At 42.8% G+C, this 288358-nt stretch overlaps 6 protein-coding genes and 1 long non-coding RNA gene across 25 annotated transcripts in view; 4 read left to right on the plus strand and 3 right to left on the minus strand.

Annotated features, from left to right (window-relative positions):
• Positions 1 to 8503: 8503 nt before the first annotated feature.
• Positions 8504 to 153937, minus strand: ETV6 (ETS variant transcription factor 6). Of its 6 annotated transcripts, none has more exons than XM_083820783.1 (9): positions 153581 to 153936; positions 146601 to 146834; positions 106043 to 106169; positions 48286 to 48450; positions 44379 to 44513; positions 38978 to 39520; positions 15429 to 15571; positions 12606 to 12706; positions 8504 to 9200 (listed from the first exon to the last, which is right to left on the minus strand). In XM_083820783.1, exons 3-9 carry the CDS (start codon positions 106077 to 106079, stop codon positions 9095 to 9097), a joined length of 1230 nt encoding a protein of 409 aa, XP_083676909.1. In that variant the 5' UTR covers positions 106080 to 106169; positions 146601 to 146834; positions 153581 to 153936; the 3' UTR covers positions 8504 to 9094. The 6 variants fall into 6 exon arrangements, with proteins under 6 accessions (XP_083676909.1, XP_083676908.1, XP_083676907.1 ...); XM_083820782.1 differs by having other exon boundaries at positions 106043 to 106172; XM_083820781.1 differs by lacking the exon at positions 146601 to 146834.
• A 4069-nt stretch (positions 153938 to 158006) lies between these two features.
• Positions 158007 to 175516, plus strand: LOC310892565. Of its 2 annotated transcripts, none has more exons than XR_014578223.1 (3): positions 158007 to 158801; positions 164029 to 165500; positions 166178 to 175516. It is a non-coding gene; the product is annotated as an uncharacterized lncRNA (long non-coding RNA). The 2 variants fall into 2 exon arrangements; XR_014578224.1 differs by lacking the exon at positions 158007 to 158801 and adding an exon at positions 160539 to 160700.
• A 12375-nt stretch (positions 175517 to 187891) lies between these two features.
• Positions 187892 to 213811, plus strand: LOC310882167 (protein mono-ADP-ribosyltransferase PARP12-like). 3 transcript variants are annotated; one of them, XM_083800542.1, is made up of 15 exons: positions 188116 to 188520; positions 188930 to 189022; positions 190776 to 190908; positions 193489 to 193741; positions 193821 to 193964; positions 194307 to 194375; positions 194944 to 195045; positions 197320 to 197443; positions 198606 to 198775; positions 201348 to 201464; positions 201987 to 202083; positions 202496 to 202577; positions 206315 to 206445; positions 210939 to 211090; positions 211716 to 213811. In XM_083800542.1, the coding sequence occupies exons 1-15, from the start codon at positions 188231 to 188233 to the stop codon at positions 211997 to 211999; spliced, it is 2241 nt and encodes a 746-aa protein (XP_083656668.1). In that variant the 5' UTR covers positions 188116 to 188230; the 3' UTR covers positions 212000 to 213811. The 3 variants fall into 3 exon arrangements, with proteins under 3 accessions (XP_083656670.1, XP_083656668.1, XP_083656669.1); XM_083800544.1 differs by lacking the exon at positions 193821 to 193964 and having other exon boundaries at positions 187892 to 188520; XM_083800543.1 differs by lacking the exon at positions 188930 to 189022 and having other exon boundaries at positions 188136 to 188520.
• A 2243-nt stretch (positions 213812 to 216054) lies between these two features.
• On the minus strand, positions 216055 to 238448 carry TTC38 (tetratricopeptide repeat domain 38; the record flags this gene model as incomplete). The annotated part of the gene is made up of 14 exons (XM_083800572.1): positions 216055 to 218021; positions 218829 to 218902; positions 219197 to 219356; positions 222853 to 223018; positions 224558 to 224639; positions 225507 to 225545; positions 226673 to 226732; positions 229821 to 229940; positions 231062 to 231137; positions 233400 to 233573; positions 235544 to 235715; positions 236075 to 236156; positions 236772 to 236849; positions 238023 to 238448. The coding sequence occupies 14 exons, from the start codon at positions 238446 to 238448 to the stop codon at positions 217928 to 217930; spliced, it is 1803 nt and encodes a 600-aa protein (XP_083656698.1). The 3' UTR covers positions 216055 to 217927.
• PKDREJ (polycystin family receptor for egg jelly) lies at positions 238447 to 245377 on the plus strand (the record flags this gene model as incomplete). The annotated part of the gene is made up of 1 exon (XM_083800524.1): positions 238447 to 245377. The coding sequence occupies one exon, from the start codon at positions 238447 to 238449 to the stop codon at positions 245311 to 245313; it is 6867 nt and encodes a 2288-aa protein (XP_083656650.1). The 3' UTR covers positions 245314 to 245377.
• Positions 245378 to 259193: 13816 nt separating this feature from the next.
• CDPF1 (cysteine rich DPF motif domain containing 1) lies at positions 259194 to 287012 on the plus strand. 4 transcript variants are annotated; one of them, XM_083800695.1, is made up of 5 exons: positions 259651 to 260814; positions 264219 to 264316; positions 271122 to 271245; positions 273483 to 273594; positions 286970 to 287012. In XM_083800695.1, exons 2-5 carry the CDS (start codon positions 264253 to 264255, stop codon positions 286991 to 286993), a joined length of 324 nt encoding a protein of 107 aa, XP_083656821.1. In that variant the 5' UTR covers positions 259651 to 260814; positions 264219 to 264252; the 3' UTR covers positions 286994 to 287012. The 4 variants fall into 4 exon arrangements, with proteins under 4 accessions (XP_083656820.1, XP_083656821.1, XP_083656818.1 ...); XM_083800692.1 differs by lacking the exon at positions 286970 to 287012 and adding an exon at positions 279200 to 279989 and having other exon boundaries at positions 260316 to 260814; XM_083800694.1 differs by lacking the exons at positions 259651 to 260814; positions 264219 to 264316; positions 286970 to 287012 and adding exons at positions 259194 to 259302; positions 279200 to 279989.
• The window catches only part of PPARA (peroxisome proliferator activated receptor alpha), a 73464-nt gene continuing 67688 nt past the window's right edge, over positions 282583 to 288358 (minus strand). For all 8 annotated transcript variants that reach the window (XM_083800586.1, XM_083800585.1, XM_083800584.1 and 5 more), the window contains one exon: positions 282583 to 288358. This exon is cut by the window's right edge and continues 2061 nt beyond it. The gene's annotated coding sequence lies outside the window, so the exon portion shown is untranslated.

A 288358-nucleotide genomic window follows, 5' to 3' on the forward strand; every position in this document is an offset into this window, starting at 1 on the left:
AGGCCATATATTCTTATGTCTTGAGATGGACTTTGCTTAATTTTATGAAGCCTTACTCTTTTGCAGTCGAGACTTATCCTTTGGTGTGAAAACATTTCTAATGAAACTCTTCTGATTGGAAAACACATGACTTGATAGCCCTAGACGCATCGGTCCAAGATAATTGTGTTTGAATCTGATTTTATGTGTTCAGTTCATCTGTGCTGGGAGCTGATGGATGTCAGTACCGAATCCAGGTCTCTGCAAAGAACCATCAAAACAAAACAAAATTGTTTTTGACTCTGGGGTGGTAACTGGCTTGGTTGAGAAGGTGCTGTGGGGGTTAAGTTTTGTTTTTGTATCAAACCCTCTGGTTTTCCTGGGAAGTCTATTTTCTGTGGACAATGCTTGGGCCTCTGTATCACACAGATTTATACAGCCCTAATTTCCATTGGCTTTACCACAGCAAAGGTGTCGATTCATGCATGAAATTGTTAACACTGGAACAGAAGATCTAGCTATCCTGAGTTCTTCCTGTTCTGTATAATGTTGAGGAAATTTGAGGACTGAGTTATACTATTTCAATTGAATGTTGGGTGAAGTCCTGGCCATGTGAGGTTCAGTTGCCTGTTAATTATTCCTACTTGCTGATGCCACTAAATTTTTAGGAGCAAACTGGGATGTGAGACGGAGAGGAATATGAAGAGGAAAAAACCTTTGCCTGTGAGACAGCATGTTCCCAAGAGTATTCACAAACGCTAAGAACATTTTGAAAAGAAATAAGGAAACAGACAGCCTCTTCTGCTGATATATTTGCTACTCTATTTGCAGGCATTTGCCCAAGGGTTGTTTCCAGATCAGGGGAAAACCTCACACCTCATCTGGAGGTTTGGAACAAGCATGGTTTTGGGGTTACCTGTGCTCTCAGGGACCAAAATGGGACCTCAGTGTGGGCTTTCCTTTTGCCTTTCTGCTTCATGTCAGCCGGTTTCAAGGAGACTGCCTTTGCAGCCTTTCCTGCAGGAGCAGCCCAGCAGCACCCCAAGAATAAAGCATAGCTGCATCCTGCAGCTCACCACCTTGGAAGCAGCACCTCTGGGAGACTGATGTATAATGGAGTTTCAGTTCCTTCCTTGCATTTCAAGCATTTTTAGTTGGAATAGAAGAGCGTGAATTGCACTGATTGCAGTCGGTAAGGATCTTAGTGTATGGGTGGGAATACTGTGGTTTACAGGAAGCAAAAGAATAAGAAAGAATACAGGAAGAATAAGAAAAAAAAAAGCCTAATGATTGGAAGTGTGTTGAGATAGAGTTAAATCAAAAGGAAGTCAAAGATTTTAATGCTAGGGATGATTAACCTTAGATGCAAGTGGGGTGGAGTCCTCATTCTTCAGGTCTTTGAATGGAGAGTGGTTCATATCCTGCAAGCGTGCACTAGCCAAGCAAGTTACTGACCTTGGCCATGCCCTTGGGAGGGCAAGTCCAAAAAAAATGGTCTCTGGTGCATAGGACATGTGGTGACCACCACTCCCTGCTTTCAGCTTTGTGCTTTGTCCAGACTGTCTTTCATATTCCTTCCTTGCCTCAGCTTTCATCTGCCCCGTCTGCTTCTTTTCCTTGCTTTCATCTGAGGGGTCACACATTCATGTCTTTACGGAGCCCAGGGGAAACAATACCTGCTTTGTTCGAGCTGTCTTCACTCCAGTTCCTTCCCTTTACCTTGTCAAATACCAGGAAGGGCTCAGTTGAAAACTTTGTCCATTTAGCAGAGGTTGGCTTCACATCAACAGCCCCAGGCTAACAGCGTTTATCAGGTGGCACAAGATCAATTCTAATTCCTGAACAGTTATCACTCTTCCTGTTGCGGCTGTTCTCCAACACTTTGAGAAGCTGGGAAACTTTATGCACAGGTGTTTGCAGGAGGCAGAAAGATTGATGTGTCCCTGAAGGTTTTACAACTGATCGTATCAGTCATAACGACCTCTGTTGTCTTAGGCGAAGGCTCCGTGTTTTCTTTGTTCCCTAAATGTTGGTTGTAGTACCCGGGAGCCTGTTCAGTGCAGCCACAGATGCATGGTCTGCCTGGAGTCACATCGGTGTCCCAGCCTGGCTCCTGTGCTGGTACATCTCAGAGCTCTACCGAGGCTGGTGGAGCTACGCACACACTTCCACTGACAAATGGACAATGTTGAAGTAAACATGCATTGCCCCAGTTCTCTATAGCGGTTGCCAGATCTGTATTTTTATTATCATTTGTATGCTTAGCCTGTCTGACAGGAATCACAAGAAGGAATCCCATGTCCTGCACAGTGAACCATCATAGGCAGCCTAAGCCTTACCCTTCAGCAGGTCATCTAGCCAGATGCACGTGGAGGGTGAAGACCTGGTCAAGAAGCACACTGGTTGCCAGCTTATGGTGATCAATGGTGGAAAGCAGTCATTAAGCAACATTAATGATGTCCTTATGAGCAAATGAGGGCTGTTAAAGCAGGGATAGAAGATTATTGCCACAAGGGAGGAAGAAAAAAAGCCATTTCACTGATGAATCCAGCTCCAGCTGAGCAAGCTGGTGTGTGGCAGATGTCTATCTGTGTAGGGAGAGCTGGCTGCTGAGCACCCACATCTTCCCTCTCCTTTCCTTCAGGCAATGAGGTGAGGAAAGTGTGGACTGAAGAGAAGAAGGTGGAAAGACAGGCTCTTTCTCTTTTTCTGCTTTGGCTGCAAAGCAGCATAATTTCTGAGTAGTTTGGGAAAACAGGTAGGAATATCACGAACATCCATGCTGTTGCAGCGCTGCCCTGTGTGGCACAGAGGCTGTGCCAAGGGACTAGTGCAAAAATGTTGTGTAAGGACAATTTAGCAGCCTTCATGCAGTCCTGGGCTCTGCACAACTGAGAATGGACACTGAGGGGGGCTGGTAGGAAATCCTTCTTCCCTTGTTCCCCTCCATTTCCCCTCCAAGTGCTGATGAAGGTGATTCTTCCTCCAGTCCAGCTGAGGAGATGCTCAACCACATACACCTCTCAGAGCAGCACCAAGCAAGCACACCACATTACCGTTGATGGTGTCACTGAAGAGAGACTTATTGAAGTATTTGTCTATATTGGAAATATTCTTCTATCAGGTTGGTTTAATTTGGCACTGTTTCCGTCTCTGCTGTGCTTTGCATGGAGTGAGAAGGGATGCTGCTGTCTGAAGCAGACCTGGACAAAATGATGCCCAGGCTAAGTCCAGCACAGCAGGCACAGCCCAGGGTGAATGAGAGTCCAGCATGGAGCAGCACATCCCTGTGGCCCTTTCCAATTTTAATATTTACACTACCTTTCACAGGTAGCTTTTTCTGGATTGCTTGGAAGCAGTGTGGGTTTAAAACTGAGATCAGGATTGTCTGGATCACTTTTGGTCTTTGTGGGGGAAAACAAGTGTGCTTGCTCGCTTGCTTGCTGGTGCCTCACAGGTGGAGTCTCATCTGGGAGAAATGAAAAAGTTCCTGCCAAGTATTACTTTAAAATAGGTTTCTACATAATCAAAAAAATGCTGCAGTCAGTACCTCACTGGCAGCCTTGATAAGTCCTGGGTGCACATAGACAGCAACTGAGGTCCTCTGCCATCCTTGCAAAGTCTCTCCTGGTCAGCACTGGGAGGTGTTACGAAGGGACTTGGCACTGTGGAGCCAGCAGTAGCTGTGGTCTGCAAACGCATGCATCACCTGTGATCCCCTTGCTGGTATTGGCTTGGTAGCTTTCCTTTAGAGAGGAATCAGTGTTGAAAACGGAAGGCAAAAAATGTACTGAGCACATGCTGCTGGGCCTCTCCTGTGCTGCAGCCTCCAAAGGGTGTTCTCTAAGATCTCTGGCTTCAAGAGGCGGCATCAAGCCTATTGCTGAAGGGAGTGATAGCCAAAATCACCAAGAACTTCCATACGCCTTCAACCTGCAGTGTTTGCCATTGTTTAGAATGCACAGAAAGCTGAGATGATAGTGTGTAGGATACATTTATTTCCTCTTCCAAAATGAAGGGAAATGGCCTGAAGGGACAGAATTGCGGAACAACACACTGTTTCCTTCTCGCATGATGTCTTGGTTCAGAAGGATTTGTTTAGCACTTAGTCCTTTGCCTCATGGTTTAAAAACAACAATGAAAGGACAACAAGAAGAAATACTGAACAAGAAGCAGCTGGGTAGATAACCCACAGATCAGCCATATTATCATGGGTTCATCCCAAGCCATAGCTGGGATCTGAATGACTTCAACCCACCACAAATTGCTCCTACCACAAGGAGCACCAGATGGGGCCGATGTGCAGCAGCTGGGACTCACTGACCAGAGATACTTGTTGTGACACATGGTGGTTGTGACCACACTGCCGTAAGCACGAATAACCCCACTCAGCAGGGGAAAAGCAGTCCCGCAGGGAGTGATGGACAGCAGCAAGAAGGGCATGACGCATGACCTTGCTGTCCCCTCAGCATCCAGGACCTGGTGGCATCAAAGCTCCTGTGCCTCACCTGCTTAAGGGTGAAGACAGGATAATGAGGATGCCCTTTTTTGCAACAGCAGCACGTTAGGGGGTTTGTTTCTAGACTGGTTTGCTAAGATGAATACTGCAGAAACAATTATTTTTCTCAAATTCCTTGAGCTGGCCTATTTAGCAGGACACCAAAGCTGCAAGAGAGTCGGCACACTTTCTCATTATTTTCTATTTTTTGCTTCTGCATGGTCTCCAAGACAAGGGAGGAGAACCCCGTATCCCCATCTAGGTAATATTGGGGTGTTCTGCTGATCTGTAAGGGCAGGTGGCAAAGTAAATACTCCAAGGGACAGCATAAACTTTTCCAAAGTTTCCCAGGGAAGATCCAGGCTCTGCTTATACACGTTTGGGCATGGGAAGTCTGCAGGTTTCTCTTCCTGATTGAAAGCAGATGCTTTGTACTGCATATACTCAGGTACCATAGTTCTTAAAAAGAAAGGACCTTTTAGCAATGACTGCACCAACAAAATTTGGTATTCCCATTTTTATATTAAATCTTTTTTTATTGAGATGATGTAATTACAGGCATTTTAAAAATTATTTGCAACTCACTGGCCCTGAGAATAGGCTTTTTTGTTTTTGTTTTTGTTTTGTTACATTCGATTCAGTCCCTTAACCCCACACCTTAAAAAAACAAAAAGCCACCATCAATAAAAAGACTAGAATTTTATTAAAAAACAAACAAACAAAAAAAAAACTCAAACTGATGCATTCTGGATTTGCACAGGGTTGCAGTCTGACAAAGAGATCTGGAGAATGCATGCATGGATTGCATGCATGCACCTGGGGATGGCAGCAGCAGCGTAGTGTTCACAGGAAGGGCCTCAGTAGTGTTCTTGGGATGGAGAGGAGGTCTAAAGGTTTCCAATGTCAAGCCAGAAAACGTTTGTCGTGGAGCTGCAGCATGTCCTACCTGACTGCTTGTGCCTTGTTCAGCCTTGCAGCAAGCTGAAGGCAACAGAGGTCCCACCAAACTGTAAGGTGTGGAGATCCTTTGCTGGGCATTTCTTGGACTCTTTCTCCCTTTTCCCGCTTGTTTTGGTGGGAAGGGCAGAAAGTTTGGCTTCTGTGCTGCTGGCAAATTCTACACTGGGAAATCAGAAGCTGGGGAGAAGAGGCAGGTGTCAGGGCTGGTGGAAGGATGATGTTGCCTTTGCTAAGCCTACACGGGCAGCCAAGTGTTCCTGTAGCTCAGCATGGGAACACTCTGTTTGGGCTCCACGGATCTGCCACCAGGAAGTGAGGTAGAGGGGAATCTGCTTACTGCAGCTGCTGCAGCCTGTTTTTATTCTTAGTTATTTTTATTTTGTAGTCATAGCTGATAAACTTGCTGACAAGACCCCAAGGAGCAGTCCGCACCCTGCAGGTCCCTCACCACGTCCCGAGCCCCTGCAGCCTGTGCAGTTGCAGCAACACACATGCCTCTGGTGCCCGTGCTCCTCCCCACAGCACCAGGGGCAGGAGCTGCCAGGATGCGCCTCTGTGGGAACAGCCTGATCCAGACCTCCAGCGAAACCTACAGCTGCAGTGGAGAGTAAGTTGTCCTAAGATATCCTTTGTGTGTGAGCTGGAAGGTAGTTCCTGACAGTCAGCAAAAATAGTCTTTTTCCTTTGACTTAGATTCTGCGGGTGCAAATGACTGCATTTTTGGTAAAGGTGAATATTTCCTGCACCAAATTTCCCCTACAAATTTTACCTATGGGGCGACACGTGGAACTTCAGGATTCCTTGCTTTTTCTTGCCTTACACAGTGCTGAAGACAAACTTCTTACTAGCATACATGCTGAGCATATGGGCTTACACTGATGGATTGATTATCTCGAGTTCCCTATTTTTCCATTGTGCACCTTGACCATAACAAAATCATGGAGCTCAGAAAGCACTTTAAATAGAAGCTTCCTATTGTCTTTTTTTTCCCCAGCATCTCTTAGTAGCTGGAGCAGGAGAAAGAAAATAATGCAGTGCATGCATGCACCACAGCCCAAGCAGTAATGGACATGAATTGTTCAGTGCAAACTGTGCTTCTTTCTACTGCTGAACATCCTAAGAAACAGCAAGAGACTTTCTTTACATTGACAGTTCTGGTGTTCCCACTTCATCTATCATTCACGATCTCCTCTGAATTATTCTTTTGACCACCCCAGGAAAACACGTCCCAATTCCCTCCACGCTACACGTTAAGTAAGAGGACACACAGCACCCTCTTCACTCCAGCTACAGAGGCACAGCCTCAACTTGGGCGCCCTTGAGCAAGGTGACTGAGCAAGGTATCACCTTGGCCCCTTGGTTTCAAGGAACATTTGGTTTCAGGCCTGTGAGCATCGGGATCCCTGTCTCACACCTCATGAGCTCTAAGTACTTCAGAGTCATGGCAGTGACAGGTCATCTGCTCATCTTTTCCATGCACACTCCTGCGTCTTTTCTTTTGAGGCAGAGAATGTCTAGCACTTGGTGTGCTGGGACTTATAACATATTGACTATAATATAAAAAAATGTGGCTGGGAAAAGCTCAGGGAAAGATGTATGCTCCGTCATTCCTCATCAGATACTGGCTCTGAAAAATCTCTCCTCATTGTACGATGCCTATCTTTGCCCTTAACAAAGCCTTTCCTTCTAAAGTTGCAACTCAATAAAGTCTTTTGTGAGCTTGGACTATCTCTATTTAAACATACAGGCCACTATCCATTGCCAAGTACTATTTTTTTTTTCTTCTGGATAGATTAACCCTCTTGTTAAGTATAGGCTAAGATCAAAAGTCATGTTAGTAGAATAGCTGATAGAAGTGCTATCATGGAAATGTACCTCTTGTTTTTTCGGTAGGAATGGATTAGATTAACCCACTATTTTTTTTCCCCATTTCTAGTATTCATGTTCCCATAAAGAGGTTCTCTGTTTTTAATGAACTGGTGTGGACTTGATTTCTTCCAGACATCATGTGATTCCTGCAGTTTCTCTGCATATCTTCTCCCTTTGCAAGTATCATTTCTGCTGCTAGGTATTCTTCCCATTAAAAGACCCACTGCTGATGGATGGCTGGATACCTGGACACCACAGACTTCCCTGTCATGATGGCCCAAGCAATGTGAAATGAAAAAGGCCAGTAGTTTCTCTGGTATCGGACATTAAGGGCTGCTGAGCTTCTGGCAACCAAACTAGGAGTGGCTTTTTGCCTCATGCAAAGCACCCTCATGATGCAAACCAAATCAGAGGTGTAAAAAACAGGGTACCTTGCAAAGAACAAAAACAAAACCCAAGAAAGAAACATGTATCTAGGGTTTCTTTTTTCTGGTCTTTTAAATCATGTTAAAAACAGGCAAGCTGAGACAAGATTCCTGGATGGCAAAGCTGTGGGGTGGGGAAGAGTTGTGAGAGGCATAAACAAACAAAGCCAAAATCAATTCCAAGGTATCAGTACAGCTATTTGGTCTCTAGTTCTCTACCATCAGTTTTTAGATTGGTGAATCATCTACCTCTCCAGTGGCACAAAATGATCCTGGAGTAGTTTCTGAGTAGTACAAACCATATGATGGGTCCCTTTGCACTGTCCTTAAGATGTAAGGAACAGTCCTTCACCTTTCACCCCAAAATTGCTAGCAGGTAAAAGAAAAAAAAAATCCCTTTTGTAATTTCAGATGTTTCAGCCTTTGCTTTTTTATCAAAGGCTCTGATCTGAAATTCTGCTTTGTGCATATATTGTGGGGTTTACGTATAAACATATATATATATGAAATGTTTCTCTCTATATACATATATATTTATATTCATCCCTGCCCCTCTCCCCCCCACTCCATTCTATCACTTCTTTACTAGAGGGAGGGACAATGTCAACATCAGTCTATTGCAGAGGTTTGTCACATTTATTTTTCTCCTCCCTGGAGCACTTAGGTGATTGGTTTTGGTCCATATGCCCTCAGTAAATAGCCACTTGCAGGACTCATGAGCCCAAACTACGCTGGAATGCTATCCCAGCCAATACATGAAGGGTGACTCCTCTTCATTTGACAGACATGTGTGGTAAATTCTTTTGGTAGCTTCAACACATTTCCCAGTCGCAGCACATATACATTGATCCAAGCAAACTGGAACCCTTGAGCAAATCCCTCCTGTGTTGCTATTGTTTTACGCAGTGTTACATCATGAGACTTGCACAGAAAATAAGAGTGCTCTATTTCCATAGGAAAGCCTTCCCAAAAAAAAAAGCATAATCTGATGTCTTGTCCTATGTGAGATAAGGAAAATCAAACTGCATGTTTATTAGGGGGGAAAAAAAACAAATCCAACAAAAAAAAAAGAAAAACAACAAACAAAAAAATGAAACCAAAAAGAAAGAAAGAACTCAAGGGAGACTCTGCAGGAACAGTGAAGTAGTGCATAAGTCCAGGCTTTCTCCCCTTTACTTTTCTGCCAGCACCACTTCTGCCTGTTAGTTTGTTTTGTTAAGGTGCTTCAGGTCCTGCATGGTCTTCAAGCTAAGTGGAGACCGCAAGTACTGCTTCTGTGTTGTTGCTTCCCCTCCCAAACTGTGCCAGCCATCCAGGCAGATGTTTCTCCCGTGGACACACAGAGGCGGTGCACCAGTTCCCTTCAGCACTCATCTTCTTGGTATGTTTGTTCATCCAGTTCCTGGGACTCAAGGTGCTCGAGGCGGTCTGTTCTGCCACTCATAATCTCATCTGGGGTCTTCATGAACCTGCAAAACAGAGAAACAAGTTGATTTCCCAGCGGTCTCAGCCTTTCTCCTTATCAAGATGCTGAGTCCCCTGACCTCTACAGCTCCCCAGAATCATCTTTGCTGTATCCTCTGGTATGACTTGGTATTTCCCAGCTTTTCCCCAGCCTACTGGTATCTTTCCTCCCCATACATGGAAATGAAGTAAGAAAAATCACAAGCATTTTCTCCTGCTCCCTTTTTCTAAAGTCCAAATCAAAACCCACAGTCTTTTCCAAAGAATGATATTTACTTCTTTTTCTTCATATTGTTTGCTGTTGCCATATAAGATGACAGTATGCCACATGTCCACTCATTTACGGAGTCTGGTGACAGAAATGTAAGTGATCTTTATTGTAAGCATATTTCAAAGCAAATCACTTGCGAGGCAGAAGGCTACTCATTTCTGCCAGCTTGTGTGCAGGTGAGTGAAGATAAATATGAAACACCAAAATAGCAGGTCTGGAAAAAGCCAAGGACCAAGTCAGAACAAGCTCTGGGAAATGAAAAAAGCCCTGAGAGAAAAAGCTTTTGGACTAAGCTTTAACTGGGAAAAGGGAACTGTGCACAAAGACAATATCTTCCTGTGTGACTGTAGCCAAGTGTAATTGCAACGTAGCAGTGTCCTCTGTAAATAAATGCCACAGCTCCCAGCACTAATGTCTTGATGCAGTAAGTCTGCAGGGGGTTAGAAACAGAAACTGCCTCTGGGGAGGCATGGCAGCAGTAGGAAATGGGAAAGGACATCCACCAGCCTGCAGATCAGATTTGCAGTCTTGATCTTTGCCAGGGTGCTTTTGTGTACCTCTGCATACGGACAGCACAGAAGAGCTCTGCTTTTTCTTTCTGGATTTAATGGCGCAGGAAGAGAAAATGGCACAGGAAGGATGAAATCCTAGTTTAAACACAAACCACTTTCCTAACTTGTAAGTACTTCTGGAAAAATCAGAATAGGACATGTTTATGCTGGAAGTGTTACAAAATGTTGTATTTCTTCATTAATTATGTACTGGCTAACATTCAGCAGTACAAAATGTGTTAATCAGAGGAATTTTACTTAGGTTGACGATATGCTCAGTATCCTGGCCCCAGTGAAAACAAAACCAACTGACAGGAGCCTCATTACTATCAGTGACCCAGAAAAATCACTGCTGAAGCTAATGGGCAAGATTTGCCTCCTCTTCTGCCTCTGAGGTTATAAAGTTTAGGGCTTTCAGTCTGAAATATCCAGGGCCTCTCAGCAAATGCGTAGCACTGCCTGGAACTAACCTTTTGCCACCCCTTCTAATTTTGGAAATCATGTGCACATATGCATTTATGAAAAAGAGATCAGCTATGACTCACTTCTGTGTCACTCCTATTTGCATGCTGGAAGAACTCTGCTGATATAAATGGTGTTACGGTGCTCAAAAACTAGCATACAGAAGTGGTGAATCAGTCCCTAGTTATCCAGTGAAAACTCACCAAAGCCTACAGGCCAGACCATGCCCTGATTTAAACCCTGTGCTTGTCCTGTTGATCCTGAGTGAGGATGAAATCAAAATGGAACAATACCACTGTCCCCCTACCTTCTGTCTGTTCTGCTTCCTAAATCACATGGAAGATAGGCTGATAAGAACTGTACAATATTACTTCGGGAATTCTTTCTGGTCTGTGTTTTAAGTCACGTCATGGAACTCAAAGTATTTGCAATAGCATTTGAATAAATTGAAAAGAAAAACCAACCAACCAAAAACAACAACAAAACCGAAACAAAACAAAAACCCTAACAAACAAACAAACCAAAACCAAAAATCAACCAGACCAGAACTACCTGCCAACAAAGAAACAGTATCTATGACCTCTTTTGTTGCAGAAGGCATTCTGCCCATTTATTAGAAGACCTTCTCTGACTCTATTAAACTTAAAGCTCTGTACAGATATCTGCAGATGACAACTGCCTGCATGTTGCTTATAAAGTCACATTTCCTATTTTTTTCTGCGATTGCGAGAAATGGCCAAGAAAGGCACATTAATGGCTTGATTTTCTGCAGCTGTTCTTCTTTTTCTCTTCAGATATAAATAGGTCTAAGAAAACAACATCAATAAGTTCTTATTGGGAATTGTGCAAGAAATGCTTTGTTCCCTCCCCCCCAGTTTCCAAAGGAAATGAGGTTTGTACACTCATGTTTTTTGCTGCCTGGTGACCTTTGGATCTGTTGGTCAATTCTGGGCAAATCTGACTGAGGAACTGAGGTCTCCAAGGGTATTAAGTTTCTACAGTTCTGAGAAAATAGGCAGCCTGGTTGAGGAGAGATGGACTCCTGTTTTGTTTGTGCTCCCACCAAAGGAAAAGCTCAAAGATAAGCACAGGCATTATTCAGCATCACAGAATTCCCCTGGGAAGTGCAATCTTCACACAAGGCTACAAAAACCCAGGCTCCTTTTGCACTGTTGCTTATGGATCAGCTTTAACTTTCTGCCAAAAAAAATTAAAATAACACAGTTGATTTTGCCTGTGATTCCTTTTTCCCTTCATTATCTTTTCTCTGTCTTAAGTCTCTTTCTAAAATGGTATCAACAAGACATTCCACAGAAACCTCTTCAGCTGTAGGTAGTCTGAGTGCTAATGCAGTTCTGTTAGACATTTAAGAAAACAAACTCCAAGACTGCCTTCCTATTGATATCATTTCCAAGAACATTACTGGATCAAGACCAGTAATCCAGACCAGATCCAAAGCAGCCTTTGGCCTAAGTTCAGCACTCTGTGGGTCAGACTTATACACTAGGATTCCCTGATCCTGCCTGCAGAGAACTGGAGTGCTCACACTCAGTGGTTCTGCCAGTTGCACTCAAGTTCATTCATTAACCCTCTTCTTTACACTGTTCAGGGTCCTATTTCCTAAATTCTCGGTTGTATCATCCTATCTGATGTTTTATGATCAGCTCTTGCAGGTCCCTCTCTTCCTTGAAGGCACTGCTGCCAAAGACAAGTTCATCAGCACTTCTCTTCTGCGATGTTGATGCTCTCGAGGAAATGCCAGATTCCTGCTTAGCATTCACCAGCAGCTGTGTCTGTAAGAGTTGAACATGGACTGGATTTTCCAGGAGTTTGGCTGAGATCACAAATCATTTAGCTAAGGTCTTAAAAAATGGCACAGCCTGCTTGAAGTGAGTGAAAAGATTACTACTGACTCCACTGATCACTGAAGCAGGCTTGTATTTTTCTAAATTAGTGCAGTTGTCTTGAAAGCTGGGAAGCACTGGTCTAGACAGCTTTTACAAATGCGTGCCCATTGTCAATGATGTTAGAGCCGTGGCAATGAAGTATCACACACAGAATTCCGTCTTCCATCTTCAAAAACTAATTGTCTGTAGAAAGGAATGGCAAAGAAAAGAAAAAATTACCTGAACAAAAGCCTTTGTCCTGGCTCCTTCCGGATAATATTTAGTTTGTAGTAGTGGCGTAGGGCTCTGGACATTTTCTCATAAGTCATATTTGTTCTGTTCTGTATTTTTCAAAAGAAAAGGGAAAAAAATGTGTTAAGATGATTCATGAAAACCTTCCTAAGCCCCCAAAGGAATTACAGAGCTATCACAGGTAGCTAAAATATCCAAGCCAGTACAAGAAATTACACGTTCCATTATTCTGCTGTTTGCAGGTCCATCCTGCCCCTCCAGCCCTCATCAGGAAACTTTTACGGGTCTCTTTTCATACAGTGCAATTTAAGCTAGAATGTCTACCAAAAATTCCAACTGAGGTTTTTCTATAGTTTCTTGGATCACACATAACAAAAGGCTTCAGCAACCACAAGAGGAGATATTAGATGGAGATGCTCATGCCACATGAGATGTGACAGGTCTGTTCTTAATGAAACCACCTTTTGTAAAAGCATAAGAACAGTGGCTAATAGACTGCATTCGTCAGCAATCCCTGCTAAGAGCGCTGTTCCTCTGGGAATCCCCTCCATTAACTAGTTGATGCTTACTGAGCACTGTGGAGATTGAGAGCCTGTTTCTCCTCTCATTATAGGGGTGTAAATCAAATGGTCCATTAAGTTGTATATGTGCCTCTGTGACAGAGCCTCCCCTTCATTTTGGGAACTGCTGACCCCACAGCCAGAGCACTGCAGAGTGACTGAGGCACGACGCCGCTTCAGCTGAGTGTCACAAGGCAACAGTGATGGGCATAGGCAGAGCTGCATGGGGCCAGCCATCACAGTACTTGCCTGGGTTGGGATAACAGGATCAGTCCCTCAGGCTACGTCTGCATGAAGACCATTTTTCTGGTACAAGAATCACTGTTTACCATGCAGGCAAAGAAACTCCAGCAGAGAGGGAACGACACTGGCACTGGCAAAACCATGTTTGCATGAGTATTAAGAAGCTGCCTTGCCATAGGCAAAACAAGCCAAACTAGAAGAAGCATGTTTTTGCTCTGTGAGCCTTCATGTTAAGAGTTTGGCTTGGCACAGCTCTGTCAATCCGAGATCAGGCAGAAGTCTATAGCGCTGACCTGCCTTTATTAAATGAGACTGATCTGCCTGTCCAAAATGGCCCCTAGTAACAGACCTCCATTGCTTGCCCTGACTTTGAAAAATCTAGACCCTGCTCAATGGGAAGCCCCCTGAAATAGTTTTTGTGTTTTTTTCCATTTCTTATATGCTAAAAGGCCACTACTGTGTCTCCCACGTGACTAATGGTTTGAAGTAGCTTCAGTTTCAGACAGCCAACATGAGAAACACAAGGCCTAATTATCAGCATGTAGGTGAGGCAAGGGCAGTATTACTCCTCATTCACAGAACTCTTCATCCCATTCCCAGTGCTGCAGCCCAAACCCTCTAGGAGAGATTTAAGTCATGTCACACAAGAAAATCTTGACCGTATCAAGATGTATGCTCATACACAGAATAACAGTATGGTTAAGGTTGGAAGGCACCTCTGGAGATCATCTAGTCCAATCTCTCTACTCAAAGCAGGGACAACTAGAATGGGTTGCTCAGGTCTGTGTTCAGTCCAGCTTTGAACATCTCCAAGAATCTCCAAGAATGGAGACTCCTGTCTCTCTCTGGGCAACCCATTCCAGTGTCTGATCACCTTCCTAGTAAAAATGTTCCACACCTAGGGTCATTCCTCCCCAGGTGTGGAACTCTGCATTTCCCCTTGTTAGGTTTTATGAGATTCCCATTAACACATTTCTGCACAATGTCCAGGTCTCTCTGCAAGGCAGCACAACCCTGTGGTGTATCAACCACTCCTTCCAGTTTTGTATCATCTGAAAACTTGCTGAGGGTGTCCCATCATCCATGTCATTAATGAACATGTTAAATAGTAATGGCCCCAGAATCAATCCCTGGGATAATACCACTAGTGAATGGACTTTGTGCTGTTGATCACAAGCCTTTCAGCCTAGCAGTTCAGACAGTTTTCAGTCTATTTCACTGTATTCTTGTCTTGTCCATATTTCATTAATTTGTCTGACATTACAGGAGAGACAGTCTCAAAAGCCTTTCTTAAGTCAAGATACCCAATATCTACTGTTCTCCCTGCATCCACCAAGCTAGTCATTTTGTTGTACAGGTTGGTCAGGTAAATCTATGTAAATCTATGTTGACTACTCATACACTCAATATGTCTATACTTGTATATATATACACATATAGATATGAGTATGTATCTGTACTCATATAGATATATGTGTACATACTCAGCCCCATACTGCAAATATCAGTAACTGCTTTCCAGTGAACAAGAAGAGCAACATCTTACACGGAAATACATAATCCTACAGCATTTGATGTCTGTCACAGGGCAACAGTCTCTCCTTTTGTGAAATCTGAACAGAAAGGAAGCTTCTGCTGAGGTGTAGTACACAACTCTTTGTAGACCACATCTTACCAGAACATCCTTAGCATCAGGTTTCAGGAATAAATGATTTCCCTTGAGAGAGAAGGACCGTTAATTCTTATGTTCCTTGTAATTTTATAATTAAAAGTGTTTATAACTAAATGCCTTTAAACCAAACCAACAGGTTCTTCATGTGAAGAGTAAGTTTTAGTGCTTGAGGCCGGATGCTTTATATTTCCAATATACGTACAATGAAAGATTACGACCTTCCAGGAGTAGTTTATATGCACATGCTTCCCTTCCTTTCTCCCCTGTTTATAAGTAAATCTTGTGATGTTACAAAAGGTGATGTGCTGTAGGAGGAAAAATGCATTGCTCCCTTACCTTGTGGTTTCCCCACAGCCGGGCCAGCCCGTTGGGATCCACTATCCGAAATATTTTGGATTCCTTATCTTCCCATCGGATGAAATTTTCGTACCGGCTGTCAGAAAGCAGCTGATAAACATAATCCCAAAGCAACCTACAGTCTGTGAAGAGAGAAGAAAGAAAGTATTAATGATTTTCTTTGGAATTAATTCTGGGAACTTCAGGGTGGATTTATAGTGAAAGCACAGTGGGGAACATGGCTGAAACTGCTACTGCAATCTGAAATGCAAATGACCTGGTTGGTATTGACTAATAATTGCAAAATGTACTGGAATATACATAGTCTCTTCTGATGTGTCCTGGTCCTCCTGACACTGACTGAGCATCTTTATCAAATTACAAGCTGTGTGAAATGACCAACTGATCTTTGTTGTGTTTACTCTTGTACTGACACGCATAAAACCATCACAGTTAGCCCTGATAATGTTGCAGGCTGTTTCAGGGTGGAAATCAAGAATCCTGCATCCTGCTCTCCCTACGTGAGGTTGCCCCATTCTGTGCCAGCTCAAGGGGTCTGAGGCATGGACAATGCTACATCTTTCCTTTGTAACAGAGGATTTCATTGTTAGAAATCACATAAAACAGACACCTTCTGCCATTTTTGAATTTGCTTTTTATTTTTTTGAGGTTCCTGGAAAACAAACAAACAAACAAACAAAAAAACCCCACAAGTATTATAATTACTTGAGTGCTACTGAGAGGTTAAATACTTTCTATTTGGATAATTGAATTCAAATTTCCTCTTGGCAAACACTCCTTAGGTCGCTAATTAAAGGTCTAACAGATACTTAGGTTTTAGTTTAGTGTTTTTCAGTTTCATGGCAGTCTCTTGAGATGGCGGAAGCCAAGAGCTGAGCTGCTCCTACTTCCTGCTTGCAATGTGTGTTGTGAGAAACACTCTGTAGCCAATAACATAGGCTCAGGAGAGGATCTCACTGAAGTAGCATTTTTATTCGCGATTGCAGCGGCAGGCATCCCGCAAGCAGAAGTGCACCTACTAGTTCCATAACACAGTTTATATACTTTTTTTTTTTTTTTTTTCCCCGAGGACCGGAACCCTCCCCTTTTTCCCCATGACTGGGTTATCCAGGTTCACAATCCATCCAGTGCTTCACAGACAATACATGGCTTTCAGTTGCTGGCCTGTTATAAGTCAAATTTCTTTTGACTTTTATACTCTTTGAGGTGGTAATGTTTCTTACACAGTGATTTCCGCCTAATTGCTCTAAGGATTCTGGTTGTCTGCATTTTACAAGGTTGTCTGTTAAGCTTTCTTATCACTGCAAGCATATCTCAATACCACATTCCTTTCCTCTAAACAATGTAACTCTGTGCAAAAACAACATTTTTTTTCCCACAATTCCCCCCTTTTCTTCTTTATAAATTGTTGGTTTTTGCAAAACTTTTCTCTAAGGTGTAATTTGGTAGGTATCTTCCTCTTCTTCACTTTCTTTGCTTTCCATCTCCTCGATATCATCATCTTATCTGAGTAAGGTGGTGGATCCATGGTCATTTGTTTCAATAGTGCAGTTTCAATTAACCACTGGATTAGTCCTCCTACGCAGGGGATAATGCAACAGCCGATGGCTGTCAAAACTCCTGCTACTGCGATCAAGGATGTAACTATGGACATTACCATCCTTTTCCATTTACCAAACCAAGATTCCAACCATCCTCTGATGGAAGTGTCTGTTCCCAAGTTTTCTGCCAATTCATTGGCAAGGGTGGTAAGCCCTTGCAATGCTCTAGTTACTATGCCATCCAGGACAGTATTGTTGGGGATAAAAGTGCAACAACGGTTGCCCAGCATCACGCACACACCTCCTTTCTCTGCGAGCATCATATCTAACGCTATTCTGTTTTCCCAAGCTATCTTGCTGGTGGCATCTAGTTGTTCAGCGATTCCTCTTATCGCATCCCTTGTATGACTTATGAATCTCTTCTGATTATAATAAATATAATTAATCCAATCCTCATTCTTATTGATTGTTAGCCACCAGAACAGTGACTCAAACCCTGCAGCGATTTGATTCCTGGCTTTATGTTCATTGGGAACTCCTCTAGGCACCCCAATAGAATCTACGTATACTCCATCATCGAATGATACTCCTAAGCTTCTTTTACTTCTTCTGGGTATTTGTGATGTTTCTCTTTCAAATGCCAGGGTGAAGGGTATAGCTAATTGAACAAGTGCACAAGTGCCTCCCCAGTTAGATGGTAGGGTGGACCGTTATATCTTCCCTCCACAGTACCACCAGAGATCTGCCCGGGGGATCTCAAGTCTTGAGCAGTTCCCCATCAAGTCCTTGGTAGCATTCAAGGTCCTCGTGCACAAGGCAAATTCTCCCAGATGCTGGGTAGCACTCACACCCTGCCGTGAGAGGCAAGCTGTATGGTTACCTATAGCTGTGGAGAATACACGGGGAATCCTGATATTGCTATCACAAAAGGAAGGGAATAGCAAAGAGAGAAACTTACAGGCCTCATTTCCCCAGGCAGTCTTTTCTTGGTACAATGCAATCATACATCACATCCCCTGGGAGTGCTTGGTCCACCCCAATGGGAAGGGCACACTATCTGGGCAATTGGTTGTCCCAAGGCACAAGCATAGCAATTGCTATGGTTGAGACTCTGGACAGTATATTTGACCCATTCTATCCAGGCATTCACATCCCCATACCTTGTTTCAATCTCAAATGTTTGCCTAAGATCTTTTATTTCTTTAACTGTGACAACTGCTGCATTTCAAAGAGGGCCTCCTGTTTTCTCCTTGAGTTTCTCTCTATCTTTGGTGGCAATAGAGGATCGTTTCCATTTAGCTATTTTCAACCTGGCTATTGGGTCTCTCCCAGTTACATCTGCTTCGAGACCATAAGTATGGTTAGTAATGAAATCAGTCTGACTAATCGTTATAGTTATTGGATTACATTGTAGATGCTGACAATTGGGCTGAACGGTTCCTTTAAATATGTTCTTTTTTTTAATTATTTTATTTTTATTTTTCTAACCTCATGAAGTCAACAGCTGACATGGGTGTATGCGACCACCCTTTATGAATGGTTGTCCACCATCCATTAGTCCATCTTGGGCAAGGGGGTCCTTCAAACATCCCTCTTGTCTTAGGTTCAGGACAGAGATATTTGTTCTCTCTGCTCAATTGTTGTTGGGCATTTAAATCTCCACAAGCTAATACCTCACAAGCATCAAACGTGACGGATTGTGGTACATAACCCTCTGTCACATTCACCCATATTTTGACGGGGTATCCCGTCTTTGCTATTATCTGGTCATGCCTTTCCAAGTTGCCAATTAACCAAGGCCTTCTCTGAGGCCTACAATCACTAGAAACAAAATTAATAGTTGATTTTTCCCTGTCATTATTTTTAAACCTTAGGTTTCCAAATAATTATCAATACAAAGAATAAGATGTACACTACTACTAGAACAAAAACCCCTTGGTTCCCACTTTGATTCCCTATAGGCCAGTCCTTTCTCTCAATCACAAGTCACACTCATTAGTTACCTGTGAAAATAAAAGGTTAGTTTACAATTGTAAGCTTTTATCTTGCTCAGAGTCTATTATGAGATTTTTCTTTTTGATTTTAACTTTCAACAAGTCTTCTGTAGAAACATCTTCCCTGGTACTAGGGTCGATGGATGCTTTCACTCGAGTATAGTGAGTCCAACCTTTTTCTGCAGTTCTTACGCCTGTTTCAGTGGTTAGTAGTACTTGAAATGGTCCTTCCCATTCAGGCCAGAGTTTTGATTCTTTCCAGGTCCAAATCAGGACCCAGTTTCCTGGCTGATGGGGGGTGGGGGTGGGGGGGGTGAGCCAACAACCCATGGGTCCTGAGAGATGACAAAGAAGAGGACAACCCCAGAATACAGTTCTTAAGAAAACTCTCATTTCGTACTGTGGTATCTCATCCCTTCTGCCCAGATAGGGTAATCTGAACAGCATCCCATATGGTGAAATTCCTATATCCTTTCTTGGTGCTGTTTGAACCTGGAGGAGTGCTAAAGGTAAGCATTTTACCCGAAGAAGTTGGGTTTCTAACACTAATTTAGTTAATTGCTTCTTTAATGTCTGGTTCATTCGCTTTACCTTCCCAGAAGAGGAGGGGTGCCAGGGGGTGTAAAAATCCCACTCAATCTCTAAGGCCTGCATTAACCCTTGCAGTATGTGTGAAGTGAAATGACTTCCTTGATCTGAATCAATGTTTTCAGCTATCCCATATCTAGGGACTATTTGCTCCGGTGATACCTTAGCCACAGTGTTCGCAGTGGCAGATACCAAGGGGAAAGCTTACACCCATCCAGTCACGTTGTCAATTAGGACAAACAAGTACTTAAGTCTCCCTACTTTAACTCAGTACAGTCTACCTGTAGACTTTGGAAAGGTCGAATCCCTGGTTCCCATCCATCTCTAGGTATGTTACAGATGACCTTTTTATTTACCTTTTGACATATGGTACATCCTCTGCATATTTGCTTCACTAAAGTGTATATTCCTACACAGCCATACTTTCTTAGCACAACACCACATGTTGCTTGCACCTCCCAATGACTCTCTTGATGTAAAATGATTAATATTTGCCTCATTAGTGCTTTATTCAGCATTTCTCTCCCACCAGGGAGTATCCATTTTCATTCAGACTTTGTGGCTCCTGATTCCTTAAAAAAATCTTTCTCTTAAAACTTTTTAGTTCTTTCTTAGGTTTCAGCAATTCCCTGAATCCTCTCTGGATTCATTCTCCGTTTTCCCTCAGACATTAGATGCCTTAAATACCTGACTTCTCTTTCTACATATTGTAATTTATTTTTCAATACTCCCAAGCCCTGCTTTCCCAGAAAGTTGAATAGCTTGTTAGTAGTTTCCTTCACAACTGTTTTCTCCTGTCCTGACAATAAAAGATCATCTGCATATTGTAACAGTAACACCTCTCCGTGAGGTTAGAAATGCTCCAAAATCTGTTCTAGAACTTGCCCAAATAAATCGGTGGCTCTGTAAACCCCTGAGGTGAAACTGTCCATCTGTATTGTTGCCGTCCCCATTTCAGGGTCTTTCCAGTCAGAGGTGAAAATACCTTTGCTCTCAGGGCCTGAGAGCACTCCATTAATAGCACTGTTATTCCAGTCTAACAATTTACTATTTGAATGCCCAATTTCATCATCAAATGCCTTCCCAACAAGTTAGTCCCAGCCTTGGTATCCCCTATTCTCCCACGTGCCTGGTGACAGGACGAGGGGGAATGGGCTAAAGTTACGCCAGGGGAGGTTTAGGTTGGATATTAGGAAGAACTTTACTGAAAGGGTTGTTAGGCATTGGAATAGGCTGCCCAGGGAAGTGGTTGAGTCACCATCCCTGGAGGTCTTTAAAAGATGTTTAGGTGTAGAGCTTAGTGATATGGTTTAGTGGAGGACTTGTTAGCGTTAAGTCAGAGGTTGGACTAATGATATTGGAGGTCTCTTCCAACATAGATGATTCTGTAAGTCTGTGATGATTCTGTGAAAAGTGGCACTGTTATCCCAGCCCCTTCTACCCCCATCACTTTTTAGGGTTTCATTAGTTAACTTAATCCCTGATACTTTGCAGGCCAGTAATGACCTAGCTGCCCCAGTGTATTGGGTTCAATGGCAAGGTTCTGGGGGGCTGCAGTGGCAGCCCCTGTGAGAAGAATCCAGAAGCTGCCCCGTGGCAGATAAGGGACAATTTCATCTGGCCCCAAAGGGGCCCACCGCTGCCCAGAGCCAAGCCATGAGCAACACAGTCCGTGCCTCTGTGAGAGCACATCCAAGAAAATGAAAACAAACAAACAAACAAACAAACAAAAACCTGCTGCTGATGGGGTCCTCAATTAAAGGCTTCATCTCCTTCTTAAAACTCCTAACCTCTCTGCTGGTATGGGGGGGGGGGGGGGGGGGGGGGGAGTTCACCTAAGAGGATACACAGTTAGTGTTAGTGCTGTTAGTAACAGGGAAGGCAAAATTCTCAGTATCTCTTATACCTTGTTCTAATTCTTGCCAGAGCCTAGAGTGCGCTCCTTCTCTAGGGACAGCGTTAATTGCAGTCCCTGTCTCCCTTCCTGGAGTGACTGCTGCTGCCACCGGTGCAATATTAGGATTATAGGGAGCATAACTTGGCTCCTTCTCCGAAAAAGGAATCAATCTTATTGCTTACATATAAATTTAAAGCCTGAATTTTCATCAGACCTGTATTTTGGCCAAAATACTGATGTTTCCTTAATTGGTTCTTTTGTTCAGACTGATACACAATATTTAACCATTTTCTTCTTTTATCATTTCCTCTAATTTTGGGATTCTTTTTCCAATTTCTTATCATTCTTCCAGAAGGACTGTCGGTAGGCACTCCCCCAGGGATATCTCCCTGTCCCGTGGAACCCCTATTTTCCCATTTTTCCCAGCGCTTGTCAGGGTGCTGCTACAGAAACTTACCTCCTGCAGGGTACCACACACTAACATTCCAATTCTGGAAAATGGGGGTGTACTGCCAAGCACTTTCCCATGCAAGGGGTACCGTACACCTATGAGTTTACCAGATTCGCTGGTGTACTGCCAAGCACTTCACCATGCGAGGGGTACCGTACACCAAATTTCCCGAGACTCTTCCTTTTTCTCTCTTATCTCACACTTGACTCGCGTCTGTCTCCGGCCGTGCCCTTCGTGGTGCTACAGAACCACGGATCAGGACTCCACACTTGCTTCGTACAAAAGTACGTCTCAATCACACGTCACACAGAGTCTCATCCGACCCCCCAAGGCAATACTTAATATTTCTTACCTTGGTCTGTGCACAGAGTTACCGGATCAATTCTCGAACCCGGAGTGCCTACCTTCTTCCCTTCCCCAGTACTTCATGGATCCTGCCTCTTTAATCGGTCTCGGGCCCTCTGTCAGCTCTCCACAGAACCGCCACCATTGATGCACAGGACCGCTGAAATCAGCAGGGCATGCCTTCCTGCTGCTGCTGCAGTGGGGCTCCCCGGTAGGTGACTGGATCCCGGACGAGCCCCCAAATTGTGAGAAACACTCCGTAGCCAATAACTTAGGCTCAGGAGAGGATCTCACTGAAGTAGCATTTTTATTCGCGATTGCAACGGCAGGCATCCCGCAAGCAGTGCACCTACTAGTTCCATAACACAGTTTATATACTTTTTTTTTTTCTCAACGACCGGGACCGTCCCGTGTTTTCCCATTGACTGGGTAGTCCAGGTTCACAATCCATCCAGTGCTTCACAGACAATACATGGCTTTCAGTTGCTGGCCTGTTATAAGTCAAATTTCTTTTGACTTTTATACTCTTTGAGGTGGTAATGTTTCTTACACAGTGATTTCTGCCTAATTGCTCTAAGGATTCTGGTTGTCTGCATTTTACAAGGTTGTCTGTTAAGCTTTCTTATCACTGCAAGCATATCTCAATACCACATTCCTTCCCTCTAAACAACGTAACTCTGTGCAAAAACAACATTTTTATTCCCACGGTGTGTACGGAATAACTGGCACCTATGAAATATGGAAAATGAGTTGCATAGAGCTAGGTAGGTGTTCTGCTGCTGTCAAAAACAACACATTTTTTTACAGTGCAATGGCCAGATCCTCAGATGGACATGTAGTTGCATTTTACTTTGAAAGCAAAACCAGTCTCTGAGACACGGCTTGTTGCAGTGGTCAAAGGATAGGTAACCAAAGGCATCTAGCTTCTAGGTGCTAAAATGAATTTTTGCCACCCTGTCTTTCTTTTCCTTTCTGTCTCAGTTTGATATGTGTTACAACAGGGATGATGATATGTTCATCAGTATGAGAATATGAAATGCTTTTTGAAAAGGGATATGAATAATACATTCAGTGAGTGCACCTGAAATGGTTAGGGATATTAACATTATTGATGGTATTTCCCACTTTCAAACTCTAAGAGTTATCTCTGAAATGTGTACTGACTCTAAACCCAGAGCTTAGTTTGCTGCTGCCCTTACTATAGACTTCTCCTACAGAGAACAAAGCAGTGTATTTTGAAGAGATGATGTCTGGCAAAAAATGCAGACTTCTGTCCTAGCTAAAACCTACTGCAGTGGTAACCTCATCCACAGCCTCTACGAGAGGAAGCATGTAAAAGAAAGGAGGCACTCAGATTTTTTGGTTGGAAAAAACTACCGGCAGCTAGGACCAGAACAGGGCCCGAGAAATAATTTTCTCTTCTGCATTCCCTAATGACTAGCCTAGACTGGCCCCTTCTCTGTGCAGGGATGAAGAGAAACCTTCCTCTCATCCCAAGTTGCATATGTATCCCAGACACCTACCCAAGGCTGCAGATACAAAGCTGGTAGCTGGCTAAAATTAAATGCCAAACACAGCCGCTTCTAACCCCTTGTGCAGTGCTGGGCACAAGTGGCTTCAATCAACTTTCCACCAGTAATTTTTCCCATACATGCACTTAATCTCTCTGACATGCATGCATTAGAATAAATAAATATATATATATATTTTCTAGATTCATTTGTAAAGAGCAAGGGAAGGGAGATTATATGGCTTTACTGGTCTGCACCTTTTAATGACATGGGATGTGCTCAAGTAATATAGTAATAAGTGCCTTCATAAGTGGTTTCTTGACACACATGCAATTCATTCCTGAGCTCTTTCACTGAAAGGATGTACAGAAAACATTTTTTAGTGCAGAAATCTTTTAAAAAAATCTTTAAGCATCATTTTTTCTTTTCCTTCTCCTTCATTTCCACTGGTTCTGACTCCCCCAAGGCATATTTTGCCAAATGATCACAGTTGGTAATACTGTTGCATTCCAAAAACTACCAGATTTTATTTTTCCTCCTGTGTAATCTTTGTTAACTTTAACAGTAAAACCTGAAAAGTCACAGTCAATGGTTTGTGTTGAATTCACCATTTTAGATTAGTTTTTCCCACAGATCCTCATGCTTTCTTTCTGTCAGGTTCTTCATTAAAATACCGTAAAGGTGATGCGATTCTCTAGGCCAGCAGTGAATCATTCACCAAGGCCACACAAACCATCAGCGGGCAATATGCTGCCACGTGCAAAGCTTATCTGCCAACTGGTCTCCATACAGATGTGCCCAAAAGGTACCTTCCACCTCTGCAGGTAGCTAACAGGTTGCTCCGCAGGTTACTGCAGTTGGATTAAGGATCGAGGGTGGCAGGAATGGTGATTTAGCCAGGAGCTGTGTCTTGAACAGTGGGGGCTGAATTAGGTCAGAGCAGTGCACTCCATGTGGATCCCAAATACTCCAGCAGCTATGAAGGCTGTCCACATAGCCATGCTCCAGGGTTTATTTCAGTATAGGAGTAACTCTGGCTTCTGCTGAGGCCTACAGGTTCCACACAGGGCTGTGTTGGGCTTGATCCGGCCCCACTAAGAGGTCTGTCTTGCTGGAAGCTGTTTCAAATTGCAAAACATTCACTTAGCTGGTATTAAGGAAAAAAGACACTTTTCGGTCAACGTGTGAATTTATTAGAAATCTGAGGGGAATGGAAAGATGCATGGGTCTGTGGCTGAACCAGTGCTTTCAGGACTGTGCTAGGAGGTTGCTGAGGTTGTTGACGGGCATATGGTCCCAGCATGAGAGTGCTGTATGGAGTCGGTGTCCCAAAGTCAGTCATTTGGGTTTCAGTGTGCCACCACTGCTAGTCCTAGAAGTAGTAGCCTTCCTTGGCATCAGAGGGAGGGGTGGCACTTCCACAGAAACATGTGAATGTCAGACTGTCATATTCCTGAATACGCAACCCATGGCAGATGTTCTCTGATTACAGTAACTTACAGCTAATATTTACATTTCTGCAGATATATCATTTGCCCAAAACTTTACTTTCATCTCATTATTTGCAATGTGCAATGTTATTTATAATCAATAGCGTATTGCTGTAACTATGCTTCAGAAAATTTCCAAGTGTACAAACACAACTTTTACTGAAGGAAATGGCTGACTCTTCATGTCTTCTGTACAGAGGCCCCTGGAAGAGTTTAAAGAACCTGATGTATCCTTAAAAATTGACTGGAACTGTACACACTATGAGCATTGCCAAGACTGTACATTCACCTGTGTGTGACTAGCAAGTAAATTCTAGTCTAACATAATGGTTTTGGTTATTTTTCATTGGCTGTTATTACTTCCCACACACACAGCTTCTGCCCTCCCTTCACAAAACCGAGAAAGTACAAAAAAAATCAACCTGAGATGTCTGGGTGGCAAATTATTGGACTAACAACAGAGCTTCAGACTCTGAGAAGAGGTCATATTCAAGTGCAGATTTGTTTTTTGTTGTTCATTTAATTTTTAGAATAGATTCAGGCTAAGCTTGAATATAAATATTCCTCAAATGAGAACTCAGATCTGCATCTTGAGATCTTCATAAGAAAGTCCCAAGTGATCAAGGGCCTCACCCCATATTCTAAACTGACTGAGCTGCTCAGACTTGCAGAGGTATTTAGTAGGCTGGTAGAATTGCAAAAACAAGAAAACAAAACAAAACAAACAAACAAACAAAAAGCAACAACCACCCAAGTATCTTAGGCCTCTAAATCTCTGTTTGCTTCAACAAGAAACCTGAAAATTCTTGAAAATTCTGCTTGGCTCCTACAAAGAATTTTAATCTAGTCTTCAAAAGCTACACTTGTCAATCAGCAAATTTAGATATATGTCTAAGTTGCAATAATTTAATGAGCTGGCATGCATCAATTCAACAATGGAAATTGTGTCTCCAGCTACTGCAAACAGGAAATAAAAAGGATTAAACAGCAGAAGCACTTTGCAGAGTACCTGCATCAGTGCCTTAATTCAAGTTTCAAATGGTAGACCTTTAGGAATGTGAACATTGGCACTCTTTTTTTCTTTTTGGAAGTGGGTATCTTTCTCTGTGATTTGCAGGGTTTAAAAAAAAAAAAAAAGAGGTCAAAGACTACTTGATGATTCTTTGCCAGTGTAATGAATTTAGAGTATACTAGAGCCCATGTAGAGTAGACTGCAGCCTATGAAATTCAAGAAAACCTAAGAAAAGGCAGTGCTAGCAAATGCTATAAAGGAGCTTCTCCACTGGGATAGGGACACCTCCACAGAAGGCTGGTAAGAACAATACAGAAGTTGTGTTCTCCAGGAAGGTCAAAACTGTTAAATGTTTTTTCAGGATGGATGGAGAAACTGAGAAAGGGACTTGTTTGCAGATGGTTGCTTTGAAAGTTTAAGTCATTTATTTGAAGAAACTCTGGATGCTGTGAATGTCTCCAGGAAGCCAAAGCAGTTCCTTGTATGTCAGAAGGCCTCCAAAGGAGCAGTTTTATGGTAGGACTCTCCACAGGGTATGTATTGGCTAGCGAGCTATGGCAAGAAAGCACAAGGATGTTGCTGAAGCCTGGCAAGTTTACACATGTGGGAGATTCAGTCAGGGAGTTGAGTCAGGGCTGGTACCTAAATTGTTTGGGCATGCTGCAATTTCCTGTCTTTTGGCTTATTTTAGCTTTCTTAGAAAGTAGCTATGTCTCTGTAGCACAAGGACACAACATTTCCCCCCTAACACACACATACTTTTTGTTTAAGTGAACTCAGATTGTTGAAATGTGTACAATCTGAAGCTAAAGGGATTTATCTGAGGAGTGAGCTGGGACTGAGAGGCTTTAAGGTGATGCAGTATCAATTACTGACTGTTAAACCCCTTTGACAGCAGCAAGCTTGCCTCCTCGCACTAGTTTTAAGCCCCCCTTTCACGTGGCAGAAGCACACAAGCCTCAGCCACTCCTCCTTGGCATGATCAAACTCAAGTTTCTCTTTTACAGTTTCTCAGTTTTTCTGTCTGAAAAGCTGTTTACTGCCCATGTTTACAGCACTCCTTCAGCAATGTTACAGAAAAGGGGTGACTGTATTATTGTTGTTAAGAATCCCTTGTGACAGTCAAATACATGCTGTGTGAGTGAAGGCATGTATTATAAAATCTTCATTCAAAATATCCTTTAAGTGTAGGGGCAGAGTCTTCTGAATATACACCTAAAGGAACACTGACATATATATGCTTCCTAACGGCTGTATGATGGTAATACATATATCCCTTAGACTTGAAATACCATCTCATAATGATCTATAAATTCAACATTATGTGTTTTAGGTTTCAAATATTTTGATCATTGTCCTGTCATTAGGAAATGACTTCTCTGGTATCAATTTGCCAAGGTAGACACACATGATGTTACAGTGGTCAGATAACTCTTAAATACGTGCTCTCTTAGACTCAATAATGCTGCTAACAGTATAGGCATATATATGCAAAGACCTCTTTTGTTCAGAATATAACATTCTTCTGCAATGCAATATTCTCTAAAACATACACTGCATCTGAGACCCCTGTTGTCTAAGTGAGGCCGATGGCACTGAAGTAGAGCTAACTCTCTTCATGTATCAGCTACCAAAATCATCTCTTAACCACAGAAATGTTCTAAGTTCCACCCACATCTTGCCCCGAAGATCATTATATAGAATGCATTTAATCTAGCAGATGACTGACTTGGAAGCGAGTATGGCTTCACAAAGAGACTATGCCAAAGTAACTTTGTCATACTCCCCTCTAACATCAGCTGATGACTTACCCCTTGCTGAGTAGGTTAGCCTAAAATTTCTCCAGCATGATATCATTTGACTTGAATGGTTCTGTGATTTCTACCAGCTGAAAAGTTTCCCCAAACTCAAGCCTCTTTTTTTTTTTTACAAGGCAGTATGTGCTTCAACTGCATTTGCTCACAGCAAAGCAAACATCATGCAAACAGCTGTTCACAACTGATGCTAATGGACAGAACTTATCGAGAACTACTTATGGTACTCTAGTTTCTGTAAGCACACCTGAAGTGTGGCTAAGATAGTTAACATGGTGATGATCACAGTATCACAGTTATGAAGTGGTAAATTTCAGCTGACCATAGCTGCTGCGAGGATAAGGTCCCAATATCCCTTCTATTTTATCCTTCCTCCTGCTGCTTACCTTGTGCTGGCTCCAATTTTGTTAATTTCTCTGTAAGCTGACTTAATTCACTTAAACAGAAGAAAACCAACCCTGCAAAAAAAAATGGCCTGCTTTCTGCCATTTGAGAGCTGTATCTGCTTTTAGGAAAATCTGGTGAATGCTACAGCCAGCACAAAGAAGGTGGCAAGACTACACTGGCAGAGCGGGCAAGGATAGGGAGGAAAGAGGGAGAGGCACAGAAGGTGCCTGAGGACTTTCAGCCTACAATCTATGATCATTCCCCTTGTTCAAGGAGGTCAGAAAGTCTCTGAAAAGAGGACACTACTTTGGGGCATCTGGATTTGTTTAAACTGCAGCCAGAACCAAAAAATCATGAAGTTGTTAATGGCTGTTCACTTGTATGGAAACAACAACAACAACAACAAAAAAAAGACTGGGAAAGAACTCCTGTGTCCTGACTTGTTTTAGGCTTGCCATGGAGATGAGTTCCAATTGCATTTTAACCATATCCTAAACTGTGCATCAGGCAGAGCTTTCTGGACATGCCAAAAGGACCTTCAGGCTATCAAGCTGGTACCTCATGCTCACCAGGCTGGCTGATACTGTAAGTCATTTCATGAGTATGGTGAGAACTAGTTTATTAGCTTTCTTTAATCACACAAATGGAGAGGAAGGAAAAATAAAGCTGGTGAGGAGAAGGAAGACATATGGCTGGACCATATCAGATCTTCTTTATATTTGCTGAAAGCCTTTTCTGTGGCTAAAGACAGCAAAGACAGAGAGAAAGAAAGAAAGAAGTGCTACAGCAGGATTACTGCTGTGCTGAGACAGTTCTGAACAATCCATCCTCAATATCTATTTAATTACATGTATTTTAGAAGACAAAACTACAAAAAAAATTAGTAAATGAATCTCATGACTAAAGGGTTAAATGGCTCTAAGCACTGGGATAGGATAAGTATTGATATTGAGATGAAGCTGTCCTGCTCATCACTATCTGGTAATCTGTGTCCAGGTTACCGAGGGAAAAGGGTTTTCTTTCTATGAACAGTGTCTGCTGTTAGAAGCAGAATGGTAAGCTAGTATAGTAAAGCCAATGTTTCTATGTGAAGAAACCTTCTGACAGACAACTGTTTGTTCAGCTCTGTAAATTCAAGCTGGGGCTGGAGAAAGAGGTTGCCAGATCACACAATAAAACAGTTGTATGTTGCTTCTGTCTTGTACCCAAATGCTGAGTGGGAGACCAGGCAGAAGGAGAACAGGAACCTGAGATTGTCATGCTGTGAACAGTTGTCGAAATAACACAGAAAGATGAGGCCAAGCTCTGTCTTTGGCAGTAAGAATGTGTGAGGGGTAGGAGGCTCCAAAAGGTTCATATCCCTCATGTGACTGTGGAAAAGAGCACTCGAATCACAAAGAATATGTAATGGATGGGCCAGAGACTAGGAAGGGACAGTTTGACAGATAAAGATCTTGGAAGCTAAAGGCTACTGTAGTAAGAAATGTGATCCCTGTCCTATTCTCCTGCTCCATCCCTCTATACCCAACAAACAGACAAGTATTTCCAGTATTAAGTTTCAAATGTTGTTCTTTACCTGCTCCACCCCAATGATAAGGGAGCATTCTTCCATTTATCTTGCTAAAGGAGTCTGCCTCTGATCCTCCTATGGCTTTTCCTCACTTTTATTGCTCATGAAGGGCAATGACAAGTAACAGGGAGAGAAATTCAACCTCTGCCTGTTTCCATGCACTTTAATATCCTCCTACAAACACCTCATATCTTGTTTGACATCAGAAAAGTGACCAAATGCTTTATGAGGATTAAAGATGAACCTTCATCTTCTGAATTCTACTTTATGGAGGCAGATAAAAGTAGGAGTGACTTTACTACAGTAAAGTACCCAACAGGGGTAGTGATTTGTGACCTCACAATGTGAAACGCTCCACCGTCTTCTGTTACAAGCTCAGTTGACCCTTGACTTGTGAGGTATTTGAGCTGTTGTTTTGTTTTTTCAAAAACAGAATATCATTATTTACTGGAGACCACTGTCCAAGGACCTCACTTCTATGCTCCGTCAGAAAGCCAGTGCATGGCTGGAGGATGTGGCTCCTGGTATGTTCCCAGGAATTCCTTCCTGAACGGACTTCTTCATAAGCTGTAAACTTGTCAGTTCTGATGGGCCCCTCGCAGAAAACTGGAATGTGACCTCCCTGTCTGGGGGTTAAACCTCCTCATTTAGACATAGCCAAACCCTTCACTAAACTGAGATGGAAAACAGTATGTTACAGGGACCTCATCTATATTTGGAGTCCTATCAGATTAAAGGTGTGCATTTGAATTAACATAAAATGGCATAAACTTCTGTATGCCACTTGTAACAGATCAATATTAAAACCAGTCTTAAATAAGCCTATCTCTGAAGAGAGTAAAGTGTAGTGTCAACATTAAGGTGTATTTTCCTGGTTTAACTAAGAGGGTTCAAAGTGATGCAAGTATGCTTTATAGAAGAGAATCTGAATTACTGACATGACTCCAGCCTGAAGAAAGTGTGAAATATCAGGGAAAATAAAGGTAATGTTTTCATTAAAAAGCTATGTACTTCAAGTGTTTAACATCCTGCTGAACTCAATGAAAGCTGAGGGTAGTCTGAACCCACTTACCACATCTGTCTAGCCATGACACGTAGATACTACAGTACAGTAATGAGAAGGATGAAGACTAAATTAAATGGTTGAGCATTCCTATAGCTTGGTCAATCCTAGCTTCTGAGTAGACCAGAACAAGCCCCGGCTGCAATTTCTGCTCCTGCAACTGTGCAGCACGGAGGCAGCTGTAAAGCAAGACACCTCACAGAAAATCTGAAACTGTCTATCCAAGTTATTGCCATTCAGCTATTGCTTGAGTGTCATTAGTTAAACCGGCAGGGAAGGCACACTTTCATGCTGAAATTAATTGTTAATGCCATGTTAAGATGACTCTCAAGGTTATAATGAAAACTTATCCTATGAAAATGAACTCTATGAACTTAATTGTCATCCATACTTCAGTCTCTTTATAGTAGTCTGGATTTCCACTAAGGGCTTAAAATGGATGTGGCATATACTGCAAATCTAACTCTGTACATGACTGCAAGGGCAGGTGATTTAACGAGGCCAGAAACATTATCATTGTCAATCCAAATGGGAGTGACAGGACATGCCTACATCAAGAATCCCAGGTTCTTTCAAGGCTCTGATCTGTTGCCCTAATACAAAGGAGGTCAGCTACTTGGAAAGCAAGCACTGAATCCCCAACCCTTACAGCTTAGCATGCTAAAGTGAACCAGTATTTTGGCTTTCTGTAGTTTGCCAGGCTGTAACTTCTACCTGTTCAGCTGCTAAGACTGGAGGTGGGTCTTGTCACAGCTGCTCCCAAGTAAAGGCCATGCTTCACAAAAGCTCACCAGTCAGTATTATGTTGTCAGCCCTGGCTGGGATCATGTCTCATGGGGGGTGAAGATAGTCTTGGAGTGCGTAAGTAGTCTCCTATACAGCACTAGCAATGATATGTGCTTTCTTAAAGAAAACAGCATACCTCTAGGGAGGCACACAACAAAAGCTAAGCCTCTGCAGCTTGGCTTGTCAGTCCTCATCCTCTGCAAAGGAGGAGAGAGCTATCATTTTCAGTTCAGATATGAATTCAGCACAGTGAAACTCATGAGGCAGCTCTGGAAGGGGGACAGTAACAAATCAAACAGTGATGCACATCCCTGTCTACATAGTAAGCTTGAGGGCTGGTGCACACAGGGAACCTGACTTTCTTTCCAATATCAAGTGCTACAGTAGGTCTCTGTGGATATGTCTGTCCACAGCAAGTGACTGTCTTCTACTAGTTTTCTACTTACAAAGCAATATTGTCATTCTGGAATAAAGTCATTTACCAACCACCGGATGACTGTAAGAAGGAATTAGGTTCAAACCTTTACTACTAATACCTGTTGTGCTCACTGACTTACACCTGTAGGCAATCCATAGTGCAAAAAAAAAGACCAGAAAGGCCGAATTAGGTTCTAGAACCCAAATTACTGTCCTAGTAGTAGATGGGCACACTTTTGGGCAGGTTCTGCTTTTACATAGAAGATACAACTGCAACACTGATGTGCAAGTGCCTATTATCACATAGATAATAGGCAATAGACAAAAGCAGGAGCAGATAGCTCAGTAAGGCATGTACCTGGCGTCTTGAGTTTATGGCTAGCTCAGGTTGCTCTTATGATGAGAGGTGTAGCAAAGAGTAAAAGCAGGACTATCACACTGCAGGGTCTTATTTGTTTCAGTTTTTAAGTTGGGTAATATTTTTTTTAAATAAACTGGAACCTCCAAATGTGAGGCACTGTAGCATAACAAAAGGTGTTACTAGTTATTAGAATCTGGAAGTAAATTTAACCTACAATTCTGAGTGTGGGACTGGTCAGACGGTGTCTACTGATACATATTTTCTGCTATACTGTATAGTTCTCTCTTCCCTACTGTTTCTGATCAGTGCTGGAACTCTTGAAAACACCTTTCACCTTTCTGTGCCCTTCCTTTCTTCATATTTACCTTCTCTGTTTGGACAGTAAACTCTTTGGGGCAGGGACATCAGCACAATAGAGCCCATAGATACTACTGTACTGCAAAGGGAACAGGAAGCTGCATCCCTTATGTGAGGGCTAATAGTATCAGCTGCTGCAAAACTTTTAATTCTTACTTTGTGCTTAGTTTTTGTTTCTTACCACCCTTACTGTACAGGCATAACTGCTCTTTGTCTCCTTTCCCACCCTCCTTCCCTACTACCCAACATAAGCCATTGTATAGCAACCATGCTTCTATAGCTGTTTTGTACAGTAAGGAAAATAAATTGATGTGGTGTAACTGCATTTGTACAAAGGATTTTGCTGAAATATCGGTTAAAAAAAAGATCATCCTACAACTTGACGTGGTTGTAAATCTCACAATGACAAATCTGGAGTAAATGCAGATGCTGGGACTCCAATTCTAGTGGGTAAATTGAGGAGGAATCACCAAGTTGAAGTATTTTGAAGTGCAGTGACTTAGAACGTAGAAGTTCTAAATGTTTAGTGTTATGAATCTAGTAGCTCAATCAGCTGAATTTGTTTTTCTTATCGTTCTTCAAAAGAAGCTTTCCAGCTCAACTCCAAAGTAAAAAAATAAGTACCAGTTGATTCACAGCTTTTTTAAGCACTATGTTTGTAAAAATTCACTCAGTTAACTCCTCTTGTCTTTTCCCCTCCTATACAAGTTTTTAAGAAGTGATTAAGTTTTTCAGACAAAGGTAGAGGAGAATCCTTGATCCTGTTCCTCCTCCAACCTCTCTCCACATGCAGCTCTGCAAAACTACTGTCTTTACAGAGGTTTGGGGTGAAAGACGTCCCCATGCTCAGAGCCAGCACATAGCCTACGCCTATTATAAGCACTGTTTTGTAGATTTCAGTAGAACGTGAGTCATTCGTGGCTGATGTGCTCTCAACAGGCAGGGGACTGCATTTTCAGTTTTGGCAATCAGATTATTTGTATTGAGGGATCGCTTATACAAACCTGTGGGTTTCATGCTATGTCCCTGTACTCTCTGGGCTTGTGGCACACCGAGGGACTGAGATGGACAGCAAGTCAGAAGCAGAGCTGGAGGGAGATCTCTTTCATAATTTTGACAGGGTAAGAATCTTGCCTATCTTCATTCCGACAGCAGTCAATAGTTTTACGGGCCAAACCAACACAGGAGTAGGCAATGTGCCTCCGTACACTTTAAGCATTACCTGGCTTTTCCTCACACTGCTAATGGGGAAGAAACAAATCTGGCAGCTCATAAAGCTAAATACAGCCTAGTTGCTAAGGTAACCCAGCTGATAAGAACTGCATACTAATAGACAACAGCAGGCACAAGAGACTCACGTGCCTTTGGATTTTTTTTCCCTCCTGAGAGCGGAGCAGAATCAAAAGTAATATGCAGGGTGGGGCTCTATAGCTATGCTCATCCTTCCAAGCCGCTTGTACAAATTGGATAGGTCTGCCTTAGGCGTGCACAGGGAGAACCCAGAGTTTCAAGGGTTTCATCGGGTTCCAACTCCAACAGGACATGGAGCCCCTGGGAGGAATCCAGCCACACCTACCATTGCTCTCTGGCACCTCGCCTTTCCTACCTGCACAGTCATTCGGTTATTACCTGTACTGGATGAATGGCAATGTCAGAGCAAAGGGGTAGCACAATGTCTGTTCCCAAAGTTCCACTGCCAGTGGTTGCCTGGATTCATGAACAAGCTGTTCAGTCCCAGAGAGCTGGTACAGAAACACACTGGAAGCTGGAAATCTCAGAAACCCACTTGGCAATGTATTTCCCCTCACAAAAAAAAAAATAAATTTAGAATTGTATTAGTGAGTTTTAAGTGACTGAATCAAAAGTGAGGTAATTTGAAACATATCATTAAATTCTCACGTTCCTAAGCCAACCTCTATGTAATAAAAGTTTGGATGAAACCAACCCTATTGTAGCTGCCTTTAACTGCCTCTTGCAGGGACTCCTATGTCTTCCTTTAGGTAACTGACAGGTTTCTGGTTAGATCAAGTATGCCAACCACCCATTTTCCTTCGTGCTAGTAAGCTAAAGTGGACCTTGCTACTGGAAAATGGACATTTTTGACACCTACACATAGTTTTGTGGTTAAAATCAGCCCTAGTTGGAGTCAACAACAGCGCTTCCAAGAAAAGCAATGGGTGCAGAACTTCAGCATGGCTGCAAGGACAGTTTCTGGTGGCTATGGCTCTACCACGGGTGCTGTGCATGCCTCAGTCACGCTGCGCTCAGGAAGCCTGCCAACGCAACAACCCTTGCCTATCCTTGTACCTTGGGGAAGTACCTTTTATGAGATATCAAAGTCCTAAAATGTTTGACAGCAAAACCCTCCCAGTTAGAGGTGTATGGGGAGTGGAATTTCCATTCTGCAGAAAAGCTAATTTCAAGCACCAATCTTGATCAAAACTGCAACTGAGCTTAAAAAAAAAAAAAAAGAGAGAGAGAGAGAGAGAGAGAGAGAGAGGGAGGTGTTTTTCCATGGGGTAGAATTCTTTGAGATGATTTTGGGGGAACCAAGATATACTGTTTTTTTTTAGTCAGCCAGACAGAGAGCCTGCTTGCTAGAGTTCAAGTTAGGGGCTGTCTACCAACACTGTTGTTGCTTTCAATTAGAAGTTCCAGTGGGAAAATTGTCTGTTACACAGTTTTGCTAAACTCCCTTTCTTAGGTACTTTTAGTATTTTTAAATGATGTCATAACTAGATGACTATTGATGCCTGAGTGAGTTAGCTTAAATCTTGGCTAGTGTTATTTAAAGGGTATACAAGTCTGCCTTTGGATTATCCCAATCCAATGTCCTCTAGTTCTGACAAAGTTACAGAAAGGACTTGTGCATATTGTGTTGATAAGATAGCTAAACATGTTTTTTAAAATCAACTCTAGCCACAAATGAATAATAAATGGAACCTTAATGAGTAACATAAAGATACTCTATATCTCTTACTTGCTAGAAAAGTGTAAAATGGCCATAGAGCAAAAGAAAATAAGGTCTTCAATTTTAAATTCTTTGCTGTAAAAGAGAAAGTACTTTACTGGTAAAATTAGTATTTTGAGAAATGATATTACATAAAAAGGTAGGAAAGATTAACCAACCTGTTGTAGAGGTCATTATTTTGTCTGACAGGAAGTCTGGAGCTTTATTGATTGACTTTCTCAAAACATAGTATTCATAGATAGCACCAAGCAAAAACATTGTTTTCTTCCTCAGCACCAAATAATTGCATACTGCATTTAAAAACAGTCTCTATCTACAAGTAAACAGGTTTATGAGGCTGTGAGGTATCTTAAGTCCAGGGAGAATTCCTTCTACGTTTTAACATATTTGATCTTGGAATAGAACACGTTTTGGAGCTCAGCTCAATGTTTTAGTCAGCAGCCCCTGGGGCTTCCCTGGTAGCTGCTTCTCATCACTGTCTCCCATGGCAATCACCTGCATGCAAATGGTTAAGCCAATAGAAAGTCCAGGCTCCCTTCTCACCAGTGTAAGTAAATAAGTACTTAGCTCTGCAACTGGACTATTGGTAAGTGTTTCCATTACCCTACCCATCAGTCTTTCTCATGCATAACATGGAAATAATGCCAGTGATTTTTAAAAAGCTTTTTTCATCAATACATCTATATTGACGTATCTTCACAATGTAAGAGCCCAGTGCTGAAATTCTCATGGTCTCTCTTAAATCAAAGTGGCAAGTCATGGTTCGTCAAAAGCCTCCATGTTATCTATAGCAGTGTCAGTAAAGATAAAGACACTTGAAAAAAGATTTATGTTGACATACAAAAGAAATGTTCATACAATGAAATCATTTAATGTCAAGACCTCTAAATTGAAGGCTATGAGATGGCGGGAAGCAGGTAGAAAGGTGTGTGCTTTCTTTCCAGGGGACCTAAGTATGCTGCCATTGAATTCAACGGCACAGATAAAGTTGACTTCAGGTATGAAAAATGGGCTGTTTACATTTTTGGTAGTAATTCAGGTTTGGCCGGCTTTAAATAGGCTGTGAGCCTTTTATAGAATCCAGCTACACTTCAGAATCCAAGAGAAGCCAACCAGAATAGCACTAGCTTGTGCCTTCACAGCAACTGAGGCTTGTTGGTGTTTACAATTTAATTGGGCATGGAGTAGCGATGGAAGAACACAGATTTATCAGTAGAAATCTAAGGTGTTAGCAGCTGCCAGATAAGTAACCCCTCTACCTTTGGCCATAAAGTACTGTTCTCATCGGAAATGAACGCTCAAGTAGGCCTCAGGTCTTTTGGTATGAAATACTTCACCAGTTATTTAAGACATGCTACTGGTTGGTCTAAGCAAAGCCACTAAACTGCAAGTGGAAGCAGCTCAGGCTGTGTGTAACACTTTAAACTACTACACATATTTGCTAAGCAACCGTGTTAGGCCCAAATATCCATGGCATAAGGCACTGCTGCCCTGCAAGCAACACAGGGTTGGAGTGGATGCGAGAGTACTAGTTACAGGGCTGGTGACATTGTACCCAGCACACAATGTACACCGAAACCAAAGATTCCTAATTATGTAAGAAAACTCCAGGGTTTAAATTTGAAAATAAAAAACAACAATAAAACAAACAAACATTTTTTCTTATATTCTTTCTAGTCTAGGCTTCATTGTTAGAGAATGTTTCCTTCTAAAAAAAAAAGAAACCAAACAAATAATCCACCTGATTTTCCAGTATTATTTCAAGGAAAGGAAATTTTCAGTAATGAAACCTGTAGGGTATCTTCTCTGCCATAACATCAAGTATATTTCTTAACTTGCTGAGATTAGTATGGGTGATAAAAATCAAAAGGAGAGACACAAATGTCAGTCAAGCAAGAATGCCAAAAGATTAATTTCCATAACTTATCTCTCTCTTAGGTGAAAGGATCATGATCCTTTTTGTGCTTGTTGTGTGACTAGCTGGTGAGATACGTACCTTTTGATATAATGTGATAAGTCTTTAAAAAATAGAAAATCTACCTCATTGAAACTTAGGCAGCATTGCATCTGGAACAATTTTAAGGCATGTAAGTACAGAAATGAACACGGTATTTTGACATATACCTCTGTGGACACACGTAATACCCCACAGGAACTGGGTATCACTTTAGCTTGCTGCTGACATAAATTCGTGGAACATTTTTGGGTGTGGTATGTATTTACATCTCTCAAAAGAAACTAGTTATTGGGGCATTCAGCATATTTCTGAAGTGGTTGGATTCCCCTTCCCTCTCTCCCTATCTATTTACAGTTCCCTTTCAAGTACGAAAAAAAAAATCTGTAACCTCAGCTTCCTGATTCAGCTGCTGTGATGTCAGTTATTTACGATAACAAAAGTGAGACAATGACTGTGGTTTGCGTGGGACAAAGGCAACCTTGTTTCTGTAAAAAGGGACAATCCTAGTGTAAGAAGCACAGGAAAGCCTACAAAGTAGGACTCTGAGATGTGCTTTCATTAGTCCCACCATCTCTATCATAGCAGGCTTGACACTTTATTGTCTCAAAGGTAACCGACAGAAGGTGTTTGCCTTTCCATTGGGCTCGACGCTAGTGTGAATGCAACTCTTGGAAAATTACCCTGGTAGGACAGGCCTTTGGAGATAGGTATCTTGGGAAATAAATGGATTGCTAGTGGGTAAAGAGGCATTAAGCATCAGGACACAAGTGTTTCACTGTTACTAATTATGCATTCCATGGTCACAAGAATGTCACTGCATCTTTGCTTACCTGCCATGAAACTGGTTTAATCATACTTAACTGCCTAAACCACAGATGTGGTGAAACTTGCAGAATGCCAGTAATTTCTGAGGGAGGTCGCAGAGTGGCAAAAGGAAACGAGAAGCTATTAACACAGTATGTTAAGTTATGAATGAAGAGTGTCAGCTTTGGTGTAGCCTAGAGAATGTCACTTACCCGCTATTCTTCCTATTGGCATTGCATGGTCCTCAGGAGGGGATACAGACACCATGATGTGGTTCATGTAAGCTAACTCTTCTCGGTGGGACAAGTTGATTGGCTTTACCTCCCTGTGCAGCCCATCCTCAGACAACCTTGGAGGTTTGAAATCGGAGTGCCTGGGGTTCAGTATCAAAGGATGCATGATAGGGCTGGGCATCAGCTGGATGACCCTGGTGTTCTCCTGGCGAGGGCTCGAGGGCTTCTGGAGCACCTCAGGAGGAGGCGGGCAGTGGTTGTTCTCTACTGGGGACACTGAGAGAGGATAGGACTCCTGGTGGTTGTTCTCTTGCTGATGCCTTGACCCTGGCACCCTGTCAGCTGGGGAGAGGCGACGGATAGTGTTGTCCATAGGGGACTTCAGTGGCCACTGATCGGGGTCTGGTGATGGACGGTGGTTGTTGGTGATGGGTGATCTAGAACGATGCAACAGTTCAATGGTTGGGGTATTGTGGTGGACTGTTTCTGTGGATGGTCTTGAAGGTCTCTGGACAAAGCTATCTGTGGAGACAAACAAAAAAAACCCAAAAAATACAGAGAGTCTATATTGTGATCTAGCTGTAGGATCTAACTGTTAAACTGCTAGCTGGGTTTACTGGGTACTGCTGTTAGCTGGAAAATGTTTTTGTTTGTGTGACTTACAGATCCCCTGAAAAATACCACATAAATGTAGATAGTTGTTACTATACTGAACAAAATCAGTACCATGAAAACAATCTCCCTCCACCACCACATACGAGTGGCTCCTGGGGAAATGTGTTAAGAGAAATCCCATTTTGAGTAGCTGACTCGAACACTTGTGAAGAAAGTAAGATCTGATCTAGCTATACTAACTGTATTTCTGTGCAACTGCTTTGAAACTTTTATCCTGTCATTCACATCTCTATGTGTGGTTCCTGTTACTGTACAATGAGCACTGCAAGGTAGAGGACGGAGATAAAAAGGAAAAATGTCTCCTGGAAAATACTGAGTGATACGTTTGGGATGCTAGAGACTTGGGTCAAGGCACAGAATCTTAGTTTGAAATATGGACTGGGTTATCCAAGAAAATTCACTGGTAGGCAGCTCTTCATGAAACACTAGCTAAATTTTATCCCTGCCTTGATTTTAAAACAGTGTTAACAGCTTCATATGGATATTTTCAACTTCCTGTAGTTAGCTTGTGCTGCCTTGTCCCACATAAGCTCTTGTATTTCTTCAGCAGGAGGACTTCCAGTGTCACTTTTGCATGGGCATACTTCCTTGGCTGTGATTCCTAACAGTTAGGGGGGCATAAATCATGTCTCTGGATCACTGTCTTTAGATACTAATAATCCCCTCACAAAATGAAATGCTTGGCATAAACAGTGCACACTTTCACCTTAGCTAAGGCCATCAATTTTGACTGGGGAAATTACTGACAGAGAGGAAAATACCACCAGGGAGCACTGACTAACAGGTTTTTATCTGAAAAACAAAGATCAAATTTCAATGCTGTTTGTTGAAAGCCTTGGATGGTAACAGAAGGAAACTGCTGGGTACATGTCAACAATTGAAACAAGTATCTGCCTATTTGTGGCTGCCTGTTTGTTCACTCCATTTGCTCTGATCCTCTGTAAAAGAACGATTCTCTTGCTTTCTTGCCAAGGCAGTGATACACGTTGAAGACCCTGTAGAGGTGCACAGAAAATCCAGGGGCTTCTGCCATCCTGGAACCCAGGCAGGCAGCAGGAGCAGGATGAACATGTACCTAGAGAAAGGTATGAACAGGAAAAGCTCTAGTCCTGAGAAAATGCAGTGCCAGGCATTGACACAGCACCAGCCTTCATATCAACTTTTTTCCCCTACTCAACAGACTGCTCATCTAAACAAGGACACTGAAGGCTCCAGGAAAACCTAAAATTTCAGGTGGATACTACATGGCTTCCAAATACTTATTTCACATGCTTGAGGTCCCAGACAAGAAAAATACATTTGTAGAGCTATTTAAGGTACTCACAATGAAATACCTGGAGGAAAAGAAACTCCAGAGCCATGTATTGTTCTTGACTAAACACAAACAGCTTTAAATACAATGTGGCAAGCTAGTATGTTATAACCAAAATGATGTGAAGATCAAAGAAAAGGAATTAATCTACGACTGCACCTACCTTTTGACAGTCATTTCTTAAAGTCTCATTTCTTTGCCACAACTGAAAGAAAGCAGTAACTATTCATACCCTTCCCCCCAGGTTGTACTCAGTGTCTTATATTCTGCAGACTATCCGCTCCTGTCACTGTACTTTTAAATACACGGTGCTTGTTCCTGGCCTGTAAGTGTATACTAGAATACTGTACTGTTTGTCCTACTTATTTGAAGTGACGTGTCTGTGGGGAGCAGCTATCCTGAAAGCAGAAAGTATTGTCTTGCTGTGCTTTCCACTGAGCTCTTTGCAAACATTAGTTGGCTCTGACAAACTCCAGACAGAAGCAGACCTCTCTGTCTGATTCCAAACCATGGTGATCCTGAGCCAGGATAGGGCAAGAGGAAGAACCAGAAAAGGATTCACACCAGCATTCCCTTCCCTCCACGATCTTCACTTTGAAATATTTAACTAAAGAATCCCCTCATGGCTGAAGTTGCTGTTTGCCACAAAACAACCCAAACTCAAACTCAGCTCCAAGCAGTTCCATTGCCACAAATGGCCCTGAACAGAATAAAATCCTCATCACATTCATTCCTTCACACATCTGATGACTGTGAGTTGAGCACATATGGTATATCATTTCCTGCAGGAATAGATTCATTCCTCAGTCTGGCTCTTCATTCTGAGCAACCAACAGTCTTTTCTTGAAGGGAAATCTGTGAAAGGGAAATCGTCGCTCAGGAAAATTGCTAACCTATCTAATCCATACAGGGACGGGTGAGGCTGCACGCACTGTGGATGTGAGCAGTCACTGCAGTGGCAGTCCCAAAGACTGGCACTCTGTGCTTACCCATAAAAGAAGTGCAGGGAATGACAGTGTAAGCTTCCTGTATGGCAACCTTTCAAATGACTCAGTGCTGCATTAGAAAGACCACTGGAGATGCAGATAATTCACTCTCCATTGCTCATCCCTGTATAGGGCCAGAGACTGATGCCTGGAAGGCAGATTCCAAGCCAATGCCAATGCACCTTGGAGATATCCTCAAAGGTCAACTGGTTTCAGTCAAGCTCACTTTGCTTAAGTTAGTAAAAAGCCATTAGATGTAAATGTTGATCCAGACTCAGATGATTCTGGATTAATGAACTTAAAACATTTAGAAGCAGAATCATAAATGTATTGTATAATCTATCAAGAAAGCCAGAAGAGGAAAATGAAAAAGGTCACTGAAATAAGGACAGACTCTAAAAAATCATCTGTGAAATTTAGCCAAATTTAGCCAATTGTGCCAAACAAACACCTGACCCCCCTGCTCAGTTTGTAAATTAGGCGGGGTTAAGCTCTGCTTCTCACATTTATTCTTTTTTTGTTTAAAAAAACTAAGTTGCATTCCCTTGAGGGAAAATGGTAAACTTAATTGTGCTAGTTTCTCCCAAGTGACTTTGTGGAACAGGAAGAAAGAGGAATGTCAAAGTACATAAATAAATTCACCTGCCTATACATTTTTGGCATAAAGATTTTCTGGTTGGTCAGAGGATGTGGCAGGCAAGCTGTAGTCTTTTTTGTTTGTTTTGAAGTTCCTCTTGTACCAAAACAAAAACTATTTTTTGTTATTGTACGAAAAGTTTTAAGTAACAGCACATATCTCTCAAAAAATACAGTGGTACTATTAGCAGTCACAAAGGAGAATATCGTGAAGGAGAAATGAGAATGGTTTCTTAAGCATCCTGTACTCTGTCAGAAGTTGGACTAGAATTCAAAGGGCTTATGTTTTCAGTGACATGTGAAAGACCAACTCAACATCCCAGAAATCCTCTGGGTTTTCTAGTTTGAAACTCAACACTTTTGTTCAGCTGCTCTGTATCTTTAATGCATGGGTGTCTGAGAGGGCAGCCTGTATTTCTGTTTGAAATTTAAAAAGGGAAAACTATGGGTGAATGTCAAGCTTCAGGAAAAAAATAGAGGTTTTTATAATGGCTGCTGCAAAATGCCTATCTTGAAACATTAGGCAACTTTCTCCTGCGCAGCTTTGCCAATTCAATCTCATCCTAACCTGCAGCACCCTCTTCTAATCTGAAATATTTACACAGCTTTGTGGAAATGCTTTGGAGTATCCTGATCCCACCTGCTGCTTTCCTGCTCTTGGCTTAGTCTCAAAGTTTTGCTGGTGCCCTTTGATTCTGGCTTAATTAGGCTGGCTACAGGCTCCTTGTACAGTGCCCCTGAATCTTGTTTTGCAATCCCATGTTGAATTCTGAGACAATTTGTTTATCTTTTCTCCAGTGAGCAGAGACTAGGGAGATACCCTAGCCCAATTCTGTTTTTTCATCCTCCTTATTTAAAAAAAGGAAAAACACTTATTTTTCCTATTTTTTTTCTAATTAAAAAAAGAAATCTATTTGGTGTTTTCATTGAAAGGACCTCTTGAAAAGCTCAGGCTTTATATTTTTCGAGGTTTGGAGATAACCAGGAAGTTCTTTAGTATGTTTACTTCCAGAAAATAAAAACTAAAATTTCCATTAAAGGAAACACGCTTATATTTTGATCTCTGCTGATACTGAATAATGGAAGCCCAAATCTGCAATGCCACAAACACATATCTATTCTTTCTTCACCACCTGTATGTGTGGTGTGTTCACCACCACGGTATGTGTGGACACTACTAGAAGGCTAACTAATAAACTAAGCAAATACTTCCGATGGTAAAAATGAGAGAAAACCTGCAGAAAAAAAAAAAACAAACAAAAAAAACCTTTTCTCAAAATGAATTGTTCAACCATTTCAAAAGCTGAGCAACAAGATGAGCTCAGTGCCAGGAATAATGCGCTGACAGATTGTCATCTGAAGTAAACTTTGAGTTAGACGTTCCTCTCTGAGTTTGCCTTTTCTCCTACTCTGCAAACAATTGCATCTAGTTGCATCTACAGGATACTAAAAGTCCATGATGCACCTTTTCTACCCAACTGAGAATGAGGAGAAATGAATCAACGGGGTCAATAAAACTTTCTGGCATGTTTTTTTAAACTACATTTGGCATAGTTTTTAAGCAGGCTTTGGAAGCAGGACCGAATAATAGAAAATAAATGGAGAATAGATAGTTGACTCCCTAGACCAGGTGACTGTTAACAGCTATCAAGACAAAGGGAGGAGAGTAACTTTATTTAAGTAACTTTGGAGCAAGAAAATGACGTCATTCCTCACAGCCTTACTCAAGTGGCCTCCATAATAATAGCTCCCATAAGAATGAGACAGTTACCTTCATCATGGTTCTGGTGTAATAGGACCTCTGGCTGAGCATGGATTGAGTTCCCAGGGTGGAAAAAAGGTGGGAACAGCATACGAGCTTTCCTTTGCTTCAGGATATTCTGAAGGAGTTCATACAGAACATCGCCTGAAAGACAAACAGCAGGAAAAAGGAAATGAACACCTACATACTGCTGAGAAGACTCATTTAGCCATCTGATGTATGAATTCATGGCTCCTGGGTGCTATTTTCAGATGCAAACATGCCTGAAGTAAAATCCTGCAGTTGGCTGTTTTGCAACATTCTTCCCTGAAAGGAAAAAAAGAAAAAGAAAAGCCACGTGTCACACCTCTGCGTATGACTGTGGAAGAATGGGAGAATGAGAAGTGTCTCTTATAATCCCAATACAGGGCCTTTTCAGGCTACATAATTGCCTGTCTGGGATTTCAAAACCTTTACAAGCAGCAGTCAATTCAGTGTCCCACCTTCTCTCATCACAGCCTCAGTTTTTTAGCTAAGACACCTCAGGACACATAATTCTTAAATACAGAACCCATGACTATGCAGTGAGTTGCTGGGAGCAAATGCAGTGTTTTTCCCTAATTACTGACCGATTTAGGCTTCATGAGGCAAGGAGGAAGAAGATTTTGTAAAGCCTCTCCACGCAACACTGTTGCCTCAAGTGCTGAGGCAGTGCACTACTGGCTACTCCAATCTAGGAGATAAGTTACTTTGGGGTGAACTCAGAGACTTGAAGAGATTTAACTATCCTGAACTCCCTTGCTGTGGTGACAACTTCTGCAGATACTTGACTGCTACAGCTGCCTTAGGAACTTCTGTACATCATTCTTGGTGTCCCAGGATGGACTTCTCGAAAGCCCAAATGGGGTCCCAAAACTATTTATTTCTTGATACTAGACTCTGTATAGGGCTCACTGCAACAGGCAATATTAGAAGAGGGATATGATGCATACTAAGGAGCTTAATGCAGAGGACTTGGTGCTCTGGATGGACAAATACAGTCTGCTAGTTGCTATTGTATCACTCTTCCACAAAAGTGTCTGCAGTAAATTCTACTACACTAAGCTGACATGACTTAATCCAAATGCTTGTTTCTTTTAGGGGTGCAAGCAGACTGTTCGTTGCTTCTTCCCCCCATTCCGTCACCAGAATTGTTATATCCTTCCTCAGAGGAACACTTCGCTGTAGTTATCTAGGAGACCAATGTGTTAACTGCTTCCTTTGTGTCTTCTTAAGTATTACATCTCATACTGCTGCCCTCCCTTCAGCAACATCTATATGATATACCTAGGTACTTACATGTTTTGTGTAATGTAACTGATTGCACATTTCAAAGTAAAAAGGTACACAGGGTAGGAAGTCTCCCAGCTTTTAATTCTGCCTCCTCTCCTCTGTTTTTCATACCTCATACTATAGAGGACTAGGTTACAGCAGAAGCATATTATCTGAAAAGGAACTCTGTGAAGTTTCAACTAGGAAACCTTGGATTTTCTAGGAAAGTTTTCTCAAGTGTGTGTGGGGTTAGTAATTGTTCCTATGAGACTGTAAGCTGTGTGCCATTCAGTTGTTTTCTCTACAAACTGCCAATGTTCTACTTGTGGAGAAGTTTGGTGTCTTAGCATGAAATAGTTAAAGCTATCCTGCTTTCCACAGTTCAGCTTCCTCTATTTTTAGCACCTTGGCTGCTTTTACTGTCTCAGCAGTGACTTTAGGGCATTTTAAAGAGGTGATAGTAATACCTGAATATCTAATTAAAAACAAAGCCTCAAGAATCCAGTTACCATTTCCATGTTTAGTACATAAAAGTCTAAAAAGTGATTTTATCACATAATTTGCATCTTTGAATGCAATAGTGGCAGAATCGTAACTAGTGCTGTAACACTCCAAGCAATAAGGTAGCAAATTTGTACCTCTTTCAATTTGGCCCGACAGATCAGTGAAAATGTTCACAAAACTGGCAGTCTTTTTCTACCTAATAAAACAGTTATATTTATGCACCACAAAGATGCAATTGTACTAGCTACAAAAGTGAGAAGTCTCTTCCCACTCTCTCCCTCCTCTGCTCTCTCCCTTTCCCTCGCCAGCACTAAACAGGAGAACAGCTGTGGGGCTGTGAGCCCACTTTATTGCTAGGACCACTGGGGGGAGTGGATGCTGTTCTACTGGTTTAACCATGAGTGGAATGGATACAGCTTTTATGTACCTACACTCCTGAAAAACTTAAAGCTCTATGGCAAGCATTATTTCATAGTTTTTCTTCGACTTCATAAGTAACGTGTAGTTTGTTTCTGGGAAATGTTTAGGTAACCTCCCTTTACCTATAGTCACTCACATTTTTAGGGACTTACTGAGATACCCTCTAAAATGCTTATTATCAGTAGGGAATATCTGGAGAAAAAGAGCAGAGAAAAGGAGAGGGTGGAGGCCATTTAAACCCGAATTTAGGTAAACAAGAGTTTAACCTTCTGCACTGAGTGTATTTAAAAGCCAGAGGCTCTTTTCTTGGAATGCTCTATCTCTAGCCTACAAACATTTTAATCCTACTCATTTCAAGAGCCATCACAGCACATAAAGGGAAGAGTAGAGGCATAACTTGTAGGCAGCAAGGCACTGGGATGATAAGAGGAGTAGCAAACAAGATACACACAAAGCTGTCCTCTACCGTCCTTACTCACTTTCAATACTCCTTTTGTCTTAAGGCTGGGTTATTTTATAATGAAATGATTCAAAATGGTGTACCAATATTAAACAGAGAATGTTTCCAGGCATCAGTTTTCACTAATGTATTATAGTGGTGATAGACATGTATGTTTGGCATCTCCTTCCATATAAATTTAGTCCTCATTTAAAGCACATGCCTTGAAAACTTTGTACAGAATCAATGTAAGCTATAGTTTGGGAGGCAGATTCTGCAGAAGGATAGTTGCAGTGGTGCGTTTGAGGGAGTCACTAAGCAGCTTGACGCAGAATTAGTGCCACTGCTTGTTTATCAGCGAGAGCCAAGCAGCGCCAGCTGTACTTCTGTGCGGAGTGAGCCTTGTGCTGGAAGCCTCATAACAGCAGTTCTGCAACCATTTGGTCCAAATTCTTCAATAACCTACAGTGACTGAATTACAAACCTTTTTATTTAACAGGAGTACCTTGTATGGTCATAAGAAAAGCTCACAACTCTTTTTCAGTTAAACATCCCTGACAAAGGAGGGTGGAGGCTTACTCTGACTGTAAAGCTGGAGCAGACAGACCACAGGGGATATAAATACAGGCAGTCCACATAACACATTTCTAAATCTTCTTTGTGAATAAATGAAGACATAATTTGAGCAATAAGCTGATTGATTCACACACCTGTCTGTGTTCTGCCTTGGGCCAGACTCCAGCACGTGAGAGAATATGGCGAAGTAAAGTAAAGCCCACAGGGGCTGTAAAATAGAGGAAAGGTCCCCCAGGGATAAGTTTTGCAGTCACTTTTAGCAGCACATCAGCCAAGCCAACTGTGAGGCAGAATGCTAATACCAGCTTCTTAAGAGGCTGGAGCACTTGATTAACTTACTGCTGTAGTTGGGTCTGTGAAAAGATAACCCTTTATGGGGAAGTCATGAAGTGCTGCCAGAGAAGCTTGCTTTCTGTGGAGTTCTGCAGGGAGTTTTAATGAGAAACAGGTTGCATTGTTTTGTTTTAGAGTTGCATTCAAAATTGCCTACAACTCAGGTGTATCTGGATTTCTCTCCCACATTGTTCTTTTTGTCCTTGCCTCATTCAAGCAAGCAGCTCTGTCCCTTCTCTCCTCCCTGGCCCAGTCCACCCTAACAAATATGACTGTATCCTCCTCTGTCCCTCTCCAGATTCTGTTCCAGCTTCTTCTTTCTTTTCAGTCATTGCTTCAGTAAGAAATCCTCACCTGAATGAGGAGACCTGTATCGAAAGTCCTCTTTGGTCAGGAGCAGCAGAGCCTTGCCATTCATCTCAAAAGTGTTGCTCTCAATCGGCCTCAAGGAAAACTCCTTCTCTGCCCATCTGAGCCACTGTGCCACATCATCCCTGCTCCAGTAAACGGGCTGCAAACCTGTGGCAGGAAGAGACCGTGATTGTGTTACAAAATTGAGACAACGCATGGGAATATAGGCAAATACCAGTGAAACCCCATTTCTCCCCACACCCTAACATGCAAAGTCTCTGAGCAAGGTGTGGGAGAGGGATGCCATGGTAATGTAGGATTACACTAAGCACCGGACTGTGCAACACTTCATTAGCTTAGGCATCGTGGTTTATTTTAGACATTCAGAAAAACAAGAACTGCCTCAGCATCCCCCAAAGCTTATAGGATATTACTTAATTCCAAGTGCCCATTGTGAGATGGAATTGTCCCCCACCTGCTCCTTCTAAGGTGCAGAGCAGGCAGGAGACTAAGCTGTTGGCTCCATCCATCCTTTGTGTGTGTCCTCTCCTAGAAGAGAGGAGTGTCCTCTCTTCACGCCCCTCATAAAGCAACAGATCAAGCATAACAAAGAGCAGTCAGATGCAAGAGACCTCTGTACTTCCCTGTAGGTGGGTGTGGACTGTAAAGAATGGCTGCTGCACATAGCCTCTCTAACAGTGTACGTGTAAGTGGGTATTGTTTAGAGAGGTGCCTTCAGACCGGCACACCCCTCCTGCAGATGCAGTTAGGCTAGTAACTCCTATTCCCATACTGGAGAGGAAAGTAAGTGCTGAGGCTCTGGCACCTTTAGTACTGCTTCATACTGTGTCTCCTGTACAGCAGTAAGGTACCACCAGTGCAGCTCTGACCATATGAAGGCGGTACGGCGCATTATTGTAAAGTAGCAGGTGTGTTGCATTGGGTATAGATTTTCCAGGCCTCCAAGGAGAGTCCAGCACTCCATTTCCCCCAAACAGCCCATGCAGCACATACAGCCTGGAGTTTAGCCACAGGGGCCCAACCAAGTTACCATGAAAGTCAAAGATCTCTTGCCAGCCACATTGATTGGGCCCAGGCAGAGAGATATGGGAGGTGTGACAATTCAAGATCTGTTTTACAGTCAGAATAAAACCAGCTTCCTTCTCCTGGAGAGAAGACATCACAGTGAAGAGCTGTTTATACCTAGGTAGACAGATTATCTCCAATCCACTGGGAGATAAAAGCTTTCTTTCCTTTTCCCCTCGTGAGATGACTCATTGTTTAACTTGTTACAATGTGTTGCATAGAAATGAAAGCTTCACACTGTGCATAGGAACATAAAATTTGCCATATCTGATCAGATCTCTGGTACACAGCCTCTGGCAGGGGCTAATACCTTATGCTTCAGAGGAAGATGAACCTCCCTTCCTCATATTGCACCTGGCTGATTGTATGCTGCACATGGGAAGAAATTTCCTTCCTGGCACACCACTCTATGAAATCTGATTACCCTCATCTTACTGAGTCCTAAAAGAAATCTGGGAGATTTGTACTGTTTTACTGTTTTGTTTTGCCTTTTTTTTTTTTAACTGTTTTAACAGATAGGCAACCCTGTTTTCTGTTTTAGCAAGAGTGAATTGCATTCTGCTGCTATGCCAGATTCCCAGACAGAGGCTTTGGAAAGTCCCAGCACCACAGCTGCACAAAGAACTGAATCTGAGCTGAAGCAGGCATGGAGATTGAGCCTGAAAAAGGGTCAAGGCCGACCTGAGGAAGGGATGTCTTCATTGCAGCTGCAAGAGTTTCCATCAGCTTCCAACTACCCCTGTAGCACAGTGCCACACAGACATAAGAAGTAGCATTTACTTATTTATGAAGGACTTAAATTCTCTCCCCTCATATTGAATTGGGATCTGATTGCTGAGGTCAGAGTTTTCTGTAGGTCCTTTCTTTTCGAAGGGAGTGCAGTCAGGTGTAGGTCTGCTCAGAGACATACAAACTGTCATCTAAAATGCCAAACTTATACCTGCAGAAAACACACTGCAGATCCCAGTCTACTGCTGGGTAGGATGCACATTGACTGCAGCTAGGTAAAGCAGAAAGAAGTTAAATGCAATGCAGCCAGAGCACAACTTGTGAAAGGTATAAAAAACATCTGGGAAGAGCGTGAAATGCTCGTGCATGGCTTCTGCCTCTATCTTCCCCCTTTGCCATGCCATGCAAGCAGTAAGTTGCCTAAAGGAATGCTGTAATGTGGAAATCTAGCTGGAGTTTTGATGCGCTCTTCACAAGATGAGGCAAGAAACAAAACATTGCTGGGAAAATCAGGCTGCAATGAGCAGAGCTGTACGATAACTTCACATGATCTGCATGTTCCCTTACTGATAACAACGTAATAAATAAATCACTCCCTGTACAAACATTAATCCTGACTTCCTATGTGCTGGTTGACAGTGTACTTTTGCATTCGTTCAATTAATTTAAAAGTACCATGTCTAACAGAGCTTCGACTGATCAGCGCTAGACACCAAACAGCCTACAGAGGCTAGTCCGAGCCAGGTGTGCTGTGCTGGCAACTCCGAAAGAAGACACAACACTTCACAGTGCCCATCAGGTCTCTGCTGGGTTTCAGCAGCATCTCTGTAGTTTGTGAGAAAGGGAGACAGAGTCTTCATGGGGAAAAAAAAAAAAAAAAAAAAAAAAGAAGCCAAAAAGCATTATGTCCTAGGACCACCTGGCTTCTGGTTACCAAAAATGAGCATGCAGCCTTTCTAATTCAGTTTGGCTAGCACTAAAGTGAGGGGGTGGAGGAGCTATATCTCTCCACCCATGGGGTGATACCATAATTCAATGCTTGCATTGTGTTTTGAAGATATGAAGTACTATAAAATATGTTATCTGCTTTTCCCTGGATGGATTGCCACTTCTCTCATTTCCTTCTCTCCCTGCCATGTCACCTTCCTGGCAAGTTGGTTTCTCCACAAAGCCCTCTGTAGTTGCCTGTCCCCACCGCATGCCCATTTGCTTTGTGAGGCTGAATCAGTTCAGTCACAGGAGGCTTTCCTCAGGGTGCACACCAGCGCTGCTGAAAGTGCTTCAGAAACTGCCGTTCGTAAATTCTTTCATGTGCAGTACTGCATTTGCTAAACTTGCATACCACCTTCTTTGCCCTTTCTTAAAAAGAAGCTGTTGGTATTGTGAAAACAAGGGCATGAGAGGGTTGGCTTTGCAGCTGAACAGATTTTACAGCACAGCATAAATGGCTATCAGTAGGTCCTGAAAATGCTTTTCTATACTCTCCATGAAAGAAAACTAATCCTGCTTATACAATTTTTTCTTTTTTGGATGCTGTTTTTTATTTTTCCCTCTCCATCTTCTCTTTTATTGTCATACCCACGGTGGAGGAAAATGGGCTCTTTTATCTCTCCAGTTTTCTCCTCTGTGAAAGCTAACAGCATTGTCTTGAACTAACAAAGATATTTACCAAGCAGAATAAAGTGAGCAAAGAGAGTGCTCTGCTACAAAATGAGGACGGGGTTTTGCCTGCTGGACTGACTGTTGAAATCAGCGGGAAGGCTTTGCTGCTTTCAGTAGGTGCTGATCAGGCACAGCGGACTCTGCCTCTCTGCCAGCCTGCCCCCTCGGTAGCCAGCGTGGCCATGGACTGCAGAGGGTGAATTTTGCCTTGGGAGTCAACCTGGCACTGCTCCCATCTCTGCCACTGCTCTACTAGTTCAAATCTGGCAAGCGTTCCCAACCTCAGTCTCCCTCTTTGTGTAAAAATAAACACTAACGAAAAGTTCTTGAACTCACCAACTGAAAGCAGATTAAAAAGAGCCACGTAAACTGTCAAAATCTGTCTCTGAGAGATCCCAGAATAGTTTCTTGTTTGTCTTCCATCAGCTTCCAAGCACTATCACCAGTATAGTAAACTACAGTAATTTACAGATGTGCTTATGATTTGATAGCTTCATATGCATTAAACAGGGAGCTAAATTCCTGGTCCCCTTTCTAATGCTGCAGGCTGGAGCACTTAGTAGTCTACTGGTGTCTTAGTAGATGATCTACTTCTGTTGCTTGTTCCTCACCTGAAGTCCTGCTTCTAACACCTGTTATATCAGCCAGCTTAAAAATGCTAAGAGTGATCAATTCTCACACTCCAGGGGCACAGGCTGATAACCATCTGGACTGCAGAAGAAATCTCTGTTCCTTTACATTCTTGGAGAGCAAAAACAAGTACAAAGAAGAGAGGCTAATTTACACCTTCTTCTTCGAGTAGGCAGTAAAATTGTTTACATATGTTCAAGCATTTATGCATGCACGCACACACACACAGCACTTCACATGCACACACACACACCAGAATGTACTGGTGTGTTGAAGAGGAGTTTAAGTTGATGGTCTCTAAAGGCTTCACTCCTGTTTTACAGTGAGCCCCTCAGGAAACTTAAGCATGGTCAGGCTTTGAGGCTGGAACGCAGTGCTCTGACCACCTGGACCAGCCTTTGGCACACAAAACTGCAGTGTCAGCCAGCAATATTTGCAACAGGCCATAGACTCCTGGTGGGGTTACAACTTTGTTTTTTAAAAAGATGTGGCTGACCTTGAACCTTGCGATGCACTCATGTTTAGCAACTCCTTTCCTTTGGAAAAGAAGGTATGTATTTTATGGTATGAGTTGCTATGTACAACACACGTAGCAGATACGTCTGAAACGTGAAGTGCAACGTACTGTAGGCTGTTTTCACCTTGACTCATTTGGAACAATCTGAAGACGCAAATCCAGTGCAAGATGTCATGTACAGTGTAACTGAGAGCTGCTGTTACGTTTTAGTTTCAATATGAGGACACGGCCACAGTAGAGCCTGCATGATGGAAACAGCACTTGCAGTGAGTTTCGTTTATCTTCTTGTTCCACTTCAGCCCTCCATCCTCTACGCCTGGCTGCCTGGCAGGCAGAATGAGGAGGCAAGAAGGGGGTAAAGACAGACCTCTCCTTTATCCCTGCTTTCTGGAGGGCAGATAGAATTGTTCTCACTCCCACGCCCAAAGCTACTTAGCACAGTTGGGCAAACAGCAAAGCGGCCAGCGCATGCAAATCTGCAGCTCATCTCTGAACACCCAGGGACAGATGCACCCTCATGCTGGCAGCATCAGGCAGCCTGGCTCCAACTATAGGACAATGCTTGAGCCTTTACTGGGAAAACAACTCTGGAAAAGCTCAGAAGACTCGAATGTCTGCTACCAACTAGCTCTTTTGGAACTGAAGCTCTCTTTTTTGTTATTAATTAAATAAATTCTTCCATGATACCCATAAAGCATAACATGTTGTTCTGCATACACTGGTGCATGTGAAACAAGACAGAGGCATGAGCATGTGTTTCTCTCTTCATTTCTGTGCAAAGGCAACACAGTCTGGAAGAAAGGCGTATGATTAGATTCAGATCCTTCTCCCAGGCTATGTGAATGAGACTTTTTAAAGGTCCTCTCCTTCTGTCTTATTTCTTTGTTTGGAAAGCTACAGTACCAAAAAGCACAGAGGTGTCATGCCAGTTAACGTGTGAAGTGCACTGAAAGTGCAAAGTGCTGCACAGCAGCTTTGAGTGAGTCCTGCTCGATATTCCTGCAGTGCTGTCCTTGCTGCTGCCTGGTTCCCCTATTGCTCAGAGGCACTGATGCTTGATGTAAGCCAGGAGCCCTGCTCTGAACCTCGCAGCACAAACTGTGAGATACTGCTCCCTGAGATGGGCTGCAGCAGTGAGTTCAACAGCTGAGAGCTGATTACGCTGGAGGAAGTTTCAAGTTAGATCACGAGCTGGGCGCTCAGGTCCTCCTGAGAGTGCAATTTTATGCTGTATTTTTTGATCTTCTATTGCAAGTGCCTTCCCTTTGCTACCAGTGCTGCCAGGCTCCCACCCAGAAGGTGCTCAGCAGCCCTTTAGGCCTACCTGGACTATGGATGGTAAAGGCAGGAAGATGAAGGACTCTGCTTCCCGGGGAATTCTTTCTAATTCCTCAGAGCTGGGGAGCAGGTGACAGACATCTGGGGCATGCTTAGCCATTCCCATGCAGGTGGGAGCCTAAATAAGTCTCCTTGAGCTGGCTCACATGTGGATGATGCAGCGGAGAGGCAGTAGCCAGTTGCTGCTGCTGGCCCACGGAGATTGCTTCATCCTACAGTAAAAGGCTGGCTCTGTAGTTTGGAGGCCCAGAGATAAGCAAAGATATAAAAACAGGGAAAGGTTAATTCTGGCTAATCCTCAGGGAGAATTATTTGGGAGGCGAGTACAAACTAGTACAAGGGAGATGGATGGCAGCAGAAGAAAATGTGCCTTTACAGACCTTGTTCAGGAAAAAAGTGATTGGATAGGGAACAGAGAACTTGTGTGATGGGCAGAAACAGAGACCCTGGTGGGTCTTGCGTGTCCTTTAAAAAGGTATAAAACTGCCTGTAATCAGAATGACAAGGCTTAGGGAAGCTTCCCACACTGCTGGGAACAGAGGGTGAAACAGCTTTTTTCAATAGTAATCTGAAATAAAAGGAATAGGCTCATGTCTCCTGCTGTCCTGTTGAACAGGGTGTTGGAGATGGAGCACAAGTAGACGCAATGCTTTGTGCTGAGTGCCTGCTTTGGGGCCCCCGTGTATGCAGACATGCTACAGAAACAAGCCTTGTGAAGCACTGGGACAGATTCCTTCCATGCTGATTTTGCTAGCATTGTGCCCCGTGACCCAGCCTTTCTTTTCCCACTGTCTGTACAGAGACTTGCAAAGTTGACACACCCTAATCCCTTAGGGCTCCAGGGTCATAAAATAAATAAAATTGCTTTTCTAATGCAGCCTTTGGAAAGCCTGTAAGAAACATATTGATTGGAAAATGCTTGATTAGAATGATCAAGCGCCGAGCTCTCATACAGGGAAATAAATCTTTTCAATTCCCCACACCCAGTGCCAAGCTCAGCTTCCTGGAAGCAACTATGGCCCTTTCTGGAACTGAAGTGAAAATCCCATGTTCCATCACCTCTCTGACCTGCTGACATTACACACAGTTTGCATTTGCTGATCAAATGCACAAGCAGGACTCTAAATTAGCTTGCTGGGTTGAGATAGCTTGCTGATTAATGACGGCAGATGAAGTCACCGGTACAAAAACCCCACAAAGTCTGAAGTCAGTTTAAGTGCAAAACGAGAGACGAAAGGCCACACTCTGCAGAATATAACACGAAGAACATATTCTCACTCTATAGCCAAACCTTTTCTTCACAGATACAGGTTAGTAAAGTAAGTAACTCTCCTATGCAAAATTACTCAGCTATGTTTAAGACCCTCTGCCCCAACAACAGCCAGAAAAGTCCCTGAACAATGCAGACCAATTCCTGAAGTCCTTACAGTTGTAACTGATGTCAGAATAAAGCTTCAAGTGCAGCCACAGTCATTTAACGTGGCCAGTTGTGCTGCACTTCTTGTAACTGAAATCAGTATTTGAGCCACAGTGGCCGCCCCACTCCTTTCTGTTTCCACCTGCATCATCTGGAGTTTGCTTGCAGAAAAAGCAGACCTTAGGATTTAGTGCTCTTTCCTCTGTGAGCTGCCCCTATATGGGATCAGCCACGGAAAATGTTATGATGCAGGAGCAGCCTACCTGCTGTGGACAGGCAGTTTGCAGCCTGGATGGAGAATTCATGCAGGATGCCCTCCTCTTTCCTGGGGCAGATCAGTCTAGATAAATGGTGCTGATATGCATGCTGAAGAGGCCAGTGTTCTAAGTTCTGGAAGGAAAAAGCTACCAGCCAAAGAAGCAAGCATCCAAAGGGGTGATGAAAAGACCAGCCTGTTTTCTAGGCACTCGTTCCATGAGCCATGTCCAAGAGTTTTCAAGAACTGTGCAGAACAGCTCCAGCTTCCTTTCATGCTGTTTGCAAAAACCTTCTTAGAAGCCCAGCAAGAGTGCTCCTTCCAGGGGAGGATGAAGGCTGGCTTTTTGCATCTGGGCACCACATTCAGGGAAGGCCAGAGCGTGACAGTGAGTCAGTGAGCTGCTGACAGCACAACGCTGTTCGGCTGACTGCACCCGCTACCGCAGTTACCACACACAGCAAAGAACTTGCCTGGGTCCAAGATGACCCCTCTCTTTGCTCTTCTCATGACCACAGCTGGAGAGGGCAGGTGACCATGGGATTCCTACCAGAGCAGCTCGTGCAACAGAAACAGCTGGCAGGGAGATGGGGAATGGGGAAATGTTGGCTTGGATCTGATCCCAGTCATAGTCCTAATCCACTCCTGACTCCTTCTCAACCAATTCTTGGCTGTTTTCCACAAAGCAGACATTGCTTTCCTACTGCTCCCTTCCAAAAGGAGCTGAAAGAAATGTCTTCTGTTGCTTTTTTTCCTTGTATGTGCAAAAACTATATCCTAAACAAAACTAGCTGAGCCCTGACACTGACATGGGTTAGTTAGCTCAAAAGACTACACTGCAAGAAGTGGTTTTGCAAGCAAAAATCAAGGAGATTATAAAAAAAATCATTTACTTCTCAGAAAACCTTTACTGTTTCAAAACAATTCATCGTAATCTAGGTCAAAATTCAGACCTAAACACTCTTCACAGTTTTCCTATACTGAATGACAGTCACTGCTGCATCCGTGAATTACTACTATTAGTAATACTTGCACATTTACACTACACAGTGCCTTACAACTGCAGACAGATTAGATTGTTATAGCTTTTATAGATGGGAGGTACAAAATCACTGGACACCTGCCCATACACCAAATCTATTATAGTAGGAATTGAATCTAGGAACTATATTTTGCTCCTTTTTACAACTGGACAACTACAGAGCATCTTTACACCCTTAGTTAACACCCACATTTCCTTCCTATTTCTTGTGGAGCTTACTCAGGGTGTCCTGGCAACAGTAATTTTAACTTCAAATAAGCCCCCCCCCCCCCCCCCCCCCCAAAAAAAAATATTTATAATGGATTGTTAATGTTTTTGGTCTTTTTTTAACACAATATAGCCTTGATCCCTGGCTGGGGTGTTGAAAATTTGTAAGCAATTAGAAATAAATAGATCTTGCTAGTCTTGACCTACATATGGTTTTACTTAAGTCTTTTGCCTGCTGCCTGCTGCACAGTGGAGAGGGGTGCTAAAGCTATGACCATGCTTAGTAGTATTACTGGTGATGGAACTGAAAGCCCTGATTTTGGGTATCCCATCAGCGCTCCACAAAGATATGAAAAACTGGTGAAATAGTTGCTAGTTACCATCAATGCAGCTGCTAAAATTAAGGTGGTTCTTTCAGCAATTTATCAGTTTAACCTAATATCAGCTAAACCACCTTGATCTTCCAAATGGCTGCAAACTTATAGGTGATTCTACCATTTCAGAAGAGAGGTCAGAAGTCCTTTTTGCACAGCTGAATCAAGTGGAAAGTTTTGAAATCTCAGTTTCACATGCCAGCAAAACACCACCACCAACACAGCAAGACACTGTAATCCTCCTGTATTAAGAAGCTGCTTTCTTCTCACAAGGAGATTTTGTTCTCAGAGGCTCACATCCTGATGAATCTGGGTCCCTTTCCCTTGAGGAATTTTGGCTGGGACTTTGTTTCCTAACTCAGCCGTGATTGTGAGAGCTGGGGAGGGGGGAGTGTATACACAAAGAGTATTTTTTCCAGGCTGTTTCCAGGGAACGTGAGGCCAGCTCCGCTACAGAACAGTCTATGCTGTGACAGCAAGATGTCACACGTTGGCTTCCTCAGCACTGGGGCTCCAAGCCTTGTGAGGTGCAGCTGCGTTCGTGCTGCTACTGGGAAAGCAGAGTTTGGCAGTGCAGCCAGATCCATGGCTTGCTTTGCCTGTAACCATTGAGCAAACCAGTGTAAAGGAAATTTTACCACCAGCATGTGGTCAGAGTATGTCATACATTTGCTTCAAACGATTTCACTTTTGGTCCTCTGTCTCTGTCCATACAGGCATTCTCCTTCAGACTCCTAATCCAGGAGGGCTATAAAAGCCTGCTTTGATCCACCAGTGTATTAGTTCTTCTGTGCTTTATGGAAAGACCTGCCTTCAGGTGGCATTAAATATTAAAGAACTGGGGGAAATGGTTAAAATTACAGCTCTAGAGACTGCACGCTATATGTACTCAGTTTTGAACCATATCTTGGGGGTTGCAGGTAAAAGCCTGCTCTTAGTGTGCTGCAGACATTTTCTGCTCCCAAGATGCTGCAAACCAGAGCTCTGACATGGTTAAAAACATTCAGATTTAGCTTCACTTCTTGATGGTTCCTTAATGAACCAAATCCATGCAGCTCTTGCAAACTGTCAGTCATTTCTCTAAGACGACATTGCTGTCCTAGAGGAAGGTCAGGTACTTAAAACAACAACTGTAGATGCTGGGAGTCCTCTTCCACGCCCAGGGGGATGCGAAGGCCACCGAGATGGACTCCAAACTGCACTACAACACATTTCCCATACAGAAGAAGTAACTGCATTGCATTTGCATGGGGCCCTTTATCTCTACCCTTCCAGTATAACCTGTGCACAGAAAGGCTTCTTGCACTAAGGTACTTGTGCTTGAAATACATTGATAATGAGAACAAATTAAGTGTGTGCTCTTTGATTATCAGATGATAAATTATCATGATTATCTTTGCTGCAGCTTGAGAATTGCTTCCTCTTCAGGGTTTAACTCCTGCTTGCTCTGAAGTTAGCACACTCACTAACTTCTCATATTAGGACCCAAAAAAACCTGGCTCGCTCCCTGTTATTTCTGTGGAAGTCTAATGAAGTTCAGACAGCTCTTCTATTTGGGGCCACTTGGAACACACTCTCCAAGCAATCAGAAATCAACAAACTTTATTAATTGGGATGGAAGGCAAGATCCCAATTCATCAGCTTATCAGATTAGAAGCAAGCTGCTGTGCTGTCTGTCTGGAAGACGTGCATGCTGCAGCCAGAGGCATGTCATGCCTGGGACACCCTCTGAACTAGCTCCCCAGGGTCCCAATCACAACAAGGGCTTGAGCATCCACTACATGTTCAGCACACTCTCCCTGACACCATGGTAGCTAGTTCACACTGAGGTCTGTGGTACTATGGCTTTGGCAAGTTCTTGGACACATCTAGGCATGAAAGACTCACCCTGACTGCAGCTATGTTTACCTCTCGGTGACAGCTGAAGATGTCAGAAATATGTGCTTCGTTTTCATCCCTCCAGCTTCAAAGGTGTCTTGTTTGAGTCCTGTGCTTGAGGGAAATATACTCCTGAACTGGAGATATCAGTCCCCCTTTCTGTTATTCTGTCTGGCATGAAGGAGGCATAAGGAAGATGATGATTTCCATCCTGACGCTGGCACGTCAGCACTCACTACACCACCCTTCAAACAAGCTACTTTCAGGCCACCACTCAGAACTCAGTAGCAGCGCTGACTTAGTATTGTTCTTTGGCTCCTTCCTCTGATATGCCAGTGAAATTGGCAGGGGGCTTAGGCTGTGGACTTGATGAGAGAGATAAGCCGTATTTAAGTATATACATACACTGGATTCTGCTGGATCAGCTTTCTGGACTGATTAAGAGCACAATTGCACTAACAGTCAAGACTGCAGTAACAGGTCAACACAACAGGTGAGGGGTTGACAAACTACAGAAAGAATAATAGCTGGATGTGGTGACTGAGAAGGGAAAAAATGCTTCAACTACTATTGCTAAAGAACACATCATGTCACTGAAAAATGCATGGGATCACTGTATTATTTGAGTTTAATCTTGATGATGTCATTGAGAAAGGCTTGCTTCCAGGACTGGAAAAATTACTGCAATGTCAATAGAGGCAAATAATTTACCTATGCACTTCCAGTAGAGGATCAAGCTTTGAATGAAAACAAATAGATGAGATAATTCACAAGGAGGCTCTGTCTCATCCTGCTTTTTGTGTTTCTTGCAAAGGTAAAGGTGTTGTGAGAGAGACCACATACCTAATAATACTGGGTAACTGATACCACCACCAGTTCACTATTCCTAATACTCTGTAAACCCATTGTGCTAGTATAGACACCTGACTTCAAGATCAGTGAAGCTATCTTGTGCTGTCCCTCTTTCAACACTTCCATTCCCACATGGAATGGCCATCCCTGTGCTTGCTATCTCCATCAACCTACTGCAGATGTGCTGTGGGAAAGGGGACCTCTGTCTCTTGAGAGGGGTGTTATATGCAGCTGGGCATCCCAGGGCCTCCACCATGGGGGCAAATGTCCCTGGGCACAAATCAGGGATCCAACTGAGGTCAGATCGACTGGTGACAGAAGAGAGGGGTGAGAAAGTTACCCCTGTCAGTCCCACTAACAGTGACCCCTCTTTTGAAAAGGTGGGGGATAGCATGATTATCTTTCTTCGTTTAAGTATTGTGAAAAAATCAAGTGATATCACCTGTCGCAAATATTTAGCAACCCCTGATAGCTACTTTACATTGCTTACAGTTGTGCCTACTAGTATAAAACATTAAAAAAAGGAGGAATCCCTGCCTGGAGGACGTAACAATATAAACAGACAGGATAGGAAAGGGATCGAATGTACAAGCAAAGCGAACAATATGATGGTGTGCAGACAATGCTGGTCCCCCTGGGAACCAACTGAAACTACTGCCCTCTTTGCTAAGTGGATATTCTGAAAATGTAGTTGAAATACTCTTTCATCAACTTGTCTAATTAAAATTTTCATAGTAGCTCTTCCCCTTACTTTGGCAAATTTCAACCAGCTCTATGACAGACACTTGTCAAATTACATCTCTTATCTGATGCAGAAATCCAGATTTGTATATATATCTGTTCACACAATTTCTATTCACAAAAACTGAGACATTCACAATCACATTGGAGTCAGGAATGCAACAGAGGTGTCTCACTATAAGGTAGCAATTTCTCTTCTGTTCTTCCAATCCTTCACGACTTGCTTAGTTTACAAAGTCCAAACCAGTTTAGCTTCATTCTTCAGTATCATAACTTCCAAATCTTCTCAAGTTTCTGCTCTCCTGGGAAGACTGATTCACAACCACCTTGCACAAGAGAGAACATCTTTTAAAAAATCCACTGTTTGGACCTACTGATCATGTGTCTGGACTTGTTTGAACTTGGCCATCCTTGATGCACTATCTTCTGTCCCACTAAGAAACGCTTGCTTGCATCACCTCTCTCTGCTTTAGCAGACTGTGTCACAAGTTAAGCACCCATGAAAGCTGCTTTTGCCAACCATACTAGCAAGAGCAATTTTTTGGAAATGCTCTTCAGTATTAGAACAAAGGAAGGAAAGTTTCTTGATAACCAGAGCACAGATTTCAACTGCTTATAAGCTGCTCAGGCTGTGGATTAAAGTGTGCATTTGTATGAGAGGAAGATGGCAGGGAGTGGAAGGAGTAGAAAGAAAGACTTGAGAAGTAAGAGGGTAGGAAGTGAACAAGCACATTAGGGAAGGATAGTGAACCATGTTTTGAAGAAAGGATACCTTTTAACCTATAAGGTTGCCTTAAGTCTTCATGGCTGTTTCTACAATTTCTACAAGCTAATACATACACGTTATCAGTGCAAAGCAAGTTGATATTCTAGGTCTTTTCCTCCTACTTAACAACCTAGAAGTGAAAAAATACTTCTGTGAAATGCTTTGCTTATTAATGTGATTTTTATTTTTTTCATGTGACTGGGGTCAACTGGCTTAGCACTGACAGCATGGTACAGAAATGCAGACATGGGCACAGTATCAGTTGGGGAGAGGGCCAGGGGGGTTAGCTTAAGTCTCCTTCAGCAATTTCACACAAAATGACATTAGGAAATGCAACGTGCCAAAAATTTTCCCGTGAAGCACTGAAAAGATCTGCAGACTCTACATGTCTCACACACTCTGGCAGATAATAAACAGAGAGCATATGGACTCAAATACTGTATGTTCATGAAAACACAGTACCCCGTGTTTGACACCATGTTGAGTTTCTGAGAACGTGAATGCAATTTCTAAAAAGATTTACGCCCTTGTTATTCAGGTGTTTGGACGACTAAACAATGGAAATTCAGAAAAAGATTTATTTGTGGGCTGGTTTATTCCATAGCAAATCATAGCATTTTTTTCTTATACCTTCCTCTGAAGCAGCTGGAATGGGCAACACTTAGGCTGGTCCTGTCCAATCCAGTCTCTTCCCTAGTCTGACCAATTTTTTTAATTTCTAGGTCCTGAAACACAACTTGACTTTAAGATTAATTCTCAAATGAAAGTATGATTTTTTTTAAACTTCTGGATTACTTTTTTTGTTGATGCCTCATTTTAAACTTTTTCTAGATTTCCTCTTCCCCTCATTACCTCTGAGGTGTGTACACTGTGTGAAGAGGAGCTTTCTTTTGTCAGCCCAACCTCACCCTTATTCATTTAGTGCTGTCACAGTCATGCTTTCACAACTGCTGACGGAATCAGGTAGGAGGAAGGAGGAGGAGGCTGATTCGGCAAGAGGAGTCTTTTGTTTGCACGTAAATAGCTCGGTGTTATCAGAAAGAAAACAAGGAGTGAGCAGCCTGTGTTGAACAACAGCAAAAAAATCACAGCACTATTATTCTGTTTTCCCGTTCTCTTCCAGAAATATAAGTGAGCTTCTGTGTATAAGAGAAGGGCTGGTGTAGATAACAAGAGTCGCTTCACTGCCTCCCCTCTGTTACTAAAAGGCATCCTTGTAGCAATTACAACAATTGCTAACATAGAGAAACCATACTGGGAAACAGGTTGTTCTCAGTAAGGGGTATTAAAAACTCCACATAGAAACTAGCTTTGAGGAAAAAAATTATTTAGAAAACTTACTAATGAAGAAGGAACCTAGAGGAATGGGTTTGGACATTTGGCCAATAATAAGGCCAAAGAGTCCCAGACAGTATACGAGCTTATTCCACTCAGCTCAATGTTAAATCAGTGACCAGTTAATACCTGTTCAAGGTTTTAAAAACATTGGCCTTCAGTCCTGAAAAGCACGTCTGCATCTCCTGTGGAAATCAGTGGCAATTTCGACTATTTAGCTGCAGTGTTGGGCAGCTAAGACACTGGGTTGCTAGTGTCAGGCACTAGAAGGGACAAAAAAGCTTCCCAGAACATCAGAAGGTCACGTTCCTGATTTTGAACGTAATGTCTTTCTTTTGTGTTAATTACCAAAACACTTCATAGATCTTGACACACGCTGCTACTTGGAAAACGCTGCATAAGATTAGCCGGTGCTTTCCTTTGCTTCCGTTCAGCTTGCCCAACTGTGAGAGTGGATTTAATCATAAACGATAAGACAAAAGGAGAGCAGCACACCTGGATCAGGCATGCTGAGTAGGGCTGCACAACAGGAATTGTTTCCTCCCTCCTGTCTTCAGAGTGAGAGTCTGAACGGAGGGACATTAGCACAGAAATTTCTGTGAGGCCTTCAAAGAAATCCAGTACTATTTCTGTACCCTCGTCAAAGCCTAGTGGTTCCTTTTGCTCCTTTGGGATGCTAGAATCCATATGAAATTGAAAAAATGTAAGAGGGATACCATCAGGGTGCTTGCCCTGTCCAGGATTCATTTAGCATCTCTGCCAACCTCTTAAAAAGGCATAAAAGAGGAGACAATTTTTAATCTCTTTTCACAGTGTGGTTGCCAACATTGCAGGCTAAAGCTGCATCTCCTCAGGAAGAGGGAGCTGAGTTTGTCCGTAGCTGCTATTTCCTAATTGGCAGGCACAATGGAGAAGCCTTTTGGTTACCCTGATAAGGTCATTTGCATAACTCTACCCAAGTGGCTTTGCATATATTTTTTTCTCTTATTTTTCCTTCTCTCCCCACTTCATCAGTTCTCAGACACTTCTCCCTGTGTCAGAGAACTCTAGGAAGAGCTTGTATGTCGTTAATCCCTATATTCATTCAGTTATACATTTTAGATTTATTTTTTATTTCTTGGAAATAGCCAGTCCATTTAGGTAACTCTATTCTTACTTGCACAATGTTACAAAAGAAAACTACAGTGTTAGTGCAAAAAGAATTCTGCTTTCTCCACATAGGTTTCTTTCGAATTCAGCTAAAATAGCTGTGAGTTATCTTTCTACTTTTAAATGAAAGCCTCCTGATTGCAATTGTTTAAATGAAATAATTGAAAAAGCTTGTGAGCTTTTCCTTACACAAACACTTAAAGTGATTTTAGCAAGATGCCTCACTTGGTAACTGCCTTCCAGGGAAAGAAATGCCTGAAAAATGTGTCTTACTCTTGGTTAATTTTTTTCAGAAATGCATATTTTTAACCTAGAATGGTATCTTTAATTCCAGATTCTTCTGGAAAGGATTATGATGAAATTTTGACACATTCCAAAGTTCTCACTAACTATACAAGCTCTTGCTTTGTGTTTTTTCACAGCAGCTAACAAATATCCAGTAGCTGTAAATCAGTGGGACCGATGCCCTATTTGTACAAAAGGACAGAACAGTTATTTTACCAACTACAGCAGCTCGTACAATGAGGCCCTGGTCCATGTGAAGGGCCAGAAGGCACTGCCCTAATAGAAATCAAATGATCCTCATCATCTAATTTAATACTCCTGCATTACTATTCTGCTTAATTGTAGTCTCTCAGTTGCAGTCACAGACCAGGACCCCAGTGTGCTTGGTAAAGCACACAAACAGGAGAGAAATTATAGAGAGTTTCCCTAGATTGTAATCTCTACATAGAGCTATGAAGAGGATGTAGTTTATTGGTATTTTACCCAAATCTCCATCTCATGAAAGCTAAACAAAACAGAACGATGGAGTAACACTGTAGAGTGTGCTACAGGAAGCAGCACCTTTGTCTCCACAGATGGTAAGTGAGGGAAAATGGGAGAAAAAAATAAGAATAAAAAAGAGTTCATGGCACTCAGGAGACTGGTAAGCCTCTAACAATGTTTGTTTGAATATACAAAATCAGATCCACTGAAAAAATAAAAAGGCAAAAATGCATTATTTCATGGCTGGTATTAATCTGTTGCATTTGAAACAGAAATACTTTTCAGTGCTTTCATTTCACAACGTTTACTGTAGTATCTATTTTGAGTTTTGGGGCAAGCAAAATTTTCCATAACTGTTATGAGAATCTTTTTGATAACCACTGCTAAAATCTCTTTTTATCCAACTTAGAATATTTTGGAATAAAAGTAAAAGTTTTTATAGTACTGACCTCTTCTAAGAAGAATTTTGTTTCAAAAACTGCTGATTGTATACTATTAAAAATTAATGCCAAGAAAGTTTACTGACAGATAAGCTCTACTAATGACTTCACTTCTGAACCTCATTATTTGTATTTACAAATTAACGGTGTGAATTCTCAGTTTACTAATCTGCCAGTTGGATCATTTTTTGCAGCCTTGAGCTGTTTCACTTTACTTCACTGAAAATATTTAATAGCCAAGCTGTATTAAACTCTCATTTCCCCATGACTTTATTATGTTTACACAATATATTACAGAACATTTCCTAGTGTATTATTAAGCATTATGAATTATTAAAACCAAATTACATTTTTTGAATGAACGATATGGTGCTTTATCCTGGACTTTCTATAGCACACTTACTCAGTTTGTAAAACCCCATAGCAAGGTATATGTATTACTGCTACAGCATGAGAAACACACTTTAAAACACACACCCTAATATACAGATCTCCCAGTCACACACCTTATGACCTAAAGGAGTTAGGAAATGGAAAGCCTTCCTCTTGTGATTTGAGTGGACTCAGGTCTCCTGATGAGTGAATTTCCAGCTTGATAGCACATGTATATGTTCAGCAACCTTCGCACTGTCTCAGTTTAGCTTACCAATTCTCCATCTCCAGCCTGCAAAACACATACTGGTGATCTGCAGACAGCTGGCTCTACTCCTTTTTTTCTCCATCGCTAAATTACATTACGGATTACTAAAAATATAATGAATACTTTCCTACTATTACTTTCCCACATAAACAGCTGAGTTATTTGCCACAGGGATACTGAATATGAATGGAAGGGAAGGTAGGTCTGCACAATGCTTCAAAAGGAAGATGCTTCTCTCAAGGAGGACACTGGTCAAGGGACCAGAAAAACCTGAGTTAGGCCACAGGCCTCCTATGTGATTTGGCACAATCCACATCTGACCTAACAAACCCGCAGGTACTAAATACAGCTAGGAGGAAACTCTCACACACTTCAAAGACAACCATTCCAGTCCAGCTGTAGTGACCAAAGCTGAAATGGTTATGGACAGCCTGCAAGCTGAAAAAACACTAATCACACTAGACATCAGTGAGTAGACCAAGGGTCCCTCAGACTTAATAAACTTCTCCTGTGATCTTCTCCACTGACCATATGCTTACCCTCTTTCCTCTTCATTAGTATTTAGTAAACTTATTCATGCAGAACCTGGAGTTTCCACTTTACTAGATGCTGCATGTGTTAATGCATATGCAAAGCTTGTGTAATTAAAAGATCAATGTGCATACAGGCAATGTTAATTCTGACTTTTCCACGCCTTTACAATATTACTATCTGTAACACAGAGTATATACATATTGTGTGTAATTTTTTCCCTTGTTTTTAAAGTATCAGTAATGGGGAGAAAAAAACTTCAGAAATTCCACCCTGGCATCATAATGAAACCTGCATGGGTCAGCAGAAGATCTATCACTTTTAGATCCAACCTACAGACCTCTGCCATTTTTTTTACTAAGCGGGACACTGACAGCAGCAGCAATATGCTGTCTCGTGTTACAGGATCCAACACTGGCAGTAAGGCATGTAACACTTGCCATGACCCCTGCTCATTTTGCCAGCAGGTTATGCAGATGTCCGTGACAGCAAAGGAAGGGTGAGGTTAAGAAATCCATCCTCCTAGCTCAACTTCAGGTCCTTCTCTCTGCACTTCTGGTTGTGGTCAACGCTAATCTCCTCTACCAGCCTTCTTGCTCCAGGCTCTTCCCCCTGCCCGAGTCTGAGCTTTGCTCCTTTTTGGTTGTGAATAGGCAGATTCCTCTCCCATCTGCAGGGCCCATCAAAGGGGACGTGGAAACAACAGCAGACAGCCTCTCTTCCTTGAAGTCTGTTCCAAATCTTAGGACGCTAGTTCTTTTGAGAGTTTAACACCAACGTACTGTTCTGTCCTGGCAAAGAAAATATCAGCCAGAGCAGCTAGAAAGTAGAGAAGTTGTAAAACTATCAAAAATAAATTCTTATCATGGGAAGTATCTGGAAACCTGAAAAACAAGTGGTGCTAACATTCACTCCACAAAAAGAGCTAGTCATTTTTCCTGGATGCCTTTAGTCCATAGCATGTTACACAACATGAGGACTGGTGGCTATGTATAACCCCAAAGCCCTTTGTTTGCCCTACCAGGAAAACATAAACAATGCCTTGATCTTGCCTGCCCCATAGCTGAGAAGCAGCACTTGCAATTTGGGGTCCCCTATCAATGAAGAAACGACAGACAGTTGGCCTATCTCACAAACCCAGGTGACTGGCTGGCTGGCCACTTGGCCGACCTGGATACATTTATGAGTATTAATCAAACTGAAACAGTTACTACTGTTTGAATGAAGGTTTTATTGAAACCCTGCCATATTGAAAACGAAAAGCTTAAAGAATCTACCTTTTCTCATCTAAGGGAAGTGGACCTTAAGAAGTTCTTTCAGGACTTCTTAGTTTAATTTAATTTGATGTCAACGTGAATCTCTAAAATAAGACAAACAGAAAAGCAAGGAGGCAAATTGAATGTATTCATCAGATTAAAGAGGTTAAGCTGTAAAGAAAAACAGGAAGATCCAGGTCTGAATGTCTGGAATACTATTCTCTTTTCCATCTGTTGGTGTAAAATTGCCATAGGTTCCTGGCATAAATCAACATAAAAGAGTTACATGCAAAAAACAGACCCTGTCATATAAAAATACTTAGGTAACTGACCACAAATGGAGATGAGAATACTACAAAAAGGAGGTATAAGGAACGTTATCATAAACCAGCACCATTGTAAGAACTGTAAAAATCATTGTGTGGTACAGATGCAGACAGCAAACAGCATGGAGAGCTGAGGTATTGTAGGGGCAGAGGAAACAGTTAAAGACTTGCAGGGGACACTGCAAAAGGGTAGTTTGGTAAGAGAGAAGCTCAAAGTATTGTTTATGGAGCAGGTGTACCACTGTGTCGACAGACTGACAACTCTGAAGTCCTACTTACACAGCCACCACTGATCTTAACTGAGTAGATGGCATGGGGGTAGAAAGAAGCACTAGCACCTGAGGAAGCTGAGGTACTGTGAGGTTAAATAGCAAAAGCTGTGGAAGGATGTAGGTCATTTCCAGGTACCTTTACCAGCCTCAGCTTTCCCCAAGGTCTCAGCTAACTGCATAAGCAATGTGACGTCTATTGGCATCGTGTGCATTTGGCTTAAGAGCTTTGCACCAGGCTGCTTTCCCCAAGCAAGTTTCAGACTGTCAGCTTTGGACCAACCAAACCACTGTTGCACAGTTGCAGGTCACTGTTCCTGGGAAGTCACTAAGCTTCAGTCTTGCTGAGCCATATCCCTTGCCCAAAATAGCAAGAGATCTCTGCCAGAGCCTAGGGTGCCATTTTTATTAATAGTTACTTGACATCCAGGCCTTTTTTTTTTTTTTTTTTTTACCAATAAAAGAGCAAATTGCAGTAAGTGATAAGAATGCATATTTCACAGACTGCCAGGGACAGCCACAGGCTTGAGAACGGTATAGCTGCAGGACCATCTCTTCAAGAAAGCAATTAGTAACAGATGGGCAACGTTTTTGAAAGGTGGAGACCTTCCATGTGGCAATGTTTTTTCCCTTAACTTGTGAGCTTTAGGGCCATATTTGGTACCCAGCTCGCAACGGGATGCTTAACTACACACCTTCTTCAGAGCTTAAGAAATGCTGACCTGGCTGACCCATAAGGAGTCCCGTGTGATAAAATGAATCCCTAGCTTCCAGGACTTGGGCTCAACAACATCAAACTGCAATGGCTAGCCCTAGCAAAGATTTCATCAGTCAAAAGCAGTCACGGGTTTTCCAGTGAGCCGTTCTCCTGTCCTATCGCCCCAGATCACTCAAGAAAGTGGCTGGCTCTTCCTGCCGCCCAACCTCCTCCGGCAGAAAGCGCCAGGTGACAACGCCTCTTCAGCTGCTGCGGTTTGCGGGTTCGAGCGTCTCTGTTATCTGCCCCCGGCAGCATCTCGTCTGACAGGAAGTTTCCCCCGAGTTTTCCATCACAGGAAATTTCCTGTGGGGAAGCACTTAGTAAGCAAACAAAGAGTTCCTTGGTACAAAAGAGAAGTGCACACACATACAGCTGTAAGAAAAAAGAATAAAAACAAAACAAAAAAATACCGCTGAAGCAGCTTGGGCAAGGGCGCTAGGTCACAGGGCCCGAACTATGTGAGAAGAACCATGTTACCTGAGATACTGGGGCTTAGAGATCACCAGACGAAACCATTATGCTCAAGCTTGGCTCATTAGGTTGAAGTTCAAATGTTAGAGTCAGCTGCTGTTTGACCCCTCTGAAGAGATTCAACAGCCTTAATGCTGCTTTCAACAGGGATGGAGAGAGCACAGACCACAACCTCAGGCACCAGTTCAGTGGCTTTTTCTTTGGCACCTTCTCCAGCGAGGCCAATCACCAGGTACAGGCAAAGGGTGTACCTTCCCAGATTAAGTTGGGATTAAAGTCTAGGACACACTGCCAAATATCCATATTGAGCTCACTCTGCCATCACCTAATAATGGGTCTGATATCCCCTGTTCCCAACCTCCTCTATAGGCTGTTTTGAAAATCCCCTCCCCAGGGCATGCCTAGGTAGTTTGTAAAGTCAGCATATGAAAGCTGGTACCAAACTGCCACTGACCTTCAGGTGCCTTCATTTAACGCAGCTCGACACTGCAACCTCTGAGACAAAGTCTGTTTTTTTACCTCAATTAGGATCTACCATTAGGAAAAATACATTTGTTTCCAGAATGCCTAGTTTCCCTTTTTATAAAATCTGTGCTGCTGGTGTCTTTTTCTTTCTCTCCTCTTCTCTTTCTGCCCTTTGAACTATACTAATTTCCTGCTGTTATCCAGGGAAAACCCTGCTGGACAGTGCATGCTGACTAGCAATGTCTCATATATCCCGCAAGGTACCAGACTCTGGTGGTCTACAAAACGCAGGGACTAAGGATTGACTTCATTCTCAGGTGTGAGACCAATCTTGAAGAGGTCTCCTTCTAGCAGCATCAAACCCTGGGTTACTCCCATGTACACCAGGTTAGTCAGAACTGTGTAAGGTGGGCATGAAGTACAAGTAGAGACAACCTACAACTCTGCACCATTCTTATTTGCTCTTTCTTCAGTTATGAGAGCAATCATCTGCAAACCCACAACCCTGATTTAACATTTACTCATGTATTATTTTTTTTTTTAAACTGTCTAGTTCAGACTCCCAGCTTGAACTATATGCCTGCAAAAGGCAATGCTATTTTCCACCCTCTTCTAGTTAATTGCAGCTGTGGTAAAGGGACTTCTGCCAACAGACCCACAATGCTCTGCTCCACAGGAAGTTCCCAAGATCTCTTCCTGCACAGGAAATTTCCTGTGGTCCAACAGACATTCCTCTTGGCTTTTATCACTCACATACATTTGTTTTGGCAAATATCTGTTCTTAAGAACAACAAGAAACGGACAGAGCAAAAGCAAACAGTGACGAGAAAAAAAAAAAAAAGGCAGCTATGGTTAGGGTAACAATCATGACCAAATTAGCCTCCGTCACACATGAAAATATATGCTCCTGGAGCTGACTTGTGAGGTTTTCTACCTTAAGCGTTATTCAGAAATAAGGCCTACTTGATATACACAGACATACTGCTTTGAAGAATCCACACACAAGTTTTCTTTGCCTTTTTGAAACATTTTACTGATGCAGTTTCCTAGAAATGTTAGGCACTGTGAAAGGAACTCCGAATTTTACATTTCTTATGGCCCTAGCTCTGATTTTATCTCGTGATTATTAGCATCAGCAATGTCAACAGAATGATAAGGCTTCCTATACAACTTTACCTCAAAAAGAAATGTTTTGGCTATATTTCACCAGACGCATCCTCCTGTAATCAAAGCCCCTACAAATCCTGAAGCACTGTTCATAACCACAAGAAGGATAACAGTTTTGGAAGGAAAAGAGATTTTACTTTCAAGTTTTCAAATTACTAAAGTCATGAAGCCCAGCAGACTTTGGGTAGGATTTTCAGATGTACTTTCACGCTTAAAAACAAAGGTAAGAGCCATGGGGGACCTCTAGAAATGCCAGTAGAGTATAAGATCTACTTTGCTCAAACACTCCTTAGAATACCAAAAGGCACCTGGTTACTGGCTAAATACACCTGGTTTTAAGCAACTGATTACTTTTAATCGCTTAAAAAGTTGAAGTAAGAAATTCCAACTGGAAAATCTCTTTCATCATGAGGACACTCAAGCACTGGAACAGACTGCACAGACATGCTGTGCTGTCTCCATCCTTGAAGGTTTTAATGACCAAACAAGCTAAAGCACTGATGGACTGTCCATCAGCTACAAGTCTGACCTTGTAGCTGAAACTGCTTTGAGCAAGAGGTTGGATTAGAGGCCTCCTAAGGTCCTTTCTAACTTGAATTATCCTGTGATCCAAAACATCTCTGTAAATTCAGCCCACTATCCTTTAAAGTTCTAATTTGAAACTACTTCAGCCTGTAATTTTTCTTAAATGGCAATAGCAGAGTTAGAGCTCACCATTCCCATCTAAAAGATAGAACTTTTGAATGGACTTCAGTGAATTAGGAAAATAAAGGGAATAGATGATATCTCGTAAACTAGGGTTTCAATTAATTTAGGAATTGCTTGTGATTACAGACTATTCTGACACTCAATTAGCAACTACAGTCACAATCAGTCCTCTCCTCCCTATCTCCACACCTTTTGTTTGGTTTATTTTAACCCCCCAGCAGACTAAGGATAACAGTCAAACAGCATGAGGTTTCCTTCATTTTCTCAAGGTTCATCAGCCTGCACATACCACAGAATCACAGAATAGATGAGGCTGGAAGGCACTTCTGTAGACCATCTAGCCCAACCCTGCTTAAAACAGGGTAAGCTAGAGCAGGTTGCTCAGGAGCAGTCAGGTTTTGTGTATCTCCAAAGGTGGAGACTCCAGGACCTTTCCAGGTAACCTGCTGCAGTATTTGTTCACCCTTCCAGTAAAGAAGTTTTTCTTATGTTTAAATGGAATATTTTGTATTTCAGTCTGTTCCCACTGTTACTGTATACTACTGAGAAGAGTTTAACTCTGTCTTTATTCTCTCCCATCTAGTATTTACACACAACTATAAGATCCCTCCAAGCCTCCTCTTCTTGAGGCTAAACAATAGCAGCTCTCTCAGCCTCTCCTCATGTGTTAGATGCTGCAGCCTTTTAATCATCATCCTCTAGTATGAACATGTGTCTCTTGCACTGGGAAGCCTGAGACTGGACACAGCACTCCAGATGCCGTCTCAACAGGGCTGAGCAGAAGGGAAGGATCCCCTCTGCCTAATGCAGTCCAGGATGCTGCTAGCGTATCTAGGAGACTGAGGTAGAACAAATGACATGTTTCTATGCCACCAACAGAAATGTTACATCCTAATTGCAAACATTAGATTAGGCTAGTCAACATCAGAGAGTCTCAACGTGGAGGTTCAGAGACAAACCTTTTTCTTTAGTCTCTAAAGAAAACAGATCACTACAAAAAAAAAAAAGCCATTTTTTGAGATGATTTGCTTTGGAGAAGATCTCTGAAAAAAAAAAAAGGAATAAGTAGAAAAAGATATTCAGCAAATCTCCAAAGAAGTGAGGAGACTTTATAGCTCACCTTGCTATGCTACCTGACAAAGTCTCTTTGGGGAGTCACCATGCAACCCCTGATGGACTGTGCAGGCACTGGCGCAGCACCCAGGCTTCAGCTATTCTCTCACGTCTGGGTAGTGGCTGTAGCTTGCTCTGTAAATACTGGGCCATCCAGTGCAGTAAGAAGTGCCAGACAGTTAAAACAGCAGGTACTACAAAAGATGCTTTCAAGGAAAGCAGTGTGACAGAACTGTTCTACAAGACAGATTCAGCCCACCACTGTCAGTTGGACAACTTCAGTCAGTTCAGTGCTTGCTTATTGTCCTGAGCATCTAATAATACCATGAAAGCTTTAGTGATCTCTTTATTATTCTTTGAATATACAATTGCACCATTTCCTGGAATGTTTTTCTTTCTGGACCAGACAACTTGTATGTTGAAAGTGCCAGTGTTACACCCCATCCAGTAAAAGTCATTACCCTCATGCGTTTTGAAAAATCTGTCCTGGGCACAGTGCAATCCACAGAGGACTTGGAATTTGATATACAGATCATTTGTACACATACAAGTACCTGGGGTTAATTTCCATTTGGAGTTCCAAGATTTGTAGGGATATTTAGATTTGCAACAGGATTTTGTTTCCCCCATTACACCTGTCTAAAAATGTGCCTGGTTTCTCACTATTTCCATTCTTCTGTCTTTCAGACACTATTTCCTCATTGGCAGCTCCCTATCTTCCTCTCCCATTCTCAGACAGTGAGGCATAAAGGCACTGAATTTTAAATATATACTTAAGCACACCCATCTACAAGTAAATACAGAGAAAGAAAGAGGAGTAGAGTGCAAAGTACCATGGAGATGGCGGCAGTTGCCAACATGGGCACAGTATACAGAATAGATAAAAAGCATCGGGTAGCCAGGATGATGACTGGCTATTTGATCAAGACTCATCTTTTGAAAACCACAGTAGGTGACAACAAATTTCTGCAAATCACCAATAGCTGACAGAGCAGACATACACACAATGAATGACCTGAATAACTCAATCAGCATGTCCAGCTATAAACTGAGAACATAGGTGTTTCACTAGGTGCATATACTGATAATCCCTACTTGCCTTCCCACTGACAAGAAATTGCTGACTGACTTTGAGACCTGCTGTGATCTACATCACAACAAAATCTTTCTCACTTAAATTTATCAGCCGCTGATAAATGCAACATAAGACAATCAATAAGTGAGAAGAGTTATTGGTAGGATGACCTCATTCAGTGCCTCAGTCTTGCTTCAGAAAAACAAGCATCCTAGTGTTTGGAGGGAAATACTAGTGGTCAAAACTTATTATTAGCAATCACAACCATTTCTAAGAGTAGTCCCCCAAACTGAAAAATGGAACAAAAGCTGAGATGTAATTAAATGTGCTTAGAGCTGTGATCAGGAGTTATGTTGCAAGAAACACTCTCAGAGTGGGGCACAGCAATCTACGAGACTACAGCCTCTGAGCATGGAAAAGTGCTCTGCTAAGAAAGCCATTTGGAAACAAGCCTGATAAGAGGAAAATCCTACAGTTTTTTTTTCTTCTCTGCTCGCACAAGCATTCTACCAGGGAACTGCATGTGCTTTATAGAGTGAAGCAGTGGGAGGCGACAGACAGGTGAGACAAATCAAGTCCTCACATCTCCAGACAGAGCGACAGACAGGAGCCTTCACCAGCTGCAAACCCCGATCTACTGAAGGCTCCATGCCCTCTGGAGCTCCTTGCCCTGCTTGCAGCCTTTATTCCCTGACACCCTACCATCCACAGCAATACCTGAGCTCAGTGCAGTGGTTTTCTGGCAGTCCTGAGAGAGCTTAGGAGAGACGCACACATCCTCTGGCCTCTCCTGGGACTGGCTCTCCCCATGTGATGAGTCACTTGGGAATAAGTTCCTTGCTGCAGTCTCAAAGTAATCACCTCAGCTACCTGCTCTTTACTTCCTAAAAGCCATTACTCTTACCTAAACAAAAAAGTGGACATAAATCATACTAGTGGAGTAAGCATGCAACCTCTCTCATAGTACAGGGAAGAGTAAAAGCCAGAACCTTTGGCATCCAAAGCACAAGGGTCAACTCTATAGTTAAAGAACATAAAGCCCCTCATTTAAGTGACAAAATCTTGGGTGAGGTTTATTGTAGTGATGACCAGCACCACAGCTCTGAAATCCTGGATTTTGGAAGAGCTTCCTTTGACAAGCAGCAGAGGACACTCCCTATGCTGGCTAGGTGTGCAGTGTCTACATATGCATCCAGCTCCAAGGGAAGTGTTAGTATTCTCTCAATGTTAGCACCAAAATTCGGAACATTCAGAGCCAACAATGCATGTTCAAATATGCCCCCCCCACAAAGACCATGCATCAAACAATGCTTTTATAATGCAGCAAAACAAGGATCTTGCCTAAATAAAGCAGTGTAGCATTGTGTGTTTTTTTTTTTCCTGCAGTACACATTAGGAAAAAAAAATAAAGCAGATGCTGGCCAGATACCTAGTAAAGCAAATTGCTGACAGTTTATTGCCACTTGACTTCTTTTGATCCTCCATCACGCCTCTAAGAAAGTGAAGTCTCGTTCTTCTGAGCTGTGTACTTTATTGATACCTATTCAGCTGCTGAGACAAGGCAGGAGGCTTTTACAATCACCCAGCAGTAGGAAATTAAGACATCTTCCTGAGGGGTCTTTTCCAGTCATGTTTATTCTAACTTTCTTTGGGGTGATCTCAGCTTCCATGATCTTTAAGATTAAAAACATTTTGGAAAACAAGGGGAGCAAATACTTAAAACTTAGTTTTTGTTTTTAATGAGATCTGATACAGCCTCACTCCTTTTTTTCTTTTTCTTCTTTGTGTGCGTATGGAATTGAGAATTTAATACCAAGTTCCTCTGAGAGGACAATGAACAACAGCCAGTGTGTCCTGAGGGATTTAGGCTAAGACCAAAGCTCAAAGAGCTTTGGCCAACGTGAAAATGCGTGCAGGACTTCACTCTGCCCTGTACATCCTTTTAAAGCTGAAAATTGGACTTTGCCAGGAAATAAACACCAGGAAAAGTTTCTTCCATGTCCCTTGTTTCCCTGGCTGCTCTTACTTGTAAGGACTAGAGGTGTCACACCTGTAAATCAGATGATTAAGGAAAAAGAAAAAGGAAAAACACATAAGAGTGATTAAATGCTATTATTAGGCTAGGGGGAGTACGTTTTTCCATGTTTAGAGAACACAGATGAGAATTAGTGGATTCCACATCTTGTGCTTGACAGTTGCCTCTGTATGCAATGTCTCTGCTCTGCACTCACTGCTTTGACTACAGCTGGTGTAGGCTGCCCAGGCTAGCCACAATTCAGATACAGCAGCAAACAACCTGACTTTGACCCTGTGCACTCTAGCTCACTGGACTAAAGCTGACTTGTGGAAGCCCACAACAGTGGCATGAACAGACCTTAAATAAGCTATTTAATTGTACCTTGGGCCATAGTTTTTATGAGCGGTTTAACTCAGTTTTAACTGGCACTGCCATAATAAATCATTCCTACCTACTCCCGTCTCATATTCCAGTTTTCATACTGCTCCTTTGAAACATAACGTTCGAGTAGTTGTACAGCAGGCTGATCAAGGAAAAGACTCGGGTAAAATTCACTCTTTTCTCCCAGCATTAGTTTCAACACAGAGGAATCTCTCAGTCTGAATATTTGAAGAGAAGAAATAGAAATTTTGTCAGTAGCCAGTGTGCAGGTGGGAAGAACAGAGAAACAGGAGGTCAGGACTGGCATTTTACAGATATAACACTACACTACCCTGGTTTACACTATGTGAGGAAATTACAGCCTTGACTTCCACCTTCTCTGAAATGGGCAATGGTAATGATAATAATACCACCACCTTCCTCAACAAGGACTGTAAGGGTTTTGGAAGACCCTCAGCAAAAACGGTATTTGAGGAACTTCAGATGAAGAGCATCATTGTCATACAAACTCACATGCTTTTATTAGCAGCCAGATCAAGGACTACATTAGCAAATGATCCCCTTTGAATGCTATTTTGTCAGTGGCATGGAGTATTACCAAGGCTTTAACATTGCCTGTATGCCAGGTATAGACAATTAGCATGTTGCCAGGGTCTTCGACTCCTTAATCCTGCAAAAATAACGTCAATGCCTTCAGCATACCAAACAATTTATTCATAAAAGAGGCTTAATCTCTTAATGGTTATTTGTTGAAGAGCTTCTTGCTGTGTTGAAGAGAATTATGATTGTTGATGGTTGGACTCCTTGTGTATGTTTTGTTATTATTGTTTTACTGATGATTAAAGTCCTAACCGTGAAGGAAATGCCAGGGGGCGGAGGGACTGACAAAATGCTGAGTTTGTGCTTATTTTTTAATTCGTTCAGCTGACACGTGAGTTTTTCTTGGCTTCTCTCCCCTCTCTGATGCTGCACCATTTATCTTTATCACTTTCCATATCACTTCCATATCTGAAGGGAAGTCAGTGCTGCGGGAAATCATGGAAAACCAGCTCTGAAGAGTGACATGATCAACAAGACCTCTATCCCATAGAACAGAAAAGAGCTCTATTACATGTCTCTGCCTCGGCTGTGTGTTATCCCTGGCACGGAGAGGCCATTCTGAGCTGTGAGAACCTGTTTTACTCTAATTCTTCCTGACCTGGCAGATCAGCTATCAGCTCATGGCTTCACCTATACTTGGTTTAACGATGTGGGCTGGATGTGCATGGACGGTTCTTCACTGAGGACTGGACAGAGAACATCCACTCATTTAACAGAAGCCACCGAATCCAAGTGTTTATTTACAATCACTGCTAGCATGATTTGGACTCAACCCAAATCTATTAAGGTTCCCCTGAGCCAGCTTGTTCTCCCTTCTCAACCCTCCCTCTCATTTCTCCCCCTAGACTGATCCATGACTGGAATAAGAAATTATGTACATTACATCGGTTTTATACCCCATCTGGCAGGCTATCGGGTGGATTTTGGGGAAATGGAGTTGGTGAGGTGCTAAGAGAACAAAGCCTGTACTAATAAGTAGGGCAGAATAATAAACTTGTTTTTTAAAATAAGCAAACAACAACAAAAACAGACTGGAAGACCAGGACATAAGGAACACCATCTCTGAAACACATTTGAATCCCAGTACGTTTGGGGGTATGGGAGGAGGCAAGGGAATATGATGAATCAGAAAAAGCTGTTGAAGTGGAAGCTTCAGCTCTTGCAACCAGAGCTTATTTAGCTGAGTATATGTTCAGCGTCCCTGATCGTGGCTGTATAAAAGGTTCTGCATCAGAGGACATGGGTCATCTCACTGGAACAATTCCTTCCGGGCAGTTCGAGATTCCCCATCTATCTTCTTTAGTATCTCTGTAAAGGAGATTCCAGTTTCTATATCATGTTTCTCTCACAATAAACATGGAATACGATGAAGCAGGACCCGGTCCAGGGCAACCTGGACCACTGGAGTTGAAGATTCAGATTGAATTTCCTTACTTCCTGCAACCTTAAGAAATATCATAAAGTCTCATGGAAAAGAGCAGACTGGAAGTAAACTGGCTCTGGACAAGCCCCAGCAAGGCTCTCTTTCATTGCTTTCTACGACTCTGAAAGCTACCTGGACTATGAAAAACTTATGTCCTCCACTTAAAATGGTTTACTGAAGCTGGAATTTTTTGCCTGTTACTGGACTGATTCTGTTGAGCCTCGCTTAGAACAACCAGACAGTCCTCAACTAGCCACAACTTTATGTCAGTCCTTACTGAGTCAGCCTTCTAAAGTTGAAGACACCTCTTTGGCACTGTCAAGGAATTTGGCTTTTCAGGGAGAGCTACTTCCTTTTAACAGCCGTTTATGCTTATGTATTTAGCAGTCATCTTTATATTTACCTGAAAAGTAAATAGTTGGAAGTCTATAGTTGATAGAAACCACCCAGACCAGTAAACTGCCAATAACGTGAGGTAACAAAAGGGAAATAATTAAATGCAACACATGTCAAGGCTTTTAAAATAAGACAAAAGATAAATATTGGTACTGGTCTCAAATACCAAAGCTTAAATCTCCTTTCCCTTTTCCACAAGTTCTGCATTGCTGCAGATCTGCTCAACTTTTGTCTTTCTGAAATGATACCAGTAAGACTGAAATCACCTTTACTTCAAACACAGTCAAATCAGTGCCTCTTAAAATGAATTAGATCATATTGCCTTTCATCCTACAGAAACCCTATGGAAAATACAAAATCTGCATTTGTTTTTTACGTGCTTGAAGAGAAATTTGCAACCAAACCCCACACAGGAAACAATGTCAGAGCTACTCTTTCTGAAGTTCCCAGAGTATGCATTCACCGCTATCACTACTAGCAGTAAAAAACCCAACAAACCAACATGTCTTGCTTACAGTAATTGAGCCAAAACATTTTCCAAAATGCCACCATCATCTTTTTCAGTGTAATCAGATTATTGTGACCATTTTGGGAATGGACAATGGAAAAGAATTAAGCTGTCAACAACAATGTATAGCTACATTCAAAGTCTTGATAACTAAAAGTAAGGAAAGATCTCCCTGGATCAAGTTTTGTTTACTCTGCTCCCTCCCGAGTTATTGTTGTATTTTACAGACTTACCATACATCTAGGGATGGACTTTGGAAACACAGATGTGATAAGACATAATGCAGCTCCAGCCTGTCTCAACACTGCACAGTACAAAGGCATGCTCCTGCATTTAGCTGCCCTTCCTCAAATGGTTGCAGATCTTACATACTAAAGGCAGGCTTCTCTAGTAGATAAGCTTCTAATTGTCAATGCCTTTTGACCCATATTCCTTATTCTTCCATCTTCTTTAGAAAGAATTATTGCTAATACTCTGGAGATAGTGGAAAGAAGCACCTTTCATCAGCAAATTTCAAAATATTTTCTAAGTATTAATGTGTTTATCCTTGCAAAGGACCTTTTTCTGGGTAGAGAAAGTGAGTAGCATCATGCAATAAAGTGTCACAACCAGTAAAGGATTGCAGAAGGTTTGATAACCTGTAGATCATTAAACACAGCAAATGGGACAGTTTTTTTATCAATAATGCAAGCCTTGGGCAAACTCACGTAAGTGAAGAATGACACATAAACTCTCTGTTTGACAGTCAGATAAAGAAACCACATCCGTCATTCTGGTGATGAGTCTCACCATTTGATTATCACCCAATAAAATGTAAGAGTGTATTGATTCATTCATATTCATTGCCTAAGCCTTCAGAAAATCAACAACTTCTGCTGAAATAATGTGTTTTGCACCCATTTGCAAGTCACATGATGCCAAGTACGCCAATGTTTTGTCCCAATGCAGGCAGCTTATCCCTAGATTCCTGCCTTTCCTTTTCCACAGAGCAGACTAAAGGTATACTGCATACCCATTACACTCTCACCTCTTGGCTTCACAGAAAAATCCTATTCTGTATTTCCCTAACTCCCCAGGTAATACTTTTACTCATCTCACCTCTCTCTTCTTCTTGGTCCTGACTCTAATCCCTTCTACTAATATACACACATACAGTCTGCATGGGACAAGGGTTTCTGAGGCATGTGATAACCACAGGTAAGTCAATAAATCTCAGGTGTTCCACACATCTCAGGCACCTTCATAAATCTTGACTCGGAAGACTTCACAGAGCACTCCAGATTTGTGGGAGAAGAACACAGCTTTCAGGCCACAAGCCATTGGTTTAGAAGGGACCTCTAAGTGAATCACTCTTCAGAAGGTATCACCAAATTGAATCCTCTCTATGACAATTCTATTTAAAAGCACCTTCATCAGCCGCTTAGGTTGCTTGAGCCACTAATCCTGCTGAATGGCTCTTAGAATCTCATTCCTCTGACAGCTATACACCTTACATATCCCAGATCAATTTGTTCATGGACATTACTGGTTTTGGTTTTCATTCATGCAAAGTCAGAGGTTGGTACTGAGATTTTACTTACTTTAATCACTTGATTATCCTAATTTCTGTAAGACTCACCCCTCTCATTGCTGAGCACCCTTGTAATAATGAAAGTTATAGTACTGAGAGACAAGTAAGACATTCTGCCCTTACAGGCATATCATGCATTACAGCGCCTGATGTACAGTTATGCAGTGGTAACGCCAGTAAAACAATACAACCTCTAGTTCATTTGTAGGAGCATATGTAGAATATACTCTGGTGGGGAAGATTAAGGTGAGAATATAAGGCTGTCATTTAAGTCTGGCATGGTGCTGAAAGCTGAAATGCAGATCTTTGCTAGGTTGGGGTATGTTGCATCTTTCACAGAAATTTTTGTGGTGGAGTTGGAAATTGCTATTATGTCCTAGACCTAGCTGTCACCACAGACCATACAGAACCCTATGGAAGTAGAATAAAATACGTGATCCACTAGGAAGCACTTTAGAATCTCATCGCGCAGCTTTAACACCTACAGCAGCATTGCTGGCATCTACCTCTTAGTGTTAGTTCTTTGACTGAACAGTAAATCTCATGCACTAGTCCTCGGAACAATCCCTGTGGTTTGGCACCGCACACAAACACTTAGGCAGGTACTATTCATGCCCACTTGTGTGTTCAGTCAATGAATAGGGAAGAAGAAAGGTATATTTATTCTCTCTGCTCCAACAGCTGCAGAGAGTACATGGCCCTTCAATGCTAAGGGATCAGCACTCACATTTATTTAATAGCTGAGATTCTTTCTTGAAATTGTGCAATTCAGCCCATGGAAATTTCCTTGTTTGCATAATTCTGTCATGTTGATATTGCTGGGGTTAAACTCAAAATGTTGCATGATGATGACTGAAAAATCTCTTCTGGTAGAAGTAAAGGGAGGGGGGGGGATTTTTTTTGTTGTTGTTGGTTTTCAAGTTAACTTCCAGTAAGGCTTGGAGGTCATTTTGGGTTGAATAAATTGCAGGCACAAGTCATCCTCTTCTGAGTATAAGCAGTACAATTCCCAGAGTCTTAGGCATAACAGCTAAAACAGTATTTAGAAGTTCTGGCTCATCTGCTCCCAGATTTCCTGGACAATGGTTTAACACATGCAAGAAAAACCTGAATCAGTAGCAATGGAACACAGAAGTTCAGTCCTGCTGCTCTTCTCTTTCCTGCCCAGATTTTCTCAATGAGGCATAAAAGTCCATCCTTAACCCACAGGCAGGGACTAACAGAACTCTCTGAGGGTTGCCACTCACCAGTATTTAAAGGATCAGTCAGACTTTCATAGGAGATCTGACTGAACTTCTGTCATGCTTGTTGTGTCTCTTTTGCGCTTCTGTTCTTCCTAGCTGATCTTCAGGCTATGACATTAAGCTGCAGGGGCTCACTGCTGGCAACATAATGGCAAGCAGGCTTTGATTTTACTTTTTTGTTCTTGTAATGTTACATTACTTTACATCAGAGTACTTCCGTATTGAGGGACATGAATCTGTAGCTGCTAATGACGTAATAGGCCAACTGACAATAGGTTAAAAAAAGCAGAACTAGGAAATACCTAAGCCCTATGCCTTTAAAATACCCTTGTCTTTTTAAATAGTTAACAGAAAGGAGCTACTTCTAACAGACAAGTTTTCATTAGTGAATGGTACGTCACCAACGGCCTTTTCCAGGAAATGTGTAATCAGGGCACTCCCTCGACTCATACTGGATTTAAAAATAATAATAATAATTTTATATGACTAACTTCCTTAGAAAGGAAATTTCCCTAAGAAAAACACCACTTTGTTTTGCTTACACCTGAGAAAAACTGTATGAAATTACTGAGACAGATCACCTCTCTTCACCTGCTGCAGGAATGCTAACTGTCCATCCCTAAAAAAATTTAAAAACAGTTATGGTCACATTAGTCTAACTATGACATGGGTAAAAGGGACAAGGGAAATTCAGATGATTTTGGTTTCAAATATCCCAGCTCTTGATCTCCATTGTTTTTTGAGACTACTCTTCAATGTGAGCGTGCCACAACTCCTGCCCTTCTGCTACATTCCCTGGCCACCAAACTGAGCAGATATTCAGTGAAAATGACAAATACTTTCTTTTCGAATGCTACTTTGTGTACTTCAGGGGGTCTTTTGAACTATGTCCAAGAAGGCTTTGGGAGATAATTGAAAAAGTAAACCTATGGTCAATAAGCCTTGCTTAGCGATACAGGGATTGTCACCTGCCCTGGAAAAAAAAAAAGTGGAAAGAGCAGCATTGGAGAGAACCACAAATTATTGAAGACTATGAAAAGTCTGACTTGGCCCATCTTATCTGTGCCTTATATTGAATTTTAATCCAGGTCTTCAGTACTAAAAAAAGTAGTGTACCGATTCACTATATTATTCACACTTTAACAAAGTGAGGTGCATGGGGAGTTGCATCTTTTTTTCACCCTTTTCCTTAAATGTCACTTTAAAGTAACATTTGTTCAAATACTGGGACAGAGATTTCCTGGAGAAAATCATTACGTCCATCAACAGTTAGTAAGTTAAGCATTTTTATACACAATCAGGCCTAGGAATTGAAAACCCCTAAAATCAGGGACCGCGCAAGATTTTCACTTTCAACCCTAGGGTTTTCTACGAGAATCCATTTTCTCATGGGAAGCAAGTGCAGCTGGTGTAGAGCTAATGCCATGTTGTAATGCAGTCATAGTGACAACTTGGGCAACATACCAACTAGCATTGCTGCACACGTAGTTCTCTCTCCCTCCGGATCCCCAAGAGAAGAACCTACCTCAAAGTTAGGCTCTCCCAGGACTCCCTGGGAAGCTCTATTTTATTCTTAATCGAATAACTCCCTCAACACAAACATATAGATATTTAGAGGAAGTCAAACAGAGTCAGTGTTTACATCTCTTTCCTGTTAACATTTCTTGCTGCAATAGATCTGTGATGGTAAATTACACTGAGGTGAAAAAGGAAGCATTTCAAATGATCGGGGCAAGATCCAGCTTGATAAAATACCAGTTACTCTCCTGACAGCCTACAAGCCAGAATAGGACAAGAATCTGAAGAATGGTTACCTTGAAATGATCTTTAGCCCAGGCATTCTTTCCCCAACTATTCCAACACCAGATCTGCTGAGTTTTCTAAAACATTGCACATATATCATGCAGCACTGTAGGAGAAGCAGTGTAGTAAGAGAAATGCCTGCACACAGCTGGTATCAACACCATGCAAGCAGAGATTTTGAGCGGTCCAAGTCAGTGTAATTCAGAAAATGGAAACTTAGCAGGACCAAAGGAAAATGGAGGCTGAATGCCATTCTCCTATGGGTGAGACTTACTTGTCTCCCAAGAGAAGTCATAGAGGCTCCACCAAAATGGACAGGCATGTAACAAAATGAACTGTGCTGGAGTGGGAACACGTATTATACCCCTCACCATCTCCAGCTTCTCTCTCCTTTCAAGCAGAAATATATGCTACACAGAGGGACAGAGCTCAAGATAAGGACACAGAATGCCACCAGTAAGAGCAGAGTCTTTGGGTAATAAGTTGTATCCTACCTCATCTCTCCAGTCTTTCCTTTGTCCTCAAAGACCTTGCATTGTAGCAGCTATTCCTATGATAGGATGAATTGCCTACAATTTATTTAAACTCCATTGCTGCTAGTTCTTAGCTGATTAGAGAAATCCCTATTGACCCACTATTGCCAGAAGTGAAATATAAGATTTCCATCCTCTGCCAACCCAGCAAGAACGTCTACTAGGAATCTTTGGGCTTTCCACGTGGAAGTAGGAACAATACCCTTAGAGATCAGTCGTGCGGTTGTGATTTTCATGTCCTTTTTCTATCTCATTTCCTTTCAGCACTCTTTTGATATCATGCCAAGAACAAACAGTGAGTGTGTTTAAAGCAAGAAAAAAAAGAGCACAAATTAAGTGTCCTCCCACCCGCATTTTACTGGAACTCACTATCATTAAGCCGAATAGTGAGCTTGGAGTGGCACCTGATTAACAATGTAAACCTCTGTTATAAAAGAAAAAAAAACTGAGTGGAACTGTTCTGTCCTACGTGCAGCTCAACAATTGTGCTCCCACTCAGATTTCCTCCTGGCGTGGCCACGGCTGCTGCCGCTGCAGGATATTACCTAGATTTTAGTTCTGACTAGATTGGAAGTAATTCAGTTTAGTTTTTACTCAAAAAAGAAAAATACAACAGAAATTAGTTCTGTGTTCTTTGGGGAAAGATGAGAGACTAGGAGTTCTCAGTTTGGGAAGCAGGGGTGGTAAATCGCAGAACTGTTTGAGGCTGCATCAAGTACAGAGAGAGGAACAGTTCACTCTAGCCTAAGAAAGAGGCAGGCAGGCATTGCAACTGCAATGAAGTTTCTTTAGGTGGAGATTAGCCGAACAAATTACGTTAGCAAGGACAGAAAGAGGAGCAACATATGTAAACAGCATGATGTATACTGATTTTAAACATTACTTTAATGCTATCAAAGGTGGGGACAGCATAAAGGCCTTGAGCAGGGTGTTTATCCATGCTTTGCAATCAGATTGCCTACTACACTTCTGGGTGCCTCAAAAATCAACAGTAAGAAACTGGCCAAGCAGTAAGCCTGTTAAACGTCCCACACAAGGCCCCATCCAATGTATGTCATCCACTTTAGCCAAATGTTAACAATTTAGCCTCTAAGACCTTTCAAGCTGAACAGACATTGTATCTGGCATGGAAGCCGCTTCTGAGAGGCCATCCTCAAATTCCAAATCTGCTTCTGAAAGCAACAGCACTGCAAGTAAAAGTTACCAGGTATCTTACAAAACAGATTGAAAACAAAGTATGTATTTCCATACTGTTCTTTGCTGGTCTATATCTCGGCTGCAGAAACTGTCTTTTTAAAACCAGCACTACTTACAACTGCATTCAGCACTGCCTTTTAAAATGTTTCTGTTCAGGATTTTCATTGGGTCAGGAAGTAGAGCAACTCAAAATGCAAGTGGTGGTAAGGATTTTTCTGCTCTGAACTTAGTTTGCAACCCTTTGCAACCCACTCTGTCTCAATAATACAGCTGAATGAATATGAGAGCCTACTATCACACACCAAAAGCCTGCCTCCCCCAGGAACGCCTATATGCTGTAGCCCTGTGGCTGCACATCCTTTGTACAGGTTACCGAGAACGGATCCTTCCTTACTTCCATTTAAGAAGCAGTTCCGTGTCTTCCAATTGCTGTAAGACAGCCCTGGCCACATCACAGCACGGTGTCAGATTTGCTTTCACAATGCTGTCATGCATTGTATGCATGTGGTATATAGTATACCAATCATGATGAACAAAGTTCTACATTTTGAACTTTACACTTTGCATATCTGTACAATATGAGGAATGATTACAACTCGTTATTGATGAGACAGTCTCCTAAACTAGTAGCAGAGTTCTGTTTCTTCCATACCTCCAGGACTACCAAACCCAAATATCTGAAAATGAGGCAACTGGACTTCAGTGAAAAGAAGTTAAAACTGACAAAGCTGTAAAAAATAAGTCATACACATACGATCTCACACACACATATTTTTTCTTTGGTGTCCTTCGTAGCTGGCTTCTGAGTATTGTGAATCACATTTCCTTGCTTTTCTTTATGCAGTCCAGCAACTTGCTTAAAAAATACAAATAAAATCTCAAATTCTTTCAGTCATGTGACTTTAGCAGCTGCAATTTTAGAGAAAAAAATCCCCAAACTGACACACTCACTATAAAATCCTAACAGAAAACAACGTTCTGCCAATGATTCAAATGTCTCAAAAAGCCTAAAGTAACTACTGAAAAAAGTGAGGAGGCCTCCTTACCAGGAGGCGGCATATAATACACACCAATTCAGAAGGCTACTGCAAAGTACTAAAGCTGTTTTAATTACCAGCTGAATAGGAGGCAGGGAATAAAGGCCCACTCTCAAAGGAGGAAAAAGAAAATGCTGATTCTACACTTGTTACCAGTGCATACCAGATAAATTTGTACAACTAGGTATTATTAGCAGGATGATCAATAAATTTTACAGATGAAGTAGTTGAGACAGAAAAGAGTGAACTGAAACTTTTGTATGTTCATTTCCCCTATATCTATGTCATCTGAAATTATATCCTCCAACTCCATCCCAAATGTGTTCAGCAACCCAAGCAGTCTCATCTAAGCACTTTGCCCAGTTCACCTGAACTCCCAGCTCTAGGAAACCCATAGGGCACAGTGACCCACTAGTGCTTCCCTTCTCACTTCTCAACCAATTAGGATCGTACAAAGCAGGAAAATAACATGAACCAATTTGTGCCTATTGAAAACTCTGCTGTAACAGCCTGAGCTCTCTGGGGATGCCCTCCCTCCATTGTGTCTTGGCTGGAATGGAGCAAAGGTCCTTTTTTTCCTCTGATTTAACAGGAAACACATCTGCAACCCCTCCTCCCTGTCATTTTCATGATCACGCCAAGATGTTCCTTTTTATAGGGACTGACTTAAACTCCTTGGTACCCCTAATTTCACCTTACACAATCACATGCACAGCCACGGCATCCAGTTCTCGTGGTAGCCACTTGCAGTTTCTAGGTCCCACGTCCGGGGCTCTGGTAGCACCAGCAGGGCTTAAACCGGAGCCATGGGAGGCGGAGCAGAGTGTCTCCTCCATTTAACAAACCATCTCCAACATCACACCCGTCTGCCTCATTGGTTGGAGGGGGTTGTAAAAGATATATGAGACAGCAGCAAATAGCAGGGGAAAGGAAAAGGGGGAGGCAGGAGAGGAAAGTGAGACTTACAGGGAGGAAGGCTGGGGGGAAGGATATGCTCTGCTACAGAGAATCCAGTCAGGATGCAATTTATTTTCATTTTGTGCAGGAGTATAATGGTGTACTGCCTGAGCTCCCTCAATAGCTGTTTTGAAGCGAACCAGGCTGGTATGTCTTTAATTTATCATTTCATTATGAAACAGTTTCCCTTCCAAGAAGCCTTCAAGTCAGGAAGCTCTGTCTGCCCACACAGGAAATTCCTTTGCAGCAACTTCCCCAAAAAGGAAATTTCCCTCAGAAGCAAGCCCAGCTCATGCCTTTGAGCAGAGCTGTTTGAAGAGGCTCTGGCATGCGAGCCCCACAAACACCCCTGGCTTCTCCCTGCAGCCAGCGTGCCGGGATCTGCGGCTCTGCCTTTGCGCTGGTGTGCACAGACCCCGCTGCACTTGACTTTTCTCCTGCTTCCCCTGCCAGAGACAGCCAGAAGCACTCAGAGGAGACCAATTTCTGAGCTTTTACTAGAGAAAAATCTCTCTGTTCAAGAAAGAGGCACAGGACGCATGCATACATAGCTGAGACTGCTGTGAAATAGCGGTGGAAGAGGACGGTATGCTGTAGGAAAACTTCCCAGACTACTCCAATCCCCTAACTTGGAAATCAGGGGGAAAATCTGCAGTGTGTCTTAGAGCTCTTCCAATGGCACCCCAGAGACCGCACTCCGGCCCTTACACGTACTCTGGTTTTAATTCAGTGAACTTTTGCAGTGAAGATTTGCAAGCAAAGGGGAAGGGAGGGGAGAATATATGGATGGAAAGGGGGGGGAAACCACATTTACAAAAATGAATCTCACAGACATCTTGTGAATCATTAAGTGGGAGAAAGCCAAGAACATCCAAGCCAGAGTGAATAACAACATACAGCATTTTATGAAGCACCTTAGCAAAGGGGACAGACATAGATCAGAAGCACTGCCAGACTTCCAGTAAGTTTTCAATTTACTGTGTCAAATCACAAGTAATACTGAATAACTTTTTTTTAATGACTATGCCCAGAAACCCAAACTGGGGTAAGAGAGGAAGCAGAATTGAATTTCACATTACACATTATATGGATGAGACAGGGCCACATAAGGGGCACATGCTGAACTGGATCTTGGACTGGATGACAACAGGAAAATGAAAGCAACCCTCTGAGAGCATGTGGGAGAAACAAGTGCTAGGGATGACAGAACCACCTAAGGGGGTGATTACAGTCCACTGGAGGCCTATACACTACGAAGAAATACTCTCAGCCTTTCCCCTCACTCTCTACTTTAAAATTTGTTTTTCCAACACTTGATGGGAGATCTGGTCCTTGAACCCAAAGCTCCAGCAGGCAGCTGCCTGCCCTCCTCTCTCATTCCCTCCTTCACCAGATAGCTTTGCCCTGTTCCCTCGCCAGCTAATTTACATGACTTTTTTTTTTTTCTATCACTGCCCTTGGCATTACATTCAGTGATTCAGTCAGCTGTTGTGTAAAGAGACTTTTGTCAGAATTGTTTAAAGGCAAATCCCCCCACTTTTATCCACAACCACTAGCTGATGAGTTAGTTATCACCTAAAAGAGCCCTTTGGCATAGCAGATGCATACTGAATACTTATTTACTTGGATGGCATCCACACTACTGTCAAGCCACTGGAGAAGGTTATGAGATGGGGTAAAATTTAAAAACTGCCACACTAGAAAAGACCGCTGGCCCATCTAGCCAAATGTCTTTGGGAGTGGTTGCATAAGCAGAAAGTACAGGGAGTAAGGAAGCATTAAGTAATCTCTTCTATAACACATTGCTTATCTCAGTCTCTGGTAATCCATGCTTTAAGGACCTCATGAGCTGTGGTTGCGCTGTGGTTGCAACCAGAGCATTGTCTGAATAGTATAAACATAAATAAAATATAAAGTATAAAATATGTATACATAGTGTAGAATATACTGACCAAGTGACCTACCCCTTCACAGGTTTATTTTGTTCTTCTTAGATCCAATTACACTTTCAGCCCCCTAAATATCTTCTTGCAACAATTTCCTCCATATAGTGATGCATCCTTATTCATGTATCTTTTATGTATGCTGCCCAATAACTTACTTCAGTTCTCTGGATTTGTTGTTCTGGAAAGAACTGTGAATACCTCTTCACCTTCTTATAGCAAGTGTGATTTCATAGCCACATGGTAACTAACATTCTTTCTCCGTGTCAACCCATTCACTTAGGAAACTATCTTATCCTCAGACTGCAAAATCCTATCGTTGTCTTTAGTCTCTTGGGAAGCAGAAAACTGGGGAAGCAGAGAGTTGTGGTTAGGTTCCTTATCACAGCAAAAACGACACTGTGGATAAGACCACAGACTAAGTGGGACTGAGTTTGAACAAACACAAGGTATTAAAAAAAACTCTCTAGAAGTTCACGAGACTCAATAAGGAACTTCTACTTCCTAGCAATTTTGGTGCAAAATCATGGAATTGATGCAGAGTTGCTCAACAAACTGGTGACTGATTTTTGACAAATATCTTTGCTTCACTTTGCACTCAAGGGACATTCACAGGTTATAAAGTAAACCCCCATCAAAATGTCATAAGCTACTCACATTCTTAACTGTTTTCTACTGAACAGCCCCAACATCTTTCTGGGTGAGATTTCCCTGTACTGTGGTCCCATACAAACACCAGGAGCTGAGCTGCTGTCTCTCAAGAAGAAATGAGGAACTATTATTAAAATAAGAATAATTTACTGTCATCCCTATTCTGAGCGACACTTGGAGCAGTTAATTTAGCAGATGACCATAACTTCAAGCGGTAAAGACATGCTAGGCCTTTTATTCATACAGAAAACGATGATGTCCATGCTCTTCCAGTTGTCAGGATCTATTAAAGTGCAGTTCTCCTCAGATGCAAATTATAAAAAGTGTACATGCAATTTAGAGCTGGTTAAGAGACAGGTTTTGTACCACTTTAACTGTATTTTTACAGACTTTGCATTTTTGATGTTACATCAACTTACAATTGTTGTAAAAATGCTTCAGAGTGGGGACCGTGTAATTTCAGAATAAAACTATCAACGTAAACTACCTTTATTTACTTTCGTAGAATCATAGAATATCTCGAGTTGGAAGGGACTCACAAGGATCATCAAGTCCAACTCACACAGGTCTACCCTAAAATTCAGACCATGTGACTAAGTGCACAGTCCAAACGCTTCTTGAACTCCAACAGGCTTGGTGCAGTGACTACTTTCCCGGGGGAGCCTGTTCCAGTGCGTGACAACCCTCTCGGTGAAGAACCTCTTCCTGATGTCTAGCCTGAACCTCCCCCGCCTCAGCTTGACACCATTTCCACAGGTCCTCTCACTGGTGACTAAAGAGAATAGATCGGCACCCGCCCCCCCTCCACTCCCTCTCGTGAGGAAGCTGTAGACCGCAATGAGGTCCCCCCTCAGCCTCCTCTTTTCCAGGCTGAACAGGCCAAGTGACCTCAGCCGCTCCTCATACGTCTTCCCCTCTAGTCCCTTCACCATCTTTGTAGCCCTCCTCTGGACACTCTCCAACAGTTTTACATCCTTTTTGTACTGTGGTGCCCAGAACTGCACACAGTACTCGAGGTGAGGCCGCACCAGCGCAGAGTAGAGCAGGACAATCACTTCCCTCGACCGACTAGCGATGCCAGTTTGATTATTTCAGTTTCCAAAGTGGTGACAAGACTGTTTGTGAATTAGTCTTCACATTAGCAGTCTTTAGGAAGTGGCCGATGGAGTGCATTCAGTAAGAAAGTACTACATGCAGCTGACTGGGTTGCACCTGTAACTCTAATCTAACAGATTTCAAACCATATGCAATACTGCCAACTCTGTGCACCTGATCTCATAAAAACAGATTGAAAGATCATTTCACCTGGGCCTCTACTTTCAAACACAGGCTAACTCTCCAGAACCTGCTTCATGCAGCTGAGATATGGGGAAGACAGCACTGTGAGCCTACTGGGGAGAGCACGTAGCACAAGAGGTGCTGTCCACCATTTTTGTGTCCATTTTTTCTGATCATAAGCAATAATTTTACAACTTTGCCTAAAAGGGGTGGTTGTAACATGCTGTGTTAGTAAGTTTCAAGGGAAAAATGAAGAGTAATAGAATCTGTGTATGAAACCTAAGTTCTTGAGCTAGCCTCTTCTCCATCAGATCTAAGTATTTCAAACATGTACATATACACGATGTGTCAAAGTAAAAAATAAAAAAAATAAAATTGAAGCTTCTCAGCTTTGACAAATTTTGACTGCTAACTCTTCTCTGGGTTGAATTTTTTTTTGTGCATACATGTTCTCACTGCAAACAGCGGAGCACCAGGAAGGCCCAGGGTGGGAAGCAGTGCTTTCATGGTCACGCTGGATTCTCCCAGAAGTCACACAAGAAAATCACAGTTACGGAGGACTCACCACAATACTAAATATCCAACCGATTTGAGAGAGAGATGTTTGGATTTACCTCTGGGCATTCTGTTGAACCGAATCAGACACCAAACTTCGAGATTCAGCCATCATTACTGCACATGCCGATAATGCCGTGGTAGGAGGCCAACAGCAAACATTGACTCTTTACCAGTCCAGCTGCTTCAGGTCTGCCCACCACAAATACGGCTACTCTTGCTGTCACCCTCAGTCCCTCTGCTTGTTTTTCATTCTGATTTTAAAATTGAGAGAGGGTTTAAAAGTAGATGAGGACTGTAAGTGTTCCATCTCTTACAGACATTGAGTGCTATCCCTTATTTGCATTCTGCTGAGCTCCAAGGCTCTGATTCTGAACCAAATCTTGAACTTCTACTGTACGTGACCCATTTGCTGCCACCACACACTGTGCATTGCATCTGTGAGAACGATACAACATGGAAGTAGAGAACAACTCCTGTGATCTGGCTATGCTCCCTTTCAACAGGTGAAAACCACCAAGCAAGTTGCAGAGCAGTGATGAAACAAGCTCAATGTATTTAACAATGGTATTTGTCACCAGTGCTTATTAGTATTTAAAGAGCAGTAAAAAAAAAAAAATACCTCTAGTAAGAAGATCAAGGTGCCTTAAACAATTACACACCCAGCAACACAGTAATGACTACCCATAGTAATGCAGCTAAAAGCCCAGAGGTAATAGGACTAAAGAAGTTTCCAAGGAAGCAATATACAAAGAAGTATGACACAGGAAAAAAAAAAAAAAAGAGGGAACAAAGAAGTATCTGTGTTTTTCTGACAAAAAGCCTTCACTAAAGCACAGAGAGGAAGTGAAAGCCAACAAGGAGGTTAAAAACTGAAGGAGACAGATTGCTTGGAAGAAATCAGAACGGAAGAGAGACTAGGAAGGAGGAACTTGTATACATAAAGGGAGATTTCCCCCACTAGGAAGTACACAAGGACACACACAAGTGGCAGAACTGAAATGAGTAACTGGTTTGTGGACCAGCAGGGACCAGGGCTAATTCCTTCTGCACTACCGAGAAGGAGGAAGTGGAAAGGGAGAAATTCTCAGAATTGCATAAGACAAAAGTGGCACAGTTGTTCCTTCCTCTCTTCCCCCAACCACCGTTCAAAGTAGAAGCACAGCACAAAACTCCACGTTTACTTCTACACAAACATTCTGAATAAAGCCACAGCAGCTGCTAAGGCAAAAGACAACTCCTATTGACAAGTGGATCCAGAAGGTCACACACTTTTTTTCACCCTGCAAATATCTATTAGGCTGGCTTGACAAACCCTTTCTGGTTCAGTACCAATGTTTTCATCTAGTACTTGTGCATTTTTACTCAGGAGAGTAGATCCACAGTTGTGCTTCCTGAACCTTTCTTTATCACTATTATTGATATCAGAGCCCAGGGCAGCAGGACTTTGAGCTCTAGAGTCTGTAAGGAGGGAGGGCTTAAATATCACAGCATCTCTTTGTTGGCTTGAGTTGGTGGAAATGTTCTTTAAAGCTCAGCATCAAAGCATTCACTGTATAAGCTGGAAGCTTTGGTTCTTGTGCCAGCAGTGACTTCTCCCCATAATTAATTAATACCATATTAATTGTGCATGTTCCACAGGCCTGTTGAGGAGGTGCGGCAAGACCTGCACACACAGATCAACCTTTTGGGTGCAGCCCCAGCACACAGGAGGGAGAAGGTAATGACATTTCAAGTACTCTCCAAGGAGAGCAGATTACAAACGATGTGCTCAGGAGGCTGTGCAAGTTGCTTGCAAGCCCTGCAGTGGCACTTTAGCAGGTAACACACAGCAGGGGCAAGGAGGGATCTTCCACCAGCTGCACCCTTGTGCAATCTGATGGGATCCAGGCCAGCTCTGAGGACAACCAGCAGGCCAAGAGGAAGGGCCCATGGCAGCTGAGTACCCTCGTGGGTAAGATTTGGCCACAAGTCATAAGATCCTGCAAAACTGCTGGAAGGAGAAAGGGGTGGGAGGAGGAAAACAGAGATGAGTTGACCCAGTCCCTGCCATGCTGGGACACATCTCTCAGGTAACTGCCATTGGCAAGAAAGTCACACCCATCCAGTTGCTTTGACCATGGAGGAACCTGTGCTCCCCCTCAGAAAACCAAGAGGAGAGTTGAGACAGAAACCAGGGAGAAAAGAGGACACAGCCACCAACGCCACCTGTAAAGCTGCATGTCCTCAGACACGCTGCAGGACGCTGCTGGAGATGGCCACCCACCCATCAGCAGCCACATGAGACGCTTCAGCCCATGGGCAGATGCAAGGATTGAAACCAGCACTAAGGCCTACCTGTTGATGAGGGTGATTTATGGCATGGACTCATCCTCCATAAAACAATCATGCTGGTGGACACGTATACATTTTCAATTGCAATCTGAACAACGGGTACAGCTGGCCTGAAATCTAACCTGTAAAGAAGTTTTCACTCTACTGCTTGCACCAGATTAACTCATCTCTATAAAATTTTGTGTGGGTAAACAATTATTTGCTTTTCTGAAGGTATTGTGTGTTTGGCACTGCTAAAAGAACTATTTAAAGGAACAAAGAAAAACAGGACTAGCAAGGGAAAATTTTAGCTAGAGTCCAAAACCAAAAGCTGCAACATTAAAAATACATGAAAAAGAACCATAAAAAAAAGGGAGATAATACAGAAAATTTGCAAGGCTTATACACTAACAGCACAAATTTATCCCAACAAGTTACTTTTAGAAAAAGGGAAATCTATGCCTTACTATGAATGTGTTACAGCACATCCACAGAAAATACTAAAAAAAAAAGAAAAAGTAGTTAAAAAGAAGTGTAGATAAAGACCATGCTACCTATCCTGAGATTACAAGTCACCTTAACAAACTATATATAGAAAGAGAACCAATAAAAAGCAGGCTTATAGCAAAACCATTGTGAATTCTGCTTAAGGCAAGTAATATTTTTTTTCTCATGAGGAAGGCTAAAGGCAATTTATGTTAACCATATAGAAAAGTAGCATTTTTTTCCTTTACAATGGCATGAGAAAGACAAGCAGAAATAAACAGACAACTAAACTTTATGTAATGTAATTAGTTGTATAAATACAGATTAAAAACTTAATCTGTGGATCTGGAGATCCAGTGAGTGCCAAATCTAAGACTCCAATCCTATACTGTCCCATTCTTTCATCAGTTTGAAAGAAAGGCTGAACAAGTCTCTCTACATTTTAAAAAATAAAAAGGTAGCTATTTATAGCTGCATTTATTGGAGCTGTTTCCTTATCAGGAAGCATGTAGCTGGGAATTACTGTCTGCCTACATCGGAAATTCTTTCAGAGATACAAAAACCCAAAAAGGAAATTTCCCTTCAAAAATATTCTTCTTTTTATTTTTTCCTGCTGGTGGGTTGAAAATAAAAATAGTTAGTGCTCTGACCCAGTCACTGCCCATTTGGGAGGTCTGTTCTGTCAAGAAGCTTCAAGACACCTGAGGAGAACATTAAAAAATGCTTCTATAGACCTGAAAGAGCACTTTGCCATAGGAGGAGTCCCTCATCCCGTCTCTCCACTGAACACATACCACACTACACCTGTGCCTCTGAAGGCAGGAAGGACAGCTGGTGAATCACTGGAGATATTAACTTAATTTTAACTTGTCACAGCTTAATTTGACAGTTTCATTTTCTGATCTGTATAATTGCTGTAGAGTTACTTGACCCTGCTGTCAGTGGAGAAAAGACACTTTCACTCAGTGGGATATAGAAGTATACAAAGATCAAAATCACACAGGCATATGTAATAAATAAAGCAGGTTGCCCAAGGCTATTCCCAGGGTATGATTTTTATGCGTAAAGATCTATAAGCAAAGATTTGGAGCTGAGCAAACATCCCAGTTCTTTGACCATAGAAAGCCCATCAGTGGTCACTGTTCATTAACTCCCAGCATCACTAATTGTATTCCTACTAAATATATAAACAACTCCACAGATCTTGAACAAAGATCACTGGCACAATAATAGTAGCATGCTAGCCCTGTACAAAACAAAGTTTTAACAAATATGTTCACTTCTTGTGTAAACATATTCATTCCACAAAAGGCAGACAGTGCACAAGCATCCACAGCAGAGGACTGGCTGACTCACAAGTGCTTTCCCCCTCCAAATACATCTGGAAAGTGATTTGAGAAGAGATTCTTAACTAAGGTGTTGGTGGCTGGGCCTCCAAATCTGGATAGAACCATCTTACAAAAGACTTCTTCAATGAACATACAAATCACTGAGTCCTTCTGCTCCAGCAGTAAAATGAGGAGTTGTAAATCAAGCATTTAATGGAGATTCTATCAGGCTGTACTTGTTAAGTATCAAGAAGGAGTGCCAGCACAGGGGAAAGAAGACATACAAGTAGTGCAGAAGGAAATCCAATGCAATAAAAAGGACATCAAATAATTGGTGTGTGTGTGTGCGCGCGTACACACACATCTCATTACATTAATCCCAAGTGCCTTGAATCTGTAGTAGGTTTCTCCTCACAAACGATGAGCCCCTCTAATGCTAGACAGTGGTGTTCTCTTCCAATGTTCAGAGGCTCAGCCCTGTTTTATTATTACAGGACTGGACATAGCATGCATGGCCTGTTGCTTCTGAAGTTGTGTGTTTTTGGTTTTTTTTTGTTGTTTTTTTTTTAACCACACTTCTGTTTTTTGTTGCAAGGTGCTCGACACAAAACGGTTTGTTATTGTGGAGTTTCTAGTCATGACTTACACACAGTCTGTCTTCTGTGTCTTCTTTAACTGCAGCATTATTATAAGTATCGGGCTCTTTACATTAATTTTAGTTCTTAAAAAGATTAACGTAGAAGCATTTGTAACATAACACAAACGAAAAAAATAAATAGACACATTTGGGATGGAAAAAGAAAAAGCAATCTAATTTTAGATTCAGTGATCTTGACAGCATCCCTTTAAGACAAAGCTAAAAATGCTTCAAACACAGCAATACCATAAATGTCCTGCTGCTTTTGATTCTTATTCCTCCCCACACTTTCCAGGGGAATTCCACTAGGGATCGGCTTGAATCCCACATTAAAGGGACAATGCTCCCTTTCCCCTCTGAGCAGAGGTGAGTCTGTGTTTTGAAGACTTAAAACCCTGGAGTGAAGATTTGCAGGAGTATAACAGACTGGCTTAGTACCACTGGGAATCCCACACCACAACCTGTATATGCCCCAAAGCATGGGTCTCACCCTCCCACCTTGGGGCTGCTTTACAAGTTCCCTCTAGGATAGGAAGGATCCTATCCTTCCACACATTTTGACTGGGATTGTCACTGCAGGAAAACACTGCACTAACTTCGTCTGCATATATACATGCATGTGTGTGTGTGTGTATACAATATGATACACACATACACACAAAAATACGTGTATACATAAATGCATATATAAATTAACAAACAAACAAACAAAACAACACTCAAGTCCAAAATACTCTCTCAAGAAGCAGAAGCCAACTCACAGCACTGTCCCTCTAGGACACTTTTCACACTTGATCTGGATGCCTCTGCCAACAGTAACTAGGCAGCGGTAAGGAGATTTAGGGTTCAACTCGCCTGCTGTTTGTATCAGGCGTGACACCTAAATGGTCCCCGAGTCACCCCGCTGTAAACCTTGTGACAAAGGGCTCAGTTTCCCAGAGGTGATGAAAAAAGACCACGTCAGAAAAATGTAAACCAGGATTTTCCTGATGCAAAGGTCACGGTTTTCACAGCTGGATCAGTGATGAGGGTTTAGCCCTCCCAATCCAGCATATTCTGGATCAAGTTCTTTCAAGAAGAGTGGCTGCATCTGTACTGTGTTCAGACATGGTGCCAGAATGAATCTGAGACTGGGCTTCCCACCCATCCAAATTACCAGCCTGTATGATTGCTTCAAAGCTGGCTGGAGATTCACTGTAAGAAACACCCAGGAGGCAGGCTGTGCTTTATAACACACCCAAGAGGTCAAAGGCCTGCCATATCGATAAACTACATTTTGCTAAGCTTTAGCATACATCCTTTGCTTTTGTGGCACGATCTGAAACAAGCAAAAATACAGACAGTGGTCCCTGATATTAGAGAAAATCTGTAGATGAGTTAAATTCAGATAAGCCACTGGGGAAACTGGCCTTTTAGGCAAGAGACAGGTATAACTGACCTCTCAGAATCACAGAATCATCTAGGTTGGATGAGACCCCCAAGACCACCTAGTCCAACCTCTGACCTAACACTAACAAGTCCTCCACTAAACCAGATCACTAAGGGCTACATCTAAACGTCTTTTAAAGACCTCCAGGGATGGTGACTCAACCACCTCCCTGGGCAGCCCATTCCAATGCCTAACAACCCTTTCAGTAAAGAAGTTCTTCCTAATATCCAACCTAAACCTCCCCTGGCACAACTTTAGCCCATTCCCCCTCGTCCTGTCACCAGGCATGTGGGAGAACAGACCAACCCCCACCTCTCTACAGCCTCCTTTAAGGTAACTGTAGAGAGCGATGAGGTCTCCCCTGAGCCTCCTCTTCTCCAGGCTGAACAACCCCAGCTCCCTCAGCCGCTCCTCGTAAGACTTGTTCTCCAGACCCCTCACCAGCTTGGTCGCCCTTCTCTGGACTCGCTCGAGCACCTCCATGTCCTTCTTGTAGCGAGGGGCCCAAAACTGAACACAGTACTCGAGGTGCGGCCTCACCAGAGCTGAGTACAAGGGGACAATCACTTCCCTAGACCTGCTGGCCACACTGCTTCTTATACAAGCCAGGATGCTGTTGGCCTTCTCGGCCACCTGAGCACACTGCTGGCTTATATTCAGCCAGCTATCAAACAATACTCTCCCTTGTTCATGCTTTTCATCCTAACAACTAGATGTAATTCACAGTCATGAAGGAGCCAGGCCCAGTCACTTCACTAGGGCTGACCAAAATAATGGTCACTGAGGCTGAAAGGACGGCTAGCTAGCATTTCCGCAGTCCAGCCAGCCTGTCAATAGATTATTATGAGTTATAAATTGTGCCTTAAGACCACAAAAAAATTATGATCTACTAAGGGAGGCACTGCTAAACAGTGTAAACAGATAGACCCTGCCCTTAGTAGCTCACAATATAAATGTGCAAGAAAAGCCCACAGTGGAAGAAGATGCAACAGCAGAGAGATCAAACATTCCAAACAGCAAGGTGGTAGTGAACAGTGCAATTATTCTGTTTTTTTTTTTTAATTATTATTATTTGTGTGGTTTTTTTATTTGTCTGTGTTTTTGTTTGTTTGTTTTTTGAGTGGATTGGGATTTCTTAGAAAAGTACAAGCTATCCAGAGAGAGAATAAAACAAAACATAGAAAGGAGATGAGGGGGAGAGGCGAGCCTATAAAGGACAGCAAGAGGGAGGAATGAGGCTTAAGTGGCCATATTGTGAGAGAAGAGCAAAAAGGGGTATGGAAAAAGCCAATCATCTCAGAAAGAGGCCAGTTCAGATCCTGTTAGATTCAGTGGGAATCATAGCACTCATTTCAGTGGGACCAGGATTAGTCTCAGAGTCATTAATTTGACATTCTGGCCACCTCGCACAGTCCCTTTGTCTTATGAAGCTTTTATTTTATTTTCCCTGAATGTGCGTCAGTTAGTTTTGTTCCACAAAGATCCTTCCAAAGCAAATATTTTTATTGCTTGCTGCTCTAAATGTGGCTTAGGGTGAAGGGCTTTTTTTCCCGTCTCACTACATACTTTCAGTTCAACGCACTGAATATTCTAGTAACTAAATAACAATATGCTTAATGCTTCGAAGTGGCTGTTCCAGCTGCTAGCCAAAACTGCAGAATAATTAACAGGTGCCAAAGGATTAATAAAAGGAGTAGCATAATTAATAGACACTACACAGAAAAAATGGATCCTTGGCAACCCTGACAGTGTTGCTGTTTCCTCCTCCTTCTTTATTGTTTCCTGCATTCCCTTAAAAAAAAGAAAACTGGTGCCCTTAAAACACAAATGACGCATCTAAACACCAATGTATGATCAGGAAAAAGAAACTCTTGCTTGCTTTCTTTAAATTAATTTTGGGTCTGATAAATGCCTTAGGTTAAAGTACCCACCAACTGAAAGCCCTTCAACTGCTTGGCCTGCCCTTCTAACTCATGTCCTGACTTAACCATGACAAAGAGGGCCTTTTTGCAGAATGTGGTACAGCTAGGGTCACGAAGATGTACAACCAGCACAGAGTCACGAGACTGTTCTCCACTGAATTAGAGTTTCAAATACCAATAAAAAAAGGCATGCAGGAAGATTCCTATGAAGTACTCACTTAAAAGTTAAAGTCCTTAATACAATCATGTCAGAAAATTAAACAGATTTCCTTTCTGTCCTCCTCAATGAAGGCAGTAGAACAGACAGTAGATACAAGGGACACAAAGATGTTAAGATAAAAAATATGATCAGACTAGCTGTATATGACCAGAACTATATGCTCTGAAGTTCATCAAAATCATCTGTAGCCTGGAACATATCCCAGACTGGAAAACCAAAGACCAGAACCCAAGCTTGCATTTGAAACAAGGAGTTCTCAAAGAATTTTACAAACAGGTTCCCATCTTCCTCCGCCTCCCAAGCCCCCATCCTAAAAAGTGAGTGAAGTCAACATGATGACAAACACCACATTCCCTATGTAAAAGTTCTCCCTTTTGAGGCGATGCATGTACTGTGACCTCTGGGGGTGCCTTTTCACTCTGAATATCAGTGCAGGCTGTCAGGAGTTCAAAGAAAGGCAAGAGCAATAAAAGTTAGTTGCTGCCAAGAATAATTGGTATGTGCGTACAGAAAAGAATGTGCAACGTGCCTTGCTATGACAATGGGTTGCAGGCATATAAAGGATGCCAACACTAAAGAAAGAAGAGTAATTAGTGCAGAGGAAGAAATGAACTCTTGTTCACGCTTGTATCAATAGAGAACACTGAAATCTTTGCCTGTGAGATAATGTCCATCTCCTTAAACAAACACATGCGTTCCCAAAGGAAGGCGCCCTTCAGAGATAAAAATCAGACCGTACAAATTGACAGAAATGTGTAAGGGGGAATGCTGCTTTACAGGCAAAGACACAGATCAGAGCATGCAACAAGTCCTTTTTCAGCATTGATATTTCTGTCTCTCTTCTTAAAGAAGTTTTATGTTCTCTCTGAACATAAAAAAAATAATCATGAAGCCTTTAAGCACATAATTACAGTTGCTGTTCTAGAAGAGAAGGCAAAACACCTTATTTTTATTCTGTATATTAAAAAAAAAGGAAAAAAGGTTGTTTTCTCTCTGACTTATTGCATATTAAGACATATCCATAACTTAAATGGAGTTCCCTCTATTCTGCTCCAAGAGTTTTTTACCCCAAGGTATTGGCCATAGCAGAAAAAGAGTAACTAATAGCATTGAACCAGATAAAAAAGGTTTTTGTTTGTTTTTGTATTAAAATCTGTTAAAAAAAAAGAGAGAAAACTTTTTCTCAATTGTAATATGAAGTAAGCTTCCTTGGAGTTAAGGGGTTAAGGGGTATGCAAATAGTTTCACAGCTTCCACCTATCTCAGCATTCTCCATTATCACAGTATCTGGGCAGACACTTTATTAATCTTCACAACTTCTAAAAAAAATCTATGCAATCACCGTTTTTTCATTTTAGAGTAAGGAAGCTAAATCAAGATGCCCAAGGTCACAGAAGACACCAAGGGCAGAGCCTTGTATGAGAACTGAACTTGCTTCTCTGGAGTTCTTGGTAAACATCTCCATTTTCCAAATGTTCTCTCTACCTGACTTCAGTGCAGTCTGGTAGAGATTAGATTTGCTGCAAAGTTACCACAGCACACACACCAGGGACAAAGAGCAAACTGGAGATGACTGTACATTCTGACTACATACTTAAAATAGAGGAAAACAGTCTCCAGCTCCCCACTAACAGTTTATTTACAACGCTCCCAATACTTATTTAATAAATAAGAAGTGGATGTTAGGCAAATGTCTATGTTTATAAGTATGGGTCAAAAATCTCTTACAGAGAAGTACAATACCAGAGAAAATGTTGCACGATCAGAAAATCATTCTCACTATTCCACAGCTTTATAAATAATACAGCTGATTACACTGCAGTTCTATACTACAGGAGTAGTAGCTGGGAAGAAACTTGCTAGTTAAAAAAGAAAAGGAGGTGTAAGAATGGAAAAAACTTTTCACATCAACCCCAGGATACGGGGTTTCTCTGTAGACTTCAATCTGTGATGACCAAAGAGAAAGGAGAAGTGCTTTGTATGCTTGCAGCTAAGAGGGATATGCATCCCACTCTTCCAAACTTTTCATTTCTCTTTTCTCCAGTCTCTGGATCAAGTCAGGCCAGCATAGCTAAGAACCATGTGCTCACCAAACAGTGAGGAATAATTCATAGAACCAAAAGAAATTGCTCTACTAATTGTCCAGATACTATTGGCTATTAGCACCTTTAAAGTGCTCTTAAACATTAGCAAAAGTGAAATTTCTAATAGGAAGGTACAGAACACAGTCCGAATCTATCGAGTGCATTTCATGGTCCATCTGAAACATTTCTCTCCTGTTCTTCTCCTCCTACATTGCCACTGAAGGTGAAAATCAGTGCTTGGGCAAACTGTTACTTTCACAGTTGCACTTGTAGCACAGCTCTTGAATTCGCAAATTGGCAGAAATGAAAATGTACAGTTTAGGACACTGAACTCTTGCCTTTGGTTTGGTAAATGTCATCAGAATTTCATGAAAATAGAGAATGAGGGTACCCTCTCCAACTACCAGTTCTGTGTATGGCTGCAGACACTTACCAGATTTCCCTGTTGCGTTGGAGTGAGGGTTAAAGGAGATTCTTAATCTTTATATAATGCTTTACCTAATCAACAAAAACAATAATAAGAATGGAACCAAACAAAAACTCAGATTTAAAAAACCCTCAGACTTTGGATCTAGATCTAGTCTTCATACATAGTAGCACAGTCTGAACTAGAACATGGCTACTTTCCCTTTTAAGGTAGTTCAGATCTGGGTCCAAATCTGTGCCTCAGACATCTCTAAAAAGTGAGAGGGGTACATGCACAATTTGCAAAATCCCATGTTAATACCTCTTGAACCTCATGACCCCAAATCCAAATGGTACTTAGCTTTCTCTATACCTGGTATTAGGAAGACTGCTCCTGGAATATGATCTTGAGCTCTGATGTCCTCATTTTAAGAAGGATGTCTTAGATGAGAAACAGTTCACAAGAGATGATACAAAAATAATTTGAAATCTAGAAGCAGTACAGAAAGATTGACAGCTTTGAGAACCTCTCTTCCTATCCAGTTTAGCCAAGAAAAGGTTAAGAAGTGACTTTATCTAAAAGCACCTATATCAAGAGTAGTCTTTTGACAGTATTTAGCAGGAAAGGCGATAATGAGATCTAATAGTTTGAAAATGAAGATTGACAAATTCAAACTATAAATAGGGCACTTAAAAAAAAAAAGCAGCAAATAGGGAGGATAATTAAGCATTGAAACAACTTACGTAGAGGCCTTCTATCCCTTTCATCACTTAAGTCTTTACATGGAGAGAAGAAATCTTTCAGCATAACATGCTCAAACCCTTACTGAACTTAAAGGCTACTATAACTCAGGTAGTAACAAATTATTTTAGAAATGCATAACGGTCCCTTCTGGCTCAGCTATGAATCTGTATACTTTAAACGGTGGTTCTTAATGTGACTATTACTGCATACTGAGCTAAAAAACACTATACTGACATGTACCATAACTAGTAAGGCTATGTAAACGTGCTTCGCATTGTTTATTATCTGATACACCGACTTTGTGGAAGGATATTCCACAGATGCTTAATGATTAATCTTCTATGTTTTTACACTGTAGCACATCAGACTGGTGTGGAAGTATTAATGGGATGAAAGCCTCCTTGCAAGTTTAAAAATATGCCAATCAAAACAAAATAAAAAAAAATAAAAAATCGAGGCAAAAGTTGAATCACACCTAAAATAGCAGATAAAAAAGCTTTGACTGAAAGGAAACCCTTTAAACTTCACACTTTACCTAGCATGCCGGCTAGCTGATGGGAAGGAAGCTGGTAGTAAATACACTGAGTGCCCCACCTCTTTCAGTATCAAGGGTCTCCGCCTTCCCGTCTTGTGCATCTGCTAAACCCAGTTGGGAAGGCAATAATTAATTTGAAAGCCAGCCATGATCCTAGGTTTGGAAAGGGCAGCGACTCCCAATGAAGAATTAAATAGCACCAACTAATGGGATGAAAAGGAAAAAAAAAAAATCTCGGGCTAAAAGCCACGGTGTGGAGAAGCACTGCTTCTGTGTCTGATTTTTTCCTCTAAATTTTTGACATAATCTTCAAAATGCGTTCTAAGTGCCACAGCAAGTCCTCCCTGGACTGGGGAAAGAGGCCAGCAGCCACATGCACAGGCAGGCATGCTCTGGGAGCTCTGGAATACTGGCAGAGGCCAGAGCCAGGCAGAAAGGCTGCGGTGCCAGCTTGCATTCCTGCGCATCAGAAGTACAACCTGGGCTATGCTGCAGAGCACAGGCAGAAGGGAGCAAGAGGCAACAGCAGGCAAAATCACGACTGTGCAGAAAACAGCATGGACAAGGAGTGATCCTGGGGCAGTGCAACTCACTGGCCTGCAAGCGAGCAAGCACAGGATTACTGAAGTGCTGGGAGAACAGTTTGCATCCAGAAAGGAATGTGCCTGAAGATTGCTGAGGACAGGAATGAGAACATCTCATGATAAACATGGACTTTTTTTTTTTAATAGACTACCTCAAAGACCATTTCCTTTTCTAAAATCCCAAAGACATCTGTGGGTTAGCAACACAAAGTTAGTTTGCTGCTGACCTTGTTGCTGCTTGTTGTTCAACTACCCCAGGAATGTGACACCTGAAAAAAGTTTTCTTAAAACCTCTCTATTTACATCAGAACTGTTTCCTCTCTAAAAAGGAAAATTCCACACTTCCTCATCCCCGCCCTATCTCACTAATTCACCTCTCAATGGCCAACAGCCCTTGGCCTTTCCTATTCCTCAAACATTAAATCATTTCAGTAAGGAAGTGCCTGGCTCTTGCCTCGCCCCCAGCTCCAGCTTTTGTTCCAATGTCAGGGATGTGCCCTTCCTCCTTTGCAGCATCCTTTTGTGCACAGCTAGGCCCTTTCTTCCTCTTTCCCCACTGCTTCTGTCAGTGCAGTAGTAGTGTGTCTGGGCACCAGGAGCATTTACTACTGAGACCCGTAACAGCCTAAAAAATACATCTGTCACAGTTTGTGAAACTGACCTTGTGCCACAGCACATCACTGAGAAACTCCCACTACTTGGACAGATGCACAGTGCTTCCCATCAAAATAAAACCTCCATGTTTTTCCCTGTCATGAGAAATAAGCCCAAACTTTGATGAGAAGTGGCAGGGGGGAGATGACAGAAAATAACATCTGCGCTGTAATTGAGTGAATTCCATTGTTTAAAAATAATATAGAGAGAATCAAACTAGCAAAAGCTTAGAAAAAAGTCTAAAGCCAAGGGCTTCCCCCACTTCTCTTCCATGAAAATAAATAAATAAAATCACCCCCTCACCCTGCCCCGCACCCTCCTCAGCTGCAGGAGGCATGCCTCCGCACTGACACTCACGCAGGTGTGCTGGCAGTCTGATCGTGTCTTCCTCCATCCTTATCGCTCGAGGCACTGGGACATGTAGTGGTGTCGAGGAAGTGTGATTTGGTACCGGGCTCGCTGGAGGTGTGTAGGAAATTCTTTCCTGCTGTTAAAAAGAAAGCAAGGGGGAGAGGGTAGAAAAAAAGAGAGGACAATGTAAACTTTGGAACAGAGGTGTGAAACCAAGCCGGGGAGGGGGATGCAGGAGGAGGGATGGAGGGGTATGCATGGTGGGGCCAAACGGCACCGGGGGTCACGGCTGGACCACAGCCTGCTCCGAGCCTGCAGCCAGAGACTGAGCAGCTTTTACAGTGATGGTTTTAATTTTCAGGAGGCCCAAGAAGTTTCCAAGGGTTTTCTCAGAAATTTGCTAGGGGAGGAAAGGGAAGTGACACAGAAGTGGGGAGCCTGAGTGGGTTTTATGTCGGTGAAAATCTGACAGCAACAACATTATATGTGCAGGCGTACTGTTACAGAAAGCACTAAAAACACTTAATCTTGTGCTAACAAAGATCTGAGCTTGTTTATTAAGTATTCAACAGTTCACACCTTCAGAGCATTTTAAAGACATTGGTTTTCTGCAGCGAAGACAAAACTAAACTATCACTGAAAAGTACCCTATCTACCACTGAGTAATGTGGCACTTTTTTTTTTCTTCCCACCTAAACTAGTTACCAGCACTTTCTTTGAAGTAGTTTATCTTGCAACCAAATAAATCAGCATACAGAAAGCAGCTAAGCAAGGACAGCAAAATAGAGTTAAAGGACAATCTGCAAATGTTGTGTTAGGTTCATAATTGTCACTTTATTTATTTATTTTTTTTTACTAATGAAAATGTCTGCCAAGAAATTCAAGACTGAAATTTCATCCGATCTGATGGGAAAACTCTTCCATATTCTAAACATGACCTCCAATCACAAAATAAATTTTACCCTTTGTAAATAAACATAGCCACGATTCAGTAGAAACATAAAGAAATCATTATCATATGTTTCTTGGAAGGCAGTGAATATTATGCCCCAGAATTGGGCTGCCAACATTTAATGATGGCAGTGCAAAGAGCGTGGATTTACATCCACATTCTGTAGAAGCAAAAGGAGCTGCTTTTGCTCCCAAGTGTTTGCAGGACAGTATAGGTGCAACTCCCTACCCTCACCCTGATCTCTGGCAAGTGGAAATGACAAGCCCTGTTGGAGGAAGAAAAAGTAATCACTTCCATTACAAACTACAACATTATCATGGCTGTGCAACAGGGAGTTGGACTGACACTGATAGAGGCACCTGTACAACATAACATTAGCACCCTCACTGCCAGCAAAGGGAAGTAGAGCTTTGTACAATATGAGTAAATAAATATACTAAACAGAAAACTCTTTGGGCAGACTAGGTGACATGTCCAAAGAGAAAAGGGCCATGCAACACCTGGAAAGTCCCGTGTCTCTCAGCCACTGCTTCTAACCAAGCCCAGGTCAGCCTGGCATAAGGTGCTGCTATCAGGTACCTGCTCAGGTAGAAGCAGGAGTCTCACCTCAATGTCTGGATTCCCACCACTGTACTTTATCTACCGCTGCTGACTGTCAGATGGAGAATAAGCAATCCATTTTAACACTACCTGTTCTGGGTTTAGGCTGAGTGGGATGGCGGGCTGATTCTCACTCCACCACCACTACGTTGCTAATTCTGTGAGCACAGCCTCCCTGGCTTTCAGCATACTACTTTGTACCACAAACTGTTCACTTTTATGTTCCAGTCTTCCACAGTGTCCTTCAGTGTCTTACTCTGTCCACTCAGGCTCGGCTTTTGTCCATCAGCTCTTATGAATTTAGGTATTCTTCATCAACAGGGATGTTCACTAGGACATGCTTGAAAGACACACCTGTGGAGCTTTCTGCTCCACAGCATTCTGCTTCTAACTTACACAGTTCATTCCCTGACCTGAAATGGCTGGCACTAGGCCTCACACTCCTGGGAGGTTCAGATCCATGCCCAGAGCACATCCTGCAGCCTCACTGGGAATTTGCACCTTCTCATCAGTGGTGTACATACGAGCGATTAGCAACAAGACCAGCCACTTCCTAGCATTTCCTGCTGCGATCCACAGCTCAGATAATCGAACCACACTGCAGCTGCTCATTTTGTTTATAGAATATTTATAAAAAGAGGAACACTTCTGAAACACAGCCACACAGATGCTTGCCTCTGCAAACAGGCACTAGAGGACAGATGGGAGACCTGAAGTCCTTTTCCCCCTGGAGAACACAGGGTGCAGACCGACCTCAGGTCCCACTTCATGCTCACACAAATACTCAAATCACCACTGCAAAGTCAAGTGCTGAGCATCTTCAAAGGGCCTTCTCACTGGCCAACAGCAGGAGGAAAGTAAAAGAAGCAGACAAAACTAAATCCAATGCATTTCCCTCAACACCCAGAAGGTGCTATACCAAAACAAGATGTAATGCATGCAGTACAAGCTGCCTTTCCCTCAGCACTGATTAACCTCCTAAAGGCGTATGGTAACCCGATTAATACCAAGACAGTTGCATGGAGATGTACTGTTTTAAGTAAATACATTTGATTCATTGTTTCCTAGTATTCATAAGAACAGGACAGCAGAAAACAAAAAGAAGTTGTGGAAATGCAGACTCATTCATTCTGTCCCAGTTATTTTTTCCACACAACTTAGATATCCACAGTAATGTGTGAATTGGTAATATTTGCAGAAAACATTTTAAAGGTACAAAGGGGAATTAGTTCTCTGGCTCTTATTTGTGCCTTTGAAATGTCCTCTCTTACCAATTCTGCATTTTTTCCAGCACCTTTAACCCAACTATCAAAGCAATCTGCAGACATTAGGTAAGTCTTTTTCTTTTTATTAGACACATAGGCAACCTGAGTTACAGAAAGAGCAAAGCTCAAATGAGCTAAGTAATTTCAGAGTTAAGCTGTCTTGAAAAAAGACCGCATGTGCCTCTCAAGTGCAATAGACTTAACAAGTGCATCCTGAAAGAGTGGCCCTCGTAACTGTCCTGGCCAGATTTCCAAAAGGTGTGGAATAGTAAAGTCACAGGGAGGTCAAGTCACTGGGCTCGTGAAAAAAAATTAACATCATCCCTGTTTGCAGCATGAGTCAGTAACATGGCTGGAAGCAGAACTGCAAACATCATTCCAGCCCTGCAACCTACCATAGCTCCGTGCTTCAACCATACACAGCACCCTGCCTACACAAGAGTGTGAATGCATGAGGTCACACATGCTTCTCCAGTATTTTTGAGGCTCTTAAGAGTCACGCTTCCACAAGATATCTGTTGTCTTCATACCAGTGAAAACAGATTGTTTGAGAACGGTTGTGGAGTTGTGAAGATAAAAAACAAGTGGTACTTTTCCTACAGGATCCATCAAACAAAATATGGCTGGTATCTCATGCTCTTAAGGTTATGCAACCAGATACTCTCCTACAAGAACTTTTTCTGAAAGAGTTTCGTAACCAGTTAGTTAAATATTTTCCTTTGCATTAAGGCCAAGAATAGATGGTTCAATGGTAGGGTTGTTCAAGCAACAGCTTGGGAGGCAGGATAGGTAGTACAGGGAGCAGAATCAGGATGAACCTCATTGTGTGTACTTGAGCCTTGCTGCAGTTTAGTCTACTAGTAAAAGAGGCTAAGTCAATACACATTTGTTGTGGTCCTCAGATTATTGGCGATGAGTGCTAGGAAAGAGTTTGGCATTATTGCATTCCAGATTCACCATGCGCCAAGGGACTCTAGAAACACTTAAACCCACAAGGGATCAAATGCTCAGCCCCAAACAACTAGAATCTACAAACAACTTCAAAAAATAGCAGATCCCTAACATTTTGCAAGTAGCCACAACGCAGTAGATAAAACAAATGGCACCTTGCCTGCTGTGATAGTTTTTGAAAGGCTTTCTTTAGCTCACACTGAGTCAGGGAAGTTTCACCATGAAATGTCACCTTGATTACAGGAAGTCAGCCTTCACAGAGTTTACTCTAGGGGTTGCTCCAGTGGCTGGTGCTCCAACAGTATCACTGAGACAACCACCCAGGCAGGACTGCTGAGACCACAGAATGCTTTCAGCTGCCCAATCTAGTAGGGACTGATTTAGATATATGCTTAAGAACCAAGACAAGGTACCTTTTTTTCTTCTTTGTACTAGGAAAGTACGAAATACTAAATATCCAGGTGCTGAGAAAGCCTCAGATCAAACCATCCTGTCTAAAAAAAGTAAGGTAACTTAACAAGCTGTATTGATCATGACTACCTAGTGGAAGTGTACTTAACAGCTGACCAGACTCCTGAAGCCACTACACACTGATTTCACATTGAAGAACTGAGGTAGATCCTTTACAGACAAAACCTAAACAATTAGAAAATTCTGGTTAGGAACACAAATTGTTCATACTGCCGGGTTTTAAATATACATGTATATCCAAATCGTAAAATTAAATTTGTAGTCGCCTTTTAATAATAGTTAAAAAAAGTTTAACAGTTGAGGACGAGTGACATTGCAATTAAAAAACAACTTCACACCTTTGCTAAATGTACACCCTCCTAAACTCTGAAACAGTGACCTTCATTACAAAAGTTCTCCAGCTTGCATTCTAACAGTCTTGTCCCTTTATTAAGTCTTCTCTGATGGCATGCACAAAAGACATATAATTTCACATAAATTAAAATAAAATACATAAAGTATGGTAAGCAAGCCCCTATGTTATCCCAATGACATGACATTGAAATAGCTGGATTGAGTGGTATGCCAAAATGACTTTTTTATTTATTAATAAAGCAAAGAAATATGTTACCAATGCAGCAGCCTCCAGGAAATCAAAATGGCCAATGTTGTCTGCAAATACGCTACGTTGGATATAAGGCAGCTGACTTATCACTGTGTAAAAACCTATTCCTGTACTTAATGCAATGATATTACAAAAGGCAAGTCAACCAAGAGAGAAAGTTGATATGCACTTGCCACCCAGGCTGCTGGTGTGCCTCCATCACTCTGCCCATCTCATTACATTTCCTGCTTACCCTAGCTACTCCAAACGGCCAAGGCTTCCTCCAGCTTCCCATGAGAAGTGGGTGGTACCACTAGGTGGAGATATGGAAATTTGGGTTGTGGTAACTATTGGGGGGCAAACAATTAGAAGTAAAAGAGCAGAACATTACCTGTTGTGTCCTCACAGGCTGTCCTTACTCATTGAGATGCTGCTTTAAAGGGAAGCTCCCAGCTACCTGGGTATCATCCTATCACCCTACTCCAGTTCCTCACCTGTGGGATGCGTTCAGAGAGGGCAGCACTAGCAGGTGTGCTGAGGTTTTGGTGCCCTCTTTGATTCTGGGGAAGCCCTGGCTTAAAAAACCCTGAAGTAACACACTCTTGGATTGCGCAAATCCAGGTTTGAAATGTATGGTTGTAGCTCTCGGGACCACAGAAGCCAATGCTCTGCACGTAAAACCATACACCCCAAATCATGGAGGATGTTCAGCTCTGCAAGGACACATCACCAGGGCTTCCACCTCCTTCAGCAAACATATCTAGAAATGGAAAGTGGTAAGACAGGTTCTAGGGACCAGGAGCTGGGGGAGCCTGGAAGTCTGGGGCGGGGGGGCTGTCTTTGCTACTGTGGCTCTTCTTAGGCATGGGTGCCTTGGGTAAGTCAGCAGGAAAAAATAGCCTTGGAGGAGAGTGCTGCTGGTGGGAAGGAGCTGCTTGCAGGAAAGCCTCAGAGGGCCCTGTATTTCTGGGCACTCAAGAGGGCTATGCCAGCAAACCTGCCGAAGATTAGCACAGGAGTCGACAGCAAGAGAGCAAGCATCATTAGGGAAGAAAGTCAGGAGAAGAAGAAAGGGAAGGAAGATGTATGCAGTGTTCACCAGTGTTTTGTGTGCAATGCTACAGCTGGATATAAAAGTCCAAGAGACCACCCACAGTTACAGGGTCTAACGCAGGGAGGAGGGAGGAAATCGGAGCCCCTAAGAGTCTGTACAGCACTGGGTATACAAGTAAAATATTGTGGGATTTTGGTCAATGTTGTAGCTTGCATACTCTAACTGCTGCCAGGGAAGAAGGATCAGGCTCCAGAAAAAGAAAAGTAAAGCTCTGCAGTATCAGGGTATGAATTAAACTCTCCACTTCCCTCCCTTCCCCCAGTTGCTGTCGTCTCCTTAATTTCCATGGCAGACTTCTCCTCATTTTTGATCCCATTAATACAGCAATTCACGTCAAATCTATAGCAGCATAATCAGCACACTATCAGTAATTAGAGAAATTAAAACAAACACAGCTCTCTGGAATGGACCTTATGCAAAGCAGCACTGGGAAAAGATTAACATCTCATTTCCTGCACACAGGGAGCAGAGATTGTCTCAGTGACCTTAGTGATTTTGTGAAGTTCAGTTCCTCCCCGCCTCCTGCCTTCAGCCTGCCTCTGATGAAACTCCCAGCACAGGGGCAGGAGATGGCTACCCCCTCAGGTCTCAATCCTCACTCAGGCAGATAAAAGACAGAGAGGTGCAAAAGAAAGGGAAGGGGAAAGGAGACAGTAGGGAAGTTCATGCCTCTCCCAAAATGATTACAGCCACTGCTCTAATTAAATTTAAGTCTTACGGGCAGCAATATTAATGCATTCAAGTGTTGTGAGAAGGCAGCTTGCGGAGGTCAATCTTGTTGTTGAAAATGCCATGAAAGGGTTCTATTATTGTCTGAGCACCTCAAAATATCTCTAACAAGCAAACATAAATGAAGCAAGAAACTTGCTGAACCACATTCTCAAAAAGTATCTCTTCACTAAGGTCACTGCTAATATGGCGGAATAGAGGGTAGAAACAGGCTGAAGGAAGATAACATCAAGTAAAACTACAAGACAATACTCAGGCAAAGAGCTTAGTAAGATTTAAGAAAGGATTATTCATTTCTATGAATAAAAAAAGACTGTTGTCCATAGATATCCAAGGGAGGCATCATAAAATATATATGGGAGGCAAATCCTGGTTCAAAAATTGCAAGAGGAATTGTCAGACACCAAGATGGGAGTAAAGCCTTACCAAGTCGAAGCAGGAGACCCTTCCAGGCTCCGCAGAGAGGCAGCAAAGCTCACAATTGGCCCACCTGGCCTGCTACTTCAAGGCAGAAGTCAACCTTGAATTCAACTGCCTGATGTTAAGAAGAAACTCCAGCTCCCTGTGGTCTCCCCGGCTCCCTTCCACCTGTAACTACGAAGTTTGTGTTATGGGGTTATCATCTCAAATTTCTCTGAAAAATCTGCTGCTGACCTCCGTTCAGCCAAGATATGGTGAAAGTTAGCTGCTTCTGTGATCCAAACAGCAACCCCTTTTGCACCTAGACCATGATCCTGCTTGCACATGCTCTTAGCACAAAGCACCACAGAAGGCTCGAGAGAGAGGTTACAGCAGGGCTACAAAAACACGAGGCTTTAAAGTGCTGTGGACAGTGAGCAAGAAGCAGGGAGAGCAATTGAGAGACTTTCCAGGCTGAGATAGCTAGCTGCACACATCAGGGATTTTACTGCACTTTTTTTTGCATTCTCATTTGTAAAGCAGGGAGTGCTGGGGAGCTTCATCTCTAGCATATGGAGGTTGTACAACCCTGTCCCTGTGCATGGGAACTCACACCCTCAACACCCATCATGGGAGTCACGCACTCATCACTTGAGTGCAAAATTTCCGGAGGCCATGAAACTGAGATGGGAAAACAAAGGGGAAACACGGTATACAAGGAGCTGCCCTCTCTCATGTTACAGGAATGGACAATCCCAGAGCTACCCTGCGGTTTCTTCGGACTAGCATGGCAGCTCAAGTGTTTCCACTTGGTCACATTAGGGAGCTGTGAGGATACTGGAAAGCTGCAACATTTTTACTGAACCTACAATTACTATGAACAGGATCTTTCTTGATAGGGGATATTAAGCACTTCCATAGCGCAAACCCCATGTCAGAACCATCACACGGACAAGTTCAAGTCATTCACTGCCATGGATTATCCACGTGCCCACCAGTCAAGCAGAAAACCCAGGGGAGAGTAATTCGTGTAAAAGTCACAGTTTCTTTTAATCATCAGTCATTAATAGAAACAAAATTCTTGAGCAGCTACAACATTGCAAAATACACATGTTTAAAATACCATAAGTATAAGAAATGGCCTATCTCAATCCTGTTGCATGGCTGGACTCTGCTCTCATCTGCACCTGCAACGTTCTCCAGTAGCTTTCTGTAAGCAGCAATTCTGGTCCTGATTTAAACCATTGGAAGTAAAGTCCACATAGGCATCTCACTCAATCTTTACCTTCCCCAGCAGTCACTTAATTTTACTCTCTCCCCATATCTACATGAAATCAGTTGGAACCTGAGGGTGAACGGTGTGTATACCTGTTTGAAAACAACTTGCATCATGATATGCCATAATTATCTTGTAACTGTTATCACTCAAAAGTACAGGCACACCCAAAAATCAGCTACTATAACAAACTGAAAAAAAGTTGTTTGTGTGTGATCAGGTAGGTGCCTGCCCTGGTAAGTATGAGAACGTGTCCTCTTCAAGAAGGTTATCAACTTCTGGAGGCACTGAGAAAGCAACCCTGACTGCAGGCTTGGCTTCTGGCACTAGAAGACCACTTCAGACCAGAGAACAGTTGCACCAACTGACTATCCCACAAAACTATAGTTTAACCCTGCAGGGTTGAGGTCTTTACAACTTACCTCACCAGCAAAATGAAACACATGGCATACACTGCACCACCTCATATCCATGATGGCATTTTATTACACCTCAAACTTCCCAAGAAAAAGGACATACCAAATAAATACCCAGAGAAACCCGAGGGTGCCATGACAGGGTCTAACCCTACACCTTACAGTTGCTGCTCCTGAAGGTTCAAATGGTACAAAAGCAACTCAGCATAGGCAGCCAGGCAGAGAATGTGCCATACCCTCCTGTTCAACACCACCTCTAAGTAGGTAAAGGCAACTTTCCAGAGGGAATATAGGCCAGTCCTCCCTCTCCTCCCCCAGCCTGGGAAGAGGAGAGCTATAATAAGGGCTGTTGGTGAAAAAACAGGCAGACCCACTCGGGTGCTCAGGTAAACCGAACAGAATCCAGGGAGAGAGAAAGACAGCCACATAAAATACCCATTCTCAAAGATCTTCTTAATAAGCCAGTGCAGAAAGAAGTGGAGATGGATATTTGCCACAACAAAATATCAGGTCGATTCAGATTATTTGAACCCCAGCATACTGAATGCAGAGGGAGTTCCTAAAAAGGGCCATACTTCCACTGACCTTGTCTGCTGTACAGAAACTGGATATGGAAGAAACATCAAATTACAATCCTTCCCTCCCACTATCTTACACCTACTCCAGCCACTTACTTTAAAGTGAACAACATGAGATCAGTGTGACTAAAAAGGAAACTCTAACAAAAGAGTATATAAAAAACAGCTGGCAGGATTTCTCGTAGAATATTGCATCCTGCACATTTGGTGGCTTCTCATTCTGCATTTTATCCTATATGCACATATATATATACACACACATATATACACACATCTCCATGTATACAAGAAAGACAACTATTACAAGAGTCAGAAGGTCTAGCTTATAAGGAAGGAATAAAGGAGCTACAGAGACAAAGAGGGATATGACAGATACAGCCCAACAGCCAAAAGGAAATAAAAACAAAGGAAAGGAAATATATACTGTGAAGACATTGTAGAAGGATGATTAAAACATTAAGATTCAATGGAAGACCACTGAAGGAAGCTGAGTTACATCAGAAGAAATAAAATCTGCAGACAGGTTAACCTGTAAAAGAAACATTTTTAGCAGCTACTCAACAACTTCTTTAGCAAGCTATTTAACAGCTTTTTGAAGGTCCCTCCAGACAGCAGTCTGTGAGTATCAGAATGCACACTAGAAGAAACTGAGCCTTCTGCTGATCTGATCAACACATCAGATACAAACCATTACTTAGAAAAAGTAAATAAACCACCTTGGAAGATAGCTTGAGGCACAGCAAAATCTTTTATTTCCTCCAAAACATGGTCCTTCCAACACAGAACCATCAGCATTGGCAGAACTTTAAGGAGACTTTTTAAATATGTTTGTAAAGAAACAACTGGCATGGCATATCTGATTTAAAAGAAGAAAAGATGAGCTTTCACATGGGCTTGAAAAGAAGCTGAAGATTCCTAGCAAGCCATCCTTTTAAGAAGAGGTGATAGGATGAGAGCAGGGACTGAATTTAACAATATGGTCTGTATTCTGGGGACAATGACAGGGTCGAGTGATGTCTCTTTATTAAACGCTTTCTCCTCCACTAATGCTGCACACTCTAATGATCTGGCCATTAGCATTAACAAATCTGCAATGTCCCTGCCTGGAGCTAATAAGTAATGAACTAAGCGGGTGAATATTCTGTTGTGTAAGGAGCGCTATTAGCAATCCTTTCCCAACTGCTCTGAAAACAAGAGATGCCTTCCAGGTACGACCTGTCCATGTGACAGAGTACATCCCACACAACCCTCACGCTGTGGAAATTCCACAGGCACTCCCAGCACTCCAAAGGGGAACAAGAAGTGGATCACCCGCTGCACAGTGCTGCTGCATGGGGCTGGGCAGCAGGTGCTGCACCACGGGGTGCAAGACAAAACATGCTCCACAGAAGAGGCTTGAAGAAAAATGGTGAAAAGGACAGGAGATGGGAAGTTCTGTTCCAAAACTCACTCTAAAAAACAAGTTGTGGCATTACCACAGCCCTGTGAACCTCTGTTGTGCCAGGGAGGCAATGGGATAACGCTGAGCCCACAGGCCTGTCAAGCCTTGGGATGGCTAAGTGCAAAATCATCAATTTAGCTATTCTTCTGCTATTGCTTTTCCTGGTCACTGAGTACCCCAACTTTTAATTGTTCCTTTCAGCCTCCGCATTGTGTTTTGTTCTTCCTCAAATTATTATTTTGTTCTAGCTTATAATCCCAAAACATTGGTTATGACACTGCTCCTGGCAAAAAAGAAGTGCTAAAGTTTCTCTCTGGTTGTCTTTGGCTTGTTTTCACAACAAAGAACTGCTAGTTCATACCGGAACGGACACTGCAGTGAGATCCCCTCCACCGTTACCGTAAGACTGCTGATGAGCTGCAAATATTGCCTCACTACAGGAATGACAAGCTTGGGAAGTGAGCCAACTGAAATCTTGTAAATCGATGTCATCTTTAAGAAAAAGAGTGAAATGCTAGTTCTGGGCCAATTTTGGCTCAATATGAAAGCTTGTTTATGGGCCCCACCACCATGCTATATCTACATAGGCCCCATAACATCATTACCGCTTTCCTGCAATGAAGAGAAGTGTTCTTACACTCACCTTTAAAAGCAGAGAGACCCAAACACAAGGAGACTAGGCGATTAGCCCATCAGGAGCACAGGGCAAAGCAAAAAGCTACTTTGACACCTTAGCAGGTAATATTCTCTCCTAAGAACACTATCAGGATCTAAAACCAGCTATTACGACGTGACCATTACACCGTGATAACACCCGGAGGCAAACCAAACCATAGTGCTGTTGTTCAAGGTGCTGCAGAAACACAGCAAAGGATAGCCCCAGCCCTCGAGAGCTCAAAGACAAAACAGTTGAGATGGAAAAGCACCAGACGAAGAAAACCTTTTGAATCCTATTTTACAATCAGGAAATGGAGGTGCAGGAAGTAGCAGGAAGTTGCCTACTTCCCATCCTGACTCTACCCGCAGTGTCGTGTTTCTGCGGTTACACTGCTGCTCTGGTAACAGAAGGACAAAGATGAAGGGAAAAGCTGACTTCAGGGAAATCAGGCAGGCGAGGTGGCATGCAGGTATCATGTAAACACCCTCAGAAGGCATCATTTCATTTTGCATTTTAATATTGATTTTAAATACCCCTCAACCTCCAAAAGCACTTCTGACTTCTTAATGCTCCTCCTTGCCAAAGCATCGACCAAAACCTTCTGACAAGCACGTAGCAGAGCTCATCTGCACAAAAGAGAGCCGTGAGCCCATTCCAGAAACATGTCCCTCCTCTGCCACAAGAATCGGGACAGAGGCGCCCCAACCCTTCCCCCAGTTATGCAACTCCACAGATCCAGCTTGGAAGGCAGGTTTCCCTACCCGACCCAACTGTCACAGCACAAGTGCCTTGAAAAGCAGCACAGCATTTCTCAGGCACAGGCAGAGCAAAAAAAAAAAAAAACAGAGGGCACCAATCACCCCCACCTAACCAAGCAGGGTGTGTTTAACACCCGAGCTGCACTGTGAGACTGTCAGGGGAGATGGGGTGGAGAGGGGGAACCACAACAAACTGCTTACAAGAATCACGACAAAATGCTGCTTCTGCTCCTACAACCAAGAAGGTGGCCGGGACAATTGCCCAGCACATTCCCAGCATCTGAGGACACACGTGTTCATTCTAGCAAGCGTCCCCCAGCCCTTCCCACCACACACCCTTCCCCACAACCCTGCTCACACATAGCAATGGCTGAGGTTTTCGTTAGGGGAAAATTAACCGGATTTTTTTTATTTTTTTTTCAAGCTGGCAACAAAGATGTGCGACTTTTCCTGGCATTTCTCCTGTTTATACAGGACCTGCCAAACCGGTTGTGTGATTTTTATGCTGCTTTCTTTTCCACAAAGTCCTTCGAAAGGCAGAATAACAGAAAGCAAATAAGGAAAAAGTTTGGTTATATAGGTCCAAAGATCAACCCTTGGTAATACAGTTGAAAATCAAAAATTAACTAGAAACTTCCTAAATTTATTTTGAATAACCAAAGTTGTTTATGCTTGTTAGGACTATGTCAAAGCAGAGCAGTTGCTCTGACTAGTGAGAGGCAGTCCTACTTCTAACTGTTTAACATCCAAACAGGTAAGGTATGCAGCAGATAAAATGGAAAATGAGGCACGGACCAGTCAAGTGAGTCGCTCTAGGTCACACAGAGCCAGGGAAGGAAAGCAGGTCTTCTGATCATCCACCAAGCTCCATGGATATTGGGTCATGCCATTTCCCTATGTGCATGCGTCTAATTCCCAACCAAGGTTGGCCTAGTCTATGTGGGTATGGCTGCCTTACCTTCAGCACAAAATAGTTCCTAAACATGGAGAAGTATGCTGCCTTTCCTCCTACAATGCACTACACAAGCACTAATTATCCATTGTAACTGCCCAACGACAAATCCACTGCCAGGGATCTGAAGACCAGAAATGGTAACAAATTTTACAGTTCACATTTCTCTCAGCACCCACAAAAAACCAAAATATTCCAACAAAAATAGCTATTTCAATTGCTACATAACTTCTTTTATTTTTATTTTTTCAAAATAGCTTATCTTGATTGCAGTGGCACACTGTGCTGCTGCACTTTCCAAGTGGAACATTTGGTCTTTGACTCAGAAGAAACTTCTATTTTGATATTAATTTTGCTATCCACATTCAAAAACCTGAAGCAAAATGAAAAAAAAAAAAGGCAGCCATGCAAGCCTAGCTTTCCATTTGGAGCACTCTTGTCTTGTTCTACTCTCAGAATTTCCTCACAGGATGAAAACGCTACAGGCATAAAAAAAAAAATCAATCAAATGTATAAAACCGGTCACTCTACCTACAGGGCACTGGGTGCCCAGTGTTTACTCAGGTGTTCCCCTATCTTCTCAGATGGCACAGAAAGCACAGCTTTCTGGCAGAGAAAGCACAGCTTTCCCCTCCAGCACTGGGGTATTGTGCGGCTCTTGCCCATGAGGCCACCTAGTACGCAGGGAGCCTGTCACTCAGATGGCCCTGGTGTAACTGACACAGTAAATATTCATTTACACTGGGCTGTATAACAAAGGATGAGATAAAACCTTGAGCAAACAAATGGGCAAAGTTCGAGCTTACAGCTGCTCCTTGTGGGCCACTTTGTACTGACACACCTGCTTCTTTGGCAAGTGGTTTTGCTCCCAAAGGCTTGGACTTTGCAAGGCTGCTGCAGCAGGGCTGGATGATGTGTTTATACAGAATCCGCCTGCCAGCCAGAAGGATCCTGAAGTGATTTACAAACAATTTAGGAGTGCTCACTGCACAACAAGTGAACAGGCACCACTGCTTAACAAATTGCAAGTAAAGAAACCACTAACCAGGTTCCATTTACACCAGGAACACAACTGTACGGGAGCTCTTAAATTGGCTTAGATGAGAACCACCAGCCCTCCTGACCCCGCACACTACCCGGGAACACCATCCCTATGACTGTAAGCTGTCTGAGCCGCACCAGGTCCCTCCCAGCACCCAGCAGGGCACAGGCACAGGCATAATGCAACCACCCTATGCAGAATCTTCTATAGCGTGCGTCTTTTGAGCCACTTCTGGGCTCAGGCACAGACACCCCACCCATGGGCACTGCGCTTCTTGGCACCACGAGAACACGGTCTGAATTAGCATGGTGCACGCTGTACATGTGATGGGATGATGTCCACGCAACAAACCGTGTTCACCATGCAAGCAGCAACTATTCCACTTGTCTCCTGTCTGCTAATCTGCTTCTACTGTGATCAGTGCTAACATTACATAGCTTTGTGAACTGCCACAAAAAACGTATTTCTTTTTTCCCCTTCTCCAAAAGCTTCTCCTCTTCCTATCCCCAAGGCCCCAGACTGGAAATGCTGAAACTACTAACACATTTAAAAGCAGAGTTTGTAAGGAAACCTCTAACTTTTTATTGGATTAGTTGGTGTCATTGTCAGAGTGGACAGGCTCCCAGGCAGAGATCCATCTTTCAACACATGCCTGCATGTGTGCACATACTGGCACGCTGTACATACATATCATTACATACCTCCACCGCAACTTTAACCTTAGTGTTGAAACTTATAGTAATGACCTGTGCTGAAACGCATCTAAACCTGTGAGTCTGTAAAAATAAAAGCAAGATCTTAGTCTTTGATGTTGAATGAACTAATCTTAAAAAAACTGTGAGTAAGCATTTGTGTTACTACTGACAAAAGGGAGCTACAGGTTTCGCTGAACACTGGAAAATACGGAAGTGGGAAATGGAGATACCGGTATCTTTAGTGAGCAGAACTACCTGCTCCTATTACTTGCAATAGCTGGCTGGTGACATAGTCTGTGATACATTGCAGCATGACAATAACCCTTGCCATAGCTAAGCCCATAATTACAGAACAGCTGAAAAAAATGCATCAACCCTGTGGGGAAAAGAAAATAAAAGAGCGAGAACAGAGATGCATATAACAATCTTGGCACAACAGAAGCGATCCTTAGATGTATACTGAGCTCCTCTCCAGGTTTGGGGAGAGAATAAGGAAGCCTGTTACTGAGAGGGAAGGATTTAAGGGCACATATTCCCTTGCACACGGAAGAAGAGAAAAATGAGATACGCTGCCAGCCCTAGCTATAGCACAGAACACAAAAGAGAATCACATCTCACCAATGGGCAGGGAAAGGAAACACGAGGTGCCCAGGAAGGCAAATGGGAGGAAACCCCATGAGCTCTCTGGTCTGAAGCAGCAAAGACTATTACCTTCAAGGTATAACCATGAAAGGTGTGAAAGTCAGAAAAAAAAAGCATTCTTTTATAAACATTTTTAATTAAAGATTTTTCTTTTCCTTTACGGAAACACAAAGCTCTAAGGGCACTAGACAGGCAGACTTCAGACAACTACAAATTCAAAAAAGCTTGCAAGTCCTAATGAACAGACACTGAAGTACGTTTGTGCCTACTAATACAATGAACAAAGCAAGTCTTTTTTCCTTAAAAAAAATAAATAAATAATGTATTTTACAACACCCACGTACCCTATCAAAATTAGTTCTTCTGCTTAAACGTAAATTTGTAGATTTCTTTTGGTCAGTGTGGATTCATTAACACCAGCTGCCTCTGAAATACTTAGACAAAGCCTAGACAAATTCTTTATAGAGAGACAACTCAATGCTAATCTTACGATAAAACTCATTGCTGTGCTGGTGGTCATATCTAGAGTTTTGTTCTCCTATATTAATTCAAAACAATTTATCTCAGTACACATTAGAAGAGACATTGCAGGTGCTGCAACAAACATATCACATGCCGTCAGTCTCAGAAAGTGGTGTATCAGCCTAGGAAAATCACCCACAGCAGGCATCCTTAACGAAAAGTTAGTGGTTTTTTTTTTTTTTTTTAAAACTGTTAGTTAATTTCAATTTATACTGGACTGCAACTTCCAGTCCAGCCAAAGCACAGGGTTCAGCAAACAACTGTAGGGGTTTAATTGCTGCTCCTTACCACCCTCCCATCAGCAGTCACTAACCCAGAGCAGATTAGGCAGAGTGCAAGTGCTCTGTACCCACTCAAGCACAAAGTCCTGCACTGGGGGGGGGGAGCAGTTCAAGCCCAAGCAGGAATGACCCCCAGGTTAAACAGAGCCATTTGGCTAGCAGCACAGTGACTGCATCAGCAGCTGCAGAGTTAATGTAACTATCACTGCTCTCTCTCAGCCAGGTCTGTAACTTGAGCTCCGGTAACAGAGGAGTTTCAGTGCTTAAGCTCAAGGAAAATGCAACACTCAGGTGGAGGGAAGGATATGCATATAAACAGGAGACAGCAGAGGAAAAACTGTAAGTACAAGATGAACTCTCAGAGCAGTGAGGACAAATCTTTAGTGGCCAGCCTCTCTTGAGATTGTTTTTTTCCACAAAACAGGTGCTAGTTACACCATACAATCTGCATCATTAAAACAAAAACCAACACACTCCCCAACTCCAAGAATTCTAGTGCAAATCAGACAACCTGTGTTTTGACATATTGTGTATACACTTAAAATACTTACCTCCCTCTTCCCCATTTCGATGCATGATCCCTAACCTCCTGGCAGCTAACCTGTTCAGCAATGAGGGTAATATCAGGTGCAAGCGCTTTGTTCCCTGACACAGATTTACAGGGGCAATTTGTATCATTAAAGAACATTAGCAGCCACATGACTATTTGCCTATCTTTTTCTTTACATCTTTTTCTACCTATCAGTTCCAGAAACTGTGAACACAAAAAATAGTGGCTTTGTTCACTTCACACACTGACACAAGGTCTTGGCCAAGAGTCAGTAAATCATCAGCACCCAGAAACGATCCATTGCTACTTTCTGAACATACACCTTAGGCTGTGGTTGCCCACACTAACTCCTGCATGACACACACTGGTGTAGATAGGGGAGGAAAAAAAAAAAAAAAAGCTTTGATGGCTGGGCAGCACAGCCTGAACAAGCTTTGAAAGTAGAAGCAGTACGGCCACATGAAGCCTTGCTGTCCTCACATTGCACTATGCTGAGGTTATGATTCCCTGGTGCACCTATACAAACATTGACCAAAATGACACCTCAGCCTTCAGAAACCTTCAGGTCTGTATAAACAATCCTTACCTCGTTATTCCATATGATGTGCAAACACTTCTAAGGATGTTTGTACAAACAGTAGCTGTCACATGCTGTTTTGTTGCTATCATTCAGCTAGAATTTAGAAGTTCAGAGTTTTATTCAAAGACCCCTGAAGCCCATGGGAAAAATAAATAAATAAATAAAACAGGGAGAAAAAACAAATGAGCTTTTCAGTTAGATTTTACTTACACTGATGCAACAAATCTCCACCACCACTGCAAACCCACTGAGTCGGGCTGAACTTTGGCCTCATTTTCTTCAAGTTTCATGAAAAAAACAGGCTTCCAGACAACTTGGACATGGTTTTGTCCCTTTACAAGTACTTGAACCATAGATTAAACAAACTTTGACTCTTCTTAATCTCTTTACCATGGGGATGACTGTTCGCACTTCTCCAGGCAGCTCGTTGCTGCTCAAGTGTGTCTCCTGTCACTCAGGGTAGGTTAAGATTTCAGGTGGGGGATTAGCAGCAGGGGCAGACAGATTCTTAAGAGGCAAATAACATTGTTCTCATGATGGCATTGTTTGCAAGGAAAAGCCACTGGAGGAATCTCCTCTCCCCCCCCAATTATGTCAAAGCAGAATTTTTTCAAGTAAAAATCTTGTCCAAAGTTTCTTGCTGCTGGCCTTTTGGATGAAATACTACAACATACTTCCTTTTAAACCACTGTCACCTGCTTCTATCAGACCACAAACATCTGATTACGGAACCCCTAATAAAGGCTCAGCACCAGACAATTTCAGGAGGTGACTAAACTGCCACAGTAGAACGGCTCCACCGCTCAAGGAAAAACCTGTTGTTACAGGAAGGGTTACAGCCACCTCCCTTCAGCCAGAGCTGGAAGAGACCAAGCCTGTCTCTCAGCACAGTCATCCTGCTAATGCTCACGCTTATTGCTTAATCCTATCTCGAAGTCCTGTGAAGCATCCTTCCTAGCAAAACATGAAATCAGCAGGATACAGAGATGGTTTATGGACTACATGCTGCTGAGCACAAGCCTTGCCGTTTGCATCAACAGTTAAATTTAATATAAAAGAAAGGGCCTGAAAGAAGGGACACTTTGCCCCACCAGACTGATGAGACCCTCTGCTTCTAACTCTTTTCCTTACTCTCCCTAGTCTTTTAGAAAGAGGAGTCACTTTCTCAGTAGTTAGCAGAGGGATGAAAATTGAGCTTCAACAGATGTTGCAGAGCTTGTGATAGAAAGTGATTAACATTTCCATACAGAGTACACATATAATCGCCATGGAGGCAGAGGAGCCTGGTTTTGCATGGAAGACCTCCTGACCCCAGGCAGTAACTCTGCCAAATCAAGCCAGGAGAATCACAGAATCACAGAATCATCTAGGTTGGAAGAGACCTCCAAGATCATCTAGTCCAACCTCTGACCTAACACTAACAAGTCCTCCACTAAACCAGATCACTAAGGGCTACATCTAAACGTCTTTTAAAGACCTCCAGGGATGGCGACTCAACCACTTCCCTGGGCAGCCCATTCCAATGCCTAACAACCCTTTCGGTAAAGAAGTACTTCCTAACATCCAACCTAAAACTCCCCTGGCGCAACTTTCGCCCATTCCCCCTCGTCCTGTCACCAGGCACGTGGGAGAATAGACCAACCCCCACCTCTCTACAGCCTCCTTTAAGGTACCTATAGAGAGCGATGAGGTCGCCCCTGAGCCTCCTCTTCTCCAGGCTGAACAACCCCAGCTCCCTCAGCCGCTCCTCGTAAGACTTGTTCTCCAGATCCCTCACCAGCTTGGTCGCCCTTCTCTGGACTCGCTCGAGCACGTCCATGTCCTTCTTGTAGCGAGGGGCCCAAAACTGAACACAGTACTCAAGGTGCGGCCTCACCAGAGCCGAGTACAGGGGGACAATCACCTCCTTAGACCTGCTGGCCACACTGCTTCTTATGCAAGCCAGGATGCTGTTGGCCTTCTTGGCCACCTGAGCACACTGCTGGCTCATATTCAGCTGCCTATCAACCAGTACTCCCAGGTCCTTCTCCGCCAGGCAGCTTTCCAGCCACTCATCTCCCAGCCTGTAGCTCTGCTTGGGGTTGTTGCGCCCCAGATGCAGGACCTGGCACTTGGCCTTAAACTTCATACAGTTGGCCTCAGCCCATCGCTCCAGCCTATCCAGATCCTCCTGCAGAGCCTTCCTTCCCTCGAGCAGATCGACACACGCACTTAGCTTGGTGTCGTCTGCAAACTTACTGAGGGTGCACTCGATCCCCTCATCCAGATCATCGATAAAGATATTAAAGAGGACCAGTCCCAGCACTGAGCCCTGGGGGACTCCACTAGTAACCGGCCTCCAACTGGATTTGGCTCCATTCACCACAACTCTCTGGGCCCGGCCATCCAGCCAGTTTTTAACCCAACAAAGCGTACGCCAGTCCAAGCCACGAGCAGCCAGTTTCTCGAGGAGAATGGCGGCAGCAGGTCAGCTAGAGCAAGGCTGGGATCAGAAAATACATCATGGCAATGAATTACCTGCTGATTAAAGCTGCAGGGTGATAATTTCAATTACCTGCAGCTCTGAAACCCAGCCTATAGGCAGATGGGAACAGCACCTCAGCTGCACAGCTCCTAAACTAAGCCATGCTCTCTGTGCCAGCTGCAACTTAAATCTGCAGAATGATTCAGGCTACAAGGGAGAGGAGTCTCTTCATCCCCAGCTGCCCACAGACAGGACAATGCTGCAGCAAGGCAAAGCCTGCAGTAGTAAAGCTGAGAGACCACGACACTGCCCTGGCTGCTGGGGTGCCATGCAGTACAGCCCAAGGGCAGGAGCAGGCTGGCTGTGTGGAGGTGCCCTACAAGCCCAGCCGATGGAAGGATAACTGTCATCCATGTTCATTACTTCTGGTTTCAGCCCGTGCGCTTTTGTTTCCTCTGTGGCTGTGAGAAAGTGGGAGCTCGCAGCAAAACATCCCTTTTGCACCAATTAAGTATCGACATCCCTGAACAGATTTCAGGCACACACGCCCAGCCAGACACAACACGTCAATGCCAGCAACACCACTGCCTTGTCCACACAGCGCCTTACAAAGGAGATAGCACCTTACACCCCTCAGAACAGCATGCAAGCAACCAAAGGGTGTCCAGGTTCACCTCTCTGGCCAGCGGCAAAGCCAAGGGAAGCAGCCCGGCTCCCTCCTCCCATCACTGCAGCCTGGTGATGCCACATCAGTGTGTTTGCAAAGATGGGGTACACCTGCAGCACAAGTAGTTGCCACTCCAAGTACCGCTTTCTGAGGAGCCACAAAGTGAAAACACCACTGCTTCTGAAGAAAAGGAGAGATGCAGGCTGCCCGGTGCTGAGGTGGCTGGGGCACTTTCCATGCCATCACTTAACGCCAAAACAGGAGGGGCAGCGGAGGCACTGACAGCAGCACTGCTGCTAGTTTTCCTGCCTTGGGGGTCCTGTGCGCCCCAGCTTTCTGGCCAGCAATCCCATGGGATCAGAGATGGGGAGCCCACATGGGGAGCAGCATGGTGACAGAACAGCCCCGCCCAGCACCCCAGCCTAGGCAGCCCCCGGCCCACCTCAAGCCATGGCCATAGCGAGGGTCAGGACAGGCCTTGGGCAGCTGTGCAGCACCTCAACAGGCAAGCCAAGACCCTCCCCACACCCTTACCAGAACAAGCCATTCCCCAAGAGCAAATAAAGTAATGCACGCTGCCAAAAATTCCTGCCATCTGCTTTCCATATTTTCCTATAATGGAAAAATAGATCCTCTGCTATTTTTAAACTAGACTTAGTTTGCTGTCTTCTTTTCTTTTTAACTAACGTATTTACCTCACTATATATGTGCCACTCAGAAAACAGGCTTTAAATATAGGAAAAACCTGGCTCAGGAAATCAGAAGGGACCCTAGGACCAGAGGGAAGTAAATCCTCTTAACCTATTCTCCATATTGGAAATACTCCCTACCCCAGGTTGAAGCCACTCAAAATACACAGCTACCAGGGGCAGGAGGGGAAGGAGAGTTGTGTTAGGAACATGGGAACCTCAACTTCCCAAACAATTTCACCATTTAACTTAAAGAAAATGTCAACTTCCTAATTAAAAATAAAACAAAATCCAGTATCTAGAACACATTAACAATAATTTTAAAAAGCAAATAATTTCATAGAAGTGGATTAGGAAGCAACTACAGAGGCAAACCTGAGAGAGTAAGAGTCAGGTTGGAGGTGGAAAGAACAAAATAATATAGCAAGAAGCCTTTGAGGCAGCATCTCTTCAATCCAAGTTAGTTCCAGACAGAACATCACATCTGACCAGCTCTTCAACCTGATTTCTCCAAGTCCTGTGACATGCTGATAAGCTTCCATATCTATTTGAATTGATAACAGGTGAGGGCACTCAACAGTTTTTACGACAGATGTTCATAGCAGAGATCAGAGCAGATGGAGAAATGGCTGATTTTCTGTTGTGGTTTACAAACTTAAGTCCTTGTTTTTATGAAAAGCTGTGTTTCTTCTGAAAATTGATGTAAAAGAATGTGTTTTTTAATTAGAAAGGAAAACCTATAAAGATATCATTTCTTTTGACATTTTCCATGGAAAATGCCCCTTAATACTACTTCTATTTCTCATCCTGCAAGTTCCATACTCATATATGAATTTATGTATAACAAAAGGAAGGGACCAAGTAAGTTTTACTTTAATCCCCCCATCTTTTTTTTTGTTGTTTTTTTTTTTGTTAAACTCCTGCTTTATTCCTGAAGTGGGTGCTTTAACACATCATCATGTGGGTGATTTTCTAAAAACTGGCTTGTGAAGTATCTGGAATTAACATCATGCATGTGCATGTGTGTAGTGTATTAGCCAGTATTCACATTAATAGAAAAGTTAGAGAGGTTAAAAGTACAGCTAAAATAGAAAGGAGTCATGTAAAAGCTTTGCAAATGAGCCCAAAATGCTTAGGCTTACAGATCTTGTTAGATCCATGGGATTCAGGCACAAACGATGGAAACTGTAAAATCTCATCCTTGGGGTCTGTTCCAAGTCCATTTGTAGGATCCAAACATGTTGCAATATGAGTTAATTTATTGGATATTTTTCTTGTTCTGTACTAGTGCAAAAATGCAATGACAGATAAAACTTGTCCTCTAGGTTGCTTATCAACATCTCCATTGGAATGTGAGAGTGGGTAACCTTGTTCAGGGATCTCAAAAATAACACCGTTCCAATGCTTTGAACCGCCTGGGTCACACCCCAGATTCCCCATGTGTTCACCCCCAAAGCAACAGCAACACTTACGCTCTTCTACTAGTATGGGGCCACAATCCTACAATCAGATCGGCGTAGGTGGGTATCTGCACATGTAAAGAGTCCCACTGAAGTAACAGGCACAGAGGTCCACCTACACAGACCTGATTGCAGGATCAGAAGTTTGGCTGGAGTCCATAGTAAGGACTTGTCTACACTTGGGTTTGGGGTTGTTTTCTTGTTTTGTTTTTAACTAGAATAACTACAATTCAGCAAAACTTCACAGCAGGAGAGCTGTGCTGATATAAAAAGGGATTCATATCACTGCCTTTCACCTCAGTTTAAAACACACATTGCCTACAGAAGGCAACTGAGCAGCATAACTATTGCAGATGAAGCTGTTGCCCAATTTTTATTTCGGAGTAGCTACCCATGTGGAGACAATTCTGGAATCAAAGTATTTTTGCTCCAGAATAATTATGCTGCTAGTAATGTGGGTAATCTATTCCACAGTAACTAAATTACAGCAGGATAGCCATTCTAGAGGAACTGAGGTAGTTAAACATCCCACCATCATCCCATACACCCAGTAGACTAGGCCATAAGGAATACGGGATAGATCTGAACACCAGTTAAAAACAGTGGGAGCCTTCGCAATGACTTCAGTGGGCTTTGGCTGAGGCACTGTATAAAGGAAATTGCTAAATTCCTGTGTATTTTTAAAAAGGACTCTAAAAAAAAAAATCATACAAAACTGAGCTGCAAGCCTGGAGGCATTCAGACACGTGAGTAATCCCACCAAACCCAGTGGGAGTTGTGTGCATTTGTAGAACTGTGTTCTTGGTGTGCGAAGCCTACATCCATACATCAAGAGCAGCCAGAGTAAATTATTAACCCTTAACTTTCTTAGTGAGAGACAGTCCAAGAGAAAGTCTCAAAACCTGTTCAACCATGACACACACCTTGCTTTCATCTACCATCCTTCTCTTACCTTGAGCAATATGAAATTAGTATGTGAATTAAATATACCATGGTGACAAGCACTGCAATCAATTCCTTTAAAAAAAAAATCACTCCATATAACGTTTTGTCCTTCTTGATGGATTTATTTTGTGGTTGTTTAAGCATCAGTGATTTTTTTTTAAGGATAAAATCTTTCCATCTAAAAATTCTAAACAGATGTGGATTTCAGACTTCCAAATTTGGGAATGTTCAGATCAAGAGCTGTTGTTTTAGTCTTTTAGCCACGATCATCACTGTAAACATAAAAGTTTTCAATTATTTCACCCCCAAACCATCAACAGACTCAATCTATATTTGGCCAAAACTAAGTACAGGTCCGTAAAGATCTCAGTAGATGTTTACAGGAGCTAGGCCTAAATCATAAAACCTTTGATCGCACACATTTCGCGCAATTCTGCTAATTTGATTATGAAAGTTCACCAAATTCTCTGATGCAAATCTAATGTATGGCAATTACCTGGGTGAGTTAAGGACAAATGTCAAAATTGGTTATCTGTGCTCCCCACCCCAAATCTGGATCACAAATTGCAAGTTTCTAAGAGAGGTAAGTATATTCCTTTCTCCAGCAGGTCTCTGTTAATTGTTAATCCTGGTCTCCTGAGATGTTGCAAAGATGATCAATCCCCTTCTGAACTACTAGTTACATCTACCCCATGCATCTCCCAAAACAAGAGAGAAATGAGAAAATATTCCTTTTGTACTATGGCTTTAGCTTTCTACTAACAACTGAAAGAGAGGGGTGGGAGGAAAAAAATATGACTATGTTCTTTGTGTTATTTAACTAATTATTAACCCTTCTGCCTACAAAATTATAAGAGGTTAAATTAACTTGATCCTTAACACTTCAGTAGTACCTTTATGGCAGTGATCAATTTCTGTTCTCCTTCCACATATCAATTTTTGCTTTCCTTTTTCACTCATCAGTTTAGACATCAGTCCATCCCCTTCGATCTTTCACAGAATTTGCTTCTCCTCCCTGGAAACTAAGTTATCTACATGTTTCAAACAGCTCAGACAACATCAGTCCATCCCTGTTACCAGTTTGTCCTTACATTCTGTGGAACATGTTTGAGGATTGCTGCATGCTGTGCAGACAGGAAAACAGTTAAAGCCTCCCAGCACTGTAAGGCAAGAGAGCAGCATTCCTCCTTTTTTAACACAGGAAACTGAGGCACAGAAGAGGAGCACATAGAGGGCTCAAGGAACAGCCCATAAGAGAACAACATATATTGCACATACCATCTTATGATGTATATAATGTATATTGCACATAACAGCACACAGTAGTAACACACAACAGAGACTCATTTTGATCCCAAATTTAAGAGTAGAAATTTATTTCAGTGGCAATTAGTAATGAAAATTGCCATTGGTTCTAATTGGAATAGATTACATTCTGATGCTAAGATTATACGGCTCACAAAAATTCTGAATTTACAGATGTAAAGAAACAAAAGTATGTGTATTCCAGAGGCACGATACTGAAACTTGCCCTCTTGTAAACAGTCTCATTGAATAAATCGAACCCAGGTGAAAACTTTGAATCATATCCTTCCAAAATCAATGGCAAAGGCCCCAAGATGATCAAAATATCCAGAGGGATATACTGAACTGAGATCGGCCTGCAGAGTAAAAAATGAAGAGTGTCTCACATGATATATGAGAAGAACTCAAGCAGCAAATGGACTTGTAACACACTTTCTAGGCACTGAAATCCCACCATCCCAAGTTGAAATCCCACCAGCTCCCAAGTCGAGACTCTGGAAAAGGTAATTTTCTTGGTAACAATAAACCGCTGCTCGTACAAATACTAGGCTGGCTGTCAAACCTTTGAGTTCATTAAAGCAGCTTCCCCTGCCAACCTAAATCTGCCCCTTAGCATCACCACAAAACACGTTATGCCAGGATTGTTGCGAAGACTGAAGCTCTCTTTGAAGACAGAGAAGCAGATGTATGGAAAGAGTCACTGTGTGTTTGGTTTGGGGTTTGTTGTTTGTGTTCTTAGGTTGTGTTTTTTTTTTTTTTAAACTGAGGCACTGCATCGTTTAAATGCTCAAGGCATGAATAACAGGGGTCACAGCACGGCTGTACGGATGCATCTGCTCTGTGACCCTGTGCTGTCTGTGTGTGACTGCTCTGAGCCCACCTGGAGGATCATGAGTTTCTTTTCAAGCCAGCTCCATCCACGAGCCAACCACAAGGCCACATTTGTTTGTCTCCATCTCCTGCAACCCAACTGGTAACCTTTCTTACTGGTATGGATGACTCTCTGCTTCATCTCATGCATCCTTACTGGTAAAGCAGGTTCTACAGGCCAGATGTTGACCTCCTTTACACCAGCAAATACAGCTTTGTGCTGGCTGACAGCTTGGGCGATGCTAATGGGTTGGCATAAGTGGAAACGGCCCTGCAGTCTGTGCTCAGCAAACAGCTCCATTCATACCGTTCTGAAGAGAGAAGGAACTCTAAGGGCACGATTGCCATGTCTACCATTAAGCATGTGCTTAAGTGCTATGCAGGTGCCCAGAGCACTGGGCTAGGACAAACTAGGTCGCTATTCCCATCTTAGGACGGCATATGCAAATAAGCTCTTCCCTTTCCGCCACTTCTCCTCTCTGCTCATTTTCCCAATTAGAAAAGCAGAGGAAACAACACTGATTTGACCTGTAACACCTTTGGAAATAGAGGCGAGAACATGAAACCAAAGCTGGGCCTCGCTTCACTGTGGATGCAAGCCCCAGTTACTGTCCAGCAGATCACTTCCCTCATACCCCACGCTCTTTACCGTGTCCTTTGGTGCCAAGGCATTTTCCAAACAACCCAGAGGAGAAGACAGACGGTCGACTTCTGTCATTCAGTGGTTACATGGCTGCTTAATGGGGAAGGAAAGATTGCCCCTCTGACTACGCCATATGGAAAGACACCTTCGTTACTGCAGTATTGAGGATTACATGCCCCATAAAAAAGGAGCAGGAGCTCACTCAACAAGCCAACAGAGAATTTCTGGGCCATCCAAGAGAGGCTAACAGTGGGGCAGGAATGCCTGGAAAACCTAACACAGGATAAAAAAGTGGAGTTTGCCCTAATAACATTTTAACACCCTACGGGGAACAAACTTTGGCTGTCATCCATGGATGAGAAAGGGTCAGGAAAAGTCTTGAAAAGGAAGCTCAGAATGAGAGTGAGGTAAATGAAGTCTTGTAAGTTCAGGTGCTGGTTGCTACCATGACTTGAAAGCAAGCCTCCACTGTCCCATCAACATCCAATACCTGACACAACTGGCTTAAAGGCAAGGAGTGCCGCCCTTCTTATCTTACAGAGGCTGGAGGAAGGATGCAAACACTGATGGACCAGTACCCAGCCTGACAAACCATGCACTTTACAGATCTGCAAGAGGAGAACACCCAGCTATCTCAGCTCTCCTCCCAGGTGCAGTGTATGTCACAGGATGTGATCTGAGCTGTCCCTCACACCTCTTCCATCATTTAGAAGGGCTGCCCATACACAACAGGCATGTGCAGACCTACCATTATGCTAGAAGTGCACTTCATGGACTCAGCCATGCTGGTAAAACCACACTCACGTTGGAAGAGTATGCTTCACTAGTGGACAGTGGTGATTTTTACAGTGCTACTGCTTTGCCACGTGACTACTTTTATCCTCAGGCCACTCTGTCAATATGCTCTGTCTGCTATTCCTGTCTGTGTAAAGAACTGATATAGCTTCAAAAAGATTTACTCTTCCTTTCTCTGGCCTGTACTCCCACACTTTCAGGAAGCTCTTTGAGCTTCCCAACCTCTCATTTTCTGATCTGCTATTCCTACACACACACAGTCCCCAGCAACTCTGCTTCAAACCACAGGTGGCCAAAAATCCATCACAACTGCAGGACTGTGGGAGTCAAGAAAGGTACACCAAAACGTGCAGCACCACTACTCAAGATGTAAGTGGTAAACAAGCCACAGTTCCAAGAAGCACAGAGCAAGGCACATTTATACTCACCACAAAATGGCTACAAGCACACGCAAAATGTCTCAGGGGTCCCGTGGGAAATGCAAACTTTTCCAGGAACCTATCATCCTGCCCTTTCTCAAGGCATTTAAGAACCAGCAGTTCTTCACAGGGATATCCCACAGGAAAGGGAAGATGCTCAGATGGAGCTCCCTCCCCCGGCACTTCAACCACCTCCTTCTAAAGCTCACATTGGCACCTAACTTCCAAATAAAACCTCAGCCCCCCAGCAGAACATGCAGGAACAATCTTTGGTGGTAAGGGGAAAGGACAGAAAGAAATGACCCACGAAGAGTTGGAGACTATTATTTACAGAGCTGAAAACATCCTCCCACACACATACACACACCTTTCCTTGTCTGCTATACTGGTCCCAAGTAGTAATTGCACAATAACACTGCTTGAGCAGTGTTCTAATTCAAGGATGGATCCAACAAAAAAAGATTCACAGAAACATAAGCAGCAGGGGCAGCTCCAAAATCCTCTGTCCAGCTGCTCAAATAACTGAATAGGGATGCAGATTCAGTGCATCAGAAGTCTGAAGGCTCAGAAAGTGCCTGTTCTCAAACAAGGTGGCAAAAATTTACCACTTTAGCCTAGAAAAGGAAGAGGAAGGGAGTAATCCTTGGAAGCCAACAGCCAGGACAGAGCCACTGTCCCTTAACAGGCACTACCAGTGAGACAGTAGTGCTTGTGGGATGTATTTCAGAGAAGCATGGAGGGCAACACACAGTCATTCAGCAAGGCTAGCAGGGATGCTGTGTTTCTAAATCAAGCATTTCCATTTTTACATTATTTGCCTCCATCTAAAAAAAAAAAAAAAACAAAACACACCTCTCTTTCAGATCATTAGGAGTTCTCTTTGATAATTACAGTGTTCTGAGAGCTAATGGCTATTTGTTAATAGCCGAGTCTTCTAGATAAGGCTTCTCTTCTTTCTTAAGCTAAAGAAAGCAAAATCATTCAGCACTGGACCTCTTCACTGCCTGGTACAAGTTTTCATTCCATCCACATCAAACAAGTCTGTAGTACTACTAGTCTGCCCTCACACCAAGGTACCTTTAAATGGTGCAACGGGATTGGGGAGGAGTAGAAGGGAATCATTTCTCTGAAATAGGACCAGAGACAAAACCAATATAGACAAGTACTGTAAATATACCAGAAAGTGATTTAAACAACTAACAGATTTCTTTCAATCACAATACACACAAAGACCTGATAACAGAATAACAGCCAGATGAATGAGTGGAAATATTCAAGGCCAGGCTGGATGGGGCTTTGAGCAACCTGATCTAGTGGATGGTGTCCCTGCCTGTGGCAGGGGGTTCAAACTAGATGATCTTCAGAGGTCCCTTCCAACCCAAACACTTCTCTGATTCTATGAATGGAAGACAGGTGGATAACAGCTCACCCAAGTAATCAATAGCTGCTGCATCAATTTCATACTTGTCTGAGAGACCTCCTGAATGTTTTACATTTCACAGGAGGGGGGGAATTGAGAGAAAAAAATACAAATCCAACCTGTCAAAGTCTGTGAGCCTAGTTTTCCAGTTTGCAGGAAGTTCAGAGGTCTGGGAGGAAAAGATGCCTCCATGTGATGCACTGAGGTGGGGCAGCATAAAGCAGCTTTGTATCACAGCCAGCATGAGTCCCTGCCTCCTTTCTCTCCCATCAACAGTGCACACACATCAAAGAGAGCTGACTCATCCTGTCAAGGTCAGCCTTAATATCTGTCGGGCTTCAAGTTGTAAAATCTTGAGATGGGGAGGAGGCAGGTGATCAGAGAGCAAGCCACCTCTCGTAGCTGCAGAGGAGCAACAGCATCAGGCAGAAAGGCTGCTGCCCACTGTATAAGAGCTGGAACAGCCAGCGAGTTGCCCCTTCCCCGAGCAGGCTGCCTGTTGGACAGAGACATTGAGCAAGCTCAAGAGACACAACACCTGCACAGTTTCAGGCGGTCACCAGCCTCACCTGAGACTGGACGTGAAATATGCACAACTAGCTGGGCTGAGGGGCAAGAACAACAAAACAAAACAAACAACATAAAACAACAGAGGGTTTGTCATCTGCCTGCCATGCAGGTGCCATGGGTAGGACGCAAAATACTGGTTAAAAAGATGCAATGGACTCCTCTCGTGGCTTCTTACTGGCCCTGTGGCCTTCAAATTCATATATTAAAAATTAAATTAGAAAAGCTACTTAGTACCACCATTTTCTATTTTTGTTGCTGTTGGTGCCATCAGCTGCAGAGCTAATGAGAAATTGTCTATTAGAAAACAGGTCTGATTTCTGAGGGAAAGGTAATGTTTCAGTCAACTTCCTTAAGCTGCGTCAGGAAGAACAGCTGAAGAATGAATCAGTGTCTTGTCTCAGAATTCCATTCTGCTTTGTACAAGAGTAACTCAAAATAAATAATAATAAATAGACAAACTGACTTTCCTCAACAAATTTCCTTAACAAATACCTAGGAATCTGACCAGACATCCAAACTTTCTTAACCAATGACATTTTTTTCATCCCATGTTTGAACTTTGGAAGATGAATTAATTTAGAAGCAGTGATGTCACCTGTGTAACATAACATCTGTCTATTGACTAGCTTTCAGTATAGCCAGTGCCAATGCCTAACTTTAAGTTTTCCTTTATTAGTTATCCCTCGATCAATTACCACTACAGGCTTCAGTCAAAACCTCTTAAGTCAGTGGAGCACAGGGATCAGGTCCACTAAAATATTGTCTGCTAATCTCTGGTAAATACTTTTGTCATGAAGAGTGACTTCCCTCCTCCTTTAGCTGCAGAAGGGTTTTTTTCAGTTTTTCAAGTAACTCTCAAAGAGGTAGGATAATTTTTCAAGTCTTCACCACAATGATAATCTAAGCTGCTACCAGCTGGAAGGAACTGTTTTACTATAATCTAACCAAATCTCCAGTGCTAGGGTAATACAAACTGATGCTCAGCAGTTCTAATACTAAAATGTGCACAGCATAATTTTTGTTAAATTTTAAGTTAATTATCCAGCCATGGTTCAGGCCTCCTTTCACGTGTGAACAAATAAAATAGTATCTTTGGGAGTCTTCAGACAGTTCAAAACAGAAGGTTTAAAACACAAAAAGTGAACTGACCAAAAATCATACCCAGGTACTGTTAGACCCTGTGTCCTACTGACTATAATCCCGCAATGTTAATCATCCCAGTAAGGGTTACAGCAAGATCATTACTAATTGTTCATATTACAGAGGCACAAGAAGTTTCTACCCTCAATTAGATTGCATTTTGATAGGCATTGCGCTTTATAGAGGGGCAATCACACTAAATAATTTCAAGGACACAGAGCATTCAGTGGCAGAGCAGGGACTGAACTAAAACCTCCTCTATCTCTGTTTTGTACCTTTAACCCAAGCTTATTCTTCCTGTCACGGATAACAAAGTATACGTGCCAGCCTGGTATATTTTTATAACCATATCACAAGGCCAGCATATAAAACGTAAGAAAAATAAAACAAAATCTATAAGCTGCTCTCACTTTCTATTGAGAGGACGTCAAATTCCTTTCATGCCGAAGCCAACACAAGGCATCTATCAAGTTCCCAGGAAAGCTGTGATGAGTGTGGATCACGAAGAGCTAGTGTTTACAGGCTGAACGAACGTATCATTTCCGTGTTTGCATGTTTCAGGAACGCAATTTTAATAGATAATTGAAACTCTGAAATGACCTCTAGATTAGGTGCACGGGACGAACTTCCTCCCCTGACCCAGAGAGGCTTCACGCCTTGACGCACGGTTAAGCAGGTCCAGACCGTCTGTCAGCACCAGCACTACAGAGCAGCATAAATTTGCAATCATAAAGTGTGGGGGGCTGGCATTTGGAGTTCTCAGTCCGTCTCTGAGGACTCGATACATGCAAGTCTTCCTTGTATTAAAGCAGCATTCTCCTACAATTAAATCCAAACACCACAGTCAAGGTGCGTGCAGAAATGCAAAGCAAGCCACAGCACAGTCGGAAGCCTGCAGATGACAGCAGTGGGGCCTCACGCTGATACCAGAAGGCTCGCTCATACCTCCAGGCAACAGCTCTACCCTTCACACTAGAAGAACAACCCATGCTGCTTCAGATGCTTGGTGTCTGCTGGCATAAGGAGAGGAGAATCGGTTTCTCAGCAAACAAGGAACTGTGTTTTAACAGCCAAAAGCTAACAGTGACCAGTCTTCCTGGAGCTACTCTATCTACCCTGAAGGGACAGTCCCCATAAAGAAAGCAGGTGGGAGTCTTTACAAGCTTTGTTTCTAATTCCAGGTAACACACATCTGGCCAAAGCCTTGCTCTGAGTTTCATCAGCACTTTAATCCCAAATCAACTGACAACACCGCAGAAAAAACGTGTCCTGCCCTCCACATGTTCCCAGCTGCTTGTTCCCACCTCCACACTGCTCTCTGCCTCGTGCTAGCACACACTGTCCACTTTAATCCTGGTCTCTTGCTCTATCCAGCACACATCCACCTAAACTTTTGTGCCAGCCCAAGGGAAGAGAAAGAGAAAGGGTGGGACAAGATCTTCCAGGGTGCTATCACCTTATCCTGCACCGAGGTCCTCATCAAACTACCTTGGCAAAATAGCAATGGTGCACTTTTGTAGCACCTTTAAAGAATGGTAAAAAGCCTGTGCAGAAGCAACCAGCTTCACATCAGCCTCAAGCTGGACATGGGCAAATACCCCTTCACAGGAACATCTATGGACATCTGGACATCTACATCCAGGACAAGAGGGAATAGCCTCAAGTTGGACCAGGCGAGGTTCAGGTTGGAAATTTGGAGACATTTCTCCTCAGAAAGACTAGTCAGGCATTGGGACGGGTTGCCCAGGGATGCAGTGGATTCACCATCCCTTGGGGTGTTCAAGGAAAGGTTGGACCTGGTGCTTAGGGACATGGTTCAGTGGGTAATATTGGGGGGGATGGTTGGACCAGATGACCCTGCAGGTCTTTTCCAACCCTAATGGTCTGACTCTACCTGAGGCAGGGAGGGATGGTATCATATAGCCACACCATAAAAGAATTCAGGAACCTGCAGGTTCAGTGCAGGATGAAGATCCAGGACCCCTGACCAAGCCACAATTTTCACTTGCCTCACTACATGCTGAACAGGACTCTTCTTCACATGCTTAAAGTGCCTCACCTCTAACAGTGTCAAATCCCACTACGCTTCAAAAGAAAACAGTTCTACACAGAAGCTCTCACTGAACAGCTTACGGCGTAGCCTGATGAGATAGCCTGTGACCTCATACGTGCACTTTTACACTAACAAAGAGTCATGGCAGAGTTTAGAGAGAATGTCCCTACCCTCTGAAAAGGGAACTGACAGAACATACAAGAGTCAAGAGGAGGCTAAACACTAGTTGGCCTCGAGAGAAACAGATGCCTCAGCACAAACAACTTGGGCCTGGAAAAATGCTTGGTTTCCAGGGCTCCTTAACGAGCCCACACCCAGCAGAAGGAACAATGGAAGGCAGCGGAGGCCCTGGAACGGTGGGAAGTAAGTTAACGACCTGGCCACGCGAGCAGCCTGCTACTTCTGTACACTGGAATCCACGCACTGCCCTTTCATTTCAGGCAGATGCTAGGCAAGCCAGCAGCAATGGGAAGTCAGAAAGGCTATGATTACCCTTTCATCTGATGCAACGTTAAGAAAGTTAAGGTACTTTCCATTAATGGTCTAAACCAATCCCAGTTTACCATTGTGTACTGCCATGTAGACTATCAAACACTTGTGTTAGCCTTTTTTCCACTGGAAAAGATCAGATTAGAGTATGTCTGCTCTTTAAAGCCAGGCAAATCATTTAGCTCCCGTTTCGAATGACTTCAATAACAAAAGGACAGACTTTGCAATCTGCAAGAGCTGTGTTTTCCCACTAGTCTTGTCACCATCACTTTTCAGGGCTGGGCTTCAGTGATGTTAAAGGCAAGGTAAAACTTGAGGTACAAACCTGAAGAAAAACACAGCATGGAGACTGTTGCGTAAATGAACAGACCTTCCCTTTGGAAATCTGAGAAAGGAGCAGGCTGAAAGCTGAAAAAGGCTGGCATTAGAAAATTTAGCCCTGCTTCACCCAGCCTAAAAATAGGGTTGGATTTGAGAGTGCATAGTCAACTGCCCATTTGTCCACAGCTGGTGTTTCAGCATCCAGTTCTGTGATGCCTTGAACAACAGTGATAGTCAAAGCCTAAGACTGAGTAGGAAAACTAGAAGTTAAAAAGTTGAGTGCAATCAGCTAGGCTATCAGAAGTCAAATATTAAAGATCATCAACAATACCTGGCAAATAATATGCTCCTTGGTCACAGGATCATGTTACTACTGTGCTCACACATTGAGGCAGGAAAACATAAGTGTGACTTGGTAGTTAGTACATGGACATATTTTAATTCACTTTTGTATGGAGTGGTAAAATTAACTTGCTTGTGTTTAACACTGGGAAAACAGAATTCCCTCAACTACCAGAGTATTTTGGGAATTTCTGCTTTTGTTTCCGTGCATTGGTAGTGGGTATAACACCTTCAGACATTTGGGTTCTGTGTACACCCAGGGCTTGGAAGAGCCAAGGAGGAGCCTGTCCCTATAGGGACCGTCCAGGCTTGTGCAGGGGGAGAGCACTTCAGGAGGCAGTTTAAGGCGAGCAGGTTGTGCGGCACATGCAGACAGCACATACACACCGCATGAGAGCTAGCTGCTCTGTTACCTGTCTGCTGTGGCACACCACTCCAGATGCAGGGCTTGGTAGAGGACACAAATATTTGCAGGGTTTTTCTTCTCCTTCTTTTGTTTCAGCCAGCTCACCTTTCTAGTTTTTTAATTGCCGGCTAATTGCATTAACACGGGACAACAATGGTTTGAGAAATAGTTCACTTGCACTGATGGAAAACATTTTGTGTATATAGGGTCCCATGAGAAGATCCTGTTTGCCAGCTTACTCATTTCTTAATCATTATGAGTAGAAAAAATGAAGTCCAGGCACTCAGTAAACAACACTTCCTCCTCAATTTTCTCAGCTATTAGGAACTTGAAAAGAAGAGTCAGGGAACGAAAGGCAAAGAGATTGAACTACCAAATCAAGATAGTCACTCCAAAGCAGGCTGCAGGCACGCTGACGGAGCAGATGAATGGAAGTGCTGAAACTGTCCCCGTATTGTCTAACACCTGTTCATCAGCAACACAGTCACACAGTGGCGTGTTTGTGTCATCCAAACAAACGCATCCTCATCTTGCAAAGAACTGTGTTCACTTGTCTCTTATCAACCATCAGAAGAGGTGTGGCTGACACTGCATGTAGCATCTGAATTATCTAATTATTTTTCCATTCTCTGTCAGCCAAATCTTGGGCAAAACCTGCAGAAATAAAACAGGTCAAAGCACTTTATGCCAACAAATGGCATAGACCAGGAGGAGAATCAAGGACAGGAAAATCCCCAAGAGTTTTCTGGAACAACATTCACAGAGAAGTCCTTCCTAATCTGAAGAACATTCTCCTCATGAATTTCAAATGGTCAGGTTGCCTCTGCTGAGGAAACACCACAACAAGAGCAAGAAACGGAGCAGAAGGCTTGATTCACAAGTGGTTTTCTTCACTACTATTTTTTCACTTGTCAGAGGTATCAGCACAGCACCCAAATATGAAAGGCCTAGATGAAAACAGAAAAACAGTAGTTCTGGTCACACCAAAGGTCTCTGTAGGCTAGTACCAGATCTCCAGTAACATCCAGTAGGAGATGCTCAGGGAAGGAGCATAAGAACAACCCTGTTGCATGCTCCCCCAGCAATCTACAGGTCCAGGGCTTTCTGAGCCAAGGCCTGTGTTTTTATCTTTGCAATTAATGGTCCCACATAAATCCATCTAGTATGAGCTGTCTTTTGAAAATGGTCTCCTGTTTGGCCCTACATTGCAACTTCTGGCAGTAAATTTGGTAGCCTCACTGTACACTGTGTGAAAAAAATACTTTCTTCTGTTTAAAACTATTGGATGCTTCCATTTGATCCTCCTAGTTCATAGGAAAATCTCATACAATGGATTTTTCATATTACGAGAAAAAACATTGCCAATTCAGCTTCTCTCTGTCTCTAGAGAGAAATTCCTTCCAGAGCAAATTTTCATGATTTTCACAGGAGCTTGCAATGGGCCCAACTGCTTGTAGTTGCTGTCACAGCAAACTCCTTCCCTTTACTTCTTAAATCCTTTATTCTCAATCCCACCCTATTTCCCTGGCTTATGTTTTCCTTCCTCCACTAACTCCAGAAAACTGTTACAGTCCCATAACTTAATGTAGGCATAGTACCCGGTCTGTGTTCGGTTCAGCTACCTATCTGTAAAGGGGTGGAGAACCACCCCATGTCAAAGCTTGCATCTTGCAGCAGTGCTGAGTAAATTTGTCTGTCTAGCTGTGAAGGCAGATAGGCATATGAGGGGAGCTCTGGTGGAAATTAAGACAGAAGTTCCAACCCTGAAGTATAGCATTGCTCACATGGACTTTCCTCAGCACCAGCATACATCTAGAAAAACCTGCAGGTGAACAATTTTTATAGAGCTCTCAAGTCTATGACAAAAAAAAAAAGCTGTCTCAGAAAGCTCACAGTGATGAATTCTGAACAAAAATGTCTATTTTTCAAATATAAGTCCATAGGGGATTAGGAAAATCCACTCCAGACCAAAGGAAAGTAGTAGCCCTCTCTTTCACAAACATTTAAGTTCGCCTTCTCTCTGACTAGCTGAAACAACGGCAGTACAGCTCTTTGCCACCTGGGGAGGAGCAGCAGGACCACAAGATACTCTCTTAGTGCTCACCCCAGTAAGCAGGAAGGGAGACCATGAGTGATGGGGCAGGCCACCCCGAGCACTGCATGATCTGCCACGCAAAGAGCGAGAGGGGAGTCCCAGGTAAGATGCAGGCAAGGGGCCCGAGGAGACTGTGCTGGTAGATCACGGCATTATTTTACTGCAGCTTTAAGTACCAAGAAACTATGTGAAGCCATTCAGCTCCTTACTCGTGAAGCAGGGCAATCATAGCTCCCCACCTCACAAGGAACTGGCTGTAACACCACACACATTAAAACACTGAGCTAATGGAGACTTTCAAGTACTTTAGAAAGCATACAGACACCTATACTATGGAATGCAAGTTAAAACCTATTCTTTCAAAGCCTTGTTAGTTTTTTGGGTTTTGTGTGTTTTTTTTTGTTTGTTTGTTTAATTTGGAACCAGGAAGCTTGTTTGACATTTAGGACTGCTTTCCCCATTGTCTGCAAAACCAAACATTGATGCTAAACTGGAGAAATACCCCTAATGTCAGCTGATTTTTTACTGCTTCAGACCTACATTGCTCATGATTGGTCTTACCACTAAAGCATTAGCTGAAAAATCACAATAGGAGATAACTTACAGAGGCCAGAAGGACCTTCTGACTAATGCTGTTTTCAAAATCCACCAAGGCATTATGGCTAAACACACATAATTTTTCTAAGGCCCTTCATTTAAACGTGAAACTAAAGAAGTGTATTGAGACCCAGTCATAACTATACTAAAGAAAATAATTTTAAAGTAAATCTGAAGTACAGAGCTATGCCAAAGAACAGAAGTCACATCACATGAACTAGTGGGACCCATTGCCATAGACCTAGAGCCTAGGCCTGCCAAAGAGCCAAGCTAGCTTTTGGCAACAGGTACAGAGAAAATATTTCCTTCTTTCAGTTTAGTCAATTATCTCATTCCAATGACTGGTTCACCCAAACCTGAAAAATGCTTTGGAGCTGCAGAAATGGAAGGCTTGTTTTCTTCCTCCAGTCAACAAATAAACATGAAGGGTGAGGGAGCAAAATCTACTAATATTTAATCAGCATGACAAGAAACAATCAGTGCAATAAAAAAAAAAAAAGACAATATTTCATTTGCTTAATAAGAAAAGCTTGGTTTTTAATCAATTAAATAATATTACCTCAAAATGTACCAGATGCTTCCTTTTCATGTATAATTATCAATTTATTTATTTTATTTTTTAAAAAGATTTACTTTTAACGCCCAGGACTTTTAGGGGGAAGGTTGCACTTGTAACTGCATTTCGCTGCAAAGCCATGTGCAGTCTATCATACATAGCATTTTAAAAAATAAAAATTAGTCGTTCACCAAATAAGGTCATTCATTATTTTCCAAAAATCAAAACATTTAATAAAAAGTTAACTAAGTCTGTATAAGGCTATCTAATTACTTAAACAGATGCTTATGGACACTGTATAGATTAGCAGAAAGGAGAACAAAATTTAGGTTACAGGCCATTCTTAGCTGCACATCAGTACGTTTTAATGGCTCTTCACAAATGTGGATCAGCTTCTCTTTAGGAAAAAGAACTAAGAATTACACATGTAAAACTGATCAAAATCAAAAACGATGTAAATTAATTCTTCTCCTTGCAGCACAAGCCTGATTCAAGGACTGTACACGACAGCACTTCTTTGCAAATGAGACAGTTCAACCACTGCTCACAACATTTGGTCAGGTAGTGAAAGCAGCTACTCTGATGCCCATCCCTGCAGGCTGCAGTGGGGACACCATTTGATCTGTCACATAAGTGGAAAAGAGTTAATGCTTCAGGAACACATTTCACATGGGTGATAATGGGAACTGGGAGACCTTTGGAAAAGCATAGTTCAACCCACATTTGGCTCCTAGAAGTAAACAGTATCTCTCCCTCAAAACCAGAAAACTTCCGTTTTTCAATGCTGATCTGTAATTCCCCTTCCATGTATTCCCTGAAGGTTTTCCCCTCTTTCATTTGAATAATTAAAGCAACAAAACCAATCTCTTGCTACTTCTAGCAATCCAGACTTCACAAACCCCTCAAAGTCACAGACAAAATCTTCCTCAGCTCTCTTCCCAAATCAGAAGCACTCTTGAAATGAAGAGCTGGGGGCTGAGACAGAGACTTTGGAAACAATTCACAGGAGATAAATAACTACTTGAGAACAGTCTTACAGCAGACTAAATTTTACATCGGAGCATCTACATGCCTATGTACCATCAGAGTACATCTATCTTGCCTGGGATCTCATCTCTAAAAGACACAAAGTCTGTTTCAGAAAAGGCTTAACAGACTGAAAAAAATCAATCTTTCTCCAGTGTAGTGACAGGTATTTTTTCCCCTTAAAGGCTGTCAGGCTTAGTATCTTCCTCATGTGTGTTCATCTACCCTCCTCTTTAAATCCATTTATACTTTTAGCCTCCACAGCATCCTGCAGCAGTGAGTTCCATAATTTAACACAGAGGGAAAAAGCACTCATTTCAAACTTGCTGGCTGGTAATTTCATTACCTGCTCTAGTTGTGTACTATCAGAAGTAATTGTTCCCCATACACTACTACTGTGTGATTTTATAGACCTCTGTTATACCTCCCTCAGCAGTCTCCTTTCCCAAACTGAGTCGTTTGGTGAGTTGTAGGCAATGTAGCTTTGCCCCCTGTGGAAGTTTCCCTGGGCTTTCCTGCAACTTCACTACTCATTTTTGTTTATTTTTCGGTGCCACTACAAGCCCTCTTAATAACAAAGAAACACATGCTGTAACAAGAACTGATACGCAGCATGGATTTAAAACATAACAGGCAGATCATTTCTATTTTGCTCTGTTCCTTTCCTACTATGGTTTTAATTGCCTGTTTGGCCCCCAGTTGAAACCTGAGCTCAGTTTTCTCTTTCACTTGTCCTCAAAACTGTTTCCTAAAATCAGGTTCCAGGTGTAAGACCAGTTCTGGAAGGCCTATCAGAAGACAGTCCTAAACTAAAACTACCAAGAGGAAAAGGAAATAAACAGGAATACTTCCCTCTGTCTGCTTCTCTGAGCCTGCAGAACCCAGCTACTGCCCATCAGCATGGTTCAGTTGGCTGCGTGCTATTAGTTCACTCTTTTCTTGCTTTGAGGTTTAAGAGAAGTTGTAATTTGTCCCAGTTGGGAGGTAATAAGAGCCAGCACATGATCAGTCACGGATGGCTCTGATGACTCAGCTGGTGTGGGGTAGCTTACTAAGGCACTACCTCCGTGGTGCCTGAGCCCACTGTTTATTGTGCAACTTGCAACACACACATATCTCAGGCCACACGCCATGAAATATTTTACAGCCCATAACCTTCTACCCCTGGAAGCTGCTCCCACACTCTTCCCCAAATTCTCTTCCAGAGATCGCATTTGCTCGAGTCATTTGACAGTGACACAACCACTCGGACTGTCAACTGAGAAAAATGTTTTACATCTACCAGCGCTCCTGTTCCTGTAAACTGGTGCCCTTCCTGGCACCCTGGGACTTGGCAAGATCCTTGTCCCTCGGTGAAGACAGCTCAGCCCTTCATTTCCTCAGCTCCCCAGTCCCCACACGGCCCTGGCTGCCCCCCTCGTCCTGGCACTCACACATGCCTAAGTCAGGCTGTCCGACCAAGCACGGCAGTGCTCCGAGCTGGAGGGTGCTGGTCCTCCAGGGCTGGGGTGAGGCTGCCGGGATCAGAGCCTCCGTGGTGGAAAGGCAGTGAAACAGCTGATGATGACCCGCCAGTGCTACCCCAGTGGCTCTGCGGGTTTCAAGCTGCACCTCAGTGGTGCCCACTGGAAACACCCGAGGCTGCTCCTCAACGGTTCAGCAAAGAGGGGAGGGCCCACCTTCCAGCGGCCTCCACTGAGGAGTGGGAGCCTCACCACGGAGCCTCTGGTTCCTCGCATCCTAACACACCTGTAACCTCAAGCCCTGGACAGGTTGGAGGAGGCTTGTTTCTGCATGTGTTTTTAAGCACAGGGTAGCTATGAAGATAAGAACTCACCGTTCAAGGGGCAATGTGCTGTGACAAAGATGTCCTGGCCTATGCCACCAGAAGAAAGCAGAATTGTATCAGTCATAGGGAGGAATCCCAACACAGACCTCAGATGAATTCCTAGATTGCAGGAAGGAGCTCCATTCCATTGCTATAATACTGGGTTTGCTCCATTTGACCTCCAAGCACATCCGTAGTTTCACTGAGCCCCATCAACAATGGAAGCTTCTTTTTCAGGAAGTCCTTTTTAGGTGGGGGAAAAAAAGGAGTAAAATAAAAAGAAAAGGTGGTTTGCAGATACTGAATGCCTCACTGTGGCCCTACAAACTGGATAAACGTGTCTCTGAATTCTAGTAGTACTATCTCTGGCGGTTCTATTAAACATTTCATTTATCTGGTAGAACTCCAAGCCCCTGGATTTCCACAAGATCGCATACAATTTAGAAAACATTCCTGCTTTCTGTTAATAGATGTTTTGGAGGAATCCACTGAAAGCATAATGGAAAAATCACTTCATCCATAGTATGTTGAAATACAAACTATATGAATAATCCCGCTCTCTACTACATCCCATCAGTTTTAAGGATACTCCTTACTGGGTGCCAGTTGGCTTCTTCCAGGTTAAACTCTCAAGAATTTTCAAAACGAATAATTTCCAAGCTTGATCAGACCCTAACCGGGCTAGCTGGGGAAAAAAAATTCCACACAGCAAGAAATCACTCATAGCTCCTATTTATAGAAGCATTTTATTTTATTATAGAATTAAAAATCCAAACTCTGGATTTAATATTAGCCAGCTGTTAATATTTTAACATGTAAAGCATGGTTGTCACATTCGAAGTATTTTTGCGGGGTTGTACTAACATTTAACTCTCTCGGTCACGCCCAGTGTTACTCTTGGCATTATACACATCTTAAAAACGATTTACAATGCTATTTATTTCCATGTGCAAACATTCCACAGAACACCAACATAAATACCACTGTGTCTGTCTCTCTTTCACACCCATCCTCTCTCCAGACTGTCTTAATGGTTACATTATTTGCAAACTATACAAGGACAACATTGAAGCAAAGGAAACTGCATGCAGTTTAACATGGAATAACCTTTGGAAAATCATTTGGATGAAGAATCATTTATAGCTTTCCTTAATTGCTATGCCCAGTTCACTTTGGAGCTCAGTGCTATTACAGTGGAGAAGCAATACCATCTATCAGTGAAAAACTTAACTTCATTCAAAATCCTTTATTTACTGCAGTTCCAAATATTCCATAAACAAATACAACTTCAGCTAAAGTTTTCTACGTTTGTTTTCTAGCCAGCAGTGGCATTTTTGAAGGGGAAAAAAAAAGAAACAACAGGATAACCTAGTTTTGAGTTCCATATGCTACTAAAGAAGTAGGTAAAACAAATAGCTGTCCTCTGTGCTCCAATAAAGCACTGCCTAAAGACAGCTCAGCAACACCAGAAACACTATTGCCTACGTTTGGCTGGTGTTGTAGACCTAAAAAACAACCCAATAGTAGAATCAATTGCCGTAACTCTGCTTTCAGAAGCACAAGAAGCTTTGGTAGCCTGCTTGGTCTCTGTTCAGGCTGAACCTCAGCACGCCCCTGAGATCAACAAGCACACTTCACAGCCACGTGCAGAAGTGCAGTCCTAGGACAGAAACCCTACAGTCCCCGGCTTCTTCAAGAGCAGCATCTGCACATGAGCTGCCAAATTTAATAGAGATACGTCCTCCTTCCCCCAGGAAAAACACCACCTGGGACAGCCACGTGCACAGCCCACTTTGCATGTGGCTTTAGGGAGCCCTGGGAGAGACGGCGGAAGGCAGCAGGGATGCTCTGGCTGTGGCAGGATGCCTATGCCCGCTCCGCAGTGCCAGCTCTCCCGAAGCAATGCCCGAGGCGCCTACAGATGCGGCTGAGCTGCAATGCTGTGCCCCCACTGCTCAGCGGAAGTGGGGGGACCCAGCCAGAAGAACCAACAGCCAGAAAACAACCACTGCTGCTGCCCCCCAAAACCATCACTCCCCGCACACCGCGCGACCTAAAAAGCCAGGAGCAAATGGAATCAGCCTGCTGCCGGCGTCTGTGATGAACGCCATTTGTTTCCCAACACTCAGCCTCACTACTGCCCTGAGGAGGTAAGCTCATTATTATTTTATGCCTGTTTCACAGATAGGGAAAGCAAAGGCCAAAGCAAACAGTTTCAGAAGCACTTGCATATGGTTTGCTGTCGCTCTGGGGATTCCCAGCTGATGGAACTGAATCACTAAAACTTTAAAGCAAACGCATACAATTAAAGGAAAAAAAAAATTTTTAAAGCAGTCAGTTTTTGGATCGTAGGTTAGAACCATACTACTGGCCAAAACTACAGGTTGCCCTCGCTCTCCTATGTCACAGATTACATGGAAGCCTTCTGTCAGAAGACTTCAGGATGCAAGCTGCCATTGGGAAGCACTCGAGGACCCAGATAACTTTTCTAAAAGGCAGAACAATTACTTCTGTGTAACCATATGAGGCTTCACCTCCTGATTATCACCATTTCTATCAGCAGAGCGTTGCTTAGCCACCTCCCTTCAAAAGACACTTTGAGATGCAAGGTGTAATATACATGTAAATTATCATTAAAGTATCCTCTGTTTAATTGGGGCATTTCAGATTGGGGCTGCTGTTTTAATGGGTTGCCTCCCAGGAAACTGACTTTGCCTATAATGACACAGTGAATAGTAATGACCAGTGTTTAATTGGGACTGTGTTAGTAAAATTTGGCTTCAGAGGGATTAAATTTAACCGGTGCCAAGAAGTTAAGTGATTAATCAGACGTTAAATACGTATGTACTTCTAAACTGGTCTTCTCCCATTCAGTCCTACACCCTCTGAACTTAATGGGAGTTTTGCCATTGATACTAACACAAGAAGGATCAGCCTCCTAGTACACACATTCGCTAATAAACATTAAGAAGCGTACTCTGTGCTAACAGATACTCATCTGTGGTTAAGGGTAACAGGATTCTGTCTGCCTGGTGCTCAACAGTCCCTGCTTAGCATGGGAAGCTTTCGGTGGGAGAGGATTATTCACAAAAACATCACGGTATTAATGAAATATTAGGAAACATAAAGCACTAATTAAAATTAAAAAAAAAATCTGGGGAAGCCAGTTAAGGTTGAAAGCTCAACCACTGTGCTGATTCTTTGCCCTTCGGCTTACATGAGCAGTCTTTTTTTCCCCTCTTCCTTTTCTTTAAATGATTACAATGTACATCCTTGAATCTGAAATGAGCACTGGTGAGACGAATCCTCAAGCTACAGGGTTGTGCCAACTCCTGCAGGGTCCTTGCAATCACAGGGGCCACGTACAGCTCACTGCAAGGGAGAGCGCTCACATCCACCAGCGCACAGCTTCACACAGGCGATGCAACACGGGAACCAGTTGTGAAACCTGACTCACAGGAAAACTCCACACATTCAGTGCTGCCCACAGAAAGCACACTCGGCTCAAACATCTGATAGACACATGCAGGGGAGTTTGGGCTTGGAGAAGCCCTGGTCTCTGCGATCTGAAGCAGCCGATCCCCCACAGATTCCCAGTTTTAGTTCCCCCACAACTGCGCGCTTGTGCCATCACACTTGTTTGTACGGTCTCATCGTAAATCAGGGTAAGGAAATGAAAGTGCCAGGTTTATTTTATAGATATATTAACTACGTGTCTTTATACATATATTATGGGACATTTCTATTGGCCTTTGGGACCCTTCTATTTGCCTGCTGAGTTCTGAGCCTCTGTATGACAGCACAGTGATATTCTTAAGGTATTACTATTTCAGTGGAAAAAAAAAGACCCTTACAATCAGAAAGCTCCAGGTGGGGTTTTAGACAGACCTCATTACCACGTGGATCCTAACTGATCACAAAAAGTTACCATCAGTGTCCAGGCACCAAGCTTGTAGCCCTGGCTCCTGTGCGCCTTTGCTCTGGTGTAATAAGCCTTTGCCAAGATGTTTGCACTCTTCCTGTGCCTCGGTTCTCTCGGATGGAGGAAAAGAGGCAAAGCCATAAGGGTCACTTGCTCATACGGTAAGGAGAGTGGGGGGAACATCGTGACAGTATATATGATAACGTATCTGTTAACTGCTAAGGCTCAGGAGTAGAGAACGGTTTGCTACCAATGTAACATCCCAATGGCAGGGTCAAAAAAGGCATCCAATAGTGACAACCATATATGTCCCTTCTCAGCCCGCTTTGGAGTCACAGCCCTTGGGCTGTCCCAGGCTGGAGTCTGCCGCAAGCCCAAAGCCTACCAGTTCCCAGCAGCGAGCCTGCCAGTGCCCGAAGTTGTAGCCAACACCGAGGGCTCAGCCTCCACACCAACCTCTGAGCTCCCAAATGCCATTTCCAGAACGCCAGCAGTGACTGCTCCCTCAGATGTACACCCTTCACGCAGACACTTCGCTGCCTGCCGCACCAGGACAGCAGGGCTCCCGGGGCTGCCTGCCATCAGGCAGGCATGCACACACCCAAGCGCTGGCAAGAGCAGGACGTTAGCCCTGTGCTTCTCCTGGACAAGGAGCTAGTGCAAGTAAACACACACACACACACTTGCCGCAAAGCAAACACGTATCAATATACGATCACACACACACTGATAAGTACTTGACGTGAACCGAGATATTACTGCAAGTTTATACTGATTGCAAGCAGCTAAATACATACCAAAATTTCACCTCCTCAAAGTTTTCCTAAACCTTATTAGAGTGCCTCTCTAATAAGGTAGATAGGGAGACCACGCATGGAGCATCCCGGCATAAACGGAGGTCTAGCCTTTACTCCCTTCGTTGAAGCTTTCCATGGTTCATCACCCCAGCTGCTGTGGAATCTACTGCACACAGCCTTGCCCCGTGTCAGGGGAGGGGAAAAAAAAAAAAAAAAGAAAAATAAACACAAAATACAGCAACCAGCACCACTGCTTCCAGTGCACAGGCTCCTAATGAAGCCCTGCAACACTCTCCCAGCACACTTGGCTACTCCTCAGGGCAGCGCAGCAGCCACACCGCAGCACGGCTCCTGCTCACTCCTCTGCCTCTGCCCCGCGCCGCACGAGCTGGACTGGCGCGCTGGGAAATAACGCATCCTACTTGTACAGTCACACCGTGGCTTGAACTACTCCTCTCGAGTCCAGCTGCCGATCGCAACCAGCTTCCGCTCGGGCTGGCTGAAACAAGCACCCCAAAAAACAAGGGTGTGTGAAAAACTGAAGGGAAAGTTATCCAGAACGGCTCGGTGAAGAAATGTTACTGTTTGAAATACGTATTTCTGTCCGAAAGCTTGTACTTCCCATATTTGAAACTATTAAAATCATCACCAGGAGAGAAGCAAAAAAAAACTTCTCCCCATTTTCTCCTCTGTCCCCCTTTGAACTTTTTCCTCCATTCCAATTAATCTGCTTTTCCTGGCCTTCGGGACACCCTCTGAAGTACTTCACCTGGACGGTAGTTCCTGTCTCTCTACAAAGACAGCTGCAAGAGTCGGCACGTGAAGAAAATGCATGCTACAAAATAAGTTCAGACTGCACTAAGTTCAGCATGGCACTTGAAATAGGCAGCTGCACATACAAATGTGAAGTCACAGAAGGTTTGAGGTTGGAGGGGACCTCTGAAGATCACCTGGTCCAACCCCTGGCAAGCAGGGTCACCTACAGCACGTTGCACAGGGTCGTGTCCAGGTGGGTTTGGAGCACCTCCAGAGAAAAGCCTAATTAAATGTAATGAAAAATTGGCGTTTAAACGTTTCGGGGCTCCAAAAGACGTTTTCTTGAATCTGTCCTGCTAAGTAGCTAATCCTGTACGATAAGACTCCATAATGTACCTTAGGGTTAGAGAAGAAGCAGCGTTACCGTTCCTGAAATCAACAGTAGTTTTGCTGCCAGCTTCAGTAAGAGCAGAAGTAAGCCTCCTATTTTCAAAATGCCCCATTTCTAAAATAAGGAAACACAACTCATAGGCTGCTAGTTTTTTTGTGCGTGACATTCGCCTTCTCTTGCCTACACCCCATGTTCCCACAGGATCCACCAGGGAGAAAGAAAAAAAAAAAAAAAAAAAAGACCAACCAAGCAGCTACGTTTCACTTTATATTTACCGGGATTTGCTTAGCAAACCGCACGCCTGTTGTACACAGGGGGTGCTCCACGGCCCCACGCCGCCCCAAACCTGGGTGCCTCTTTAGTACAAGCTGCCGCCACCCGCCGTGGCCCCCAAAATAGAGCCAGGCCGGAGAGCACCGTGCAGCGAAGCCGGCCGGGTGCTCGCCCTCCGCTGGAGGCTCTGGCGGCCGCGGGCGGGACAGGGAGTGCCCGGCCGGGGGAAGGAGTGGGGTAAGGGCTGCTTCCAGGGGGTTCCTGGGCACACATGGAAAAAAAAAAAAAAAAAAAAAGAAAAAAAAAGGGCAGCCGGGTTTTGTTCCCATTGTCTCCGCTCCTGACACCGGGAGCCGCAGCCAGAGCTGGGCACGGCCACCGGCCGGGAATAAAGCGAGGGGAAGGAGGGGGAGTGAAGGGGAGGAAAGGGAAAAAACAATTTAAACTAAACTAAAATAAAATAGAAGCCCCAGCGCCCCCGCGGCAGCGCCGCCGAGCGCATCCCATCCCCGTCCCCGGGCAGCAAAACTTTGCGCGAAGTTGGCGGCGGGGGGAAAGGAGCACGCAGGGCGCCCGCTGCCGCCTCCCGCCGCCGCAGGGGGAAAAACAGCAGAAAAAGCGAAAATAATAATAATAATAATAATAATAATAATAACAACAATAATAATAATAATAATAATAATAAAAGGAACACGCGCGGGGCAGGGCCCTCCGTGCGTAAACACGGCGTAAAAACAGCGCGGGGGGGTAGCACGGGGGGAGCCCCCCGCTGACCGCAAATAATAAAAATGATTAAAATAATGAAAAAAAAAACCAAAAACCCAGAAGGCTTGTTTTTTATTATTTTTACCTTGATGCAACACTGGGCAGCGGCCTCAGACATCTTTCAGCCGGAGCGCGGCGCAGCGCGGCACAGGGGGAAGTTCTCTCGGTTCTTTTTTTTTGTTGTTTATTTTTTTTGCCTTCCCCCCCCCAAATTTCCGCTCCTCCGCCGGCCCCTCAGCGGGAAGTTGCTGCCGCCGCCGCCGCCGCCGCCACCATCGCCCGGCGGCGGGCGCGGCCCGCGGAGCTGCCCGGGGGAGGCGCCGCCACCGGAGCCCCGGCCCCGTCCCTCGTCGGGGGGCGCACGATCGCTGCCCGCCCCCTGCCCGCTGCCCCCGGGCTCTGCGTGCGTGTGCGGGCCCGGGCGGGGAGGGCGGGGCCGGGCGGCGAGGGGGCGGCGCCGGGCGTCCCTCCCGGCCCCGCCCCCGCGCCGCCCCGCGCCGCCCCCGCGCCGCCCCCTCGCCGCTGCCCTGTTCCGCATCCCCGCAAGCGACGTCGGTTCCCGGCAGCCGGCCCCGCCCCTTAAAGGGGCACGGCGGCGAGCGGAGCGGGGCGGACAACAATGGCCTTTGTTCTGCCGCCGCCGCCGCGGCCCCTTTAAGGGCCTGGACCAGGAAGTGCGGCGGAGGGCACGGGAAGGGCGGGGCGGGGCGGGGCGCACGGCAGGGTCGGGGCCTGCCCCCCGTTGTTGGGGACCCCCGGGTGCCTGCCCCGTGTAGGGGCGCTGCTCCCCGTCTCCGCAGCCTGCCCCGCCTCGCCCCTGCGGGGTTTCCCCTCTTCGCACCTTTTTTCCCTTTTACTGCTTTTTTTCCCCCTCTTTCGCCTTTTTCCCCTCTTTCCCCTCTTTTTTCCCCCTTTTCCCACTTTTTTCCCCGTTTCCTTTTTTTTCCCTTTTTCCACCCACGTGGCCGCTGCCGGCCGTCCCTGGGTGCTGAGTCACCCGTTACTGTGCACCTCCGGGCAAGGAGCTCTCGCGATTCCTTATATTAACCGTAACACATCAGAACTAGGAATTGGATGAGAAATGTGGAAATATGCTAAGCGTAGGGGTGCGGGGTGGGAGGGGCCTGCTGGGTCACCCTAGAGGATCTGTCCCCTGTACTTTTAAATGGCTCCGGTAGCGGGGCTCCCGCCTCCTCTTGGAGGCTCTTTCACAGCCCCTGCGGTCAGGCAGGTATTCAGCCTGTATTTCCACGTGTCCAGTTTCACCCAGTTACTCCTGGTTATAACCATGTATTGCAGTCCCCTAAACAATTTTTCTCCTTTCTGGCAATTCGTGCCTTGCACCCAGGTATCTCTACTTTTCCTAGCCATTGCCATTTGTCCTGGTTATCTCCTTTCATTAATCATTCTCTGCATACACAGGCGTTAGTCTTCCCTCATCCCCACCCAGTCGGTCCCCATCTCCCCGGCCCATGGATGCCCACATTTAGAGGTAACTACCTGCCTCATCCTTTGTGCACACAGCCCAAACGCCGGAATGGTTTAGTTCGTCTCCAAATTCCCTCACAAGCTTGTTCAGAATTTGCCACCTGCCAGCAGCCTGAATCAGCGTTACTGGCATTACAGTGACATTACAGCATTACCAGCCCTGTTATTCCTCATCATTCCCCTTTGCGATGCAGTTGCAATCTGATTTTCTAAGTAGAGGTTATGGTGAAGCTTTGTGTCCTGGATCTCATTTCTCTGCCTGTAGTTTCGGTGTCCATACGTCCTTCCTTTCTGTGTTCACTGGTACCTGCTGTCCCTCCCACTTTGCTCAATGACCCTTACAAATACAAGCCATTAAAATCTTGGCAGACCTCTAAACCAGTACAAATGGATACAAGTGTCTGTCCAAGATAACAGCCTGGTTTAGAGCTGTTCTCTTCCAGCTCCTTGCGCTCCTTTCCCCACTGCTCTACTGAAGGTGAGCGCGATGGCTGGGGAGGCAAACATGTCTGGATGAAGCACAGGCCACACCACCAGCTGGTCTGTATGTGCCTACAGAAGCAGCGATACCTCAACCATTCTAACCAGATACTCGCTACAGTGACTCAAGAACATCTTTGACTCCTTTGAATGAGGAGGGCCAAAATCCTTCTTCTCAGCTTGGTTCTGCCCTTGTTTTCCTAACCCGATTTCCCGCAGTTCCTCTCATTAGTTACATCTCTTGAGACCTCAGACTATGTGGTCCTGGATGCTACGCTGTAGGGGAGATGGGAAATACTGCAACGACTCTTGGTGAGCAGGATGGCCTGTGGTTGCAGGATGGTTGCTCTGGAAATGTGAGGAGAAAGCTTCTTCAGCTGTCAGCTCCCCTTTAGATCTGCTCTATGTGAACATTGCACAGCGCAGAAAGGAAGTGCATTAGCTTATATTAAACCTCCAACAGGCTCCCAGCTAGTTTCCTTCCCTCTCACTAAGAGGCTACTGCTTAGCTTATCTCCAGGGAGGATCCTTTAGCAGGATTTACGATCCCACAGAGACACCTTTCATAAACGCCCTAGCCAGAAATTCCCTAACTTTTTGCTGCAATGATGGCAGCAATACTAATTCAGGCAAAGGGTAACCACATTCTGGCCTGTAAGGTGACACCAAGTTCCTGCCTTTCTCAGAGCTCTCCCAGGAAAGGGAGATGGATGGGGCATTGGGGGGCAAGAGCAGGAAGAGAAAACCATAAAACAAAGTATGTTCTTCCTCCTCATAGTGGCCTGGAAATCTGGGTTTGGGAGCTCATACTTTCCGGTCTAGAGTTTGTCCCTGAAAATAGAGCAAGCCCTGCAGAAAAGAAAGCAAAACAACTTTTCTGCGGGACTTTAATTTTCAGTCCACAGTGTTATCATCTGTGTACCAGGTTCCACCAATTCTCTGTCACCTGGGCCTCTTTTACAGCCCTGAGACTCCAAATGTCGTCCTACATCCACTTTCTCAACAGCTGGGCTAATTTTCTCAAATGTCTCTAAATGATGTTGGAACTTGTTTCCCAAAGGAGACTAGACACTTGGGAACCTACATCCAGCTGAAAGCCAAGGTTTTCATTTCTCCTTTCGTGTACTGTTTTTTCCAGTTTCAGCAGCGTAGAGCAGTACCTCGGACATATGCAACAATCATTGCTTTCACCTCATTTCTTAATAAGGAAACTTTGTTCACATTATTTTTTTTCCTCTTTATATTTGCAAAGGCACCCATTAGTTGCTGGTGCCTGTAGTTATCATTAACTTATTGTACTGTTTCTCTGCTGTTATCTTTTCCTTGCTTTTATCTTTGCCCAGTGAACCTTAACTGACTCACTTATTTGGTGGTTGCTTCTTTGCTTCTTTTTTATTAGCAGTTTTTTTTTTCACCTTCCAAAGACTGAGCATACACAAAGAGTCACTTGATGCTTTTTTCTCCTTTAAGTTATCTTGGATGGAAAATGGTGTGCTGTGCCTTCAGTACTCCCTCTGCTAGGGCACATCAGTCCTTGCCCATATTCAGGTTTCCTTCTGCTGCTCACCTCTGCAGATCCTGACCTTGCAGCTGGGTCTGTTGACGTTTCTGTGACTCGACAGGGATTACTCTTAGAGGTTCAGGCACAGGATCAGACTCTTAAGGAACAAAACGCAGTTTGAGATGGTAGTAAATTCCAAGAATGTGAAAGCAATTGAGGCATACATTGCTGTTAGCGTGCAACAGAGTTTTTGATCCTCAGGAAAAAACAGGAAATCCATGAGAGTTGGTGCACAGATGTGCTCTGGTAAGGGATCGCCGTTGCACATTTAGCACTAAGATTCTTTTGTCCTTCCCAAATTGGTTCCTGAAACTGAATTGTATTTTATGACCCCAGTGTGCATCAATCACACTGCTTCTCATCATTTGCAGTAAGATTAGCTTTTGCTTCATATTCCCAGGCAAGTCCTTTTTCCAAGATTCAGCTAGGCTAATGTTTCCTGTGGTAGAAGTCTCTAATCCTTGGCTTTTTAGGAATATACATGAAATTCAGTCTGAGGTGTTATAGCAAGAAATACTGTATCCATCAGAGATATTCATATAGCTTTCCTATTTGGAAACCCATGACAGTCAAAACTGAAATGCAAAAATCCTGGTGTGACACCTATTCGTCCATCAGCCAATATATGTAAAAAATAACCCTGAACATGCTTGATGCTCTAAGGCACGCCATCCTCACACATTGTCACATACTGGATTATTTTGATTCACCCACTATGTTGCTCCTGTAAATAAGAGAAACAGTTTTCTACTACTGTGAAAGTGAACATTCTGGTAGAAAAAAGGGGAAAGATTGTACTGCGGATTGTACTGATTTAACTCCTCTTCATTGTTCAAAGCAGTGCAACTTCTTCTGAGAGATGTGTTTATGGTTACATTTGGGGAACAGACTTCTTTGCACAAGTCACAGCATAGACACGCGTTGACAGTGCTGCTTCTGGAATGTACTTGGATGTTGCAGCACTTACGAGTGACACCAGCAGGCAGTGGGCAGTCCTGACAGAGCTCCCGAAACGACTAACTCCAGTAACACCAGCCCAGCAATAGCTAACCGGAAATATCAGATCGGGTTAAACTGAGTGCGACCACAGGACCGTCTCTTACCGCTGTGGAGCAATGCTGTGGCACCACTAGGCAGTTATAAGCCAAGCCCTTGGCTGCCTCTTCTGGGGTACTGGTTAGAGCATAATGCCACAAAACAAAGCTTGCAGGACTAGCGCCCCATAGCAGTGCCCCATCCCACGCTCCAGGTCATAGCATACCCTCCTTTGGCCACACCATCAACTGCTTTTAGCAGTGTGAGAAGGTGCAAGGAATATATGGTGTGTGTGTGTGTGTGTCTGTCTGTCTGTCTGTCTGTCCTTGTATGTGTCCATGAGCATGTTTACAGCTAGCTCAGTTCCCTGAACTGCTTGCTGTGGTGCAAGCAGATGGGGACTGGCAGGGGTACTGTGAACTTGTGGCCTTGCTGGGTTGTTCACACAAACCCAAGGGCAAAGGGAAGTCCTTTGCCAAGGACAGCTGCAGTGTAGACCATCAGGGCCTCCTCTTCTCCTTCTCAAGCCGCAGGAGGAGGAGAAGCTAAGAAGGATCAGCCAGCCCAGCAGAGCCTGATCCTGGCTGGGAGCTGGAGGAGGGAGCCTGGGAATCAGGCGGCCAAAAGCCCCTGAGCTGTGGCTGCCACTGTGGTGTCAGGACAAGAAGGGGAAGCAGCTGAGAGGAACCGGGGAAAGATTGCGGAGGGAAAACCAGTAGCACGCAGCAGCAGAGGAACCAGGGTAGGTGAAACCTCCCTGTTTGACCTACTTTAGCAGGGGTGGTTGTTTACATGGAATTTAAATCTCTGCAGATATGTGGGAAACTTTATGACATCACCCAAAGATGTGCAGTGGCAGGGCTACGCAGGTCACGTGCCCACGCGTGCACAGCCAAAACCATGTCCAAGGCCCTCAATGCCACAGAGAGAATACCACATGTGCAGGCTCATTTCTTGAGCAGACAAGGCTCCACAGGGGACATAAAAACACTGGTAAATGAGGTAAAGCACAAAGGTGTACCAAAAACAGGAAGACAGTTCTGCAGTGCGCTAGGTCTCCAGCTACCGATTTCAGACATAAACTGTACCTGCTTTGTTCTTACGTAGTCTGAAACTGTGAAGTGTATGTCAGTACTGCCAACCTCAGGAATCTGAAATAAGTTAGTTGCCTCTCACCTCAATATCACAAGATTTTGAAGGGAAAGGTTGTTTCGAAAAAAAATGTAAATTGTACATGTCTTCATTTTCTTATCTTGCATCTGGATTTTGTCTTGTAAAGTGCATTTTCAAACTTATCCCCCAAATTTTGAATGCTAGAAAACTTTCTGGTCTTTCCTTCTATCCTTTCTTCTTTCTTTTCTTTTCTCTTATCCTTTCTTCCCTCTTCTCTTCCTCCTTACTTATTCTTCCCTCACTCTCTTCTCTGCCTGACCCTTGCACATGTAATTACATGAATCATACCAGGAGAATTCAGGAAAAATAAGATAGATGACAAAACTCAAAGTAAAAGTATAAAAGCCATCAAGCTGTATGCTGTTAGTGCAAAGCATTCTAAAAAGTAAAATAAATAAATAAAAAATATTAAAAAAGAAGAAGAAGAAGAAGCTGAAGGTATAGAGTTCATTCTGTGTCAGATAAGCCCAAACTGATTTCCATTTTATAGGTACTGTGGCTGATTTTTCCTTCTCCAGTTCACTTACCTCAGCTGAAGAGGTGAAGAAAACTTTTCTCAAAGCCTAATCCTCCCTATTAGTAATATTTTCACAGGCTGGTTCCCCTCCTCCTGCCCTTTTTCTGCATCTTTTTCTCCACAGTGTGACAGGATTACAGTGCTCATACCCATTCTGAATTGTGGTGCACACTCTGTCATCCATGTCATTGTAACTCTATATCTTGCTAGCAGTAAAAGAGTGACACAAATTGTTTTGCTTCCAGATTAACATTGTCTAGTAGATTTACTGCTCATAATCTAATGTGAGGAATAACATTATATTAGCAACAGCAGTCAATCTACTTACAACAATTGCCCAACATTGCTGAAAAATAAATAAATAAATAAGCCCTGCATTTCCATCTCTGTGGAAACAGAGCAGAGCCCAGCCCTGCACCCTCTGAGGCAGTGGCTTACAGTGGCATGACTACACAGCAGGATGAATTGGAAACTCAGCTCAGGAGAAGAGAAGGAGAAGGAGAAGGAGAAGGAGAAGGAGAAGGAGAAGGAGAAGGAGAAGGAGAAGGAGAAGGAGAAGGAGAAGGAGAAGGAGAAGGAGAAGGAGAAGGAGAAGGAGAAGGAGAAGGAGAAGGAGAAGGGGGAGGGGGAGGGGGAGGGGGAGGGGGAGGGGGAGGGGAGGGGGAGGGGGAGGGGGAGGGCGAGGGGGAGGGGGAGGGGGAGGAAGAGGAGGAGGAGGAGGAGAAGGAGAAGGAGAAGGAAGAGGAGAAGGAGGAGGAGGAGGAGGGGGAGGGGGAGGAGGAGGGGGAGGGGGAGGAGGAGGAGGAGGAGGAGGAGAAGGAGAAGGAGAAGGAGAAGGAGAAGGAGAAGGAGAAGGAGAAGGAACAGCAAACTCAAGGTTGATAAAGAGTAGTGCGTGTGTTCAGCAAAGTAGAGAAAGAAACCCTGGCAAATGGGAAAAAAAAAAGCAGTGTGAGTACAGCTTGTTGCACAGAATTGTGATTTATCTGCTTTTATTTTCAATAGTTCCAGTGGCATCATGATGTTGGATTTTATAGCCTATTAAATCATGTCTGACATATATGTATATAGTTTAGAGTGCATGCATTATGGATAGGCAGTAGCTTCTCCACAGCTGCACAGCAAACAGTTTCCACTTGGAGATCTTATTCCATCTTCATGCCCATTTATAACTTTAGCTTGGAAACTGCCAAATATACACCAAAGATAAAGACTTTGGCCAAGAATACAAAAAAAAATAAACACTTCCGAATTCCCTTTGAACTGCAGGTCATTTAGATTGCCCTGATCAGAGGTGGCCTTAATTTACATAGTTGTCTTCCATTTCTAAAAGCAAATCTGCATCCAGAAGGGTTAACTGCAGTCCTAACAGGGCTCTGCATGTTCTTCAATCTCCATCAGAGCAAATAGGTCACCCTTTCACAGGAAAGAGGTGGTAATCAGCTTAAGCCACTCACCATTTTCTTTGGTATGTGTAGGGAGTGGCATAATTAAGACTGGAAATTTGAGCTGACCCCAATATTAGGTTGGGAGATGGCTGAGAAGAGGCATAGAGGTGGGTGAACCTGACTGCCAAGGTCATGTCCTTATCGGGCCCAACACATAAGATGTGCACACATCTCTGGTGTCTATGGAGGGCCCAGCCCCTTTCTCTTGATGTTGGCCTGGACGTTGCTCTTGGAAACATCCATCCCTGCAGCATCGCCCTTTTTGTGTGCCATTTACTTGCATGGAAAGAAGCCTTGGTCCTACTGTCATGGGGAACACTGCTGGAAGGTAGCAGTGCATGTTTGGCTACTGGTGCTGGAGGACCAGTCACTGTCTGCACAGACCACGGAGGCTCCGTATGAATGTGTGAGAGGACAGAGGCCTCAGGCACTGGGCTTGTTGTCCCCACACAACCTGCAGTTCGTCAGGGGTGGCAGCAGCACCACCAGTACCTGACCTGCGCATGGTCCACTGCCCCTTCCTGTCCTCATGGGCAGGCAGCCCCTCGCTAGACAGCCCCATCTGTGTGGCAACTGCCTCAAGAAAGCTGAAGCCAAGTCTTGAGTTATACTGGTTGAGACAGGCTGGGAAGAAAACTAGGAAGTACTGCAACAGGAAGGGTGTCATGGACAAGCCTTGTCAGTGGCAGCAGAGTGAAAGGGAAGAGTGAGACAATGGATGAGGATGGGAAAGGCTGTGGAGAGATGAGGACCAGGGTCCTAGCTTAGGAGATGCTGGACCAACAATTTCATGGAAAGAGAGATGGAAAGAGTAAGTGAAGGAGCAATTGGAGGGATAACCTTGACCTTCAGCCTACCTGCGTGGCATCCAGGAAGGAATGGGCTGCAGCAAAGGGAACTTGTCTGTGTCAGAGGAGTATGGTGCAGGGACTTTTGTGACCAGAAGCAGGGGAGGCTTCAGCTACACAGGGAAGATAATTTTATATGCCAGGGCCTGAACTAAGTGCAGATTTCAGTGGTCACAATTACTGTGTGAGAGATAAAGACATATTTCACTCTTAGATAGCATCTTACAAGTGGTAATTAAATTTTTACAACACCCATGTGAGGTAAGTGAATAATTATTGCTCCTATTTTAAAGCTATGAAAGGAGAGAGGTTAAGTGGCTTGCCAAGGGCCATGCGGTGAGTCAGTGGCAGTCCCTCCATTAGAAGTCAGGAGCTCCTGGTTCTGAGGCTGGTCTGCAACCCACAGCAGCGTTGCAGCCTCCCCGCTGAGAGATGAGAACAAGCTGATTTCCCAAGCACTTTGATGAGAGAAGGAAGGTTAGAAATAGCCCACGGCTGTTTCTAGAGAAAGTGTCACAATGGAGAGAGAATTTCTAAGGAGGGGCGTGGAAAAGTGCCAGGCTCAGGAAAGGGAACGGTGATAAAGTAACTATAGATATGGGTGGTTATGAAGGGAACGGAGCTGACAAACCAGAACCAAACGATGGGGAAGAAAAATAGGTCAGTGGCAAAGGTAGATTTCTCAGAGAGTTTTATGGCATTTGAGAGACCTGAGGGGAGAAGTGGGGAAGGAATGAGAGAGGAAAAAGAGATGGGAAGGGAAGAAATTCTGGTGAGAATGTGTACAGCGGCATTTAAAAGCAGTTGCACTGGGAGATGGGGAAAGAAAAGCCACCAACTGTGGGTCCTTGCAGCGCCTGCCCAATTATAATCATGTGATTGTCTTCTCTTGCACAGCAGCTGTAGATCTGAGTGCTCTGCTGAGCGAGGTAACTGTCAGCACCGTCATCTCGCTTATGGGAGAACCAGGGCTCAGAGCAGTGAAGAAACTTGCCTATAATCACACAGCATGGCCAACAAATTATTCTGGTGTAAACTATTACAATAAATGCAACGTGAAATAGGGGGACAGGCAGGGACACGCAGCTCTTACAGCATAGGAGAGTAAAAGAAAAAAGACAACCAAAGTCAACAGCCCAAATCTATTTTTCATAGCTCTAGAATACATAATGCCAAGTAAGATGACAGGTAGAGGCTGTGAGATTTGGATTATTTGTGCTGCAAACTACAGGCTAAGGAATACCAGCAGGCAGATGCTCCAGTATAAGCACACACACACAAATGCATATGTACACAACACAATTGCCCTGACACTGGCTTTGGTGTGGTATATGCCCTTAGACAAGTTATTTCTGCAGTTCCTCAGTTTTCCTCCTTTCAGCAAAATTATGGTAACAATTTTTACCTACAAAATGGAGACACACCTATAGCCCAGAAGACTTTCACAATGCAAAGTGTACTTAGGTTCCCCAAGTGCTCTGTGATCCTTGGCTGAAAGCTGCAGTTGACCACCATCCCAGTGGGATCCTTTGTTTGTGGTCATTTTGTGCCACAGAGCACAAGCCACATGTCTGACAGCTTGTGGCTGCCACACCAGGAGGAGTGTCATCTGAAAAAGTGGAACTCCAGAAAATAGCTGCCAGCATTGCTGGTCGACTCCACCGTCTGAGTGTTTTCAGGGCCTGAGAAAGTGAGATGCTTCAGAACAAAAGTTCCCCTTAGTTTCAAAAGCCACCCTTCCTCACCTCTGCTTCCTCCTTCTCCTCACAAGAAATGAAGAAGCCGCAGATATTTTTGTCTAAATTTGAAGAGGGAAAAGAAGTATCCTCCAGTATAAAGTAAGAGGGAGAAAGAAACCCATTCAGCATCTGTTGAAAGAATCAGGAAAGAGCAGTGTAAAAGATAAAGCCTTTTATTAGTAACCCTCATTTGGTATTGAAGCTTCGACCATTTATTCCAACTTCATCACCTCTTCTTTCTCAGCTTCACAGGAGAATCAGAGGCTTCCTCACCCCACCTCTCCCTCCTCCGGGTGCAGAGGGCCGTGGTATTTCGGCTGTGCAGTGCTACCACCCTCTGGCCACCTTCAAAAACACAGCCCTCCGTCTGCGGGAGTGCCCTGAACATCAATCATCTGCCTCGTATGTCTTCTCCGTGAGACGAATGCTGCCTTTCAGCATACCCAGTGAGAGAGAGATGGTGATTTAAGCCTTCTGATGTGGCTCTACACAACGCCTGTTTTGATTTCTTCTTTTTATAAAGGAATTTCATCTGGGTGTAGGATGCAAAGGTTGACACAACTGAATGTGTTCATCCTCCGCTGGTGCAGCACATGTGGCAGGGGGAGCCTTCTAAGAAGCCATCATACACATTAGAGTTGCAGCTGATTCCTGCTTGGAGGATGTCTTCTGTGGAAGGGGATGTTCCTGGGTCATTTTGAGATCAAACTGTTAGAATGGCATTTCTCCTGGTACCTTGACCAAGAGATTTTATCCTTCAGCTCCTCAGCCACACAGCTGTAAAACAGAGATTATACACCTTAGCTCTTGCTTATGGTATTGCCAGCACGAGCTTATTCATGGTTTTGATTGCATGGGTTTGAAATTATAAAAATGCCAAGTTATGCAGCAGTCCACACAGGTCACTCTGTACTGACACTACCAACACTGAGACAGCTGCAGATATATTTGTCAGTGGGGGGAGCTTCTGCCCATCTGAAATTGCACTGAGACCACTAGCTCATTTCCCAAAGCACAGCAAGAAGTTATGGGGTGGGAAGAACTGGATAAGTAAAAAAGAATTTGTGAGCAAAGCCCAAAGTACTTGGAATATGAGAGCCATTTCACATACTGGTGCTGAGTCAGAACACTGAGCTTATTTTGCTGAAAAATTCCCAACTTTTCATATTTTATGCAAGAAAGAATGCAATGAAAGCAAGTGTAGAGAGAAAAACAGGCTCAAAAGCAAAAAGGTTGCTTCAAAGTTCAAAGAACATGTTCTAGCATGATGCTTTTTTGTGGCAAGCAAATAATTTTTTCAGCCTTTATGGGACAAGGAAGTGCGAAGAACATAGGTAAGAAAGTGTTTTCTTGCAGAATCTTGCTAGCTTTGTAAGTCTTCAGGCGTGATGGAGGATCATTCTGGCCATGTCCTGCTTCAAACAGTGAAAGCATCCATTGTTCTTTATTATTTCCTTGTCACAGCCTCGCCTTACAGGTGACAGGTTGGCACACTCTTTCCTAGAAGTGTTATGGGTAAAGAGGGTTTAAACTGTGTAGCACTCACTGGTACTTCACTCAAACTCCTCGCCTGATCTCCAAAATCTCTTTGAAGATGCTATTAGGTTTGTGATGGAAGCATATAGGAGGGAGCCAAGAGGCAGCATGCTGACATGTCCCTGTGACCCCATAAAGAACCTGGTTTGATAAGATGTCAGAAATGGCCATTTCAATCAGGTAAGAATTTAGCTGCCCCGATAAGCCATTCATGCCTGTATGTAGATTTTTCTATTGGTAGAGCAATTCATGCTGAAAGTGTTTTTTGTTTTTAGTGTTTTTATTTGTTTGTTTATAGTTTATTGGGTTTTATTTGTTTGTTGGGAAGGGAAGGGAAGGGAAGGGAAGGGAAGGGAAGGGAAGGGAAGGGAAGGGAAGGGAAGGGAAGGGAAGGGAAGGGAAGGGAAGGGAAGGGAAGGGAAGGGAAGGGAAGGGAAGGGAAGGGAAGGGAAGGGAAGGGAAGGGAAGGGAAGGGAAGGGAAGGGAAGGGAAGGGAAGGGAAGGGAAGGGAAGGGAAGGGAAGGGAAGGGAAGGGAAGGGAAGGGAAGGGAAGGGAGAATCCAGTGACATCTCTACATTTCTCAAAAAGAAACCACCCCTTCTTTTACTCTCTTCCACCCTTCTGCCATAACCAAGTGATCCAAGTGCTCATTTTCTTTAAAGAACAAAAACAGAAGAAAAAGAAACAAAACCCATAAACTCTGTGTGTGGGGGGGGGGGTGGGGGGGAACACATCTACTGGGCCCACCATTTTGCTATGGAAATGTGCTTCACAAAATGACAAACAAACAACTTTCAAAGCTGCAGCTCTTGACACATCAGAACTCATCTTTCCCTTTTTCATGTCCACCCACGAGAGAGATCCTGGCTACCTGCCTAGAAGAAGACAAAGCCATGGCAAAATGAGACATCTTGCATCATGCCTTTCCATGCCCAAAACTGGCTTGTTGCAGGCTGTGAAAAGGAATAAATTTCAAAGGTGAAGGAACTTTTTATATAGACTGTGTTTTACCTTTCATTCCTCTCTGGGGACCAACAGAAAATCTGTCTTCAGTTGGTGATATTTGTGGCAAGTAAAGGTATTGTCTCTTTACACCATAGTTTGACTTTGGGAAGACTGGTTCTTAAGCCATTTTCTAATGTTGGTAATATGATGTTCTAAATAAATAATAATAATAATAAAATATTAATAAACCACAACTTAACCATCCAGTGAAGAAGATTAAGTTTATCAGTAAAACTTCTGATGAAAGGGAAATTTCCCATGTTGTGACTTATTTTCTCAGCTGATGTGGATTCCTTTTGAGAGACATATGTTAGGCTACAGTAGTTATAATTTGGTGGAAATTTCTCCACCTAGTTGTAACCAAGATAAGGGATAGGATTCTCTTGCTCTATGGCTCTAAATCTTGCATTAGCTGAGTGGGTAAAACCATGTACAAGGCTGAATGACACAGCCTTCTGCTTCACAGATGGATGTCTCTTCCATTATAACCTACTCAGACACCAGAGGTGAAGAGGGCATGTCCTAGATGTCCCTCCGTGATATGCCTTCCCACAGATGAAGGCATATGTCCCACAGACATAGAGAATCCTTTCTCAAGTTTCCTTACAAGCTGGAAAGCTTCCAGCAACTGTCTTTGCAATAGAAATAACACTTTTTTCCCCCAGCAGCTTGTGTGGTTCCTATGATGCTTTTGTCTCCACAGATCCCAAATCAACAGGCTAGCTCCTAAATTGTTTATTAGGCCCCAGATTCTTCTAGCTGCCCACCACCCAGCAAGTCTGACCAACACCACGTAGGGGAAAGAGTGGGAAAAACTGTTATACATTGCAGTTTAAAGACACCAAATCCATAATGTGGAAAGTGAGGAAATTCACAAGTCCAGGCTTCCTCCCTGGAAACACTTGTCACCAGCTGGTTCTGTTTCAAATGTCTTGTTTAATGCCAAATGCCACATTATTATACAAAAAATAAATAAAATAAAATAAAATAAAATAAAATAAAATAAAATAAAATAAAATAAAATAAAAATTCTGATTGAAATGTTGCTTCCTAGTTTGTGAGAGACAGAACTCAAATAATCTAAAACTATGAAGGTCAATGCCATGAGTGTTTGACGAGTGATATTCTGCAGTTTGCTTCAGAAATACTATTTTGAAGGATATGTGTGTATGCTCAAGTAGGAAAAAAAAGTTTCATTCCAATTGAAAATAAAAATTAGAGGCTGACTTTTGTGAGATGTTCACCTCTTTTCCCTGTCAAAAAAGATGAAAAGAAAGAAGTAGGTGGAAAAAGCCCTAAACTTAAAAATACTTGTTGTCTTAATTTAACTAAAGACACCTAATGATCTAAACTGCTTGTGAAGAATTTGGGGATATTTTGAAAAGAAAAAAAAAATCAAAAGAATATTTAGCTGCCTTTTTTTTTTTTTAATGAAAAAACGCTTCTTCATCTTCCAGAGGCTAAATGGCTGGCACCAAGACCAGCAAAGTCCTATTGTACTCCTAGGGTGAAATACTGTTTAACTACACATATAGGTTGCTGCAGCAAATGAATCTCTTCGGCAATATAGCAATACAGAACAAGCTTGTTTCATAATTTAACATTTTAAAATCTGGACTGTCTATAAATCCTCAGTTTATAGATGCTTCAGTAATAGCAAATGGAAAAGAAGTTACCTCAAGCTGTTTGTAAAAGAGTAGGTTACATGGATTTGTGAAGACTCTCTCAAGATGTACAAGAGGTGATTTTTCTGAGCACTAGGACTAATATGAATTAAATTCATCTTTGGGAACAAGATAACTTACAAGGGAAAATGCCATAATCTTATGTCATTTTTCTAGAGGAGGAAAATTGAAACAGCTGATCTAGTCAAGGTATTTTAATTTATTTTGCACAGGAGAAGGTCTAATTCAATGGACCTCTGTTAGTAAATTTAATGTTATTAATCAGTCATTTAAATCACAGGCCTGTCTACCTACACTCCCTCCTCCCTCCCCCATGGATGTGATGTTGGTTTTGCTGAGGCAAAGGCAAGGAGACAAATGGGAATAAAATGTGCAAGCAAGTCACGGGTATGCTGGCCCCAGAGGTGGGCCATCTGATCTCTTGAGCCTATGGTTACCCAGGCCATGCTCCTAGCCACCTGACAGGACAAGAGCCAAATCCCTCCACAGTAGGTCACTTTGGAGGGGAAGAGGTGTCAAGGAAGGTTTCTCATTTTCCTGTCCCCCTGTGGGGCTGCAACTGCCTTGCACAGCTTCCAGAGCCCAGAGACCTTGCATGGCTAGTCAGCAGGTTTGCAGTCACTAGCTCACAGCTGGAAGAAAAAAAAAAGCAGAAAAGTGGCACCCAAAGGCTGCAAGAAAGGCTGATAAAACAGGGGCATGATTTTCTCTCTCACCTTATGAGATTTGACAGGTCTCTGTCCTTGAACCTGGTCAGAGCTTTAGATTAATTGTTATTGTTTTCCCAGCAGTAACTTTGCTGTTTACTGAGGCCCTAACTGGATTACAACATGATGGATGTACACATACCCTGATTCTGTAGATAAAGTAATTAAGAGATTGATAAGGCATGTGCATATTTCATGTTCCAGCAATGCTTATGCTGAAACATTCTTATCTGTGGGGGAGGACCTTGTTGGACTCTTTGCAGCATGTGGAAAGCACAAGTCTTTGATCTGAGCTCCAGGAGCTGAAGCAATTTGGATGCCTGTGCAGAACATGCACTTATGCACAATGAGGGTTGACAGATCCCCGAGGTCTGAAAAATCAATTCTTTTTTTTTTTTTTTTTTTTAAGTCATTATTATATGGATGCAGTGAGCCACAGTGGGTAAAATGCCCAGTTGGGCAATTGTCCTCCAAATGGTGCTGGTTGATTGATCACAAAAAAGATGTTAATGGCTCCTCAGCATTTTTAACTAGGTGCTTGGTTTCAAATCACAGCTGCCATTTCGCCCATTGCTGATCATAGATTTTTTCAATGTGCCTGGAGGTGTTGGTCAATGCTGGAGATGGTCAGACCATACAGCTGAGAACTACCACATTGTTATCAGCAGTGTGCTGAGAACTACTGTGTGAGAACTACTGCATTGTTATCATCAGTGTGCCTTCCTTACTTCCAGATCTCAGAGAACACAAAACCTTGGGGTATGGTACCTTGCTGGGGGATTTTGTGCATGTGAGTTCACCTCTCTGTAACAGCTATTAGAGCTAAACATAAATGAGAATAACAGCAAGCAGCTGAGCACATACTGTGGAAAAAAACAGCACGGGAGCTGGGTATTATCGTTGCCTTGGAGAAAAGGTTTGTATTGTGACTTAATTTACCACACTCAGAGACACAAATTCAGAACCTACATAAGCTATAATACAACCAGGTCATGTGATTTGAAAGGTGAATGTGTTTATATGGATCTGACAGGTGTTAATGATGGCTTTCCATAGAAAAAGAAATCCTGGAAGATAAATTGCTCGTTAAACAAGTCCAACAGCATTAATGTTTTCTAACAGCATTGGTTTCTGGATCCAGGTGTTGCAAAACAAAGCGTCCAGCTACTTTTATTTAGGAGAAGATCCTTATGAATGTGATAATCTTTTAAGGTCCAATTGTACCATGTAATGTGTTTCAATCTATGTTTCCTATGTAAGCTCCATAATGAGATTACTGGAGTGTAAATCTTTATACAATTTAAATAAATAGTCTCTTGAGTGTCTGGCATCAGAAATATATTGTTCTGTATTTCCCTACGGGCACTGATGTTGCATCCTGTAATTGTGAAGTATTTATCTGTGTCATATTACAAGGTATTTGATTTAATTTTAAATGAGAGAGTTTCATCTCTTTTTTCGACCGTCATGTAATTTGGTTAATTAAAATTTGTTGGATATTTCTTTCCACTTACCACAAAAAGACCAAAGTGTGTCATTTGGTGTTTCCAAAGTAGCCATATGGAGTGTCGTTGGGTCAGTGCGAGGAACAGCCCAGTACAGATATCACTGCTGTAATATAAAATTTACCCCATTAATCTCATCCTTCTAGATTTTTATTTATATAATTTTAAATTCACACAATCTAAATGGTTAATTCTCTTATTAATATTCTTAAGTGTTTGTTCTGATACCTGGATGTTTCCTAAACCTATAGACACATTTAGTATTGATCACTTCGTAATTACGGCCAAACATAGATAAAAAGCATACCAAATTCGGTTGCCCCTTCCTTCCTCAAACTGGGTTTTATTCTGCTGTCAACTTTACTGATGAACACTCAGAAAAAAAAAAAAAAAAGATAAGTAAATAAATAAAAAATCATTGCAATCAATAGAGCTGGCAGGTACAAATCTGTTGTTCCCCTATGATTTTGTGACATTGAGGGGGAAGATCTTGCATTAGTAACTGGAAGTTCATCCCATCCTACCGCAGACAGCTGAAACAGGACAGGAACAGGTGAACTTCCTTTTTCTCTCCACTGACTACAGAAGGAGTTTAAACAGTTAGTCAATGTCATGCAAACTCATATTCCAAACTGTTCCATTTGTGTTCACAGTGTATTTGCCTTTGCTCTGCATTACTGTGGCAGATGAGATGGACCACACTCTTCCAAGACTAAAAATATATTCAGCAGGGGAAGCAGTGCTGTCTGGCTCCCCCTGAGGTGCAAACAGTTACAGGACCATGACATCTGTTGTAATAAGGCCAGTGGCTTAGCATAGAAGGATTTATATCAGCATAAAACTGCAGTAAACTCCAGTGACTTCATCATCTCCTACCTCTGTTGTGATCACCTCATCCACCCCCATGCATTTTACAGGATGTATGGATTTCACTTGTTAATTCCTGCCTAAGCTCCAACAGTTTGAGGTTCAAAAGGACCAAATTCTTCAGAAAATTAATATCCCTTCTTGGTTCAAACCCCACCCCACAACGTGAGCTAGCTCATCTACATCCTCAGTGGGAGTTTCCTGCAGCTCATTGCCCCTATATTAGAAACCATAACAGTATCATATCAGTTCCCAGTAATATTCTGCTGGGGAAGGAGTTTTTCTAGAATTTGTTATTAATTTTGTAATTATTCCAAGGAAACAAAAGCTGCAAGGGTGTTGTCTCACAATATAGGACATAGTTTTTGCTAAGGCAAAAATGATGGGTTCAACAGTGTTAACAATCCCTGTGATTATCAGTCACGACAATGGCTGATCAACAATAAAGGCTTTGCTCCCCATGTAGACACTTGCTTTAAAACAGCCAGCTCTACAGCATCACCAGCAAGATTTACTTCATGGCATTCTTTTGCCAAATGAGGGATCTGCAATTAACCCACCATCCCCTGTCTCCTGTTCCCCTCTCCAAGTGTTCATAACTCACTGGTTCATAACTTACTGCCTGTGAAGGAGCCAGGAGAAGCAATGAACCAAAGCCCGTGGCCATGGGAGAGGGGAGGAGGAAGGGACCTTCCTCCCTGGGTGGCCCAGCCTCTAGCGTATGGCCTGGTAGAGGGGACGGTGCTTCCCCTCCTCCTCACGTCACCATGTCTGGCATGGGTCTTCATCGCACGGATCGGTACTGAGGTGTTCCTCCTCGGGTGACCTGGTGTAGGGACATGCCACCCAGGTTTGCCCAGCTGGCTATTATTCACCCTTCTCCATATCCATTCAATGCATCTGCCTCCCCCCCCACACACACTTTTTTTTTTCCATTAATTTTCTTGTTTTGCTTGTTAGAATATTTCCAAGTCTCTATCCACAGCTGTTATTTTTAATTATTTTAATATATTTTAAAACAAAAGCTGTGCTTCTCAAGTAATTACCAGGCTCTAGGACCCGAGGCTTTAAGAAAAATAAATAACCATGGCCACTGACTGACAACAGATCCACAGCTTCTTTTACATCATTAGAGAAATATAACTAAAGCCTTAGAGGATTTTTTTTTTTGGTTTTCTGACTCCTCATCTAAACTTATTTCACGTTCTCTGGATCAACGCCACGGAGGGGCTGAGCAAGCAAGCACAGTTCCCCCGTGAAAACCCATGGGACTTTACGCCTGGGAGGAGCAGCTGGTGCTGGCACAAGTGGCAATGGAGGGGGACGGTCTGGGCAGTGAACTTACAGAGATGTGTGCCCAAACACAAGCAGATAGCCAGGGCTGGACAGCTAGTCTGCAGGCAGCTCCTCAGCTGGAAAAGGCAGATGCTAAGGAGACTTTGCTAATTTCCCCTGCCTGGAAATCTGTAATGAGCTCAGAGCAGGAGAACAACAAAAGGGCACATCTGTTAGTTTCTCCTAAGCGGGAAAGGGCTGAAAGCCAAGAGAGATGTCTAGGGGCTAATTTGCTGGCCTGTCTATGGTGCAGGAGAAAGTTTCAGCCCAGGAGAAAGCCTGGTGTGTTCTGCCTGGGAGCAGGGAAAGCTGGCAAGTGTCACAAGGAGCTCAGGGGCAGTACAGTTTATGGGATGGGAGAAAAGTTTATTCTCTTACTTTGTGTTCACTCAAGACTCCATACATTCATATTATACACATCCAGTGGATTCTATCTGGTCTTTCCTAGTAAGGTTAGTTAGCCAGTGCATCTAAATTGTATCTGGTACTCTCAGGTAACACGTAAACCAGTAAATTTAGTGTCCCTGAGACAGCTCTTTTGTCCCGTTATAAATGACATGGGGCAGCCAACAGTCCCATGCCTGTCCAAGTGATGACCAAATCTGAAGGAAAATTGTGGGAAAGGTACAAAAAAATAATAAATAAATAAATAAATAAATAAAATTAAACATTGATTCCTACTTCATGCCACAACCTTTTCTGCCCTACACTACATTGGCTTGATGATTTCCCACATGCCCGAAAACCATCAATGCTTTTTTAATCCAGAGTGAATGTTACCATAATCTCATTTTTTTCTCCTTCTTTTCAGCATTTTGTCTGTTTTAACATACATTCTTACACAAGTTTGCTATCACCCTAATGCAGACACATCATGGCTGACCAGCTGAGTCACTCTCTGGGGTCCTGCAGCTATATCATCAAGAACTATACCTGCTATGGAGACCAGGGAGCACAGGCGCCCTGCACACTTCCTCTGGCTCAGTCCTGTGTGCAGAGCTTTGTCACTGGATCTACTGTGGTCAGACAGAGCTTTACAATGTGTAAAAGGCTTGTGTCAGCCAGTGTTGTGGATTTTGACTCATAATCACAACCAATGGCTGAAAAACAAAAACACTTTTTGTAGTTGTTGTTGGAATCACCAGAACTAAACCATCCCGCTCCTGTTTCTTGCATCTTGCTTCTGATGCCAACACTCATCATCTTTTCACTTGGCAGGGGTTCAGAGCTAGAGCTAGTAGCATCTTGATGCTGGTGAGATCCCACAGTTGCAGTATGTAACCCCCACGAAATTTCCAATTCCTTCCCAAGCCTAAGAGGACAGACCATGTGGAGAAACACATGATAATACACTTCATTTTTAAACCTGTTGTAGTTTGTTAAACTATTATTTGGAAACGCAATATCGCAATATCAGTTAGCTGCTCTTTCCTAAAGACAGAACAATTTCAGAATAATTGGGATGGGATTAAAGTAAATGTAAAGCCTTAATCACTTGTGAATGTTGCACAGCAGTAACAGGCTTTCTTAATAGGGGCTTGTGTACTCCGACAAACAGATGCCTGCAGATCACAGAAAATAAGCAAGCCCAAAGTCTAGGAAAACTGGCTCCAGCAATGACCACAGGGATTTTATAATTAAGCACAAGCTGTGAATGCATGTCAGTAGTCTCAGTCTGGAAGATAATATTTCTGTGGTCACTGTAAAACACAATTTTCTGACTGTGAAGAAGGAGCTGAATGGGCATTTATTATTTACTCTCTTAGGAAGATCAGAAATTAGTTGATAAAATGTTACTTGTTGTTTTAAAGTTATGTCACTTCATATCAGATTAATAAAACGTAACATTACTCCTTACAGCCACAGTCTCTTTTAGATGTTGAGACTATTACAACAACCCTACTATTTTTCACAATTCATTTGCTCTCTTCATTTCGTTTATGTCCTTATTTCCAAGAATACTGCAGAAAGTCTCTGAGACAAACTGCCTTTTTTACCAAAAGCTGGAGCATGGAATTGTTCATTTGTTACTGTTTGTGAAACAGGGGGAGAACAGCACAGACTAAAGCCAGAAAATTCAGAATTCATGTGCAGAACAAGCCTCCATACAATAAATAAATAAATACTAACACCACCCTTCCCCCCCCCCAATAAAATTGTTAAACCTATTCTCAATCTGAGCACTTCATTTGACTGTTTTCCTCTAATTGCTATCATTGCAAAGCAAAAGTTTTGTGTCTTGCTTTAAAAATATTGCACAGGTGGGAAGAAATGCCAACACCGGGAAATGTAATGGTCTTAGAATGGTCTGTTAATCAGGAGGATTGACTTTCTGGTGGCATGGCACTCATTCTGTTTCTTTCTCCATATGTTTTTTTGTGTGAATGGTACTAATTCAGCTTGGTAATGTTTTATCTCAAGTTTTACTGTCCCAGCTGAACCCCTCCAAAGGAAATGTCACTGGCTTCAACTTATCACAGTATCACAGTATCACAGATTTCTAGGTTGGAAGAGACCTCAAGATCATCGAGTCCAACCTCCGACCTAACACTAAGTACTCCACTAAACCATATCGCTAAGCTCTACATCTAAACGTCTTTTAAAGACCTCCAGAACTTAGATTCTGTAAACTATTCATGTTAAGCACACAATCTGATTTTGGAAGTCTAGAAGACTAAACACTAAAAACTTTAAAGTTATAATTTTTGACTGTTCCATTATTAATCCACATATTTCATTTAAGCTGTCTAACGTCGCTGCTTTACCTGCATGCACTCTGCAGTTGGTTATATGTACTTGTTAAGAGGGTTGGCTTTTATTTCTCTAAAGGACAATATACCAGAAGGACCACCAGTCTCCTACAGCAGACTTTCCTGCTCTATTCTCAGTGTTTTGATGAATTCCACCAATTTCTTGGCATGTCTTTTGTTTATATATACAAATTGGTAATTTTTTTTTTTAATCTTCTGCTCAATACCTCATAAACATTTCTCAGATTAGTCAGTGGTTATACCCATTTTTTTATTTGGAAGGTAAAGTGACTGTTGAACAATATTTTGGGACCATCCAGCTCCCATGTGTTTTGAGAAAACAAATATCTCCATATTGCTCTTTGTTACATGACTTCTATTAGTATAAACATACTATCACCCCAATGCAGTTAAGGAAAAAATAATCTTCAGTGTCTTTTGTAGGCTGCTAATTCATCTGGAGCAATACATTCAGTTCATACCTAATTCAGCTGATGAAAGAATAGACAGCAATATATCACTCTGCATTCAGCGAGAAAACACAGCATTTAATGATCAAGCATTGCTTAGAATATGCATTTATTTTTTAAAACTTGCTTGGTAATAGCAAGACTTCTACATTTCTTCCATCTCTCCTTTAAAACTACAACCTACAGCTTTTTGCTGAACTAGGCTTTCTTCCAGCTATGTACGTCTATATGAAATCCCAGCTAGGTTCGTACAAGCCACATACAATGATGTTCTGGCTGAGTCCTTGAGGACCACAGTCTGAGACGAGCAAGCTGATCTTCCAGGAGCTGGCCGGTGGGAAAGCAAGCGCATGAAAAGAGAAGCCCTGTGATGAGGGTTCTGAGAATCTGGTTCAACTCCAGGCTAGACTTTGAACATGACATTAAGAAAGACGCCTCACCTACCTTAGGCTGCTATAAATATCCTTGGCTGCTATAAATTGCTGTCAACTCACAACATCAATGGTGCTGTGTCAGCTTTACACCAGCTGCTGATCTACTCTTTTCCCTTTATGTTCCTTATGTAAAATGATGGTTTGTTTGCTTTTAGGAGTGCCTTGCTTGCTTTGTTTGTCCCCAGGCACATTTTGTCTATGAAGACCGTAATGTGCTTAAGGGAAGGAATTCCTCTTACTTTGCATTTGTACAAGACATGGTACAACAGAGACCTGATCTTGCCTGGGGCCTCTAGGCTCTGTAATACTGGTTGTTATTTAATAACAATTAAACTGTATCTGCCTTTAAAAAATGAGCGGTAACTCTTGTTTAGCTTGTTTATGTAGGGGGCTGTATGGAAGTAAGCCTGGAGTCTCCTCTTCCTCCTGCCCAGAAACCTGGAGGACGGCAGAGCACAGGATTTGTGGCCAAGCAGCAGTTTCTAGACAACCACATTTCTGTCTGCCACTGCAGACGAGCAGGATGTACCCTTCCCAAGGATATTAAATCATCTCAGGAATAACACACTTGATACCCAGCACACTTTGACGTAGAGGGTTTCAAAATTCACTTTAGCGGTGGTGGAACCAAGCCACAGGCATGTTAAATTACGTACCCCAAATCGTGCTGTGTTCTCCCTAATGGAGAATGCATCCCAGAGCTCTTTGTCAAATCACTGGGGTTTTTAGTGTCATGCAGTAGGGACCAGTCACATTCCCATGGTTTGGACATAGAATATTCAGCATCCCTCCTCAGCCGCGCAAATGAATTATTGACCCACATTTGGGAGCTCTCTGTGTCTGCACGAGCCCTGTACTACTGAGCACAGGTGTTGAGACGCAGCTACCGGAGTCACAGCGTTACCTAAAATTAGGACTAACTGCCTGCTGCTGGTGAGCGAGTCAGTGAAAAGAGTTCGGGTCCCACCTAGTGGTCAAAAGCTCACCTGCAGACGTGCTTCTGGGATGGACTGCTTTTATTGCATGCCTCTCTCTCTCAGGAACAGTGAGGAAGGTGTGACACAACAAATTTTTTACTGTGTCACCACCACAGAGTTGGTCCCTCATTTAGTTTCTGACCAGTCTTTGACCCCCACCCTTTCTGAGGCATTACACCCCAGAAATTACAGATTTTCTCCTACCAGCCACTGCTTTGGTTTTGTTCCTTTTACAGGGCTCAGGGCCAGGAAGCACCTACTGAGGAGAGGTGCTCCAGCCTGGTACCGCAGCTATGTGAGATGCCGGCACTGCAGCTGGAAGAAGAGATTAGGAAGACCTAAGTGACAACTTTGTGTGCTTTGCACTGTCAGCATGAGATTTAGTGGTCTGTTATAAACAATCCAGCCTGTGAATTGCCCTCGTACTCCTTATAGTTTTTTTCTTCACTCAGTTTTCAGCCTTTGTGACTGGTATTTCTGTGGATTTTTAAAAAAAATAATCTCAACTGTTGTTTTGGGTTGGCACTTAGTTCATTTTCATTAGCTTAGGTTTTTTTTTTTTTTTTCCTTCTCTTTAAATTCTTGTTGTTTTCATCTACTGTTAGCTTACTCCACAGGCCCTAAATCATGATAATATTTCATCTAGCCAAAAGCGCTGCAAGCAGCTCCTGCAAATTTTTAGCATCCCACTATCTCACAGCAAGGGGGATTGCTGAAGAGAGGCTGAGGTGCTCAGGAAGCTCTCTATGCTGCCGTTGCTCTATGATTAACTCTTGTGAATTCAGGCTTATGCTAAAAACTGGTAACTATTAGCTAATGTTTGTAGAGATTATCAGTACAGAAAGTGAACAACTGTGAAAAATGACTATAGCAGAGCATGCTGGGCACTGTAACAAGCATCTTTAGCTGATGGCTGGAAGGTTTTGACCTGTGCAGAACTACAGTATTATGAGGAAATTGTAGTCTAGGATAATGCAAATATAAGGGACCTGGCTGATGAGAATATTGGAGTACAAAGGCCAGTCTGTCTGTCCTTCAGAATCTCAAAGATAGATAGATAAATAGATAGATAGAGAGATAGATAAGAAGAGCGGGAGACAAGGTGAGTTGTCCTCTTTCAAGAAAGCAAGAAAGCAAGAGACCCTGGAAGCCCCCCCCAAAAAGGGTATCTGCAAAAAGGCAGGTCACAGAAAGCTACAAAAAGGCTGGAGGCAATGCAGCACAGTGGGGCCCAGATGTCAATGTGTCATTGGAGAGAGCAATAGTTGGCACTAGAAGCATTAGTCCTTCTCCCAGAGGACAGAACATGATACTACAGATGGAAACAACATGTTCTTTCTCATTGTCCTGTTCTGTATGCACCTGTATTCCTGTGACTGAAGGGTCAGAGTCCTTAGTAGATGTCCTGGTTTCAGTTAGGATAGAGTTAATTTTCCTCCTAGTAGCTGGTAGGGTGCTATGTTTTGGATTAGGATGAGAAGAGCGCTGATAACATGCTGATGTTTTAATTGTTGCAGAGCAGTGTTTACACCAGGCCAAGGACTTTTCGGCTTCTCACTCTGTCCTGCCAGCGAGCAGGCTGGGGGTGCAGCAGGAGCTGGGAGGGGACAGACCCAGGACAGCTGACCCAAACTGGCCAAAGGGGTATTCCATACCACCTGACGTCATGCTAAACAATATATAGGGGTGGCTGGCCGGGGTGGGGGCCGGCTGCTCGGGGATAGGCTGGGCATCGGTCAGCGCGTGGTGAGCAATTGCATTGCGCATCACTTGCGTCGTACACATTATTACTAGTAATACTATTATCATTATTATTATTATTATTGTTATTATTATTTTCCTGTCTTAATAAACTGTCTTTATCTCAACTCACAGGATTTACTTTCCCGTTTCTCTCCCCCACCCCAGAGAGGGAGGGGGGAGGGTGAGCGAATGGCTGTGTGGTGTTTAGCTGCCAGCCAGGTTAAACCATGACAGTAGACTATCTGAGGTTTCAAGATGAAATTTCCAATACAGAGTGGCAGCTGTTACCATTTCTCTTCCCTTTCTTAAAGAATCATAGAATACTTCAGGTTGGAGGAGACCTCCAGAGGACTGTTCAGCCAACCTCCTGGTCACGGCAGAGCTATCTTTGAGGTTAGATGGATTTTGTTCAGGATCTTGCCTGATCAATCTCTGAATGACTACAAAATGGAGATCCAACATCCTCTCTGGGCATCTGTCCCAGTTGTGACCACCCTCACTGGATGAGGGTGTTTTTTTTCCTCATATCTAATTAGAATCTCTCTTGTTTGTGGTCTGTTACCTCTTGTCCTTTCCCTGTGCATCATAAGAATCTAGCTCCTTCTGTGTAACCAATTCTCTCAACACTTCTGATAGAATACACAGTAAGGTCTCCCTTTGACCTCTCTTCTCCAGGTTGGACAGACCCAGCTCTCTCAGCCTTTTCTAGTATGTCATGTACTAGAGCCTCAGACAGCTTCTGGTGGTCTCCCATTACTCTCATGCCAATGTGTCAATATCCTTCTTGTACTGGTGAGCCTAAAGCTGCACACAGAACTCCAAATGTGGTATCATATGTGCCAAATAGAGGGGGAGGATCACTTCCTTGGGCTTGTGTCACTGAATAAGCCCCAAGGAGAGGAATGTGACTCACTGAATAAACCTCTACAGTGGAAGAAAGCTTGATGGAGATGAGCAAGGGCGATGCATGCATGAAGGTCAGAGAATGCAGGGTGTGACTGACCACGGCTGTTGCAAGGAACCTAACTTTATCTAAACACAAAGGGGACTGGAGTGTGGCCTGTGTTTTAGATAAAAATCAACCAACAGTTGAGTGGTTTGTCTGATGACATAAATGTTTCTCCCAGAGTTCATTAAAAAAGTGTGGTTGGCTCCCTGAGTTTGTCAGGAGAGTGAATATGTGGCTCAGACTAACATGGAGTGTAAAAACTAAACAGCCAACAACTGCCTGTCTGAGACCCTCTGAGTGGCAGGTCTACTTTTCAGCATTGTAAGTGCTCCTCCCAGTGTCTATGAGCTTGGTAAGGGCATGATTTTTCCCATCAACCAGGTAATTAACAAAGATGTTAAGCATCATGTTAAATGAATTTCCAGGAATGTTTGTGCTATACTCTTCTTGGAGACCAGAGGCTATTTCCACGTGCATGGTCTTTTAACATTGCTTCATTTAAAGGCTTTCACTATTAAGCTTTCCCTATTATCTCTTTGCTCAGAAGGGTTGAGAAAAATGCTATCCAGAGCTGAAAAATTTCCCTCTCTTTTCTCACTACCACCAACCATGAGAATCCTACCTGAATTAGAAAAAATGCTTTTTGTTTTAACTCTACTAGCACAAAGTTTCCTTTGGCTGACATAAGCTTACCTGGAGGATTTGCAGTTGTAAAGTTCACGTCAAGATTCTTTTGGGATGCTCATGGCCCAGCCTTGTCCTGAAGAAGCTCACTTGTAAGAATAAAATTATGAATTCATATCATGCATATGGATCAAATACAAAAATTGTCTGGAGAGCAGGTGCCCAGAATCGCTTATGCTAAAGAGGAACATGGCCATCACCCAGATTAAACAGTAATCTGGGAATTTCAAGGAGGTTCTTGAAACAAAGAAAAAGCATTTAAAGAAGAGAAGTATGAAAATTTGTAACAGGAGGGGACAGACCTTGGACCACAAACATCAGCACTCAAAAGCTGGTTAGGCACTGACAGAAGTCACCCTGCTGGCACCTCGACTCCTGCTTAGGCCAGACAGAGCAGCCTTCCTGTTGGTTGCTGAGGAGCCTGCAGCCAGCTAGCAGAGCCACAGCACGGGTCCAGCCAGAGGGACCCACACCTGGAAGTGTATGGGAACTTGTGGGGTGTTTTCTTCCTACTGTGGGACTAGTGGGTTGTAGGATATGGTGCAGGTACCCAAGAGGTTGGAGCAACACATGTGCAAACAGGGGAACCTTTAGTCCCAGAAGGGTGGAGGGAGAATTGTTTTTCCTGTGAGGGAGGGATTTTTGCATATATCTGCATGACTGTGTGTGTACGTGTGCATGTGCACATACAATTAGGCCATCTTTAAATTAGTACGAGAAGGATATTTAGAAATAAGTAAGTAGTTACTGAGATTTTATGAGTGTCTAGTACTGTTTCTTACCTGTTGTTTCACCATTATTGACCCTGAATGTATAGTTCACTGACTGGTGGCTAAATGTGTGCCATTAAAAAATGTATAAACCCCTTTGACCCTGATCTTGATTTATATTATTTGAACTGAGCACTTCTTCCCTGAGACAACTGTCACAGCACAGATTAGCTCAGATGCACTGACCTTCTAGCAATGATCCCAGCCTTCTCTGATAGAAAGCACCCAGAGTTGCCAGGCCATGAATGTTAGTGTGTGGTTTATAAATGTGGCTATGCCCACTGCTGCTGGCCTTCTGTGGTTTCTCTGTCTTGAATGAAAGAGGAAAGTGAAAACCCCAAAACAATAACAGTAGAATAAAAATACAGTCAAGTAGTGATGGCAGAGGCTGGAGAGATGAGGAGGAAACTTCATCCAACAACTCATTTGACACCGATCAAAATATTTCATTTGCCTACATTCACATAAATTGATGTTTCAGTCAGCTCTCTCAGGCTTGTTGTGTAGTCCCTAGAGTGTCCGTCTGAAGCACAGGCTAAGAAAGATGTTTTGCATTAGATGGCATGAATATCTCCTTCAGTATCTGCTTGTTTGAAGAACCGATGGTTGGTAGCTCTGCCCATATCTGGCTCTCCTATAACGAGGACTGGAATAGTACACAGCTGACAAGAAGAACTAATCTAATGAAGAAGGACTACTGTTTATAAGCTGTGGCATTGTCTGTCATTCCCTTTCAAATCTGTGGGCAGAACACCAGTTAAAGCTGTAGAAAGTCACTTGCCTGCATAACTAATACATCCCCTGGACATCATGAGTACCTCCTGAAAATCTTCTCCAATACTTGTATTCCCCAAAGTGGGAGCAACAAAGAAAAGAGTTCTCATCATCTGTGATTGCAAATGAATTCAGATTTTATAAATGGCAATAAACAGGGAAAAAACAACGAACAAACAAACAAAAAAACCTTTCTGAACTAGGAAAACTTGTAGAGATCTGCTAGTCCAGAGAGGCTGATGAATGAAAGGACTAGTTGGCATACAAAATACGACATAAAGGCAGCTATTAAAATTCTCTTCCACCATGAAGTCAACAAAAACAGTGACTGGAAATGGTTCAAAAGCAAGTCAGAGATTTCTGAACAGACTTCCCCATGTATAGTAGGCTTAAATTTGCACAGTGTTTGCTGACGCAGCAGAGTTTCAGCTACAGTGACTCTGGATTCTGCATAGGTTGTAGGAATGGTCCTCAAGGCAAAGGGACAGGCTCTTACAATTAATTCTGAGTGAGCGTAACTCCCCAGACACTAGGGAAAGGCTGGGGTGGTTTACTGCCAGGCTTGGCTGGACTGGTTTCTAATCTGCGACTTCCCGCCAGTACAACCAGGGGGTGGCTGAAAACTATGTCAAATGTGTTTGTGGTGGTTGCTGACTCTGCTAACCTTTCTAAAAAGTGTATGCTTTACATGACAGTGTTCTGACTTCTGTGGAAAGCTGAGATTGCTGAAAGCAAAGTCCTCTCTTTTATTAACAACAAAAAAAAAATACTGAAAAATAAAAGCAGTTATGACTGCCACAGTATCTGAGGAGCCTGTTACTTTGGGATCATATGGTTAAACTTTCCTCTTTTGGTGGATTTTTCATCTGGACTTTATTTGGTTGTAATACCACTTCCTTTTGTTCTCATTAGGGAAGCACTGAACAGCCACAGTTGAAATGACGGCTCCTAGCCCTAGGAGCCTGGCACAGGTACAGTGACTCAGTAGTGGCAGGGCTCTGTCAGGAAAAGGAGATGTCCCAAGGCATGGGAGAGAAGGGGTAGGAAGCTTTTTAGAGAATAATTGGAATCACTCACTGCTCTGCTCTGTCACACTCTGCTCCCAGCTCCCTGCTCCTCGCAGAGCAGTCACCCTGACTCCTGCTGTGCAGTGCAGCAGAGGGAGCCCCATCACCAGCAACTCCTGCACCCCACTTGGTGGCTACCACCCGGGGGCTGTGAGGGCTGGCTGCTCTGCATGGGGAGGGGAGCCAGGCACCCCACGTAGTCCCCAAGGACTCAGACAAGGCACTGCTGGTCTGACAACAGCAGCCAGGCACAGCCAAGAGTCCCAGACTGCCAGGCAGGGCCATGGTGACGAGACAGGTCCAAAGTCAAGCACAGCAGTCTGCCTGTGGATCTGGGGCAGGGTGTGGGTACGTGGCCAGGCACAGGCAGGGCTGTGATGCAGCTGCAGCCTAGCTCCGGCAAGGGCTGAGGACATGGCTCTTAGCTTAAACGCAGTTCCCAGGAGAAGTGGGGGCAGCCCCAGTGAGACATCTGCCAGCTTTGTCTCAGAGAGCTCTGTTCAAGGGCAGGCAGGAGCTTATCAGTGTTGGCCCAGAGTCCAGGCAGCCCAGTTTCACGGGGTGGAGGTGAATGCAGTGAGGGCCCTGACAGTTACTTTAAACCCTGCAGTCACAGACGCAGGAAGAACACTGCGTAATGGAGGGTGTGATTAGATTGCCTAGTCTAGGGAAGGCATGAAGTTACTTTTGCTTATACCCCGCCTTTTCTCAGTAATGGCTATGCAAACAGAAACTGGTGATGTTTTAGAGAGGCTGAGCTGAAAGTTCTGCAGAGGTCAGAGTCAATAGTTAAAGATGTCAAGCTACAGTTAAAGATGTCACGCTGAACTGAGAGCAAAGTATATAGTGGTTTAATGTAAGAAAGGCTGTATGGTCCCTACCAACAGAGCAATAAGAAGAGTTAACCTTGTCAGGTTTGTACAATAGGTTCTGGAGATGTTTTCACATCAAGTGCTCTTCAGAGGCAATAGCACAACAAGAGTGTATTTTCAAAGGTATCTAATGTTTGATCTTTGACAACACCATGCCTCTAGTGATACAATACTGATGTGCAATGCTCCTAAGTCACTGTATTCCCACAGAAAAAGATTTACAAGTCTGTTGAGAAGGAACTACCCCACTAGATTTTGTTTACAAATGCACATGCATAAAAATGCTTAAAGAGAATCTCCTTTCCCCAGGAGAAAGCTCCAACATACATCCTGTCTCTTATATTTACCAGGTCTGACGGAGTGGTTAGATCTGCAAAGGGTTTGGTTCTGCAAGAAAGCTTTCATAATGATCAGAAATTGTGTTAAGCTGATTAGCCTTCCTTTTGCTACCAGTGTCTCTACAGAAATGCTTCCTGCTGCTCTTCACCTCTCTTACTGGTTCCAGCTCCATCTGAGACTTGGCATCCATATCCACATTCCTACATGCTTGTATTACTCCCAAATAGCCTGTCCCTGCTTCCACGTTCCGTGTATTTCCTTTTTGTGTCTCAGCTTAGTCTGGAGCTCAGTTTTCATCCACATTGGCCTTCTGTCATGACTGTTCCACTTTCTGCACACTGTAACAAGCCTTTCATGGGCTCTGAGGAAGTTGTGTTTGATGATAAATCAGTTCTCTGGGGCTCCTTCTCCCTGCAGGGCTGTTTCATATATGATCCTGCCAAGCAGGAATCTGAACAGACCAAAATCTGCTTTTCTGAAGCCTCTGCAGTCACCAGAGCTGTGCTACAACACATTTTAGTGGTTGGATTTGGGTTTGCACAGTCAATCTGCACTGCTCGTTCACTAACCTGGTACGTGTATGGGTCTGTGCTGGTATCAGTGTTGGTATCTACATCTGTATGTCAAGGGCTACACGTGGAACTGGGTGCTGCATTGGGAGGTGTGGGTTTTTGACTGAAAGGGAGGAACCCCTTTGCTTCATACCAAGGAATATGGTTTGGAGGAGGGAAAGGAGGGGAATGACAGCCCTGCAATTCATCACCAGAACTTTCACACATCATTGTACTATGAAGTGACATACACAAGGGAACTAGGTTTGTTGTGATGGGAATGTTAATGATATGAGGAAGATATCTGCCCACCTGGGAAGTCCTGGCCAGCTGTGTGCATGATCATCTGTACCAGCAGTTGGAGTAGGGCTGTGACCTTGGCACATCATAAGCCCAGGTGCCAACAGCTGGGAAGACTGAAATCTAGGGGCAGCTGTGTAGCAGACCAGGTGTCTGAGACCAGCTGCTGGAGGGATCCACCTTGTACACATATATGTTCCCACTGGTGGACTTCCGTTCTACTCACCAGAGAGGGGAGCAGATGTAGGTCTATGGTGCTGTTTCTGTTCATGTGAGTGCTTTGAGAGTCTGTCTGTGAACAGTGTGGCCACCTCTGTATATATATATACAGATGTGGTGTAAGCATGTGCTCTGCATGCACATGCTTGCTGGGAATACATTTACAGCTTCACTGCTGGTTGGACCTGGGGGCATGGATCTGCAGCAACCTCACCTCTCAGGTTGTTGCTTCCAGCAGGACATGTTCTCTTCTAAAAGAAACAATTCTGCTGGTTGTAACTACCAGACATTACCGTAGAGTCTTTTGTTTCCATGCTTTTAAAATCTCTGCTGGGGAAATGACTTTCCTTAAAAGCAGATTGCACTCTGATTTTTACTTCATAACATGAATGTATTCCTAGCAGATTCTTAATTTTCGGAGACTTTTCTTCTCTACAGAATTAAGAGAAACTCTATGCATAAGGCTGGCTGTGGCTCTGTGTTAAAGGTGTACAAGCATGCAGATTTTAAACACAAATATACATATTGATATGAGTGCAGCATGAATGGAAATGTGTGCGTGAAGGCACCAGAAGAAACAGCAAAACAAGTGTTAAAAGAATGGCCTGTATTGACAGTGAATACCAATGATCCCAGGACACTGCTCCCTTTACTGTTCTTCGATAGACAGTCCTGTTCAGTTTAACTCTACAGAGTGTGGGCTCCTCGCAAGCCTCTGCTCTTATTATTCACTAGAATGAAAAGGGCCTTTCCTGAAACCCAAACCCTCTTTCCTCCTCCGTTCACAGCTCCCCTCTGCTGTCTTCCCTTAACTATGGCAAAGGGATCAATGGCTACAAAGATTAGGAAGTAATCTAGGACAGTAGCCAGAAAGAAAATGGAAGGCAAATCCAAATCCCAAGTTAGCAGGACCAAGCAATTACTATGGCATCATCCTTTTGCTTCAGTCTGGCTACGTCTGCCTTCATACACTTCAGGCAACTCTCTTGATCATTTTCTATTTCTTTATTTTGAGTTCCCAAGGCTATAGTCTGCCTTCCTGCTGTAGTAACAGGAAAATAAATAGTATTTGTGATGTGCCGTACAGACTGTAGAGTCTGCTGCAGACAAGTTGTCTATGCTACAGAGCATGGGTCTTTGTGGCTTGAGAGAAACAAGTTATTTCTCAGTTTTACTGCCTTAAACTATCTCTCTGGTTATCAACACAGGCTGCTGTTTTAATTGTTCTGATGCTTGGACACACCGGTTTCCACTCATACTTCCCTCATACCAGCCAATTTTCCTGTTGCAAGTCTCTGAAAGCTGACTGAGTTTACTGAGGAGTCAGAGGAATACCAGAACCAGAGCAAACAAGGAGACATTTTGGCTGGAAGTAGAGGACGGCAGAGAGAAAGAGGTACAGGGATTACATTTTCAGCAGAAGCAAGAGGTTACATTTGCTCAACCATTTTTTCAATAGTTTCTAACTTTCAGCAAATGTCTTTGTATTTATAGCTAGAAACACTCACTGCCCTGAGAGAAGAACACTGCTCTGGGGCACCTCGATATAGCAATTCCTTCTGTCTCACCCAGCTGTGCTACTTTATATAAACAGGTTCTGTTTGAAGAAGTTGGTGAGGAAGTCAACTACTCTGGGCATTTATGTTTGCAAAATATTATACCAACTAGCAGAATACATCCAGTAAAGTTTCTTTGCTTTTACTGAGGACTGACCACAGACCCTCCTTAAGTGTATTTCAGAGCAATAGAACATGCTTGCCAAGGCTGTATTTGCAGCTTCTTTCTGCTTGCAGTCCTTCACTTCCATTTCCCCATTTCATGCTGTTACACTGTTCCAAAGCTGTAACCAGGAAACTCCTCTGCCCACGTAGTTGACATTTCTAAGTGGATTAATGCGCAAATGCATATTTTCACTGGAATTGGCTGAAAAACAGAAGACAAATAAACGTAAGCAAATGACTGAAAGGTTTGCTAGTTTCATTATTATTTTCTACTGCTTGGCATTGGCAATAGATTGCTGACTCACTGCTTATTTTCTACTTTATCAGTCAGATTTAAACCTACATCATGTATGGATCTGAGTTATATCATCCCTGACAACCTGTTGACAACCTGGGAACACACGTATATACGCATGTCTGGGACACAAGCCAGCCCAGAACTACCAATGCACATTTCTGAAACTAGAGTTGATATGGTACACTCCTCTTTCTACCCCTCCTTTTCTATTCTTTTATTTAAATAACTTCATTTGTTCCGATATCAGAGCAAGGGGGCAAGTATAGGGAAACATGCCTGATGGAAAGATCCTTCCACAACTTTCCAAAACCACAGAGTGCATATCTCGGTCCTGATCTTTTGGGAGGTACTGTGACATGACCAGCAATCGCTCACACAGTGGCTGTGTGTACCAGGCAACACAAGCCGGCATCCGCTTCTCTGTCAGGGGTAATTAACTTCCTGAGGTGGGGGGGTGGGTGATCCTGCCTGCTTCTTTGGCTTGCATTGCCGGAGAGTTTGAAGGTTAAAGCTGAACTCTGGTGGATCTGACACTCAGCCCCCCCATCTTTCTGGTTCAGTTGCGTCTCCTTTTTCGCACTCCTACTCCAGCATTTTATCAGGAACCGCTTCTTGGCTCTGCACCCTCTGCCAGGACACAACCGTGGCACTGGCAAGCAGCTCCCTGCCAACACAGAAGACAGAAAACCAACAGCAGCACGACACGAACACTAGAATTATATCAGGCCACGAAGTTTCTCTTTTATTAGAGTAAAAAAAACCAACAACAACATGCAAAGAGCAGGCGGGCCCTCTGCCGCTCCGCCCCACGCCTTCAGTTTCGATTCCTGAAGGCAAGAGGCTGCCTCGTCGCCTGCCTCCTTGTCTCCCGAGGCAGAGAGGCAACGATGAGCGACCCGGTGGTGTGCAGCTTCCTCACCAAGACCCTGTGTGCCCAGGGCGGCCGACTGGGGCTCACGGAGCTCCGGGAGCACATCGACCTGTCGGAGCAGCAGCTGGTGGAGACGCTGCAGGCAGCGGGGCCCCGGCGGTTCCTGCTGACTGGAGATGACGGCCTCCCCGCCGAGGTGCTGGCCGTGTCGGACGTGCGGGTCTGTGTCCTCAAGGAGTGCCAGGGCTGCGACCGCCTGCACCTCTGCAAGCTGCACCTCAGGGGCAAGTGCAACCTGGGCCCCAGGTGGGCACCCTTGGCCGGGGGGCGGCTGTGGGGCAGGGGGGCACCTCCGTCTGCTCTGTGGGTGTGTGGGTGTGTGGATGGGTGAAATGTTGTGCCAAGGGTGAGGCGAAAAGCAAAGCAGCCCTGAAAGACAGGTGCTGCTGGGGATGGGGCTTCATTTCCTGTCCGCAGCACCCCCTTTTCTGCCCTTGTTGGGGGATGCGAAGGGCAGGCCAAGCAGCCTTTCAGGGGATTTGTTTTCTTTCTTTTTCCTTCCCCGGGGCTAACCGAATCTGGTAGCTATTAGCTAAGTAAATAAACAAACAAAAAAGTCAGGAAAATGAAACACAAATGCAGAAATGAAAATGGAAAGCAGTTCAATGAGAATGAACTCGAAAGAAGAATTTCCTGTCGGAGGCTTCTGTTGCAGCTCTTGGTCCTGGGGTGTTATCACCGGCCTTCTGCCTCTACAAAGCAGTTCCTCACACGCTCAGATGGGAAGGAGTTGGAGAGGAAAGGCCCGGTGTGTATCCAGATGGTACAAGTGAAATACTAGGCTGCTAAAACTCTGTTACTCTTTGTTGCTTTGCTGACTTGGTAAGATAAGGCTACGTAGGATTTGCAGTTAGAAATATCTTCAGGTGCACATAGGCACCCCCACTGGAAGAACAGAAATATGCAATGATTTCCTTTGTCATGCTGGAGCACTCCTGGGCAGCCTCCTACCCTCTCAGTAGTGCTAAGCGTTTAAAATTGCCTTTGTGTGTATTAATAACTAATACAAGGAAGAATATGCCTTTCAGGTGTATTTAGGGGACGAAGGGATGTTGATTAAAATGAGGAGACAGAAAGAGGGCTACATGGACCACATGGATCAAGACAGGTTAATTTTTAATTGATTTTAATCAAGGTTCGTTTCCAGATCTTGCATCCTTTTTTGTTGGAAAGGAAAACATCTGTGCAAGTTACTGGGGTCTTCCTGTTCAGTGAAATCACGACTTTTAGTCAAACTAAGTCAGCTTTTAACTTGTGTCTGACCAGTAGCTTTTCATTGCTTTTTTTTTCTAAATGTATTGCTAAACCACAGTTGATGAGTCATCATAGCATTTCTGGGCTGTTTCAACCTTTGACTTAGAAATGAATACTCAAGTGATATAGATTGTTGTGTGGCTGTTGGTGGCATCAAGTGGGTGCAGAATCTAGTATCCTTAGAAGATTGTTTCTCAGGACTGGCAATGGCATATTCCTGCCCTTCAGACCTTGCATTCTTATTTATTTGGTTACAAAGCAATGTGTCCTACAGTTGGGTGGTGAAATGTCTACATAAAATTGTGTAATGTAATTCAGCATGTCAGGTAAAATGTTATCACAATCTTCAGTAGTTAACTAGGGCCTAAAAGGAAAAACAGAACAGAGGTTTGAGTCTGACAGGGTAACAGGTACTTATTGGTTGAATATGTCTAGCCTTAAGGCTATATCAAATTATGTTTTTGAAGGGCAAGCTTTCAGGAAACTATTTTACTGCATTAAATTATTGCGTAGATATACCTTATTTCTCCTCATACCATTGATTTTGAAATATCTTTACAAATACATGCAAAAAATTAGAATCTCTCTTTCTTTGTAATTCATACTCACTAAACATGTTTATCTTGAGTTAGTAAGTGGTGCCAGCATTTCACTAGTGTCCTTTAAGCATTCCTTTATCCAAAACTCCAAGTTCATGAACTTCCATGGATGTTGTGGTTTGTTGTTGTTTTAAAACTTCCCACCCAGTAGAGATAACATTCTGTTGTGTTCAGTTTCATTATCTCTTTGTTTTGGGCTCTCGGACTGTTGCATCTTTCTTTACATGCCATCCCTAAGACAACATTTTACATGCACGAAATCGAGCTCATTGCAACTTCCCTCACTGCTGACGTATATCCTCTAAAATCAGCATTCCCTCCAGCTGTTCAGGTTGTGTGACTTGACTTGCCTCTTACTGGAGAGGAAGAAAGTGTGGGGCAGACAGACTTGGCTTTGTGTCTGTGCTTTCTTACAAGTGGTCTGGCCACATTTATGTTAAAAATGGGGATAATAACAGTACTGTATTTCAGAGTGATTATTCTGCTTCCTTCATACTCTTGCTAATTTATTATCTGCATGTTCACAGAAGCTTTTGCCGAAGTGCTTTTCTCTCCATGTTTTTTATCAAATTGTATGTTATCTAAGGCTCTTTAAACCAACTTGACTGAAAAAGTGAACATCTGATATTTCTGTCTATTTTCTTGCAGAGCTTGTAGGTACTCTCATGACATCAGCAGCGCTGAGAACAAAAAAGTCCTAAAGACCCATGAGTTGTCTGGCCTCAGTGAGGATGAACTGCGAGTCCTGCTTCTCCAAAATGACCCTTTCTTCCTTCCCGATGTGAGTTGTTCTGATTTTTTAAGCTTTTGTTTATTAGGAATAGGAAAGGGTAAGAAAGAAGGTGGGGGTCTGATCTCAATTTCAAGCTCTTAAGTTATACCAGAAATATTAAGATTAGTCTGAATGAACTATGAATGGGAATGGCTGTCTGTGAAAGCACCAGAAGAAATGCTAAAGAGCAAGGGTTGTAGAAATGCCATGTACTGATAACTAAAAAAACATAACAGCAATAAAACTGTTAAACACAGAGGAGCATCTTGCTTGCTTATATAGCAGAAGGCCTGCACTTGGTTTAGGCCTTGTCACATATGACTTGTCAGCAGAAGAGCTACCCTCTGACAGCAGGAAACGTACAGCAAGCTTCCATCTGGCCTGTTCTGTGTGCCATTCCTCTTCCTGTTAGCCCAACAGGATGCCCATAACGTTACTCAAAACAAGCAAACAAAAGACGTCAGCAACTTCATCAGAGATTTACAGATGGTGAAGTAAGCAAGATGGAGGTGAAAGATCACAGTCACCATACATGCATACAGGGTATAAAGGCCTAGCAAAAAACCACATTTGTTGGCTCTTAGCCAAGAGATAATGGAAACTGGGAAGCAAGCAACCCTTTTCTTGTCCAGCCTACATAGGCCTGCATGTTTTGATGCTCATGGGCATAGAAGAGTGAGAAACATCTGTGAGAAAATGACCAACTGACTGCAGTCAGTTTCATGTAAAATCTGCTCCTTCAAAAGTGCACTGAGGCTTTCCTACAAAAACTGAGGTTACTTTCCTACAAAGCAACCTGTGTTCAGTTTGTATGTAAGTAATTGATTTTGTTAAGTTTGGCCGAACAATGCAATCTCTGGTTTTGTGTGCATGTGCATATGGGTAGTACAATTTTCAAAGTACTGTTTCAAAGCCAAGAGTATCCTATTCTGGCTACAGCTGTTCCTGGTTAAGAAATTACTGGAGTACTGCCTGCTGCTCTTGTCTTTTGGAAGTTATAGTCTCCGCAGATCTGTTGGCATAACAGTTCTATTGTTTTCTTATTCCCTGCTGTGACAGTGATGGACTTTGACAAAATAGAGCATTTTTTGGTGTTTTAAAATATGTCATGCTGGCAGATTCAAGGAGCATAATGGTGATGAGCAAGGAGGATTAATAATCTTCATCCAGCTCAGCTGCATCTACAACCTAAGTGTTTCTTGTTTAGTTACTCCCAGTAATGAGCAGATAGTATCAGCCATCATTGATTGGTATTACTCTTACACTCTTATCTGTAGATCTGCCACTTCTGGAGGGCATCATTAATCGCTGCTAGTAGAGCACTGTAACTCCTGTTGCTGAGTAAAATAGCTCAATCAGTGGAAAACATTGACTTAGGCCATTCTACAACCTGAGAGCTGAGGCAGGGGTATGAAAGCCTGCTTCACTTTTCTTGCTTAGAAATGCTAACTGCATGTGTGCCTGCTGACAAATGAAAACCCTCAAGCAAAAAGAATCTTTTTTCTTCTGTGGACTGAACTTGGGAGCAGGGTAAGAAAAAGCAACAGTACCCCAGAATCAGGATTTTCTTATACTTTCCCTCGCCTTCTCTCTGGCTCTCCTTTTTCTTTTTGCTGGCAAATGCAAGGGGCAGTGTGTTTTCTTGCTGCAGCTAAATAGTGTGTTCTCAGTTTAATTGAGGCACAGCTTTGTTCTGGTTTTGTGGTTTATTATGATGCTTTTTACAAGAAGACATCTTATCTGTCCCTTCTGATGCTGTGGGAACATGTGACAATACAGCATCAGACAGACATCTATGGTGGGGCCATGGCATGCTGTGCAGAATCCCCATCCGTGGTGAGGTTCAACACTCTTGCTGTTCTTCACAACTTTATAGTATTTTTCCAACAAACAAACAAACAAACAAAACACTAAAGCTATTGGCCTTTTACCCATACAAAACTGAATGTTTTGTATAGTACACCAAGGTTGACCGAGAACATTATGCATTTATGCATCTCCATAGGAGCATGGTCTTATAAATGGTACATATAGGTTGTATTGTTGAAGGCAGTCCATGTTTATGTTCACAGTATGCTCTCCTGTTGCTTGGCTGTCGCTAGTGGTAACCTACAAGCCTCTTCAGCCAAGGCCTACAGGTCTAAGCTGATGAAAGAACTGGAGCATCTTTCCTATGAGGAGAGGCTGAGAGAGCTAGGACTGTTCAGCCTGGAGGCTCAGGGGGATCTGAGCAATGTGTATAAATGTCTATAAATGTACAAATGTCTATAAATACCTGAAGGGAGATGGCAAAGAGGACAGAGCTAGGCCCTTCTCAGTGGTGCCCAGTGCCAGGGGACAAGAGGCAGTGGGCACAAATTGGCAGACAGGAGGTTCCCGCTGGACATCAGGAACCCTTCTGTGCTATGCGGGAGACTCCACAACCTCTCTGGGCAACCTATGCCAATGAACATCACCCACACAGTACAGAAGTGCTTCTTATCAGTTTTTCTGCCATAGAAGCTGAATGCCTGTAGATAACAAAGAAAAAAATCACTGAATCTACTGTGCTTCTCCATTTTGTGTTGTATCTGTTCTCCCTGTTTATAGGTCTGCCAATTTTACAACAGAAGGGATGGTGTCTGCAACCAGAAAAACAACTGCAGCAGGCTTCATATTTGCCGACACTATCTCCAAGGGAAATGTAAATTTTTTGTATGCAAGAGATCCCATAAGCTGTTGGATGAACACCCGCGGAGAGTGTTGGAAACTGCAGGCATTGATGCGAAGATAGTTTCAAACTTCCAAATTATATATGATCACAAGCATGTGGAGTTCAACAAGGAACAGAACAAGGAGAAAAGTAAGTTGTAAGAAGAAATGGGTTTAAATAAGATTTTGAGATTGACAGACGTAGAAGCTGTTCTTTCCTTACCTCACAGCTAAACCCCATCGTCACTTCCGTGTTTACAACTACAAGCGAGTAGAAACATCGAGGAAAAAGCAGGCAGATACAAACAGCGAAGAACAGAAGCTACCTTTAGAAACCACAATGGGCTCTGGGGTGCATGTACCACCTTCGAAAGGTGAATCTAAATAAATACCAATGGTTTTTCCTATTTCACCTCTTACAACATGGAACTTTTTTTTCCGATTCTGCTGTTGATCTGCATTTGGGAATGGAGTAAGTCGTGGCTAAGTCATGTGGGAGGGAGAGCTGCCTTCTTATTGTGTGTAATATTGCTATCGAGTGGCTGCTGATAGTTGTGACTAGCTGGAATTTTTAACTGTTACTGCTGATCTGTCAGCAGTGGAGTGCCCTGTAAAATGATCTGTGCTGAATGTAATCCTCAACACACAAATCGGGATCTTGCCAGCTAGCTGAGGTTCTGTTACAGCACTGCTATTCATTCAGTCTTCTCATGCAGATCCCAGTAGCAACGAACCTCCTCAGAGCCAACCCCAGTTGCCAGCAGGTGCCAGAGGTAAAGAAGAAGGTATGGATTTTTTCTACTCTCCAGTCCTGAGATCAGGGGTTCTCACCGGGATTTGGTTTCATACAGTCCTACAGCTCCCTGTGGTAGTGGGAGAGCAGCTTATGAGCTTACCATACCATATGCAGAAAGTGTCAGACAGCCTGCAGAGGAGTGTTGAGATTTCTGCCTGAGCATTGTGCAGCATAGCCATGTGTGTGTCCAGTCTGGGGAGCAATTGGGAACAGTTCTGGGCCCATTGCTTCCTTCCTGGGAGGGAGAGGGAGTTGTGTGTCTGTGATCTTTTCCTTGTCCCCAAGGAATGGATACAGCTTTAGCAGTAGAGCGGTTATATTGATACACATTCTAGTGTGTGAATAGGAACTCTTGCATCTCCTGCCCTCCTGGGCAGAAGGGCCTTGGCTTCAAAGGCCTAATTCAGAATACAGGGATAGTCAGATCCTGAAGTGCTTGGCTTGGCTATTACAGTCAACTCCTTGTTATGTGTGGGATCAAATGTCAAATGCAGTATCTTTCTCATGGGATTGTTTTCACAGGGTAAATAAAGGACTGATGTGTTCCTTCTTGTTAGGTAAAAAAGACGATTCCTCTGCGAACACTTTGAAGGACAAGAAGGAAGATAACAGTGACGAGATCTGCTTGTTCTATGTCTGGAAGTACTGCAAACATAACGGTAAGCCTTACAAGAAATAATAGTATTTTGGAGAGCAGTGTCTGAAGAGGCACTGTCCACTCAATGGCTCTGACTAGTGGAGGCACATGGCGTGTCAGCACCTCAGCATTGTCCATGGCCAGTTATACATTCTCACTGTTTCACTTTGTTTCCAAGTCAGTAATGAACTCTGTTAGAACTGCAGACATAATCACAGGAAATTCAAGTGGATACACATAAACCCTCCCTCCTTTTGATAACATGTTTTTGGTCTATTTCAGTCACGTTGATGAGGTCATGCCTTGGGCATGATTTTCTAAAACCCTTTAACTGTTAAATGTTATACTTTCTGTAGCTATTAGATCAATTTAACAACTGGCCTTATGCTGATGGTTGATCATATGTCATCCTTTATTCCTGTTGTGTCTTATGGATGTCTGATAATAGGCGTATTCTTGCCCCATTAAGTCCTTTAAAAAGTGACCTGTTACAACGATTTAAGAAAACACAGTAGTTGTACTATGTAAGCTAAATGTGATTCTTGCTGTGGCCAATAATAGGGATCTGGGGAAAATATAAGTATAAGCAGTTGTATTCAGACACAGTCCCAGAACAGTCTCCTAAGCCTTAAGTGACTTAGGCTTCCTTGGATAAGAGGGATGTAGCATTAAATTTTTCTTCTGGTCAACTTGTCTGGTCACTTTCTAAATTTCTACTCCCTTTCTGACTTCCTGGTCTTGGCAAAAGACCATTTAACTAAGTCAGACTGTGTTCACTTTTTGCTTAGGAAGTACGTACTTAGTTGCTTGAAGATCATTTGGTCTCAGATGCTTGTGTGTGTTTAGCATTTCTGTAGTGGGTTTGTGTTCTTGTAAAGATGCAGTTCTCCCCTCAGAAGCTCCTTTTCTGAATCAAATGAGTAAATTACTCTTTCCCACTTAAGGGCTTGATAATGCCTCTTCTTCACCATTACTTGGAAGAGAGGCAGTGCTTTAAAAATAAATGATGCCTTTTATGGGTACTTTATGAACCATAGAAATGAAATCTAGCCCAGAGAGACCAAGTGTGTTTTTTTTTTTCTATAGCTTTTCAAGTTAATTTAGAGATGGTGCTTTCAAGACAGGGTGTGTTCTACCCCTATCAACAGAAAGAAGGAAAAAAAGAAAAAAGAAGTGAGTTATTCTGTTTTCATAAACAGGGCTAGTTGTCATATATTTTGTGGTCAGAAACGTCAAGGGAAAGGAATGATAAAACTTTTTGGCCCTGTCTCTGCAGCAGATACCCCAGCCTGGTATCACGTTTCTCAGACTCTCTCTGCTTCTTTAAGACCAGGCTTGAGGGTGAAGGTTATGAACTTTTTGACTTGCATGGTGTGAATGGTGTGCCCAGGCTCAAAGCGACTATACTGTGACCACCAAACAGCTAAACCCAACCACTGGAGAGTTAGTGTGTTTAGCCATACGGTGTTTGGTTCAAAAGTTGTGAATAAGAGGTTTGGTCCGTACTCAGATGTGGAGTGCACATCAGCTACCCTAACAGGGAGGTATGGAGGTCAGACTGTGCCTGTATAGAGCAGCATGCATTCATGCAGAGACGTTAAGGTCTGAACTCAAACTCACAGACCTAAAAAAAGTCTTCCCCTTTCTGTGTAACACAGGTCCCACATATAAGGCAGCTGAAGTTGTTGCTTCCCATGTTCTGAGAAGCAAAGCAGCAATTCCAATGGTGTCTAACAGTCTTGTTAGCAGGACTGTGTGCTACATGTTCCAGGATGAATGTAGAGTCTCTCTTGCAGGATATCCTGTGGAGTATTGCAGTCCTTTATGCTGCCTCATTCATTGGGCTGGGCCTAAAGAAAACACTTTAACAGTCCATCTTGTTAATGAGCTCAGAAGCTCTAAGGGACTGAGGGAAAGAGAAGCAACTATTTTGGAGTGCCTGTAAACTTGCCCCTTTACAGCTGAGAAACATGGTGATGTGACATATAAACACTAACTTCTTGTCTGTGGCTCTGCTTTCCCAGCTGCCAAAGTCGTGTCCCAGCAAAGAGACAGTTGTGTTTGTTTTTTTTTTTGAATACATTTGGCAGGATTTTCTAGATAATAATAAAGAAAAACACACCGCTATCGTTTCAACACATTTCTAATTTCAGTGGTCTGTCTTTATTGTTCATACCAAAGCCCAGGAGGTAAAGCCAAAGAATGCAAAAAGTGTTTGTTCCTTTTTTTTTTTTTTCTTGTCTTGTTTTACTTTCTGTGATTGCAGAGCTCTTGACTAAGTCTGATCTCGTTACAGACAAATGCAGATCGATTCATTACCATTTGCCATATCGATGGCAAGTATTTAATGGGTTCACCTGGAATGACCTTTCCATGATGGAGGAAATTGAAAAGGCCTATTGTGACCCAAAAATGAACAGGTATATTCATAGTTGGACTGGTTGCTTAAAGTGCTGTGGTTGAGCCTATGAGGGAAAACTCTTGATTTCTTCTTAGAGATGTCTGACTTCCATAACTTCTGATTAGTCTGATTAGTCCTCAGAGTCTGGGAGGAATGTACAAAGATGAGGGTTTTTTTTTTCCTTTCTAAAGAGAAAAGTAAAAGTGACTGTATGGAAATATCACCCCATTTTCATCTTCTAAAGTATAACACGTCAGTATCTTGCATTTAAAACTCTGCAGAGTAATAAGAGTAAAGTGGAATTCAGTGCTTAGAGTGTTAGTATTTCAAGTAATAAATCATAACGTATTTTTACTAACTAAGTTAGGTCTCTTAACAGTAGTTCAGAGCTGGTCTGTATTATGAAATGCCCTCTCCCTTTCCCTCTCCCTTTCCCTCTCCTTTTTCCTCTCACTTTCCCAATGTATGCTAGGGTCATTAATTTTTCCTTTAACTCCTTTCTGAAATCCACACTGTAAGTCAGCTGGATTGGTAGGGGACCCCAAGTTTGCCCTTGATAAATTGACATTGTCATTTTGGCTCTTGCCTTTTAAGCCAGAAAATTATTTTGATTTGCTGCTTGACTAGGCTGCTGCGTGGTGCAAATCACAAGCAAGATTCCCAAGATGAGGCCGCCTCAAGTTAATTTTTCAAGACTGCAAAGAGTAAAATTCCATGTAGCTCCAGGCAGTGGGATTTGTAAAACTCACAGTTGTGATTGTGTTCTTTGTAACCACAGAAAAAGAACAAAGCTGATAAGCTGCAGGTGTTTTTGGCAAAGTCAGTAAAGTGCTTACCAGCTTTCATTTTTCTACTGAGAAAAATTGCTGTGTGCATTTGTTTACTGCAGAAATCTTTGCCTGTTGTGTGTGTAGCCCCAGAAAGTCTGTGAAGCTGGCAGCATGTAATATGGCTAGTGACTGAGATGATATTCGCTCTCTCACAGGCCATAGCTCACTTCTGAATGTTGGAAGCAGTTTTCAGAGCTGCCATGCATGCTGTGGAAAATACTCTTATTTCAGGCCTAATTAAGTTCAGACAGTCACATTATATTAAAGAAGATTGCACCAGATTAAACAGGGGATTAGATTATTAAAATCTGTACTTTTTACTGTAATAAACCTCTGAATTTGTCCTTACAGTACAGCAGATAAGAACATTAATTTCCAGACAATGACCTGCTCCTCTTCGTTGCTTCGACGCCTCTCTACACCATCATCTGTCACACAACCCATGTTTGTATTGACTACAAAGTGGATTTGGTATTGGCAGAATGACCAAGGCCAGTGGATTGAATATGGAGAACAGGCAAGTCAACATCCTGTACACCTTCCTCATCCTGTGCTTTGAATCACTCCTGAAGGAATGTGTGGAGCTTCTTCCCTCCACTTCCTTTTACACAAACGAGGTTAATTAAGTAAATACTTGTGCTTGAATTTTAGCATCAAATAAGGGAGGGAAGCTACAGATATTCCTAACAGATGTGGTAAAATGGTGACAGGCTGGAGGGGAAGGAACACGCCTCTTCTCCTTACAGTGAGATTCAGTACAAGCAATTATCTTTCCTTGTACCTGGATGATTTGTCAAATCTGCTTTCTTGACAAAGATCTTGATGGTGAATGCAAGAAGACAAAATACCCTTTTTTTCAGCTTACGTTGACTGTTTTTGATGATGCTTGCTGGTTTCTGTCATCAGATTCCCTTTTGGAGTTGTCCATGTCTTCTACATACTATCCCTGAGATATGTACCTTTTAAAATTATTCAGGAAGTAGTCTTGCCTGTTTTAAGCATTGCCCTTTTGCCTCAGAGATGTAAGGATTGCTGTCTCAAGTCAAACATCACCTTTTTCCTTGGGTGGGCAAATCCTCTTTAATGAGAGAGTGATCTATCTGAAAAATTGCCATCTGATGCTATGGGGACAGACAGGTTCTTTAGGGATCCTGGGCAGAATGAAGATGCTACTAAGTTGTAGTTATAATTGAAGCTTTATTATTCCGCAGAATTTTGTAATTAATGTAGCACCAGGTTTTATGATCAGCATAGCACAGTATTTTATAATCAGCATATCTTACAGTTAGTTAGTGTTTATTCTAAGCATCTGAACCCTCTGCAGGCTGGGTCTGTCACAAATTAATTTGGACAAGCTAGAACTTAACAGGAATTAGGTTTTATTAACATTTTATGGTAAACCACAGAATTAGTTTCTGTGATATTTAGGGATTTAGTTAAAGATTTGAGAATGGCAAGGTTCACATGAGACTTACTGCAAGGTACAGGGGTTTCTTAAACTTAGTTGCATGCTTTAGGGACATTTTTCTTTTTGGTGAATTACTTACCCTTTTGTTTCATCGGCGTATTCAGCAGATGATCGTTGAATCTCAACAAGTCTGGCCTTTGGTGAATTACTCACTTTCCTCTTTTTGCAGCATATGCAGCAGAATATCTCAGAATCTTGAGGAGTCTGCCCTGAGAGACATGCCAGCTTAGGGGGAGTTTTGGTTCATAGCCCACTGCTATCCTGAAGAGCTCAAGGGGCTCTTTGCTTATGACCAGTATTTACAGGATCACAAGACGATTGACTCTTAGTACTTTTACGTCCTGGTTATGAGATAGACAAGGAAAATCTGGTATTTTCCACCAACTCTGACATTCTGGTATCTTCCAGAATGTCCATTTCTGGTACTTCATAGACTCAGCTATGATCCAGGCCATAAGGGTTTGAAACATGATCAAGGAGTTTTGTACTCACCTGTTTGTACTCACCTGTTACACCTGTTGCCCATTGACAATAGAGGAATGATGTAATGTTAGTTAATCTTGAACCACAGCTGAGTTTGGGGGAAGAGCTACTCCACCAAAGGGTCAAATCCTAACACTTGGCATGCAATATAACAATCACAATCTACACTTGGAATACTTGGATTATGAGTCACTCGGTCCTTGAAGGAAGCATACCATGGTGGAGGCATCCCTGGCTGCTGGGGAATCATGGGTTTTGGCATCCAGCAGCAGCTCCAGTCCACGTCCCACTTAGGACCTGTAGCTGCTTGACTTTACAGGCAGTGCTTCATGTGCTCTTACACTTCCCTGTGCTGTAACAGGGTCACCACATCCTGTTTGGCCAAGTGCCTGGGATCTCGGAGACTGGCGGGGAGGGAAATAGTTGGCCTGATGCCCAGAGCCTTCAAGACCAGAAGGGAGGGAAGAAGTCAGCCTGGCACCCCAGGACCTTCAAGGCTAGTGAGGAGGGAGAAAAGGGGGGCTGATATATGACCAGCTCACTTACAGATAATGGCTGCTTACTCTACAAAATGGCATTAGTTATGATAACCATATTACCAAGGGTCAGGAGTAGGGGGCACTGGTCAGAGAAATGCAGGAAAATAAATAAATAAGGCATCTCTCCGTCTTCTCAGGAAGATCAGTTTTCCCTACCTGGTTCACAGTGTAGCTGCACAAACGGTTTTCTTGGCTGAACACAGAGTTGATCCAGGGACAGGGAAAGGTAGGTAGGGGAAGATGATAAATATAGTGGCTCTGGTAAAGTTGGGCCTTGATTTCAATCAGCAGCTTAGATAGAAAGTGTCTCCGTCAGCATACTCTGATGTTTTACATTGGTTTGTACACTAGAGAACTATATTTGTTACAGAGATTTATATGGGATACTTGTATGTCCAGTATTATGTATGTCCACATATTTAGGAGTGTTTGGTACTCACAATAGGCCACAACGGTTCTGGCTGGATCCCTGTTCATCCTTTTCATTGCTTCCTCTTTCCTTCTACCCAAACTAGTTATCTAAGGTTTAGTCTTGACTGTGTATAATCATTACTCTTCTCTCTCTCTTGTGTTTTTGTTTGTTCGATTTTTTCTTAAAGGGAGAAGGTGATGTTGTGAACTCGCCATCTTCTGACATACTTGAGAATTTGTATCTGGCAGATCCAGATGCCATCGTACCTTTCCAGGCTGGCTTGTATGGTTACCAGCTCAATTTTAAAGGTACTCATTTTAAAGGTTCTCATTTACAACTACGCAGGGTTTTACAGAGGTTAATTTGCAAACTATCCCAGCTTTTCAAGGCTATGCCTTTACTAATGTTACCAGATTTACTCACTGGAAATGAGGTGGTGACAGAAGTGAGGAAATTCCTTACAGAAGTACCCTTCCCCCTTACTCCTTGATGCTCTCTAGACTCACATAGGAGCAGAAATCAAAAGATCGAAGTCTTCACATAAAGTCATGGTAAACCTGAAGTGAGGTAATCTCCCCTTCTGTGCTGCTGGAGCAACTTTTGAAAAGCACGAATGACGTATAGGAGCAAGTAAGATAGGCAAAGGCTGAATAAGAGTTACAGGGAAGGACAAGAAGCTTACGTAGTCTTTGCGCAACTATTCTTCAGCAGATAGCATTGACAATGAATATGCCATTTTTCATTAATGAATGATTATCATTAATTAATGACCCTATCTGCTAGACTTATTCATTACATTTTTTCATTTTCCTTTCTCTTTTTCCCTCTAGAAATGACCCAGACAAACATTTCTTCTAAAACTAGAAGACGGGTCTGTAGGCGACCAAAGTTTGTGTCTTATGAAGAAGTGCAGAAGATAAAGCAAAGGTAAATGATGCCCTTAAGCTGTTTCATATTTGAGAAGTATTTATAAGGCAAAATTGCTGCCAGTGTAGATAGTAGTTGTGCAAAGAATTCAGCTGTTGCTAGAAGAAAACATATCCACTTGCTATATGATGAGCTGCCTGCTCGGTGCATTGCCTCATTTCTGGGATACATGTTACTCCAGGTACCACATCCACAGGATTGGTGATGGACATTCATGTCTTAAATTGGCACATGAAAGAGGACTGTGACAACTGAATGGCAGCTTACAAAATGAGTCTGTTTCCCAATTTCTCTGTGGTTTATTTTGTTTATTTTTAAATGTAGGAATTGCCCAAAGGGGATGCTGCCAAATTGAATAGTCAGAGCAGAACTAGAAATGATAACACTTTCGCACTTTCTTTCCCTTTGCTAGCAGTCAGAGGGATTCGTCTATTCCAAATCAAGCCTGTCCTCCCCACTGGGATTCATTTGCCTTGCCTGACTCAAAATACAAGGTATCTTATTTTTTAGTTTGTTTGTTTTAATTACTCACTCTAATGATATTAAAAAGTAGTCTTACTGGAAGAGAAACACAGACTGTTGAAGTCCTACAGTATACTAAAAAAATGCTTCTCGGTGTTATATTTGTCCTTTTATATACTGTTTTTGACCCTGATTAAGGAACAGTGCATCATGTTGAGCACAAGAGGTTTTACTCATTGACTGTTACAAAATCTTGTGTGATATTGATCAAATTGTATTGGCACAGACATACTGATAGCTAAGGGCAGGACAGAAGTAATACATTTTCAGACTGAGAATTCCTTCTGGCTATTTTCAATTGACATAGAGCTCCATTGCTATTCTCACTCCTTGTACTTGATTTTCCCTAGTGTTAATACATTGGGAAAGGCATGAGAACCAGAATTATCATGTCTCTTAGCTTCCATGGGCTGGTTTCTGTTACTCTGCTTTGTCCTGAATGTTTAATTTTACACTGACTACCTTCTGTTGGATTGTGCCTTACTGAATGTAATACTAGTATCTGTCTGTGTGTGTGTATAGCAAATTCATCTAAATACAGTTCTGCTAAAAAAATCAATAGGTAAAGTTTAAGTTAATTGCTTGGTACATTAACTCCCTTCACATCGTTGTTTTTCACAATTAGTAGAAAAACAAACAGGCAAACAACAACAAAACCACTAATTTTTTCAGACTGTAAAAGTTTCAGGTGTCTAGCACCTGATGGTTGAACTAGTAAGAGTTTGTGTGGGAACCTAGCAGCCAGACCTTTTGAAGAACTGGACCTGTGATACTCTGAGCTCTGTCACAATAACAAAGACAGCTCATTGGCTCTTCCCTTGGCTTTTTAGCAGCTTATCTGAATAAGGCTTGATTTTCAACGTAGGCTTGATTTTTTTCAAAAGAATGACGGGAAGACAGGTAGCTCAGTTCCTGTTAGGTCTATGAGTTGTATGCACTTAGTGCTTCCCTTATTTACTCTGAAAGTTTCAGTCTGAAAATTTCAGTTGAGTCCATTCATTTTGATGTTTCTGGAGTCACTGAAGTGTGTGTGAGAGGCTTTGGAATGTGACATGCAGATCCATGGTATCTCTGGTGGAACTTTTGCGGATGTGTGAAATTAAAGATCATCTTGTTTTCTAGAGCTCAGTTTGCTTGTTGAGTTGGGACCTAAGAAAACTGTCTCTTAATTTACAAACTGAATGCCTTTCATATGAAAGGAAACGTTAATTCTGTACCTAAAAAATGACAGAGCCCACAGTACGTTTTGGTACTAAAAATGAAAACCTGGGCTAGATTAAATAATTCTGTGTGGCCCTAAGCATGTTTTTTGCAGTAGGTAATATTGGGACTGGCTGGGATTCTGCATGCATGTGGTGACCATCGTAACATCTGACAATTATGACCTGATGAATTCCCTTCTCTTCAGATACTGATAAATAATTCTGGCAAACCTTGCTGCACTGGAAGTGACCCGTTATAAAAAGGAACACCTATGAGATAGGGAGAGAGTCTTTCTTGCTTAAGAAGAGCAGCTCTGTTTTGGTAACATTGCTTGTTCTTTGAGTGTTGCAGTGTCTTAATCTGTAAATCATTTAGTCATAGTGCTATAGAAAGTAGAGTATATGAAAAGCATGTTAGATGTTGGTAACAAACACCAATTGGAAAATTGGTGTGAATCTCTTTGCTGTTTAACAGACAAAGTTAGTAGCTGATAAACCTTTTAAAGGCGAAAAAGGAATTGATATTTTCTCTGGGACTTCATGTTGGGTTTTGAATTGTATCTTTAATGTAGAACTGAGAAATGTGTGTGATGAAGGTGGTATGTTTTTGTGTCAGTGGATTAGTCTTCATGTGGCAGCTATGTTTCAGAATCCTGACAATGTGTGCTGAAGACTGGTGTGCTGAAGACTACTGTGCTGTATCAAGGACGGAAGCTGATGTGTCATAATGGGTTAGCAAATGGTTGTCCTTGCTAGGATTTTCCTTTTTAAGTCTGAAGACGAAAAGAGCTAAAGAAGTTTTGTTATTACTAAGCACCAACCTGCAACAGCAAGGTGGTGTTACCCTTTGTTAGTAGGGGTTGCATCTTTGGGGAAATAAAGACTATCCCAAAAGAGAGTTTATGCAAAGTAGAACTGTCTTCGTTGATTGGAAGCCATCACATCATAAAATAATTGAAGTACCCATCTTACAGTTTTAGGCATTGTACCATGTAGCTGACATTCTGTTGTACCTAGAAAGTTTACACTTCCTTAGCAAAAGATTGAACATAGCAAAAGCGTATTTTATAGTCCAAGTAAGAATCGTTTATGTATCAATAAAGGATGTAGTACTACAATATGTTGACATAATTTTCATCTTGTAGGTGACAGTGAGCTGTGGTGTCAGAAAGCATGCAGATAATAAATACTAGCTGGTCCAAATTGTTTTGTGTTGCATTGTGAAGAGGCTTTGCAAAATATTCTTGTATTAGGGCATGGGAAAAGTTCTTCAACTGTGTAAAAACTTTTTAATAAATACAAAGAAGTAATTCTTCCTTGTGCAGCTGACTTTATTCTTGATCCTTATAAGACTCTCATAAAATAAGCCTCTTCTTCATTAAGTATTTAATGCATGGGTTAGACATGATATCTAGAAAAACACTCCTTTATCTATATGCACCTGTAAAATTTAATCCGTTTTATCTCCTCTACAAATTTATCCTTCTAAAATGTGCAGCTTTCAACTGATAGGCTGAAGTATTGATTTCATATTACCTCCCTGAATGACCACAGCTTTCCTTCTTAAAACACGCCTTCGATAGGTGGGTTGCTGGGTCTCTCACTTTAAGTCCTCTTGATTCCTCAGTTGACTTCGGCAGCAGTAAAGTGAAAAGCGTTACTGCATGAATAAAGTAAAATGTCTTACTGCATGACATCAGTCTGCCAGCATTAGGCATTTTCATTCTAGTTTACAGAATATAAGTGCCCATTCTAGAAGATTAGAGAAAATTGGGAAAATTATTCACGATGTAAGCAGAAGAGCACAAATCATGTTTAAATTGTTTTACATTAACTTTTCTCTGGGAAAAATGTGCATTTCTTCACGGATTTTTAAACACAAAATGTGGATTAATAGACTTTGTTTTCTTTAGGAAAGGAAGAAATGTATTTGTTTACGTGGGTATTTAGTGTAACATTCCTATTAGAATCTTAATTGCTCTCATGTTTAGAAATGTAGCTTTTTTTTTTTTCCTTAAATCTATATTTAAATGCAACTTTCCAAGTTTTAGCTTTGGAAAGTTAAGGAGGTTTGATGCTTGGAGACTGCATGTGTGTTACAAATGATAATTGTTATCTAATACTTTTGTTCTTAATCAACTTTGTTCATAAAACTAATATTATCTGAAATTATCAGTCAAGTTTGCTTTTTGAGATTACTCTTTCATTGGGATTTATAGCTACCAGTGTCAACTCTTACTTGGAGATGACAAAAATTTAATTGACCTCTTCCTCACTTTCAGTGTCCTTCCTGAAGAGAGGTGAGGTGTCCTTGCAGAGCAGGAGTGACATACTGATTTACATATTTATTGTTTGTCCTAATTATTCACAACAATTTAAATCATTAAATCAACTTCCTTACGTATAGTTTGAGGGCCATTCTGAATGTTTGTCTGCCGTAATCAGGCTTCTCTGTGTTATGAGCTAACTGAAGCCTCATGCCTTCTGCTTTGGTTTATATTTTATAGGCAGTGGAGATCAGTAACATATCCTCTGAATACAAAGAAATAAAGAAGCAGTTTGAGCAGACTATGAAAACCTACAACATCGTTAGAGTACAAAGGATTCAGAATCCATCACTCTGGAAAGTATTTCAGTGGTTAGTATTTGTTTTGTCATCCTTAAGGGCAGGGGGTCTGCAAGAACTGCTGTCCTAAATCTACTTCCTGGGAAGTGAAAGAGGTTGCCACCTGTGCTTTAACTTGACTGGTATTTCCTTCTTAGGGGCAGACTGAGGAGTGAAATTAAGTGACTAAGTGCTATCAGTCTAAGATGGACCAGAGAAAGCCATATTCCTAGGGAGAGCTTCCGTTTGCATGACTCCTTCGAAGGTGAAGGAGGGGGTGACAGAAAGACATGAATGACACAAAACTGTGATGAGGATATTGACAGTGGCATGGAATTGTATATTGTCAGAGGGGTTGAACAGAAACTGCCTGTTGCACGTGCATTCTGTCTGTTACAAATGTTTATCCATTATAGTATACAAAGTACTTGTTAAAAACACTTGTTTGTGCCAAAGAGGCAGTGGGAACAAACTGGCAGACAGGAGGTTCCCTCTGAACATCAGGAACCCCTCTGTGCTCTGTGGGTGACGGAGCACTGGCACAGGTTGCCCAGAGAAGTTGTGGAGTCTCCTCAGAAACACAGAATCATCTAGGTTGGAAGAGACCTCCAAGATCACATAGTCCAACCTCTGACCTAACACTAACAAGTCCTCCACTAAACCAGATCACTAAGTTCTACATATAAATGTCTTCTAAAGACCTCCAGGGACTCAACCACTTCCCTGGGCAGCCCATTCTAGTGCCTAACAACCCTTTCAGTAAAGAAGTTCTTCCTAACATCCAATCTAAACCTCCCCTGGCGCAACTTTAGCCCATTCCCCCTCGTCACCAGGCACGTGGGAGAACAGACCAATCCCCACCTCGCTACAGCCTCCTTTAAGGTACCTGTAGAGTGCGATAAGGTCGCCCCTGAGCCTCCTCTTCTCCAGGCTGAACAACCCCAGCTCCCTCAGCCACTCCTCGGAAGACTTGTTCTCCAGACCCCTCACCAGCTTTGTTGCCCTTCTCTGGACACATTCAAGCACCTCCATGTCCTTCTTGTAGCGAGGGGCCCAAAACTAAACACAACTCAAGGTGCAGCCTCACCAGAGCCGAGTACAGGAGGACAATCACTTCCCTAGCCCTGCTGGCCACACTGCTTCTTATACAAGCCAGGATGCTGTTGGCCTTCTTGGCCACCTGAGCACAGTGCTGGCTCATATTCAGCCGACTATCAACCAATACTCCCAGGTCCTTCTCTGCCAGGCAGCTTTCTAACCACTCATCTCCCAGCCTGTAGCGCTGCTTGGAGTTGTTGTGCCCCAGGTGCAGGACCCGGCACTTGGCCTTGTTGAACTTCATACAGTTGGCCTCAGCCCATCGGTCCAGCCTATGCAGATCCTCCTGCAGAGCCTTCCTACCCTCGAGCAGATCGACACATGCACCTAACTTGTTGTCTGCAAACTTACTGAGGGTGCACTCGATCCACTCATCCAGATCACCAATAAAGATATTGAAGAGAACTGGCCCCAGTACTGAGCCCTGGGGGACGCCACTAGTGACCGGCCTCCAACTGGATTTAACTCCATTCACGACGACTCTTTGGGCCCGGCTACCCAGCCAGTTTTTAACCCAACAAAGCGTACGCCAGTCCAAGCCAAGAGCAGCCAGTTTCTTGAGGAGAATGCTGTGGGAAACGGTGTCCAAGGCCTTACTGCAGTCAAGGTAGACCACATCCACAGCCTTTCCCTCATCCACTGAGCATGTCACTTTGTCGTAGAAGGAGATCAGGTTCGTCAAGCAGGACCTGCCTCTCATAAACTCATGCTGACTGGGCCTGATCGCCTGGTTGCCCTGCAAGTGCCACGTGATGACATTCAAGATAATCTGCTCCATGAGCTTCCCTGGCACTGAAGTCACACTAACAGGCCTATAGTTCCCCGGGTCTACCCTCCGGCCCTTCTTGTAGATGTGCGTCACGTTTGCTAGGCACCAGTCCATGGGGACCTCCCCTGATAGCCAGGACTGCTGATAAATCATGGGAAGTGGCTTGGTCAGCTCTTCTACCAGTTCTCTCAGTACCCTCGGGTGGATCCCATCTGGCCCCATCGACTTGCATACATCCAAGTGCTGTAGCAGGTCTCCAACCATTTCCTTGTGGATTATGAGGGCCACATTCTGCTCCCCATCCCCTTCCACCAGCTCAGGGTACTGGATATCCAGAGAACAACTGGTCTTGCTGCAAAAGACTGACAAAGAAGGCATTAAGCACCTCAGCCTTTTCCTCATCTCTTGTCACTAAGTCTCCCCCTGCATCCATAATACGTGTTTATGTATTTATAAAAACATTTTCTGTTATCCTTAACAGCAGTAGCCAGATTGAGCTCCAGATGAGCTTTGGCCTTTCTAATTTTGTCCCTGCACAGCCTTGCAACATCCTTATAGTCCTCCTGAGTGGCCTGCCCTCTTTTCCAAAGGTCATAAACCCTCTTTTTTTTCCCTAAGGTGTAGCCACAGCTCTCTGTTCAGCCAGGCCGGTCTTCTTCCGCGCCGGCTTGTCTTTGGGGATGTGGGGACAGACTGCTCCTGAGCCATTAAGATTTCCTTCTTGAAGAGTGCCCAGCCTTCCTGGACTCCTCTGCCCTTCAGAACTGCCTCCCAAAGGACTCTGCCAACCAGTGTCCTGAACAGCTCAAAGTCTGCCCTCCGGAAGTCCAAGACAGCAGTTTTACTGATCCCCCTCCTGACTTTGCCAAGAATAGAGAACTCTACCTTTTTGTGGTCACTCTGCCCAAGATAGCTCCCGATCACCACATCTCCCTCCAGTCCTTCACTGTTTGTGAACAGAAGGTCTGGCGGGGCACCTCCCCTGGTAGGCTCACTAACCAGCTGCGCCAGGAAACTATCTTCCAGATCCTCCTTGCAGATCTTCAAAAACCACCAGGACGTGGTCCTGGGCAGCCTGTTCTGGGTGGCCCTGCTGGAGCAGGGGTTGGGCCAGACGGCATCACCCTTCTGTGTGACTCTGTGTGAAAAAAGAAGTGGGCAAGGGTAAGGGTGCTTAGGCCCCTTTTTTTCCAGTCAGATTTTTTTAAGGCTTCTTCAAGAGTTTGAGTACCTCTTCTTAATGAAGTCAGTGTTCAGTGAGAATGGTGCATCCTTACGCTTTAAGATTATGATCTCTGTTTTCCAAAGCTCTTTTCTGGTTTTCAACATCTGCATCAGTGATCTCAAACTCTTGGTACTTGTGCCAAGACACATACCTGCAGATTGGAGCTGGCAGCAGGGACAGTGACCACGTTCAAGTGCATTTAGTAGCAGATTAAGTTGTTGCATAGAACAGTTGTCTAGTTTAAAACAAAAGCACGGATACATAATACAAGTATTCTAGGACCATTTCATTACCATTCTCAATGGTAATGAAGATGAAAAATACTTCTCAAATAAGTACTTTGACCTGTGAAGTAATTGAACCCAGGAAGTTATTGGCTAGTAATTCAATAAAACACTTCTATCTAGCAAAACTTAGGCACCTGAAAACATGTAATTTTATGTACTTTTAATCCTCCTCTGATGAGACATTTAAACTAACCAGGCAGAGTTCGACATAGTTATGAAGTTCTCTATCAACGAATTGTAGTCCATTGTTCTTATCACTTCACTAAGGCAGTTTTCAAGTTGGAAGTATTCTCCCCTCTACCTTGGTCTGTTAACTTTGTAGCTGATAACTTCCTGAAGAACGTTACTTTGTTGTCCACTTCAGCAGCTTCTGAAAATCTGTGGAAGGTCATGATGCTGTGCAGTAGTGATGGGAGATACTAGTTAAGTCTCCCATTGTGATTCCTCTTTTGGTACTGCTCATAGCTCGCCATCTGATGCTGGCCTTAAATTAATAAGGTCTTCAGTGGTGAAGGGAGGGTCAGTTTATCTCTTTCTGGTTCTTGTCTCCTCAGCAGAATTGCACGGGCAGGAGCTCAGGGTGGTGGAGGGTTATGATGGAAGGGCTGATACAGGGAATGTCAGGTGCATGCTGAAAGCTTGTCTCAGCACAGCCTTGTCCTCCTGCAGGATGATTGGCCCCATGTGCATGGCAGTTTCAGTCTGCTGGAGGAGCAAAGAACAAGCTGCCTCTAGGCTTTATTTACTGCTGAAGCATGGAGGCTCTGGGGTTAGTACAACGTCCGCTCTGCAGCGTTTGTGTGTGTATGTGGGAAGGGACAGGAGACATTGAAGCAGAACTAGTATGACCCTGCACAGGAGCAAAAGCTGTGGGGACTGTAGTAGTGTCAATGCTTGCTTAATTCTGGCTTTTGTCAATGAATTGATCTAGAATTGCTGGGCACTGGTATTTGTAGATCATTCATCTTGCAATTTTTCATCATACTGCTAGTCTGTCTCATCTTCCAAGCTGAGGGAGGAGAAAGCAGACAGGAAATCTCATCCAGCTGATATTTACATGTACATCACGTACTTTTAATTATTTTTTAAACCCTTTCTCAGTTTTCTTCCATGGCTCATGCTCTCCCATACTGCCTTTTTCTGTTAGGAAAAAGGAGCAAATGAAGAAGGAAGCTGGAAAGAAGGAAGTAAACGAAAGGCTCCTGTTCCATGGAACCAAGGGTGCCCGCCTGGAAGATATCTGCATAAACAACTTTGACTGGAGAACTTGTGGAAGCAATGGAGCCAACTATGGAAAGGGTATGTAGGAAATGACTGAGTGTCAGACCTTAGAACCCCCTGATTTTGAAGTCTTTAAAGATGAAGACCCCCCCCCCCCCCCCAAAAAAAAAAAAAAAAGTAGGAATTGGTGTTAGCATCTTCCTTCTCTCTGGGGAGGACAAGAATTTGCTTTGTGCAGGGGTATGCTTTTTCACAAGGTGTTGAGGGAATTTGAAAAAGCCCCTGTAGCTGGAGGTGGGATCTTCTAAACATTCAAGGTCATGATTTAGACTTGCCAGAGAAATAGCTGATACTCATGGCAGGGAACAAGAAGGTGTGCATTCCCTCAGCATGATCATGGAAGGTCTTTGTGTTTTCTTGTCTATCCCTCTAATAACAACACACATACCTGTAGTGTTTTTATGCCATGTTTGGTTTTTCTTTATAATTATTCCTATAATAGCAAATTCCAAATAGAAGTTCTGAGGTGAAACCCTTTCTCTTGTAAAATAAATAAGTAAATGCATTCTACAGTATTGTGTAAACTGAGTAAGAGGAGACCTGAAAGTTGGGTCAAATGCCTCCTGAAAAAGGTGATGCTCTGTTTTCACTGTCATTTTATACAAATCCCTTATAACCATATGTTTTTTTACCTTTTTTCTAGGAAGTTACTTTGCTAGAGATGCTTCATATTCCCATGAATACTGTCAGTCTACAGTGAAACCAAATGTCATGTTCATGGCTCGTGTATTGGTTGGAGATTACGTTCAAGGCAGGGCAGACTATGTTCGCCCCCCAACAAGGTCTGCTGACGGACTTTGGTTTTATGACAGTTGTGTGGACAACGAGTTAAATCCCTCCATTTTTGTTATCTTTGAAAAATATCAAATTTACCCAGAGTATCTGATAGAATATAAGGAGGCAGAAAAAAAATGTATTATATCTTGAAGTGATCAGAGCTGTTTGTATCCCTCATGTTATCTTCCAAATTGCAGGTGTTCTCATATTTCTTTTTAATACAACATTTTTGAATGTTAATCCAAAGAATTTTTGTGTTGAGGAGGACTGGCAAAACAGATGTTATATCTGTTGAGACTAATTTCCTTGTCTTCTCCCTTTCTCTCCCAAATGAAGCAAAGATATTTGGATAACCATAGCAGAAAAATCAGAATCATGGGACAGGAAATTGAATGCTACAACTTCTGTGGATAAATAATTGTAAACACATTTTCTTGGAAATAGAGTAGAGAGAATTTCTCTTTATAAACAGGTTTGGTTAAGACAATAATTAATGGTATGGTAGTTTTTAAGCTTTCTGGTTTTTAGCAGTTCTCAAGATTCTAACAGCATTTTGCAATGCTGAAGGCTTTGTAGAGACTTGAAAATTCTTTTCAGTGCAGAGTATGACTGTACTCAATCCTCTTGTCTATCATGAATCTAAACAAATCAGTGTATATAAGAATGACTTGACTTAGTTTTCAAAGTGCTGTTTGTTAATACCAGTACTAGTTTCAAGTTTAAAATGGTAAAACAAAGAATGAAAAGTTTAGTTTAATTTCATGTTGTAAATTCTCAACTGGAGAAGTTTCGTCTGTACAACGGCAGCTGCTGTTTTGATCAGGAAATTGCTGGATCAAATTCTTTTTGCAGATTTGCAGTAACTTGCTCTGTGACCTATACAGAAATGCATTTGGAGTGAAACTATGAGAATCACGACCTGTGAATAAGCTAAACTAAAATTTGGTGGTTTGGCTGCAGCTAATGGTTGTACGTACATAAAGGCTGTGTGACAGTCAGCTAGGCTTTCAAGTGAATGTGGCCATGTACTTTCTCACTGTGAACACTTGCTTAGCAAATGCTGTAGGACCAGAGAAACATCTTAAGAAATGTTGATCTTTTCAGTCCTACTTGTGTATGTAAATTTTCGTTTTTCCCAAAATAAAAAATAACCGGAAGAGACCAGTTATTTTATCTTGAGGCCAGTGGTAGAACTACTGGCCTAAGGCATTTCGTATATGTGTTTTGTTGCACACAGTGCATTCATTTGAGAATTCACTGTCAAGTGTAGTTCCTCTTAGTACTTCGAGCACAGTGATCCTGGATACTGATTAATTTGGTCCATTTTTTGGTATTTTTTTTTTGGTCTTTGTCAGTGAGGTACAACCATACTAACAAACAGTGGTTAAACCCTTTTAATTAAGTTAGATGTTTTTTCTCATCCCAAAAGGATAATGTCATATAGAGATTCTACTGAATTTTACTAATGAATTCGTAAGTAAATTGAAGAAAGTAGAAAGATATTCTTCTGCAGAAAGATATTCTGGCAGTGTAGCTATTGAGACAGAAACTGTTGCTGAGGCTAAAGAAAGACTAATGGTAATTTAAGATAAGCTTTACAATAACATGAATAGCTTCCTAGTAATTTGCATCTTGAACACAAGTCTGTCAATCCCGTGTACTACTCAAATTCTCAAAGTTACCCAGAGAATGGGAAAATACATAAAACTAGTATATCTTATTAGAATGACTGTTTTAGAACTAAATGAAAACATATCAATAATGCACTAAATGGGAAGGTTTTACCTATATTCAAATTCTCTCACTTTTGGTTTGCCTGTAGAGTTCCTAAATCACTGGGTTTTGGCATGTTTGCAAATAAAATGTGTTTTCAGTCACTTTTCATCTTGTTAATGTGCAGTTTGTCTCTATTTGTAAAAGGATGGCAAAACTCAACACATCTAGTAAACTAGCTACTTAATACATATGCTTACTGTCTTCCTTTCATCCGTGTTTCTAAACTGGGCAACTGTGTGGATGTAGTTTTGCATTTTAGTGTAGATGCTCAGCACCAAGAAGCCACTTGCTCACTCTCCCCAGGTGGGATGGGGGAGAGAATTGTAAAGGTAGAAGTTCAAGAACTCATGGGCTGAGATAAGGACAATTTACTAGGTAAAGCAAAAGCTGCACGCGAAGCAAAGCAAAACAAGGAATTCATTCTCTACTTCCCACCGGCAAGCAAGAGTTCAGCCACTTCCAGGGAAGCAGGGCTCACCACACAGAGCAGTTCCTTGGAAAGAGAAACACCATCACCCCAAACATCCCCCCCTTCCTCCTTGTCTATCCCAGTTTTAGTTGCTGAGCATGATCCCATATGTTGTGGAATATCTTTTTGTTCAGACTGCGTCACCTCTCCTGGCTGTGCCCCCTCCCAGTTCCTTGTGCACACCCAGCCTCCTTGCTGGCAGGGCAGCATGAGAAGTAGAAAAGTCCTTGGCTCTTTAAAATTAAAAACATTGGTGTGTTATCACCACTATTTTCATTAAAAAATCCTAAACATAGCATCATGCAAGCCTCTGCAAAGAAAATTAACTCTATCCCAGCCAAAACCACAATAACTGAGTATATTTATGTAAATTAACTTTGTAGCTAAGATGTCCGTGATATTAAGTACTATGGTAGTTTGGTTAGACTCCATGTAATTAACAGCTGCTAAGTCAAAACAAAAAACAAACAAACAAACAAAAAACAACCAATAAGGCAAAATAGTAGCAGAACTATTTTTAAAATGTGGGAAAAATGTTCAGGTATTGACTTATTCTAAGGATGTATTGGAATACCTAGATGAGTAACTTTCAAAGAATTGAACTAAACACTTGCAAGACACAGCGCTGCACTTCCCTCCCTCTCTCCACGACCTGCCGTAATCTGCAAGACAGGCAAGTATATGTAGAATGAAGTGAAATGCTGACAAATAAACAAGTCAGTCCAAACTACAAAATCTGGAAGGACAAGGGAAGAAATTGGAACTCCAGTGCTGTGCTTCACATTGTCAAATTGCACTTCCATAGTGTGGCAGGAAATGGGAAACATGCTGGGTAGGGCTAAAATTCTCTGGTGCACACGATACTGGCTATTTAATCAAAGGGGGTGGGGGGTCATACTGTAGATGGGAGCTGCTCTGAGGAAAGAAGATAAAAACTTCCTTGTAGGTAACTGAGCTGAAGAGAGAAGAAAGCTACAAGAACAGGCACCCAGTAATCCTTTGCCCTTTGAGCTTGTTAAAAGACCTAGTGTGGAAGAAGACAGGAATAATGTTTTATGAAACATCAGGCAGCCACAGTGCTGAATTATGTTACCAGTTGTTGCTGCAACAAGCAAGCTTCAAGGTAAGACCAAATCAAAGTGTATTCATGATAAAGTACATAATTTTGGAAACAATTATTTTCATTACTAGTGACTCTGAACAGAAGCCACGTTTGCTTATTTCTGGCAATCCTAGCATTGCCTATTAAGCCTGCCATTTGTGGGCTGTGTTCTTCATAGCATCCTAGAATGGCTTCAGTTGGAAGGGGCCCTAAAGACCATCCAGTTCCAAGCCCTTGCCATTGGCAGGGACATCTCCCATCAGATCAGGCTGCCCAAAGTCCCATCCAACCTGGCATTGAACACCTCCAGGGATGGGGCATCCACAGCTTCTCTGGGCAACCTGTGCCAGTGTCTCACCACCCTCCAAGTAACGAATGTCCTCCTTATATCTAATCTAAACCTCCCCTCTTTTAGTTTAAAGCTATTACTCCTTGTCCTATCACTCCACTCCCTGATAAAGAGTCCCTCTCCAGCTTTCCTGTAGGTGCTGGAAGGCTCCTATAAGGTCTTTTAGGAGTCAGCACGATCCTTAGTTAAGTTCTTCCTCTGGTTCTCCTATTATTCGCTATGTGTTTTGTTATTTATTTTCTAAAATGGTAATTGAAAATGGTTCAGCACAGCATGGTGAAGCAAGACAGATTGAACAGAAAGACTGGTTGGATCATTTCAAATAAGAAGGGGATGACACGGCTGAAAAACAGAAATGCTCACTTATAGCAAGATGTGTAGAACTAGCTGAATGAAAGAGCTTCTAGTCACATTCATGGAAGAAAAGAGAATGCATCCTACTACAGGTTTACAAACTCAAGTCAAACAACTCATTTAAAAGCTTCATTCATACAGGCAAAGACGTCATATACTTGCTGCTCAACTGAGGACATCTTTGAATTTATTAATGTAAAGCAGACAGAATTCTAAATCACATTATATCAGGAGTACTAAAAATATCACTCTTAGATTTATGTAGCAATGCATCACTTACACTACACACTTCATAAACAGCCAGCAGATTTCTCAGACTTTTGTTGCATAGTAAGATTTATTACATCCCTTGAGTAAAAATTTATCTGTCTAAAGTCATTGCTTGACATGCCGTGATTAAAAATTAACAGTAAAAAAAAATGCACTAACTTTATCACTGAGTGAGCCAATCACAGCCATGGCTGGACAGATAAGGTAGTGACATACCTGAAGAGCAGTGAACTATGACTGTCCACAGGATTCAAAAGGCTGCAAGCAAGGACCGAAATACCTTATATGGTTTCACAAATTATCATTTTTTTAAAACTAAGCTATTTTTTCCTCAAGTGATGGTTGGGGGAAGAAGGCAGGCAGCAAGGCACTTGCATATCTTAAGCCTCTATTATGTAGGAACTCCAGGGCAAACGTAGGGCCAGCTATGCAAGTGCTTTAGGTCAGAAGGATTGTGTGTGAAAAGGGGCTACTGTGGGACATGTGGAAGAGCCCAAGCTGGATAGGAAGGAGGAGCAGACATGTCCTGGAGTGCTTGTAGATACCAAAGCCAGAGCTTGGAAAATTAAAGGGTGTGGCATTTCTACTCAGGAACAAGAACAGAAGGCATTAGATTTGGTTTGAAAAACTATCTTCTCTCCATTAGGGATTTCTGGATTACTGTTGCAAGACAAGCTTTTAACTCTGCTACACTGCAGGAATTGAGAGGCACAAGAAATTCATGGAGCTTTATGTCTCCTATCATGACTTATTTGCAGCACCAAAGCTCATCACATCACTTGCGCCAGGACAAAGCTTTGTGACAGTTCCCATTAGCTCTCTTTCTGGGGGAGTTCCTTTGCAGTCTTCACCCGCACTGAGATGCCCCAGTGTTCCTGTAAAGCTCATGAACATTGGCTTTAAACCTTACATTGCTAAACAAAGTGTCCCATGCTGTTGAGACGACAGTAAGGCCTGAGTTATCAGAAACTAAGCACAAAGATTCCAGCCCAAATTACCATTCAGAGACAGCACTGTTTTAGCTGAAATCCAGGCTTTTTCATTTTTTCCTGAAAGATTTAAAGGTGCCAAGCAATCACCCACATCAAAATAGTCCTAACCAGCAGTCAGCCATTGTTCCTCTTGTCTGGCTCTTTCACATTTTAATTTCAAGAAGTTCTGGGATTCTGTCTTGAAATCTAACATTTTGTAAGAGACAGTTTAAAAAAAAGCACCTGGAAAAAGATCCTGAGTGCAGACAGATCTGTAATGCCAGGGTAACTCATGCCTTAATGGACTGGAAGCTTGATATGGAACTCCATTTATGCCTGTATTGGCTCTGGCCCTACACTTGCCCATCTGCGATGCTGAGAAGGTCTATTTGAATTACCTGAAATGTTTACTCACTATTTAACATATTAATGAAGTAATAAACCAGGCCAATGAATGACTGAAATCCAGGCACTGTTTCTGTACTGAATATTATCAGGGTCGAGGAAACTTTCAAGGAAATATACCAGAAAAGTAGTGCCTCAGGATGCTACAGATAGCTGTGTATTATCAGCAGGTATTCTTATTTCCTTGTAGAATCATCCAAGATATAACATGAAATGCAACAGCTTTATATCTTTTAAGGAAATTGTCATCAGATCTCTAGCTCCTAGGGTGCTCTTACTCACTGTGATTCTCTAGCATGGGCTACAGCATAGCACTCTTCCACTCCCTGCACCCAGACTTTGATTGCTAAGCACATTGCTATCTCAAGCACAGAGGACAGATTTAAGCCATTGAATGAACTGCTGCTGCCTTCCTCATAAGTCGCTCTGTCATTGGTGAATTTGGTCTCATCACGTCGCGTTCCCTCAGGAGGCATCTGAGAAAGGAGAATAGGTAGCAGATAAATGGGATGAAGGTCATGAGTACAACATCATTTTTTCCTGTAAGATCATCTGCAGTGTCCTTATAAGAGATAGAAAAGAATACCTAAAGACCTGCTCTTGAGGTGCAGATTTCCTTTATTGGAAACATTTAGCCTTGGCAGTAAGTTTAGGCAGAACAGCGTGCTTCTTAGCACTGACAAGAGACTGAAAATGAGCACTCAGGGTGCACAAAAGAATTATTTTGATTTAATATTTATGTTTCAAAGAAACTTCAGGAGGGGAACAGGCAAGGCTTTACACCGTCCTGAGGATCCATTCTTTTAAGTGCACAGGCAGGCCCAGTTGATGACTTTCAACAGAACTCCATACAGGTCAATGAGCAACATCTGTGATTTCTGCCCAGCAAGACACATATAATTTGTACTGAGGCAAGCTCACATCAGGCTCTGTTAATCACATTTCCCAGTAAAACTGATGTTATTATTAGGATGGACTTGACTTTCAGCAGTTTGCTGAAGTTTAGGAGTCCATTAAGTACACAGACCAGCAGGCAAGAGGCCACTGTTTAAGACAGAAACCCTCTGAAAATCAACTGCCCTTAAAAAAATATAGATAAATCATCCAGACTGTAAGAATGCACATTTGGAACCGAAAGCAATTGCACTTTTTATCTTGATAAATGTAGCAACATTTAACTATGAATGCTTGTGTGTAATTACAGCACTAATTGAGTATACTTGCTACTACTCTTGATTTTTGAAAACTATTATTTCCATAAAAAAATCAGGAAAAATACTCACTTAGCAAGGTTTTGTTTGGCTTCTGATTTACAATTTAAAGCAGCATGAATCAATAACTGGTTGAAAACATCTCTCTGAAAACAGAAAAGAAGTTAGCAAAATACAAATTAATAAGTAATTTAGACTTACATGAACATCATTACAATGGTTACAATGTCTTGTTTACCAAAAGCCCCCGAGGAAAACATTTTCTCGTTGACATGTTTGAATAGCTAACACTGTTAGTAAGTGTTTGTAAACAGGATTCAGTCACAAGCACAATTTTTCATTTTATAAGAATGAAGTGTTATTAGTAATGTAAGCATCAAAGGGAGGCTACTGGAAGAGGATTAAGTTGCATCAAAACATGTTTTATTGACCTCCTTTACCTGAGCATTACTGCCTCCTAGTTGGATTAGCTGGTAACGGATTGGATACAGCAGGTCTACTGCTTTGTCACAATTTCCTTTTTCAAACTCCATAAAAGCCTGGCACAGTGGTAACCCCAAACTAGGAGCCAGGGAAAGTTCATGGTCTTCACAAGGTGCTCTGTAGAATGAGAAAGTGGTGAACTTGCATAAATCAAATGATAAACATGCATATTTCAGTGCAAGTCTGTCACTGCCTGCAGACAGAATTATTCTTTTTACCCTGCAAAGCCTGATATTTCAGGTACAGTACTTGGATAATATTTTTTTTGTGTGGTTATGTTACCTTCACCTCTGTTACTCATTAACCAGTTTTCATTCCTCTGCACATATTTGCAAGTCACAAGCCCAATGCCTCCTGCCTTTGCAATAAATAGTTTGGGTTAAGAAAAAGGCAGAACATTCTACGCTAGTTTCTCTTCTGATCTTCTCACCAGAACATCCTATTGCTAGTTCTTTGACTGTCCTTGTCATTGCCAAAACTGGCAATCAGTCTCTTGCAGAGAGCTCCAAATATAAATCTTTCAAAACAACTTGCCACGCATCACAGTGCCTCACCATCGCTGTAATATACACTGCATTCCCAGTGACAGCTCTCAAAGTCTGCTCTCTTATTTTAACCACAATAGACTGTTTTTAGATGCAAAAACAGCAAGGGATTTTAGATAGCACTTGTTTTTCTTTTTTTTTTTTCTTTTAAATGCTTGTAACCTAACCCATCTAAGAGTGAAAGAGACATAAAGCATGACAATAAGCCTGCAGAAGTATACATTTTAGTAGACATCCTTCCCAATATTAAAAAATGTAAAAATATAAGTAGCCAAATTGTAGCCGTTTGGTCTATAGGCAATATCTGCAATGGGACAATGTGGAATTGTTTTTCCACTGCTACAGAAGGAGCTGACAGTTATCACACCTTGACACTTGGAGGCAGTGCCATTTAGGTGCCAAAAGCTTGGTTGGGAGTACCAGAAGGTGAAGAGAGCTTTTTGACCCCAGCAATACAAATTCATTTCTGAGAATACAGAGCACAGGTCAATGCTATGAATTCCATTGGTTGCTTAGAATAGATTTTTCTCTAAATTTTCAAATTAAGTCTTTAACATTGAGGAACCAGCCTAGTAACTTTAGTCACTGGTTTCTGTTTAAAGTGCTTGCAATGACAGCTGAAAGCCACACTATTGCCTTAAACTTACCAAGCCAAAAATCTGATGATACAAAACGTACACATTGCTGTAAACAGAAAGCTATGCAACACCAAAGTAAATGCCCCATTGCTACAATTAACTCCTTAGGTAAATAAATAAATAAATAAATAAAGTGTGTATCTGTATGCTTTCTCTATAAACAATCAAAATGTCTTTAAAGATCTACTTTTCAAAGCACTAAGCTTTGCCCTAAATATTCTCTTCGAGTCACTATTATAAATCTCCCTTATTGTCCTCTAGGTCAATGCTGATTTTTATGTATACAGTGTTGCCCTATGTGTTTATCATTCCTTAAAATGCATCTTCCTCTGGAAAGTTAAAAGCGTATAACAGATCTGTATTTTAAAGAAGTGGTCTGAGATAGCTGAAAATGATGAAACAATCCTTCATTTAAACGATTCTTCCAGCTCTCAGAGAAAATGCACAGACATCAAAGACTGGTTTTTACTTCCTCTTGCAATTGATCTGAAGTATTGATTCATGAAGAACAATATATGCCCCTGCATTAACTAACATTTCTATCCACGAAAATAAACATGGGATACCAACCACCAGAGAGCGCCATGGAATTCTTTTTTTTTTTTTTAAAAAAAGGTAATTCTTGTCAACTTTAAAGCCCCAAATGAATTTTGTCTGCGTCAGTTTTATGACTGCATTTTAAACAAATAAATAAATAAATAAGCCACAAGTAAAACACATCTTAGATATCATTTATATGCATGAATACAATATATTCATGATGCACAAATTAATCCACTAATCCAAACCATTAAAATAATTTCTTCATCTCACAGTCAGTTTTCTGAAATGACAAAATTAAGCTTCATAATGCTTCAAATTATAGCGAAAAATGTGCAGCTCTATTACTACAAAAGGCTGAATACAGGCAAAGAGAAACGCTAGGTGGAGAGATAAGTAGTGTGTATTCATTACAGCTTTCCTGAAGTGGTGTGTGTAGTTTTACACACTTTACATATACTTACATATCAATATAATTATATGAAAGATATTCACTGTCTCCTACTTCAGTCAAATCAGACACGCTTAGGCTTGATTTGACAGATTCTTGTTTTCATAACTACTCTTAAAAATTACATTTATTTTTGGTTAAGAGGTATTATAGTCAGAAACAAATAGTGAGAATTTCAGATTCTTCTTCCTCCTTCTTTTCTAAGGGAAGGGAAGCAATAGATGCTGAAGCAGGGGAAAAACAAGTTATATGGGGGAAGAATATAGAACTGAATGAAATTTTTAACTGGCAATTTAACTGGCAATGGTTGCCATACCAGCAATCATGGGCTTGGAGCAGGGTAAGCTGAAATTCCTAAGATGTTATAGCCAGAAAGCAGGAGTGGAAAGGTGGTAGTGTAACTCAAGGAAGTGAAGCCGGGCAAACAGGGATGTTATTTGACTGCAATTTGTGACTTTACCAGCCTACCAAGCCCATAGGTCAGGTTTGTGTTCTCAGACACAATCTCTCCAGATATCAGCAGCTTTCTATTCACTTTCAGTTGTTCAGCATTCATAAATTGAAAACCATTACTTGCACTTATGTGAGAGATTTCATTAAGAGTAACTAGATATAAATTTGTATTGGGTTAAGTATTAATCTTTTTTCTCCCCCATGTTTGCCGCAGAATCTAATCAGGTGGTCTATTGTTTACAACTTTGTAAATTACTATATTTTGTACTTAAAACTATACCATTTAAACCAGTAAGTTGTTTTTAGGATCTATCACCTGCGTTTACATAATCTATAGATCAACCCCTTCAAAAGAATTACAATCATTTACAGTTATTCAATACACAAGAGAACATAAAGAAAAAACATTGTTTAGTTGGAATACTTCGATATTCAAATTTTGCACATAATTCAAAGCAAAATACTCTCTAGAACTGCTTTAGCAATATTTAAAAATTGCTTTCCTACAGAGATACTTCACAATGCACCAAATAGTAGCTATTAGAATATTGCTACCAACTAACAGTCCATGATTAAAGAACTTTTTAAAGCAGAGCAGAAGTAACAACCACAGAGAGCTAACATATATTGTGCAATGTCCTCATTACTATACGGGTGAAATACTTATTGTATGTAACATAGCTTAGTATGAACTCATCAAAAGAAAATACAAAGCAAATGTGCTTAGTGCTTAGTGCTCATGACTTCAAATGTAAGCAATTCTTGCTTAACAAAACAGAAGCCCCTCTAGACAGTACTCATAAAAATAATTATAGGGATCTTCTAATTGTACATCAGCTGATAGTGGGACAACCAGACTTGTCCCACTAACACTCTAAGGCAGAGAAGAGTATGTTGTAACACTTCTGTGAGCCACAGGCATTACCACCCTAAAGTTCAGAGGACAAAATACTTTTGCAGTATAACATTTTAATTCATTTACTTACTTGGCAAGTTCTTGAAGAGTTGTTAAAAGCTCATTAGTAGTTTTGTGGTCTTTGGCTCCAAGGGAGGACATCAAGATGTGTACATCGTTAAACAGAAGAATGTGATCTTTGGTGTGTTTCTTTGTAATCTTGAGAACATTGTCCCACCTGTCTCCAAGCTTTATACCTATGAGTAAAAGATTTTTTTTTCAATAAAAATACCACATGCGAAAGCATCACTTTGTAATCAGCATCACACAGCACAGATAGCACTGCTACTAAACTCAGGAAAACAGACCCTGGTGTGGCAAAATTATATTATAGAGTAATGCTTAGTTACAGTCTGTCGTATCTGGGCAAAGGATTTATTGACTGTCAGTAATTTATTGCCAGTATTCTAGACTGCATTAAACAAGGTTCTGGCTTTAATACAAGATTGCTTGTGTCTTCTGGGAGATGATGTTCATAGTGAATTGCCTGTAGCAATCAAATTATACAGAGAGATAAGATGGATTCCATAAACAAACCCAATGCACCATTAGTGTTTCAGTAAAACATTATGAAACCCTGCACCCTCCAACACCATCCTTCAGGAACTCCAGTGTGCAAATTACAGCTTTAAAAAGTTGAGAAGAAATGACACAGAGTTATGCGAGTACCCAAAGCCAGAGGCTAATAGATGTGTACTAGCTATATCAATCAATATCAGAATATAAAGTATTTCATTTGAAATTTACTTAAAGGAAGCTCTATAGCGTTTTAGAGACTAATGTACTCAATTATTCAGCCTCAGATCTCCAGGGACAATATAAGTTAAATTTTCCAGAAAAGAAATATGTGACCTCTGCTAGCTTGAGCTGAATGAAATACTGTGCTGGCATGGGAAAAAAAATATCTTGGAAAGAAAAAAGGTTATGCACATGATGTAGATTAACACTGGTAGGCAGCCAAGCACCACCCGGCAGCTGGCTCACTTGCCTTCCCCTCAGTGGGATGGGGAGAAGAACAGAAAGGCAGAAGTGAGAAAACTTGTGGGATGAGAAAGACAGGTTAATAGGTAAAACAAACGCTGTGCACACAAGCAAAGCAAAATAAGGAATTAATTCACTACTTCTAATCAGCAGACAGATGTTTACCCATTTCAAGGAAAGCTAGGCCTTGTTATGTTTAACAGTTAACTGGGAAGACAAACACCGTAACTCCAAATGTCCCCTCTTCCTTCTTCTTTCCCAAGCTTTTATTGCTTAGCATAGTGCCTTAGGATATGGGATATTCTTTTGGTCGATTAGGGTCAGCTGTCCTGGCTATGCTCCCTCCCAAATTCTTGTGCAACCCCAAGCCTACTTGCTGGCAGAGCAACATGAGAAACGGAAAAGGCCTTCATGCTGTGTAAGCACTGTTCAGTAATAGATCAAATATCTGTGAGCTATCAACACTGCTTTGATCACAGATCCAAAATATAGGACCATATGAGTTACTATAAAGAAAATTAACTCTATCCCAATTAAAGCAGAACAGCAAAATATTATAAATTTCGCATTGAGGCTTTTCTCAAGAAAAGAATTTTAAGATTTCTTCTGTAACACTGACCAAGCTTGCTCTGTAAGTATCTTTAAAAACTTCTCCAACATGCCAGGATGTGTATTGTGGGGTGAGGGTAGGGAGGGGAAGTCAAAAAGAAAACTGTTCCTCTTGCAGATTAAGAAAGAACAGTTGGATATCCTACCTTCCAGACGAAGTCTGTACAGCATTGAACAGTTATCTACTATATCCAGCATGCTTCCACTTGACAGGCACTGAGGAGCAATCTGTAATCACAGGTATTCATAAACTGCCCAACTGATGTGCTAGCAGGAACTTACTCAGATAATCAAACTTATATTCAAAGTACAGAATTAATTTTATCTTTTTATTCATCCAAAAATACCTGTCTGACAATAGCCCTAGTTGCATCTTTTCTGAATGTGGTAATTTGCAGTGACAAACACACAAATTGCTTCATTTGTGCTGTTTTACATGTTATGGAGTTAAACTCAGTAAGCACGGAAGGTCATCAAGGTGTTTTTTTTTTGTTTGTTTGCTTCCAGTATAGTGCCATAAATAGTACTTCATTTTGCCAGATTTAGTAGACCGGAATCTGCACAGCAGCTTTCTTAATGACATTATTTTTACAAACCTTACAAAGATGTTATCCTACCAAATTTGATACCACTTATTTACTAAGATTGTTTTGAAATTTATGCAGTAAAGAACCATAACATATTAAGTAGAAATAAAAAGACATGTTTTTGTTGACTTAGTAGCTAACATGCAAAAATCACTTCTTTATAAAGGTAACTTGACTATACAAGAAAATCATTTCACATCCTTTTAAAAAGTTTTTTTTTCAGGGGCATTTAGACCTACACATCATGAATAAGAGATGTGGACACCTGGAAAACAGTACCAACAGTGCCATTACAGCTCCTCCAAGCAAAAGTGTAAGAAAGGCTTGAACTGTACAATATTTGAGTATTTGGGGCATTTCACTAGTCGACAAACAGCTTTCCAAACAACAGATATAAATAATATATATGTATGGCAATTGCAATAGGTTTCAACTTCATGCAGAAGGAATAAAGTATGTATTGTGGTCTTAAGCATGTTCTCCAGTAAAGATTAAGTCCCCTACTCACATGATTGTCATAAATTGTCAAAGCAGCCTCATATTCCCCCTATAAAAGCAAACAAGGACCGTATGATTAACATTCCAGGTAGAGAAAACAAGAGTGATGGGTAGTAACCAAACATATAAATACAATAGGTGCCATATTACTTCACTGCCTCATGACTTGTTTAAAAGAAAAAAAAAAAGTCAATGAATTCCTTGAGGCCTGAAAAGAAAGAACAGAGCCTAAGATAAACTAGGCTTTACTAGGTAAAATAACCAGTATGCTTAGGTTTCATTTGATAATGAGAACTAATCCTGCTGTAGGTTACACATGAGGGAGAAAGACAAGGTGTTACCTCTTTCTAATCTTCCTTTCAGGTTTCTTTGCAAAAATTACTGCATCATAAAGTTATGCAAAGAGGTAGGAATAAAACTGATGTTAAGCAGGCTATACAAAAGCTGTATAATAGTGTTAATAGTGCTGAACATAAGCAAGTTATCTTGTTTTCTGACCAACGTATGGCACTTTTTCCATGACGTCACATTTGTCTCCCGAATGAATTGAGACCCACAAGTACAAAGAATTATCAAGTCCAAGGAAATTCTGCATTGCAGCCTGATAGGTTGGGTAAGTTGCAAATTAAAGGGTTTCAATAAATTTGATCTCTCTATAAGAACAAGAATTAGTAACATTAATAATGAATAACATTAAATATTAGTAACATTGACTAATAACATAAGCCACCAAATTTAGAGCTGTCATACTGCCTCTTTTCTAGAGTCAGCAAATTTTGAGGTCAACAATTTAGTACTGAATTTGAAGAGAATTTTATTTTTAGACAAAGTTTTTGTCTAAAAATTAGAGATCCAGGTTCATCTTTCTATAAAATAATTGTGCCAAATGTAATTAGTGACATTATTTTATCTTTGAACATGTAATAATCTCACAGCAATTTTTCAACATTCCAACGAAGATACTAGATCTTTGTTCAATGTAATTACAAAAAAAATTATTCTCAAAATAATTGTACTAACGAACTATCTTGTAAAAATGTCATTGTGCCATTTTACAAAAAAAACAACCCTCTAAACAGCTGAAAAAAAATTATAAATGCTAGGACTGCCTTTTAAATAGTATTAGATCAATTATCTACCTGGACCATAAAACATCTGTATGAAAATGTCTCATACCTTTTCAATGAAGTATAAAGCCCAGTGCCAGTAATTATGACAAGCAAGTATATCACTGTTCTGGAAAAAATAAAATAAAATAAAAATGTTATATACAAAATAACTTTAAATTTAAATGTATCTTGACAGATTTCTGTTTTCTTCTTCATCAAAAGTCAGTACATCAAGTGAGAGAAGAGACAAGAATTTTAAATCAGCTTGCCTACTTTAAATTTCTCAGTATGCATATGCTTCTTGAAATTCAAGGTGACATCTCAAAACCAAAGTTTTTCCCAAGTCATTTTCCAGAGGAGAATTGCACTTGGATGTCTCAGAAGAATTCACATCTTTCTCTTAGGAAAAAAGCATCTATAACAAGAGTAAGATTTGTCTAATCTAAAATTTAAGTGTCTTATTTAAAGTAACATGGCTAGGTAGTAGAGAGAGATACCCACCTTAGGAGGGCCATTCAGCCCACCCATCTAGATACCCATTTCAGACAGAGTAATCACTCCTTAAACTTATGTCCTACTACTGACTATGGAAGATACACTAGATACCAAACACACAGGCATACCAAACACATTAGATAACTAAATATCATAACTGAATATCATAAATATTCTCTGAACTGTACCAACTTTGCGCTCTACTTCTCAACTGGTACCAGAATTTTAAATATTCTTTCATAGCCTACACTTCAAAACAATGTAATTGCAGTTCACTTTTGTGAGTGCACTGAGAACAGACAGACAGGAATATAATTCCATAATCCTTTGGTGAAAATTAAGATACCAGAAAAGTTGTTCTCTCTATTCCAATTCTCTCTCAACGCTATAGTTAAATTTAATCTTCTCACAGGTGGAAAAATCTTCATTGTAATGATGAAACCTGCTTCACTTTCAGGAAGTACAAAGGTTCCCAGTGAACTTTCTGGTGCTAAGATAAATCCTCTAGTAATCTTTACTTGTTTAATATTATATTACAAAACCAATATGAGCAACTAAAGTAGTTAAGTGGTTGGCATAAACCTGATAATATCATGTTTACTACCATACCACCATACCAAATGCCATATAAACAAGAACATGGGATTACCTCACTGAATAAAACAAAACCTTTCTTCTACTGCTGATTTTGAGTTCTGAATGAGATTAAATTGCTAAGGCAGAAGTGGGCTTGCAGACTGCTAAAATAAATAAAAGCAGACTATGAGAACTCTTTGCTCTGGAGAAAAACCTTTCCCATTTAATAACCAACAGTACTGGCACAGAGGCCTCCTCTGGTAACATAATTTGCCCCTTTTGATTTTGTGCTGAAACATCCAAAAAAAAAAGGCATCTTCTTTATTGTGTGGAGAGGAACGATAAAAAATAAACTACCATGTAAAGAAAACCTTACAAATTCTTCATGACTCTTACTGGAAAGAAAGATGAATTAAAAAGAAAAGAAATTATGAATTAAAAAGAAAGAAAGATGAATTAAAAGCACCAAAAGTAGTGATGATATAGATATAGTGATAATATAGATATAGATAATATAGAGATAAAAGATCCTGGTCATTAAAAGAAGTACTAATTGTCAATTCACCAGGCCAAACATAAGCCCTTAGAAAGCCCTGCTTTTTTTTCTACGATTACATTTTAACTGGGTTCACGATCAAAAGATGGGTTCATGAAGGCTAAGATGAAAAATATTGCATAAAAGAAGTGATTATATACATTATCATTATGACAATGTCAGTCAATAAGTCTTAACTGTACTGGAGTGGGCATGAGGGTATTCTAGACAATTCCACTTACTGATCTGGCACTTTGTTTTATTTGGATAAAGGGTAGAAATCTCAGAGGCATGGAACTATTTTAAGAAACAGAGTTCAAACAGGTTCAAAAAGTCAGGGACTGATTTCAGAAATGGTTGTTGGTAGTTTTAAAGGTATCACCCAAACCGTCAGTCCCATGTATCACTGTTTCATTAACTAATATGTCAAATGACAGAATGCTTTCTAAGACATCAAAGATATGAACCTGAAGAGAAGGTTGACTTCATATCCAAGCTTGACATCTCAATGATTTAACTTAAAAAAAAAAAAAAAAGCAAAACCATCCTTTTAGCCTCGCTGTCCAGCACTGTTCTTTGGGTGACATGGAACAGTGAGCTGAGATGACTCTAAAACAAACTCTTGGGGGTTCTGTCAACTTCAAACTCCACAACCTTATGCTCTGAATATTATTATCTGCTCTTCACTTAATCATTAGGAAAAGACATGCTGTTCAACACAAATAAAAATTAAGCTCCACTTACAGCAAAGGACTACATGACAAATTAACAAAACTGTTCAATATACCACTGAGAGATACTCAAATAAGTTGGATGTATGAGTAACTTGAGTAGACTAGAAAAGAGACAAAAGCATAATTTATCTTTTCTTTACAGCTGACCTAGCATCCTTCCCTATCTAGAAGTAAACAAAAACAAACAAACAAAAAATAATCAAAAAACTCATTAAATACATGAGCTTTTTGAAATGTTGCTTTGCCTGTGTTATCTCACAGCTGGTTCCCCTGCGGAAGTTTACCTAGATTCCTCAACTGATGCATGTTGCTCAGTCTCAGTCTAAGCAAAAAGTTTATGAAAATAACGCTGGTCATTTTACTTCTATAAACATGCGAGTATAAATAAATCAGTTTTCATATCTAATATTTCATCTTCCAGGAACGGCCACGACTTTATGAGATATAAAATATCTAGCCAGTTCCATCTGCTTAGGAAAAAGAAACTATGGCATGTGTGTGTACAAACTACATACTTGTTGAAAAGCAGTATTTTTTTCAATATTTCTAGCTAAAATAAGTCAGTGTGAGAGGACAGACTTTTTGTGAAACATGGCCAACCAATGTGTTTGGCATTTGTGTAATCTCAGCAGTCCTAGTTATGATGGCTTAAAGTGGTGCAAAGTATGTGTCGTTCATAATATACAATTTTTTTATGCTTCAAAATTGGCACAGATAACAGCACCACAAGTGATTTTTCTCGTAATCTGGGAAATTTACATTGCTTGTAACATGTATGGGGACAGGAATAAACTAGATGAAGAAACACAGAACTTGACTGGAGGAGATAAAGAAGACCTAGGAGTTTTTTTCAGAGATGCTATGAGAAAGTTTACCTTCCAGTTGGCTTCCGTCTCCTTCATAAATGCTAACCCTTTCTTCACCTCTGCTTTCATTTCATTTATGTGAGCTATAGTATGAACAGACCAGGCATCTGTCTGATCTATAGCCAAAGCCTGTGAGTGAAAAAGGGAAAATGTGATGAACCTTACAAACTTGCAAATAAACATATTTATTATTGCTGATATAGAAGCAAGCGACTCGTATTTATTAGCTGCACGTTAAGTACATCCCTGCACTTTTCCTACTAACCATAGCTTGGAAGACTGATTTGGACAGAAAGGAAGAAAATGTTTATTGGCTGACTTCACTTCCTGACTTCTACTGCACAGAGATGAACATGCAGAACAGCTTCAGAATGCAGGCTTTAATGAAGATTATCAAATGATGTTTTATTTAAAAGGCATATATCAATATGAGCCATAAAAGAATTGCATACACAGGCATAATATAGACCATAGCATAGGTAACCATTCTTGCAGGTAATCATTCCTTCTTTAAGAACATGTCCAGCTCTGACTATTGAGCAATTTACTCTTTCTCACTCCATTTTCCAGTAAGTTTTAGCCATTTTGTAAGGTTAGTCTTTCTTGTCATTTTCAGCCACTTGATGTAACAGAACCTTGGCAAAAACACCCATTAAAGATGAATTGTATCTGAGACTCCTGGAGGACAGGGATAATCCTGAGGACTGCAGAAAATCAGGTATAACTACTGTCTTCATAAAAAGGGAACACACCAAGTAATTTTGATCCCCAGGAACATTGTAGGCTTAATTGCTCAATAATCCATGAATATGCATCTGGAAAAAAAATGGAGGAGGAACCCAAACAGGGTGGATTGTCAAGAGCAAACTACATCAAGCCAATCTAACATTCTTTAATAGGAGTAAACAGACAATTATACATGGGGGAAACAGAAAATGGGATATACATGGATTTTAGACAGCTGTTTTGATACCATCTCACATGGCACGGTTATAAGGAAATGAAGGAAATACAGTTAAGATGAAATTGCCATGGTATGGCATAGATATAGGAATCTTTCTAAGGAATATTAATCAACAGTTCCTTGTGAAATTGTGAGAATTTCCATGCTAAACTTTATCTCTTTGCTACTTCTCTTAACAACTGGGATGACGAAGTCAGTTTATAGTATCTGCACAAAACATCACCCAGAGATAAGGAGCATGACTAAGAATTCTAAAACGTTTTACCATCAATAACAGGCCGTTTACCTCAAGGGCAAGCTTCTCAGCACGATCAAAAAGGTTTGTTTCCATGAGTCCAAAAGAATAGTAGCCCTTAACGTAGCTAAGCAAAAGAGAAACGAATAATGCTTCATCCAGTTAGAACTAGATTTAAGATAGGATTGAAAAACATACCAGAACATACATTTAACTCAAAACAGTCCTTACAATGCACTTTATATTGAACCATGCAAAGAGCTCAGATCCCATCTATTTTAAATGTGTCTCTTTAACAAAAGACCAACTCTTCTTCGTGCCCAACATGTATACTAAAAACGTGTAATCTATTTATTGTGTTAGCCAGAGCATCACATGGAACTGAGAACACTGCATTTTTGATTCTGAATTGTAGAGTATGTAGACAATATTTAGACTCAATGTCTACTTTTCTGTAGGTAGTCTAAACCACCATTAGCATTTTTCAAATTCAACACATTCTGAAGCAAACTGAGTTTTACCAACAGGGGAAAAAAAAAGCACCCACAAGTGACTTAAGATTTACAGTTAGAAACGGTGAGTGGGAATGTGTCAAAACACTTTCTGGTTTGTATAAAGTGGCTATTCTGGCTCTCCCAATCCAACAGGCTGGAGATGGAAAAAACTCACTGCCAGGCTGCTGCTGCTGGTGGTAAGCCACACTCCTAATTGTAGGATTCAAAGGGTTCAAGCTTGCAGAATACAGAACAATAAGCTAGCTCTCATAGGAAATGAGAGACCAACAGACACCAGCATGGAAATCAGGAACAAAATGCACATCACCAGTGTTTTGAGAGCTGACATTTACATCTTTGGATAAACTGGAATTTAGAGTTGCAGAGAAGAATCTGATCTCTGTAACATTCATAAAAATGCAAAATTAGATGGTCAGAAGCAAGAAAATACTGCCACCAAAATTATCTGAATATCTCAAAGGCAACGCATATGACTGTAGTCTTCTGCACTTTCTCCAGTGCCGACGGAACTATAGGTAAGTGCCTTTAAGTGAAGTGGCTCTTTAAAACTGGTTAACATCATTCTAATGTCACAAGGCATCCCCATTAAGCAATAAAAGCCCAATGTAAAGGAAAATTAGGGAAGTTATATGCTTCTGTGCATGTACACGATGCGGTCATTTTAAGAAATATTTAACTGCTATTGTATTTGCAGATTTGTAGATTGCAAAACACCACAGGATACATCTCTGTTTCTCAAAGTATCTGCTGGAGTTTTGGTTTTAAACTCAGGAGGCAGAAAAAATCTACTAAAACATGTGGGGTACATTGCACCTGATTTATTTCATGGTTTGAGAGGAATAAAGGTTGATTTTTTTTTTTGGCCAAGGTATCAATTCATACGAAACTCTACATGCCTGTCAGATTGAGGACATGGGATACCTGCCGGATTTCTATACTTCAAGAAATGTTTAATATATGGGTACTTCCTGTTGCTTTACATTTAAGTGGACAACAAGTGCACTTCTGTAACACTGTGTCCAGAAAAAAATACAAAAATGCAGTCAAAACTGCTAAGGAGTCTTACTTCCCCAACAAATGACATCAGCATACTGTAGTTAAGAGAAACAAAGTATTTTGTTTTTTTCTAAATTGAGATAACACTGCTGGAAAAATGAGACATTTTGTGGGGTGCCTTAGATTCATTATTATGTTAACATTCAGTCTATATTCTTTACAGAGCTTGTAGAAGAGAAAAAGAGAAAAGATTGTACTGGATATCAAGATATAGAGCATGGGTCTACATAAATATTCACAGAATATTTAGAAAATTATGTTTGACTATGGAGGGTCTATTCTATTTCTAAATGTTAAATGTATGTGCTGATGTATAATTTGATGCAGATTTTTACATAAAGTTAGCAGCTTTCAAGTAATTTAACAGGTCTTAAAAATAATTAAAAAAATTATCCCCAAGTAATTGTTTTTATCAATTAACTGCTTGTCAGTAGATTCAGATTACCCCGAATTAACCTTGGGAAACCAAAACCTTCAGGACTTAACTAACTAAATAAAATAAATAAGAAATAAAACAAACAAACAAAAACTATCCTATGTGGTACATGATGTGCCACATTTGCTAGCAAAAATTACTAACTGACCTAAAGCTCACTTCTAAAACAAACAAACCAAAAAATCACTAACAGTATCAGCAGGGATACAGGAGAGATGTTCCAGGTGTCTATAATTCACTTGACTTCACTTACAAGCCTGTGATCTTTTCTACGTCTTTGTTCAACAGAGCCTATCCTTCAGATGTGTTTGAAGTTAAAAAGACAAAGCATGTATACATTACACCAGATAAAGACCTATTTTTAAAACGAAGCATGACCTACCTGCTTAGAGGAACATCAGGTGTCCAGAAAGGAAAAACCCGTGCAACAGAGTCTCGCATTTGTATATGATATCCCAGGTAGAAATAAGTGTCCTGGGAAAATTTGAGGGCTAGCAAGTCCGTCGGATGGCTCTGCAGAATCTGTTCCCATAGATCACAAGCTTTGGGGAGCTGGCTAGAAATATAGAAATATTGTGAACGCTGAAAGAAGGCACACAAACCCGACTCTACGGTTAGTTCTAAACTCATGCTATTCTGAAAAAGAGAAAATTCAACATCAAAAGACTTTTTTTTTTTTCTTGAAGGAATTTAAGGATGTTTCTTCTGTAAGAAACAATGACATTATCTTCACTGAGTACTTTCTGGGAAATAATATAAAATAAATATTCTTGTGTTAAAAAAACAAGCTGTAAACTGCACAGAAAAAAACAGAAGCTCAACCATAAATCTAAAGATTTTCCTATGGTGTTGAACAGAGTCCTGCTGTTATCTGCTTGAGGGTAGGAAGGCTCTGTAGAGTGATCTGGGTAGGCCAAATCAATGTGCTGAGCCCAACTGTATGACATGCAACAAAGCTAAATGCCAGGTGCTGCACTTGGGTTGTAACAACCCCATGCAGTGGGATAGGCTTGGGGAAGAGTGGCTGGAAAGTTGTTCATCAGGAAAGGAACTAGGGGTGCTGGTTGACAGCTGGCTAAACATGAGCCAGCAATGTGCCCAGGTGGCCAACAAGGCCAATGGCAACTTGGCTTCCATCAGGAATAGCGTGGCCAGAAACACTAGAGGAGTAATTGTCCCTTTGTACTTGGCACTGGTGACACCACACCTTGAGTACTGTTTTCAGGTTTGGACCCGCCCACTTCAAGAAGTATACTGAGTTGATGGAGTGTGTGCAGAGGAGAACGAAGCTGCTGAAGGGATGAGAACAGATTTATGAGCAGTGACTGAGGGAACTGGGGCTATTTAGTCTGGAGAAAAGAAGGAGGAGGGAAGGAGTCTTGGCTCTCTACAATTACCTGAAAGGAGGCTGCAGCAAGGAGGAAGTTGGTCTCTTTTCTCAGGTAACAAGCGATAGAACTCAACAAAATCGTCTCAAGTTGTGCAATGTGCAACAAATTTGTGCAAATGGTCTCAAGATGTTTAGTTTGGATACTAGGAAGAATTTATTCACACAGAGGGTGGTCAACCATTGGAACAGCTTGCCTAGGGAAGTGCTGGAGTCCCCATCCCCGGAGGTATTTAAGAAACCTGTGGATGTCTCACTAAAGGACCTGGCTTAGTGATGGGACTTGGCAGGTCAGGCTGACGGTCGGACTTGATGATTTTGAACATCTTTTCCAACCTAAATGATTCTATGACTCAATAATTAATCTAGCTTCACATGCACACAGATATCTTCCCTCTCCTCTAGTGGGAATTGATCCCATAGTAACGGCTTCGGTAGCTTCCTCTTTACCTTTGCTACAAAATACATGAGGTAAACCCATGTTCACCTGTTTGTTTGACGAATAATGCAAGTGAATGATTAGCCAATACTTTCTACAGTGCAAATAAATTCATCATATTCAATGGAACAGTAAGTCTTTACAGCACTTCTGACACTGCCATATCCCATTTTTCAGAGGAAATCTTTTTTGACATAGGAAGACAACAGAGAGGAGAAGAAAGGTCTGTTATAGACTTTGCTTCTGTGGGTCCAAGTCTGTATTATATTATACTGGACATCAGAGTACTTAAATATTAAGTATCTTAGTTCTAAACCATTTACTCCACTGACAGATCTAAGACAGATTTAAAACAAGGAGTGCTTCATGCTTTAAGAGAGGCCATACAGCACTTTTCCTCCTACGGTTCTGATGGCAAACTAGTCATGGTGATACAGGTTGGGGAGATAAATTTCAGCACAGCCACCAACATTGCACATTGATCCTTCGCTAGTTGTCTAGCTAGACAGCTAGGCAACACCACTCCCCAGCATCACCTCTACCTGTGGTAGCTAAAACTCTTCCCAGTCCTTTACATGTGAGGAAAGCGACAACAGAAGAGCAAGCGGGACACGTGCTAAGGCGGTACACAGCAACAGCAAGGAGATTCTGAATGACAAAACCAGCTCCTGTCCCCTTCCCCATAGGGCTAGACACTTACCCATGGGCAAACATGTCCAGCGCTGATACGTGAAGCTTCTCCCGCTCACTCAGAGGCTGGGATTTTGACAGTGTCATCATTGTTCTCATTGCACTGTCCAGCTCTTTGTTGAGCCGCACTGAACTTCCAGTACCAATCAACTCCAAACCATTAGCGATGACATGTCCCATTGCTAGAGAAACCAGCCCATTACAACTTGAGCCATACAGAACTGTAGGAAACTCATCTCTACATAAGCATTAACACAGTTTTGTTTTGTTTTAAAATGGGACTGATCTGTAGTGACAGGGGACAGAAAGGCTTATAAGCCTGAAGTTTTCTAGGCCTTTCATGATAAGCATTTAAGAAGACTTCAAATGAAAAGAAAAACACAAAACCAAACACATCATCCCAGCCTGCTCTTGACTATAAAGAATCTTTACAGAGTCTGCAACCCACTGCTTCCCACTTGCCTAAATGAAGCACGGTTAACACAAAGAGGCAAGGAATTATGCAACACTTTCCATACTAACCATTAAAGATTATACTTACTAAAATTTGGATCTGCTGCTTTTAGCTTGGAGAGACATCCCTCAATACCCCCGAGACCCTCATCATTGGCCCAGGTTGCATACTGTAAAAGAGAGAGACTGTGTCAAGGAATCCCCAATGACATTGGGCATCTTCTCCTTCTCCCAGCCACGTGAAAGTCAGAAGCAAGACAAATGATAGCAGAGAACCTTTACATTCAAATACAATTAGCTCAGTTAGAAAACACAGAAGCTGCTTTCTTTAAGGTAGCCTGGCCACCAGCAGAACTAACAGCCTTTGTTCTCTGTGCAGCTTATGTCAAGTGTTTGATTCTCCAGGGTCCAGTGGGATGAGCACACTACCCTCCCACAGCTACAGTGTTTGGCATCACTCTCTGCTATGAGGGTTTTCTGCTGACTGCTAATGGCTGAATTCAGCCCGATTTGAAGAACACGTGTGAGAACATAACATTTCTGAGACCACAGCTTACCTGTCAGACTTGACAGCCAGTAGCTAACCAACACACATGCTACTGGAAAGAACCAATGCAGATACATGAACACAAACACACACACAGTGATTGCCTAATCATGCCTTCCTCAAGAAACAACTCAGTACAGCTTCTGTCTAATCTTTCAGCTGTTAAGGAATGTAAAAATCAGCTACACCAAAGACTGTTTTATGCACAAGTCCCTTCAGACCCCATTTTTCGTCATACCTGGGTGAGCACTGCATCAAAGAGTTTACAGGCTTCATTGCTAGCAGTGGACAGGCCAAGTCCAGCATCCTGCCAGGCCTGCACAACAAACAGATGAGAAATGAAGGATTTCACACACTGAGATGACAGACTTTAAAAAGTGGTGATGTTCTGATGTTTTTCAACTGTTTATTTTTTTTTCAAAACAGGAAAAAGCTGTGAGAACAATGTTAGCAGATGCAGACACTTTTTGTGCACCTGTACATACATCTCAATTTGTTGGGTTAGCAGTGGGGATAAAGAACCAAAAATTATACAGCCTTTCAAATTCTACAATTTATACCTTACAAGGTGAGGACTACACTTAACTCCCTGCAGACAAACTTGGGCTGGTTCCTCTGCTGAAGATACACCTTGTATGAAACAGTGACACGGGAAAGGAAGACCCCAGGTTTCTATATACAAAAGCAATACTGCCTTTTCCCAAACAGGATGGCCACACAACCACCACATTTGTCACCTCACTACCTTAGGGGCTTCCCTTCCCAACTTACTCACCTAACTAATACTGTAGTTGTCAAAACTTTTAGAGAGCCTCGCAAAGACATCTTTTCCAACAGTACTCAAACGCTTTCTTTTCTCACTGATTGGTTTAAAGGCTCACATCCCAACACTTCTAGTACTTGAGTGTCCACCTTACAAGCCTGGGAGACTACGAATCTGTGACTGAATGAAACCCAGGAGAGCCGAGTAGGTACAAGGTAGACGAAGAGCTTGTAAAGCAGCCATCACCTTCCTTTTTCACACATGCTGGCTCTGCTGTTTCCTGCGCTCATTTCCCCTCATCCTCCTCCCTAAACCCAGAACAGACTGTCTGCTGGCAGGCTTCCTGAAGGAAAGTGCAATTGCCTCCACTCCTTTTCCTGCTTTGCCTTTCCTCTTTTGGGCCAGACCAAAGCCTTGCCCTTGCTGCTGCTTTCCTGCTGACTTTTCCCTTCTAGCGGCGTCTCTGCTGCCATGCCAACCGGCTGTGAGCGATCAATCCCCTTTATTCCTCTGGTTCCGTGCGGCCGTTTCGCAGTGCTCTGCAGAACCTGCGGCACCCAGAGGAGCTTTTTGCTTTTCTCCCCCAGCCCCGGCCCCGGCCCCGGCTCCGGCCACGCTGCCCCGTGGGCTCTCAGCACCCCCGGGGCTCCTCCGGCCCGGCCCGGCCCGGCCCGGCCCGGCCCGGCCCCTGGTCGCGCCGCTCCCCTCCCCTCCGCCCCGCCGGACCTTCCAGTCCCTCAGCGGCGCCATAGCTCCGCCGCTGCTCCTCGGACCCGGCCCTCGCGACTCGGCAGCTCCCGGCCCGCAGGAGGAGGGGCTGCGGCCGGGGAGGGCGGGGACGCCAGAGGCGGCGGCGGGGCCGGGTTGGGGCTTCTCAGCCCGCCGGCGCCGCTCCCTGCCGAGCCCCCGGGACCGCCGCTGGGGCGCACTGCTCCTGTCGGCCACGCTGGGCCCGGCCGCCCGGGGGCGCCTCTGCAGCCCGGCGGCTTTCTTGCCCTGCCGCCGGGGCCGGGGGGCAGGGGCCGGGCTCCGCGGAGCGGGTTCCGAGCTGTGGCCGTTAGACCCCGCCGGCGGCTGGGGCTTTTCGGCTGGCTCCCGCCCTGCCGACCGCAGTGCCGGTGCTCCCCGGGGCCCTCGGGGCGCTGCCGCCATGCCTCTGCACCCTGCTCTCCTCCTTCCGCTGCTCGGCTTGTTTCTCCAAGCCCTGCTAGCCCCTGCTCCCCGCCTGCAGCCACCACCGCTGCTGCTCACCTGCCCGGGCCCTCACGTACACGTCTCCCGAGGGCATGACACTCAGGGCTGCGTTGCATGCCCGGGGAGCGGCACTGTGACACTGCGCTACCAGCCGGCCCCAGGAGCGGGACCCAAGGCCGAGAAGGGAGGGATGCAGCCGCCAGCCCCACCACACTGCCTCTGGTACCTCAACTCAGCCCGAGCGACGAGCACATCTGGCTGGGCAGGGCAGGTCACGCTGCACACAGGCCTCCCGAGGCCTGGACACGTTCCTCTGCCCGCAGCCTCTGGCCTCGTCACGGTGCAGTGCTCGTCCAGTTTGTGCTCGGCACCCACGTGTCTTCACCGCAACATCAGTGTCGTGATGCTGTCAAGACGTGCTGTCCTCAACAGCACAGGCATGTGCAGCAATCACAGAGGAGGTGCCCCACGGTTGGTTCGTCGCTCTGCACCACCCTTCCACCCAGAAGAAGACGCAGGACTTGTGGCAGAAGGGAGCGGCACCCCGAGGGGACTCGTGCCAGCTCTCTTCAGGCTCGCGGTCAGTGATAGCACCCCGAGAACAATGGAAATGGCGGTGCTTCGACAGGCAGCAGCCTGTAAGCTAAACTCTGTCATAATTCAAAAGCCTCTTCACATGTCTGTCATACATCAGAAAAGGGGCATGACTTTCTACCTGTATGCCAGAGTGCTAGTAGACTGCAGCCTCAGCTTGTCTATAAAGCCGCAGTGGATATTCTATGCTGTTCCGGACATGAAAACGAATCCAGACTGGGACAAACCTTTAAATGTGTCCTTCCTGCACGGTGCAGACACGGTACAGCTAACTGTCCCCGGTTGTACTCTGAATTACGGCACGTATCAGGTTTATTTTACTGCTACAGTGTATGTGCTTGGGACTAAAAGATATTTCAGTCGCACGGACAGAGTTTTCCTTCAGATCGAGAGAAGTGATCTAGTGGCAAATATCGCTGGAGGCACGTACCGGACAGTGGGTTTCTCGGATCGTTGGACTCTTGATGGCTCCGCGTCCTACGACCCCGATTCGCAGGAGGTGCTCGAGGGAATCATGTTTACTTGGTACTGCACTAAAAAGGTGTCGGACTATGAGACCATGAAAGTTAGCGCAGGACAGAAATGTCATCACTCCCAGAGGGACTTGAAATGGCCAACACCTACGGGTTCCATTCAAGCAGTGCCACCAGAATTCCTCTCAGGAAACGCTGCATACCACTTCCTTCTGGTCATTCAGAAGGACAGTAGAAAGAGCTATGCCAAGCAGACCGTAGACGTGAAGCCTGGCTCCCCTCCTCTTCTGGCCGTGGCATGCCTTGAGAACTGTGGCAGCACTGTCATTCCGACGGAGAGGTTTACATTGTTGGGAAAATGCCTAAACTGTCCAACAAAGAGCCAGCCAGTCTACCTCTGGTCCCTTTGTTTGGAAAACTCTACCGAAATCCGCTTTGACTGGTCTTCCAGGACTTCAACGGGCAGGTCTGGTCCTTACCTCTCTATACATGCTCTGACCTTTACAAATACTGCACATCAGTCATACACGCTGCTCTTAAAAGTGACCACTCGGGGCGGTGGGTCAGCACTCTACAGATATGCATTCAGAGTGAATTCTCCTCCCAGGGCTGGAAAGTGCAGCATCAGCCCACACCGGGGTACAGCCTTTCGGACTAAATTTGTTGTCCAGTGCAATGGATTTTCCGACAGCAACTTACCTCTGACATATAAAGTAATAGTAGCTTCTGATGTATCCCAGACCGCCAAAATAAGCTCAGTGGAGAAAAACACTTTTGGCACCATTCTGTACATTGGCTATCAGCCTAGAACTCCTCCATCTTTCCTGCCGGTTGGCATGCCCTCTCGGAAGTCTACTTTGACCCTGTATGTTCAAGTCAGTGATTCTCTTGGGGCATTTACCCAAGTGAGCTTATATATCCGAGTGGAGAACCCTGTGAAGAGTCGACCACTAGCTGTCATCTTTCATGAAATGCTTGCCTCAGTGAGCGGTTTAAGCGCACCCATGACAGCTTATCTCCAGACCGGAGACTATTTTAATGCTGGTTATTTGGCTTATCTTGCAGCCTCAGTCCTCAACTATATTAAAGCTGCACCAACAATCCAGATACCCAAGGCTCAGTTTCGGGAAAGCCTGATTAAAACAGCTCTAAATATTTCGGTTGAGAGCATGATGGAAATCAACCAAGTAGTTGCCTCCCTTTTTCAAGTCACAGAGGAACCGGAGGAAGTGAACATTCGTTCACAAGAGATTGCCATTACAAAACTGACCGAAGTAACGAGAGTGCTGAAAATACAGAGGAATGAGAGCCACTGGTCTGAACAAACAGAAATTCAGACCAGCGGAATACTAAGGTGCTTGTCCAACATCCTGAGGGCTGCTCTTCTGCCTCGCAGGAATGTCAATGTTGGTGGAGTCATGCAAGTCTTCTCCATCATGGAAAACTTAACAGAGATAGTTTTCCAGGGCAAAGTCCCCGGAGAGACAGACACTGTCATGGAAACGAAAAACTGGAACATCACTTTGAAGAAGGATGAAAACTGGAATGTCACCAATGTGTTCTCAGCCACAGAAACCTGCAGGAATTGTTTCTATCCAACACTGCAAAAAGGACAGAATTCAAGTCTGCCCCGCAACGCTGTCATTTCCACTGCAGTTTTTGAGTTTGATGAGAATCCTTTCCCATGGCTAGGTTACACATCGGAAATTGCAACAACCGTCTTGGGCTTCAAGATGGCAGAGACCAAGGCTAATGGAGATCTGCAAGGGATCCTGCCTGAAGAAGCGGACATTCTTATTGCAAGGAAGGATACTGAATCATCAACTTTTCCATTAGCAGTGGGACCTGATAGAACAGAAACCTACACTACTGGAGGATTTAGTCTTGAAGTGAACAGAAATACCAAGATTATATACGTCCAAATCCTGACAAAATTAAAAGTGACCTTCCAGGTGGTAGTGTTTACAAACACAAACATCACTCAAGCTTTTCCCATAGCCTCTTTTGATTCTTTTCCCGATATGCCGACGGTTGCAAGCAAAACCAAGATGGCTAATGCAGACTGTAACATCAAGGCTCCTTATGTTATCTGTCTCCCAGAGTCACTGCTGAAAGCTGCAGCTCAAGGAAGTAGTGCCGAGAGTCAGAACATCTCTATTGTCTTGCTGACGCCCTACCTTGCAAGGTATCCAACCACGGGGCTGGTGAGCATCAACATTTTCAGTGACCAGTGCTTGTTTCTGGGTGGAGTTCAAAATCAGTGGAGGGAAGACCTGTGCAGGCTTGGCCCCTTGACTGACTGGCAGAGGGTACACTGCATCTGCAAGATGAAGCAGAGTCACAGAAGCCTGTCAGTTCATGTGGCCTCAAATACATCCACATTTGACATCAGGTTCCTGGCAGCCAAAGTAATAGTTACTCCCAACACTGTGGACCTGGAGAAAATGCTCATAGCAGACATCCCTAAAAATCCTGTGACACTTTTAACGGTGCTCTTCATTTTTGCAGTCTACTTGTTCTTGTCCATCTGGGCCATGCAAAAAGACAGGGCTGACAGGGCCAGCAAAGACAAGATTATAGTTCTGCCTGACAACGACCCCTCGGACAAAGAGAGCTTTTTGGTCACCTTATACACAGGCAGTCGCTGGGGAGCTGGAACCAAAGCTGACGTTTTTCTCCAGCTTATCGGTCAGAACGGCACAAGCGATGTCCACTGCTTACAGCACCCACAGGTTCCTTCTTTCCGTCAAGGAAGCACTGACTGCTTTCTCTTGACTACCGGGGAACGCTTAGGAGACATCTGTGCCTTCAGGGTCTGGCACAATAACAGAGGCCCATCTCCTGGATGGTTCTTAAGCAGAGCCAAAGTTGAAAACACGTCCACTCGGAAGACCTGGTTCTTTATGTGCAGGAAGTGGCTTTCTCTCGACAAGGGAGATGGCTTACTGGAAAGGACATTTTTTGTCACAAACCCCAAAGATCTCCTACCCAGAAAGGACTACTTTTTGATCCATCTCTCCCATAGTCTGACAGAGGGCCATCTGTGGCTCTCGATTTTTGCCCGTGTTCTTAATGGCAATTTCACCAGGCTCCAAAGGTTATCTTCATGTTTAACAATGTTGTTATTAAAGCTGCTCGTTAACATTATGTTCTTTAATGCTGACAAGGAAGAACAATCTCCAATACACTTGAGGTACTTGAGATCGATAATAGTAGGAATTGAATGTGCTTTGGTTACGATGCCTGTGGAGATGGTTATCATTGCCTTATTTAAGTATTCCCAGAAAGACCCAACCAGAAGTCCACCCCTCCTTTCTGGAAGGCTTAAAAACTGGAAGGAACCTTTGCAAAAATGGTACCTCTCAGAAACTTCAGCACAATCCAGGAATAATAATACCCTGGAGAACTTTCCTGGTCCCAGCAATGCACAGGGCCCGCTGCCTCACCAAAGGACGAGCAACCAACGAGCTCCCCAGAACTGGAGCAACTCCCCCGTTTCTGAAAGAGATGCAAATGCAACTGGAGCTGAGGAGCAGACGGCCAAAAAGAATTCCCCTCCAAAGGCTCAGGCCTTGCAGAGAGGGCCACCATCCAATTCCAGTTTCAATAAAAACTCTGCAGAAGAAGGGGGCAACTTTTTGAAAGAAATCAAGCCGCTAAATGTCACCTCCAGGCCCTTTCGCAAGACACCACAGGTGGTTTTTTCTTGGTGGTGCGTCTACCTCTCGTGGGCATTGGTTATAGCTGTAACTGGTGTATCGTCATTTTTCATTGTACTGTATGGTTTGTCTTACGGCTACCAGACTTCAATGGAGTGGTTTTTGGCATCAGCAGCCTCCTTTATTCAGAATGTGTTTTTCCTTTCTGTCCTAAAAATCGTTTGTTACTCAGCTTTGAATACACTTCGTCCTAAATGCTGTGAAAACATTCCATGGTTAACTCAGGAAAATCATTCTGAGATTAAGCTGGACAAGGAAACACTGAGTGAAGATGAGATGAGGGAGAAGCGCTTTAAACTTGCCCAAATCAGAGGCACCAAGCAGTATAAGCCTTTAGAAGCTGATGAAATTGCAAAGATGCTGAAAAGGGCAAAAATTAAAGCCAAGGCTTTCATTTTCATACGAGATTTCATTAGCCACCTTGTCTTTTTAGCTCTGGTATTACATTTTGCCTATTCCAGTGAGAACACCAACGTTTTTCACTACAACCAATTTATTCAGAACCAGTTCTCTCCCAGACTCTCCCCTGTGGACAAGATAGAAGATATTTACACGTGGATGGATGATATCTTCTTGCCCTTGATCCACAACAACGTTCAGCCTTCCTTCCTTCCTGAGAGCTGGTCCAAAATTATTGGTTTGCCTAGGATGAGGCAAATACGGGCTAAACAGACTGAGAAAAAATGTTTCCATCCTCACAGCTTTGTAAATAAATTTGTGATCAGCGAAAGCCACTGTCTTCACAAATACGGCAGGGACACTGAAGAGAAAGGTGACTATGCTGGCAGTTGGTCAAAGATTTCCAACCAGTCTGTTTCCAAGGATGCCAGCAGTCGGCTTGGGTTTACTTACCAGCCAAACAGGACTCCGTGGAGTTATTACTCATTTGGCAATTTGCACACATACAAATCCGGAGGTTACACCTTTTACTTTTTCCCCGAAGAAGGAAGACATAATTCAACAACAAGGCTGGATTTGCTGCAAAAGAGTCATTGGATCGATGAAGATACGTGGGCTCTGATCATTGAACTAACTACATTTAACTCCGATGTGCAGCTCTTCTGCAGTATCTCAGTCATATTTGAACTTTCGCACCTGGGGATCATAAAACCAAGTTTGTCAGTACGCTCTTTTGCACTCCCCATTTTTCATCAGCAAACAAAAGGTCAACAACTGCTTTTTGTTGTTTTTGTTGCCTTTCTGTTCATTTACATTGGAGATGGCCTTTACATCATTGTGCGAGGGAAAAAAAATACTAAAACCCCTTCTAACTTAATTAATTTTGGCTTAGTATCAACATTCCTCCTTTTTGTTCTTTTAAGGGTCCTAAAGTTTAAGATGGGAGCTGATATAGTGAAGTTCTACTTACTTCACCCAAATGATTTCATTCCTTTTCATGCAGTTTGTCATTTAGATCAGATTTTAAGGATTACTATGGGCTTCTTGGCATTTCTTGTAGTTTTGAGAACTCTAAAATATTCTCAATTCTTTTATGATGTGCACCTGGCACAGCGATCAATCATGACAGCTCTTCCTGTAATCTTCTCTATGGCTCTTGTATTGGTGGTGTACCTCTTTGTATTTATGGCCTTTGGCTACCTTGTGTTTGGCCAGCATGATGACAATTACAATAGTATGATTCGCTCAGCTCAGACTATATTCTCTTACAGTGTTTTAGCTTTCAGAGATACTGACTTTTATTCCAACAGGTTGCTGGGTGGTCTGTTCCTAGCCTCTTTCATGTTCGTGATGATCTGTCTTTTTATCAATCTTTTCCAAGCTGTTATTATATCTACCTACAGAGATATGAAACAACCTGTATATGAAGAACCATCTGATGAAGCCCAAGCAGTTGCTTTTGTATTACAAATGCTTAGAAAGATACTGTGTTATCTGATCTGTAGAACAGCCAAAGCAAGTGAACCCAATCTTTTTCACAGCGTGCTCTATGGCCAGCCTCAGAAGAGATGTCAGCAACATTTAGGCCTCAAGAACAGAAAAATAAAAGGAAAAAAAATGGTTTATCTTGTCATATGAACAATGCAAGATTTCATATTCCAGGTCAACTGTACTCTGTAATACTTATGTTTACTGTTACACTTATGTTTCAAATAAATGTTCATAAATACTTTTATTTTCATAATATTATTTTCATAATAAATTATTATTATTATTTTATTTTCATATCTTTTTTTTGTATGTTTTAACATTCAACCCCTTGCTACTGATTGTGCTTAGAGTTTCTCAGCTGAGAGAAATTGTGCTGAGAATTTAACATGGTATGACCTGACAATTAAAATTATTCATATCGCTGCATTTGTATTTGCAGGCAGATGGCTTCGTTAACATCTAACTTCTGGGCATTAACATTTGGCTGCAGAATACCATTTTATAGAGCCTCATTTTTTTTTTCTTTTAGTAGAATTGTGTATTTTAAAACTCTATCCCCATACCAGTCAGTATATTACAATCTGTAGATGAAGACTAACCAAGGTAAACTGCTACAGGCAAGATGGAGAACTTGCTTTGCTCTCATCAAAAACAAAACACACAGGAAAGGAGTGGAAAACTACCAGTCAGATGCTCCTTATATCCGCAGAAGTATACTTTACAAAATGCAACTGCAACGACACACTTCACCCTCTGCTGGTGATACAGTTGATCCCTGTGGGACCACCTATAACAAAGACTCGCTTCCTCCTTACTATATATTATTATTTATTTATTAGTACTATTATCTAAATGTAGGCCTGCATTTTGTTAGAAAAAGTGGGCTTACCATCAAAAGCACTGACAAAACTACCTACTCATGCAGCTTCCTTGGTACTACCCTTTGGGTTTTTACAAACTATTGGTACATTATTTAACTGAGAAAACAAAACGAAACAACAAGAAAACAACAACAACAACAACAACAAAAAAAAAACAAAAACGAGTGGTTTTGAAAATTGATCTTGCCATATGCAGGCAGAAAAAACAAAAAGAACCTTGCTGGTACACTTAGAAAAAAATTCTTATTCATAAGACTGGGGAATTTTCCACACAGTTTACTTTGAATACAGAAGGATCACAGCATAGATAGCCAGGCTTGTTCTATGGCCAGCGATGCACCACCTTGATTTCTTCAAGGAGGCAGCTGACCGCGTGAGAGAAATCACAAAGTCTGTGAACACACCTTCCTGATTGGGGAGAACAGCCGGACTTGTCAGCATCACTGATAAGCACCAGCCTTGGGCAAAGGGGAGTTGAGCAGCTTGTTCTTGTCTATCTCTTTCACTAACTTTGTGGATCAAGGTCCGCAAGCATAAAAATCATCTGTTTGGCAGATGATAAAATAATTGTTTCTGAACCTTGGAGACTGAAAAGGTCTCCATGGGCCGCAGCCTCCTCCAGGCCACATCCACCTGCTCCACCGGGGGCTCCTCCATGGGCTGCAGCGTGTAGATCTGCTCTGCCATGGGACCCATGGGCTGCAGGGGAAGAGCCTGCTCCACCAGGGACCTCTCCACAGGCTGCAGGAGAAATTCTGCTCTGGCACCTGAAGCACATCCTGCCCTCCTTCTGCACTGACCTTGGGGTCTGCACAGCTGCTTCTCACTCCTCCCTCCCAGCTGCTGTTTTGCAGCAGTTTTTTCCCGTTATTAAATCTGCTCCCACAGATGCACAACCAACATCGCTCACTGGATCAGCTCTGGCCAGGGGCAGGTCTGGTTCAGAGAACTGGTTCTGAATAAGTGGGTTGTAATGAACACTGTTGGTTTTCTCAGTGGAACAGGCAAAAATTAATAGCAGAGCTAAAAAGACAAGGTGGCTGATGAAATTTGTTTGAAAACAAAAGCCCTGACTTTCATTTTTGCTCTTCCCAGCATCTTTGCAATTTCACCAGCTTCTCAAGGCTTACGCTGCTTGATGTCTCAGATTTGGGCAAGCCTAACGTGCTTCTCCCTCATCTCATCTACATTCAGCATTTCCTTACCCAGCTTAATCTTGGAATAATTTTTCTGACTTAACCACGTAATGTTTTCACAGCATTTTGGACAACATTTTGGATGAATCGCTCTCATAGCTGAGACAGAAAAGGTTTTAGGATATGAAAGAAGAACACTCTTGAAAAAGGAGGTTGCTGATCCAAACAGCCACTCGATTGATGTCTGGTAGCCGTAAGACAAACCGTATAGGACAATGAAAAATGATGATACCCCAATTATGGCTAGAACTAATGCCCACGAGAGGTAGACTCACTGCCAACCAAGATCTAAGTGTGGTCTCTTGTGAAAGAGCCTGGAGGTGAGGCCTACTGGCTTGCTTCCTTTCAGAAAGTTGCCCCCTTCTTCTGCAGAGTCCTTCTGGGCCAAGGCACGAGGAGAAGGTTCCCTCTGGGAAAGTTTAAATAGGGCAACGATAATCTTTTCCAGATGCCAGGTCACCAAAAATTCCTTTTATAAGTTCCTTTTATAATGGATCTCAGGTACCTCAAGTGCATTGGAGATTGTTCATTCTTGGCCACTTTGAAGAACATGATGTTAAAGAGCAATTTCAGTAATAACATTGCTACCCAACAAGTTAACCTTTGGAGCCTGGTGAAAATGCCAGTGGGAAAGTGAGCAAATATTGAGATCCGCACATGGCCCTCTCTCAGATGATTGGAAAGATGGATCAAAAAGCAGTCCTTTCTGGGTAGGGGGTCTCTGGGGCTTGTGACAAAAAATGTCCTTTCCAGTAAGCCATCTCCCTTGTCGAGAGAAAGCCACTTCCTGCACATAAAGAACCAGGTCTTCCGAGTGGACGTGTTTTCAACTTTGGCTCTGCTTAAGAACCATCCAGGAGATGGGCCTCTGTTATTGTGCCAGACCCTGAAGGCACAGATGTCTCCTAAGCGTTCCCCGGTAGTCAAGAGAAAGCAGTCAGTGCTTCCTTGACGGAAAGAAGGAACCTGTGGGTGCTGTAAGCAGTGGACATCGCTTGTGCCGTTCTGACTGATGAGCTGGAGAAAAACGTCAGCTTTGGTTCCAGCTCCCCAGCGACTGCCTGTGTATAAGGTGACCAAAAAGCTCTCTTTGTCCGAGGGGTCGTTGTCAGGCAGAACTATAATCTTGTCTTTGCTGGCCCTGTCAGCCCTGTCTTTTTGCATGGCCCAGACGGACAAGAACAAGTAGACTGCAAAAATGAAGAGCACCGTTAAAAGTGTCACAGGATTTTTAGGGATGTCTGCTATGAGCATTTTCTCCAGGTCCACCGTGTTGGGAGTAACTATTACTTTGGCTGCCAGGAAACTGATGTCAAATGTGGATGTATTTGAGGCCACATGGACTGACAGGCTTCTGTGACTCTGCTTCATCTTGCAGATGCAGTGTACCCTCTGCCAGTGGCCAAGCCTGCACAGGTCTTCCCTCCACTGATTTTGAACTCCACCCAGAAACAAGCACTGGTCACTGAAAATGTTGACGCTCACCAGCCCCGTGGTTGGATACCTTGCAAGGTAGGGCGTCAGCAAGACAATGGAGATGGTCTGACTGTTGGCACCAGTTCCTTGAGCTGCAGGTTTCAGCAGTGACTCTGGGAGACAGATAACGTAAGGAGCCTTGATGTTAAAACCTGCATTAGTCCAGGATATGCCTTTGGTGATATTTGCCTGTAGATCAGTTCTCCAGGGAAGAGGAGCACTTCGTGGTTGCACCTCGAGTACTGTGTTCAGTTTTGGGCCCCTCACTACAAGAAGGACATCGAAGTGCTCGAACGAGTCCAGAGAAGGGCAACGAAGCTGGTGAGGGGTCTGGAGAACAAGTCTTAAGAGGAGCAGCTGAGGGAGCTGGGGTTGTTCAGCCTGGAGAAGAGGAGGCTCAGGGGCGACCTTATCGCACTCTACAGGTACCTTAAAGGAGGCTGTAGTGAGGTGGGGGTTGGTCTGTTCTCCCACGTGCCTGGTGACAGGACAAGGGGGAATGAGCAAAGTTGTGCAAGGGGAGGTTTAGGTTGGATATTAGGAAGTACTTCTTTACTGAAAGGGTTGTTAGGCATTGGAATAGGCTGCCCAGGGAAGTGGTTGAGTCACCATCCCTGGAGGTCTTTAAAGGACGTTTAGATGTAGAGCTTAGTGATATGGTTTAGTGGAGGACTTGTTAGTGTTAGGTCAGAGGTGGGACTAGATCATCTTGGAGGTCTCTTCCAGCCTAGATGATTCTGTGATTCTATGTTTCTGTGGTGGGAGGCCTGTCTGCAGCATGGCCTGCCCTGCTCAGTGAGAGGTGTTCTTCACCCAGGCTGAGTTCGGGTACCAGAGGCAGCGTGGTGGGGTTGGTGGCTGCATCTCTTTCTTCTCTGGCTGGTAGCGCAGCGTCACGGTGCTGCTCCCCAGGCATGAGATGCAGTCGTGGGTGTTGCGTCATTGAGAGACGTGTCCATGAGGGCCCAGGCAGGTGAGTAGCAGGGGTGGTGGCTGCAGGTGGGGAGAGGAGGATCGCAGGGCTTGATGGAACAAGCCGAGCAGCAAAAGAAGCAGAAAAGTGTGCAGAGACATGTCAGTAATGACCTGAAGACCAAGAGGGAGCACTGGCATTGCAGTGCTGCCTGCAAGTGGGAACCAGCCAAGGAGTCCCAGCTGTTAGTTGGTGTCCTTAGAGATCAGAACGTGCTCCATGGAGACCAGGACCTGTCCCCCTCCTCCCCGGCACAGCTGGCAAGGGGGCCTGGTACAGTTGCCATCCATGTCCCTTGGGCAGCAGCTGCCCGCTCCTGGGCTGCCTTGGCCCTGGTGTGCTGGGGCAGGCAGGAAAGCTGCCCACCAGCAGATGTTCCACCACCGTCCTTGGTAGCATACTTACAGAACAGCAGAAAGGCTGAGCCTTGAAGGGACCTGTTTCTCAACCAGGTTCACCTAGAGCAGGTTTTCCTGGACCACGCCATGGTGGTTTTGGTGATCTCTAATGAGGAGACTACACAACCTCTCTGGGCTACTTGTGCCAGTGCTCTGTCACCTGCACAGCACGGAAGGGTTCCTGATATTCAGAGGGAACCTCCTGTCTGCCAGTTTGTGCGCACTGACTCTTGTCCCCTGGCACTGGGCACTACTGAGAAGAGCCTGACTCCATCTTCTTTGCACCCTCCCTTCAGGTATTCATAGACATTGATGAGTTCCCTCTGAGACTCTGCAGAGTCCCGGCCCTCTCAGCCTCTCTTCACAGGAGAGGTGCTCTAGTCCCTTCATCAGCCTCAGGTCCCTTTGTTGGACTTGCTCCTGTATATCCACGTCTCTTTTAGTGAGGGGCCCAGAGCTGGACATAGTGCTCTAGGTGTGGCCTCACCAGTGCTGAGCAGAGGGGAAGGATCACCTCCCTCGACCTGCTGGTAATACTTAACCTAGTGTAGCCCAGGATACCACTGGCCTTCTTTGTGACAAATGCACACTGCCTGCTCATATTCTACTTGGTTTCCACCAGGATGCCCAGGTCCTTTTCTGCCACGCTGCTTTCCAGCTGGGCAGCCCCTAGCATATGGGGGTACATGGGGTTGTTTCTCCCCAGATGCAGGACTTCATGCTTCTCCCTGTTGAACTTCATGAGTAGTGCAGCCAATACAAGAGAACATTAACTTCCTGTCAGATCGTTTGTCCAGATCCCTTATCCAAGTTCCTCCAGATGGCAGCATGACCCCGTGGTAAATCAGCCACTCCTAGCAGTTCCATGTCATCCACGAACTTGCTGGGGGCGCCCTCTTCCCCATGATCCAGATCATTAATGAAGATGTTAAACGAGACTGGGCCCAGTAGTAACCCCTGGGGTACCTTGCTAGTTACTGGTCTCCAGCTGGACTTTGTGCCACTGATCACCCCGCTCTGGGCCTGGCCATCCAGGCAGTTTTCAATCACCTCACTGCCCATCAGACTGATAACATCGGGAGCTTGTGTAGGAGGGTTTTACAGGAGACAGCATAAAAGGCCTTGCTGAAATCCATGCAGAATATATCCACTGCTTTCTCTTCATCCAACAGACCAGGCATTTCACCATATAAGTTTATAAAGCTGGTCAGGCCTGACTTCCTCTTGGTGCATCCGTGCTGACTACTCTTGATTTTCTTGTCATTCGTGTGCCTGGAAATAGTTTCCTGGGTTAGTTGCTCTATCTCTTTCCCAAAGTTTGAGGTTAGGCTGACAGGTCTGTAGTTCCCTGCCTCGTCCTTCCTGACCTTCTTGAAGATAGGGGTGACATTTGCTTTTCTCTAGTCTTCAGGCACTTCCCCAGCTGCCATGAACGATCAAAGATTATTGTGAGTGGCCTTGCAATGAGAGCAGCCAGCTCCCTCCACACTTGTGGGTGCATGGCATCAGGACCCACGGACTTTGGAATGTCCAGTTTGCTGAAGTATTCCCCGACCTGATCCTCTTCCACTCAGGGTACATCTTCCTTGCTCCAGCTGTTCCCCTGGTCTCTGTGACCTGGCATTCCTGAAGGCTGGTCTTGATAGTACAGACGGAAGCCAAGGCAGCATGAAGGGGGTAGGTTTAGGGTTAGGGTTAGGGCTAGGGTTAGGGCTAGGGTTAGAGTTAGGGTTAGGGTCAGGGTCAGGGTCAGGTTCAGTGTCCGGGTTAGGGTCAGGTTTAGGGTAGGGGTCAGGGTTAGGTTCTGTTTTAGGTTAAGGGTTAGAGATAGTATCATGGTCAGGGTTAGGGTGCAGGTCTGGGGTAGGGTCCGGTTCTGGGTTAGGTTCTGGGTTTGGATAACTGTCTGTGTCCAGGTTAGGGTCATGGTCCGGTCAGGGTTAGATTTAGGATTAGGCTTAGGGTCAGGGTTAGGGTCGGGGTCAGGTTCAGGGTAAGAGTCAGGGTTAGGGTCAGGGTTAGGCTACGGGTCAAGGTCAGGGTTAGGTTCAAGATTGGTTTCAGGTTCAGGGTTGGTGTCAGGTTTAGGTTTAGGACCTGGACCCGGACCCAGACCCTTACCCGGACCCAGACCCTAACTCCAAACCGGATACTAACCCTGAACCTAATCCTGACCTGTCTATGGGTCAAGGTCAGGGTTAGGTTCAAGGTTGGTTTCAGGTTCAGGGTTGGGGTCAGGTTTAGTGTTAGGGTCAGTATTAGGTTCAGGTTAATGTCCCGGTTAGGGTCAGGATTAGGTTTAAGGTCAGGGTTAGGGTTAGGGTTAAGGTTAGTGTCAATATTAGGGTCTGGTTAAGGGTCTGGGTTAGGGTCTGGTTAATTTCTGGGTCCGGGTTAGGGTCCGGGTAAGGGTGCGGGTCTGGGTTAGGGTCACGGTCCAGCTTAGGGTTAGGGTTAGAGTTAGGGTCAGGGTTAGGGTCAGGGTTAGGGTTAGGTTTCGGTTAAGGGTCAGGGTGAGGGTTAGTGTCCAGTTTAGGGTCCAGGTTAGAGTGCATGTTAGTGTCCGGGTCCAGGTTATGGTCAGTATCCAGGTAGGGTTAGGGTTCGGGTTAAGGTCAGGGTTAGGGTTAGGGTCAGGGTCAGAAAGAGTGTGGGGGTCAGGGTTACGGTCAAGGTTATTTTCAGGGTTAGGGTTAAGGTCAGGGTCCAGGTTAGGTTTCGGGCAAGGGTCAGGGGTAGTGTTAGTGTCAGGGTCAGGCTTAGGGTCAGGTTCAGGGTTAGGGTCAGGTTCTGTCGTTGAGCCACTTGCTAAACATGGCTCATGCCTGTAGATGTTTTCCCAGTGCTTTCCTGCACTCTTCTTACAAAGCACACCACAGAACATCTCTCATATATGCGCATCTGTAATTTATACATGCCTGAGTAGGTTTCACTTCCTTCCCTATGTATGCTAACTTCAAGTAATATATGCAACAAAAGAATTGTTTGCAGGTCTAAAACTTTCTCACCCATTCCTTTCAAAAAATACAAAATTCAGTAGATCAAATGTTCTAGGAAAATATCCTAGGACTCAGGAACACTGCAGGACAAAAGTAGTTTTACCTACTGCTGACAATGTAGAGAGGCCCACCCTTATAGCATACACAAATTTTTATGAGCCAAAGATTTATCTGTATAGCTTATAAGGAAAAGTGGAGGTGGCTGTGTCACTCAGGCATGGGGAAACTGTGGGGCATCTTTGTGCAAGCAATCCCATAGTCCCACATAGGAATTTCAACATGTGGAGAAAATAAAATAAACAGAGCCCAAAAAGCAAACCCATTAATAACAAGCAGCCCCTGGCAAAAGAGTAAACTCTCAAGCAGAATGGATGCAAAAAGTTTTTATTGCATAAAAATCGAAAATTATGGTGAAGCATCCCACAAGACCCAGGTCACTGACGTACAATCTAACGACTTTGTCAAAAGATGTGCTTAATGCAACCTGCCCCTTCTCCCAGTGCAACAGCTGTCACTTTTAAGGGGAGTTATCAAATGTTTGCCTGTTTCAGAGCCCTGCTAAAGGGCTTTTGTTGAGACAGTTTCATCAAGTTGAGTTAGTTGTAATAAGGTGACAGACATAACGGATGTGAAGTTACTGTTGGTAAATACACTTACTGCAACAGCACTAAGATATGATACCAGCGCTAGCAAAATGCTCTCCCAGGCATTCCTCACCAAAGGGTGAAGATGCAGAGCTTACCAAGAAGGCATCCCTGTCTAGGTGGAGGAGAAGGAGCACAGCCAGTCAACTGCCTATGCTAGGTTTACAATTTCTTCTTCTGTCTCTCCCCAGCTCTACTGTTTTCCTCACTCTATTTTTTTCCCTAACGCTAACTTTTTTTTTCCTTCTTTTTCTTACACTAACTCCTATCACTCTTTTATATCCTAACCTTACCTGTTCCTTCCCTGGGGGTATGATTTGAGTGAAGAGTTGAGTGCTAGAGTCATATGTGTTTTGCATGTACTTCATTAAGCTCATTATCCTACTCATGCGTATTAACTTTAAAATTTATTTTACACATAGAGAAGCAAAAAGTTTCACTCAGGCCCTGTGGACCTCAAGACTCTGTTCTGCCACCAAAACAGGGCCGTCCCACCAACACAAGACTCCCTCCTTCAGCAGCCTCTCCTACCAACCTTGCGGACTTCCATCCACAAAGCTTGTGAAAGAGATAGACAAGAACAAGCTGTTCAACTCCCCTTTGCCCAAGGCTGGTGCTTATCAGTGATGCTGACAAGTCTGGCTGTTCTCCACAACAGCTGAAGCCTGAAATAATTAGAGCCTTAGACACTTAAAGTGCTGTATCAATCAACCTGACCCAGCCACCCTGTGATCATGACAGTGACTCTCCAATGGGATTGACCAGGAGAGGAGAAAGAACAATACCTTTACATTCTGCTGCTGCTGCTTTCCTGGGGAACTCAAAGTGCAAAAGCTGCACTGAAATGCCATGACAGTATTTTTTTATGCTGCAAATAACCTCAGAGAAGGCAGACTCACCTGTCCAGGAGTGCTCAAGAGAGAGTTACCAGAATAAAGGGCCCTGCGTTTCTCTGGAAATTTGGGAAACTGATAGCCTCCTGTCACAGATTTTCAGAAAAGAGGTCTGTCTTATCCACTCAGTGTGGTCAGCCCCTGTCTGCAACATAGTCTTCTCTAAGTCCTCTTTTCCTTCCACATCTCATCCAGGTTGCACAACAGATGGCCCCAGAAAATGCTACCTTCACTCCTTGCCTAAGCATTCCCAACCATCACACCAAAGCCATGTATGACACCTTGGAAGTAACAAAGCAAATGGTTTGCAGACAGGGCTACCATGGTAAGATTTGCAGTTATTTGCAGAGGGGTGAGCTGATGGTAGGAAGAGAATTATATTCTTTCAGAAAGGTGTTAGATGAAGTTTGTGAAGAGAGGTAGTATCTTTTTCAAGACCAAAAATGTAGTTTTGTTTTTCAAAAAAAAAAGAGATTCTTTTGGGCATGAGCCTTTCTTCAGATCTTGGAGTGATTTACCAGTGTCATAGAGTGTGCCACATGGGTTAAATGGCATAATTTTTTACCTTCTATTCTTATGTTACAGAATCACAGAATCAAAGGGGTTGGAAGGGACCTCGAAAGATCATCGGGTCCAACCCCCCTGCCAAAGCAGGTTCCTTAGAGCAGGCTGCCCAGGTAGGCATCCAGACGGGCCTTGAATATCTCCAGAAAAGGAGACTCCACAACCTCCCTGGGCAGCCTGTTCCAGTGCTCCGTCACCCTCACTGTGAAGAAGTTCTTTCGCATGTTGGTGCGGAACTTCCTGTGCTCTATCTTGTGGCCATTACCCCTTGTCCTATTCCCACAAACCCCTGAAAAGAGGTTGGCCAAATCCCTCTGTCTCCCACACCTCAGGTATTTGTACACATTGATGAGATCCCCTCTCGGTCTTCTTTTCTCCAGGCTGAACACACCCAGGTCTCTCAGCCTTTCCCCATAGGGAAGATGTTCCAGGCCCCATATCATCTTTGTGACCCTCCGCTGGACTCTTTCCAGGAGATCTTTTTTTGTACTGGCGAGCCCAGAACTGGACACAGTACTCCAGGTGAGGCCTGACCAGGGCAGAGTAGAAGGGGAGGATCACCTCCCTTGACTTGTTGGCCATGCTCCTTTTAATGCATGCCAGGATCCTGTTCGCCTTCTTGGCCACCAGGGCACAGTGCTGGCTCATGGTCAACCTGTCGTCCACCAGGACCCCCAGGTCCTTCTCCTCGGAGCTCCTCTCCAGCAAGTCGTCCCCCAGCCTGTACTGATACATGCGGTTGTTCCTTCCCAGGTGCAGGACTCTACACTTGCTCTTGTTAAACCTCATTTGGTTTGTTCCTGCCCAGCTCTCCAGCTGGCCCAGGTCTCGCTGAATGGCAGCACAGCCTTCTGGCATGTCAGCCACTCCTCCCAGCTTCGTGTCATCTGTGTACTTGCTGAGGGCAGACACTATTCCCTCATCAAGGTCATCGATGAAGATGTTGAACAAGACCGGACCCAGCACCGACCCCTTGGGAACACTGCTAGTCACAGGTCTCCAGCCGGACTCTGTGCCGCCCATCACCACCCTCTGAGCTCGGCCAGTCAGCCAGTTCTCAACCCACCTTACTGCCCACTCCTCTATCCCACACTTTTTCAGCTTTGCTAGCAGGATGTCATGGGAGACAGTATCAAAAGCCTTGCTAAAGTCAAGGTAGATGACATCCACTGCTCTCCCCCCATCTACCCAGCTGGTGATGCCATCATAGAAGGCAACGAGGTTGGTCAAGCACGACTTCCCCTTGGTGAATCCATGCTGACTACTCCTCATAACATTCTTCTCTTCCAATTGCTTGGAGATGGCATCCAGAACAAGCTGTTCCAACACCTTTCCAGGGACAGAGGTGAGACTGACTGGCCTGTAGTTTCCCGGATCCTCCTTCTTGCCCTTCTTGAAGACCGGAGTGACACTGGCTATCCTCCAGTCTTCAGGCACCTCTCCTGTTCTCCAGGACCTTTCAAAGATGATAGAGAGCGGTTTGGCAATCACTTCTGCTAGCTCCCTCAGCACACGTGGATGCATCCCATCGGGACCCATGGATCTGTGTGCGTTGAGCCCACTCAGATGCTCCCGAACCACTCTCTCGTCAACCAGGGGGGAGCCCTCCATTTCCTAAGACCCTTTCTCCTCCCTCCAGGGTCGAGGAGTTCCAGGGGGGGAGTCCTTGAAGCAAAGACTGAAGCAAAGAAAGCATTCAGTATCTCCGCCTTCTCAGCATCTCCCATTACCAGGACACCCCCGTAATTCAGCAAGGGAAACACATTATCCCTAGTCTTCCTTTTACTGTTTACATACTTAAAAAAGCCCTCCTTATTGTCTTTTATCTCTTTTGCAAGCCTCATCTCTAGGTGGGTTTTCGCCTTCCTTGTCACGTCCCTGCAGGCCCTGACAACACTCCTATACTCCTCTCAAGAGGACAGGCCCTTTTTCCACATTTCATAGACCTTCCTCTTCCTTTTGATCTTATCGATGAGCTCCTTGCTCATCCACGCAGGTTTCCTGCCCCCCTTCCCCCATTTCCTACTCTTAGGGATGCACCAATCCTGAGCTTGGAAGAAGTGCTGTTTAAATGTAGCCCAGCTCTCACAAGCACCCTTGCCTTCTACCAACCTAGCCCATGAGATACCCCCAAGCAGGTCCCGGAAGAGGTCAAAGTTGGCTCTCCGCAAGTCCAGGGTAGCAATCCTGCTTTTAGCCTTACTTCTTCCACCAAGTTCCATCTTGAACTCCACCATCTCATGGTCGCTGCATCCCAAGCTGCCCCCAACCTTCACATCCCTAACAAGCCCATCCCTGTTGGTAAGGACAAGGTCCAGAAGCACCCCCTGCCTCGTTGGTTCCTCCACCACCTGCGTCAGAAAATTGTCTTCAATGCATTGAAGGAACCGTTTGGACTGCACATGCCTGGCCGAGTTGCTTACCCAACAGATGTCTGGATAATTGAAGTCCCCCATGAGAACCAGCGCCCGTGATCTTGAGGCTACTACCAGCTGCTTGTAGAAGGCCTCATTGACCTTCTCCTCCTGATCTGGTGACCTGTAGTACACCCCCCACAACAGTGTCCCCCATACCAGCCCACCCCTTAATTCTCACCCACAAGCTCTCCACTTCTCCTTCACCCTCCCCCAGGTGGAGCTGGGTACACTCTAATTGCTCCCTCACATAAAAGGCAACCCCACCCCCTCGCTTCCCCAGCCTGTCTTTCCTAAAAAGGACATAGCCCTCCATGACAGCTTTCCAGTCATGGGAGCTGTCCCACCATGTCTCTGCGATCGCAACGAGATCGTGGCCCTGTGACCGAACACAGATCTCGAGCTCATCCTGTTTATTTCCCATGATCTGCGCATTGGTATACAGGCACTTTAGGGAAGCAGCAGGCACTGTTACTCCTGGAGGGATGCAAGAAGAAGATTCTGGACGGGGTATCGGGATCATTACCTTCGCTGAGGAGCCCTCAGACAATCCTATGGGACAACTCAGAGGTTTTTCCCTACTATCTTCAACAGTGACAGCAGTGACAACTTCCCCCAGCCCTTCTCTGTCACTTTTAGCTCCCCTCCCTTCCCCCGTCAAACCTAGTTTAAAGCCCTGGTAATCAGCCCAGAGAACTTGCTCCCCAACACAATTGTGCCCCACTTGCTGAGTTGGAGTCGGTCAGCAGCCCACATACCCGGCTTCTCAAAGGACTGCCCAAGACCAAAATACCCAAATCCTTGGTCCAGACACCATCCTCTCAGCCAGTCATTCACCTGTCCCGTTCTCCTCCTTCTTTCTGGGTCCCAGTCAGCCAGCGGGAGGACAGAGGAGAGGACAGAGGAGAACACTACTTGCACCCCCGATCCCTTCAACATCCTTCCCAGGGATGGAAAGTCCTTTTTAGTATTCCTCATTTTTCTAGTTGCAGCTTCCCGGGATCCAACCTGAATGACAACAAGAGGATAGTAGTCCTCCGGTTTAATGAGCTGTGGCAGAGCCTTCCTAACATCTCTGACACGTGCCCCAGGAAGACAGCACACCTCTCTGGATAGATTATCTGGGCGACAAATTGGAGCCTCAGTGCTCCTCAGCAAGCAGTCTCCGATCACTAAGACTCTCCGCTCTTTTTTTGTGGCACCGGTTGTGATGCAGTGCTCCATCCGGCCCCGCTCCCTATGCTCAGTACTTCCCCCAATCTTGACACGCTTCTCAGGGTTGCTTCCCAGGTTCAGACTACTGTCCAGACCCTCAACCTCTTCCTTATCCTTCCTAAGAGCCTCAGATCTACTACCCAGGGACACCGTGGGGGTTGGTGGCACCGTGGGTGTCGGGGGCAGATATCTCTTTCTGCTTCAAGCTGAGACGAGGGTCCAGCTCCTTTCCTCTTGTGGGCGGTCAAGCCCTCTGTCCTGCATGTGATCAGCTGGGTCAGTTACTACCCTTTGCAGGGACTTAGGAGGGGGCTGCTGGCCATCAGCAAGGACAGGTTGACACCTCCTGTCTGTCACCCTCAGACACTCCCAGGATCCCCTCAGGCTGCCGATTTCTCGCTGCAGCCCAGCCACCTGCTCAAGGAGTTCATTGAGCAGGGCACACGTGCACCGACAGCAGACCTCTCTTCCCTCAGGACCCAGGTATGTCTCCAGATTCGGGAGCTCCCTGCAGTCTCCAGTCTGGACTGCCACTTCCCCCCTCAGGGGATCCACCTGAGTGTCCCCATGAGCCCAGAGAGGCAGTATCTCCTCCGCTTGGGTTGCCGCCTACGGACCGGCCACTGCAACGGGTGCCCACCATGGTGAATTCTAGGTTCTAAGAGGCAGAGTTCCCTGAGGAGAGGAGGGGAAGAGAAAGGGAGGTGGGAAAGGGAGGAGAGAATCCTCCTCGCACTCCTCCCTGCCCCGCGCGAACTGCCTGCGCTAACTGCCTAGCCAGTCCTCTTAGCACGTCCTGTTGGCGGCGGCCCTGGGTCGGGGCGCTCCCTAGGCCTTGCTTTTATAGCGCCAGGGGGTGGGTGGGCTGCTGTCACCCCTGGCTCCGCCCTCAGCACGTCAGCGCCCGCGGCGGCACAAGCACAGCTCCTGCCTGCTCGGGGGGAGCGGTCCGGGGCTGCGGCTCTGGCCAAGGGGCTCTGTGCTGCGTTGTTGGGGGGACCGGGGGGGGTTAGGGGTTGGCTCCGTCCGTCTCCCTGCCAGGAGCCCTCGCTGCAGCCGATCCGCACGAGGTCCTCGTTGAAATGGCCAATATATATTCTTATATTCTAATTTAGCAAGTTTCCCAACTTGCCCGAAACTTAGATCTTGCCTAGAAACAGGGATATTACCTCTAACACAGAGCCATAGTAACCCTGGTAAAAAAAGTAATAAAAAAACCTGATTTCTTGTACTGCGTCAGTAGAGGACAGGCTTTGCTTACATTAAAGATACCTGGGATCTATGTAGGTGGTATAGAGCTGTGTATATATTATATAGACCTGTATATATATATACATATATATTTCCTGGCTGGTCAAGTAGCCTGAGAAGCGAATTTAACGAGATCCAGTGTTACATGTCAACCAGGAAAGCAGTTAGAGACCTGAGGTTGGCTTAAGCTCAGGCTGCTCCACAGAAGCCGTATTCCCTTGTACGCCGGCCTCTCCCCAGCATTCACACCAGGCACAGACGGGTGGCAACGATTTATTAGTTAGGCGAAGACGGTCTGGGCTCCCCCGGCGGGGCGGTGAGCGCTGCCAGGCACTGTGATCATCTTCGGTCGTGAAATTTTCGGCTGTGAGCGCCTCTTGCAGGGAGAATGGTACTTCCAGCTGGCTTGACGGGCATCATGTATACCTAGTTAGACATCATATAATAAATTACAGCTTATTATTAACCGCAATTAAATTGTCGTCTATGCATTGTTTCTGCTCAGAGGGTGAAGAGGCGCTGGCCCTTTAAGGAGGGGGCGGGATCTAGCCTGGCGGGGAGCCGGAAGCCGGAGGCGGAAGCGGCGGAGTGGTGCCCGTGTGCGCGCTGTTGCCGTGGCTGGCCGCAGCGGCGGGGCGAGGGGGCGCCTGGCGGGGCGGAGCCGTTGGATCAAGGGCGTGTGTCCGCCCTCCCCCTCCCGGCCGGGCCGGGCCCGGCCCATCCCGTCCGTCGGCCGAGACAGAGGTGGGACAGCGCGGCCTGGCCCCGGGGTTCATTTGTTGCATGAAGCCCGCGGCCTCTGTGCTGCAGCCCAACAGCCACGGAGCGCTTTGTGGTTTTGCGAGGAGCTTTGAGCTGAGGGTGGAGCTGTGGGGTGCAGCCCTGGAAAGGGCTGCGGAGAGGTTCCAGGGAGTTGTAGGCTGTCTGAAGGCAGTACGCAGTGCTGCTTTGGGGCGTGCACAGGAATGGGCGTTAAGGGCTTGGGGGAAAGCCTGTGTCCTGTGAAACTTTAGCGTTTCTGGTACAAGCTTGCTTGCACCTGACCTAGTTGGTTTTGGGATCACGACTTTGGACTGGGAGGGCTGTAGAACTACAGAAACAGGGAGGCCAGAGTGCCTCATTCAGAGTACAGGTGGCCCCTCAGGTACTCAACTCCCTTTTAAAAATGAGGAGGAAATGAGAAGTTTGCAATATGTACGAGAGGTGGTAGCACAGTTTCTGAATCTGCTCAGAGAACCCCAAGAGAATACTTCCATATCTCAAAGGTGCTAAGGGTCATCTATTAAGAAGAGAGATTAATCATGTCTCTAAGGTGCCTGGGCTGGAAGGAGAGTCTGTGAACACTGCAAAGTGACATCAAGATAAAGCCAGTTGTGTCTTTAGTCTGATGGACTGAATAATCTCTTAAACTGTCTTCCATCTGTAGGCATCTGTGAATCAAAAAATTGGATTTGTGTCTTAGTAGTTTGTTATACCAGTGTGACTCCTAGAAAACATACTGAGCATGACTCATGTAATCATTTAGGTTTTGAAAAGACCTCTAAGATTATCTAGTCCAACCTTTAATCTAGCATTGCCAAGCCCACCACTAAACCATGTCCCAAAGCGCTACATCTGTGCATTTTTTGAAGACCTCCAGGGATGGTGACTCAACTGCTTCCATGGCAGCCTGTTCTAATGCTTCACAACCCTTTCAGTGAAGAAATTTTTCCTAATATCCAACCTAAACCTCCCTTGGCGCAACTTGAGGCCATTTCCTCTTGTTTTATAACATTGTGCTTGGGAGAAGAGACCGATCCTCAGTACTCACATGTTTGTGCATTAGTTAAGATTTTTCCATTAGTACTTTTCCCTGCTCTGATTTTACCAATATAACACCTTGGAGGGACTGGTAGACGTATACAAATGCGAAGATACCATATGTTGATTAATTTTCCTTGACTGGTCTAGTTCGCAAGGTGTACTGATACAAATGCAATTTTGTGACCATAACTAATGCTACATGAAGGTGTTACGCTACTTTAGCTATGTCCTTATAATTAAAGTGATAAGAAATTAAAGATATGTAGACAGAACTTAAGTCCTTCATGCTCCAAGATGGAATGTCAAAGACATTGTTTTCCTCATGCATTAATTTCTGAGGTAAAGGGAGAAATTTGCCGGGCAAAGTAGCTGTTGTAACAGAAGGATTATTTTATATCTCATCTCAAATACAGTAAGGATGTACATCTCTACAAATAAGGCAGAGTTGCATCATCAAGAACACTGGAGAATCCCCTGAAACTTCTACTCTGCACAGATAGAGCAACCTGGGGTTGCTTGGAGGTGTTCTGACTGAAGAAGGTTTATTATTTGATGTCAATAGTAGGAAAAGATTTCAGTTATCAGCCCGACTCAGAATGGAGACTTGCTCCGCAGACTTGTTGAGGCACTAAACAGAAATAGTCTGTACATTACCTTTATGCTGGCCTTTTTGCTAAAGGAGAGTGTTTGCTGGCACAAAAATCAATGAACCAAAAAAGCTGAAATAAATGAACCAAAAAAGGCTGAAACTTTTTTTTTTTTTTAACCCCCTCAACCAGTATAAATCGTGAGTGGGGCAATGATTGTTCTGTAATGTTCCTTTCCTCGATACCTGTTGAAAAGAACCCTTTTTACCTGCTCTTTCTGTTTTTTCCTTTTTATTGGCCAGCTGACCCGTGAAACATGCTGCCTCCAATAAGGTCATCTTCTAACTACCTAATAATTCCCTGCTAAGCCTTCTTTCCCCTCCTGTTAATTTTGTCATAATTTTTCCATTGCTCGGTTGTTACTAATTAAACACAGGTTTATGCATATGTGCAAAAAGGAAATGTGCATTTAAATCTGTAACATAAACTTCACAGCATGCTTAAGTGCTATCTGTAGCTGTATCTGATACTTTTACAAACTCTTGACGTAAACGTATGGCCTATAAAATTTCTATCAAGACCCCATCAACTTTGCTACTTAACTAGCTCTACTCTGCAGTTCAAACTCTTCTCCTGGACCTCAGTGAGGTCTTAGCGCCATTTACACTTGCTGAACAAAGAGATCTGAAGGCAAAGAAAAGCTACTTAAATATTTATGGCTTATTGAGGTTGCTGCCAATTGTCATTGGATTTTTGATCCTCTAGGGCAGCAAGACACAACTACCCTGATTTTGCACATCTGTTCTCCTCGCATATGACCCAGTAGGAGCAGACCATCCTGTTGTGGTGAATTCTAAGATCTGTGCACCTTCATCCACCGTGAGATTTGTCAGTGTGAAAAACCTGCCTCCTTCCTGTCTCACCTGTGATGAACAGAGCAGGAAATTTGTCCAAAAGAACTTCTGGAGGGGAAGAGCATAAGCGCACATGCTTGGCTGACAGGCTGTGCAAAATACAGAACACACACACACACACAAAAAAACCAGACTGTCTGTCTATGGTAAAAGATGTCTCCCACTGTCTGATAACAAATATCATTTCTGTGTGTCTACAGAAAATCATGGAAGTGAGCCTTGATATTTATTTAGTGAGAGTATCAGGTATTGAAAGAAGCAAGTTCAGCCTTAGCTTCTGTACATGTTTTTAGGCAAAGTAATCCAAGTAATGGTTGGAAGCAAAGTCTTTCAGAGAAGAGCGAAGGGACTAACTGGAAGACATGGTAAAAATTCATGGTGGTAGTGCCTGGCTGATTTCATGTTATTTCATATCGCTACATGTCAGGAAAAGATTTTACTACATGCATAAGTGAGGAAGGCTTGAAGCTGCCAGCTCATTTCTGAAGCTCTGATTTGCACTGTAATTGGAAAAAAAAGGAAGTTTTAGAGCTCCCACCAAGTACCCTGGAAAAGAAAACTTTCTAAGGGTTAAGTGGGAGTGGGCTTCATAGAGGACATCTCTCACTTTGTTGTTTTTTCTAATGCTTGCTGTTCACAACAGCTGGGACAACAAAACTTGAGGAATGCACCTTTCAGGGGAAGAGGATGTGTCTACAAGAAGGTGGGGGGGGGGCTACGTGCTTGAGAGTGTTATGCATATAGTGGGGTCAGGACTTCATTCTGTATTCTCAAACTTTCTTGAAGCAGGCAGTATGTACCCCGTACCACCCCACCCCAACAGTTCTGTGTTTTCTTTTTAAAGGTTTTGCTTTTCTCCATCACGAAGTCCTCACCTCATGGTCAGTCCTAGCAAACAGAGAGCATCAGCTACATTTTACTGGAAAGAATTCTCTTCCCTTGGTATGTTAATATGAACATTTTCCTGGTCACAGGAAAGCTGGCGCTGGCTGTCACAGTAAGGACACTGCAGCATGCAACCCCATGTAGTAGGGGATATTTCCTTACAGTACCAACTTGGCTTTCTGCAGAGAGATAAATCACTGAAGCTATATTTAATTCTTTCGGGATTATGTCAAGTTGCAGTGTCTTATTTCCCAATACAGTTCCCTTCTCCTGCATTTCCACCAAATCTTAGTGCTCCTATTTTAGGCTATGTAGGAAAGTGTTGCACTAAGTTTAGATTATGCTTAACCACGCTGATACTTTCACTGGTACATGTGTGGCCCAACGTAACTTCGCTTAAAGGACAACTTAAAGGGAAGCATCATCACATATATTAGTAGAGCCTTACTACCTTCTTCTTCTTCCCCACTATGGATATTAATCTAACAAAGCTATAATAGGGAGCAGCAGTTTGGAGGGAGGACAAAATCAGTTCAGGACTGGGTAGCCTATGGCTGTAGCATGCTTAGTTATTCTGGTTACACCAGAAGGGAGATTTAATGAAATCAGACCTCAGGTCTGTTTTCCCTCTTTTGGCAAGGAATAGCTGTGATCCAGAAGTGGTGTTATATTAATTGTGTTCACTTCATTGTTTGGGTGTCCTATGTTACCTCGTCTCCACTAAGTCCCTGTAACTGCTGTGAGAAGAGAAACAAATTTCCTTGTCCTTCCTTTAATTAATTCTAGGCCATTTTATGTATAGAATGGTTAGCATGGATGATAATGATGTGTGATAAGATTTGCACTCTGCTTAGGAAAGCCAGTTAGGAGAGCAGAAGAAAGAGTAGTGAGGGGAATTGAGCAAAAGAACAGAAAAGACCATAGATAATTTCAGGGCCCAAGGAGGGGAAGGAAAGGAAGAACTAATGACCCTGCGGTTCTCCCTCTTCAAGGTTCTGCCACACAACAGAGGTCCACCACTCACTGTGCTTCTGCAGACAGACATGGAGAGATGGCTTCTACCATGCGTGCTTGGGCAACTTGCCTTTGTTTTATTCTAATTCACTCTCACTGCACAATCCACTTAGTGGGGCTTTTACATCTGAGTCACTCGTAACAGCTGGTTTGCTGAAAAAGGAATCCCCAGCAGCTACTAGCAGCACTACAGCCAAGCAGCAGGGCTGTACAGTTCCGATGTGTCCACTAGAGGACAGTGGTATATACCCAATAATTGGTGCCCTGTTCCAGCATTCCTGCGTGAAGCTGTTAAATTCTCACCTAATTTGAAATTCTTTATTAAATGCTGTCTAATTCAGAGCTGGCTGGCTGCTATGTTCCCGTAAGGAGTAGTTGGGCTAGTTGTGTTGTGTTTCTTTTTTTTTGTTTAAGTGATGGTTTCTCAGCTTTGTTAAATCATGCATTTTATCGATAGGTGCCTTTTTGAGATTAATCTTATGTTCCTAAAACCTTTTTACATTAGGAATATTTTTGATTTGCTTGTCTATATTATTCCTTTCTTTCCTCTGACACACTTCCCTGTTCAAGCACTTCTCTCCAAGTGTTCAGAAAACATGCTTTCGTATCTCTGGCCACCTCCAGGGCGAGCCCTATAATGTAGCCCCTGGCAGGGCTGTTTATCCTGCTGCCCCAGGGAGCCCAGGCTAGCTGTCATTAAACAGCAGGGCTTGGGGCCTGCTAGAGGGAAGCCTGTGTCCTGCTGTGACATCAGTTCCTTCAGAGCAGAGGGAGCACAGCAGTACCAACACCAACCTCCTGGCCTGAAGGGAGAAGTTGCTGCAACAAGTCAAGGCTTAATTCAGTCAAGTGATCTTTGGGAGAGGTAATAAGAGTAGAAGTTCCAAATGGCCATGCTTGGTGAAATTGCATTCCTGGGCTAATTCCTTACCCTGAGCCCAAGGTAAGTCAACTCAGGAAGAGCAGGGAGGCAGCCAACAGGTGACCTAAACATGCCTTCAGGGCAATAACATGAAAGAACTAGAGGGAGAGAGCTGTTCACGCGGGGATTAACTAGCAGTAAGAAGGTTCTGCTGCTTCATCTGTTAGCTGGGCAATTGGGCAATAGATGATCTTTCTGAAGGAGGTGAGTGTATTCTTGGTGCTGAAGTGTATTTAAATTTGTATCATGCCAAATGCTTCAGAATAACTTGGCATCGACCAGGCTATGAATTCAGTGGCTCCTAGCCTTCCAGCAGAGAGCACTCCTTCCCACTGAGGGTCAAGCTGTGAATATTTTAATAGGTCACCATCATCAACACTGGATATGGCAGGAAAATCTTGGCAGGAAGAAATGGGTTTAATTGGAGAGGATTAAAGGTGTGTCAGTGTTGGTTTTATTTGACATCCCTTCCGACCAAAGTCTGTGTTTGTAAGCAGTTTGTTTCTTGCATAATTACTCTAGTTTATTGGTGATTCAGAAATACACAAGTCTCCTGTGGAGTATTAAGGGAGGCTTTAACCTTTGCATTGTAAAGACTTGTGCTAATGAGGTTTCAAGCAAAGAAAATCAGATTACTTATCTGTGCTGCTACTTTGCCACTGACCCTGACAATTTGGTGGTGATTTATTACTTCTGGCATGCCTTCCAGGCCTGTTAGCAGAATGCTCCAAGCAGAACTGCCCTGAAGTTTTTAGGAGTCCCTAGAGAACCGGACTGGGAGCCGTTTCCTTCATCCATAGGATATCATATATCAGTCACAGCATGGAGAAACACTGTTACAGCACTGCTGTCTAACCTGCACCTTTCTTTTACTGTAACTATTTCCTCAGTATGGCATCTGTGTGCTTTACCTTTTGCCATGACACGTGGGCCAACCTCATGCGTCCTGCAGCATTCTGGGCTTGACTTGGCAAGTTTCTGCTGAGCATGCTAGTTCAGTGTTTGCTTCGTAATCAAGTGTGTGTGGGTAGCTGTTGTTCTTTTCAGAAGAGCTGTGCATGTGCTTCAAGTAAGTATGTGTTTAAGTACCATGTGGCTTACAGCCAAAATGTTAAACCCTTGGCAGAATTTGGTTCTAAACAAGCTGTTCTTGAAGATTTTTTCGGTACATCCCAAACAGCCAGACATGTGACACGTTACTGGGACAACATGCTTCTTCAAAAATTCCCAAAGAAAACAGAAACATTCGGTGCCATTACTAGTGATGATTCGAGTCACTTGAGGTCACAAATTTACCTGTCATGATTATAATAGGATAAGTGTCCTTGACTTTTACCTCCTCAAGAGATCCTTCATCCTGTAATCAGTATATACTTGTTGTCTGTCAGTGTCTGTCTATCTTGACTGTGGTTTTATCCCAGAATTGCTTTTGTGCATTTGTTGTCTGACATAAAAATACGGTTCTTTAATTGCAGATGAGCTTTTTGGAAGTACCAGAAGTTTTTTGTGAGTAGGATTTTTCTGCTTGCTGGTTTAGACTGAAGCTGTGAAGCACATGCATAAACTAAAAGTTTATTACATGTCATTAAAATTCTTTCTTCAGAAGGAGAATGGCTTTACTTTGTTATATAGCAAACTTTTCTTCCAAGTGGGAACATTCACCCTGAAATCTTTGTGTGTTAATTTCACACCTTGAGTTAGTGACCTTAACTTTCCTAAGTGTTGCTGTGTAGACAAGCTCTCAGGACAAATGCCGTTCCCAATGAAATAAAACTTGGTACAGCTGTTACTAGTGACTTACAAGCTTGAAGTAAAATGGAAAGCATCATAAATTCATCTGTGCCTTGCAGGCAGGATCATATGCTTTTCAATTGGCATAGCCAAAAATCTGTTTGTACATAGATATCATTCCTTCCCAGTGGTAGTCACTGAACAGATTCTCTTCTACATTCCAGTGGTCTATAAGAGAGCAGGTGTTTCTATATCCAACACACTTCAGCTCTGAAGCCAGGGCTGTTCTTTTGACTTGGAATAAGGACACATTCATTCCAAAGTCTGTGATACCAACTGCCATAAATATCCTTTTTTGTTTTTGTTTTTCTTAGCGTTTTGCTTTATTTTAACAAAACGATCACTGTGATGGTGTTCTCTATTTAATTCAAATAACTTTCCATATTCTACCTCTATAGGGTTAATTATTTCCTCTTTAAAAAAAGAAAGTCCAAAAATTGCATAGTGTGCTAGACTGAATTTCATTTAGACAGGTCAATGTCTTGGTATTGCTACTGACTGCCAACAAAAAAGGTAACTTTAGGTATATTTGTGGGGCTTATGTTTTAAACCTAAAATGTAAGGGTCAAAAAGCAGGCTTCTTATTTGAATTTGTATAGTTTGAAGAATCCCAGTTTTAATATACAGGGAGAAATATGTTATTATGTACACACTTTATATCTAACTGAAAAATTGGAAAGCACTTAGTTAAATTTTCTCCACATCCCTATGAGGTAGGTAAAATACATAATATCCAAGGTTTACATCACTTTGCAAAAAATGTAGTTGCCTTAGGTATTCAAGAGTTGTGTTTATTTATGAATGTAGTACCCAGCCCCGTTTGTGTTACATTTGAAGAACTCCCTGTATCACAGAAATGCCAGGAATGGCAGTGGAAAGGCTGGTGGTAAAGGAATGACAAGGTAAGGGAGATTATTCACGAAGTTAAGTTTCAGGATTTAACTGGGTAGGACTTTATGAACTAAGTGTCTGTTATGAAGCCTCTGTAACCTCTGAGGATCTTGGGGCTCCCTGTTCTTCTGGAATATTACATGACAAGTAGTCACAGCTCTACTTCACCTTGCCCCCAATTCACCTTAGCAGCATATGTCTCTAAGGATTCAGTTTCACCACATAGGGTGAGCAGAAATAGCAGCTTACTGTCATTGAAAGGGGGAAATACAGGTCCCTTATCTCAGCCCTCCCCTTCTGGCTGCGTAGTTGTGCTTCTTATCTTCTACTACTGCTAGCAGTTGTTGGATTCCTCTGCAAGCCAATTTATCCCACAGCAGGAAAAAAAAAAAAAAGGCATTGAGGAAAAAAAAAAGGTAGCTCTCCTATTTTTGACTACATTAGTAACTGATGTGTTACAGTAAGTGAAACCATAGACTGAAGTATTTGATGCCAGGTATCAGCTGCCCACTCTATATGTTTCAGGGTATTTCAAGTCCTGTCCTGTAGAGTGAATGCCCATTAGTTGGGTGTTCAGGTCAGGGTGTATTAGGTGTGCTTTTGGAGCACATATTTCATGTGAGCTCTGTCTGAAACTGTCCGGTTTGTGTGCTTTAAGACTGTTCTGTGATGCAGACCAAGTGGGGACAGTCAGGCAATTAGTTCCCAAAGAACACCCCTGACCTAAGCTGAAACATAAATAGAGACACATCCTTAGTGAACTGAATCAGCTCTGCAGGGGAAGGGTATGTATGGAAAGCTAAGAAGAGGGGGAATGACCTTCTGTCCTTAGGCAGCAGGGAGCTGGATGTCAGCTCAGCTGTGAGCATGGACAGTGTAACTGCTCAGATACTGTCCAAATCTGACTTCCTAGCATCTACCTTTTGAACAGCTTGATGCCGGCGCTGGTTCACTTAAAAAAAGATGAGAGGCTTATAGCTGAAAGCTGCATGCTGTGCAAGGCATGAGGGCATTAGCTAAAACTTGACTTTTCTTACTAGCTGCAGGGTGAAAGTGTCCATTCAAGATAATGGTGCAGGTGAGCAAAGATACCTGATTTGCAAGCAAGTGAACACGTTTCATTCATGGATAGGTGCAAGTTTTGGGCACGGACGTGGTTAGCTGTGTTTGATCTGATCATGCATACACAAAAAAGTCAGTCCTAAAAGAATACGTGCCACACCACACTTTTTGAAAACTGCACAGTGTGACTCTTAGATAGTGGAATTAGTGAAGGCTAAGCTCCCAAATGGAAATCCATGGCCAAGATTTTAAACAAGTAGTATCATAAACACCAAAGCTGATGAAGGACAGCTTCTGATATTTTCTGCCTTGTATTGATAAATACACCTTTGTAGTGGGTGACCGAAATCTTTCAGTCATCTCATTTCAACCTCTCATTTATAGAAATATACGGGTATTTTCAATGAAGGTAAAGCAGAGTCTCCTTCTTCTGCCTATTTTCATAAAAGGTATAGGACCCAAACATTTTTGAGAGTACCTTCTCCACTGTCCTGTGTGGTTTGAATGGGCCAGTATTCTACCTAGATACAGGGTGATTACACAGAGAATCAGTAGGGTTGGAAAAGACCTCCAAGATCATCTGGTTCAATCACCACCCTACCACCAATGTCACTCACTAAACCATGTCCCTAAGCACCAGGTCCAACCTTTCCTTGAACACCCCCAGGGACAGTGACTCCACCACCTCCCTGGGCAACCCGTCCCAGTGCCTGACTACTCTTTCTGAGAAGAAATGTCTCCAAATTTTCAACCTAAACCTCCCCTGGCACAACTTGAGGCCATTCCCTCTAGTCCTATCACTAGTTACCTGTGAGAAGAGGCTGACCCCCAGTTCCCCACACCTTCCTTTCAGGTAGTTGTAGACAGCAATGAGGTCTCCCCTGAGCCTCCTCTTCTCCAGACTGAACAACCCCACTTCCCTCAGCCGCTCCTCACAGGACTTGTGTTCCAGGCCTTTCACCAGATTGAAGTTCTAAGTGAATAGGTGCACTTTTATATTTAGACTCCTACTCTGTAATTTCTAAGCCTATCTGAAGAATTTAGAAATTTAACTGGGACATAGGAAACCAACTTGGTTTGCGAGAAAAGATGTATTAACGAGGGTTTAAAATAGTCAATTTTCTGTTTAGTTGCAGGCATGTACTGCATTTTGGAGTTGTAAGATTTTTGCTTTTCTCATAGGTGACTTAAAGATGGATTCTCCCAAAGAACCTCAGCCTACAGGAGAGTTCAAATGTCAGCTATGTGGCTTAACAGTTCCATACACGTACTATGGGCAGAAACCACCAAACACACGCTCTATCGAGTAAGTACAGTCTTTCACATTACAGACTTCATTTATGCTATGGGCATCAGAAGCCTTGTGCTGCGGAATGATGTGCAATGTGTGAACCCAGTAATATGCCATACTGACCCTGAATAGGAGGTTTAGTACTTAGTGACCTCTTTTTTTCCAAAGGAAAAAAACAAAATAAAATTTACAGCATTGACAGCAAGGACAAATACCAACTTTATGATCCTGCTTCAGTGTCATGCAAAGATTTGTATTTAATGTATTTCCTAACCCTGCTGGCCACCCTACAATTTACCTGTGCCATAATTTACTTACTAGAATAATGTTGACTGTGTCAGCACAGCATTTCTGGAAATCGCCCTTTCCTTGTGGCCATGTCATCTGGGCAAAACATAAACACTGTATGAATTAAATATGTATGGTAAATACAGTTTTTAAGAGCTGTTTGGCATGTGGAGTTTTGAACAGCAATGCTTTCTTGCATGAATTAGACAATTCTTTGTCAGATTGTATGACATTAAAGAGTGGCAATTTAGTACATACCTACGTTTTAGGAGATTCAAGCCTTTTTCATCTCTGCTAAGTAGGGATAGGTTGACCAGAAAAAATGCAGTTACTATTTTGTCTGCAGACATCAAACTCTCCACAGAACAAAACAGCTTTAAATATGCGAGCAGCTCTGTTGAGGCCATCCCAGTCAACAAACCCATCAGGAAAACATGGTCAGGAACTCAATGGAACTGGAAGTCAGGCATGTACTCAGTGTTTCACCCCACTAAGACTGCTCGCTTTCTTACAAAATGGAAACAGCTGTTGGTCACCACCTAGTTGGGCTGAGATCAGATGTGTTATCCTGAAGCAAATGTATTTTTATCATTCCAAATTCCATAGTGCTACTGTTTTTCCCCTCTTCCACTCAGAAGAGCAATGGACCCCCTTTGATCAGGTCCTTTCATAGTGTGAATCAAAGCTGAACATGAACCTTAACTTTAGGTTATCCAAGCTCAGTTTTAGCATCTCGGCTTTATTTGAATTGCTGGGATTCAAAAAGCAAAAGAATAATGCTGAAGCATAACATTTTTGTATGTACATAGAAGAAATAGCTTTGCATTCTATCTTTATTGACTTATTTTCTGGTCCACTCATGAGGCCTAATTGCAGTGCTGCAGGAAACGTATGCCAAACCTGAAGACTTGTAAAATGGCCTGGACTCTGCACTGATGATAACTAGATTAAGACTAAATCTTGCAAGGGGAGCTTTGTAAAGATAATCCAGTCTTTGTACACTAGAAGACTTGTTGAGAAAGTGATCTGCCATGTAAAGATCCCTGATCCTTCCTAACAGTGGAAGGCTTAAGCCCTGCCACTTTTTCTTTGAATGGAGGGAAAAGGAGAAAGGAATGCACTTACAGATGCACGTGTACATACATGTGTGTGTGTATGTAGGCAATTAAAAGGTAGTATGAGTTAACAGAATACCTTTTAAATATGTATTGTACTCCACATTACTACAGAATCCAAGCTTGATGCAAGAATAAGCCAGCCTTGCAGGGTGCCCTGTGCAGACACCCACCCAACAGACTTCTGCAGTGTTTTGCCTGGAGCTCCCAGGAAGAATAATGCCTTAGTCTTTCCCAAGCAGGTTGCCAAATTATTAATAAATGCGTTCCCTTGTTACCCTGAAGCAAACAGTACAGTCTCTGACATAAAGTAAGAATATTTCAGATCATTGTAATGTTCTGTGCTAGTAGGTCCTGCTAGCAAGAGGTGGGAACCATAGCTTTACAGCGCCAACATAATTAAGAGCAGTAAAAGCTCTTTTTATTTTATACTCAGATGCAGACAGCTTCAGAAGAGAAATCCTACTTAAAGTTGTGCAATTGAGATGATAACTTGACATGGTACTGAATCCTTTGAAGGAGTGCCTGTCATAAAAATGGACCATAAGGAATACATGAAGGTGAAACATTGAAAAAAGCAAACCAACAACAAAACTAATAAGGCAATGTTAAGATTATCATCCTAATTCTGGAAGATATAAATTGATGTATTATAGGACTGAAGGCAGTCACAGTGCTGATTGTGAAGTGGAAGGGAGTTGCATAGCTGCTACATTGCCTTGTGCAACACCAGGCTGTGCAAATCAAGAAGAGAGGGCTACCACCTTTTCAGCCTCCCCAGCTGCCTCCTTTCAACTCTTCCCATACTGCGAGATCTACCTTTAAAAACATGACATTCTTCTCTTATAGGCTTTTGGAAGACTGCTATGTCATGAAGGATCCTTTCACACCTGACAAGGAAAAAATCCTCATCCTTGGGTCTCTGTGCAGTTTGTGTGGCCGATCAGTGTGCGTTGGTACAGTAAGTAGCAATCAAAACAAGTTTCTTCAATCACTTTTTGTTCCAGCACTGGTGATCTATCAGAGAAAGAGCAAGCAACAAAAACCCAGAGAGACTATTTTTAAGGCAGGCTAATTGTATGTTCTTGTTGATTCCCCCAGATAAAGCTCTTTATATAAAATAGAAATGATCAGCAAATTTAAGTGCGCCATTTACAGAAGAGCACAGTCTAGCTTCACAAAAACAGTTCATGCTCTTTCTACTTTATTAGCACATGAAAAGGAAGGGGAGTTCACATATTTCTTCAAGACCTTTAGGTTCCTTCTTAGAGTATATTGTACTATACCAATGGTAGATTTTTCTTCCTTAAAGGGGTTATAAACACCCGTGGATTATTAGGTTTGCATCCACAACACAGGGTTGCCATCCAATTTGCAAAAGCGTGGATGTAGAAAGTGAGCAGGGAGGATAGTTGTGCAATGCTAGGATAGCTCTCTGAAGAAGAATGAATTTGAATAGCAGCCGGTAGGCAACCTTAAGCTATGGAATCTGAGTGCAGTCCAGAAAGGTGGTGTAAAATTACAGTTGTCTTAATAACTTCTCTTCAACGCCAAACTGATCCCTTTGTTTGCTGTGAGTTCAAAGCAAAAATGAAGACAAGTTATTACACAGTTATCAGTGTCTGGAGGCTGTTCTGTGCTTCTTTGAGGCAGCAGAATGAATTGGGAAAACTCAAGGTTCCACTCTTTTCCCTCATCAAGCCAGTTCTGTGGCTGAAAGAGACTTAGGACTCGTGCAATAGTCAGATGCATGGGTGATTCAACCCATGAGGACATGTCATCGGGTTGTTTACTTGTACAACAGCATGTGTTTGTTCAACCAGACACCACTGTGTCAGCACAGATAACAGCCAGATCCTGGCCTTCTCTACCAAAGTGGTTGTTCTTAACCTGGAGCAATGTGCTTAAATCACATGTGCCTTGGTGTCAGCTAATGTGTCATCTTTAGCAGTTTTCAAATACAACCTTTTCAGCCCATTCTCTGGCTGCAGTTGCTAGGGGCCAGCTTTAGTGACATGATACTTGATGAAAGTAGCTGGCAGCATGAGTTTAAAACAAACAAAACAACAACAAAAAAAACAGATGTGCACTTTGTAAAGGTGTGGAATTTTTTTTTTTATGGTTTCTGGTGGCCAGTTATAATTGGATGAAGGTAGGATGAAGAACACCTCTGACTAGATCAGAGCAAGAGGTGAGATGGTACGGACAACTGAGACAGTTCATATGCCAATGCCTGCCAGTTTCTGTGTTTGGGCTAGTGGAAATTCTCTTGAGCAAGAAACAAAAGGTCAAATTACACTAACAAAATTTAGAGGGTTAGACAGACACAGCTGAAGAAAATTGGCAGTCTTGAACAAGTTTAGGTGTTAACCTAACTTGCAGGGAGGTAGTACTAAGGATAGATTTGGTCTGCTGCACTAAGGAGAGCGTGCAATAGCACCTTTCTCCTGATCAGGTTTGTTTCCCTTTTCTGAAGTCACTTCTGTCATTTAAATGAATGAAAATCACCAAAAGGTCAGATTAGAGTTTGCAACTGAGACTTGATTTTCTTTCTGGAACTATCTGAGGATTCCTGTGGGAATCAGATGAAGCCCCAGTGCTTTCTGGTTTTCGATAGCTGGGTCAAGTTTCCAGAGCCAACAAGCTTAGGGCAGTTGTGTGCGTGTGCACTGTGTGGAGGCAAAGCTGATATGTGAGCAAGATCTTCCTAGTGACAATGTCCCTGTCTTGGCTGGTAGCTGCCTCTCTCCCACATGCAGCCAGAGGAGGAGCAAACATACAGGCAAGTACAGCTGGCCAGATAGTTTGGGCTTGTGAGGTTGATTCCTGTCATAACAAGTCAGGTTCATCCCTCCTTTTTAGCGGCATGGAATTAGTATCTCAGGCACATTTGGGGCAAACTTGAGCTCATTTCGCTATTTGCATTCCCAAATTAAGGGTGTTGACTTTATGAAGGATTTAACAGATATTTTTAAGTCTGACAATTAAATCTGTCAGAAGTTCTGAGTTTCAGCCTCAGTATCTTCCCACACAGTGTGCCTTTTCTGAATGAAGGTGGGCCTTTTTCTTTTAAAAGATTTATTAAAACTTTCAGTTAATCTAGGGCATGACTGTATGGAGGACATTAGCAGTGAGCCAGTAAAAGTCTCTTTTAATATTTTTGGCATTCTTGCCTATTTCGGTTATTGTAGAAATATGTCGGTCATTTATTTGTTGTACCTGAGTCTTCAAGATTCCCCTGATGGTATCAGTCAAGGCAAAACCTTGATTGTAAATTATTGAAAATAAATTCCTTACCAAACTGGCCAGGCCAGATAGTGATTCATGCATACAACTATGGTTTCAAAATCTATTTAGCAGTGCTGCTTAGGTAACATTGAAAGAGATCTGCATAAATGATAATTAATGCTTTAAACACCCACACCAAAGTAGGTAAACACATACTATTCCTCTTTCATGTAGGGAAGATTAGAGTGCAGGGAAGTAAAAACTTTCCAAGGCAGTAGAAAGAGCCAAAGTCAGAATAATATCTCTGTGGGCTGTTTTTGGCTCCTTTTTGTGCTCGACCCAAGTACATCAACTCAGCCTTACGCTGAGTGTTTCCGTAATGTTTTAACATAGGAATTGAAGTTAACGAAAATCGTTCTTTCTTGGGCCTCTGTTGCAAAGAAGCTGGACCAGTATGATGGAAAGCTTTCAGTGACAGATTGCTGTGATTTTTATGTTAATTCAAAATATTAGTAGGCTAACATGTGGTAAAAGTAAGACTTTTCTGACCATAGATTTGGCAAAGGGCTGGGATTAAATTTGCTAGCTTTTATATCAAAGGAGGCTGATCAGATTTTAGGCTTTTCTTGAGACACCCTGTGCTATCTGAAGGGTCTTCCCTTACCGTTTCCATGTCAAAGTAACTCAAGACTTAGCAACTGTTCTGCATAATGGTCATAAGCTCACTTCAAGTATTCTCTGAAGTTTCACCAAGTTCACTTACTTCAATCAGCTTGCAGCACCCATCACCCTGCTGAACCAATCATTAGCGTAATGTATTGGTAAGTGCGTTTGGTCCAAGTGGAATAATTCTAATGATTATCTGTAATGTCTTAAAACATGCCAAAAATATAAAAAGGAGGATAATAAAAATACTGGTAAAAGTCCTTAGAAAGGTCAAGTGCCCTTTTCCTGTTTCGGAAAAGGGGAGAGGAAATGTACAGCCTGACCATATTAGTCATTTAAAACAGCTTTTTCTTTTTCTTGCAAAACTTACTTAACAGAGGTTTTAAACACCTAAAAGAAGTGGCTTTTAGAGAAGAAATACAGAAAGGGAGCAAATTTCATCCCTTATTGCTCACCACAGCAGAAGCTGAGTAAACACTGATCCTGGACATGGTTGTAGGTATTAAATGATAAATGTAACACTACAGCTACTTTCCACTCAACTTTCAGTCATGTAAGGTCAGTCCTAGACAAGGTTAGGCACAACCTTTCCTTTACGTTAGAGTTTCCTTTACAAGTGTGGTTAAGATAATACCCCTATATATATATATATATAACTTTGAGATACGATCCTTGGGAAAGCAGGAATAAACTCTGGCAGTCAGCTTTGGCAGCTCAGTTTTGCCTGCACTGGACTATTAGGTTTGTAATGAAAATGCTCCCTCTTGCCTTGGTTGCAGAAGGGGTAAAACACATTAAAGAATTGAAGAGCTATCCAACTAAGGGCAGAGTCCTATCAGGATAATGATCAAAGAAGGGCTTGAGTATACACAGTAAGTGTAATTAATCAGGCTTTAAAACAACAGGTAGGCTGAATTAGCCCATTACTGAGAGAGGGGGGGAGGATTAAAGGGGTGTGGACCCAGCATCCAGATGTGTATGGTTCATAGTGATAGTTTTGCATGAGTCCCATAGGTGGAAATCAACATAAGTTGGCAATTCATTTCACCTAAAAGACTGCAAGATGAGTGCCTGTATGTCTGTGAGTGGCTGAGTCTTAACATATCAGTTTCCCATCTGCAGAGAGGGGGGAAAAGCCTCTCCTCTCCTTTGCCATTGCTGAGCAGTAGCCTGTGGTGCAGAGTCTATCACTATGGAGCCATGAACTTAACTTGGGGGCAGGGGGAGCCGAATGCCATATTGTAACACAAACAACAATAGTAGGACTAAGTTGAAGTCTAATCTTCCCTTTTTAATCAGCAGCTTAAAGTATTAAGGATATCAAGAGACAAAAAACAATAGGCTGTGGAGGCTGGGCGACTGAAATCCGGCCTCAGACCATTCAGAGCGCTTTTTTGGAGACTGAGGTCTCACACTGCTGTGAATATGAAAGAGCCTGGCAGCCAGTGCAGAAAAGGACAGTAGGTGAAGAGAAGTTGTTCCTCAGGACTGAAAGTCACACAGAGACAGTGTGATTGTGATTTTGTTATAATCACGTGTTGCCTGCCGCTGAAGTGCAGGTAGAGGCATGGGAAACAAAAGCGAGACCAGAAATGCGGAAAGATCCAAGCCAAGCCCCCAGAGAAAGACCAGCCACAAATGACCATGGCAAGAGGAAAACTTGGCTATTTAGGTAAAACCCATGGAATCCATTACTCCCAAAAAGATGTCCTGATCCATCTGATGTCTTTATGCATAAAACCCCACGAATAAGTCCATCAGCATCACCAGCCCAAGCTTACCCGTTAAATCTTATTTGGAATTTAGTGATGGGCACAACAGGACCATGTGCAGGGCAAAGAAATAACACTGTAATAAACTTCTCCTCCAGTTGTCCAAACTCTGCACTGCAAATAGATCAAAATATTCCAGCAATTTTGCTTGTTCCTGTTGCATAACTGTAGCATCTGGTTAGAGCTAACTGCATGAAAAATAAATTTGGGGTCTGTAACACTTGCTAACCAAATTGAATGTTAACTATGCCAGATCACAGTGTCACAGTGTTTGCCCTTAGGCCATTTTGTGGAAATTGGTGAGGAAGAACTTTCTGAGACTTTAAGTCTCAAATGCCAGTGCAGGAAGTCAAAAGATCCTCCCAGTAAGGAGAAATCTCAAAAAGCTAAATGAAGATTTAGCTTTAGAAGAATCTCTTACTCCCAGAAAGATGTTATGATCTATCTGAACTGATGTCTTTATTCTTGTGTAACTCTCCAGGGATAATCCATCAGCAACAGCAGCTCCTGCTAACCCATTAAATCCTGTTCAGAATTTAGTGATCACTCCAGGAGAATCATGGATGGTGGCTGAAGGAAAAGCCAGTTGTAAGGAAATGAGTAACTGTTTTCTATAGTAGTAAGCTGATGAAGGTCACTTCTTTAAAATGAACAACGTGATAGTTCATTTGGTTAGCAATTGTTACAGTCCAGTTTTTTATTTATCACACAGTTAGCTCTAACCAGATGTTAGAATTACTGAAAAGGAAGGAGCAAAATTGCTTTGTTCTTTAACCTGGAAGAATAATTTAATTCAGAAGAAGAATTCTAAATACAAACGTGGTTTAATGAGATTGGAATTTAAGCAGTTCCATTTTGTGTACCACTAACAATACTTATTATTATTTTTTTTTTAAACAGGAATGTAGTCTGTTCTATTCCAAAAGGTTCTGTCTCCCCTGCGTGAATGAAAACCTACAGTCTTTTCCTTTGGAAATACAAGAAGATATGGATAAAAGAAAGCCCCAGCAAAAATCCTTCCCTGGTAAAAATATGGATACAAGAACATAAATACTGAAGGACAAGAGAGAGAGACAGTTCTTTGGCTTAGCTTTCTGCTCTCTCCTTTTTAAGACTATCATGTTGCTCCTTTTAAAGAAGTGACCTTTATCAGCTCACCACTACAGAAAACAGTGACATATTTCCTTGCAGCTGGCTTGGCTTCAAGCATCATCATGCAGCAGTTGCAGCACCAGCAGTAACGCCTTAAGGTGTTGAAAAGTTAGAAAGAAAGGCAGACAAGCCTGTTGTCACATGTCAAATGCATGTAGTAAAAAACTAAACAGTGTTAAAGTATAGGAACTATGTCCAAATTTCTCATTTGTTATTTTACTGTTTTTGTATTGTTCTTGACACTCCTACAGTGTTATGAAAAAATCAGGGAGATTTATCCATTTGGTATATATAATTTGGTATATGTCCAAGAAAGTTAATATATACCAAGTGTTAACCTGACAGTACTAGCTTGGTAAGATTACAGTAGGAAATGAATTCAAAGCTTTATTTTCAAGTCTAAAATAAAACTGTTGGGAGAAAATGTCATAGATACCTACAGAAATACCTGGATTCAAGATCCTAATCTCAGTAATATCACAGCATTAAGACTTCTGAAGGTAAGAGCATTTATAATGTAATAAAAAAATTTTAAATGTGATGCAAGTCTGCAGTCACTTTCTACTCAATCTTCCAGCCCATGTCTGCACAGCAATAGGAGATGTTAAGGACCCTTACTACGTCTAGCTTAATCTGGAAATAGAAAGGTTCAGCTCCTAAGCTCAATTCTTTCCTAAACTGGGCAATTGAACAGCTACAGTAGAGATCTGAGGAACAGTTTCAGTCAAAAAAAGAAAAGAAAAAAGCATAAAAAAATTGTTAGGGAAAAAGCAATTTGTTCAGTTTAAATATTAGTTTCATGATTATCTGTGTTGACATTGACAATTACAAGGAAAATTTAAATTTAAAACTGTGTATCTGTTAAAAAGCAATCAACGTAATGAGATATTTTAAAGTTCTTTAAGACTTTCTAATGTCTTAAAATCCTTCATTCTGTTTTTACTGAGCCCAGGATATTGGTTTCCCCTGTTGGAGACTGGAATTTCTTGCAGTTAGTAAGAGTAGCAACGATGGACCTATTAGTACATTTTTCAAGCTCTGGTTGCTTTAAGACATAAAAAACATGTGCATCATTAATTGCCTAAAAACGTTACATGTTAGAACTTAATATTTCAGAGTCCTTTCTGTATTATTCTTTCAAAGAAAGTGATATAAAACTTATTTAAAATGAATAGTATTAAACTTCAGTTTCATGTTAGACAACCCTCCCCCCACTTTAAAAGTTGTAGTGTATCCTCTTTGTACAAATAACAGAGGCATACCCTATGCTCAAATCAGAATTCTGAAGAGTGAGGTGCTATAAATGGAATCATATTGCCTTTCCATCTTAAAATTGTAGGTATAAGCTGACAAAAAACAACATACTTATGTGAAATCATATCATGTGTTTATACCGGCAAATGGCTTTCTCAAACATCATCTAAGTGTTTATTTCCTTTATTTCACAATGTTTGCAACAGGTTGTATTTTAACTCTCAGCCTGAAAGTAGGTTTTAAAAGCTTGGCTAGAGCAGTTCACACCTCAGTAAGAATTGAGCCTTTGGGTAGTATGGTGTGCAGGCATGCTACGGGCCTGGAAGGTGTACCCACTGTGTGCTGGGAAGGTTCTCTCTAGTCTCTGAGCTGTTTTCCCTCCCATTCAAACTTCTCTGTGCCTTTTAAGGAAAGCGCAGTTAACTCATTTATTCATAAATATTATCTTTGCAATCACAATCTAAGAATCATTTAAATCCCTCAGAAATCACTCTACCTTTAAGTACTTAAGTTCAGCTGGAGGGGGGAGTAGAATCCATATTAAAAGGGGGAAGAATCTGAAACGACACAATCTTTGATTTGGCCCTGTACACCTAGTTTGTTTAAGTACAGTACAACAGAAAATGCTACGTTAAGGACACCTCTGCTTCACAGTTACCCAGTTACACACACCTTTTAGTTGAAGAAAAACTTACTTCCAAGCAAATACCACAAAATGGTGCAGTAGCCCAGATTTGTCAGATACGTTGTCATCTGTGGTCCATGCATTAGGGTAAGAAGGCTGACCTACGTATAATTCGGTAAAGGGTTATTATCTGTGCCCAACTATTAAAACTTGTGTATTCTGCATTCTAATATTCCCAACTGAACACGGGCATTATGGTCTCTCTATCATAATGTTTTAGTATGTATGTGATTTTACAGACCAAATGCCATCATGTCTAAACTTACCAGCTATGAGGCCCTCTTTTCAAGATATGCAGAGCCTTTACAACTTGGTTTTATCAGGTTCCCGAGTACTTTCTGCTGCTGAAAACCAGACCCTCAATGCTCCAACACACAGCTGATAGAAGAAAAAAAAAAGTGATTCTTCACCCTCCACTGTAATTTTTCTTACCAATTCAGTAAATCCCCCAATTCTTGAAGGAAACAATGCATATATATTACATACATGTTCTAACTTAAAGGATTGTCTAACAGTTAATTTGCAAACATCAACACTTTAAAGACAGAATGATATTTGAAACAGCTTTAAAGACGCTTGCAATACCTACATCTTATTTTATAGCACATGTATATAGGATTTTTTTTTAAATACTTGATGCTAACCCCCCAAAATTTGGCACCCTGCCTACCAAAGCTTGATTTATCCGCTCTTGCTCACTACTAAAATTGCATGATTACTCCCTGGTATAAAGTTAAGCAGCTAAGTGTTTTCTGAAGGAGGAGGGCATTTATATCAAATTAAGGCAAAATCATTAGAAGTCTTAATTACACTGGAAGCACACAAAACACCCATTCATGCCACTGGTATTCTCACAAGAAGAACAATGGGAGGGAGAAGAGAACCTGGGAGGATTCCCCAGGTGTGCCACCACCCAGCACTCCCCAGGTTCTGATTCTGCAAATATTTATACAAGCTATCAGTTGAGAACCTAAGTGGTTGTATATGAGTTCAGAACAGAGCTACTTGCTTGTTCATAAAAGCTATTCATGTGTGCACATTCATCAAAAGAGGGATTCAGTTAAGACATGGCCACAGCTTTGGATAAAGTACAAGAGGCAGCCAGCAGAGGGTAACAACGATGTTTGTGTCAAAACCACACCACCACCATGAGTTATTTTCCTGGAAATAAAAGATTGGCACGTGTCATTAATTTCATTTTAAAAATACTTTATTTTTTTAAACCATTAAGGCAAAAACATATTTCAAAGTAACTGTGTTTACATTCAGTCTTACAGGATGACATTTTTCTTTTTAAAGCGCATAGGTTCCTACCAGTCTCTATACAAACACTGAATCCAACCTCTTATTTTTTAAGGAGAAGTGAAAAAAAATCAGAATGTAAAAAAGAAGAAAAATGTTTACTTCAAGTTTTTTCATTCTCAATCAGTAGGCTGGTAACACTTGAGAATCCATTATCATATTTAGCTATATGTAATTTTTACATACACAAGTGAGTGACTGTCTTTCCTACAAATCCCTGTGAGACCAGGGCTTCCATTCTTTCTTGAAAATGTCATTTGCATTGCTCTGACAGAAAGAAACTTGGGAACTCGGCTTGAATTAGTGGTATTTTACTGGAAACATGCATTCCGTGAGAATTAGGTTTGACTACTCCCTGCAAGAATTGTCTGCTCTTTAAAACAAAACACACCCAAAAACTCCTATAAAAATAAAAAAGGTGGCTGGAAACAATGATTTTTTTTTTCTTTAATATTGATATCTTGATTGATATAATTAAACACTTGTTAGCTCTACTTATCAGAGTTTGGCAACACTAACCAAAATGTGCTTTTTTGTGTCATATCAGATAACAGACAATTTAAGACATGATGAAGTGTTTTAACATCATGATGTAATTAAACTGTTGTTATATTCCTAAAGAAAGAGCAATTGTAAAAATTGTGAAATAGCAGGAGCAATATGAAATGCAGCTCATCTGAGAAGCTGATAAACCAGATGTCAAACAGTAAAAAGGGGTGTTCTTGTTAAAAGCTGTAACACTAAAACTTTGATTAGCTTTGTTATTACTAAAGAAATAACTAAAGCCATAAATGTTTGTCCACTTCTGAAACCTGAGGAAAATATTTGTGGATACATGGCTTCACACATCCCGCCATCCCACAGGATTTGTTTGTCTAGGGAGCAGGGTGAATGACTCAGACGCAGCTTCCTCCCCTTCTCTGCACCACAGGACAGCAGCAGATGAACATCATCAGTCTGCTCAGTGAGGAGCTGCCCAAGGGAGCTCGTGGTGAGCACCTGCACACAGCATCACCAACAGCCCTCAACAGTGCAGCAGTACTAACTAGAAGGAGGGCATGGAATCATAGAACAAGGGCAAAGGCACTGTGTTTTCATGAAGGCAATCCCTACACTAGCCAGCTATTATGTGGCAAAACATACCTGTAGTATGCGAATATGCAGAGGTAATAAGTCTGGATGTGAACAGCACTCGGCGTGGTTAATTGCATATGAATCACCAAGCAGTTTTGCTAATCTTACAATTCCTGCTGCACATCAATATTGAATGTTTTCACTCCTACACAGTGGGAGAATACACCATTTGCATGTTGTCAATATTTTGGTCGGTCAATATTTTCTACCACCATTTTTTTTTCTTTCAGGGGTAAAGAATGTCATAAAACTTTTTGCATTGATTATGCTCTTTTCTTCCATAACGGGGATTACTGTACATGCATACCCAACCTGAGAAAATACACCAAAATACTTAAAAATGGCTTTAAGTACCTTACGCCTGATCGTGCAGTCCAGTCCTTATTTAAAGCCGAGCCTGTAATGAGCTTAATCTCTTTTGTGCATGTAGCCTATCCCCCAAATTTCAGCTCATCTGAAATTGAGGTCCCTGCAGTAGAAATTCTGTTTTCAAACATCCTTGCAGAGGAATCTGACAAGATAGCACTAATACAATCAAGAAGATCAAGGGAAAGATGGAAAGGAAAAAAAAAACAAACAGCTTCAGAAGCTGAAAAAGCTTTAAGAACTGTAAGCACTTTAGGGAAAACAGAAGAGGAATACCCTTGCCCAGGACGGGCTTAGTTAACAGTGAATTTAGATCAAATATTTGCAATGTAAAGTGATATATCTGATGGTACCTTTTACAGGTTGTGTTTTTTCCATTGCTGCTTAAGAAATTCAGAAAAGTAGCTGTAGGTTACCACAAGAAAGTTCAGTAGAGCTTTAAAAAATTTGACAAAATCATCGTAATAGACAACATACCTGCATGATCACGCTGACCAAGTAAAAATTTCAAGCTGCAGCAATTTGGGAAATACAATTTTATCTATTAAAAATAAGATACAGTAAGTATAAATCATTGCAGGAACATTCCTGGTACATTTTGCTCCTACACCAGGATTCATTAGCGGGAGCACTGGAGGCACATATTGTCACACATGAATCACAGGACACAGAATACCCATGAGAAGGCTCTGAATTCATCTCTACTTAAAACTGTAAAGGGAACACTCCTATTGAAATACCATTATTGGCTTTCCTGTGTTTTGTTTTGCACTGCCAAATTACTTTTTAAAAACACATCTATAAGAACTGCAGATAAACCTCCATGCAGATAAAAGGAAATAATTATCAATATACATTGTTATTTCTAGTAAACCACAGATCAGTTTCTCAGAAAATAACAATAATGCAGTACTTAGAGAATCTACCTCTTTTTAGTTCTTTTCAGTCTTTTGAGGAAAATAAACTACTATACTCTGCTGTAAAGCAAAGATGAACTTATTTATCTTTCCTGTTGGTGAACTTGAATTAAAACATTGATAATATTAACTCTGTTTTGAAATTAGAGCTCTTCCTAACCTAGACTTACTTCTATTAAGATGAAATAAAATGAAGTCTATGTTCTATGTGAAAGTACATTTTAAAATTTGGTTACAATTATCAATACCAATAATTCATAAGTTGCAGAATTTCTGATACTTCGCAAATGATAGAGGAATAAAGACTACATGGGAATAAACAGCTGTTTGTCTTTGACTTCAGGCCCACCATCCTTACCCATAAAAGTAAATCTTTCCTCACTGTACAAAAGGGTTCACAAGATAAAGTACGAAACACATATTTAAATTAAATAATTTACATATTTTTCTTAAAGCACCTCTGTAATATAATTTAGTGAAAGTTTATACCTTGCAATTATATTCTGGTATTTTACAAATTGAAACATGAAGAAACAGTATTACATTAAATTAAAATATCCCACAGTACATAATATTATCAATACTCTTAGATCAAACCCACATATAATTTAAATCTCTAGTAAGAGGATAGCAAAGCTGATTCAATCTAGACTAAAAAAAAAAAGGCAACTTATTATCAAGAAAGCACTTGAGATATAAGCAAGTATCAGATACCATACTACACCTTACATATCAACACTTACTAAAGGATTAGGGTTTTCAGGGAAGGACCATTATTTATAAGAACTTATGCTTAAGTAATATCCAAACAGCTGCAAATGCATTTGTTAAATGCAGTTGCAGATTTTCAACTAAGTAACATGGTTGCTTTTAAGGAGAGACAGAGCTGAAATTGTTCCTCTTCAGACAGAGCAGAGGCAGCTATGGTGTAACCTCCAGTTTCTCTGTCATAGATGCTAACTTGTCCAGGCTTTCCATTAGAAATAAGGAGGAAATTCAAATTTAATATTATGTGACCCAGCTCTCGTGATGAGGAAATCTCCAAAGCTTTAGCAGTTTGAATAAACAAACAAATGTTTAGATGCTTATTATAAGCTCTTTGATTTGCAAACTTGTGCTAGCTCTCTCATGAGAACGGACTTAGTGCAACTGCTGGTATTTCCTAAATCTGTGCAGGCCAGAAATAAAGCTAAAATATGCTCTTTGGCAACACTTCAGCTTTCTAGCAGCTGGCTAGAACCAAAGCACAAAGGCACATGGAAATGGCAATTAAATTTAAAAAAAAAAAAAAAAAAAAAGAAAAATTCTTTAAATGCCAAGAAAGATTCAATTTCTGTAAGTGGAAAGCATTCCTGTCTATTGCCAGACAATTAGTTTTTTAAAATGAAAGCGGACATCTGAAATTTAACAGGTACAATGTAACTTTTTTTTTTTTAAGGACAGCTGTGCACAGAAAACAGTACACCTTTAAACAAAATATTAGAGAGGTAAAAATGAATATTAGATTTCCCTAATGTTTGACACAAATTGTTTTGTTTGTTTGTTTGTTTTCCCCTCTATCAAAGTACCTCTTGGATCCCAATAAAGCAAAAAACCAAACAACCCTAAAAATTGAATAGGCTGTAGGTTTGCTGAAAACGTTAAGTTGTACCATTGCTCCCTAGGATTTTTCTCTCTCCACTTGTGGTCTCTTGTTCTAAGCTGTTTGTGGGTACCTGGTGCCTAACGAGGGCTCTTCAGTGCTATGATATTAAAATAACTTAGTGTAGGTATGAATCAGATCAAAACTATACATAATAAGCCAGTAAGCCTTTAACAAATCTTTATTCTAAAATCTGATCACTTTATTTCCCTCCATAGATTAAAATATTAGACGATCTCTAAAAGGTGGAGATGCTGAAGGCTCCTCAGTAATACATCTAAAACTTAGCAGACTCCAAAATTCCAGAAAATGAACACAAATGGAGTCATTTGTTGACATCTGGTTGGCAAATGCCTACTGCAGTCATCTACAGAAGTAGCCGATGTGTACTCTGTTAGTATGCTTTATTAGATGTGTAATGCTGCAATTAAGAACTTCTTTTGTACATTAACACTCAGGAAGTGAATTGTCTGCTCTGTGTCATTCTTCGAAGATACTGTGGATATGTGCACACTGCAACCCTGCAGACAGTGGAATTTATCCAGAATTTTAGGCTACGTTAACATTTCATTCATATTTCTGTAATTCACAATGTGTTCTTTCCATGTTTAAAGGTCCATGATTTAATTTAAAACAGAAATCAAATGCCGTTGTCCAAGGAATTATTAAAAATATGCATGCTTTTTTAAATAATAAAAAAAAGAAAATGCATCCAGAATAGGAAAAACGCAAATTACTCACTTTCCTAAAGCGTATAGTGGGATCCTTTTACAGAGCAGCTGCATTATGCTTTCCACTGAACAATGCTGTTTTCAATTCTTCATAATTTTGCCAAAGTTAAGTATTCATTATTAAATTTTCCATGTTTTTGAAAAGTTTCAGTAAAGCGTTTTAGCCAATTTTGAAAACAAGAACAGAGAAAATACATTTTGTCTGCAGTGATTGTGTCTGTTTGTTTGTTTGTTTTTAATGAGAAACTTCAGTACATGCAAACAATGGAACAGCACTTTCAAATTTGCGTTTTGCCCACATCTGAGCTTTGGGGAAAAAAATGCAGCTTGTATTTAAGACTCAGCTTAAGACAGTTTGCTATTAGAGTCTCCAAAGTTAGAATTTAGACTGCCATCAGCTGCGCTGAGTATGCTAAGCACTGCACTACACACTTCCTATAGATGGATGCCATGCCACATGTACAGATCCTTAGTATGCCATCATGACATTTTGACACTTTTTTTTTTATTGGAGTAAGCAGTAGAGCATATCCATTGCCTAAAGCCCACAGCCCATAGTAAGGCAAGGCTGAATTGAAGAATCAAGCAGCATCATTGCTAAAATCCTCTTGTTGTTTCTGAGGGCATACTGTATATTGCTGCAAGACACAGACAACAACACATTTCTCATCCACTGTTTCCTGGTAAGACAAACAAACTTCTCTTAATTAAGTGTTAGAAGTAGTTGTAACATAACGCTTATGCTCTCCCAGCTGGGGAGAGCAGAAGGTAGTTGACAGAGAAGGTGAGGGAGTTTTGTGCATATGCATCTATTGCACCTATCCTGCCTTAGATGGTCACCAAATGTAAGGCCAATACTTTAGTATTTCACACTAA

This window comes from Anser anser (assembly GCF_964211835.1).
Source record: "Anser anser genome assembly, chromosome: 1".
NCBI lineage: Eukaryota > Metazoa > Chordata > Aves > Anseriformes > Anatidae > Anser > Anser anser.

Bases quoted from the DNA above. Each gene is read 5' to 3' on its own strand.
- ETV6 (XM_083820780.1), bottom strand. From the start codon at position 153,613: ATGTCTGAGGCCGCTGCCCAGTGTTGCATCAAG. The intron at 48,451-106,042 runs GTGAGTGTCAGT...TTCCTGCCACAG, and splicing joins CAGACTGCCAGCACACCTGC to GTTTGCAGCCCGTTTACTGG. The intron at 39,521-44,378 runs GTAACTGTCTCA...TTGTCTCCACAG, and splicing joins ACACCAGAACCATGATGAAG to ATAGCTTTGTCCAGAGACCT.
- LOC310882167 (XM_083800542.1), top strand. From the start codon at position 188,231: ATGAGCGACCCGGTGGTGTGCAGCTTCCTCACCAAGACCCTGTGTGCC. The intron at 194,376-194,943 runs GTATGGATTTTT...CCTTCTTGTTAG, and splicing joins TGCCAGAGGTAAAGAAGAAG to GTAAAAAAGACGATTCCTCT. The intron at 206,446-210,938 runs GTTAGTATTTGT...TTTTTCTGTTAG, and splicing joins CTCTGGAAAGTATTTCAGTG to GAAAAAGGAGCAAATGAAGA.
- CDPF1 (XM_083800692.1), top strand. From the start codon at position 264,253: ATGGTCAGTCCTAGCAAACAGAGAGCATCAGCTACATTTTACTGGAAA. The intron at 271,246-273,482 runs GTAAGTACAGTC...CTTCTCTTATAG, and splicing joins CCAAACACACGCTCTATCGA to GCTTTTGGAAGACTGCTATG. The intron at 273,595-279,199 runs GTAAGTAGCAAT...TTTTTTAAACAG, and splicing joins GATCAGTGTGCGTTGGTACA to GAATGTAGTCTGTTCTATTC.